The sequence below is a fragment of the Archocentrus centrarchus genome, chromosome 5, assembly GCF_007364275.1.
Source record: "Archocentrus centrarchus isolate MPI-CPG fArcCen1 chromosome 5, fArcCen1, whole genome shotgun sequence".
NCBI lineage: Eukaryota > Metazoa > Chordata > Actinopteri > Cichliformes > Cichlidae > Archocentrus > Archocentrus centrarchus.
This window is the reverse complement of record NC_044350.1, coordinates 15,056,494-15,283,091: the sequence shown is the minus strand read 5'-3', so window position 1 is coordinate 15,283,091 and position 226,598 is coordinate 15,056,494. Positions and strand designations below refer to the sequence as shown.

At 40.1% G+C, this 226,598-nt stretch overlaps 16 protein-coding genes and 1 long non-coding RNA gene across 32 annotated transcripts; 11 read left to right on the top strand and 6 right to left on the bottom strand.

Annotated features, from left to right (window-relative positions):
* Positions 1–9,506: 9,506 nt before the first annotated feature.
* LOC115780884 (probable G-protein coupled receptor 25) lies at positions 9,507–10,712 on the top strand. The gene has a single exon (XM_030730305.1). The coding sequence runs from the start codon at positions 9,507–9,509 to the stop codon at positions 10,599–10,601; it is 1,095 nt and encodes a 364-aa protein (XP_030586165.1). The 3' UTR covers positions 10,602–10,712.
* Positions 10,713–17,494: 6,782 nt separating this feature from the next.
* LOC115780387 (innate immunity activator protein-like) lies at positions 17,495–36,631 on the top strand. Of its 3 annotated transcripts, none has more exons than XM_030729550.1 (10): positions 17,495–17,764; positions 25,329–25,411; positions 29,349–29,482; positions 31,235–31,357; positions 31,447–31,678; positions 31,820–31,873; positions 32,158–32,458; positions 33,315–33,452; positions 33,641–34,340; positions 34,682–36,631. In XM_030729550.1, exons 2-10 carry the CDS (start codon positions 25,357–25,359, stop codon positions 34,772–34,774), a joined length of 1,830 nt encoding a protein of 609 aa, XP_030585410.1. In that variant the 5' UTR covers positions 17,495–17,764; positions 25,329–25,356; the 3' UTR covers positions 34,775–36,631. The 3 variants fall into 3 exon arrangements, with proteins under 3 accessions (XP_030585410.1, XP_030585411.1, XP_030585409.1); XM_030729551.1 differs by lacking the exon at positions 17,495–17,764 and adding an exon at positions 22,485–22,613 and having other exon boundaries at positions 33,318–33,452; XM_030729549.1 differs by lacking the exon at positions 17,495–17,764 and adding an exon at positions 22,485–22,613.
* A 1,872-nt stretch (positions 36,632–38,503) lies between these two features.
* On the top strand, positions 38,504–45,580 carry LOC115780649 (adiponectin receptor protein 1-like). Its single transcript, XM_030729955.1, has 8 exons — positions 38,504–38,596; positions 41,536–41,751; positions 41,832–41,945; positions 42,404–42,575; positions 42,735–42,921; positions 43,165–43,352; positions 43,595–43,788; positions 44,012–45,580. The coding sequence occupies exons 2-8, from the start codon at positions 41,605–41,607 to the stop codon at positions 44,138–44,140; spliced, it is 1,131 nt and encodes a 376-aa protein (XP_030585815.1). The 5' UTR covers positions 38,504–38,596; positions 41,536–41,604; the 3' UTR covers positions 44,141–45,580.
* A 3,341-nt stretch (positions 45,581–48,921) lies between these two features.
* Positions 48,922–52,977, top strand: LOC115780663 (guanine nucleotide exchange factor MSS4-like). Of its 2 annotated transcripts, none has more exons than XM_030729973.1 (3): positions 48,922–49,039; positions 49,404–49,549; positions 52,458–52,977. In XM_030729973.1, exons 2-3 carry the CDS (start codon positions 49,412–49,414, stop codon positions 52,704–52,706), a joined length of 387 nt encoding a protein of 128 aa, XP_030585833.1. In that variant the 5' UTR covers positions 48,922–49,039; positions 49,404–49,411; the 3' UTR covers positions 52,707–52,977. The 2 variants fall into 2 exon arrangements, with proteins under 2 accessions (XP_030585833.1, XP_030585832.1); XM_030729972.1 differs by having other exon boundaries at positions 48,924–49,039; positions 49,264–49,549.
* A 4,240-nt stretch (positions 52,978–57,217) lies between these two features.
* On the top strand, positions 57,218–75,263 carry LOC115780011 (lysine-specific demethylase 5B-B-like). The gene is made up of 27 exons (XM_030728927.1): positions 57,218–57,370; positions 61,187–61,264; positions 61,605–61,727; positions 62,342–62,512; positions 64,486–64,611; positions 65,393–65,486; positions 65,602–65,708; positions 65,822–65,980; positions 66,128–66,247; positions 67,056–67,214; positions 67,497–67,678; positions 67,983–68,145; positions 68,399–68,518; positions 68,719–68,913; positions 69,187–69,368; positions 69,846–69,970; positions 70,067–70,217; positions 70,519–70,639; positions 70,831–71,186; positions 71,531–71,669; positions 71,750–71,929; positions 72,178–72,336; positions 72,789–73,208; positions 73,294–73,384; positions 73,492–73,679; positions 73,790–74,053; positions 74,189–75,263. Exons 1-27 carry the CDS (start codon positions 57,218–57,220, stop codon positions 74,324–74,326), a joined length of 4,464 nt encoding a protein of 1,487 aa, XP_030584787.1. The 3' UTR covers positions 74,327–75,263.
* A 2,051-nt stretch (positions 75,264–77,314) lies between these two features.
* On the top strand, positions 77,315–85,326 carry nelfcd (negative elongation factor complex member C/D). The gene is made up of 15 exons (XM_030729351.1): positions 77,315–77,510; positions 79,240–79,352; positions 79,436–79,545; positions 79,654–79,763; positions 79,917–80,024; positions 82,059–82,211; positions 82,613–82,743; positions 82,939–83,104; positions 83,191–83,325; positions 83,569–83,708; positions 83,975–84,089; positions 84,177–84,272; positions 84,381–84,521; positions 84,686–84,815; positions 84,972–85,326. Exons 1-15 carry the CDS (start codon positions 77,454–77,456, stop codon positions 85,004–85,006), a joined length of 1,740 nt encoding a protein of 579 aa, XP_030585211.1. The 5' UTR covers positions 77,315–77,453; the 3' UTR covers positions 85,007–85,326.
* A 6,049-nt stretch (positions 85,327–91,375) lies between these two features.
* On the bottom strand, positions 91,376–96,240 carry LOC115780042 (cathepsin Z). Its single transcript, XM_030728982.1, has 6 exons — positions 95,991–96,240; positions 93,939–94,102; positions 93,573–93,752; positions 93,002–93,152; positions 92,213–92,375; positions 91,376–92,115 (listed from the first exon to the last, which is right to left on the bottom strand). The coding sequence occupies exons 1-6, from the start codon at positions 96,119–96,121 to the stop codon at positions 91,990–91,992; spliced, it is 915 nt and encodes a 304-aa protein (XP_030584842.1). The 5' UTR covers positions 96,122–96,240; the 3' UTR covers positions 91,376–91,989.
* Positions 96,241–97,406: 1,166 nt separating this feature from the next.
* On the bottom strand, positions 97,407–109,321 carry npepl1 (aminopeptidase like 1). Its single transcript, XM_030728981.1, has 12 exons — positions 109,122–109,321; positions 107,843–108,028; positions 107,465–107,635; positions 107,247–107,336; positions 106,639–106,720; positions 104,568–104,710; positions 103,520–103,597; positions 102,762–102,862; positions 102,411–102,534; positions 102,125–102,301; positions 100,470–100,580; positions 97,407–98,302 (listed from the first exon to the last, which is right to left on the bottom strand). The coding sequence occupies exons 1-12, from the start codon at positions 109,269–109,271 to the stop codon at positions 98,144–98,146; spliced, it is 1,572 nt and encodes a 523-aa protein (XP_030584841.1). The 5' UTR covers positions 109,272–109,321; the 3' UTR covers positions 97,407–98,143.
* Positions 109,322–127,141: 17,820 nt separating this feature from the next.
* Positions 127,142–141,761, bottom strand: ankrd52b (ankyrin repeat domain 52b). Of its 5 annotated transcripts, none has more exons than XM_030728953.1 (28): positions 141,612–141,638; positions 140,448–140,531; positions 140,241–140,319; positions 140,032–140,102; positions 139,738–139,938; positions 139,409–139,496; positions 138,530–138,672; positions 137,124–137,336; positions 136,911–136,989; positions 136,691–136,805; positions 136,508–136,590; positions 136,288–136,399; positions 135,839–135,907; positions 135,624–135,764; positions 134,411–134,461; positions 133,466–133,577; positions 133,301–133,372; positions 132,996–133,197; positions 132,712–132,799; positions 132,032–132,149; positions 131,737–131,956; positions 131,442–131,529; positions 131,209–131,292; positions 130,629–130,774; positions 130,260–130,342; positions 129,859–129,941; positions 128,743–128,834; positions 128,469–128,659 (listed from the first exon to the last, which is right to left on the bottom strand). In XM_030728953.1, exons 1-28 carry the CDS (start codon positions 141,636–141,638, stop codon positions 128,469–128,471), a joined length of 3,135 nt encoding a protein of 1,044 aa, XP_030584813.1. The 5 variants fall into 5 exon arrangements, with proteins under 5 accessions (XP_030584811.1, XP_030584810.1, XP_030584814.1 ...); XM_030728952.1 differs by lacking the exon at positions 141,612–141,638 and adding an exon at positions 141,474–141,588; XM_030728951.1 differs by having other exon boundaries at positions 127,142–128,659; positions 136,691–136,989; positions 141,612–141,761.
* Positions 141,762–142,145: 384 nt separating this feature from the next.
* LOC115779877 (natural resistance-associated macrophage protein 2-like) lies at positions 142,146–156,685 on the top strand. 2 transcript variants are annotated; one of them, XM_030728761.1, is made up of 17 exons: positions 142,146–142,295; positions 146,296–146,380; positions 147,866–148,002; positions 148,107–148,226; positions 148,659–148,778; positions 148,873–148,979; positions 149,062–149,132; positions 149,229–149,296; positions 149,423–149,578; positions 149,713–149,871; positions 149,993–150,079; positions 150,315–150,434; positions 150,540–150,689; positions 150,809–150,882; positions 151,543–151,696; positions 152,931–152,984; positions 156,094–156,685. In XM_030728761.1, the coding sequence occupies exons 2-17, from the start codon at positions 146,347–146,349 to the stop codon at positions 156,169–156,171; spliced, it is 1,689 nt and encodes a 562-aa protein (XP_030584621.1). In that variant the 5' UTR covers positions 142,146–142,295; positions 146,296–146,346; the 3' UTR covers positions 156,172–156,685. The 2 variants fall into 2 exon arrangements, with proteins under 2 accessions (XP_030584621.1, XP_030584622.1); XM_030728762.1 differs by lacking the exons at positions 142,146–142,295; positions 146,296–146,380 and adding an exon at positions 147,034–147,095.
* A 3,905-nt stretch (positions 156,686–160,590) lies between these two features.
* cnpy2 (canopy FGF signaling regulator 2) lies at positions 160,591–162,948 on the top strand. 3 transcript variants are annotated; one of them, XM_030729576.1, is made up of 6 exons: positions 160,591–160,728; positions 160,936–161,039; positions 161,120–161,235; positions 161,323–161,520; positions 161,653–161,749; positions 161,845–162,948. In XM_030729576.1, exons 2-6 carry the CDS (start codon positions 160,940–160,942, stop codon positions 161,886–161,888), a joined length of 555 nt encoding a protein of 184 aa, XP_030585436.1. In that variant the 5' UTR covers positions 160,591–160,728; positions 160,936–160,939; the 3' UTR covers positions 161,889–162,948. The 3 variants fall into 3 exon arrangements, with proteins under 3 accessions (XP_030585436.1, XP_030585435.1, XP_030585434.1); XM_030729575.1 differs by having other exon boundaries at positions 160,611–160,728; positions 160,933–161,039; XM_030729574.1 differs by lacking the exon at positions 160,591–160,728 and having other exon boundaries at positions 160,919–161,039.
* Positions 162,949–168,259: 5,311 nt separating this feature from the next.
* Positions 168,260–168,999, bottom strand: LOC115779782 (uncharacterized). The gene is made up of 3 exons (XR_004019940.1): positions 168,936–168,999; positions 168,734–168,850; positions 168,260–168,409 (listed from the first exon to the last, which is right to left on the bottom strand). It is a non-coding gene; the product is annotated as an uncharacterized LOC115779782 (long non-coding RNA).
* A 2,017-nt stretch (positions 169,000–171,016) lies between these two features.
* On the bottom strand, positions 171,017–172,588 carry LOC115780708 (EEF1A lysine methyltransferase 3). 2 transcript variants are annotated; one of them, XM_030730062.1, is made up of 3 exons: positions 172,377–172,588; positions 172,170–172,281; positions 171,017–171,514 (listed from the first exon to the last, which is right to left on the bottom strand). In XM_030730062.1, exons 1-3 carry the CDS (start codon positions 172,548–172,550, stop codon positions 171,117–171,119), a joined length of 684 nt encoding a protein of 227 aa, XP_030585922.1. In that variant the 5' UTR covers positions 172,551–172,588; the 3' UTR covers positions 171,017–171,116. The 2 variants fall into 2 exon arrangements, with proteins under 2 accessions (XP_030585922.1, XP_030585923.1); XM_030730063.1 differs by having other exon boundaries at positions 172,437–172,588.
* A 1,560-nt stretch (positions 172,589–174,148) lies between these two features.
* stx16 (syntaxin 16) lies at positions 174,149–184,245 on the bottom strand. 4 transcript variants are annotated; one of them, XM_030730500.1, is made up of 9 exons: positions 183,858–184,245; positions 180,465–180,476; positions 180,253–180,360; positions 180,020–180,160; positions 179,652–179,814; positions 179,397–179,485; positions 177,919–178,062; positions 177,487–177,567; positions 174,149–175,664 (listed from the first exon to the last, which is right to left on the bottom strand). In XM_030730500.1, exons 1-9 carry the CDS (start codon positions 183,936–183,938, stop codon positions 175,563–175,565), a joined length of 921 nt encoding a protein of 306 aa, XP_030586360.1. In that variant the 5' UTR covers positions 183,939–184,245; the 3' UTR covers positions 174,149–175,562. The 4 variants fall into 4 exon arrangements, with proteins under 4 accessions (XP_030586360.1, XP_030586359.1, XP_030586361.1 ...); XM_030730498.1 differs by having other exon boundaries at positions 174,150–175,664; positions 183,813–184,245; XM_030730499.1 differs by lacking the exon at positions 180,465–180,476 and having other exon boundaries at positions 183,813–184,245.
* Positions 184,246–188,257: 4,012 nt separating this feature from the next.
* dgkab (diacylglycerol kinase, alpha b) lies at positions 188,258–201,255 on the top strand. Its single transcript, XM_030729541.1, has 24 exons — positions 188,258–188,364; positions 189,141–189,222; positions 190,404–190,480; positions 190,685–190,829; positions 191,196–191,270; positions 191,425–191,474; positions 191,715–191,789; positions 191,918–192,034; positions 192,149–192,266; positions 192,462–192,550; positions 193,512–193,622; positions 193,948–194,046; positions 194,410–194,460; positions 194,624–194,697; positions 196,456–196,530; positions 196,626–196,711; positions 196,802–196,891; positions 196,982–197,142; positions 197,266–197,330; positions 197,458–197,548; positions 197,640–197,820; positions 197,928–198,048; positions 198,159–198,219; positions 200,390–201,255. The coding sequence occupies exons 2-24, from the start codon at positions 189,150–189,152 to the stop codon at positions 200,468–200,470; spliced, it is 2,166 nt and encodes a 721-aa protein (XP_030585401.1). The 5' UTR covers positions 188,258–188,364; positions 189,141–189,149; the 3' UTR covers positions 200,471–201,255.
* A 4,685-nt stretch (positions 201,256–205,940) lies between these two features.
* On the top strand, positions 205,941–213,042 carry LOC115780878 (probable nuclear hormone receptor HR38). Its single transcript, XM_030730300.1, has 7 exons — positions 205,941–206,104; positions 207,517–208,358; positions 210,030–210,159; positions 210,401–210,564; positions 210,703–210,905; positions 211,017–211,195; positions 211,289–213,042. Exons 2-7 carry the CDS (start codon positions 207,519–207,521, stop codon positions 211,549–211,551), a joined length of 1,779 nt encoding a protein of 592 aa, XP_030586160.1. The 5' UTR covers positions 205,941–206,104; positions 207,517–207,518; the 3' UTR covers positions 211,552–213,042.
* An 8,361-nt stretch (positions 213,043–221,403) lies between these two features.
* On the top strand, positions 221,404–226,309 carry LOC115780554 (uncharacterized). 2 transcript variants are annotated; one of them, XM_030729812.1, is made up of 5 exons: positions 221,404–221,529; positions 222,409–222,513; positions 224,209–224,343; positions 224,431–224,798; positions 224,889–226,308. In XM_030729812.1, exons 3-5 carry the CDS (start codon positions 224,232–224,234, stop codon positions 225,063–225,065), a joined length of 657 nt encoding a protein of 218 aa, XP_030585672.1. In that variant the 5' UTR covers positions 221,404–221,529; positions 222,409–222,513; positions 224,209–224,231; the 3' UTR covers positions 225,066–226,308. The 2 variants fall into 2 exon arrangements, with proteins under 2 accessions (XP_030585672.1, XP_030585673.1); XM_030729813.1 differs by lacking the exon at positions 221,404–221,529 and adding an exon at positions 221,611–221,786 and having other exon boundaries at positions 224,889–226,309.
* Positions 226,310–226,598: the final 289 nt, after the last annotated feature.

The following is a 226,598-nucleotide window of genomic DNA, read 5'->3' as shown; positions in this document are numbered from 1 at the left end:
AAGGCACTGTGGGGTCTCCATAGTTCACATGGCAAACTCTCAAACACCCACAGGGGGTGGGGGGGTGGGGGTCCTCCCTCCCTCCCTCCCCTGTCATGCCTTAACTGAGGCTAGTGTTGACACAGTGCTGGCCAATCTAATTTTGATTGTCAGGAGCAAGGAATGGCGATCCTCCCCCGCCCCCTTGAGATCATCAAGTTCATTTCTCTGGTTGCATAGGGATTTTTTTTTTCCTTCCCTAAACCCCACCACCACCACCCCCTTCTCCCCACCACTAGAACAATATTCAGCCGTTCCTGGGCCTCTCAGAGTGAGCTCACTGGAGTTAATCTCTCAGGCCTCTCTCCTCTCTATTGCTGCCTCTCTCTCGCCTGCACTCTCTCCCTCTCCTTCTATTCAAAAAGCCATTCGAGAACAGCTTGAATTAGTGACAGTTATTATTCAGACTAATGAGTAAAATCTCAAAGGCAACAAAAGTGGACTGTGACATCAGCTACGCCAGCATTCATAAATCATTCATTCTCGGAGAGAGCGATTTATCGATAAGTGGGTGACGAATATAATTTTTCTGCAACTTACAAAATTCTAATTATCTCACCCAACAGTGGCAACAAGAAAAGCAGATGCCTGTTGTGTGGTGCGAAACGTTTAGAGGCAAATCTGTGAAATGTCACGAAGCCTTCATTGTTATCCCAGATCTGCAGCATCAGAAAAGACAGATGGCCCACTGCACATTTTGTGTGTGTGTGTGTGTGTGTGTGTGTGCGTGCGCGTGTGGTGTGCGTGTGTGTGTGTGTGTGTGTGTGTGTGTCCACATCTCTCACACACTGAGGAATAGAAGAAGGTGTGATTCATGACAATGTTACTTTACATTTGAATGCTTTTCTGGGCATAATTCAACATAATAAATAAAAACATGAAATCAAAACTAAAGTACTTTATTTATTAACAAATAAATGACTGATAACTGAAGAGGTAATACATATTCATTCATTATTCATGCATACTATTATACGATAATTTATTTCAGTGCTTTCCATCATTTTAGATTTAGGTATGCATGATGAGTTAATGCAAAAAAGGGCCATTTAATGTAGTTTGATGTGGTGCAGAAAGAGGGGGGAAACCACACAAGCTGACAAGCTGTGACATATCAAGTGAAGGTTTTTAAATGATCCAGCTTGGAAAGATTGCATAAGCTAGCAAAAGTTGCAAAAACGGCACATGAACAAATTTAAATGGAGTAATAACAACTTGGCCACAGGGGGGCACTACAACTTAAGGGCAAAGTTTAGACTTAAAACAATCAGTCTTCACAAGTTGCTTAATCTGTCGTGATCGCCAATGAGTTAATATTTTGTTTTGTCTTGTTTTTGTTCTACCATAGGCTCACAATAACATTCATCTCTGCACTCATGACACAGTACAAAGTGCCATTTAAGCCAACAAATAAATAGTCTGACAGCGTGCAGATAAAGAAAAGGAACTTACAGAATGATTTGCTGAAATAAAAAGGAACTTCACACAATGAATCAGCATTTCTGAAGCGTTGTCAGACCACTTCACATTTTTAAATACTCCCTCAGTAGTATCTACTTAAAACAATTAGGTACAAATTTAGAACACATGATGGAGGCCTGCTTTTAAACCTTAAAACACTCATTCCTTAAAATGACATGTTTGCACTTGAGCTGAGAGCACAACTGCAGCTTGTCAGAAGCAATCTTGACATCACGGAAAACAACTTCAAATCAAAAGTTCAAAGGTGAAAGTCCAGAATTGCTCTGCCAGGGTGGTGGGTTCACTGAGGTGAAAACTGACCAGAACAGAGCTCCTGCTTTCAAAGAAAACAGATACACATTTTATATCCCTTTGAAAATACGCGTGGCTCTTTTGTGATTCAAAGAAATGCGTGTTTAAAACTGCGATGGGGTGAAATTAAAAAGGGAGGGGGGGTACTCGGTCAAGGTGCATGATTTGCAAGCTGTCAGAGGACAGCCTTGCGGATGAAGAGCAGTCAGCCCCCATTCTCTGTCCAGTGTGAGGTGTTCCCCACCCCCTCACTCACACGCCTCTCCATACCCCATGGGAGGAGGTCTGTTGCGCTGTGGCCACACTAAATCAACATCGTCCTAATGAGGTGTCACACTTGACCCCCAGCAGCCTCAGCCCCTCACACGGGTGTCAGAGGCACAATGAGCGACCCTCCATCTCCAGCGACTGGCTGACACATTTTGATTCATGAGAGAGCCTGGGCCCTGTCAGGTCAAAATTACCCCTATCAAAATGCCACCATCAACACATTAATCAACCCTACCTATGAATCCCCCCCCCCCTCAGAAAACAATTCTTCTGCAAAATCAACAATACATCTGTGCTCGTGCATGTGCCTGCCCTCTTCCTCCCTAAAAGCACCCATTTGCTCACAGTCGTGCCTCTGGACAAATGCAGATGCATGTTCTCTGTGATCCCCTCCCACAAAAGTGATAGGTCTGTCTTTGGTCTTGTCCAGACTTCTGTTTCTTAATGGTTCTCTGAGTGATGAACTCTGTCCCCCAGGTGTTCGGGGGAGCCTGTCCTCTGACCTAGTGACCCAAACACCCTTGATGTGAACAGGTCTACACAGCTAATAACAAAACTAAGAATCAAATCTGCTCCACTGAGAGAACACAGAGTGACAGAAACAGCATGGGGTCATACAAAGTGAGACACTTTACCTTTACATTTGGAGGTGGGTAGTTCAGATGGCTTATTAAGTTCAAAGCACAAGGCCTGCATACTAATTGTGGTGGTGAAAGTGCTGATAGTTTGTATCAGTCATGGACAGGAAAACACTTATGACTGACTTCAGAAAGAACGTGCTGACTCCATCTCCATAATCATGAACACAGCTGAGGCTTTCAGCGTATTCATATCACCCTGGGACCTGATCATGTCTCACTTAATCAACATGGCTCAGCTGCAGATGCTCTCCTCATGACAAATGTCGACCAATCCTAGCCAGTTTTGCAGGTCAGTAATCAAAAGCATTGTCACATCTTTTGTTAAATTTTGATAGAACCTTGTTCTTCATTTTACAAGGACAAACTATATATAGCATGATGGCCCCTTGCTGAGAAGATCATCTACTGTTAGCTGACAATCATACACTGTGGCAACCATCTGCTCCAAAAACTTTCCCTTGGGAGACAAAGGGAAACCAGTAGGACCACTATACCTGCCACCATACCAACATATTCACATTCTCATCATCATTATCATCCAAAAGGAGATTGTAAAACTGTCACTTTTTATTTCTTAAACCATCAACAATCTGCATGAAGCCATATTGTTATAATTCATTGTATACCCATTTATTTTATGACATACTATTTCATCTCATCAACATACATTAAAATCATGACTATGTGTACATCATAAAGTGGCTAAAACAAAATGATTAGGGAATACACAGTATGTCGACACTGAACCCATGATGGCATTATGGATGGATCATAAACTGAATGAAAAGTAATAAAACTGCAAGTTACAACTTAACACCATAACATTAATCTAGCAAATAATTACAGTGACAAAATGATTAAGTCAATTTAGCATTTCTTAATTAACTGAATGTTGTGTTGTTAGAAAAAACACTCAAATCTTAATTACTTATATTTTGTTTATGGTCCATGTTCATGTCTATTGGCACTTGTTGCTAAATGCTTTATCACAAATAAGAATGAAATGTATTTTAACTGAAATTGTACATTTATAATAATAAATACTAATTGCACTTTGTTTATTATTTTTTTATAATTTGTCAGTTGTTTTTTATCATTTTTTTTGTGAGTCCACCTAGTTATTTTATTCTGTTTTGTTGTACAGTGCTTTGTAACTACAAGTGTGTGAAAAGTGCTTTATAAATAAACTATATTTATATACTTACTTATTTGAGACTGTGGTGAGAGAACACTAAACTCTAACGAAGACTGCAAAAACTGGCTACGAAGATTTTAAAAGATTAAAGACTTAATTTAAAAACATGCAGATTTTCTTTTCATCATTTGCATACTTCCATGTATTTAATATATGCTCATCATGACAGCATAGAATAAATTGCTTATGTTTTCCCTTCAAAGGTTTATTTTAAAAAAATTATGCAACAGTAGGTCAAATACGACTCCCAAAATACGGTTCAGCTGCAGATGCTCTCCTCGTGACAGCTGAGGGGTGCAGCTGGCTTTTGACTTACAGTCTACATCAAGTCACGTAGTCATGCAGGTTATTTCCCATTTTGCAAAAAGGGAGGTGGTGGTGGTGATAGGTGGGGGGAATCAGTAATATGCCTTGAGCCATTTAAACAGAGCAATATGACATGCATGAAATGGGGAAAAAAAAAAAAAAGATCAATGACGATCTTGCAAAATCAAGTATAAAGAAATGTTCAAAAGAAAATGCAGTTCTCTTTCCATCATCAATGTCCAACAAATTCAAAAATATAAAATGGAAATCAAACTGAATTGAACTGAAAAGGTTAAAGAAAGAAAAAACATGACAAACATGTCTGGGAACATTCAGCTCGTGTGAAGGTAAACTAAAAGTACCAAAGTGCACAAAAAAAGTCCCTCTTACATGAACCAACAGTGACTCATGCAAGCTTACTGTTAAAACATAATTAAATACCACCAACTCCTCTAATTCATTATCATTCATATCATAACCACTGGCACTGCTCTAGATACTTTTTTGACAAATTTTACTAATTATGTTTCAGTGATTTAATGACTCACACACAGAGCTACACTGTTTCTGTCACTCCATGCAGGCTGTTTTCTGCACAACTTATAGAAAGGAGAAAATTCCAGTCCAAAACCTCAATTTACTGATCACCATCGAGTACTACTATTTACCAACTACTTAGTTAGTAATGAATGAGTGAATAAGTGAGTGATTTTTATGCTTTTCAGCCATCAGTGTTGGTTTTAACACATTAGAAAATTGGAAATTAGAATAGTTTGGTATTTGTTGTAACAAATAATGCTGAGCATTCATTTTGCAGTTCAACAATGCCGTTAGTTAGTTCATTACATTTTCAAAAAATAAATACATACTGTCAAAATTTTACTGCAGTTCTTGGGTTCTTTTATTGTGGTCATAGGAAATCCCCAACCCGTTCACAGTGCGGGTTATGTCAGAATGTATAAGCCAGCTGGCAGAGAGGGCAGTCACTGCACTTTGGAAGCACTTAAAAATCACTTAAAAAACAAGTCTCTCAGCTGCTTAGAAGTTTTTCAACTTCTAAAGATGTTGCTCAGAGAAAAAAAAATCCACAAGCTTTCTGTGGGTTATGTGGTGGAAGAAACCATTGCATGCATACTAGTATGCATGCAATGGGGTCAGTATAGTCATAGGTAAATGTAGGTACAGTTGACTACACACCCTCTGAAAAATATAACCAACATTTACAAATGATTGGTAACAGAGAGTGTTGTTTTTTCTATTTCTATTTATCTACTTTTTTCTTTAGGTGTAATACAATGCATTACTTTTAAATACACTTATCAAATTTAACAAGTTAGTATTGAAAGCAACTTCAGCCATCACTGGCTGGTACATTCCTCTACAGCAGCTGTATTTGGCAGTGTTAGGAGTCTCTAGTCTCCTGTGAAGTTTGGAAAGAAATGCTCTTGTTCTTGTTCTGCATGACTCTATCACAAAATGGCATGAATTGCTGATAAAGAAAACAAAGCAGTGCGTTGTTAACCTGCAGGCCTCGCTTTGAGAGCCCTGAGAAAATGTACCGTTGTCTTGTGTTACCCACACCCAAACTCTTTGCTTGGATCACGAACTCTCAACAGTGACAGAGGAGGATCAGACACCTGGGAATTGTAGTTACATGACAGTTGGTATTTGGTGTTAGGCCAAGTTACACAGGAAGGACTTGTTTCATGCTTGATTTAACTTTGTCTCTTTCCTCTTCAAATCCCTGCAATTATGTATATCAAGTCAAGTCAAGTTTATTTATTTAGCACATTTAAAACAACAAAGCTTAAAACTTGACAAAAGTGGTGTACATAAATTTAGAATTTAGAATCAATTTAGGACCAAATTATTGTTGTTACATGTCAAACATATAACGAGCGTTTCAGAACACCCATCCAAATAGGTGAGGAGAAAAAAGCATCTTATTTTTTGCCCCAAAATGGGGGCACAGTATGGGGTTGAAAAACCTCTGCATAGTAAGCACATATAGCATATAGCATGGGAGAGCTAGGGTGGGAAGGAGCGGGGATGGAAGGAAGCCATCGGAGGCGAGTGGGTTCGGGTTACTGTGGGCTGACTCAACTCCCCCCTCAGCTAACAGTTCCTGATAAGAGGTGGAATGTTCATCAGCAGCTTGATCTAGGGATATCAGTTCACACAGATCAGAAGACAGGACAAGCGGGGGGCGTAGAGCATCTATTTACATAACATCCAAGAGAAAAATGAGATAACCAACAATCCAAGGCCATCAGGGAGCCAAATTTCAGATTCTACAATTGTTTTGGTACAGGCTGTCACTGATTAATTTATATGTGGGCATTAAGGGGTTATTGTCATTTATTAGTTCATGTGGTTTGTATGTGAATGACTCAGAAAGTGCATTAAAAGAGTGAAGTATTTTAGACATCAGGGAACAGTTAAAATAGAGGACTGGGCCTGTGCAGTTCTTTGTGTTGGGGGGAACTTCTGATTCAGTTAAACTGCTAAAACAAGAACCTTTCACACTCAAACAATGGGCTCCTTTTCTTAAACTTAACACTCGACAAGTGAGGAGCAAATTGTACGTTTGTATGTGTCTCTGTGTGCGTGCGTGTGTGTGTGTGTGTGTGTGTGTGTGTGTGTGTGTGTGTGTGTGTGTGTGTGTGTGTGTATGTGTGTGTGTGTGTGTGTGTGTGTGCAAGAGCGCACGTGTGTGCATGTGACCCCCCCACCCATGTCTAACAATCACCCTGACACATACCACCCTTTCTCTCCTCAAATAAAAACAGAGTAAAAGGAAAAGAAATCATCCACTGTTGAAGTACTTTACGAGATCCTCCTCCAAACAGAAAAAGGACTAAGTATCCATGGGAATCTTAGCACGTTAGGGAGGCCTTTCTCCCTTCCTCTCATCCGCTCTCCCCCGCTGCACCCATGGACCAATGCAATTGTTTATTTTCTCCTATTGAGGCTGCTCCATTCACTGGCTCTCACATTTACTCTGCTCAATTGGAGTGAGACAGCACTTATTCGGGTAGAGGAATGTAGCGTTCCACTGACAGAGCAGCAAGAATGCAGGAGAAATAATTAAAACTTTTTCAAGGAAAAGGTACAGCTGAGCGTGAGGGAGAACGACGTCAAGCCGAACAATGAGGACTGACAGGATTTTCTGCTGTGATGAGTATATCCACACATCACCTTGACACTACAAAGTAAAGGAGTGTTTGAATAACGTACAATGCTAGAAAGTGGAGCAGGGATCCCTTAAGGAGGTCATTCATTCGCTGTTCTTTCTTAACTGAAACTCCCCGCAGAACAACGACGTGTTCTCTGGCCTCCTATAAGACGTGGCCTGTCCTCCAGTCTCACTTTTTTCTGGCCCTAAATAAAATAGCAACAAGCCTGACCAAGGAGTTCATTTCTCCTCGGGTCTGCCCTGCCGTGGTTGAGGTGGTCATGATGAACATTTCCTCCTCTGTAACAAGGCTCGTGGTTGCCAAAGCCTCGTGTGTCTTGTCATTCTCAATAATCTTTTAACAAGCACCAGGGAGAATTTAAATAAACTCTGATAATGATTTGATTCTCAGTGTTGGTCCAGTTTGTTCTTTTGTGGTTATGAGCATGTACTGTAAGCAGTGTCATAAGCTGTACACACTGTGTATCTCTTGATAACATCCTCTGCTGATACATGGTGTTCAAGCTGTAACAGAGTACATTTCTGCGGTATTAGAGACATACATCTTCTATCTTTGCTCTTTTGAGATTTTCACTATATAGGTGGCATATACAGTGTCTTGGCTCTTTGATGGTTTCCCTCAAGTGACTTTACAGCCTGTAAGTGTAGGACTATATCTCACTTCAGACATGTAGGCCAGCTGCTTGCTTCATCTCAGGACTAAAATGCCATCACACAATCACAAGTGCGTGCATTTGTGACTGTATCATTTCAGTTAGGCTGTCTATACAGTGTAACTGAAATCACGATCATAGCTCTGGTTAATTAAGCACTGCTTCATGACCAGGATAAAGAGGCTTTGATGAGGGGTGAATGTTGCAGAAAAGGGCATCTGATAACTGATATGTGGATATTTTAAATGTAAGGTTTTTGAATGAAAATTGTTTATTACACAAAAATATAGAAAAGCTGTAACTGCAGAAAATTTGAGTTCTATGATTATATTTTTTCAGCTCTCCCCCTGCCCAACACGGTGGTGAGGATGTGCGTGGATTTTTCCCTGTTATTACATTATATTTCCATGCATTTTTTTTTATTGAATTATCCTGTCCTGTCTTTTACTCCTAATAACTGTACAGAAGATAATTAGTAGACCAATCTAATTTAGACTCTAATAAAGCCCAGAGTGATTGCCTTGTAGTCCTGACTCCTTAGGGTACTAACTTATATTTACCTTTAAATGTTACAGCATTGCAATTAAACAAAAACTACCCTATGTAAAAAATTACAAATGGTGACATGACGGCATTACATGGAGTGTGACTTGAAAACAGGGGGTCAATACAAGCATGCAAAACCTATTTGGGCTTGTCTTATAAAAGAAAAATGCCAAACATTTAATACATTTGATTGCAGTAAAGTTGTTATTGCCTGCTGTGAAACTGATTTTTTTTTCCACTCATAAAAAATTTACTCTGTTGTTTGAAGTAGATCTGTGGCATTTGCTCAAGTGGCCACAGTGGCCTGACTTTAGGTGGGATGTCACCACAAACAGTATCAAACTGCCCCCTACTGGCGTGAGACATTAACATACAATGGAAAAACAAAAAGGACTTCACGTGAAACAATTTAAGGCAGGAATTTGTGCTCTTTTACAAATATATACGCATGACCGCATAACAGTTCATGTCAACAAATATCTGTGGTGTAGAAAAGTGCACAAACAAGAAATACTAAAAGTTTTTCAGCAAGGAAACATTTGTAAGAATTATATGTAGAAGATTGTACTTATACAGTCTGCTGTGCTTACAGTGATGCATTGTAATACTGGAACATCATGTTATTGTCTACCAAGTGTTTCTATTTTTTTTTGTAATTTTTTTGACTTTCTCCTCACTAAAAAAAAAAAAAATGAGAACGCGATTTAGAGGAAGTTATCTCAGACATAGAGAGTTAACAAAGCTGCAAAGGGAGAGGAAGAAAGCTGAAATAGGATTCTCTGTGGTTAGCACTTGTAATATCAAGCAGCAGCTTGCTGACATGGTTAGATTACCACCCTGCCACAATACAACGGCTGCTCTGCAGAGCTTGTCTGTGATCTTCCAGAATGGACGGAGACACACATCAAGAATACTATTTCTATGGGAATGAAAACTACACTGACAATGATTCAATTTTTGATATCACACCATGTGAACCCCAAACCCTTTCTGGCTCTGAGTTCTTTTTGCCTACCATTTATTTCTTGATATTTTTAACTGGATTTTTTGGCAACCTTTTTGTGATCTTTGTGGTGCAAAGCAAGAAGAGAGGCAGTCGACTGGTCGACACCTTTGTTATCAATTTGGCTGTGGCGGACCTGGTGTTCGTGGTCTCGCTGCCACTGTGGGCCATTTCTGCCAGCCAGAAGAACTACTGGAACTTTGGGAACTTTCTGTGCAAACTGAGCAGCTACATAATTGCTGTGAACCGCTTCTCCAATATCTTCTTTCTTACCTGCATGAGCATTGATCGTTACCTGGCCGTTGTGAAACTGATGGACTCGAAGTACCTCAGGAGTAGCTGGTGCGTTTGGGTGACTTGTGCTGTAATCTGGGGAATCTCCCTGGTGCTTGGCATCCCATCTCTGATCTACCGGAAAATGAGTTATGATGGAAAGATCTGCACAGAAGATATAAATTCAACATTTTTTTTGGGAACTAATCTGATCATGGCCTTACTCACCTTTATCTTTCCAGTCTTTATCATCGTGCTCTGCTATGGCAACATCATCATGCACCTCAATAAGCACAGCGCTGCTGCTGGAAACCCACGAGCCGATGCGCGCCGAAAACACTCCCTGAAGATAGTCCTCTGCATCATAGTGGCCTTTGTGGTGTCCTGGCTCCCCTACAATGTTTTTAAATCCATCATAGTTATTTCACATCTCACAGGAGCTGAGCTCAGTTGTGAAACTGAATCATGGCAACTCAATGGGCTCACCATCTCCTGCTGCCTGGCATTCCTCAACAGCTGTGTGAACCCAGCCATTTACTTTTTCCTGGACCATCACTTCAGACGAAGCGCCGAGACCATGTACAAAACCTGCTTAAGAAAGCCGAAGCTGCTGCAGAGCTTCAACTCTTCAGCTTCGTTCACCAATGGCTTCACTTCAGAGAGCAATGGAACAACTAATGGGAGAAGTCAATTTCAAATGGCTTAGTGGGAGGAGAAGGCCAATTACAATCATGAACTCTGAAAGTGGTAAATTAATCATTTTATTAGCAACTTAAGATCAGTATTACATCTTGTTTTTATATCTCTTTTTATAGATTTCTGCTTATTTGTTGTTTAGATTTTGCTATTAAGTTACTAGTATACTGTTTCTCACAAAGGTTATTTGTTCTGATTTATTACATATATCAAACACGCCTTTGTAATGCTTATGTTGGATCCTTTAATAAGTAAAAAGATATGTCAGTTTTTCCATTATATCTTGTTTTATCATGAAAATCATTGAGTTTTTGCATCAAGCATTAACAGACAATCCCTTACAGTTGCATTATTTTAGAGGTATAAATATCATTTAACATTTGTAGCATGATGAGTTTCATTGTACTAAAGCGAAGCTTTCTAAATCACATACAGGAAAAATGGTTTGTGTATTAATCTCTTTTTGTGCATTTTTGTTTTCATTAAGTTGTATTTCATAAATAAAATCTGAAAAAAGCAATTATGTGAATTCCTCTTTAACAAATTTTAATGATGATGTCATGCTATGATTAAAAAGCTGCAAAAAAAACACTAATTAATTATGACAGAATTTATTATTCTGATTTAACTTTAATGTAATATAATGTATGTTCTTTGATTTTGCAGAGCTGATCTGCAGAACCTTTAGCACATTTACCAAGTTTGTTCATAACTGAATTAGTCATAAAACACGATTAGTTATAACACAAAAGGCTGCACACTGCAAACTTTTATAATGACTTTCACAGTAACCCAGAAAATATGTAAATTTCATAATACTGAAAATAATAATGACTTTTTAAAAAAAAATCATAATAGTTCAATTTTAATTGAGCCAGTTTAAAAATAAAGAGTAGATGAATAAGAAATGAGTTAATCGTAGAGTGGAGAGGAAGTGTGTGTTTTTACACACACACACACACACACACGCACACACACACGAACACACATTATGTAGGATCCTCAATAAAACTGTGGAAAATATGGTAATGTGAAGTCAGTCAGTTTCTTCTTTCGCAGGTGAGCTTTGCAACAGAAAAAAACAAAACACAAATGAGAAGGTGAGATGAGAAAAAAAAGTGAGGCTTGCACATACAAGAAAGCATTAAACTGACAACTTGAGGTCAACCAACACACATGACTGCAACAGGAAGCAACTGTTTGGTTTTTATCGAGTGAGTGGGGGTTGTTGTTTTGTTTTTGTTTGTTTTTCTGGTGCTTTTTAAATGTATTTATTTATTTCACGTGTGGTAGAGGGGGGCCGGGTCGCAACCCACTTCCTACAAACCTAAATAAGGTTTACATTAAAAATCCCTTCCAGCAGAAGTTCTCAGGCTACAAAAGCATGACAGCATCTGATATCGGTGAGGATACCTGAGATTAAGCAGACATGGTGTTAAACATTTGCAACTCTGAGCTACTGGAAACACTCAGGCATGAAGTGCCCTTAGCTGCTACGTAAATGTAACTTCTCAGAAATCAATAGCATTCACATGATAGCAAAAGGGGAAGTAAGATATGTGAAAGTTCAAATGTTCATGTGTGCCCACTTTGTTGTCAGTTGTATGTGTGATATGAATCATTTGAAAAAAACAGGTTAAGTGCCAGGCGGTGAGGGTAGGGAAGTCAAGAATTTCCCTTTCCTGCTTCGACAAGAAGCTGACCAGTTTTTCTCACACTGCTGCCCCAGGCTTCGACCTGCTGTTTTTTTCTATATAAAATCAACTGTTTGAATTACTTTGATCTGTATTTTGCAGGCAGAGCACACATGATAAGTAAGGTATATGAAAGTTCAAATGTTCATGTGTGCCCACTTAGTTTTCAGTTGTATGTGTGATATGAATCATTTGAAAAAAAAAAAAAAACAGGTTAAGTGCCAGAATGTGAAGGGTAGAGAAGTCAAGAAATTTCCCCTTTCCTGCTTCGACAAGAAGCTGACCAGTTTTTCTCACAGTGCTGTCCCAGGCTTTGACCTGCTGTTTTTGCTATATAAAATCAACTGTTTGAATTACTTTGATCTGTATTTTGCAAGCGAGCACACATGCACACAGCCTGTTATATTGGTCTTTACAAATGTTGCATAAATGCTGTGTGTAGAACATTTCCCTGGTTTGCCATTTAAAAACAGTCAGAATGCAAACCCCTTGAGTTAAGTTCTAGTTATTTCTGTATTTATTTAGGTGATGCTCCAGTTTCTGTTGCCAAATCTTGCCAATTAACCACATTTAAAATCTTTTTTTTTTTAAAGGTTTCAACTGTGTTTTATTATACTTCTTTTTGTGTTTATTGCACAAGCTGCAGAGCTATTGTGAGAACTCCATGATCACAGACTACTCTCTCAGACACACACACACAGACAAACACACACACCAAGACAACAGGCAAGGCGCCATGCACTGCAGCTCTCAGGCTCAACAGATACCTCCAGGACTCTCACTCATATTATTTTTCTTAACTGGCTAGATGTAAAATGTTTCACAAAGATTATGCACATTCTTGAAAAAACACAGTGATTCGTTCATTTTTTAAAAACATTAAACATGGGCTCATAAGCTGTATCAGTATGAACAGAGATGTTGTGATGATGGAAAATATTTTTAAAATATTAAAAGATTCAAACTTGAGTTGCAAAGAAATTTGCAATTGCATTTAAAAAATGCAAGAAATTGAGTGCAGCTGATGTTGCTGTTATATTAAAAGTAGTGCTCACTAAATGCTATTTTCACACAGCCAGGTTTTATTACCAGTTAAATATGCTGGAGCCATCAGTCTAAACTAACTAGATGTGCTGGATTTGCATTTGATTAGATTTTTTTTTTCTACAGTTCAATTAAAAGCTGTAAATATTTTGCAGTGTATCACTTTTATATGAGATAACTGTAATAAATTCATGAAATAACTTTTATAGGCAATGTTTGCTGTTAAAGCCTCAGCTACTTTTTTCTACTTTAATATAAAATCTGCATTTTGTCACATCAAAACATTTACCTAATATCTCCCGCCAAGCAACATCTGAAGACGTCTGAATTCACAGCATGTAAATGTAAAGATTTGTAAAGATTAAGCCCTCTGGTAAAGAAATGACTTAGTCGTTATTTCGGCAGTCGAGGACCGTGGTTTATCAAGCCTTCTTACATGTGAACTGCCAGTTTCTCTTTCTAGTGTCGGTGTGACTGGGAGCTGGCAGTGTTCTCATTGCCATTCTCTCCTCTGTACTTGGCGATTTTCCACTGCAAAACTCATAGAGACAAAATCAGTCATGCTCTCTGTTACGTGAACTTTTGCGATAGCTTGTAAAATTGAAAGTAATTATATAAGCATGCAGTTAGGTCACTGTAACAAAAAAAAAATACAAAAATAAATAAGAAATAATAACTCAGGCAAGGCAAGTGTTGCATTGGTGTTATGTTGAAACTGGATGCATTACAGTTGTTGGTCTATGATTTTAATATCTTATAGATAGATAGATAGATAGATAGATAGATAGATAGATAGATAGATAGATAGATAGATAGATAGATATATAGATAGATAGATAGATAGATAGATAGATAGATAGATAGATAGATAGATAGATAGATAGATAGATAGAAAGATAGATGGATAGATAGATAGATAGATAGATAGATGTGTTCTTGATGTTTTAGCCTTCACAGATTATGTAACTGCTCTAAGTATAAGATTGTTTAGAAGCGTTACATCTGGTTCGGTATGTGACAGCATTACTCAGCAGAACATTATATTCATTCTTTTAGTTATTGCTGGTTTTACACTGGATATTAGTGTTTCTTTGTTTTTTATTTTTCCTGTAACTGCCCCTTATTTTGTCTATGGTCAGTTTCTTTAAGGTTTTTTTTATGGCACAGGTGGTACAATTTCCAAAGTAAATGAATTTAATCAAAAATATTCCTATTACTAATTGCAAACACAAATGTGAAACTAGTCTAAATACAGGTATGTGCACAGAACTGTCACAGTAGCCTTATCAGCCTCCAGCACCACTATGACAGGCTGGTGCATGACTACTGTTTTTTTTTTTTTTTTCTTTCAGCCAACGCATACAAGATTAACACTGAGATGCTACAGACACTGTAAGTCTCACATGAAACAACTGTCTGTGACTTCCTCATCTCTTAAACCGAACCTGCATGAACAACATTTGATATAAGTTGTCTCAAATAAAGATGTTTATCCTGAAAGATTAGAAATCATGCATCTGCACAGATATGCCTTTGTGGCTGAGCAACCCTGATTAAGATTTAAGAGTGTCTCCTCAACTACTTTTTTTTTTTCCATGTAGTAACAAGAACAGGTAATTCGGTTTGTAATGAAACTCTATCATTTTTGCGGTAATTGCACATGAACTTTGTTTCTGAATAATGCATATAAATGCAAAACAAACGGCTGATGTTTCAGATTTTTTTTCACACCCAGCTCCCTGAAAGAAAGAAAAAAAAGCAGTACTTCAACTGATGTGGTTACATGTTGTTGATTCGAAGAAGTGAGGAAACGCTAAAGAAAAAAAGAAAAAGACAGACATTGTTTATTATTAAAATGTGACTCCATCCTCTTTCAATAACAAGTTTGGATTAAAAAAAAACAGCAGAGCAGTCAACATGCTGCTCCTTTTTTTAGAAAACAACTCAGTTGAACTGCTTTACAATTACATAACAGCTCAAAATATTTTACTATAATTATGTCACTCAGTGCTAACTTTATTCAGTACATATAATGTTCACATATAATATTTGGGTTTAAATGCTGCCTGCAAATTCTGAACAAATATGACGTGAAATGTAAAATATATCAGCAGCCAGTTTGATAAACGAGTGCAAGCAACTTGATATGAGTTTTAATTCTAAGGTTTAATTTTGGTGGTATAAGTATATATGTATATAGTATATACAGCCTACAAGAGTAAGCAGAATTCTGAATTATAAATACGATTGAGTGACGCAGTGGTTAGCACTGTCACCACATAGCAAATAGGTCCTGGCTTCAAAACCACCAGCCGGGTCAGGCCTTTCTGTGTGTAGTTTGCATGTTCTTCCCACGCCTGAGCAGTTTCTCTTTAGGAACTTCCTCAACAGGCCAAAGAGATACATGTTAGATTAACTGATGAGTTTAAAACGGTCACAGGTGTCTGTGTGTGATCACCCTCCAATAGACTGATGACCTTTCCACGATGTACCACCTCTTGTCCTGTGACTCCTGGGATAGGCTCCAGCTATGCAACCACAATATTTTCCTCTACACAGCCTGATGTACAGTCATGTGAAATGGGCTAGTTTTCCTCAGTCATATTATGAATAATCTGAAGCAGCTTGAAGTTTCTGTATGACTTTATGTCTCACATCATTGTGGAGGAATTTTTGGCACACTCGTCTTTACGTTGCTACAGTTTCTCAAGGTTTGCAGGCTGTGCACAGCTCTCTTAACACACCACACTGCAGTATTTCAACTGGCTTGAAGTCTAGACTTCAGCTGAGCCTCAGCAACATCTTGATTATTTTCTTTTTTAGCCATTTGGTTGCAGATTTGCTGCTGTGCTTTGGATAACTGGCCTGTTGCATGATCCAGTTTGGGCCAAGCTTTAGCTGTCAGACAGATGGACTCACATTTAACTCTAGAATACTTTGGTGCAGAGGAGTTCGTGGTTGACACAGTGAGTGCAAGATGCCCAGGTTCTGTGGCTGCAGAACAAACATCAGCCCTCCCCCACATTGTTTGAAAGCTGGTATGAGATGTTTGTGTCTGGTTTTCTCCAAAACTGTTGCTGTGCATTATGACCACACATCTTTACTCTCGGTTCGTCTGTCTAAACGATACTGTCCCAAACGTCTTGTGGTTTATGCAGCTGTGCAACCTTAAGCTGCGCTGCCATGTTCTTGTTAGAGATAAGGTGCTTTCACCATACAGCCCTTCTTCCAAACAAGTCATACTTGTTCAGTCTTTTTCTAATTGTGCTGTCATGGACATTTAACATGCTAACTGAGGCCTGCAGAGTTTGAGATATATCTCTTATGGGTGCAATTTCTCTGACCATTGCAGAGTCTAATCTTGGGATGAATTTGCTCCTAGAAAGACTGTGCATTATGGTAACACACGCCTGAAACTTCTGCTTTTATAGAGGTGGTCACAAAAGCTGATGATCAATTAATCAAGTTTATTTAATTAGCAGCAACTGGCTGCCACTTACCCTCCTAATTCGTGTCGAAGCTGACTGCACAGTCCCAGGGAACTCAAAGGATGGCTCGGATGACCTCTGGTGGACGTTTCGATACAGTTCTAGTGCTGGCCTGTTGTACTTATTAGTCGTCCTAATGAAGGGTCACTGTGACCGTGTTGTTATTGTTTGGTTAGTTGTTTTTGTTTGTTTTTGTCTTTTTCATGACCAATACATGACTTCATTTATGTCCATCTCCAGCGCTGCGCGGGCATCTTCACTGCCCGTTAGATGTCCGCACAGCACGACAGACATATGTTGCGTTCATAAGCCAATCTGACACTCGTAAGTTCTTACATCGTAGTGGGTATGGTGTTTCGGGTGGAATAAAATGAACGCAGCAGCAAACTGCTCAACATTACGGCCTTTTTTCCCCCCTTACTATATTGTTACACACATGGGGAAATTTTTACAAACGCAAACAAACAGAGCTGAGAAACACGAGTGTTTCGCGGATCTAAAACAATACGTGAATGTGTGTGAATGAGCTTTACAAACCACACTCCCAATGATTTTTTTGACCGATTATTTCACTCGGCACGCTGGCTCGTTTAGCCAACAGGGAAACGCCATCGTATTTACTTGCCATTGGCTCATGTGCTGGCTGTTTTCGACAGCACATGAAGGCGGCTCAGCGTCGCTTTACCTTCAGTGAGCTCTCGGAGTATGCTCTCCAGCAAAGTTAGTGTTTGGAGAGTATAACTTAAGTTTAATGGTTGTTTTCCTGTTAATCCAAGCGTCTAGTCTACGGAGACGTAACGTTGGGACTCGGTGCTGTTTTGTTCCAGGCCCTTTTTCCCCCACTGAATCTAAAGTAAACTTCCAGCTCAAATCTGGGAGGCTGCGAGCCAATGGAGCGCAGATTGTATGGATGAGGCATGCTGCTAGCAGGCTAACTAGCTACCAAGGTAAGAGTAAGAAAGCTAGGAATGATATATAACCTTACTTTAACTAGTGTCGTGTAGTGCATTGTTTATTTAAAACAGCCTAGCTTAGCTTAACTTAAAGATATGTAACTGTGAGCCAAGAGTGAAAGTTTTGGGAAGAGCTGACCACTGAAGCGAAGTTACTAAACTTTGAGAAACTCTGAAGATGAGGCCCAGCAAGCTTAATGCATCTGACACAGCTGCACAGAGTTATTATTGTTTTATTTGTTTCTGTGTTCAGTTTTAGTTGGCAGGTAACATCCTAAATCTGTGAACCAGAAAGCTGCTGTCATCACACTTGCCACTGAGACAGTTTCTGTCTTTTATCTGTTTTATGTAATTCTTATTTTCTTTAAAAGGCTTGAATTGTATAAACATTCCCTGGTTTATTTTTAATTTTGTGTTATTCAAAGTGTCACTTGTTTGCAAACGAGAAGTGAAGCTTGAAGCTGCACCATAAACTGTGCACAGACACCTGAGTGTACGCAGAAGTTTTCAGATTGCAACATCCGCTTTTACTGATCATAAAATGTAAGCTGAATGATTGCAGTGTTGCCAACCTCATGAAATTTACAGTTTACCGAATGAGTGATAGTGGGCATACTGCAAGACTAATGTTATTTTGTCTCCAATTCATGTGAAGGTTTTCTTCCATGCAGTCCTCCCCTTGGTTAGTTTTTTTTTAAATTTCAGGTGATTGAAATATTACTGGAGTCACACATTCCTGAGCATTGACCTGAGGGCAAAAGACAGAAGTGGCTTAACCCCTGCTACTTCACTGACCCTCCAGTGCAGCAGTAATTACAAACTCATGCTGTGCTGCCCAGGATTGGTTAAACCCACATAAAGACTTAAAGTTTCCTGATGTCAGTGACACCTAGCTGAACGTTGGAGAGTAAGTGTTTAATTTCCAAAATGTGTAAAGTCATAAAAAAACATAGTTGGTCTTTAGTGTGAATATTATATAATGGTGCAATGGAGCTCAAACAAAGAGAATACACAGCCATGGTAAAAACCACCTTTACCAGAGGAACCGCTTTTGGTTGCAATAACTTGAAGTAACTTGGAGTTTCTGTATGACTTAATCAGTCTCTCACATCGCTGTGATGGAACACTCTTCTTTGTGGTTGCTACATTTCATTCGTTTATTCACAGCTCTCTTATGTTCTCATCAATCCCACCCACAATCAGGTTGAGGTCTGGACTGTGACTGGATCTTAATGCGCAGTGTCACATTTGGAGGAAACCAAACCCAGCATATCAGCACAAACACTTCATACCAGCTGTCAAACATTTGGGCCTGTTTGGCAAAAAAAAAAGCCCAAATTATCAGGGCAACTTGCAGTCATCGAGCTGACCATGAACTCTTCTGCTTACCAGACTATTCTGGAGTCAAATCTGAGGCCATCTGTCTGACAGCTAAAGCCTGACAGAGTAATGCAACAGGACAATGATCCAAAGCACAACAGCAAACCTACAACAGAATTTAACAAAGGTCATGTCAAAGTCTAGATCTCAAGCCAATTTAAATGTTCTAGCAGGACCTTAAGAAAGCTGTGCATAAATGAAAAACTCAATGAACTGAAGCATCTTTGTAAAGAAGAGTGGGCCAAAATTCCTCCACAATGGTGTGAGAGAGCAATAAAGTTCTACAGAAAACCATTATGTTAAGTTATTTCTACTAAAGGTGCTTCTGCAATCTACTGAATCATGGGGTGTACTTAGTTTCTGCTTTACAATTTTGGCTTAGCCTTTTTTTCAATAAATAATGACCTGTGTAATATGTCATGTGTTGCTGTTCATCTGAGGTTGTATTTACCTCATTTTAAGGCCTGCTAAGGACTAGATTTTTATTATGTCATGATATGTAAAAACTTAAAAACAAAACAGTATCTTTCAGTTCTGTCTCTTAAGTTTAGTATACTCATCTGCCTGTTACATGTTTTTCATCTGTTTCAGTTTGTTCACTCTCAGCCACAATTGTAGTGCTTGATCACGATGTAGAATAGGCCCTGATTTGCATGTGATACAGTGATGAAAGCAGGGACTTTTCTTCTGCCTACGTGCAGATGTTTTTATTTTCTTTTTTTTTTCTTTTTATTTATTTTTTTGCATTAGTTAGTTCGAGCTTTGAATCAGCATAAAGCTTAGACTGCCGCAGGCAGCAAGAGGTGTAGAGGAGCGCAGCAGCTCCAACAGATTCTTTGTTTGTGTTTTAATTTTTTTAAGGATTAGTGCAGCTTTAAAAGTATTGACACATTTGACTTAACCATCATCTCTGATTATCCGACAGAAGAAGAAAATTGTAAAATATTGGCTGGCACGTGATGGTTTTGCATTGGCAACGGTAGTCTAGCCATGCACTTACAAAAGGACTCAAGAATATTTAAAGAATTTGTTTTGCCAGCTGCTGCTTTTCCTACACAAAGCCTGCCCTCTGTCTCCCTGGGACTTCTGGTTTATATAAACTACCCATGATGACATCCACCAACTGGCTACCATAATTCTGGATGCTGTGTTTGGTACCATTGTGGGAAACCGTTTTACCAGTCATCACATCGATGCACTGTCAGGGGACAGCTGTGACATGACTAATGTCCTCTTGACTGGGAAATGTTACACTGTAATTGCATCTCTGACTAGGTGTTAAAAACTAGGTGTTAAAATGTGACTACACATTTCTCATTTACAGCTTTCTCTTAGTTCCTCTTAACTGTAGTTTCCCACATCAGTGCATGGTATTATATGGGCTCAGAGTCATGAAAAACCTGTAAAAAGCCTAGAATTTGACACACACACAAAAATTTTTATATATATATATATATATAGATAGATAGATAGATTTCATGTTGTCAAACTGCATGGTATGCTTTTTTTTGCATAATGTGTTGCTGTATTGTATTAGGCAGACAGATGGTGGTAGATGAAGCTCATAATCATTATTATTTTGATAATCATTGTCATGTCATTATTGTTTGACATATTTACTCATTAATTATGACTGCATTTGTGTAGCTTTAAAATATCCTTTGAATTTCCTTGACCTGTATTTGAGCAGAGAATGAATAAATGTTTTGAAACTGGATTTCACAAGGAAGTAGCTGATGAGCATACCCCAGAACTAAGCTCCAACTAAGATTTAAGAGAAGCATTGTGTTTTTAGCATTATGTAGCTTTTGTGTTTTGAAGGGAAACCTAAAGGATACACTTAAGTATTGTCTGTATTGTGTGTATAATGTTCCATGTGGAGCGTGATTACCACTTACAATGAAGGCAGTGAGCCTGTTCCGTTCTTGAACAGAAATCTATGTATTTTTCCAAGATTTCTGACCATTTGGTAAATAAAAATGTTCACTACGCTTCATTAAATGGAAACCCAAATTAGCAAAAGCTTTGGGGGGCCTGGGGTGCCCAAAACTCCTCTGTACGGAAAAAAACTCGTTGTCAAAGGCAAACTTGAGAGCATTTGCCCCACATCGGTTTGGTATCTGGGAACTTTTTTGGGTAGTGTTCACAGCGTGAAGTCTTAAGTGTAGAAGTTACTGAACCAAAACTTTACAGCTTTTATCAGTGCAGCGGCTGCTTTCTTGGTGCCATGTTATTTGAGATGTGATCTTCGAGTGTCTGGGAATTGCAGGACCTTTTTCTGAGTGTCTGAGCACCAACATTCCTGGAAAGCCAAAATGAATATTGAGATTCTGAATGAATGTGAACCATGCAAAGCAGGTGCTCTGTAAATCATGTGGACTATCCCACTGCCATTTGCTTCCCTCTTTCCAGTGGAGGAAGAAAGAGCAGGGCTCAAAACGGCATCATGGGTAGACTGGAAGTAGGTGGACAAGTAGTGAAGTTTTAGGGAGTGCATGAAAATCTAGGCTGGTAAACATTGTAAGTTTATAATTAGTTATTTTTTTCTCTTCTTTTAATCAACCAGGAGATGGCGGTAAACATGCACTGACTCAGGTATTTGATCTGTGCTCTCCACTCACTACTGGGAACTCTCACAGTAATTAGCAGTAACTGCTCATTGTGAGAAAATAAACGTCCAACTCTGAGTGAGTCATTTAAATGCAGTTATGAAGTCATAGTTGTTTAAACTAGAGTTGAACTCTGTCCCACAAACAAATTACCGGCCCTTAAACAAATCAGTGAACCAGGACCTTCAGCTGGTAGAAGCTGGCTGCTAATGAAGATAAACTTACAGGGCTGCAACTAATAAATAAAAGATGCATGATTGATCTATAAAATGACTTTGATGCTAATGAACCTTTTGGTTTATAAAATATTAGAAAATATTTAACATAAAATGCCAACCACACAAGTTCAGTTAGGACGATGAGGTCCTCAAATTGCTTAGTTTAGACTTTAGAAAAGCATTTTTCAGTTTACTATCAAATAAGGTGTAGAAAAGGCAGGAATCTGCATATTTGTGAGCATTAAACCAGTAATTTAATTATTACCAGGGCTCCAAGCCTTTTGCCAAGAACTATTGCATTTATAATGAGACACATGTTTCAGTCAAGGTTGTCCCCACCCGTCTATTAGCGGGCTGATAAGAGTGTAAAGTGACTGGTAATTTCTCAGTGTGTTGGTCATTGTTGGTGACACAGTTTCAAGCTCACACAGGCGTTGAGTTATATGATCCCGTCTCAAGTGTTCAGCCCTCGTTGTACGAGGCCACACCTCTTCAGCAGGCAGCGCGTTCTTAGTGGGCGAGTCTCTCATTCCTGCCCAGACTCCACACAGCTCAGGGTTTGAGTATCTCTGTTCAAGTTGGGAATTCTGTGGGAAATTTTTCACTGATTGGATTTTGAGTTTTTCATGAAGTAAAGTAAGTACTTCCTTTTTTTAATTTTCTTAATATTGTCCAACTGACAGTTTTCATAGAGCCTACAACCCTCTGTGTGCATTCATTTGGATTAATGTAGAATATCTGTAATTGTAATATTTAATGTGAATATTTATACACTGTGAAATTCTTTCCTGAAACTCTCATTTAGTCCCTTCAAGGATGTAAAATTATCACAAAAAAAATTACAAACAGCAGGTACAAAAGCAGGGAAATCATACCAACCAAACAGCTATCTGTAAACACAAGACAAGTTTCAGTTCACTCACAACTAAGATTGCAACTTTGTCAATACATGGATGAGAGATGAGTGCAGATTATTTCCTGGGGATTTCAGTGTTCGCACACCTTCAGCTGCCAAGTGGGAAACTGAAAACTTAAAATGCTCCAAGGCATGTAACTGGACTTCCCACATTTGAATGTAGACAATATGCCTTGGTGTATTGTTAACAAAACACAACCTAGGGTTCATTAATCAATAAGTTGACCAAAAGGATCTGAATAAAACAACATAATTATTACAATAATTGAATGATTATTAAAATGATTTTTCAACTTAAAACACTGTAAATATGATTTCAGTTTTTCAAAATCTGGAATTTTCTGCTTTTGTGCGTTTCATGTGTCTCAGATGTCTTTTGGATCTTTGTACTGTTTTTCAGGTGCTCTAAGCTCTTTGAAGACATTATTTGGGCTGTCAGAATGTGCCGTGGTTATTTTCCAGTATTTCTTTCAAAAGTGAATAAAGCTTGATTAATTTAAAAAAACGTTAATTGATAAGCCCAGTGGTTCTGAAAGTACTATACTGTCAGAACCACTGGGCTAATACTTGACCATAAATTTTAAAGTTGTGCTGCATCATTTAAAAGTCTGTTTATACAGATAGGGACCGTTCATGCCAATAAAACGAGAACGCTGTGTTCATTTCTCCCTCCTGTGTTATCGCTCATCTCTGAGCCAATAGAAACTGATATGATTTTGACACATTGCTTCAGTCTCACTCACTTGTCTCAGGGTTGCAACGTGTCTAATTGTGTGGGTATTCTTGGGAAATGTTAAATAAACCCACCACTAATGATTAACTATCTTATTGACTTGTATTTAGTTTTAATATATGCAAATGTGGTTAAAAAACTCTGCTGTGTAGGATTATGTTGATCCAGTCATCAGCGTCCAATCAGTGTCTGTAGCCATATCATTTTTGCATCATTGGTAGCACTGCGATATATCATCTGCTATTCAATTCAATTTTATTTATACAGCGCCAAATCACAGAAAGCAGTCGCCTCAAGGCACTTTATGTTCTAAGGTAAAGACCCTACAGTAATTAATACATAATATCAGTAAAAAGTTTTTTACTTGATATAAAATTGTCACATCGTGATATCACTGAGATCATGACACCGTGGTGTTCACATGCCCTAGAACACAACATTGGAGAAAAAGGATGGAAAATGGCCTTCATATTGTTTGTACTGATAAATGTTGCTCTTTGCAAGCTGTGATCACCAAGTTTGTTCAGTATGTTTTTGTTTTTTGTTTGTTTGTTTTTTCCCTATATCTCCTTAAATATCACATATTTCTTTTGTGGCTATATCACCCACCCCTAATCAGTGGATGTCAACACATGTAGATTGTGTCAAAGATGGTGTGTGGCTGCATCTGTTTTGTTTTTTAATTATTCGGTTTGAAATGTCAGTGCCGAATGGTTCTGTCGTGGTCAGCGCGCTGTGCATCAGCCATTTTGCCTTTCTTCTGCCAAAAAAACACCTGGTAGTTATCTGTGATTCAGAGGTGTGCAGGTCACAGTCGCATGTTTGTGGAGGATGTGTGTCATGGTTGTGTCAGTGATAGGATAATAAGATACATTTTAAAGGTCGCTACATGCTCCCTGGTGTTACCCTGTAGCTCGACCAACGTTCTAGTAGAAATGGTTCTTGTATGACACAGCTGGCTTCACCTTGGGTAGCTGTTCCTTTGTTTTCTAGCCTTAGCTTAAGCTAACCTCACCTGTGTGCTGGAATGCAATCACTGTGGCATTCTTCTGTTCACTCAGTTAATTATTAAACCAACAAGCTTCCCAGTTTTTATTTGCCACCAGATGGCTATATAACTCATGCATTGTGAGCCAGTTATGACACTGAGTGACTTGGTGGCGATCATCATGACGTCACAGCCTAACAAACAGGCCGTCACAGGAAACACCGTAGACCTGACAACAGGTCATGTGTGTACTCATGCTGTGGGAGACTGTGACTACACCTGTCTGTGAGTTCAGAGGCAAGTCACGCCTGAATCACTTAGCAACAGGTCACAAGATTAAGTAATGGGCAGTCTTTGAGAAGCTTGCATGTTAATGTTGTTTGCAGTTAGATCTGGTTTTAGGTTTGTTTTTAGTTTTTGTTTGTTTGTTTGTTTTTTATTTGAAGACTACTGTCTAGTTAGTTATGAATGGATTGTATATTTTGGATTATTTTCTGTGTTTTGCCTCCTTGCTGCTGGATTCCCTGAGGTCGCAGGCTTTGTGAATAAGCTCCCAAATTTTGAATCCATTTTGCTACTGATTGGAAAATAAATTTCCCTGTATTTTAGCCAATTCGTAGCTATGTTACTTAAAAAAGTTCACATAAGGGCTGGCTCTTTATATAATGATCAGCAGGACATGGTATGTGATATTATCCTTTGCCTCCACTAAAGAACAGGAACAGGAAGTCCATCTACTGACATGGAGGGCAACGGGGAGGTCAGCGACACTGACAGCGGCATCATTCTTCATTCAGGTAAAACAATTTTCTGTGTTTCACTTCCACCATTTTTTTTTTAATGCAGTGGCATGCCTGTCATAGCGTGCTTGGTAAAGAAGTGCACTATCAAGTCATTCCATATATTACACATAAGACACTGTGCAATATGATATAATTACATTTGACATAAATCTTCCTCTGATTCTGTGTTAGTGTACAACAGCTAAATGCAGTGAGAACAAACTGGGCAGCTTTACTAAGTTAAGTGTTAGACATTTCAGTAATTTGAACAATTGTTAAGCATCATGCAAAAACCAGACTAAAGTCCAAAATGTTAATTTTTTACTTTTTATGTTTCCCAGAATTTTAAAACTTCTAGATTAACATGCAAAAAGAAAAGATTTAATTTCTCCCTTTGTTTATTTTCTATGAATATTTAACTTGAAGATGTCAAACTGTGTCCATTTTTGAAACATTGTGGTTGAAGAAAAACACAAATGCATAAATACTCACGTAGCACAATTATAAATGATTAAACTACTGATTAAAACACCACGAATTTTAAAAGGAATCATTCAATCTCAATCCAGAAGGATGGAAAAGTCACCAGCACTACTGACTGTGTGTCCAGGTCGCACCACTAGGTGTGTGTGACTGCGCTGAGCAGGGATGCTCCTTTCATAGCTGAGAGGTTTGCTGGACGACGACCCGGAGAAGAATAGTGCGTTGTTTATTTGCAGTTTTATACATCAGAAACTGTTTGATAAACTACATTTTTCAGATAGCATTTTGAGAGATATTGCAGACAGTTGAGGTAAGATAAACATCGGGAAATCTGGCTGTTCTTGACTGAGTCATTGCTTGGCCGTGTTTTTATTTTATTTTTTTGTGAACAGCCTGGATTTCCGGTGTGTGTCTTTGGTCGGGTTTTCCCATGAGGTGTCACATTTTCCAAAATGTTTACTGAGCGGCACTGAAACCCCACACGAGGCCTAGAAAGCAAAGCGCAAAACCATTTTTACCCGTCGACCCTCGTTAGAGCCTTAAATGAGTGCTGAAACTGAGCAAACACCTTATTCCAACAAAAATCCAACCAGATAAATTTATCGCAGCTCCTCTTTTCAAATGCCTTTGAGTAAATAAAAGTACATTATATTTTCAAGCAATAAAGTTGTTGTTATCTTGAGAGCGCTACTGAATTGATAATGCTTAAGCAATCTTATTCTCCTTTCAGAGAATAACCTCATTCATTAAAACATGGAGTTGTATCCTGGTAGCAGAAGTGTCAGTTACGTGCTTGATAAAATAATCTCCACTAACTTTTCACTTTTAAAGTAGTCATTCCTGCCAGTTGAACTGCAGGTAGATGTTATCTACTATGTTAAATAAACAAAATGATGAAACCAGTGCAGGAGAAGCAGAGACCATATCTTTCATTCCTCACATTCATCAAAACCTTTTGCTGCCTACAGCCTCCACAATCAAACTGCTGGTGACGTTTAGGTCAGAAATTTGGATGGTATGCTTGTAGTAGCCATTGTATTCAGGAGCCTCAAACAGAGATGAGGATTAGCTAAAAGAGGTCATGTCTGCCTAACTCTATAACCCCGATTTTTGTTGTATTTACACCTAAAAGGACCTTATACAGCTCCATAACATTAGCATAAATGAGTAAATGTGCTTTTATACAAGTGAACAAAAAAAAAATTCAGCTGTAGCTTCCATGAATTTGATGCAATGGGAATGAAGCCCAACAATGCAGCATCCATACTGAGCATCGCAGAGCAGGGCGGGTTGCTCTTTAGTTACTAATGCAGGGTGGAAGAGGTTAAACAATTTGCTCACCCATCTTTGTATCAGATATTTTTTTGGGGACTGCCGCAATTTACTTCAGGGTGTTCGTAAACTTGCCTCTCCAGTTTGGTCGTCTTCCTCACAGTATCCTACAATTAATAGCAGGCATTAGCCACGTTGTTTTTGCACACCCATTAGTTTCTGCTGATTTTGCTTTGGCCTCTCTGACATTCCTTGCGCACTAATTGAGCCACGTGATGTCTGTCCTATACAATGAAAAAGTGTCACACTACAATGAATAGGGTGATTGTGATTGAGGAAGAGGAATTCTTCAGCCTATTGTAGTGCTGTCACTCTTTTTTTTTTTTTTTTTTCCTGTCACACCTCATATGTTTGTCAGTACCTGCAGGGAACCTGTTAATAATCTCTGAAGGTATGTGGTGCTCAGTGGATATTGCCTAAAACTACTCCCACGGGCTGGAGACCTAATGCCATTAGTCACCAAGGCTACAGACAGCACCAGTTGAACACTCGCGTTGTTTATAGTTACAGAGATGCTGATTGTGATTTTTGCGGTTTCGGTGTTACACAGTATCACTAATGTTACTAATGGAAACAACAGATAAAACAGAAGTTTTGTTCTTCTGTTGGTTGTTGCTTTTGGCTGCAGTAACCTCCGTTGTTAATCTGTTGCAATCAAGTGAGTGTTTGAGGCTAAAATCCATGATGTCAATACCACAAAAGTTAAAGTCAATAATGCCATAAAATAACATCTGAAGATAAAATAAAAAGATAAAATGATGAAATGGAAACATCACCCTCAACATCATGTGGTACTTGGGATTTTTATACTTGCCTTTTTAACTTTTACGATTAATTTCATTGGAATTAATGACAGTACATGAATTAATACAGTTCAGGTCATGTGTTTGCAGACACTGTAGGATTAGTTTTTCTTCCAGCTGCACTCAACAGACATTTAAAAAAAAATCATAAATGCAACTGTTATATACACTCGACAGAATAAAACTAGATCTAAGCTGCACAGTATAGATAAAATATTTAAGTGCAGTTGATTTATATACTCATAAGTCTGACATAAAATGACTTTTCCTCAGTCTTTACTCAGTTTCTTGCCTTTTTGATTCGTTGGTTTTATTTTTGTGGAGGATGTGTTTTAAGACCCAGACACATTATGCACTTAGGCACACTCAGTTGTCACTTCAACACAATGCAGTTCAAAAGCACCTAAAATGAGCACGCTGTTGAAAACCACACAGTGTCAACAGAAACTGAGCATGTTAAGCTTCACAAAGGCGGGATTTGTTGCAGGGCTCTTCTTTTGAATCAGATAAAATTTGTCTAGGTGCAGCCAATGAACCGGCACCGTCTATGTGCTTTTGTATCTCTAAGATGGTCTGACTGCAGAAATTCATCAGTGTTTGTTTTTGTATTTGATACATTTATGTCTTATGTCAAATACCAGGTGACAATACTGATGTATTGTGTGGTTTTAAACTCTCCAGTGAGAGGGTTCACTGCTTTTCATCTGTTTTCCGTAGCTTTAAGTCACTTGGCTATGGCTTTATTTAGCTTCTTCAGCTCTAGAAAATGGTATTGGGCACTCTCCACCAAATTTCCTTTCTTCCATCCCTCCATTTTCTTCCACTATCCAGTTCAGGGTTGCAAGGCCATCAAATTTCACGATAGCTAATTCAAGAAGCTTTAAAAGTTTGAGGCTGACTGATTAGGCTGTAAATGTTATGGCTGCTCCTGTTTGACCTGCCTTGACTTGGACAGTAACTTTACTTTGATGTTTTATGTTTCTTTAGCTTTGAAGTTTAGCATTTCTCCAATTTTTCCAATTCATTTTATGCATATGTGTGTAATGATTGTTCATCTGTTGTTGTTGTTGTTGTTGTTGTTACTGTTGAGATTTCATATCTTAGACAGAGATTTGAAGTCCTAATATTCTTGGTAGTGTTTTTGTGATCTTGCTGACACACAATGACAACCTCTGAAAACATACCTCTGGAAAAAGTTGACCATTTTTGTGTGTTTTATTTTTGATTTAAATGCACCGTTTGAGATTTTAAACTTTTGCTTTACATTTTGACTTCTCTTAGTAATTTCAGTCACATTATCTTAGATGTGTTCATGTGCTCCTTTACCATTGCAGGGTCTGACAGCCCAACAACCCACACAAAGGATGTGACCACACACACGCGGGCAATAAAGATCAAACACCAGGAACTCCAAGAGAAACTGGAGTTGTGCTTACGTGAGCTGAGGAAACTCTGCATCCGAGAAGCTGTAAGTAATGTTTATCCCCATGCCAACCATAGATCAGTAGTTTAGAATCTAAGGAGGCTGCATATTGCAATGAAACACGTAACAGAACAAATGAGTCACATAATTATGATTATCTAATTCATCTTCATTAAAGTCTTTACAGTTTAAGTAGATCTAAACAAAGTAAAGACAACTGTTAGGTAATTAGGCAACCTGTTACAAAGTTCCCTGAGCACACTGCAGATGATTCAGCAGGCTTTTATGAAGGATTAAATTGGTGGGGCAGTGTTCTGTCAGTGACCTGTCAGAGGGACATTTCTGCTGTGTTTGGTGCTTCACATATAGTCATTAATGGATAGGTAAATATATATGAATTCAAAATGACTGAGGGCAGGACGCTAATGTCAGATCACGGGACAGTCATAGGTTGTGGGGTTTACATGCTCCATTTCCAAATCAGTGCATCCATTCATTTTAATCACTTATCTAATTCTGGGTTTCACAGGGGCTGGAGCCTAAACCAGCTGTCATAGGGTGAGAGGCAGGGTACACACTGGACAGATCTGGAGTCCATCACAGGGCCTTTCCAAATCACAATAAGAAAATATTTCAGTAAATGTCTCAATTTTCTCTCTCTCTCTCTCTCTTATTTTTTTTTTTTTTTTTTTTTTTTTTTTTGGAAATCTTAATAAAAAGCACTTTCATATAGGGCTTTGAGTCATTCACATTAGATCGTTCAGTGCCACAGTGAGACTGAGACTTCCTCCCAGCTCTGTCTTTTCCTTCTAGGCCATTTAGAAGGCACAGTGTAGGAATGAGACCATCACCAATTCTAACTGATGCATTTTCGAGTTTATCTCCATTAACAATCACCAGTAAGGACCTCCAAAGTGAGGAGTCCTTTATTATCTGTTTTGCTGTCAGAGACTGTGTATAAATAAATTAGTTCTTGTAACATGGCTGGTTTGTGTGAATGCAGTATAGCTATCAAAGAGGTGGTTCAAGTGGCTTTTAGCAATTTTGGATCAGGTATGAGACTTTTTTTCACATCATCATTTTTCATGTTAAGTCTTTCCTTATTTCTGCGAAATAAACTCTAGAAATTTCCCAACTGGACACATACTTGTATTCAGGCGTGTTCATGGCATGCATTGGAGCTCCAGGGTAAAATCCCAGGACTGATCATTCTTTCCTGTTGACACTTGGGCAAGGCAGTCCTGTTGGGACATGCTCAGGTGAACTAATGAGAGCCGTGATACCTCTCCCTGATCTCTGTGACAAAAGAATAAGTAAGCTTATTGGCTACACTTAAGATTTTGTCTGTCTGTAAAGGCGGGTGGCTCTGGGTGACTCAAAGTACGAGCCTCTTTTGTCTGATCTTTAATGAAATCGGAAACAGTGCGTTGGCTTGCTGTGGGTTCAGTATAGACACAGATACTTAATAGAGTGGGAAAGTGAAACCCAAAGAATGTGTTGTGAAAGAAAATCTCTGCAAATGCAAAGTTGTGCAACCACTTCTCACCACCTATAAGTCTCAACTTGTACGGAGATAAGAGTTAGATACTTGTGCACCATTTCAATACTGGAACATGGAGATGGTTGAATAAACTTACTGAAAACTGAAAAGCTTTATCGGTGTTGGTTTTAAAAGAAATCATGTTTTGATTGACCATTTAACCAAGCTTCCATCTGTCCTCATAAAAATAAACTTTTATTCACATTGAGATGTTGCTTTGTGGACATTTGGATTATAATTAGTTCCATATTGTTTAGGAGCTGACAGGCCGGCTGTCAAAAGATTATCCTCTGCAGCTAGGAGAGAAACCGCCGCAAATTCACAGACGTGTTGGAGCTGCATTTAAACTGGATGAACTCAACATCCCTCAAGGAGCAGAGGTATAAGCAACATTAGGAGCCTGAATGGTGGAATAATGTCCTTTTATTGTTGTCCCTCGTGCTCTGCTAACCTGCCGTAACCTTTGCAGGATTCAAAACTAAGTTCAGTCGATGCTGCTCTAGCCCTTCAGATGAAGATATATGAAGCTGCACGGAAGCTCTGCGAAGAGGAAAACTTGAGCAAATCTGTGAAGAAAAGCCGCCAGCAGCAGTGCAAAAGAGAGGAGAAGAAACTCAAGCACCTACAAGAGACAGCCTTCAGCCTGCGACTGGAACATGGCCGAACATCACTACTCCCTGCACTCGGTATTATGCAACGAGGTAAGCCTCCAAAGAAACTCTCGTATCTTTCAAAAATCATCTGCACCAGGACTTATTTTGCTTTCGGATCATAAAGGCTGTTCACAGATTTCTAGAAATGTATCATTCTAATGCTGAGTGTCTTTCTGTTTTGTTTTTCAGACCTTGGCACATCTGATGACAGCTCTCTGTCTGATTCTGTTGTGCAAGATGAAGGTAAGACTCGTGCCAGTTTCTTTGAAAGCAGTTTCTTTTCTCTTTTTTGGTTTTGTAGTTTAAAACCCTAGTGGTGTTTGTCAGATCACCAGTTAACCACAGAACCTGTAAAAAATTGAAGAGAATCCAAGTGTTTATCTTAAATACTGTCATTTTCATGGTTTTCCCTTATAAAAGTGGTTTACGGTAGAGAGTCTGTGGTGACAATAAATGTGTATCCATGCAAAATGCTTTATCATACACATCATTTGTGGGGGGGGGTTTGTTTTGGGTTTTTTCCTCAGAAGTCACAAGCCAGTCTTCACAGCCTTCTTCAGGACTCCCTTATCCAGCAGAGACAGATCCTCCCCAGCCTCGCCCCCTGTCCACGCAGTCGTGCGTGGACGGCGCCTACATGCCTCCATTTGTGACTGCACAGTCCCTGCAGCTGAACCTGAGTCACTCTCCCCATCCAGGCCTTGACTTGAGCTTCAACTCGAGCCCTGCATATGACCCTCCTCCCATCGAGCACTCCCCGTGGACCGAGTCAAGTCTTGACCAACCTTTCCAGAAGAGCAAGAAGTCACGCTCATCCACCAAGATGAGGTAACTCAGGTTATCCATTATGACTCCTTTCCTGTTTGTCAAGTTGTGAGGGTTGGAAAAGCAAACTATAATTTGTGATATTATGTAAACAAACGTTGGGTTGTTAGATTCTTTGGAAAGAATCCAATGGCCAAATGGATGAAAAAAAAAGAAAAAGTCTCTTCTGACTTTAAAAAAGAAAAAGTCTCTTCTGACTTTAACAGCAAATAAACTGTTGGTTATTATGTTAACACTGTAAGAATTTCTTTATTGGTTTGAAATAGCTTGTTCTCATCTACTTTTAGCAAATCTGTTTCCAGTAAAAAAAAAAAAAATTATTTCCATGACTAATGCTCTGAATGACAGAGAACGTGTCACTGACATGTCTTATACTGCCATCGGGTTTTGCATCAGTCAGTGTGCAGAGCCAGCGGAGAACTATAAATCTGTATGTAACTATTTAAGTCCCCCACCTCCAGAAACTCCAACACCTGATAACGTGTATTCTTCTAGGTGTCATGTTTTCATTTATAAATGTAACAAATGCTATGTTAAAATGCATTCATGGGCGCCCGGGTGGCTCAGTGGTGAAGCCTGCAACCACATGCATATGCCGCGTTGCAGTGTGGGCGGTGCAGGTTCGAGTCCCGGCCTGTCGCCAATTTGCCCATGTGTCTTCCCCAACATCTTTCCCCCATTTCCTGTCTCTCTCTCTCTCTCTCTACTATGAATAAAGCTGCTGTGGCCAAAAAATAAATAAATAAATTGCATTCATCCAAGTGTGTGTGTGTGTGTGTGTGTGTATGTGTGTGTGTGTGTACAAACTGTCCGCCCACCAAGTAGTACCCACATAAATTCTCTCATCTTGTGTGTTCAGCAGTCCAGCCAAAACTGATCCATTGCCACTGTTGGAGGCTTTGCCTGTCCAGCTTTCCCATCTGAAACTGAGTCGCACCCAGTCAAACAGTACACCCTCCACTCCAGAGATGCGAGTGCACAGACAACTCTCCTTCAGGTAGCTACACTCACACACCATCTGCATGTCAGTACGTTAGGATTTGCACCCCATGCAGTGCATAAAGCTGACTGTAAGATCTCTTTTACAGAATAGATAGAAATCTAGGTGAACCTATTTACATGTGCAGTTTCTGTGCAAAGGAGATTTGTTAATATGTTCTGTTGTAATTGTTGTGGTTTGCACAGGCTGTCCTCTCCCGAGTCGTCATTTGAAAAGGAGCGCGGTCGCCCCAGAGGTGCAAGGAGGCGACTGACCGAGTTCTCAATAACTTTACCAGAGACTCCATCCCCTACAGTGAACTATAGAAGCCATGTTAGCTCTGAGGACAGCAACTCTGAAAACTCATTTACTTCTTACAATACCCCCCCGTGTCGGGAATTGCCCTGTGATTTGCCCAAACAATATCAGTCTGCATTCCTGCTCCCTAGCCCAGTTGGCAGCTATGGACCTCAAGCTTTTCCACATCCTGGCTTTTACCATAATCCCCGGTACCAGCCCTGTACTGGTATTCAAAAAGGCTATTACAATGAAGAAGTGGTCTACAATAATATGGATATGCCACAGAGCTATTTCCCCCAGCAAGCTCCTCGTTCCCCAAATAGATATGATTATAGGTATAAAGACAATGCACTACCTCCCCACAGAGTACAGAGGCCTTTTCTTCCTGATATCACAGTCACCCCTCCAGCAAAATTGGACCATCCACACTGGCACTCTAATGGTCTCCCACGACAAGCAGTGAATGAACAGCTGATGTCATGGCATAGGCGCAGTCAGCAAAGAGCACCCAGGTCTCGTTCTCTTGACAGACAGGGAGCAATCCGAATGAAAAGCATGTTTGTTGGAGAGTCACCCAGCTACCAAACTCAGCGATACCATGAGCAGGTAAACTAACGAAACTCTTTATTCATTTTTGAAATCATTTTCATTCATTTTTATTTTTATTTTAGAGCAATAAGTAGTCGAAAAATTGAGCAATAAGTAAATGCTAAAATGATACAGACAAAATGTTTGCATTGTGATGATCTGATGTTAAAATTATTCTGCAGCCTGTTATTTAGACACGTTAACACTTGTCTCACCTTTCTTGGTTTTTAAATGCTGGCTGGTGAAGCATGCTTAATGTGCAAGTGAAAGTGAACAAGCTGCATGTTACCAGATCAACGTTTGACTGCTGCACGTATGTCTCCACATGCTAATCGTGGCTTTCTGTTGATAATTTCCAGGTGATTCAGAGAGGGGCTCTCCACAGAGCTGCAGAGGATGCTGAAGGTCGCTGGTTTGGAGAGGACGCCTCTCATTTTTATAGCCAAGTGTAAAGAGAAGAAACTTGGATGCCAAACTAACCCTGTTAACTCAAAGGCAGCATGTTCTCCCGTTAAACCAAAGTGAGATAGTCGGAAAAATGATTTAGATTCACTTTTTGTGACCGTTAGAACTTTTCATGAAAGTTCTTATTATCTTGTAGTAAAAAATTAAAGCGTCTAACAACATAATGTTACTTAGCATAGCACAAACTTGCCTCCAGGTTAACGTAAAACCCTCAGCAATGTGAGTGCAGTGCATATGTATTGGATATTGGATGCAACTGAAAAGTAGTTTTGTTTTTGTTTGTTTTTTTTTTTTTGTTTTTTTTTACTGATTAAGCATTGATCTGAATGCCTGTGAATTATTAGTAATGAAGCAGGGATAAATGTTCAGATGCAGTCAGCTAAATTTGGGTCCGTTTATGAAATCTCGCTGGGTTTCTTTTCATTGCTTCATATGTGAAGCAATCAAACAAAATGACAAATGGGGCAAGAGATGACATGAACTCCCACAAAGAAACAACTACCAAAATGTGCTTAGTGTAGCTGGATGACCAATGTAAATGTTCCAGAAATAGTGTTGCAAATATAAAGTTGTTTACAATGAATTCAGGATGAATTGTTGTTGTCGGGTAAACTGCTATAGGTACTTTACATCCACACTAACATGTTTTTTTTTTGTTTTAAAACTTCATGTTAAATGCACATCATACAGCCATTCACACACAATGGACGTGCCTCCTGCATCCATAACATGCAGAATTTTAAAAAAACAAACAATTTATGGTGCCTTAAATGCAGTCATGTGGACATGAGATATAAATATAGTAAAATGTGTTTTAAAACAAATGGGGAAAGATTAGTGTTGACATGGCCTTAATTATATGACTGCCATTGTTATTGGTAGCTTAAAATCAACCAAATAATTATTCTAGGCCATTTACCAAAGAGAAAGGAACCAGCTTTCTGCTGTCTGTTAGTTGAAAAACAAGCATTCATTTTCACTTAGCTGTATGAAGGAAATGAATCCACTGCTAAAATAATGTAAATTAGCAACACATCCTTTATAAGTGTTTTGTTTGTTTGTTTTCATCATGTTACCTGAGATTGATTAAGTCACCGTTTTAATGAACTTGTGCTGCTTTAATTCAAGATCCCAGGTTTGTCCCCTTTATCATGTACTTGTGGAGACAAAGTTGTCTCAATGTTATACTTAAATGTGTCTGTAGCTGTGCCAGTTAACTTGAACTAACAGACTTAATCAGCTAGTCCAAACTAGATTTTAACCTACTCAACATGGAATGGTAGCAAATTAAGCCAGAGCAGAGTCTTGAGGCATGGCAGCTATTAGCGTGTCAAATTGTAGTGTTTTGAACTTAATCTGTACCTTTTACCTATGTCTGAGACAGCCGCTCACTAACATTTCTGTTAGCAGCAGTAACAATTGGACCCTGAGGTGGACTCGCAAACACTATAAACCCACCACTCTCAATCAAACCAACTTTAAATAATCGATAATTTGAGAGTCAGAGTTATGTAGGGCAAATTCAGCTACAGATACACACTGACTGGTCTCTCACAGTAATCTATTTATCTTAATTTATTGTGATTTGCACCACTGGACCTGTGGAAAGTCAGACTTGAAATTAAGTACAATATGGACCAGAGTTTGCAAAACGAATCAGGTGTCCAGTTTACAAAAAAAAGAGAAAAACAGACCACAATCATGTTACCCTTTGTGCCTCTTTTTACTGTCTTTTTTTTATTTATCATTTACAGTAGTTTAAGTGGACCTGTTGTTTTATATTGTTAAAAAAAATCTGTGAAAAATGTTTTCCCTGTGGACATAAATAAAGAGTATTGTTTGAATATTGTTGAGTTTAATTAACTTGCATTGTGAGTTGTGGCAGGGCCTTCATACATATATTTCTTGAATATATTTTGACATGTCAAGGTAGAAGAAAACGCGTAACGATGACGATATTCTGTTTGTTTCTGTTTTAGGATATTGGCTCAGCATCACAATCTGGTCTTTCTCAAACACAGCAGATTGTGCGACTAGCGCCACCTGGGTGTTTTACTCATAACAAGACATTGAAATGAATGCCTGATGTTCATGTCCACTTTTATTATTGGCATCTTTTAACAGGTTATGCAATATGTACACTTGTGGCAGCTATGTATTTACAGCTTGTTATTTCTGAGAAGAGAAGAAGTAGTTGTGAGTTTATAAAACTGTATTCCCATGCATGAAACTGTTGCTGAGCTGGAGAGCTCCTTCAGTGACAGACTGCTGCATCCTAAATGCACAAAGGAGCGTTACCGCAGATCCTTCCTCCCAGCAGCTGTAAGACTTTATAACCATCACTGCTCCCAACAAAAACCACAATAGCCTACACAATGTAGGATAATATATAATATACTGTAAATAGTCCGGCCTGTTAAGGTTCAACACACAGGCACATCATGTACATTGTATATAGTGTTATTATTAGTAGTATTAAGGTTAATCTTGTTTGTTGATTTTATATATATTCTTTTCTTAATAGTGTAAATTATTATATCTTTATTTATATTTATAATAACTGCGGCTGCTGTTACACCCAAATTTCCCCTCTGTGGGACAATAAAGGCTGTTTCTTCTTCTTCTTCTTCTTCTTCTTCTTCAGCAGATGAACAGTGTCTGAAAGGCATGTCGTTAAGAAATATAGGGGGGGGGGGGTCCAGCAAAGACCTGACACAAGACCTGACAGACACATCTGGCCCTTCAGTTGTTACTTCTACCGTTCATTGAATCCTCATCAGAAATTGTCTCAATGGAAGGGTGACTGTAAAAAAGTCATTCTTAATAGAAATGAGGAGACAAGGCTGAGGTGTGTCAAATTACACAAAAACTGGAATGAAAATCAGCAGAAGTGAGAAGAATAGCTAACAAAGCATTAGTAATGAAATCAGGTGTTTTGGGGATGGTTTTGCATTTGGAGTAAAACATGAGGAAATCTACAGGTACTTAAAATTTCTATAGAAACTTCAGGAATATTAAAGTCAATTTGAGATGCCGTGATACGCTATCATTTATGATCAGCGACTTTTAAAAGGTGAAATGTTGCTTTTGATAGCACATTGAAGAGGGAAACCCACTGTGATATACTGTATAAAGCAACTTTGTGAATTAATATTTGAGCCATTACACATCAGAGCAGGTTAGCCACTGTTTTATATCTGAGATGTACAAAGTTTAAAGACCCTGTTTTGAAAAGCAAAAATGTTATCATGAATGTTCTAAGAGTGTTTCAAGAAAACTGCTGCTTGTATTATCAGAAGAGTTAGCTGTCTGTTGTGGGATTATCGATTTCATCAGATACTTTTTTCTTAATGTATGCTTTATTGACCTCCATGCATTTATATTTTGATATACCAGTCACCGTTGTGCATTCTTAAAACAAACACTTTGAAAGTCCTTTGAAAGACACGATAGCAAGATTATTATAGAATAGAATAGAATGCCTTTATTAATACTGGAAATACTAAAAGCTAAACTGAAACAAAACTGTAATAATTATGCATTATAGTAAATGAATTTTGATATAATTTAAACGTACATTAAAAAACAATAAATTTTACATTTTTATAAATCATTTTTGTAATTCCACTGACTAAAAATAACCATCTGAAAACCTTTTCTGATCTAATCAAGACATCCGATGAATGAATGCTTTTATTCTGAAAGCGAGGCGGGGATTCGGTTTGGCAAAGAGACTTCAACTTCCGGAAAGAATTGTGTTTCTCATCGGTAAATAATTCACCCTCCTCGTTTGAAGGCTACCTTGCCAGGTAACTTTACTGCTTTAAATGAACTTGTCATAGCATGTCTTGGTACAGTAGAGCGTCTCGCTTTTTTAGGCAGGTGTCATCGTAAATACTTTTGTTTTGCCGCTCGTAAGTTAATTCTCTGGAAATTGTGTCCTCCTCAGCGACAGCTCAGCGCTAGCTAAAAGGAAACGTTAGCAACCTGATATTTGAGCACCTCAGAACAGCTGATTATAAGTGTTCTCGGTGGATGTTGCTTTTAATATAGGGCGTTTTTAAAAAGTGTGAGAAGGCGACCTGATACCGAGATTTTTTATTTTTAAAAAATGTATCTCGCTGTTGTTTACATTTTGTACTCCCTGCTCCGTCTGGCGCTGTGCTAACGTTATTCAACATCCGTCTGTCAGCCTGGGCTAAACAGTAAAATTGTTCAACGTATTATGTGTGTTACCAGCCCCAGGTTTGCGCCATAAATCCTTATCCTGTCTAAAATATCAAGTGTCGTCCTGCTGTGTTTGTCCAAAGACGTACAGCTAAACAAGTTTAGCCACTTCTTTTGTTTCCTTGTTGTTATCGTTTGGTCAGTAACGCAGAGGTTTCATAAGAAGCTCGCATTAATGTCTAGCCTTTTTAAAGCCACAAATTTGATAGAAGTACAAGAAGTATAAATGGCATCGCGAATACTAATTATTGAGCTGCAAAAGTAGAGTTTACTGCGTAGATGAGTTTTTGAAACCCTCTGAAGAGGAAATCAGCACCATTTATCAATAATAAACTGACTATTTTTAACCAGTTATGTGGGATTTCGTTTCCTTATGCACAATGGGCATTTTGTTTATCAGATGTGCAGAAATAACAGGAAAATGTATAAATTTCCTCAAAATCAAGGCAACACACTCATTGCATTCATTGTACATTATTATGATTACTTCCAAAGGCTTATTCTGAGTTCGGAATAAACCTGAAGCAAGGCAATGCAGACTAATTATACTAAATGTTTTATTATACTATAATGTAGCAGCTTACTGATAGTGACACACTAATGTGGAAACTCTGGTAATTCACTTGCAAATGAGGCCAATTCAAACAAATGAGACTGACAGCTTTATTTTACCACAGGCAAAAAAAAAAAAATTTTATTTAAAAGCGGCATCAGTGTTCATAGCTTACAGCATGCAGTTAATAATTGTAAACTTAACATGTAACCTGAAAACATTGCTTGGTTTATTATGTAGGTTAATTAAAGTCAGTTACCCCTGTTTCTCCTTATTGGCAGGCTCTGACTCTGTGTTCTCAGTTACATAAAGCTGATCCCCTTTCAGATCAGATTTTAGGTGGCATCCCAGGTCTGCAGCTCCACATTTGGTAAATGGTAAATGGACTAGTTCTTATATAGTGCTTTTCTACTCACTATGAGCACTCAAAGCGCTTACATACTGTACGTAGTTAAATAAAAACACAATAAATAAAAACACAAAATATTCTGAGCTTCTTTATTTAGTTCTTTTAAATATTCTGAATTCAAGTCATGGACAAAGCATTGGATTTTTATGTCTTCAGGTTGTGATCAGGGTGCTTCGTGCTGAGGCTTTTATGCTGTACAGTAGAGTATTTGAAGTTGCTTAACTTGCAACTGAAATTCTCATTTATCAACCAGTAGTGCTATTAGCCTCCTACATTAGTCCTACATGGTTATCTTCTCATAATTCAGTCTACCCAATTTATTACCTCCTCCTCCTATCCTGTTTGGGACTCTCACCGCCGTTGGTCCTTCATCGCTGTCATTATCAGTTCACTGAGGCAAGGTTGCCTTCCATCCAGTTTTAAACATGCTGAGGTAATTCCTCAGCTAAAAAAACCTAATCTTGATGCCAGCTCTATTGGTAATTGTTGACTTATTTCAAAATTGCCTTTTGTTAGCAAAATAAATTATTAGAAATAAAACTGTAGCAAGCCAGCTGAAATCTTTACTGTGCAATTTACGGAATTTTTTTTTTTTTTTAAACCCTTTTCACTCTGATTTCCAAAAGCAGCACTCCACTGAGACCACTCTTTTGAGGGCCTATAATGATCTTTTAATGGCTTCTCGTGCAGGGAATTGTTCTGTAATCATTTTACTTGATCTCAGTGCAGCCTTTGATACCATTGACCATAACATTTTACTTAATAGGCTTAAGGTTTGGGCTGGCACACTATATTGCCAAAAGTATTCACTCGTCTGCCTTTACATGCATATGAACTTAGTTGACATCACTAACAGTTGACTGGAATATTTTGTAGTGAGGAAATTTCACAACTAGATTGTTGCACAGGTGGTATCCTATCATGGTACAATGCTGGAATTCATTGATGGAATTCACTAATGTTTGCTGAGTGTGTGTTTTACCAGACACCTTATCTGATTTAGGTTTGTCTTGAGAGCGGGTTCCCAAAACTTTTCATATTCCTCATATCTGATGATGATGAAACAGGTTTGTTGTTGAGCTATCCACTTTCTTATAAAGTCTACAAACTGCCGTCTTTTGATCAGTGTCAATTCTTTAAAAATCCAAACCACCTCCTCGCCTAGGAATTAAATCTAAGGCGGTAGACTGCGAGGCTGGCGACATGTGAATTTCTTCCCCTGGGGAACTGTGTTCACTCTTTTCCAGCTTTAGGTGTGTTGTTTAGGCAGCTGTGCTAGCACACAGTATGGGCACTCTCAATGCGCACGCGCAACAGCCTACACTAAAGCATAAAGTGGTAAACCGTGGAGCCGAGAGTTTTGATTGTTTTGTTTTTTGGTTTTTTCACCTGTTATGTTACATTTTCCTTGGTTAGTTTATTATTTTTGCTGTAGCTGTATGTCTTTAGTTGTGTTCTTCTGTAGTTTTGCTCACTGAATTGGAGAGAACTGCAGTCAGACTGCATCAATATATCGACATATTTAGCCTGTAAAGCTGATTGCGATTCTGGTCCCCCAGGAGGAAATTCAAGTATATCATCTGAAGCAGAATACATAGACTGTGAGTGGGTCATCAGGCAGTCTCCCTATGTCAGGCCGAAACGGGTCTGCCAGTGATGCAGACTGCCGGATCTCTGAGGACTGCCAAGTCCCAGATGTTGAGCTGATGGAGCTGGGGCCACTGCTGGAAGAGGGAGGGGCACGGCAGGCAGCATCCAAAAGTGTCCATCCTGAGGTAGGACTGTTTCAGAAAATACAAAGAGAATAGCTGTTATGTCTCTGTAACTTCAGTAGTGTCTGTTAACCTATTTAAAGGGCGCTGCAATGCTTGCTGATGAGGAAGAGGAGGATGATGAAGTGGGCGAAGTTCTGACCTTACCACTACAGGCTCACCACGCCATGGAGAAGATGGAGGAGTTTGTACACAAGGTAAAAAAAAAAAACGTCTTTTAATGTTCACACACAGCTCGTTAAGGGAACAAGACTAATGAATTGGCCTTTTAGAAAAATTTCAATGTTCTTAAATCACAAGAATCTGTGTCTTCATTAACTTCATAGTCCATGCAAGAGCAGTGATGAGCACTTTTTCTTTTCTTTTTCATTTTTTTTTGCACTGTAAAATATCTAGGTCACAAATCTGTAACAACACATTTACAGAATCCTTATATTTTTAATATTGGTCTGTCTGAGTTTGCCTGAGTTTGTTTTGAATACTTTACAGCTACCAAGAATGCAGTTATCTCTTTGCTAAGACAATTACTAGCTTTATTAGATTTGAGTAGATATTTAAACTGCTGTGTGATTTTCAGTTTTTTCTGTATAGACTTTTATTTGGTGAGCCACACAGTAAACTCAGAATGTGAGCAAAAGTTATTCTTGTTTTTCAGGTTTGGGAGGGGCGCTGGAGAGTCATCCCTTTCCACGTCCTGCCAGAGTGGCTGAAGGACAACGATTACCTCCTGCATGGACATCGACCACCCATGCCCTCCTTCCGGGCCTGTTTTGGAAGCATCTTCAGAATTCACACTGAAACCGGAAACATCTGGACTCACCTGTTAGGTGAGAATTAAAACCCTTATACAAAATGATTAGTGGCAAATGTGAATTTTGATTATGGTCGAATGTATTTTTCAACTGGGTCATTCTGCATATTTCTTGTCTGTTTTATTGTTATGCTGGTGTTGGACAGAAAACGTAAGGTTGTTTTGTCTTTCTCAGGGCTGATCTTATTCCTGTGTCTGGGCACGTTAACTATGCTGCGGCCCAACATGTATTTTATGGCCCCACTGCAAGAGAAGGTTGTGTTTGGGATGTTCTTCCTGGGCGCGGTGCTCTGCCTCAGCTTCTCCTGGCTTTTTCATACTGTCTACTGCCACTCTGAGAAAGTGTCTCGCACATTCTCCAAGTAAGGCCTCACACGTCACACCTCACACGGTGCTGTGCACTTCAAGAATGAATAATGTTTAACTGTCAGCCTTTTTTGCTAGACAAATTTTCTGATGCGAGATATTAAAGTTCAGCCACAGCTTCATATTACACATACAACTTAGTTTGTTTTGGTTTTGGTTTTTTTTTGGGGGGGGGGGGGGGGGGGGGGGGGGTTGCTAGATCTAGATCTTCTAGCCAAACACTCATTTTCTCTCCTCAGGCTTGACTACTCGGGGATCGCCCTCCTAATCATGGGCTCCTTCGTGCCCTGGCTGTACTACTCCTTCTATTGTTCCCCTCAGCCTCGCCTTATCTACCTCACCATTGTATGTATCCTCGGCATTGCCGCCATCATTGTCGCCCAGTGGGACCGATTCTCTACACCTCGTCACAGACCTACAAGAGCAGGTGCGCACCAGTTAAGGAATATATGCACTTTTTAGATGCACTGTTTTATCTGTACTCACATCCAGATGTTTGTTTGGGTTGCAGTCTTATTGTACATCTTTTTTTGTTTTTGCCTTTTCTGAACAGTTGAGATAATTTTCAGGAAACTGATAACATGTTGTGTTTTTTGAGCTTTTCTGAGCTTTTTTGAACATTATTTCATCATTTTGTCTTGTACAACTAACTCCGATCCATCCCTCTAGGCGTCTTCATGGGTCTCGGGCTAAGTGGCATTGTTCCCACCATGCACTTCACCATTGAGGAGGGCTTTGTTAAGGCCACCACAGTCGGACAGATGGGTTGGTTCTATTTGATGGGGGCCATGTATATCACCGGCGCTGGTCTGTACGCAGCCAGGATCCCCGAACGTTATTTCCCCGGCAAATGTGACATTTGGGTAAGTTTTTAAAAGTTTTGGAACCACTCCCCTCAAACATACAAGTATAGGAGTCTGTAACACAGCTCAGTGTTTATAGTCTGTTATAGTTTTAGCAGGAAGTGTGACTAAGGGAGTAGTTTCACACTCAGCTGCAGCCTCTGGATCTATCTTTAGTGATTTGCTTAAACACCAAGCAAATGAAAATGAATGCTGCTCATATACACGTCTTTCTTTCTCTCAGTTCCATTCTCATCAGATTTTTCACGTTCTGGTCGTGGCAGCAGCGTTCATCCATTTCTACGGCGTTTCCAACCTGCAGGAGTTCCGATACGGCCTCGAGGGGGGATGCACAGATGACTCTCTACTCTGAGAGGCCTGACTGTGACTTAAACTTTTCTCTATAGCCCCCCCCCCACACAAACAAACACACACACACACGCGCGCGCACACACAAACACACACACAAAATGCTGCTGGAATTCAATATAGTCACTTATTCCTCCTTCCATACTTCTGATTTTCTAACATCTTATTTGGGTTTTTTGATCTTTCTGCTTTGGCTCCTTTTTGCTTCAATAAAGTAGCATCAACTAGCCAATGTACCATGGTGGAAACAGGCACTATCTGTTGATAAAATAATTATTAAGCTTAAAATCAGCATTTCTAAATAAGATACAAGTGGGATTTTAGCCAAAAATTATGTATTCCTGAAACTGCAGGTTACTAGTACCCCAGCCACTTTGTCATCTGTCACCTTTGCACAAAGGGCACTTATAATGTGTGCTGCAGAAGAAGGCACATACTGTAAACCATTCCCTTCCCATGTTCCTTAAAGGCTAGAAGGTGGATGTACTGTCCACCAGGAGTCTGGTGTAGAACAGTCAAGGACAATTAAGGTAGTTGGGAACATCTAGTTTTCAGCATGGTTGTCAGCTGTTTTGTTTTGTTTTGTTTTGTTTTGTTTGCTTGTTTGATTTGGTGAGTGTACTGGCACATTCATTTATCGGTCACATAAGCCCACTCAGCAATAAGCCACAGGTTATAGACTGAAAGCCCGTTCAAGGCTGAACGCTTATGTTCTTTTATGGTTTTAGGGTGACTGTACCATCTGTCCAGAGAAGGAAAGCAGCCTCTTGGCTACGTCCTGCTCTTTCACAGCTTGTCTATTAAAGTGGATACTCCCTGTTCAGCAAACAGATAAATCATTTTTGAATAAAGCATAGTGCTTAGGCCCCATAAATATGAGCTAATCAGATTCTCACATGGTAGGATTTTTCTCTTCTGCTTTTGTTGCATCGTTTAATTGAGAAAATTCCCAAGCAGATCATTTTCAAATCGTTTAACGGCACAGAAAAGCCCTAAGAGTTTGTAGCTGCTGTATAAAAATATATCTGCTTAGTTCAGGTTAAACTAAGATGCTTGAAATGTTGTGGTGACGAGAACTACTCGGTAATTATTTATCAGTCACCCGGCACATTATGGATTCATTTCTAGAGTTAATTCCTGGGCTACGCACAATGTACAGATATGGATCGGTTAAATCGTGCTTTTTCTCAGCTCGAGATTTTTTTTTTTTTTGCGCTAGATCTCAGATGGAGTGAGAGGTGTAAATATCAAATACACCTTAGCGTACACTATTAAATTAAAAAACTTAGAATCCATATGAGGTTTAAAATGTGTTCTGTATAAACTTTTAGTATTCCTGTGCCTTAGGCCAATGGAAATGTTTTTAAATAAAATGGCCTCTCTTAAGAGTCAAGGGAGCATCAAGGATTTCCACATGTTGACTTCTCTTATTTTACTTTATTTATATATATATATATATATATATATATATATATATATATATATATATATATATATATATATATATATATATATATACTCACACACAATTGAATCATTACTGAAATTACATCACACTTACACTTCCATTGGTAGGTTGTATGAACTTCAATTTAAGACTCCTTTTTCTAGATGAACTTATTCAAGCTTTATTACAAAGACTAAAACAATGTGTATTCTTGACTTTGTGTAATGTCCTGTGTAGAAAGTGATGAATCATACATTTCACAGAAATGTAAACCTAAATATTTATTAATGGTAATCTTGGAAAATTATTGTAATAAATTCTTTTCCACACGTAAAAATGTGGTGTCCGCTTTTCTCGAGTGCACATTTAAAGGCTCGGGGACTACGAGCAGCTCAAGATATTAACGTTCACTCGGCAGGTTCAGCGTCACTCACAGGAATGTAAGACGTGACATTTCAAATGACACATCAGCAGTTATCAAAAGTGAAGACGGCAGGATTCACGGTCTACTTCTCAGCTATCTCGAGAGTAGAATCTGTACCAAAGGGTTCGCAGCTGATGTCTATCACTCTCAGTGCTTCCTCCTGTGGTTTCATGTTTACGCAAACATTTGCATTTATCCTAAATTCAGCAGTGCAAAATAGACACACTGAGATAATCTTCCTCTGCTGAACACACACGTAACAGTTTCTTTTTTAATCTGCAAATGAAGTCCCAGACTTACTGTGGGTCATAAATGTTTAGTTATAAGTATACATAGTTTTACATGTTTCTATTTTTGGATTGAATCATGCCTTGCAAGAACTTTAAATATTTTTATTTTTCTCAAGTTAATTGCATATCAGCAGGGAATACTAAGTAGACCTGATTTGTGTAATACTAAGACTAATACTAATACTTTATAATTGTCCCTCTTTTTTTCCTTTTTTTTTTTAACTCCACCATTTGCTAACTATAATTATAACGAAGCCCTACCTCAAAGAAAAGCACACCTGTAATAACAGAATATTATTTGTATGTTTTCTGTTGCAAATGTAATAACACAGAATTAGAAAACTAGTATTTCATATTCAGGTTTTGCTGGTTTCATTTAAAAAATAAATAAACTAAATTTTAGTTTAAAACAATTTTATCTTCACGGACCATGCTTAAATGTGGTATTTCAATAACCTCTAAAATTACATTATTTCAAGAAGCATTTTGAAAATGTACTACAAGGATAAAGGGCAAGGTGCTCAACATTTCTCAGTCACTACTGATTTGAAAACATCGCTCACTCTCAGGCCATGTCTGGTAAAGCACCATTTATTAAAACTGAACTCCAGGTGTTACACACTCAAAAATACGTAAGTATTTTATCTGTTCTGTGGCCTAGATAGAAATGGTCCAGCCAAAACTTTATTCACATCTTTGATCACCACATCAGTGGAAGACACTTTCCTTTATATTTTCATTACCAAGGTTATTACCGTTAAAGAAAAAGAATGAAATAACAAAAACTGAAATTGAAAAAACATCATCATTAACTGAAATGAATAAAAACGGTAATTAAAAGGAAAAAACAAGAACTAACTGAAACTGTATTGTGGGTTTACAAAAGTAATCTCCCGAGAAATGTAACTACACGTGGGTTGGGTGGCTGTGACTCAGGAGGTAGAGCAGGTCATCAACTAATCCGAAGGTTGGTGGTTCGATCCCTGGCTGTACCAGTCTGCATGCCAAAGTATACATGGGCAAGATGCTGAACCCCAAGTTTCTCTCTGATGTATGAATGTTAGATAGTAAGCACTTAGCTGTCGAAGGATGTGCTTGTATGAATAGGTAAATGCAAATGTGTTATATAAAGTGCTTTGAGTCCATTTACATCGGGTCCACGTAGCCCATTCACCACTGCCGAGTCCTCCCGTGCATTTCCGGCTACTTTTCACTGCAGTCTTTTTTAACTTATCAGTAAGAGAATAACAATTAGTAATAATAATCGTAGCCTTAACATAAGGAATCACAAATTCCTGGAGAGAGAGATTGCTGAAACTATCAGAATGGACATGGAGGAATGAACAAAGAGAGAGAGAGAGAGAGAGGAAAAAAAGGACAATTAAGTTTGCAGCTGAAAAAAAACTGACCACAAAGAGGGAGGACCCAGGAGGGAAAAAGTCCCAGCATTTTTTGTTTCTGTCCGCCGGCACCGCAGGTGAAACACCAGCACACGACCACAAGGTAATTAACACACACAATAGATGTCAGCCACTTCCCTATGTAGCCCCACAAAGACAGCACAGCAGACTAATTCAGGCCTACTAGTGAGTATCTAAGTAGCTCCTCCGGCTCCAACAGAGAACCAGCATCGCGTTCATGCAGCAAGGTGAAAACCATAATGGACTGTTTTCAGCAAAAAAAATAACTGCTGGCTAGTTAATACACAGGAACACTGCAAGCAGGAGGATGCACTGATAAATGTGTTTATTGAGACTGGCATGTCCACACCACTGTGTGACACACAAATACACACAAAGACACCAGCTTGAAAATCTGTATTTGAGCTTTGATTCCTTCAAATGCTCAGAGTTCAGTTTGTTGTTGTTTATAATGTTTCACTGTGTTCTGATGTTATACACCACATGCGGGCTAATGTTAATCTACTGCACTGAATCTGTACCTGCATCTAGTGCTGGGCAGTCCAATTTTTGAAATAAATATTTTCATTAAAATCTTTCAATTTGAGATACATATTTTTGAGATAGGTGTTTATTGGTGGTTTAAGTTTATTGGATTTATCTTTTTGTTGCTCCTCATTGATGTCTCATAATGTTCATGTGTGTCCTTAATATTACACACATTTAGCACATAATTTTGCTATCTTGTGAACAGTTGGTTATTGAATACAATTTTTTTAATGGTATAATATGTTGAGGTCTTATTACACAGTAGTTACTTGAATCTTGCACCTGACAAAGTATGAAAAACTAATACTAAAACTAATGAAAACTAAACTAAAACTAAGCATTAAACAAAAAAATAAAAATGAGCAAAACCATTCTAGAAATGAATTAAAAAGTTAAAGGAAAAAAGTTAAAATAAAATAAAACTTAACTATAATGTAAATTCCAAAATTATTATAACCCCATTGATTACTTAATTTTAGTTCTTGGATTGTGTTCCAAATGACGAATTTGTTCAAAAATATATTTAAAAAAAAAAGGGAAACAAATGAAAAATGACCTCTTGTTGCTCCCCTGCAGCTACTTCACGACCCACCAGGGAGCCGCAACCCTCACTTTGGAAATCACTGGCGTACTTAATAATGAGGAACCAAGTCCCAGCTCCGTGTTTGAACACGAGAGCATTTAGTGCCTGGCACACACATAACCAGCTGGACTATCTGCCTACCTTCAGCTAGCTGCCTGTCTCGTAAGGTTTAGTTGTCACACCGAGCGTCTTATTTTCTACAACATTTAGGTATGTGTTATTTGGCTTAATTCAAAACGCACTTGTCTAATATGGATGTGTCTGTTTGTAGTTTTATGTCTGACGGTGTTGAATCCGGTGTTAGCACACACGGATGACGCGGGTCCTCCCATTAGACTGCTTTAGGTTAAAATTAAATGTATATTTCCGGATATGGTTCAGCGACATGCTGATTGTGCCCTCCTTTTCTTTTCTTTTCTTTTCTTTTTGTTAAGATGGCGCTTCAATTTTAAACATCAGCTAATTTAGCCGCTACAGCTGAGAGTCGGCTCTTGGACCAGTCTGCGGTTCCTGGTGGAAGTCTCTCCCGAGCCTCTTTGTGCTCACTAGTCTGAGTAAACCTGCTCTTCTTTAGGGTTTGACATGGATCAAGAATCGAAACAAAGCACGGACCGAGCCAGCCTTGTTTCCGAGGACGGGAAGAACAGCAAGTCTGTGCTGTGTCAGCGCTGCGGGTCCAAGGTGCTCTGCCCCGGCACGGCTGTGTTAGCGGAGAAGGAGGTATGATGGATGCATTCAGTCTCCGCTCACAGAGATAAGTGTTTTAACAGCGCAACGTTTAATATCGGAGTTCCTAGTCCTTTAACAGGTAAAACTAAAGTGCTGCTGAAAAACATCAATCAGAGGTAGATGCATCACCGGTCGCTTTATTAGGAACATCTTGCTAGTACGGGTTAGACCCCTTTTTTGCTTTCAGAAGTGCCGTAATTCTTCGTGGCACCGATTCACCAAGGTGCTGGAAACATTCCTCTGAGATTTTGGTTCATATTAACATGATGGCATCTCTTACTGACAAAGCTAATTCAGTTTTTCAGCTTGACCTAGAATACTAGAGTCTGATCCCAGAAAAATCTGGGTACATATATTTACTTAAACTTTGGAACCACAGGGTGTAGATTCTCAATAGTCCACCGTTTCCTCTGTTAGGACCACATCCCTTATAAAATTAATAAAAGGTCTCCAAATCTTCTCAAATAATTGTTGCTTAGATTTATAAATATATGTTATTCTTTTAAGTGGCAAGCTAGATAACATCTGCTTTAACCACTGGGTGGTGCTAGGTCTGCTGATGTTTTTCCAGGTCATGGCTATACACTTTTTTGCAGTCAGCACACTGAGGTCTATAAATGCACATTCAGTTTTGCTATAGTTATGCTTCTCTGGGTATAGAGCCATCAAAAATAATTTTGGGTGTAGTATAATCTTTTTTTGAAGTGATCTTTTCAATTATATTCTTTACCTCCTCCCAAAATATTTTTATTTGCCTGCATTCCCACGTGCAATAAATTAATAGTTACTTTTCTTTATGTATTTTTTGCTTTTTGTGTATTTCTGATGGTTTTGTACAATCAAGCAACAAAATCAAAACTAAAGTGAGACTGATGTGATTGTTGTACTGTTGTGGACAAAATCTTTAATAAAAAATACTGTGGTTTAAAAAAAAAAAAAAAAAAAAAGATAGCATCTCACAACTGCTGCAGATTTGTCAGTTGCAAATTCATGATGTGAATCTCCTGCTTGACCACATCCTGAAGGTGCTCTATTGGAATGAGATGTGGTGACTGTGGAGGCCATTTGAGTACAGTAAACTCGCTGTCATGTTCAAGAAACCCCTCTGACCTCTGATATCAACAAGGTATTCTCACTGAGAGAACTGCTGCCCACTGGATATTTTCTCTTTTTCAGACCGTTCTCTGTAACAGTAATAACACCCACAATAATAGTAATAACTTTATTTATATAGTGCTTTTCAAAACAGCTACAAAGTGCTTCGCAGTTCAAGTATATATGCAGTGAACAAACAATAACTAAACACACAATCAACTGTATGATCAAACATTCAGCCCACATACACAATTCCAGACCCGCCAATATATGTAAACAATGGGCTGGAATTATAGAGAGAAGATTAAGGAACGCTCACCTATGAAAACGTGTTTTCAGTAGACGTTTGAAGCAAATCACAAACTCAGCTGACCTGATAGGCTGAGGAAGGCTATTCCAAAGTCTGGGCACAATCACCTCAAAAGCACTGGTTTTAAAATTAGCGTGTGGAACAGTTAGGAGACCCTGGTGAGAGGAGAGGAGAGGCCCACTGCAGTGATAAGGTCTCAATAGGTCTGATACATAAGAAGGGGTCTGTCCATGTAGAGCTTTATATGTTAATAACAGGATTTTAAAGTGGATTCTCAATTTCACCAGGGGCCAGTGAAGGGATCCGAGAATAGGTGTGATATGTGAATGCCGACTAGTTTTTGTCAGCAGCCGTGCCGCTGCATTCTGCACCAATTTGAGACGTTTTGGAGTACTGAGATTAAGCATGTGTAACCTGAGTTACAATAATCAAGGTAGGAGAAAATCAAATTGTGTACTAAGAGGGCTGACTGACTGAATTCCTTAGAGAAATTGCCAGGGCCAAACACAAGAACCTCAGTTTTACTTGAATTGAGATGGAGAGAATGAAACCCAAATTTGTAGAAATGGTTGTACAGAAAAATCCCAGCAGTGTCTGAAATATTCAGACCAGCCTGTCTGACACCAACAGCCGTGCCATGTTCAAAGTCACATAAATCACAGTTCTTCCTCATTCTGATGCTTGGTTTGAACTTCAGCAGGCCACCTTGACCATGTCTACATTAATTTGCATTAATGAGCAGTTGAACGGGTGTAAAAGGGGCCAGTGACTGTTGGAAAATGTAGAAGCAAAAAGAAGACCAGTATTTAGGATCTGCTGACCCTTCCAAGTAAAGCCTTTAAGCACTCCATCCACTTCTGCTTATCCTGTTCAGGGTCGCGGGTGGGGGCTGGAGCCTGTCCCAGCTGACATAGGGCGAGAGGCAGGGTACAGGGCCGACACAGAAAGGCAGACAACCATTCCACACTCACATTCACACCTATGGGCAATTTAGAGTTTCTAAGTGCATATCTTTTGAATATGGGAGGAAACTGGAGTACCCGGAGAAAACCCACGCAGACATGTGGAGAACATGCAAACTCCACACAGAGAGAGAGAGAGGCCAGGCCTTCCAGATGGTATTCTAACTGTGAGCCAGCAGTGCTAACCACCGTGCCACCGTGCTTCCTTTAAGCACTTTGAAGAACAATTGTAGCCACTGGAGGTTTCTGGGGACCAGGTTGTTTAAAAAAAAAAAAATTCCCACCTACATTTAATTGTATGCCAAGAAAAACATCAACACATCCTATTTATGCTGAAATATAAAGTAGAAGGCTAGCGATTTAACTCAGTTTGTCCAATATGAGCTGTGTTTGTGATTAACAGATGAGAAAAGCTTAAATCTGAGCTGCAGTAATACTAACAAATTAAACTACTTCATGTTTACATTCTTTCACTCCTAATTATGTGCTGTTTCACATGTGTTTTTGTATTGTCTGTGTTTTCCCCCACCAGCTGTTCCTGCCGTCCATGCGGAAAAAGAGCGGCCTCAGCAGCACAGAGGGCTCGGTGGACGGTGACACTCTGACTGCCCACTGGTTCGTGGACGACATGTACACTTTTGAGAACGTAGGCTTCACTAATGATGTGGGGAGGATCAAATACCTCATCTGTGCAGATTGCGAGATTGGACCAATCGGCTGGCACTGTTTGGATGACAAGAAAAGTTTCTACATCGCTTTGGAGAGGGTGAATCACGCATAGTATGAGTGCATATGTGAGTCAGTGCACAATAACTTGAAAAATAACGTGTCGGCAGGCTGAGCATCGGTTCATGGATTTACTCCAGGAGGTGACCCCGACTTCACCTCACGTGCTTACAGATACTGGTGTGTACATCATTAATGGTGACAGGACTGGGTCATTTTCATTCTCATCTTTCACACTGACAAATTCCACCATTGTGTTCTAATAAAAATGTATTTAGGAAGCTGAAGTTGAATGCAGTCTGTCTCTTAGAAGAAATTTTGTGCGTGTGGGTTTTTTTTTTTGGGGGGGGGGGGGGGGTTAACCCATAAAACGTGCAAATCAATTGAGCAGAAACATTATGGAGCACAGAAAGAGCAGGTAATCATTAAATTTACCCTCTCATAGTTTTTCACAGGTCTCTTTGCAGTCCAGTGAACAACTAAGTACTCCCCATGATTCAGTAGCTTGTAGAACCACCTTGACTGCAATAACTTGAAGTAATTGTCTTCTGTATGACTATCAGTGTGTCACATTATTGTGACAATTTTGGCCCCCTCTTCTTTACAGCGTTGCTTCAGCTCATTGAGGTTTGGGAGCGCTCGTTTATGCTCTTAAGGTCCCATAACAACATTTCAGTCAGGTTGAGGTCTGGACCTTGATTCTTTTCTTTTTCAGCCATTCTGTTGTAGATTTGCTGCTGTGCTTGAGATCACTGGCCTGTTGTATGCCCCAACATCAGCCAAGCTTTAGAATAATTTGGTATACAGAGGAGTTCATGTTTGACTCAATACCTGCAAGGTGCTCAGGTCCTGTGGCTGCAAAACCGAGCCCAAATCATCATCCCTCCACCACCGTGCTTGACAGCTGGCATGAGGTGTTTGTGTTGATATGCTGTGCTGGGTTTTCTCCAAATGTGGTGCTGTGCATTATGGCCCAACCTCTCCACTTTGGTCTCATCTGTCCAAAGGACATTGTTCCAGAAGTCTGGTGGTTTGTTCAGATGCAGCTTTGCAAACCTAAGCCGTGCTGCCATATTCTTTTTAGAGAGAAGAGATTTAATTTTGTTTCTGCTGATAATGCTGAAAACCCATCTGTCTCCAGTTTCTCTGTAATTTGTTCTGTAGTTCATACAAAATCAAAGAATATGGGGGTGAACTGTGTGAACAAACCCTTAAACTGTTTTAGTGGATGTCGGGGTGGCTCAGTGGATGAACAGACTATGTATGCCACATGCCTGTGGTGTGGGCACAGGGCCCAGGTTTGTGTCCAAGCTGTGTCCCTTTGCTGCGTGTCTTCCCATATAGCTCTCTCCCCACTTTCCTGTCTCTCTTCATTGTGCACTATCTAATAAAGGCCAAAAAAAATCTTTAAAAAAAAAAACAACTATTTTTACTGAGCTGTGTAGAATCAGAATCAGAATCTTTATTGTCATTGTACACAGAAGTTGCACAACGAAATTTAAAATGCATTCCTTTCTAGGTGCCTCAGACAATAAATAATAAAATAATAAAAATATGAGTGATAAAAATGATTACTAAAATACAGTGCACAATAGTAAATTAAGATGAATCTAGCCCCAATACACACACCAACGCACGCACACAGTCAGCACTACCACCCCACATCACTGTCCAAACCACACAGAGTTCAGTTCAATGATAGCCCTGGCATAAAAGCTGTTCCTCAGTCTGTTTGTTCTGGCCTTCATTGTCCTGAAACGTCTGCCTGATGGCAGTAGCTGAAACAAGGAGTGTCCAGGGTGTGAGACCTGCTGTACCTGTGTAGGTCTGTTGTTCATCCCCAAGGGTCCTGATTTCGTAGTTGCCAGCATATTTTCTGTATGGCGTGGTCCCAAAGGCTCACACCTAGTAAGATGAGTCCTAACGCATGAGTTTCAGGGGAGGTAGTGAGCTGAATACTTTGGTGATTTTTATGAAGAATGCAGAGTTTGTTTTCTGAAGACTACTAACTAAATAAATTGTGTATTACTTTGTCATTATGAGTCCAAAGGTACCAAAAAAAACCATCCATTGTTAAAAGCAATTTTTGTTAAGAGTGAGAATACATTACAAGACACCTGCCGAGTACACCCGTTACAGTTTACTGTCCAAAATTTGAAGACAGGAAGTTTGAACGAAACAGAGAACAGGGACATTCAAATCAGCCCTGCACAGTTTTGTGAAACACATATTTGCAACACGTTTCAGATCATCAAAGAAAATTCTAATAGTAGACAGCAATAACCTGAGTAAATACAAAATGCTTTTTTTTTTTTTTTTAAATGATTTTATTTATTAAGGCAAAAAAGCTATGCAAACCTACCTGAACCTGTGTGGAAAAGTAATTGCCCCCCTTGTTGAATTAACTGTGATAAACCACATTTTATTCTTTGGAACACTGAGTTCAATTCCTCTAACCACACCCAGGCCTGATCACTGCCAGACCTGCTGAATCAAGAAATCACTTAAATAAAACCTGTCTGACAAAGTGAAGCAGGCTAAAAGATGTCAAAAAGTTACACATCATGCCACAATCTAAAGATACAGCTGAGAAACAAAATCTTTGACATCTATCAGTCTGGAACGGGTCACAGAGCCATTTCTAAGGCTTTGGGACATCCAAGAAGTCACAAAAGAACCCAGAACAACATCTAAAGAACTGCAGGCTTTATTTGGCTCAGTTAAGGTCAGAGTTCACGATTCAACAATAAGAAACCGACACTGCAAAAATGGCATCCTTGGGAGAGTTACAAGGAGAAAACCACTGCTGACCAAAAAGAACACAAAGGCTCGTCTTATATTTGCCAAAAAAGCTCTCGATGATCCCAAAGACTTTTGGGAAAATATTCTGTGGACTGACGAGACAAAAGCTGAACTTTTTTGGAAGGTTTGAATCTCAGTATATCTGGCATAAAACTAACAGCATTTCATAAAAAGAACATCATAGCAGCAGTCAAACATGGTGGTGGTAGTGTGATGGTCTGGGGCTGCTTTGCTGCTTCAGGACAACTTGCTGTAATTGATGGAACCATGAATTCTGCTCTCTACCAGAAAATCCTGAAGGAGAATGTCCGGCCATCAGTTTGTGCCCTGAAGCTCAAGCTCACTTGGGTTTTGCAGCAGGACAATGATCTGAAAACACACCAGCAAGTCCACCTCTGATGGCTCAAAAAAACATAACAAAATGAAGGTTTTGGAGTGGCCTGGTCAAAGCCCAGACTTGGGTTGAGATGCTTTGGCATGACCTTAAACTGGCCGTTCATGCTCAAAACCCCCCCAATGTGGCTGAATTAAAATAAGTCTGCAAAGAATAGTGGGCTAAAAATTGAAAGACTCATTGACAGTTGCCAGTTATTGCAAATGCTTAATTGCAGTTCTTGCTGCCGAGGGTGGAATGATCAGTTATTAGATTTATGGCAATTACTTTTTCACACAGGGGCAGGTAGGATTGCATAGCTTTTTTCCCCTTAATAAATTAAGTCATTTGGAAACTGCGTTTTGTATTTACTCAGGTTATCTTTGTCTCATATTAAAAGTTGTTTGATCTGAAACATGTAAGTGTGATAAAAATGGAAAAAGAGTGAAACAAAAAAAGCAGCCGGTTTCATTTTTAAGTGCAGAAGCAGTTAAATTAACTCCATGGGGTTGTGTTAAAATGTAGGCTACTCTTTGTGAAGACACGTTTATAGCATGTGCAGCACAGCCAAATTTGTAACTTTCAAAAGCATTAAAAAAATTTGACAGTATTATAAATCTAGTGTGAAACAAATGGCTCAAAACGTTTATTTTAAAAACAAACGACTGAACTATCAACATATGACTGCTCTCTGCCAATCAACGAGCTTCTCTAGACCATTTAAAAACGAGGTGCCGGTCAGCGCGCAAAGATCTTCTAGGTGCGTTCGAATAGTAAACACCGAATAACGTCTGTTATCCTTTCGCCCTGCCCGGGCGGGGTGAAGAGCCGTTCGTTTGCGAACAGAGGAACGTTCGCTCACCGCAGGGTGAAATAATCAAACGCACCTAAAAAAAGGGAGCAATCATCTGTGAGGAAACCACTGAACCAATAAGATATATAATCCTAAACTGCTCGTTACCAAAGTGTTTAACTGCAGTGGATTTTTTTTAAACGGTGTGAAAATCAGAGTAAAATGGAGTTACTCTGCCTCGCAACCCTTTTAACCCTTTTATGTTGTGAAAAGGCACGTTAAATTGGCTTACTAAAATGTCACTTCAGACACAGTCCGTGTTTGAGTTTTATGTCGGTAGCAAAAGTGCGTGTTTGCGCACGAAAACGGCGCAAAAATGACGTTAGCCTAAATATTCCGTGGGTGTCTACTTTTCGAAGCGGACGTGCACGGTGCCTCGCTGTCAGAGCCCGTCTCCAACTAGATAATTCGTCTTTGAGTTCAATGAGTGGAGAGTGGCCATGAACTGAAAGACTGGAGATCAAAGCGAGCACGGACGGCGTGAGGAAACCCCCTTTTTAAAAATTATTTCAGCTGGAGTCATAACGAAGATGCAACGATGACTCAGCCGCAGGTGAATGAGTTCATTCCTCCTCCCGAGTGCCCTGTTTTTGAGCCCAGCTGGGAGGAATTTGCCGATCCTTTTGCGTACATCAACAAAATACGACCAATTGCAGAGAAAACCGGTATCTGCAAGATCAGACCACCACCGGTGAGTAATCCTTTTATTTTTGACAAGTTGTTCGTGGCGTTTGCACGGTGTGCTGGCCTCTGTTGCCGTGGCTAATTTAGAAGGCAAAGTTGTGTTTTTAAAGACAGGTTTCAACATGGCGGATTGCGGCTGCGAGTAGAGAATAGCGAGCTAGCCTGAGAGCCGGACCGTGTTGTGTTTGTAACGGCGATCGGGGAAGCTCAGACACACCGCTGTTCAGGAGGAAACCTGTGTGCTGATCGGGTTTAAACACGAAAACAAGCCAGACAGTGGATTTGTTATAGGCGAAGGAGGGGCTGGGGTGCACAGCTTAAAGAGAAATTTCTAAACAATAATTCAAACGCGAAAGTTTGCCTGTACGCAAATAGCAATGCAAATTGTTTACGTTAGCGCAGAATGAAGTGCTTCCTGGAGTCTGCGTACGGAAATGGCTCGCCTAGACTTGACCTACTAAATTTAACCACCATTTCTACATACTTGGTTGAATGTAAAGCGCAACTTTGTGAAGAGGATTTGACGGATTTAGCCAGAGTGAATTAACCCGACTAGCGTCAGTCAGGCCCGGTTAAAGCCGCAGTTTTCTGACATCGCACTGGCTAACGTACGTGCTCGGTGGCCAACTGTTTATGGAGAAAAGGGTCGTAGAAACACGGCGCTCATTTGGGAGGAGGGGGGGCGGCACGGTTTCTGTCTTTATCATAGTTTTATCAACTTTATTCACTCAAACCACGATTATTCCTGGCTGTTAGCAGCGTTACTTTATTAACCAGATAGTTTTAGACTTGCAGGGTAACCTTATTTCGCTATTATGGAAACAAATCCGAGGTGATTGTGTCTATTTTTAATAATGTTTCTAATTGGAGGATTAGCTTGGCGTAAATCCACACCTCTCTAACGTCTCAGGAGTCAAATATCAAAGTCTGTAAGGAAATACAGATAATATATGGGTTTTTAAAAATATCCCAGATTTAACATAATGCAAAGATAATGTCCCGTTGACCTTATTTCTGAGATGTGTGACCGGAGTGGGCATATACTTTATTCAAGGGTGTGTCCGTGCATTAACAAGGGAGATTGCACTGAAATTATTGAATTTTTTTTTTTTTTTTTTTTAAAGAAGGTATCCTCTTTGTCAGTTTAAAAAATAAATACAAGATCCTGTCGGGGTGGAAATTTTGTTTTGTTTTTAAACCTGTGTGCCATGCTTCTTCAGCGGAAATCAGGAAGCAGTCTTAAAAAAGGGGGGGTTATTTTGCACACTAACCTAACTGGTATGGGTACACGGGACTGAATTGTCATCAAAAGCGGGAGGGTGGGGTGACTGCTTTCAGTGTTTGCTGGGTAAATGGCTGAAATGCACAGCTCATGTAAACAAAAGAAGGCAGTGGGTAAATCTTTGAGCAAAGATTAGCTGCTGATAGTTTTCATCTGTAGTTGGTTTTAAACTTGAAATCTCTCTGTACCATCTAAACTATCATTTACCTTCACATTCGTGCGCCTGCACCGGCAGTTTCATCTGAACCTGCGGATCAAAATGTGGCTCCAGGGGTTATGTGGGCCACAGACAGTCCAATAAACAATCTTAAAGCCTTCAGTAGATGGAAACTGAGCTAGGATTTCTACTAGGACAAATTTATATGTGTAATTATTTATTTATTTTTACATTTGTTTTTATCTCTTTGTATAAAGAGATGGATCCTGGAGGTTTTGGGTCTGCAAAGGGTGCACGCCATTTCCACACACAATCATGAGGTTATAGATTGGATCTTACTTGATATCTCCTGTTCTTTGTTTCATTTTTCAAAAAGATCTTTTCTCATATTTAAACGGTTCAGAAGTTTTTAGAAAGGAAGTAAACACTGCACCACAACCTGTTTTTGATCAGTGATTTCTGGTGCACACTACGTGGTTAAGAGTTTCCTTCAGGGTTTTTACACAGGTCACATTTTGACTATAGATGTTTGTAGCACACATGTAGATGGCTTTCAGAGATATGCCTGGCCTGTTTGTGGTTAAATTCTCACCGCTTGTATTTGCCATTTTGCACTGAGGTCAGAGGAGTCATGTAGAGACCAAAATTGTGCTTGCAGTCTTAATGGCTGTGGTCAGATTTGTGCCTGGAGAATGGACAGTAAAACATAGTGCATTTCCATTTGTTTTCAGAAATGATTGTTTTGCTTTTGTGCCACATTTGTTAGTCTAATCCAAGGATAAGGTGATGTTAATACAGCTATTGTTATCTCTTCTCTGGCCAGCATTTCCCTCATTGTCCAGGCCCAGTAAATCGTGTCTTTGACATTTTAAAGAGCCTGTGGTAACGCTGCATACAGTAGGTGCTCAGTCCTACAGTAAATGTTTGTATTCATCTTTAAGAAATATTGTGATAGTTTTAAGATTGAATTGCCTGGAACGTTATCAGTCTGCATATGTTTATTTGCCACATTTCCTTTTCATTACAGTACTGTTTCAGTTTGTTTGGCATGTAAACCTGATCTTAAAACAAAAGGAAGACCCAATTTTAGTATAAATGGGTTCAGTATTTTTAATACCTATTATTGCAGGTTAGTATATTGCCACAAATGACTAAAAATAACTAAATTATAATCTAATGATACTGGATCCTCTGTGGACTACAGTGCAAACACATTATATGCACACTGAGAACACAAGTTGCTTACAGCCTCTGTTCATCTATTTTCTATTGGTATTAATAATATTCACTGACTATTCAGAAAATGCATATTAAAATGTTAAAGATTTTTTTTTTTTTTTTAACCATCCTGCCACTGAAAGCCCTGTTATCTTCTGTTGTGGTCAAATAATAAATGTAATTTTCAACCCGGATGCTGTATGTTGTGCCTCACTCTTAAGAAACCCACAGACTGAACATTTAGGCCTTTTTGACTCCAGAATAAACAAAACAATACCTTTTGAAAACGCCACTTTAGACACAGAAAGTTTAATGGATACATTTTCATAACTTGGAAACTATATAAACTAAATATTCAATAATAAAAGGCACTATGCTGTGGATGCAGGTTTCTCTTTTCTTTTCTTTTTTTTTCTTAGGACCTTTTGTGTGTCTTTTTGACAAGTGCGTGTTATGATGTATTTGAAGAGCAAAACTGAAAAATTTATCTTCACGGTAAACTATTTTTCTGTCCTTTGTTGTCAGGAAGCAGTTAAGACAGTCCTTTAATTAACGACTGGATCAAAACAGCTCTTTAGCAAAACAAAACAATAATACCATGCCAGTGTATGACAGCATTTACCATTATCAGCTTCATAATATGAGAATAGCATAGTTATAATAACACTTACAGACGGCATGTTTTCCTCTCATTTGTAAATATTCTCCCTCACTCCAGTGTGAGGGATCAACATTTAACTATACAAAACCGAATCTTGAACTGTCACAACTTGTCCTAGTCATGCAGGAAGTTGTGCATGGTTAGCGTTTTAGTGTGTAAGACAGTTGTTTTTCTCAGCTGCTAACTTGTGGTTAGGCATCGAAGTGATGTTTTTGTGTGGAATCATCCTGGTGATGCCTTCTATTCATTAATAGCTAATTATCAGAAATGATGCAAACCTGTGTTTGACTTATTATATTTAGTAACATTAAAATGTTGAATTTTCTGTGTCTGTCCCTCGGTATGCCGTTATCTTTGCCTCATTCTCATGTGCCACACAGCGATACTCAGATCTCATATTCAGATCTTGAAGTAGAAGTCTTGGCTTGGAGCTTAGAGCCAGAGACGGCTGCAGAGCCTTTAGTCTAATCTTGCTTAAAAATGTCTTTTTCTTTTCTCTTTGTAGGATTGGCAGCCACCGTTTGCCTGTGATGTCGACAGACTCAAATTCACGCCACGAATCCAACGGCTTAATGAGCTGGAGGTACAGTCATTTAATATGTTTGTATATTTAGGAAAGCCAGTTTTGCTCATCTCTTGTTGTCAGTTATTGCCTCACTGGCTCTGCCTTTGTTCACTGTCCTTCAAAAAAATGCCAACAACATCAAAACATCTGATAAATTCACTATCATGCCACAGTGAGCTATGAGGAGAAATGACTGCAGACATATTTGTGTTTTTAAAAAAAAGAAAATGATGACACTAGTTAGAGAGAATACAGCAAGATAGACTTACTAAAATTACATAGTTACTATCAATGTATTCTTTCAAGTCCAGTCACATGCTTATTGCTTGACAAACTAAACATTGTTTCACCGTTGTAGGCTCAGACCAGAGTTAAACTCAACTTCCTGGATCAAATAGCGAAATTCTGGGAGCTACAAGGATGCACATTGAAAATTCCTCATGTGGAACGAAAGATTCTGGACCTGTACCAACTGAATAAGGTATGAAAATCCCCACTAGGTCTACAATTATGAAGCTAAGAAGGGAATTATGAATGCTTTACAACTAAATTATATGTTTGACTTTATTACTTATGACTGTACAGATGGGTGACAAAATGAATTGTGCGTGAGTGTGGTGGGGGTCGTTTTGGCCATTTTTTTGGATCCACTTGTCCTTTTAAAGGGAACGGTTACAATGGTTGACTTTTATCCTGCTGAATCCCTTCTCTCCTGTTGGATGTTTACACTTCCAGTGTCAGTACCACCCCCCCCATAGGGCCTGAGGCCTCACCAAATGCTTTGATGAAAAAATTATGTAAATATGCAGTCATGCAATGGATCCAAAAACAAATTAGATGAGTTACTGTCAGTGAGATAACACAAACCTGTTACCTTTACTGTATGCAGACCGCTCATGCTTACTTGCACGGTTCCTCCTAAAGCCCCAATCTCAGCTGGGAAAATCCTGCACCCCAGCAGCGTGCAGAGACTATTTCCTTACTAAGATACTTCATCTCGATGATTTTTAATTTGTCCCTCGTCTGTACAGCAGCTTTCTGCACATGTAAGCTTTCCTTACTCTGTATTGAATTTATTATTTCCCACTTTCCAAGTTGGTGAATGAAGAGGGAGGCTTTGATGCAGTCTGCAGAGACCGCCGCTGGACTAAGATTTCCGTCAAGATGGGCTTTGCTCCAGGAAAGGCTATTGGCTCTCACCTCCGGGCACACTATGAGCGGATCCTTTACCCATATAACCTTTTCCAGACTGGAGCCAATCTCTCCGTATGTACCGTCACCTGTTTTCTCTTCACAGAGCAGCAGTAGGCAGGCTGGTTCACAACTGACTGGATGTTTATCGGAAGACTCTGCAATCCATTAGTTTCATTACGAGCTGTACACTCTATTAAAGTGAACTTAGGAGCAATGACTGTGTATGCAATTAATTTATTGGCAGTATTATAATTTAAGGCAAAATTATTCTTTTAAAGGACTAAATGAGGACTATGGTGGAAACAAGAGCCATATGTGCCTGGTATTGAACACTTTAGTCTGTTATTGAGTCCTCTCAGACACAGTGGGGCTGTGCACAGTTGTCAAAGAGATAGAGGGTGTTTATTTTGGGGTATTAGTGCTTCAGGGATTAGATCACCTGTACAGCCAGAGGCTATAGTATGAAGCAGGATTTAGGCTTACCTAAATTTAGGCTTACCAAGCTAACTTCTGGGGCAACCCTGGGTTTTCACTTTTATAAAGGGAGGTCATTTCTTGCCAGAATGCATCTCCATGGTAACTTGTACTGCAGACCTAATCTCCTCCGGAGCAGGTTACATTCCAGACTGGAGATCAACAGGTATGAAATGACCAATCAGTTATCTGGAAAATGGCATCACCATTTTCAGAAAGCCCCACAGATCTCAATATACAGATAGTAAGAACATCTAAAGTATTTGTCTTTCCCTTATGAGTAATGAGTAATATTTACAGATTCTTAGATACAACCACACACACTATATTTAATCCTTACACTCGGGCTGAAAGAATAAAAAGGAAAACTGTCATGAACACATACAAACATTAATTTATCCGTCAGATACTCTCATGTCTTAATGATACAGCTGTGATGCTGAGAAGTCTGTTAACTTACACAGTCAATATTTTTGCCAGCTATCCTTCCTGGTTTCAAATAGGCTAAATTTGATTAATGTAGTGGTTATTTTCCAGTCCTGCTGACCAAAGTGTTTAAAGTGCGCACATGTTCATACAGCACTTTTAATACAGTACTACCACACAGTGTGTCTCCTGTTACATTCATACTAAAGACGTGTGGTATACTTTCAGCCTGTATTATGTGTTTATCCTTCATATTTTTCTAATGCAATAGTTTGGTTATTCTTACAAAGAAAGCTAATTCTTCTGCCAGTAGACCTGTCCATGTTTGTGACTATTCAGACTGCACTCGTAGCTAGAATGGGGAGGGGGGGACCCTGGGCTTACTTACTGAGTTGTTAACAGCCTTCATGTGACCCTGTAGGGCGATTGTCAGTGTTAGGGTAAGTGAAGTCCGATAACTCAGTGATTCTGAGTATGTTGACTATGCTTGATAGTGCAGGCCTCGGTGAAACACTTTATCCAGCAAGCATCAAAAACACAGTACTGTTTAATCTGTTGAAGACGGACTATTATGAAGTGAGCTTTAGTAATGGATTCCACATGTTTTGCTCTTGATATTGTCAGTTGCTTATATTATTCACAGGCAGCACTATCTAAATTCAAGTGTTTTGTGACCTTTCATTATGCACACACCAAAATAAGATTTTGTCAGCAGAGTGACTTTTCCAGTGTTAGTGCGTGTTTTTTGCTTGGGAAGGAACAAGTCATAAACACTTTAGTCAAAAAACAACAAAGGTTGTTTTAAAACAACACAATATCCTGAAACTTTAACTGTCGGTAAAAATTCACTGGCATCAGATTTAGATGCATGGAAAGTTTATATGAAACTATGAGATGTGTTAACAGTTCTTCACTTTCACAGTGATATTTGTGTTTTGATGTCTTTAAATAGAAGCACAACTGTGTTAATATTTTGTCCTTTTGAAAATCATACCTGTTCCAGTCAGATGTTGAGAATCATGTTTGGATGTAGAGATCCTCATGGTTTAAAACCATTTATGGTTTAAAATTATTATTGTCAGTATTTTATGTATTTCTTTGTATTTTTTTTTTTTTAATTTGGTTTCATCCACTTCTTCCTACAGGCGGCCACCTTGACCAATGACACTAAAGATAAGGAGTACACCCCTCACGACCTGCCGCAGCGTCAGTCAGTCCAACCCCAGGAGACCTGCAGCATCGCTCGCCGAGCCAAACGAATGAGAGCTGAGGTGAGTCCATTGTCTGTCTTCTCTGACATTTCCCTCTAAATTGCAATTTCTTAGTGTGGTGTACTGCAGCTCAAGATGAGCAGTGTATGCAAAAGTCCGTGCATCTTTGTACTCTGAAATTCTTAAAACTTCATTTAATTCTTAGGCTTTGATTAGCTCATTTGCACCAGTAAGGCGTGTCAATAATTGTCACTGGCAGTTGGCAGCAGAGCTAAGTTCCCTGGCTTTGTGGATACTTTAAACAGCTATGGGCTCCTCTAACAATCTGATGCCTTCAAAGCAGGTGAAGGCTATAAAAAGATAAAATGCTGCCAGCCTTCAGTTTTCACTGGCTGTAATTGAAGCTAATGGAACTGTGCAAGTCGCAACAAAATCTGTAGAACCCAGAAACTGTACGTCTGCTTAGCATGCAGAAACGCTGCAGGAAGGTTTAGCTTAATTCAATTCAATTCAGTTTTATTTGGTGACAGTAGGAAAGGAAAAACTCCCTTTTTAACAGGAAGAAATCTCCGTCAGGGAGGGGCAGCCATCTGCCGTGGGGGGGAGGGGAGGGAGACACTGTGCAGTATTTTTAATAATTGTTTACTGCATGTGTTATTTACTTAAAAAAAAAGGATTAAAACTGTAGTGCATTTCAGACGGACCTGTCTAAAACAAGACATGTTTCTGTGATCATATGACAGCAGACCTGAACAGAGACTGACCATTTAGTGGTGTCATTCCCACATTAGTTCTGAAAGTACAGCTAACTCTGTTTGTGTCTGAATCTCACTGACTCCAGAAAGGATATGTCAAAAGTGAACCCAGAGAAGTTCGTGAGATTCGTCCCAACCTGAGGAGGAGAATGGGAACATATATTCCCAAACCAGAACCTGGTAAGAAAAACTGTGCTGATAGATTTATAAATGAAAATGAACCTGTTGCTTAATGGGTCTAAATGTTATTGGCGAATCCTAAAGCCTCTGATCAGTCTTCATTCTTGTTTTTCAGTGAGAATGGCAGTCACTGAGGTGAAAACTGAGCCCATTGAACACAAGGAAACAACTGAAAATGAAGAAACTATATTAAATACAATAAACATCCCCCCAGTGAATAAAGTAAATGTTTTCCTATGTGCTAGTTATTGCCCAACTACTTTGTTTTGTTACATGATTTAAACATCCATCTATTTTGTACATAGTACATGCTCATAACTATTCTGTCTCATCAGGTGGACCAGTACATGTGCCTGGTGTGTGGCAGTGGAAGTGCTGAGGACCGCCTGCTATTATGTGACGGCTGTGACGACAGCTATCACATCTTCTGTCTCATCCCTCCACTCCACGATGTTCCCAGAGGTGACTGGAGATGCCCCAAGTGCCTGGCTCAGGTGAGCTGCAGCTCTTCCACCCTCAGAGAGCTCAAGTCAGCTCAACACTGGGAACTAGAGTATACCTCCTGTCTGACATACACAATTATAGTATAATCCCAGGTGGTTTTATTTTAACTTTTTATGTCATCTGTTGGTTTTTGACAGGAATGTGGCAAACCTCCTGTTGCATTTGGCTTTGAGCAGGCCAGCAGGAGCTACACCCTCCAAGCTTTTGGAGACATGGCTGACTCCTTCAAGTCTGATTATTTCAACATGCCAGTTCATGTGAGTTTGTCTCACACATTATATAATGGTTTCAGCTGATCTCAGGTGTTCAGGAAGTTTGTTCCACAGGTGAGGACCTTAAAAACAAAAAGCTGTAAGGATACCTACTAGAGTAAGAGCTGGATTTTTAGAACAGGTTGCACAACATTAAGACTCATCAGCAGTTTCTGCATATGAATATGTAGAACTTGTAAGCAAGTTACTGTTTGATAGCCTTTTAAGAGTTGACCATTGTGTTTAAAACTTAAGTCTCACTTCTTTATCACAGCTGTCCTTTTGCAAACATCGTATTTATACCAGAAATGGCATAAAGACAACATATCAGATGTTCAAACTGAGACAGTACTTTATTAAATATATGCTGCAACATTTACTTTTTTTTTTTTTTTTAATAAAACCACTTCATAATTAACTTTGAGCATCTCTTACATTTCTTACCAGAAGTCATATAAAACTAGTTTCCCCACAGCTTCATTTATACTACTGTGACCTCCAAATGTGATGGCTTGCACAGTCAAAACAGAGGTTGTACTGACTTTTACTAAATGCTCTGTGCACCAAATCATTTCCAAATATAAATATATAGAAAACTGAAACATTCCAGTACATGAAAATGTCATTTTTATCGCAAACCAGTTTTCTGAGACAAAGGAAACAATCCCAGTCTGTTGTTTTATTGTAGAGTTTAAAAAAGTAAGAAATGCTTTGTTATTCTATTTACAGATCAAATCCTGTGTCTGTTATCTCACTTTTTTTTTTTTAATGTTTGTATTTAATACAATGCATTGATAAATATATTCTTTTTAAGATGGTGCCAACTGAGCTGGTGGAGAAGGAGTTCTGGCGTCTAGTGAGTACCATCGAGGAGGATGTGACTGTGGAGTACGGAGCAGACATTGCCTCCAAGGAGTTTGGGAGTGGTTTTCCTGTGAGAAACGGACATTTTGAAGTCTCTCCTGAGGACGAGGTACAAATTGTCTGTCATGGGAATGCATTTTTTTTTCTTTCTTTTAAAACATTAAGTTTTATATATAGTGGTACATACAACTGTGTTTTTTGTTTTTGTTTTTTTTTAATTAAATGTAATAAAAGCACCTTTTTAAACTTGGTTATCCAAATTAAAAGTGTTTTTAAAATTCTGGCAGGCAGCATTAAAAATGAGCAGGACTGATTTGTTTGTAATTACATATGATTGATTTTATATTTTCTCGGCTATGTCTGAGTATTGAGATGCATCTCTGACCTGCAGCATTACCTGAGCAGCGGCTGGAATTTGAACAACATGCCGGTCCTCGATGCCTCGGTGCTGACCCACATTACAGCCGACATCTGTGGGATGAAGGTACCCTGGCTGTATGTGGGCATGTGCTTCTCCTCTTTCTGCTGGCACATCGAGGACCACTGGAGCTACTCCATAAACTATCTGCACTGGTAGAGTGGACTTTCTATATGCTTTTGTCCAACTGTAGTAATGATTTTTTTTTTTTTTCTTAATGTTGGAGTTTTATTTTCTTAACACTAGAAGCCTTTTTGTAATCTGTGCATACACTAGAGAAACCTCTCAACTGAACCCCAGAATCATGGAAAAAACAAACAGGCCCCTTAAGTCATGATTTTTCTTAAGGATTAAACTTTGTCAATCCTGTAAAACATGTATTATAATGCATAAAAATGTATTTCCTGCTGGGTTTCTGCGATTGTTTTTTTTAACTAAGATATTTGACCATATGTGCAGGGGTGAGCCAAAGACGTGGTATGGGGCTCCTGGTTATGCTGCAGAGCACCTCGAGGCGGTCATGAAGAAACTGGCTCCTGAGCTGTTTCAGTCTCAGCCAGATCTCCTTCATCAGCTGGTTACCATCATGAATCCCAACACTCTGATGAACAACGGTGTCCCGGTAAACTGTTAACTGTAAATAAATAAAAACTGAGAATCAAATTATAAAGAAATGTAAATTGAGGAGATTTCTTGCTTAATGCATACAACACCCTTCAAACATTGTCTTACAGCAAGAAAGTACTTAAACTTAAGAAAAAATTAAAAACAGGGTTTAGATTAAATTTTAAAACCACTTCATGGAACAGAATTAAAAAAAAAAAAACACACACGGGGCAGCAAAACGTGAATTTTTCTTGTCTTTCCACCTGTAGATCTATCGCACCAACCAGTGTGCAGGTGAGTTTGTCATCACTTTCCCCAGAGCTTACCACAGTGGATTCAACCAGGGTTTCAACTTTGCTGAAGCAGTCAACTTCTGCACCATGGACTGGGTAAGAAAAATGTGTTTGCACTATACCAGATAACCACATCATTTTAGTTGGTTATAACTGAATTCCTCCTCAGCTTCCTTGCATCACGATAGATGTTTTTATGAGTTCTGTTCAAGCCCAAACACTTTAGGATGTGTGTTTTGTGTGTAGATTTGGTGCATTCCTTTTAAACACACCTTGATTTCCACGTTTTCTGACAGATGCCCATTGGCCGTAGCTGTGTGGGTCACTATCGCCAGCTGAGCAGATACTGCGTCTTCTCCCACGACGAGATGGTTTGCAACATGGCCTTTAAAGCAGACACGATGGATGTTGTTCTGGCATCAACACTGCATGAGGACATGACTCTCATGGTCCAAGAGGAGAAGGAACTACGAGAGAAAATTAACAAAATGGTGAGCAGCTCCGCTGTTTTTATAGCCATCTGAAAAGCAGTGCATATGGACAGATTTATCTATTTGACAGGAGTTAATTGTGACATCTGCCCTAGATAAGAGAGGCCTTTTGAGCCTTTTAGGAAAATGTTTATCACAATACAAGTTTCAACTCCCAGAGATTTTTTTTTTCCCCTCTCCCTTTATTTATTTATTTTTTTTGGGGGGGGGGGGTACACACATACGGCTCTTCTGTCTCTTGTGCTCCTCTAATGACTGCATCTGTGTCCCCAGGGCGTGGTGCAGTCTCAGCAGGTTGATTATGAGGTGCTCCCAGATGAGAAACGGCAGTGTTTCAAGTGTCTGACCACCTGTTACCTGTCTGGCATCACCTGTGCCTGCAGTCCTGACAAGACGGTTTGCTTGTACCACACCCAGAACCTCTGCTTTTGTCCTCCTAGCAACCTCACACTCAAGTAAGTGATAAGTGACAACAGCACCTCTGCTTGCTCATTTGCATACTCATTTCTCAGCTCATCTGTAATTACAAGGGGTCTGCTCCAGCTGAACAGCCTGTTAAAAGGTTATTGGAAGTGGAGAAATATAACAAGTTTTTCCTAATGGCAAAAAAATTCAGCAGTCTCATGAAAGAGAAAAAAAAAAAAAAAAAGGTTTGTTGTTGCTATGATATACATAAGACTATTGCAATTCTTTGCTCCCAGTAACAGCAGCTACTCAACCTACAAAGAACAACCAAGTGTAAAACCTGCCTGCCTTCTCATCCAGACAAGGTTTTAACAAACTAGAGCTGATTCTTGTAGTATTTAGGACAGGCAGTTATGACTTTGTACTGAAAAGTTACATGACAAAAATCATCATTGTTTATTCACCTTGTTTTGGGTTTGTTTTTTTGTTTTTTTAATGTTTGTTTTTTTTTTTCATCTCTCCTGCAGTTACAAGTTTACACTGGATGAGTTGTACCCATTGATGGCCTCTGTGAAGCTGCGTGCAGATTCGTATAAAAACTGGGTGTCTAATGTCCAGGACATCGTGGAGAACAAAGGAACCAAGAAAAAAGGTGCTCACCCTGATGTACTTTGTCATTTTAGTGACTTATTCAAATGTTAATATGCAATCTGGACATTTCTTGTAACACTGTTCTGTTTTTGGTTAGGGTTGGAGGAGCTTCACGTCCTGGTAGAGCAGGCGGAAACAAAGGCGTTCCCTCAAACCAGCCTCCTGGATCAGCTGCGTACAATCACCTCCGAGGCTGATAAAGTTTCTGTGACAGCACAGCAGCTTCTCAATGGGAAGAGGCAGACGAGGTACTAAAATCCAATTTTGAAATGTTCCACACTGCTCATGGATCTATCTTTATTGAAAGATGGAAACGGCCTTATTGATTCAGTTTCATAGGTCACACAGGATGTTACATAATCATGTCATGTTCTTGTTGTTCTCTGGAACAAGCTGTTTTCTGGAGACGGGTTTCTAGTATGTATTAGCGCAAGCTGACTCACATTTATGTAAATTATTGTTGTTGCTCATCTGCTGGCGGTGTTTTCGGTTTTCTTTGCCAGTCGCAGTGCTAAATGGTGTGTAACACAGTTTTAATCTGTGCTCCAGGTACCGCTCTGGAGGAGGAAAGTCTCAAAGCCAGAACGAGTTAACTGTGGAGGAGCTGAGGTCGTTTGTCAAACAGCTGGACAACCTGCCATGTAACATCCGACAGGCTCCTTTACTGAAGGTTAGTAAAAAGAAATAAAAATGAATTTTGAATTTTTCTTAAAAAGAATTGCTTCACCTTCAAACCCTTCTGTCCCCATCAAAGTTTGGCAGTATCTCTAGTCTCAGCATACACCATAGATGTACTTTATTTTTTATAAAGTGTGCCTGAACCAGTATTGAAATGCCTTCCCTGTTGGATGTGATCTGTAGGACCTTTTGAACCGGGTGGATGACTTCCAGCAGCGCAGCGAACGCCTCCTTTCTGATGAGTCACCCAGTCCCCTGGAGCTGCAGGACCTGCTGGATGTGAGTCTGGGCCTGGACGTGGAGCTGCAGCAGCTGCCCCTGCTCAGAGAGAGACTGGAGCAGGCTCGATGGCTGGAGGCTGTTCAGCAAGCCAGCAGCCGGCCAGACAGCCTCTGTCTGGACACTATGAGGAGGCTGATAGACCAAGGTGTGGGCCTGGCCCCTCACAGCTCTGTGGAGAAGGCCATGGCTCGTCTGCAGGAGCTGCTGACGGTGTCAGAGCAGTGGGAGGAGCGAGTCCTCAGTCTCCTGGAGGCCAGGTGAGGATATGAAGGTTCACTGATTCTTAACACACAAGTTGTGATGACAGACACGGTGAATGACACCAAGCAGAAATGAAGAGGTTTCTGCAACTTATGACCTTTAAAATTTCATGAAAATAAAGTAAAATTCACACTTCATGTTATGTGAAAGTGTGAAATCAGCTTAAAACTTCAGAGTGAAAGGTGCCACATCTGCAGAGTTGGATCATGATGAGTAAAGTGAGTTATGGTGTTGTGACAGTGATACACCAAACACTGAAAATGAGCTTATGGTCTTTCTTTTATATGAATGACTATTTTGAACATCTGCACTATTTACTAAACCTCACTCTTCTTCACAGGCCATATCACACCATAGAAACCCTTGATGCTGCTCTACAGGAAGTAGAAAACATCCCTGCTTATCTGCCCAACTGTTTGCAGCTGAAGGATGTTGTCAGCAAGGCCAAGAAATGGCTCCATGAAGCTGAAATGCTTCAGGTAAAATATACTTTATGCTTTTATCACTTAAATATTAGCAATGGGTGAATGTGAATTATTAATCTTGTCTGTGCTCGCAGCTCGGGGGACGTATTCCTGTGCTTGACAGCCTCTCTGAGCTGGTTCTCAGAGCAGAGGGCATCCCAGTGAAGCTCGACCAGCTCAGTCGCCTCGAGGCACTCGTCAGCGACGTCCAGAGCTGGAAGGAGACCGCCACGAAGACATTCCTACTGAAAAACTCCCCTTTCTCCCTCCTAGAGGTAAATATGTGTAAATAAATGTGGCTGACCCGAATGCAGACCCTTCCATCTTCACTGAGGACCAAATTGTTTTGTATTTATTATGCACTGTATGCATGACCACAATCCCAAAGAGCCCATGAATCAAACATAATGTTCATTATCCATCAGCATGAAAATTTAGTGCCTGACATCATAAAACTAGAAGTCTGGTAAATTGCCTGAACTTAAAAAGCTCTTCTAATAGAATTTGTCGTCTTGTTTTTCAGGTCCTCTGCCCAAGGTGTGACGTTGGGTCTGGACATCAGAAGTCAAAATCTAAAAAAATGAAAGAAGCTCCACAGATCATTAAAAAGGCTTCAGCTAAACTGGACTCTGTGTGTGACGTAGAGAGAGCTCTCTCTGAGAGTAAGGACTCTGCCTCTGCTGTGAGTAAACCTGCATTATCTTTTTTTTTTCTCTCATTACTGTTTGACTATAGTTAGGATTAAAAACCAGCTTATTGTATAGTTTCCTTTACTCCAGAATGTTCTTCTTAAAAAGTGCTGCTTATTTATAACTATAAACAGATTTTTTTTTTTTTAATTTATTTAAATAAATTCTCTTCTTCTTGCCTTACTCTGACAGACGTAACGTGCCGCAGAATAAATGCTGTCTGTGAATCAAAAGAAAGTCCCCCTGCAGCCCAAATGTAGTTCTAAGCAAGTTTCTTGGGCACTTTAAATGATTTAACCTAGTATTAAAAAAAGGTTCAGTAGGCACACAGGGTTTCTTTTTTAGAGGTCACTTCAGGAGTTTGTATATTAAAAGAGCTGCAAGTGAGACATAATCTGGTGTCGGGTGTTAGTTTTAAATTTGATCTAATTTTCTCTCCTCACAGATGGTGACTCTTGCAGAGGTTCGACAGAGGGAGATGGAGATCTTGCTGGCTCTGAGGTCTTCAAATGAGTCCAAGCTTCTTCCTGCTGAAAGCTGTTGTGCACTTAGTGCTTGTGTTTGCCAAACGGCCCCTTCAGGAGCCATGATGCAGTGTGAGCTCTGTCGAGACATTTTCCACTGTGGCTGCGTACCAGCGACCGCAGATCTCGAGTACGGCCAGGCCTGGCTGTGCCCTCTTTGCCAGCGGTCGAGGAAACCTCCTCTGGACAAAGTCCTGCCCCTGCTGGCCTCCCTGCAGAGGATTCGGGTTCGCCTACCAGAGGGAGACGCTCTGCGCTTCCTCATTGAGAGGACGGTGCGATGGCAGCACAGAGTCCAGCAAGCCTGCGCAGATGGAGTACTTGAGAATGTGTCAAAGATGGTGAGTGGGTTTATTTTGTAAACATCGATGATAAATTTAGCATCTGTGGAGTGAATTATTTTAATTTTTTTTTTTCTTATTTCAGGTGAGAGTTGGACCCAGAGAGTCTTCACATTTGCCTCAGGAAACAAATGGCTCATCTTTTTATACAGAGCACCATTCTGTTCCACTCCAGGGTAAGTGTGAAAGCTTTTTGCTGTAAGCACATTCTGCATTTTCACTTTTCAGATCATGTCTGAACTCTGATTGCCCCCCCTCCCTTCCCAAATAAAAAAAAAAACAGGACTTAATCCTGAGCTGGAGGAGCTGATGGTGGAGGGATTCCTGCTGCAGGTCACTCTGCCTGAGACTGAGCAACTGTACAGATATCTACTCTACAAACTGGCCCCCCTGCCCTCACAGAGCCCCCCTAGTGGGAACACCACAGAACAGGAGCAGAACTCACCGAGAGGGAGCCCTCAACACAACAAGGTAATTACTGATCCTACTAAGTTGACTGCATTTAGATAATATTCTGTCACAGCCTATACTTTATGCTATATTGCTCTTTTTTTTACTAATTCCACTTATATTCTACTTAGAATGGAGCTCCGAGTGTTAAAAAGGAGGCCATAAATGGTCAGAGCAAGCGGACCAAGCGCCGTAAGGACAGCTCCGATTCTCAGCACAGCGAGAAGGCCAAGAAGTGTCGCAAGAAGAAACCCAAGAGAAGCAAAGAAAGGAGCGAAGAATCGAAGAGTAATGGTTCGCCCACCCACACGGGGTCTGACCCTGCTCTTTCAGACTCGTCGGAGGATTACTCACTGTGTGCTGCACCGTGGTGCAGAGAGCCAGAGGGTGACGAGGTTCGTTTCATTAGTCGGCTGCATTTATATCCCCTAATGATTAACTGACTACTGCTCTTGTTTAGATGAGATTTAAAGTGCAAAAGGTGAAAATGCTATAAGTTTTGAATTTATTGTATCTCATGTTCATTTCAGGTAAACTGGGTCCAGTGTGACGGCAGTTGCAATCAGTGGTTCCACCAGATCTGCGTTGGACTGTCTGCTGAGCGTGCGGAGAAGGAGGACTATATTTGCATAAGCTGCACACAGCCAGACTACAGTCGAGGAGAATAGAGACCAAAAAGTCATGTTGAAGGATGAGCAGATTAACTGCAAGCTGCAGCAAGTGCACACTTGAACTCTGTGTGTCCTGCAGCTTCTCCCCTTTACCTTCTGGCTTGCCCTCAGTGAACATGGTGCTATTTCCTTTTTTTTTTCCCCCCCAGAGTTACTAAAGACTTCTGTCACTGTTTTTGTCACATGGCTGGGTTTTCAGCCAGTCAGCTAATCCTTTCTGAAACTTTCCAAGACTTGATGCAGATGTGGTAACATGTTTCAAGAACCAACAGCGCAGGGATTTTTCAACCAAAAAAATGTCAGTTTGACATTTTAGAACAGTTTGTTTTTCTTTTACATGCATCTGAACAATGTGAAACTTTCTTTTTTTTTTTTCTTTTTTTTTTTTCCTTGTAGAGTAAATATTATTTATCTAAGCAATAGCTGAACAGATTAATTGAAGGTTCAGTTTTCACCTGAGCTATATTTGTGCGTAGAAACACTTTGATAAAATGCCTTCCTAAAGCAAAAACCCTGAAGAATTCACTTTATGAACCCTATGATACACAGTTCACTTCAAATTTGTGTACACGTCAAAACAGAAATGGATCAACGATCCGTTAACAAATCACTGACTTTGATATGAAGTCGGGTTTTCCTTTTGCAATGTCTGCAGAGGAAAGTAAAAGTCCCATATTCCTGCCGTTGGGTGAGACTTGATTATAGCCACAAAGTAAGAATGAACTGTCCGACATCAAAGGAATGTACATGTTGTTTTTTGGGTGAATAATTCCCTTTATGGTTGAGGATGGAAATATTGTGTTGGACTTAGATTTAACACAGACTGTGTGATTTATTTTGCCACGGGTATATGACCTTTTTCCTGCTCCTTTGGGTAAATAATATAATTCATATGTTGCGGTTTGCATTATAAAATAAAACGTTTGTTCCTGTATGTCTGGACTCGTCTGTAGTCGAAGCCCTGAATAACATAACTCCTAAAGATCTGTCGTTGGTGGTCTTAACCAACGTTGTAGGATTTTTTTTTTTTTTTTTTTTTTTTTTTTTAATCCCATCTTAGAAGAGAGATCCTGAGTTCTAGGATCCTCAAACAGGAAGGAAATCAACAGTCACAGGTGAGCTGGTCATTTCAGAGACACCCAAACACTCAGACTTTGTGAACTGAGTAGTTCAGTCACTTCAACCTGTTGTCAAACTATCCGTTATTTATTTCTGCTGCTTCCCTTTGTGACTGTTGAGTGAGCTAAAAATTTGCTTCACTTCTGTAGACATAAAAACATAATTACCCTTAAAAATTAAATATAGATGTTTAGATGAGTATTGTTTATTTGTATTATGTTTATTATTAGTTCATACTTTAAAATGCAATGTTTACTGTTGTATCCTTATACATTAACTTCATAAAAATTAATATTTAACCCTTATTTGTGTGCCACACTAACATACAGAGAACAGTAATCTGTAACAGTATAATTATTGCAGCTTTTAGCATCATGGAAGTGGACTCCACCTTAACCCACGAGGTAAGGAGGTTGTTTACAAAGGAGGAGGGGAGTTCGTGGCTCTGATGGCTGAGCCAACAGGTGAGCTTCAATGAGGCGGGTAGAAGTATTTAAAAAAAAAATAAATAAAAAATCAAGCCAAGTCTTAATAAATATGTGGGGCGAGTATAACTACATAAAAGATCTGAGGGTCTCCAAGTAAATGAATGACTCATTCAACCATAATGACCAATGCAAGTCTTAATCGGGGTCTGACAATCATTCTGAAATATGAACCACAGGTGGCAATCTTAACTCCTGTGGTGTGGTATGTAACCAATAGAGGGCGCTGAAATAAAAGCATAAATAACATCCATATCAAGTCCCAACAACACCTTGTAAGAAAATTACATTAATCAGGGGAAAGAAAGGGGGTGAAAACACATTGTTCATAAAAACGGTTATTTTTTCACAGTGGCCTCTAACTACTGGAAATGCAGTAAATCAGAGAAGAAACAAGTTTTGTGGTCTGTAATGGTGGTCTGTCACCTTATCCTATATTTTCAGGTATTGCTCCTCCCGTGTCCCATATGGTTGGTTGTAATGGGGTGCCATGCAATCCTTGAGATTTCTGTACTTGAAAGACACTTTGTGTTACCCACATTTATCTTTAAACGTTTTTCCCCCCAATATAGAAAAGCACATTTTTGCATTCAAAATTAACTAAGTAGGAAGTGCTGCAGTTGGCAAAGAGCTTCATTTTACATCTTGTTGGTAAACAAAGAAGTGGATTTAAGCAATAGGGCCACATGGCCAGGCAGTCTGTGTTCATCTCTAAAGCAGATGAGTAGGATACTGAGTGGATACTTTCTGTTTTAACTTAATGCACATTTAAATTAGTTTAGGCCTCAGTAATGTATGCATGCAAATCCAGAGCAACTATTTTCAGATCCTGAGCAGCCCTACCACCTGCAGCACTGTAACACTCTTTTCACTTATAATCTGAGAGAGAATTTTTGTTTACTTAACCAGAAGATAATATTAGTAGTAGTAGTAGTAGTAGTAGTACTTTGGACATTGGCTGCTTTTTCACTCTTGTACCTGTACTTTGTACTTCTTGCACCTGACCATTTTCACAGGAAATGTTTGATGTTAAGCCACTTAATACTGACCTATGAAACTTAAGATCAGTTGTAATGGCTTCACGTGAGGAAAAGAATCATAAGATAAATAAAATAAATGGCATAGTTGGTGTAAAGGTTGTATTCAGTGAATGAATCTCAGCAGCATCAGTGAAATTTCAAAATCATCTCTGCTACACTTGATGTAAGTCTTGTGAGTTGCAGGTTAAACTATTTAAAGTGCCAAACAAAAGAAGTTTACTGATGTGACGTTGTGTTCAGGCACTTTGAGCCTGGCAGTCTCTGGAGCTTGAAAAAGCCTGGCAGTCTGAACTCAGGGCCTGAACCCATGAATTCAACTGGGGGCGTGGCCTACAGCACCCCGCCCCCTCGCCATTTTCCGCCTGTGTTTGTTGTTAGCTTGCTGGCTAAACTCACTGTCAGCCTTCCAGCTGCAGTTAAATAAATCAGTGCAGGATTTAAAGAGTACGGCTGTTTTATTTTAGCTGTTTCCCCGTCATCATGGACGAGGAATATTACAGCGGTGGGGGAGACTGGGAAGGCACGGAGGGAAGCATGGTGAGATCCCGACTTGTTGCTGTTTGGCTCTCAGCTAGCCAACTTTAGCCTCGCTGGAGTTACCGCAGCTGGCGGTTAATTGTAACAGGCCTAACAATGTAAGAGCTGATGTGCTGAGAGACATGCATGCACCACTGTGAAAATGTCCTGCACAGTTCAAACTTAGCGGCTCGGCTGCTTCGTTAGCCAGCTGCAGGCTGCTGTTCATGTTAGAAACTGCTGACCACCTCAGCACAGGTTACCATTTATTTTATTTCTGACAACACGTGTAAGAAGACTTAGAGCTGTAGTTTAGAAGCTGTATCACAAAAGTTAACCAGAAAAATTAACAACTTCGGGGATAAAATATATTTTATCTTTAACGTGAATGACTGAAAACAGGATCGATACCACACAAACCAGCGCACGTTTAATGCACTAACTGCACATGGTTTATTTCATTGTTGTGTACAGGACAACGCTTCGGGTCATTGAGGTTTGCAGACAGCATTTCAGTCTGGTTGCGTTCTAGACTTCGGGTCATTGCAGCACTTTGATTCTTTTCTTTTTCGCCTATTCTGCTGTAGATTTGATGCTGTGCTTGGATCATTGTCCTGTTACATGACACACTGTGCGGCCAAGCTTTAGCTGTTGCACAGATGGCCTTTGGTATACAGAAGAGTTCATGGTTGATTCACTGACTGCAAGGTGTCAAGGTCCTATGGCTGCAAAACAAGCTGAAACCATCACCCCTCCACCGCCGTACTTGACAGTTGGTATGAGGTGTTTGTGCCGATATGCTGTATTTGGATTACTACAAACGTGGTGCTGTCCATTAAGATCAAACTTCTCCACTTTGGTCTCATCTGTACAAGGACTTTATTCCAAAATCTAGTGGTTTGTTCAGATGTAACCTTGCATCTAAGCTGTGCTGCCATATTTTTAATTTTATATAGAGAAAGGGTTTTCTCCTGGGAAACCTTCCAAACAAGCCATTTATATTCAGTCTTTTTCTAATTGGACTGTCACAGACTTTAACATTTAACATACTCATTGAGGCCTGTAGAGGCTGAGATGACTATGTTGGATATTTTTGCAGTTTCTCTGAGCATTGCACGGTCTGACCTTGGTCCTGGGACGCCCTCTCCTGGCAGGTTTGTGGCCTTGTGTTAACACAACTGAAAGCTCCAAAACAGCAAACTGTCAAAACCTGTTTGCTGATGATCAGTTAATCACCTGGCTGCTGCTTACCCTCCGTATTCCAGTGGAACGAGCGTCCTTAGTTTTTCCACACACCGCTTTTTGGTTTAACTTTTGTTAAATAATAATGACACTGTGTGTTGTTCATCTGAGGTTGAGATTTTAAGACCTGCTAAGGACCAGATGATTTTTATGTCCTGATATGTAAACCTTTTTACCATGACACTGTGCCTGTTTGATATGTGCTTTAGAGGTTAAGATAAACTGAGGTTGTTCCAGGCTTTAGTTTGTATGTTTGTCAAAGAGTAGTAAATCATCCGGATAAGGTGCAACAGTCACAATTACTGAGCTCAAGCAAAGACCTGTTGTCCACATGTTAGTGTCTTAAACTCAGATGATTATTAGGAAGCCTGGTCAGAATCTAATAACATGTTCGGTGGAAGCTGTAGCTCCTCCTATTATTGTATGCAAATGAGAACCAGAATACTGCTTCTTATTCCCAAGACAGAAGAGTGTCTTTAGAAACGTCCGTATCGATGTGTCTTTTCAGGAGGATGGTTATGGTGAAGGAGAAAATGATGGGAATATCCAGGAAGCTTGCCTACAGAAATTCTCCAGTAGGGATTACATCATGGAGCCTGCCATCTTCAACACCCTCAAAACGTAAGCATCTGTAATATCATGTGAAAGTAATAAATTCTTTCATAAAGACACCTTGGTGACTAACAACCATGCTGCTGTTGCAGATATTTCCAAGCAGGTGGTTCTCCAGAGCAGGTCATCCAGCTTCTCTCTGAAAATTACTCTGCTGTGGCTCAGACTGTTAATTTGCTGGCTGAGTGGCTCATCCAGATGGGTACCTATCAGACTACTCATCTCAATAGTATTGCATCAGAAAGCTATTTTTAGTTTGCCTTACTGATGACCTTTCATTAATGTGAATTAATGCAATGCAATCATGTAGGTGTGGAGCCTGCTCAGGTCCAAGAACGAGTAGAAAATCACCTCAAGAGTCTCCTGATCAAACACTTTGACCCCCAGAAAGCTGATTCCATCTTCACCGTTGAAGGAGAGGTGAGATCTCTAAACACCCGGGGTGATTTCACAAATAACAAATGGAAGTGATGAGAAACTTTGAACATGTTTTGCTTCATAATTTAATGACCAGATTTCAATCTAATTGAAGCTCCTAGAAACCCAAACTAATCCAGTCTCCTGTGTTTTCAGACTCCTGCTTGGCTGGAGCAGATGATAGCACACACAACGTGGAGAGATCTCTTCTATAAGCTGGCAGAGGCTCACCCTGACTGCCTGATGCTCAACTTCACTGTAAAGGTATAGTAGTATCTGTGGAAGCAGTAGTAGCAGCAGGACCAGAAGATTAGGACATTGTTTATAGATCAGTGGTTCCCAAAATCAAGAGTGCAGTGGCCCACTTAAAATACCACCAGAGGGCCGCGTCCCACACTTTGGGAATTACTGTTATAGATTATATAAACAGAAAGACATTATGTAGTCTACGCCTTTGTACAAGAGTGCAGTCTCTAATTTGTTTACCATGGAGATTTTTGTGTCTATTCCAGGATGTTTACCAAAAAGTATTTGTAGAAATGTTAAAGATAATCACATAATATAAACCTCTTACAGCATGCTTAAAATTGTTTTGGTTTAATGAGTATTGTTAATATTGAAAACACATTTTTCCTGGAATATGTATTATATCTTTATTAACCCAGGGGTGGCTAAAAGTACTCGGATAAAAGATTAGTGCAAGGCCTCCAAATTAGAGGAGCAAAGTAGTTTTGCAGAAGGTAATAAGATGTGAAGGGTTTTCTATTATGAAACAGGGCAGTCATGTTATCCTGACTTCTACATTTATTGTATATTGTCATTATACGTCAAGACATACAATGAAATTACGTTCCAGAACACCCATCCAAGAACACAGAGACAAACACAAACAGGGGAGACAGGTGTCTGAGGTCATGCAGCCGTTTTACCGGCGCTACCTTTAGCAGAAAAACAGAAAGAGATACACTGGGATAGGTAGGTTCAAAAAAATCATCTTGTGCTGTGTTCATTATGAACACCTTACGAGGTTCCAAAAAACACCTCAGCAAACCAGTAGCACATTTAAAGCCTGGAGAGCACTAGGGTGGGTAGGGGAGGGGCTGCCAGCGGAGACGAGCAGGATACTGTGATGGCCACACAGCTTCCACGACCAGCAGTTCATGATTAGATGGTATAGTCAGCCTTGGTTGCCAGGATACCAGTTCATACAGGTCACAACACGGGGCGGGGGTGAAGAGCATCTGTTTACATAAAATCTCCACAGCCATCCAAGGCCGTCTGGGAGCCAAATTCCAAATACTGCAATTGTTTTGGTTCAGACCGTCATAACTATTTGCTGACAGACCTTACAGTTTTCTGGTTACCTCTCAGAAATCCAATCGTCCGAATTTGGTTCTACTCCGCCACGCAGAACAGACACTCCAACACTCCTCCAGATGTAATCCACTTCGATTCAGCTCTACTGAGTCTGATTGAGTTCATACTGTTTCTGCATCCCTCATAGGCAGCCTTACTAGGGCCCAGACAACTGCCTAGAAACCAGGTATCCCCAGGTCCAATTTGGGAAGAATCCTGGTATCAGTATATATGCCACGTCCACACAGTGCAGCCAGGAACATTATCTTCCATCCCCACGGGAATCCATAACATAGCCAGCCGGGTGTGTAGCCGGGCCAGAGGAAAGAGGGTTCTCCTTCTCCCAATCTCCTTGTGATGAGAATTTGATCATCAATAGTGTTGAGAGACCAGCTGACCAGATCCATAATTTAATTTCCAGTTCAGGGATGTGTAAAAGGATGCTCTAAGCAGCAAAGCAGCAAAAAGCAGGGGTAGATGGCGAAAGTTGGGGAGAAGAGAAAAATACGTCCGTCTCCACCAAGAGCAGGAAGGGAATTCCTTAATCGGGGGAGGATATCCCCATCAGTGATGGGTTCTGTTTAATTTTCATTTATTGGCCTTTATTAATGCTGATACTGATATATTGGCCCACCAATAAATCACTCAGGATCTGCATGTGATTGGCTGATTAGATATTTGGTGGTTTATTGGTTGGTGAGTTTATTGCCGTAATTGTACATGAGACCTGTTGTCTGCATGTTAGCGTCATTAACTCAGATGATTATTAGGAAGCCTGCTCAGAATCTAATGCCATGTGCTGTGGTAGCTGTAGCTCCTCCGTGAGGATTCACACAAATTGAATCTTTTTTTCTTCTTTTTTGACAAAAATAATTCCAGTAATCTGTAGTTCGTCACTTTGGCAGATTGATATGTTGTTGTTCAGTTTTGTGTTTTGTTTAGCTCATTTCAGACGCAGGTTACCAGGGAGAGATCACCAGTGTGTCTACAGCCTGTCAGCAGCTGGAAGTTTTCTCCCGGGTGTTGAGGACATCTTTGGCCACGCTGCTGGATGGAGGAGAAGAAAACCTGGAGAAGAACCTGCCAGAATTTGCTGTGAGGATTATTTTGCTTCTCTGTTTTATTATCCATCAAAGTGCTATGAAATGTTTATGTGAATTTATTTATCTCAGTATGTCAGTTGTTTTTTTGTTTTTTTTTTTAAAGCCTTGCTGCTTTTCAGTGAGGATTTAAAAACATTATTTATTTTTTTTTGTAAGCATGATTGTTCAGATATTAAATACTTCACCCCATATCCCAGAAAATTATCAACAATTTTGAGGAACTTAGAAACATTTTTTCACTGAGTAAAATAACAGTGTCATTTGGTCAGATGGAGAAGAAACATCTGAAGCTCAGTAATTACTTCTTTAGTCAGTCAGTGCATGTGCTGGTTTCCTGCTTCTGTTTTTGCTGTAAGGAATCATCTTTGATGAGCTCCCGACTCTCTGCCACAGAAAATGGTGTGTCACGGCGAGCACACCTACCTCTTTGCCCAGGCGATGATGTCCATCCTCGCTCAGGAGGAACAGGGAGGTTCAGCTGTCCGTAGGATCGGTCAGGAGGTGCAAAAGTCTGCGCATGAGAGGTAACTTTGTCTTTTCTTCAGGAGGAATCTACTAGTTTGATGTGGTCTTTTTTTTTTTTTTTTAAAGATTTGTGGTTTAAACTGACCAAGTAAATTTGATTAACTGTTTAAGATTACAGGGGCAAATGTTAATCTGAGTTGTGTGGATGAGCTTAATGGATAAAAATGGTGTAATAAATGTGGTTTATATTGCAGAGGTCATGATGCCAGTCAGATAACTCTTGCGCTCGGTACAGCGGCAGCCTACCCTCGAGCCTGCCAGGCTCTTGGTGCCATGTTGTCCAAAGGAGCCCTGAATCCTGCTGATATAACAGTTCTGTTCAAGATGTTTAGCAGCATGGACCCTCCTCCTGTTGAACTGGTAAGTTCAGAGCTTCCTGTTGTTGATGTCCAGCGCATACTTACTGATACACTCTTAATTTATGCACTCATCTTTCTTGTCTTTAGATCAGAGTGCCGGCCTTTCTAGACCTATTTATGCAGTCCCTTTTCAAGCCTGGATCAAAGATCAACCAAGACCATAAACACAAATACATCCACATCTTGGCCTATGCTGCCAGTGTGGTTGAGACATGGAAAAAGGTACAGAAAACAGTGATGCTGTGTGCATTGCTACCTTAAACCTAAATCTGTTGTTTCTTAACAAAATGAAAGTGCATACAGCCTGGATGTTTTGCCGCATTTGTGCTGTGGTTCCAGGTGTGATTCAGTAGTCACATGTGTGGAAATGGAGAGAAATTTTGCTCATTTGGTTTGTCCTGGTTCAGTTGGTCCTCTGGTTCCTTCCTTGCTTGTAACGTGTTTTTATTTATATATATATCTCAGAACAAGCGAGTCAACATTAATAAAGATGAGCTGAAGTCAACCTCCAAGGCCATTGAGACTGTGCACAACCTGTGCTGCAATGAGAACAAAGGCGCTACGGAGCTGATCGCTGAGCTCGGCACTTTGTACCAGTGCATAAGGTCAGTGTTTGACATGTCATGTACGCTGATCTTAATTGTTGCATATTTTAGCCTAATCTTAGCAACTTTGACCTCAAGGTCAGAGGTTGAGGGGGTAGCACTGGTGGCTGACGGTATTATTTTATTTTTTTTTTTTTACAAACTTAGACTCTATAGTAGATTGGTAATTTTTTAAAAATTGTATGGACTCCTTTCTGTCAGTTCCTAAATTAAAACCAGAGTTTGATGCCTAGACTTCCTCACTGACCGAGTGATGGTGTGTTCAGGTTTCCAGTGGTGGCTATGGGAGTTCTGAAGTGGGTGGACTGGACGGTGTCTGAGCCGCGGTACTTCCAGCTGCAAACAGACCACACTCCAGTCCATTTAGCTTTACTGGATGAGGTACGACAATGCCGCCAGGTGAAAGCTTAATTTTCATTCCTTGCTGAGATGGCTTAAAGTTTAAACATGAAACTTTCCTCTGCACAGATCTGTACGTGTCACCAGCTGCTGCATCCGCAGGTCCTTCAGCTGCTCATCAAGCTCTTTGAGACGGAGCACTCTCAGCTGGACGTCATGGAGCAGGTGGGCGGCGACCGTGTTGCTCGAATGTTTGTAATTTTGGCTTGTTAACAGAAGTCTGTGTGCTGTAGCGCTCGGCTGACAGCGTGTTGTTTTTACTTCGCCCTCCAGCTGGAGTTGAAGAAGACTCTGCTGGACCGAATGGTTCACCTGCTCAGCCGTGGCTATGTCCTGCCCGTCGTCAGTTATATCCGCAAATGTCTGGAGAAACTCAACACGGATATCTCCCTCATTAGATATTTTGTCACTGAGGTAACAGCAGCTCATGAGCTTGATTAATGGAAACTTGGTTGTGAATATTGGACCCAGATTAACTGGAAAACACCTGAAGTGATGCTCTATAATTAGTTAATGTAGAAATAAGTAACAGTTTAAAAACTGTATGATGTATGCAGCATGAGATCTTTCTCTTAAAGGTGCTGGATGTGATTGCGCCTCCCTACACATCGGATTTTGTTCAGCTCTTCTTGCCCATCCTCGAGAACGACAGCATCGCAGGAACAATCCGCACAGAAGGAGAACACGATCCTGTTGCTGAGTTTATTGGTAGGTGATGTGATGGCATTTTGAGTCAGCGCAGTAATATTCAGAGTATTTCCAGTACTCTGAATCTAATGCAAAGTCTATTATTTCTCGCACGAACAAGAGGAAATGCTTTGAATTCATCATTTTGAGGCACTAACGTGGGTGATTGTTTTTCAGCTCACTGCAAGTCGAACTTCATCATGATTAACTGATGTGGAAATGACACTGAAAATGGGAGCATGTGCAAGAGGGGACCTGAAGGAGGGCAGATCTGCTCTCTCATAACCAGATGCTCTGCTTGACACCGAAACGCACAGCCTGGAGATGGACTTTTCAGTTTGACAAAGTGAATGGAGATTAGTTTCTGTTGAGGAAACATGAAAGCAGCTGTCGCTGAGCTGGCAGAGTGCCGTGAACGTAATGAGACAGATTTGGCTGAAGATACAGCTGAATGTTGCTTTTTCACTTATCTATTTGATTTTTTTGTATTTTACATTGATTTGTGCACTTTTAAAATAAACTTTTAAATGTTTTTGTGTGTTTTCTTTTTTGTTTGTTTTTTTTTCTCCTTAACAGTTATCAGTAGAAAATTATGGAAATATTTTGCAGCCATAAAATGTGTGTGTCAGCAGCACAGCAGTAAAACTACTAAAACTACATTACAGAAGGCGCTTCATACATCGTGGGACTACGTGGGGTTTCCTGATAGTTTCTCAAATTCAAGGGTTCAGATATCGGCTCTGTGATTTTTTTTTTTTTTTTTTTTTTCCATTCTATGTAAATCTACAAAATTTACACAACAGCTAACTGAAATACTCTATCAGGTGATTGCACACTTTCTGCATGTGTAGTCACACACCTGTGTTTACATTGTGACTAATGCAATCTGATGAGTGATGCATACTCTGCCACAGTTTACAAAACAAAAAGAATTTCATATTTTTTTCATGTAATTTTGAATTTTTGTTTTCAATTTGTTTCCAGGGTGGCTTTGCTGGTTTCATTGTTAGTTTTAGTCTTTTAATAACAGGGTATTTGTCATGGGCAGATTTAATAAGTTTTCAATGCAAATACAACACTAGAGGTGGTGAACTCAGAATCTCAAAATCCACCAAAGCCCCTGAAGCTATTTATGTAAAACAGTTGACGACATTATTTTAGCAGATTGTTTCAGTTTTTGCTTTGTTTTTTTTTTCTTCTACAAGGGTTTATTTTACGTATTTTTTTTTTCGTTCCGCTTTAATTACTTATAACCCTTTATTAGAAAGTATAAGGAGAGTACAGAAGTAAATTAAAAATAATGAAATGTGGGAGTGGCCTAAGAACTATCTAACAACCTTTTCCACTCTGACTTAAAATCTTTCTATTCTAGAAATCACTTTAAGCTTTTTCAGCCAAACTTTATTGAAATCACTAAATCCTTATGGTAAGCACATGACCCATCATGTTTTGTGTGACTGCTTCCTCTTTTCAAAGCTAGGGGGCATCAGTGGTCCCCTACTCACTCACCTGGAACCAAGGGCTGTTTAACAACACAAGCTGGACCACTTTAAATACCTTTTTTGTGCCCTCTGTCTTTTATTCTTTCATGCATGCTGATGGCCTGCTTTCTGCACTCCTTACTGTCCTCTCATTTCTGCATTAATTCCTGGCTTAAGAATTGTTTTAGTCTAATCTAAATATTTACTATTAGCTGACAGTGATGAGTGGTGGATGGAGCTGTTCAGCAAAAGTAGCAACAGAACTCTAAAAACACCTCACTACACATGAAACTGTATTACTGGCAAACTACATAAAATATCAAAAGTAAAAGTAATTATTCTGCAGAAATGTGTTTCCCATCAGTGTCACATGGATTAATATCACTGCTGCAAATGTTAAAGATCAACATCTCAGCTTTCATTTCCAGGTATTTCCATCTGGATCTAATTCACAGTTCAGAAGATAGCAGCTTTTGTCTGAACCCACCCGTTTTTCATTGGAACATGTGGCTGACAGGTGTGTTTTGTTGTCCAGCTGTGTCCTGTTACATTGATTATTCAAACTATAAATAGTGCTGAATGTCTACGCTCAGTTTCAGATTTGGGTTTTGCCTGTGCAGACTGCATTTACAGTTAGAAGAGGAACCAACATGAAAACCGGAGAGCTGTCTGTGGGTGAAAAACAAGCAATCCTGATGCTGAGAGACGATGGAAAATCAATCAAGATTTACAGAGACAAGCCTCAGAAATTCTGACTTTATGGTGTGATGAAAAAAAGATGAAGTTTTACCAAAATTATAGAAAGAAACAATCTGCTCATAATCCCAAACATACCTACCTGGAGATAAAAGCTGAGATGTTGATCTCTTGATTGATTGATTTATTTTTGGTGTCAAACCCAAATGTTTCCAGTCTACAGCAAAAATAAAGGGACCGGCCTCACTGCTCTAATACTTTCAGAGGGCAATGTGTATGATAGTCCAGTGTTTAATGATGCTTGTTATAAAAATTTAGATAACTTTAAACACTCCCATGCTAATTACCTTCCAGTGTTTGCTTTTGTGTAATTGAGGTGTAAATATAGTCTAATAAGCACAGATTAATTCATGATTAATGAGTAAGCAGTGATTATACTTTTTCACACGATTCAACCTGAAGAAGGTCAAATGTAACGGTGTGTTTTCAGTGTGTGGTGTTAACTACTTTCATCCATCACTACACAGTGATAGATGAAAAAAATGAGTATTTTTCTCTTGGTTGTTGTGGCTGTATCAGGCATGAATAGCTTCAAATGTCACATCAATGCAGTGATGACAGATGATGCCAGCAGAGTTAGAGCATTCAGAGATATTCATATATGCTGGCCCTCTGAAGTTTTCACTTTCTATCTGATATAACAAAGAATGTGATTAAGAATTTTCCATTTTACACACACACACACACACACACACACACACACACACACACACACACACACACACACAGTGTGATTGCACCATCAATTTAATTCAATTTTATTTATATATAGCGCCAAATCACAACAAACAGTCACTTCAAGGTACTTTGTATTGCGGTAAAGACCCTACAATAATACAGAGAAAACCCAACAGTCAAAACGACCCCCTATGAGCAGCACTTGGTGACAGTGGAAAGGAAAAACTCCCTTTTAACAGGAAGAAACCTCCAGCAGAACCAGGCTCAGGGAGGGGCAGTCATCTGCCGCGACCGGTTGGGGCTGAGGGGAGAGAAAAAAAGACATGCTGTGGAAGAGAGATGGAGATTAATAATAATTAATAATTAAATACAGAGTGAAGTATAAACAAAGTAAATAAGGTGAATGAAAAGAAACAGTGCATTATGGGAACCCCCCCAGCAGCCTAAGCCTATAGCAGCGTAACTAAGGGGTGGTTCAGGGTCACCTGATCCAGCCCTAACTATAAGCCTAATCTTAAAAATAGAGAGGGTGTCTGTCTCCTGAATCCAATCTGGGAGCTGGTTCCACAGAAGAGGGGCCTGAAAGCTGGAGGCTCTGCTTCCCATTCTACTCATCCCATTTCCACTATTATTTTCTACAATGTAATATGAGCTACCTGCAGAATGACTATCCTGTTAATAATGCCTACCTGAAGTTTACAGACTCCTCACAGCAGATAATACAAAAGCTCAAAAGGACGTTCCACTCAATTACAAGGTGTCATATTATATTCTCTTGGCTTTCAGTTGTAATGGTTTCATAAACTTTGTTACAAATGTGTTTTTTAGAGATAGAGGAAATTTTTGCAGAAGCCACATGACTTAAAACTTTCCTTTTTGATAAAGCTTATAGATATGCTGGGTCAGGCGGTCCTGAACCATCACTTAGTTATGCTGCCAAGGTTCAGTTTATTGTGTTAAAGTGAGTCACACTATTGCAGCAATATAAATGCTGTTTTATCCCATATTTATTTACAATTTGGAAAATAAAGTTGGTCAAATTAACTATCAATTATTTTTTGCTGTGTAGCAGTGGAAGGATTACTTTAATACTGGGGGGGAAAGGAAGTTCTGAATTGTTTGTACTCCTGTCTGCCTGTGATTACAGTATCACATACCTTATTATGATTTAAAAAAAAAAAAACTTCATAGCAAGGATGAGGAAATGATTTGTCCATCAGGACCCAGCATTTGTAAATGCTAGTTCTTATATAGTGCTTTTCTACACTAATTGAATACTCAAGTGCATATTATCTAACATTCACACTCCAACGCTTGTGTCGGAGAGCAACTTGGGGTTCAGTATCTTGCCCAAGGATACTTTGGCATGCAGCCCAGAATCGAACCACCAACCTTCCAATTAGATAACCTGCTCTACCAACCACTAGCGGAACAAATCAGAGCCGGGCCGGGGGCGGGGCAAATGGCCGGGCCCTTTATACCCAAATAATAAAGCTCATCATAACATCATTTTATAACATACACATGCCCAGAACAGCGGGAATGTGTATGTTATGAAGTGCCACTCATGTTAGCTTAGTCCGTAAAAATGCTCCACTTAAGGCCTTTAAGGGCCGTTTCACACCGGATGCGCTGCGTAAAAACGCCATGAAATTCCGAATCTTTCGGATGCGAACCTGTCGTGTAACCTACATACACACCGGACGCGCTGCCTTTTTGCGACTAAATTGCCCCCATAAAAGGCACTGTGAAAGAAAGGAAGCCGACATCAAACGATGATGTAATGAGGTTGTGGTTTTTCTAAACAAGAGAAGGAAGAAAAAGAGATTCTGGGTTCATCCAACACATTAGAAAGCGGCAGCAGGGAGAGTTTCATGGTTTGATCCAGGAGTTGAAGCTGCATCACGGATGCTTTCGCGCACATTTCATATCATCAGTGGGCAGTTGTTGTTGACAGAGTTGGGATCACATGTGAGGAGGCAGAGAATAATTTCAGAGAGCCGACTGACTCAGAACAGCGTGTAGCTGTGTGTCTGAGGTAAAATAGTACGAGTTTACTGTTCCCACATCACTGTATATTCAGTACATCAGTGCGCGTTTTGAGCTATGAACTCGCATGTTGCTAAATGCAGCGCTCTGATTTATTCGCAAAAACGCAGCGCGTCCGGTGTGTATATAGGTTACACGACAAGTTCACATCCGAAAGATTCGAAATTTCATGGCGTTTTTACGCAACGCATCCGGTGTGAAAGGGCCTTTAGCGTGAAAATAAAGCCAGCCATGCAGTACAACATCTTATTCAATATTTTACACCTACTACATCACTAAAGTCAGTCGGTCTTGTAAAGTTTTGAGCAACCATGACTCAGTCCTGACTGTGGCAACCTTTAAAACCCCCATGTAAAACATGAATGATGGGTGATGTATAGTGGGTTGTATACTGTGCACATTGAGCCATGCATATTGCGATATAATCAAGACAGGGTCTTCCTTCTCCACCTCGCCTCGGACGTGACAGAGACCTGGCTACCTGAAATCTTATTCTCCTCTCCTCTCTCCCATCCGGGCCCCCGCTAGCCCCTCCCAGCCCCTCTAGAAGCTCCGCCCCTTGTGTGTGCCTCAAACAATGCAAAGATGCTTCAGATCATTGAGGTGTGTGAGCCTGTGCATGCAGGTGTGTAATTGAAAGCATTGCACTTTTCCAGGAGAGGGCGCTATAATTGAAGCTTCGAGTAATTAAACTATTTTCGAACCATTTGGCTCAAGTGGTTCAGTGCTTCACAAAAGCTTCTTTTTCTCATCACTAGTCTGTGGTCCCCACCTGCAGAACCACTCCTTTTTGAGTGTGTCTTGCTAATTGCCAATAATTTCCATCTGTTGTCTATTCCATTTGCACTACAGCATGTGAAATTGATTGTCAATCAGTGTTGCTTCCTAAGTGGACAGTTTGATTTCACAGAAGTTTGATTTACTTGGAGTTATATTGTGTTGTTTAAGTGTTCCCTTTATTTTTTTTGAGCAGTGTATTAAAATCACCATGTTTTTGATCTTGTAACTAAAATGGTTAACCTTATCAGGAGCACTGAATCGCAGACTGTCGCACTTTTGGAGGAGCCTGAGCCTGGACCTGGTGACATAGGCTACTACACAGCTGTCAGGTGGCTCAGCCTGGTGTGACTGCACCAATGAATGAACTAAATACCAAAGAGCAAGGCAAGGGCCTATTTGCAAGTGAAAAGTACAGCCTGGTGAAGGCTTTTGAAAGAAAGTTGCAGTGTCTTTCAAACCAACTGGGAAGCAACACTCTTACACACACGCCAATAATGAAGATGTTTGTTCTCTGTGGATCTTCATATGTGAATATTTTCAGTGATGAAGTTGAACAAATCCAGGTACAGATCCTCTCTCAGTGACAATCACCTGTATGCTGTCCTTCAGATTTCCAGCTGAGATATACCTGATTTGAAAGCATGCATTCAAGTTCAAAATAGACTTGATTTCTGTTACTTAACAGGAGAAATGGAATATAAATTTTTTTTTTTTTAACATATTTTACCTTTATGTATCTTTTTCCGGTTGTGTATCAGTGCTGATATGAAGAGCATTCATGTGGTGTTGATAACTTTGCAAAAGCTTTAAATACATTTCAGAGTGACTGACACTCAAAAGACAGCTGAAGTGTTTATTGGCAGTTTGTATTTAAAAACAAACAAAAAAAAAAAATCCTTACATTGAAATATTTCTGGTACAGATTGTTCAGTGTGAAAACAAACACCAAATTACACAATTCCATATTCGACTTAAACTGTACACAAAGGCACACAAAGTTCATTTCAATTCTTGCATCCATCATTGTGTAGTGCAACATTGTCAGTAAACTGCTTTCTTTGGTTGAATCACTGAATTTACAACTTAAAAATCAAAACTCTTAGTTTACTCTGATGACTATTGCATGGCTTGGATTTTTCTATAGCACAAAAGTTTGTGTCAGACTGATATACATCACTCCTCTCTTTCTGTTAAAATCTTTTAAAAGTTTACATCTCTTAAACAGCCTGCAGAACTCTCTGTGATAATCAGTTTGCATCAGTGTAAGCAAGTTCGATATTCAGCTGGAAGACCCTGGCAAAGATTACTAGTTAAAAAAAAAAAAATTGTACTCTAAAAACAAAAAAGAACCTGAACTTTTTCCCTTTTCAACATTAAAACATAAAAAGCTTTCATTTGCTACACACAGGACGACATCAGAGCGTCTACTGACAATCTGACCCTGGGCTCGTCTAGAGGTAGTTTTTAGGCACAATTGGGTCTCCGTACATGCAGTCCTCCTCTATGGCCAGGTTGTATGTACTGCCACTTCCTCCCTTATAGGCACTGGTCACAATCCTGAGCCAGCCCTTTTCACCCTAAGGCAAAAATATGATGAAGAAACCAAGATTTATTTATGTATGTATGTTATATATATATATCAATCATTGTTTTGGTCACCAAACAACAACTCACCCACGGCTCTCCCCAGGAGTTGCGGACGACCCAATATTCCACATCGTCTTCCACTCCCCATCCTACCACTGACAGAATGTGGTTGATGGAAGGGTACTCCTGGTATTCAGAGTAGAGACCTCCAGTGTATGCATCCAACTTATCTGTGGCCATAATCCCGCAGCTAGAAAAATAAATAAATACATAAAAATCAGCCACTGTTATGTAGACCTGCACAGGAACAAGGTTAATGTTCTGCTGCACTGTCAACATTTATGCAGCAGATAACTGAGTGCTTTTAGAGGAAACACTGGACAAATGCTGAGACAAGTGATTTTAAGCCACAGATCCTTTAAATTCAGATGCATGGGAAATGCACAAGTTAGTATTCTAGCTGCACCGTATTTAGTACCAGATCACACTACATAATACATTCTTATATAATGTGCTTATGGTAACCACACTGATCATTATACTCTATGTTTAATACCTGCTTCAGAATGTGTGTTGAGTGGAAATAGACTGTAAAATGGAACCAATGCTTCAGAGGGAGAAAAGACAATTGAGCAATACTTTTTTAAAAATTACGTGGTTATAAAAGATTAGCTTTTCTGGAACAAATTTTCACTCTCTTTTTTAAAAGATTTAATTTTGACTTTTTAGCCTTTATTAGACAGGAAAGTATGGAAAAACCTGCAAGAAATGGTCTGGGCCAGAGTAGTGTGCATTGTATGTTTGGGATATCTGGGATGTGGTTTATTATTACACTTGAATTTTCAGTTTTTAAAAACATATGAAAAAGCTGCAAACCTGATCGGTCCATTAGCGTAAATCTCTGCCATCATCTTCTCTCTCCCGCTGACTGAGCCGTAGTCTCCCACCTTCCACAGAGTGTAGTTCTTCACAATATTGCACACTCCAAAAGTGGTGCAGGTGCCACATTGGTTGAATGGATCACAATCTTTAGAGAGAAACACAGAACATACATAGTTCAGCCTCACAGCTTTCCACAGGGACATGGGGAACACTTTGGCAATAAAAACCTAAATTTACTGTCCTGTATCACATTATGATGAAATCTTTCCATAAAGTTCACTGATCTGAATTACTGCATATTTTAAGGAGTCTGCCTACCTGGTCCTAAGCACTTAGTGAAATACAGTAAAAGTCAATCTTGTGCATTTTAGCCGACATTGTATAAATAGCTTTTAATGTTAAGAAGCACACCTATTCCTGACTGATCAGGGGTTTGGTAATAAGCAAGCATTCATCTGTTTTGCAGGAGTGCCCTGAGCCAAGACAGGCTTTCCTAGCTTAGCATAGAGTAAACGTGGCCACACTGGTGCATGTTTGTTTCCATGTAAGCCATAAAAAGAATTACCCTGATCTATAGCCTGGTAGTTGTTGCAGGTCTCATCTGGGATCCCGTGTGTGTTAGCATACTCCCAAACTCCACTGTGATCTCCTCCATGGCACGATCCGGCGTCACCGCAGTCGATCACATTCTGCACAGACAGATAGGCAGACGGCCACACTGCTTTCCGCTTAATGTTGATGCGATCTGAAGGGGAAAAAAAACATATAAAGCTTTCATGCAAATGAGAAATAAATAGCAGCCGTCACTTTGTGTTCACCACTGTCCCTTCTAGGGAAAGAAGAAGTGAAACTACCAAACCTGTGTCATGATCTTGTGATGTACAACATGACAGCGATTAAGCCTGAATAGTTGAACTTTGCTGAGTCATACCTGCCATGGCACTGGTGCTGCCATGTGCCCAGCAGGAGCCACAGTACTGGGGTATGTGCTGGTTGCGAGTAGTGCTGACGTAGTTGGTGCCATTGATGTTCCTCCAGTCCCACGACTTGGGCAGATCAGAAATGTTTAAATACTCGTGGGGACGAGGTACGGTCCTGTGAACACACGTGCCGTCAGCAACACACTCCGTACACACAGTTACTGGATCAATCTTGTGTTTAAGTTTGAAGTCCCAGCTTCCCGTCAAAAGTGATCACTTTTTGCAGTTTTACGTCACTGTATGTTGTGCCTCAGTTTGGGATTTTTGTTAGGACAAAACAAGCAATCTCAGGAGGTCCTTGTGTTCTGTTACTTACAGCCCTAAATGATTATTTAATTGTACATTCAACGGTATTACTTAATACCATTTTTTAAATTTAATTTGCATTTAAATGTTTTTCTGCTAAATCTGTTGCAGACATTCTTACATATAAATTGGCTGTCTCCCTTAGACTGGGCTGTACTTCAGCTACAACATATTAAGTTTGTGTAAAGCTTTTCTTGCTTGTCTGTTTCATTTCCTGTCTTTAAAAATATATTTTAAAGTCAACATGCAGAGGAATTTTTATTCTCACGTCTCTGACGTGCAAAACCTCAGACAGGGTCACAGCTGCAGTACCAAATGAGGAGACTGATATGGTGTCCTCTCTCAATTCTTACCAAGTACTACTGTTCACGCAGCAGTTACATTCATATGCAAAAGTCTTGAGCCACCCCTCACTTCTTTATATTTTGCTTGGAAAATGGGAAGTGGTTGCAGTAATTTAATGAAACGTGCAAACATAAATGGAAATACAGTAATTCTTCTTTTGTCCTTGACTTGTCCAGTTTCTTGAAAATGAAATGAAACTTAAAAATGGATAAATAGTATTTTTGGTCCAAAAATGCTATCGTATGACAGTCAAATTGTGTTACCTGTGTGTGTGTGTGTGTGTGTGTGTGGGGGGGGGGGGGGGGGGGGGGGGTTTCTCTCCATAGATTCAACTAAAGAAACAACTGAACAAATGATGTTTCAATGACAGGCTGCTAGTAACATTGGCTCTTTTCTAAGTTGTCTGTTGTGTGTAAACATAGAATTGGTTCCCTTGAGTAAGGTGGCTTTTTTATGCTTGAATGATTGGTAGTGTTTAATGGATGGCTTAAACAAAAAACATTCCTCTAAAAATGGTCGGGTACAAAGACTGGACTTAAAATGACGGAAAAAGCAACCAATGTCCAAAGAAAACCTTTGAAAGTCCTCACAAAGCCTGGAGAACTATTGTTCAAGTCCACTTTAAAAAAAAAAAAAAACTCCAAGAAAGTTTGACTCCTTGGAAGAAAAATGTAAAGAAATGAGGGGTGGCTAGAGAGTTTTGCACAGCAGTGTACATGCATCATTAACACATCCAATATCTATATTTGCACTGACCTAAAATCAGTTTAAGTTCAAACTAAATATCTCAGTTTTATCTTTTAATAGCTTCATGTTATCGTTTTTAATTTCACATAAAAGGCTTAGATTTAGCTTGGAGACACCTGAAATAATAAAACATACCTGAAATAAAATATTGCAGTAACTGTTAGTATTTGGATGGTAACTAAAAATGTAGGTGTTCTAGTCTTTGAGGGTTGAGAGCCGAGCTGCAGGGGAAAACAAGAGCAGGTAACTTCCGTGAACTGAAAGGCCAAATCTCGAGACTCCCAAAGGCAGAAAGAGAGAACAAGTTTTTCACTGGAAAAAACTAAGAGAAATTGAAACTAATGTTTTGAACTGTCTCATGTTTCCATTTAATCTACATTAGGCGCGTTTATATTTAGTCAAATTTGTGAAAGAATTAATGGTTAAGAATTAATATGAAACTATAACTTGTCAGTTAAGGTTATTTAGAAAAACAGTTTCGCTAACGTGTGCTTGTTGCTAACCTCAGCTAGCTACTTACATAATATAATCCGCTTCGCTTCATACTTTATAACTCTTTTGGTAAGTTTTATTTAAAAGGCAGCATAAACCTGTGTTGAACTTACCGCAGTCCAAAGCCGTCTTTCCTCCGTGGTGAGGGGACATAGCATGGCTCCTTCTGCTTAAAAAACACTCCGGCCGATACCTCGGATAGCACGGCCGAAAACAGCACAACCACCACGACTGTGAGAGCCATCTGTGACACCGAGTAGGGTTTTAGTGACGGGACACGGAGCTACTCGGAGGAAAAACACCCTAATAATGAGTTTGGGTGGGCGAACTTAACACTGATCAACCGGCGCCGACACTAGTCACATGACCCCGCCCCACGTGCTTTACGAGGAAATCACAAGTCATGAACACATCACAGATAACAAAAACATCAGGTCCAGGCAATGATATAACTTAGCCTGCAGTACAGATTAAGCTGGGAAACGCGTTGCCCAAAGTCCCCCACCCCCCACAATATAACTAAAATGTATTATTATTCTTAATTAGCAAGGTAAACTCCTTAATCACTAAAACCTTAAAACTGCAACACAAGAAAAGTGACAGAAACAACATATTAAGTACCGTGTATTGTATACATTAAATATATTTACTATGTTGCATTTGCAACCTCATCGTGGTTACACAAAGCTATCCCCTTGGTGTCACAGTGGTAGTGCAGCTCAGTTTTAACAGTGCTGTGATAACAGTGAAAATCATCAAGTCATGGACAAAGTCAGCAACAATACTCAGATAGGCTGTGCTATTTAAATGATGCTCAGTTGGTACTAAGGGCCCAAAATGTACCAAGAAATATCCCCCACACATTACACCATCATCACCACCACCAGCAGACTGAACTGCTGATACAAGGTAGGATAGATTCATGCTTTCATGTTGTTTACACCAAATCCTGGCAATTCTCCTCTAACATCAATAAGGTAACTGGATATTTTCTCTTTTTCAGACCATTCTCTGTAAACCATAGAGATGATTGTGTAGGAAAATCCCCATAGATCAGCAATTTCTGAAAAACTCAGACCAACCAGTCTGGCACCAACAGTGCCACATTCAAATTACTTACATCACGTTTCTTCCCCATGCCAATGTTCAGTTTGAACTTCAGCAGGTTGTCTTGATCATGTCTATTTACCTAAATGCACTGAGTTGCTGCCATGTGAGTGGCTGAGCAGGTGAGCAGCTGAACAGTGTCTCCTTGAGATGACTGTAAATTGGGGGGTTTCAAATAAAACTGAGTTGAATGGTATCTTTTTGGCTATTTTTTTTGCTGTGTCTGCTACAAGACGCAGACACAGCAAACCACATGACAAACAAGAAGAACTTTGCACATTTGGTTGTATTGATTGTGCTGATATGTGAGGAAATATTTTCAGGTCCCAACTACCATTTATTTAAACCAAAAGCCTTCAGCTACACCGGTTTACAGAGTTTGCTGTCGGCTTTGTAGTGAATGACTCTACAGGCACACAGAGGACAGCTGGCACCGCCTTTATTGAAGGACAACACTGTCATATGAATGGAAAATAAACGTGCTGGAAACTAATACTTCAACTTACAGTTAACATCTGGTGTGTTTTATGCTGACAAGGCATGTCACCAGTCATCTGACATTATGAAACCGCTAAAAAGTGCAGTGAGCACTCATTTTGGTCCAGAGATTAGGCAGTCCAAAGATACATAGGGTGAATACAAAGCGGTTACCAAAAACACATCTATCTTTACTGATCTTGATCCAGTAATCTTCATAACTTTTAAACAAAACATGTACGGCATAAACCTTGATTTGCATAAAACATGAAATTCCTACTGATAAAGTGGACATTTGAAAGCAATATTTGAGGTACGAGGTAAAATTTTTAAACTGCATTAACTGTAGAATCTGTTAAAAAAACAAAAATACTGAATTAAAATAACCCACTTTGCTTAGGTTTTAATATAATCAATGAACTGAATAATGAAAAAGCTCAGGAGTTGATCAGCGCACCTTGTACTGTACCAAGTAATGAGGACAAATGAGGGCCTGTGTTTGATCACAATCATCTATACATTTGATTTACTTTATCCTGTTTGAGTGATGTCAAACGCAGAATGCCAACTCGGCTTTAAACATTTTAACTCTAAATTTTAACTCTAAATTTGACAAGCACTTGCTTTAACAGTTTGAGTGTGTGGTGGCACAGGAGCAGTCAGGGAGTGAACCGTGTCATTTTTACACCAGTCTTCGTCGCTTGCAGTCACGTTCCATGCGGTCTTCGGACATGTTGGCGGGTGCGCCCAGAGGAGAAACTTGGTTCAGCATGGAGTCATCGGATGCCTGACCAAACAGGGCCATGAGCAGAGCAACACCAAATCCCGTGGCACGCTCCCCCTGCGCAGACACGAACAGATGATAAAAACCGGTATCATAATCCTCAAGTCGCACAGTTATTACACTGGTATTACAGTTATTACACCATTCAGTTATTGTTGCTAAAATCTTCAGTTGATCATAAAAGGTTGCCACAATAAAGCTGTTAAATCCATTTCTAAATATAAAAATGACAAATATGGAGAAAGCCACTCCTCTTTATGAGCTGAATCACATGACAGAGTATCAGGTAACCACCTGCGGGGAACTTCTAGAAACATGTTTGAACTAAAAAAACAAAATACAAAAAGTACACAGTCACAACCAGTAACCTCAGATTATCTTGATCTCTTCAAAAACAACAGTGAGTTCACAGTGATTGAAGAACCAAACATCAGAAACCAGCACCTCTAGTTTCTGTGCAACAAGGAAACCAGACAACTGTGTGCACATCTCTGATACAACGGACCTCCTACTGACTGTATGCTGTAAGACATTTACTGCCACCCATGTGACTCCTGTTCTGCATGCCCCATCTCATTGAAAATATTTCATTTCATTTCATTTTTGTTTTGTTTTTTTCTTTTCTATTTTTCTTTTCTCTTTCTCACTCTTTTTTCCTACCCTTTCCTTTCTACCTGTCAAGCCTGGTGTAAATAAATAAAATTAAATTAAAATACAAACATTAACAAGAGTAGCCTATTGGAAAACTTACAGAGCTATTCTTGGAAAAGCAAATATATTTGGTACACCAGAGCATTTGGATCATATTCTGATTGCGAAAACTGCCGGACATGACAGGCTTTAAAAAAAAAAAAAAAAAAAAATTTCATTTCACTGGGATGACTTGGCTGGACAGTTTGGTCAATAATGGTCAAGTCTGAGTGAGATTGTAAATCAGAGCGTATGCTCCTCTCAGCTTTACTCATGCTTGCAAAGTTTGCACATTTTGTTTTATATGCTTAGTTAAAGGTTTCTTTAATGTTTAACTGACAGGTCATGTGAGGCTTTACAGTGGTGTTTGGTGCCAACTTCCTCATTCAGCTGACTTCCTTACTTTAGTCATAGTTCATACCGACCCCAGTTGTTCCAAAGTAACACAACATTTTCTAATATTGCTGCTGCTAAATCTGTATTCTTCTTAACCATCACTTTGTAGTGAAAAAAATAAGAACAAATTCAACATGTAAACAGCTGGAAGTCTTACGTCAAAAGATGGCTTTGCACGCTCTACATACACACATATATAAATGTGAGCAGGAGCAATGAAGCCAGCAATCTGAACAAGTTTAGTGAGCCACTACAATACCCATCTTGAACTTGAAGTATGCTGTCAAGCTAGTAAGCAGAAAATATGCCGTGTTCTTTTTGAAGCAGGAAGTTGGAAATTCTGAGTTCCAAGTTGGAATTTCCAACTGGAATGCCTGCCTAAGTCGAAATTTCCCACTCAAAGTCAGAGAAGCCCCACGAACCCCAGCTTCACAACTCAAGATGGCAGCAGTGTGGGTAAACAGTAGTACAACTGAAAAACTTGTACTGACTTACTAAATCAGTCATTCACAGCAACCAGGTTCTATTCATGAACATGCTGCAGCGGTGGTTTTCAGTGCACTGCGTTTTATTATTAGTGATACACAAAAGCCTCTACCTTGCTAGGAAGAAAAAACCAGCCTCGGTTTCCTGACTACTACAATTAATTCAGACAATTAAAGGTAAACACAAACAGGCTGAAACACAGCTTCTTCCCTCAGGCTGTGAAAGCCATCAATCCCCCACCTTCAGCCAACCTATCCACCCTGATGGGCAAACAGTGGAATTAATGGACAATCATTGATTCGAATGGACAATCAGTGAACTCCACCCCAACCCCAACCCCCTCCCGCCAGCTCACCACCGATTGCACACGTCACTTTAAACAATCTTAAGCATGTTCTACTTTTTCCTAGTGTTGATATATTTACTTTAATTTATTTATTTATTGTTGTTTTGCATATGCACAGTTTTTTTTTTTTAAATCACTGTCGCAGAGGGGATGCTAAACTGCATTTCACTGTTTTAACATTGTTCTTGCATTGTTTTTATCAGTGACAATAAAAACGCTATTCTATTCTATTCTATTCTATAACACAATCAAGCAACATACTGATTTATTTAAAGTTATCTACACAGCAAAGCATCAGGTACTCACAGCATGAACAGGAGAGGCAATGTCAACATGGACCCACACACCAGACCAATCAAAGCCCAGGTGAGATGCAATAAAGAGGCCAGCACAGGAGCTCTGGGCATTCTCTCGATCCTGTCAATGCAAGAACACACATACCTCAGCAACCAACCTTAAATTAATTATAACAGCCATTAAAAAACAAACACAAAACACACTACTTAAATATATATCAGAGCTATTCAGAGGAACCACATAGAATTATTATACAGAAATCCCCATCTTTTTAAATTTGGACTTTCAGAAGTGCACCTAGAAGGACAACCTTTGGAAATGTTGGAAAATCATGAAAGACTCTGAAAGCTTTGCATGTATCCTTGTTTTGTTTCTTTATTTTGTTTTGTACTTTGGGACATAAGCATTGGTTTAAGAGTCAACCCACATTTTCTATAGTACTTGTGGACTGTTTCTGTAAGTAAAAAAGTCAAGTTCCAAATAAGATATACTCAAGTGTTCAGGTGCCACTCTGACAGTACTGAAAGCTCTGATATGAGCACAGAAAACTACTGTTTGTGCATACTGTTGCTATGCTGATCTCCTTAATGACAGCGGAATTAAGCAGCAAAAATTTTACCATATAAGAGAGAAAATTAATGTGTGAACTACTAGAAAACTATTTGGTCACACTGGTTATTGACACCCTGGCACACAAAATTTACAAAACCATTTAGTTTACAGAATCTTCTGGGGTTGTATTTTGTTTGCTTTCTCCTCTTTAGCAAAGATAATTGGTTTTGTGTGTGGTAACAACTCCAAATGACTGAGCTCACATCTCTCCAGCTGATTGTGTAATGTCACTTACAAGAGTCACATCTCCCAGACTTTGTCAGTGTCAAAGGACTTCGGTCACTGGACTCTGGAGAGGCCAATCTATGACTGATAGTGTTCTCACTGAGTGTTTTTCAATCCAGGTATGTTCTCACTGTATTGGCAGCGTGTTTGGGATCATTGTCATGTTGAAAAATGAAGCTGCTGCCAATCTGATGTTTTCCAGACGGCAATGCATGGTGGAACAAAATCTAACTACTTTTCTGTGTTCATAATTACATCAATTTTGACAAGATCCCCAACACCACTGGCTGAAATGCAGCCCCAAACCATGACAGAGCGTTGACAGTGTTTTACAGATGGCTGCAAACACTCACAGTCGTATCTCTCTATTGAACTCCTCTGTACATAATGATAATGATTTGAACCAAAAAAAGGAGTGATGAGTCTAACTTTGACATAAAAGCTGTTGCCACTGATTTTCAGTTCAGTTCTTGTGTAATCTACTTCAGCCTATTCTCCCCATTTCCCTTCTGTAAGAATGGCTTCTTGACAGCCACCCTTCCATAGAGACCTGCTTAATGAGACTTTTTTTTTTTTTTAAAGATATTTTTTGCCTTTATGTGACAATGTGGCAGTGAAGAGTGGACAGGAAGGAGGAGGACAGAGAGAAGGGGAGGATATGCAGCAAAAGAGCCGCAGGTGGGACTCAAACCCAGGCTGCTACACTTCAGCCATGGGACTGAGCCTGTTTTGAATTAGATGATAAAATTTCTGTCATTCCGATTTTCTTGTGTCTGATTTAGATTGTGTCTTGTCATGTGTGTAGATTTGAGGAGTTTACCACTTACTGCCACAGAGTTCTTCATGTCAGCCATGGCAGAGGTGAACTCACTAAAGTGCAGTTCGGGGCAGTAGACCAGAGGGTGAGCGAGATCTCCGCTACTGCGGCCTGCGCGCACAACTGCAGCCTCCCACTGCTCGCTGTTTGTCATCACAGCTGCATGGTACTTTCCTGTGGAGATTCCCTGAATAACAGACACAAAGAGGTTTCAGCTATAAAGTAGTACCTGCCTGACAGTACAAAATTTGCTGATCTGGGTACCTGCTGTGGTTGGTTTAGAAAGAGTCACCCACCTGTGCCCCTGTCAGTGTAGCCATATCCAGAATAATATCAGCTGACAGGTCTTTGCTGGCATACACCACTCCATCAGCCAGCACCAGCCTGCCCTCTGCATCAGTGTTGTTGATTTCCACCGACCTTTAGAAGTAAACAGACTGAACATTTATACCACGGCCCACCTTCATTCTTCCCGATTTAGCTTGGAAAATGATATCGGACACAGTTTGTGTGCAGTCATACCATGACGGCACAGAGAGTGACTGAGCAGCGAGTACAACTCAAAACAGGTAATTTAATACCGAGTGTTAAATAAAACTCCAAAGTAAATGAGACATTATTACTTAAAAAAAAAAAAAAAGTCTCACTTTCCAGAATAGAGTATGTGGATATCATCAGGTCGCGTGGCTGTGGGTCCAACTGAGTTCTCTGCGAGACAAAACACTGCGTGGAGATTATCCTTAAAGCCCTGAAGTAAACAGAAAGAGTCTGATCAAAAGACACGTTAGAGCCACACAGCCACAGAGGTAACTAACAGGCCTAAAGTGTGGTTGGTGACTGCCTGAAAACCACCAACTGCTAGGGAAAAATGAGCGTTCTGACTGGTTGGTGAGTGGTTGCAGGGGGTTGCTTGCTGACACACAGTGCTGCACCTAAAATCATCCTTGGGATCGCTTTGCTCGATAGATTTCTGCAGCCAACTAAGCGGTAATGAAATTTAAGAGCAAGATGCAAACTGGTAACAGAGCCCATTCACCTTCAAAGTAAAACCTGCACCTTTTGTTGGCTTCAGTGGTAAGTCACAACTTTTACTCTGAAGGCAAACAGCCTCTGTTTCCAGTTTGCATCTTGCTCTTGCTTGACTAGCAGTTAGCGAGCATTTGCAGACAGGTCAGCGTCTTCCGTGCAAACTACTAGCAACCAAAGCAATCACAAAGAGCTTTTTAATGCAGCACTTTCTTTGTGGCTGATTTCACCCAGCAACACCCAGCAGCCACTCATCAACCAGCCAGGGAATACTCATGTTTTCTTAGCAACCAGTGGATTTCAGGGTGGGTGGTGTGGCCTGTGTGATAGAGGCCTGAGCAGATGTGAGCACTGATGTGGGATCCTTTAGTCACCTCACCTGTTTAATGGTGGCCTTGAAAGCCCCCAGAATAGCAGCGGCTCCACCACAGTCTCTTTTCATCCCTGGCATTGTCGTCTAGATGAAGGGGGGTGGGGGAAAAAAAACAACATTTAAATGTGATGGATCTCGACTACAGTGAGCAGGACAGTAACCCAGTTGCCCATTAAGAAAAGTTTTTTAGCTCAACTAGTGCATGCAACAGCAACTACCTGTCAACAGATTACTGAGAAGTGACTTAGAGCTTAATCTAAAAGATCAGTGTGCAGGTTTCCAGGATCACCAAGACCGCCAGAGAGTGGATGAGCTTATTGAAAGGTGGCAGACTGAAAAGCACCAGACACACTGAGCTGTAGAATTAAATGCTGGTCCACAGGATCACAGTGAAAATTAATGTTTGAGGTACAACAACCAATTCTGTGCTAGCACACCGTGACTCAGTGGCTCAGTGCACTGTTAAAGTGAAATACATTGATTAAGCCAGACTTTGTTGCATTTTACCACTTGATAAACAACTGGAACAAAATGTTTATTCCTCCTAAATTATATTTCTAAAGACATAATCTTTACCTATCAGCTAACCAAATAACACTGCATATTTTTTTATATATTTGAGTGAGGCATGCAGGATTATTTCCACCAATCCATCTGCTTCTCCTTTTCAGGGTCGCGGGGGGGGGGGCTCGGTACACCCTGTACAGGTCGCCAGCCTGTCGCAGGGCCAACACAGAGAGACCATTCACACTCTCATTCACACCTATGGGCAATTTAGAGTGACCAAGTAACCTAACCCCAGTAACTGCATGTCTTTGGACTGTGGGAAGAAACCGAAGTACCCGGAGGAAACCCACGTAGACATGGGGAGAACATGCAAACTCCACACGGAGAGAGAAGCCCGGGCCAAGGTGGAATCGAACCCAGACCTTCTAGATATTATTGTATAGGCAGTAGTGCTAACCACCACGCCACTGTGCTGCCCGCAGGATTATTTATTTTTCTAAATATATGATTAGTTATTATCTCTTCTCTATAGGATACTGGAGCATACCTTTCCCTTAATGCTGAGTCCACCAGTGTCATACACAATTCCTTTGCCCACCCATGCAATGGTTTGTGTAGCGCCATCGGGAGTGTGACTCAATACTGCTAATGCAGGAGGATGCTCTGCTGCCTTTCCAACACCATAAATACCTGAGAGGGGGTAGAGAAAGAAACAACATAAATGACTCTGACCAGTTACAGTTATAGTTAGTTACACTTTGTTTTTTTAAATCATCTATTTTACCTTTGACAAGGAAAGATACAACAGCAGAGGAAGCAGAAAGTGGTTATAGAGCAATAAACAAACAGTAGTAATAACAATTTTCAATGGTTTCAGACTTTATAGAAATTAAGGCTTTGACTCATGTCTTCATGTCCATTTGGTCTGCAGTTTTTTATGGGTGCCTGCTTTAGTCCTTAAGAAATGAGTCAACTTTTCCATGGAGTGTATTTCTTACTCCTTTTAGTCAAAGCTTTGAAGAGATAGATGTCCTCACTTTGAATCATGCCACTGGGTATCAGGCCCAAAAATATTACTCTGAGGTTTTAGTACAGGACCAAAAAAAAGTGAGTGTGACTCCAGCACTGTTGGGGTGTGTCTGTCTATTTTTCATGCGAAGAGTAATAAAGAAATGGATTCGATGTTTCTTTCCGTCTTTTAGAGCTAGAGTTGAAGATTGCTGTCTCTCACATGGACTCATTCTCTGACAGTTCAATGTTTCCCTTTTCATTTTAACACAACAACTGAGTAACCACTGTGACTTTTCATACTCCTAAAGAGTTTAGAAACCAATTTTCCAGGGGTATGTTTGTATGCAGCCGTTGACACTTCAATCACTTCATGACGTTCTGTTAAATTTCCCTTTTGAATTTCAGCTGAGGGTCTCTGGACAGGTCTCCATTTTCTAATTCAAATTCTCTTTTAAGTTGATGAAATGTCTTAAAACATCTTCCCTTTCTGAGTGTGTTGTTGGTTCTTTTTCTCTCCATCTTATGACTGTATTTTCTCTCTCTTCAGGTCTAAACATATGGGTCTGAGATGGCCACATTAAGAGTTTGCTGTCTCCTTTAAGTTTATATACTCCAACAATGTCACACCAGACTTTTAGTGTGTTTTCTACAATTAACTTTTCCCCTCTTTGTGGTACACCATCCTTCCCACTTTACCTGGTTTGAGGTTGAGGCTTTCCCAAATTCAGTTCAACTTATCCCACACTGTAAACTGAGAATCTGGGATTAAGGTACCCACAATATATCAATTTAGCTTCCCACTTCAGTTTATATTTCCGCTAATAACCTTGCATGGTCTGTAATCTAATGGCGAGAACTTGTATTTTGAAGACATTCAGATGATAACCTGACATCAGACCACAATTCACCAAAATACACATGAGTAAGGGGAGAGTTAAATCTGGATTCTGGAGATGGATTATACTGTCATCTGCAAATAATGCTATTATATGGCATTATTTCCCCATTGTGGGATCAATAACGTATCATCATCATCCTTACTTATTTTATTTCCTTTCAGTTCTTCATTTTGTCTAAAGGGTTGATCCAAGGGCTCTATGAATACTGCATAAGAGTGCAATTGATCTAGAGAAACTAGTTGTGCAGCTCTTGTTAAAAGAAATGGTACACAAGAAAGTCAGGCACTGTTCCTTATATCAGTTTTTAATTAATAACACCATATTTCTTTATTATAGCCAGATATGAGATGAGGAACTGGGACTGTTGTTGATGGCCACAAGAGATTGAGAAGAACTGAAATCAGCTTATTGGGGGAGCCCTCCATAACAGTCCCATTTTCTTAATTACCCACACCTGCTTTTAATTATTAATAGCTGAAGGATAAGTAAATTTGTGTATAGCTGAGAAATATGGCATCTTCAATTGAAAACAGGCATAACAGTGCAACTGACTTTCTTGTTTACCGCTTCTTTTAATCAAGAGTTGCACAAATAGTTTCTCTAGCTAAAGTCCGCTCAACAAAAAAGCTTTACGCAACAATTCTGGAGAACTGTCATAATACAACCTAAATACATACATACATACATAGACATGTACAGAGGTCATACCTCCAAACCCTCTTTGTTTCAGTTCCTCTCCACGAATGATGACTGGAGTGATTCCAAGTTCAGATCCCACAGCCCTGATTTCCTGAAACATAAATGTATGACTGTGATGAAAAGCTGCAGTAAAATATTAAAGCTAGTTTAACAAGTAGGTCTTGACCCCCCCCGCCCCCCTACTTAGCATTTATGTTGTTAGATATGCAAGTGGTGCAGTCAGTTCAAAATATGCCCATCGCACTGTACTAACCTGGTTTGTTGTCATCCAGTTATTGAGTGAACACTTTTTTCCTATTTTAAGTAACAGTGATCTTGAGTCTGACCCCAGTGACTCCATATAAAATCCTGTCATGGGTGATCACATATTGTGTCCCATCTTTTGACAAGCAATTAATAAAAAGCATTACATTTTGGCAAGTTAATTCCTGCCACTAAATATCTTAAGCTTTTCAATTTCTGTCACAACCATCAATGAATCGATCTCAGTTTCACTTCATTTTATAGCCTAATGTAAGAAAGTATGAATGGGCAAATTAAAATGGGGACAGGTGTTCTTGGAAAGGTGAGGTGTTACAGGTCAACAAAAATTCAGCAAAAGACAAAGTTTCACTTACATCTAAAAAGTGGTCTGTGTTCATCTCATTGCATGGAGTGTCCACAATACGAGCTGCCAGCCGGACTCCATCAGCAGCGTTAGAAAGACACTGAACATAAAAAGAAGAAAACCAAAATCCTTTAAGTGATGGCAGACCGCAGCAAGGTGCCCTACAGTAGTTTCAAATATGCCATTTATGAGCAGCATTGACACTTAAAAACGAAAACTTAACAGTACCTCAAGCTCTGCAGCCTCTAGAGGGTTGGCGTCTTGCCCGACAATCAAAAACTCCACAGTTACATGCTTCTTCTCAGCTCTGCGTGAGGATGTGGAGCGGCGAGAGAAGATGGGGAAGGCCCTGGCAATGGCACAAGAGGACGCAAACACATCTGACCGCTCACACACCATCTGGAGAGGAGAGGCAGGCTCCTATGTTAGCCACTTAAGCAAACTGCCTCACCACTGGGTAACCCAGATTTGAGTGCCATAGGACTCCCAGGGAGAGTTACAAAAGGACAGTATGCATGTATAAAGAACAGATTTGTTCTGTAGCTATAAGTGACCTCTGATTTCCCTGAAGAATACGAGAAAATAATTCTGGCTGATGATACTGACCACAATGCAGCGGTTATTCCCTCCAGGGAGGCAGGAACGGACCAGACGGGACACAAAGTGGGCAGAAGACTGGCTGTTGTGCCTGCTGACCCGTGAAGGAAGGGTGGCCACTGCAGCATGGTTAAGGTACAGCGGGCAGCTGTCCGTGGGGTTTGGGTTTAAAGTACTCAGAGCTGCCTGCCAGATCTGAGAAAAAAACAAAAAACAAAACAAAACTGACATTTCTGGTTCACCACACAGACATTAAAGCTTTGAAGGACATCTGAAAAAATCATTTAATTCATTCATTCTTTGTAAACTAAATACAAATGATAAACAGTCTGGGAAATTACACAATCTCTGACACTGAAAAATAATCCTACGTTAACAATAAACATGTTATTCCAGATGTTTAGGAAAGGAATCACATAAATTTCAATACAAAGCAAAGTTTTGCACTCATCAGCAGACCAAAATCAAATGAGCCAATACGTGATGGGAATGTGAGTTTAACAAGTTAACAGATGCTTTCACAATTGTCACCTTAGACACACACACACACACACACACACACACACACACACACACACAAAAGACCAGTTCCTACCCCTGAATAATCAGAGCACTGCATGGAACAGGGTAACAATGTCTTGGCTAATCATTGTACATAATCAGTCAAACTCTCTAACTGGAAAACTGTCACACTCACTGATTCTCACTGTATTAGTGTGTGTGTGTATCCACGAAATCTGCCAGTGATCAAATCACTTATCGGGAGCACCTTGGACAAACTCCATTCAAAGTATGCCCATTGTGTTTGCTATACTGCAGTGACAAAGCAATTAATATCTGGATACGGAAGAGTGGGACTTTACCCTCGGTAGTGCTCCAGCAGTAACATCCTACACTGTTCCAGGAAAAGTTATTGACCACTATCGAGGGTTCAAGTACCACTTTTCTAACCTAAAATTATACAGTAGTGTCGTGACAGCCGGACAACCCTACCAGTAAGAAAAATAGGAGTTACTGGCATTACGTGATTTACTTTTTCGCCCACTAATAATAATAGTAATAATAATAATACACAGTCAAGTCTGCAAATGTCTCTTCACTACTGTCACTGTTAGCTCACTAACTAAGTAGCCTACACTGATATGGTTAGAGATATGGCCCTGGGACGGGTTTTCGCTAGCTAACTGTGTCCAGAGATAACTTAGCTGTGCTAGCTTTTGCTAACTTTTGCTTAGCGTGGCGCTAACATTAGCCGGCAGTGAGCTCCCATTAACATTCGTAAGATTACCTCTTTGCTAACAACCGGCTGGAGTTTGCCTTTGATCTGGCTCCAGGTGACCTGCTGCAGGTTGGTCTGCTGCCCGATGATCAGGACAGGGCGACTTTGTGGCTCTGAGTCACCGGCAGAAGATTTAAACTCCAGCACCACATTCGCCATTTTGGTGACTGAAGGTGCTCAAGTGGACGCTAACGGACACCCTGGACCGGCGACGGCAGCCGGGAGAGGACAGGCTTCAGTAACTCGCTGCGAAGCACCAGGCAGGAGACACCGAGTGGTTTGCACCCAAGTCAATATTGTTAAAAAAATAACCAAAGGATTATTTAGACAAATCCTTTAGGCAATTAAAATAATGTAAACCAGAAAAATACAAATGAGATCATTTTTACCGCCCATGAGTCAAAATTTCGGGTTTTTATCTCACAATGATGTTAGCTATGCAAAATTTCAACATATGCAAAAATGTTTCAGCCAGTAAGCCGAAATTTTGAGATTCCTAACTCGAAATTTTGACTTATGAGGGTAATTTTCTTTTTTAAAACAAGGATCTAGGTTTTAATGGAAGCCTCTTTGTGTCACTGGGGGAGGAAAAGACGTCAAAATTTCAACATACAAAAAACAAACAAAAACTAGATTTATTTGAACAAACCTTTAGGTAATTAAAATAAATACATTTATTTAAATTAAAATTTTATTTAATTAAAAAATAAATAAAATAAAGACAGTATAAAATTAATTCAGCCGCTTTCAGAGGACTGGTGTATTTGCAAACTCTTGTTTTACTAATAAAGGCCACAAGTTGGTGGATGTATTTTACTTCAGCCTCATGTCTCTTTGAATCTGAAACTACTGCTGGCCAAATAATACAATATTGTAGTAATGCCACAGCTGCAGCTGAGGAAACACTTAGAGGCAGGAATTCTCTTCACCTGATGTGGAATTTATTTATAGGTGCTAAACAAAAGGCAGGTCAGGCTGGTGATATGACCTACAAAAACAAACTTAAAACTATTAAAAAAACCTAAAAAGTGAACTAAACCAAAACCTTAAATGCTAGTCCCATGGCTATTGGGCCCTAGCCAACACTCCAGGCCTGCAATGTAGTGATGTGTCGTTCGCAAAAGAGCACAACACCGGGCACAACAAACCCGCCCCCGAAAGACTTTTTAGCTCATTTGAACGTTACTCATCTCACAAACGTGTTTAAAAAGCTGAATTGAAATAACTTTCATTTTATTGTTATTTTCACTTGTAAAAGCTTTATTTATCTCTCATAATGAGAAAATACACGATTTGTCGGGTGGGTGATAATAGGGGAATTAAAGTGCGATTCATTATTGAAGAATGTGATTAATGGTTTCACATGCCTTTGTTTAGACCGTTTTTGACATTGTCCATTAAACGGACATAAACAAATTTGATATCTGAGTGTTTCTCAGTCTAATTTGTCTTCTTTGTTTAGTCGACTAATAAATTAGTCAGCAGGAACATCTTTAGTCTGTGTTTTGTCAGTGGGGCTGTGTTTGCGCACGCACCATGGTTGAGCTGGCTGGTGTCCCTCCTGGACTTTGGGTCTGTTCGGTGTCCCTCGGCTCGTGCTGTGTTTTGGGCTCCTCTTTCTGGGTGCCCGTGCTGCCTGGCTGGGACCGGGTTGTGCTCTCGGCCTCTGTTGGGTCTTGGTGAGGGCCCAGGCACTGATGGAGACCTTCCTTCATGTTTCTGCCGTGGCACACAGGTGTCCACTACTTCTTGGCCTTTGATGTAGGTTGCAGCCCCTTGGGGTCTCTGAGCTCTGGCCACTTGGGTTCTTATCACCATCCTGTGTTGTGATGTGGTGCTGTCACTTGGTGTTGGCTCTCACTGCGGTATTGTATCACTTCCTGTTCCGGAGCACAGTCGTGTTTTGCTGTCTGTTAGCTGTTAAATCTGTATAGCTCGATCTATCTGGATAACAACATATTTTAGTGTAATCTTCACCTACTTTATCTAGAGCACACTCTTTAATGAATCACCTGTATTCACATGATTGACTTTATTTGTTTTTAGAAATTCGCTAGCTTAGCGCAGCTAGTAGCTTAGCTCTTAGCCGACTCACTACCAGCATGGCTTCTTCTCCTGTCCCTCCTGCACTTTCCTGCTCTGGGTGTCACATGTTTAGTTACTCCTCGGCCTCCTTTAGCAGTAACGGTACTTGTAATAAATGTAGTCTGTTTGTAGCTCTGGAGGCCAGGCTTTCTGAACTGGAGACTCGGCTCCGCACCCTGGAAAATCCTGTATCTAGCCAGGCCCCTGTAGTGGGTGCGGACCATGGTAGCTTAGCCGCCGTTAGCTCCCCCCCCCCCAGCAGATCCCGAGCAGCAGGGTAAACAGGCCGGCTGGGTGACTGTGAGGAGGAAGCGTAGTCCTAAGCAGAAGCCTGGGTACACCACCAACCTGTTCACGTCTCTAACAGTTTTTCTCCACTCGGCGACACACCCGCCGAGGAACAAACTGGTTATTGGCGACTCTGTTTTCAGAAACGTGAAGCTAGAGACACCGGCAACCATAGTCAAATGTCTTCCAGGGGCCAGAGCAGGCGACATTCATGGAAATTTGAAACTGCTGGCTAAGGCTAATCGTAGATTTGGTAAGATCGTTATTCACGTCGGCAGTAATGACACCCGGTTACGCCAATCGGAGGTCACTAAAATTAATATTGACTCGGTGTGTAACTTTGCAAAAACGATGTCGGACTCTGTAGTTTTCTCTGGGCCCCTCCCCAATCAGACCAGGAGCGACATGTTTAGCCGCATGTTCTCCTTGAATCGCTGTCTGTCTGAGTGGTGTCCAAAAAACGACGTGGGCTTCATAGATAATTGGCAAAGTTTCTGGGGAAAACCTGGTCTTGTTAGGAGAGACGGCATCCATCCCACTTTGGATGGAGCAGCTCTCATTTCTAGAAATCTGGCTAAATTTATTAACCCTAAAACCTGACTACCCAGGGTTGAGACCAGGAAGCAGAGTTGCAGTCTTACACACCTCTCTGCAGCTTCTTTCCTCCTGCCATCCCCCCAAAACCCCATCCCCACAGAGTCGGTGCCTGCTCCCAGACCACCAAAAAACAAAGCTAAAATCAGCAAAAAGCTATTTAAGCATAAAAATTCAAAAACAATAAATAATACAGCTTCATCAACTGCACCAAAGAATAAAACAATAAAATGTGGATTATTAAACATTAGGTCTCTCATTAGATCATTAATCAGAATCAGAATCAGAATCAGAAGGTTTTTATTGCCATATGGGTGAACAGGTTCACAGCATTAGGAAATTGCTGCGGTACTTCGTGCTTACAGAAAGAAACAAATAAGTATAAAAACTATAAGACAATATACAAGTATACAAATTGCAAATATACAGAGATATTAGAGCTATAACTATAGCACAATATTACAAAATTACAAAATATACAGTGCAGAGACTAATTAAAAGATAGAAGAATGTAGACTATATTCCACTAATATGTACATCAGTGCAGTCAGACAGGTGCATAGACATAGGGTCATCAGCGTTTGTGGAGGGTGGTAGTAACAGTCTTAGGGTAATTGTTCATGAGTCCAACAGCAGAGGGGAAGAAACTGTTCTTATGGCGGGAGGTTCTGGTCCGTATGGACCGTAGCCTCCTGCCTGAGGGGAGAGGGTCAAAAAGTCTGTGCCCAGGGTGAGAGTGGTCGGCTGTGATCCGACCTGCACGCCCCAGTGTCCTGGAGGTGTACAGGTCCTGGAGAGATGGGAGGTTACAGCCAATCACCTTCTCAGCAGAGTGCACAACGCGCTGTAGTCTCTGTTTGTCCCTAGTGGTGGCTCCAGCATACCACACAGTGATGGAGGAGGTGAGGATGGACTCAATGATGGCAGTATAGAACTGCACCATGGTCCTTGCTGGCAAGTTGAATTTCTTCAACTGCCGCAGGAAGTACATCCTCTGCTGGGCCTTTTTGACGACAGAGGTGATGGTGGGCTCCCACTTGAGGTCCTGGGTGATGGTAGTTCCCAGGAAGCGAGAAGAGTCCACTGTGGTGATGGGGGTGTCAGTCAGGATGATGGAGGGTAGAGGGGCTGTGTGCTTCCTAAAGTCCACTATAATCTCCACTGTCTTCTGGGCGTTCAGTACCAGGTTATTGTGGCTGCACCAGGACACCAGACGTTTGACCTCCATCCTGTAGGCCGACTCGTCCCCGTCTGAGATAAGTCCGATGAGAGTCATGTCGTCTGCAAACTTAATAAGCTTGACAGACTGGTGGTCAGAGGTGCAGCAGTTGGTATACAGGGAGAAGAGCAGAGGAGAGAGGACACAGCCCTGAGGAGTGCCAGTGCTGATGGTCCGGGAGTCCGAGACATTCTTCCCCAGCCTCACGTGCTGCTTCCTGTTCGTCAGGAAGTCAGTGATCCACCTGCAGATGGGATCAGGCACGTTCATCTGGGACAGCTTTTCTTGGAGGAGATCAGGGATGATGGTGTTGAAGGCAGAGCTGAAGTCCACAAACAGGATCCTGGTGTAGGTTCCCTGGGAGTCCAGATGCTGTAGGATGAAGTGCAGAGTCAGGTTGATGGCGTCGTCCACAGACCTGTTGGCTCTGTAGGCAAACTGCAGGGGGTCCAGAAGGGGGGCTGTGAGGGACTTGAGGTGGGACAGCACCAGACGCTCAAATGACTTCATGACCACAGAAGTCAGTGCCACAGGTCTGTAGTCATTTAGTCCAGTGATCCTTGGCTTCTTGGGGACAGGAACAATGGTAGCGGTTTTAAAGCAGACAGGCACGTGGCAAGCCTCCAGTGAGGAGTTGAAGATGTTCGTGAACAATGGGGCAAGCTCGTTAGCACAGTGTCTCAGTGTGGCAGGTGAGACACCATCTGGACCTGGAGCTTTGCGAGCTTTGACACTCCTGAACTGCTTTAGCACCTGGTCCTCCTGAATACAAAAGACTGTGGGGGTGGGGGAGGAGGGGGACTCTGGGGTGGGAGTCCTTGATGATGTGGGCTTCTCTGAGGTGTGGGGAGTGGGGGAGGTTGGGGGGTGAATATTTGTGTTGGCTGTATTGTAGTTGGGACTGGTGGAGGTGTGAAGGCTGCTGAACTGACCATCAAAACGACAATAGAACTCGTTCAGTCTATTTGCAGTTTGTAGGTCATCTGTGGAGTGGGGGGTTTTAGGCTTGTAGTTGGTAATCTGCCTAAAACCTTTCCATACAGAGGCCGCGTCGTTCTCTGAGATCTGCTGCTGTATATTCTCAGAGTGATGTGATCTAGCAGTGGCCACTTCCTTGCTAAACCTGTACTTGGCCTCTTTGTAGCAGTCTTTGTCCCCACTTTTAAAAGCCTCCCTCTTCTCTATCCACAGCTGCTTCAGTTTGGGAGTAAACCAGGGTTTACATTCAAAACATTAGATCAAACATTAGATCAAGATGGCGCCGGTGAGGTCAGCAGCAGTACCTGCTCCTACGCTTTGTTTGTATATATTAGGTTTAGCTCTAATTCTGGACTTTATAATTCCGCCTGCTCTGTGTCATATCACGTATGACAGACAGACTCTTTTTAATATCAGAATACAGCACTCTGGCTGTATTCTGACACCTTTTTCTCCCGACCCGACTTGGCCCCAGGACATACTGCGTTTCCAGTGGGCCAGCTCAAACAAAGGACGGCGCGGAGCACCCAGGTCACGGACAAGGCCCCGAGGGAAAAGAGCCGGCGTAAGAGAGAGGCTGAGGCGCAGAGCGCACCAAACGCCACTGCCGAGCATCCTGTTGGCTAATGTCCAGTCACTGGATAACAAGCTGGACGAACTCAGGGCCAGGATACAGTTTCAGAGGGACATAAGGGACTGCAACATCATCTGTCTCACGGAGACATGGCTGACCCCCCTCATACCGGACCACGCCGTACAGCCGTCGGAGTTCTTCAGTGTTCATCGCACGGACAGAACGAGTGAGTCTGGAAAATCAAGAGGAGGAGGTGTGTGCCTAATGATTAATAACAACTGGTGTGACAGTAGGAATGTTGTCCCTCTGAAACAATCATGTTCACCTAACCTGGAGCTCCTAACCCTGAAATGCCGCCCCCACTACCTGCCCCGCGAGTTCACTTCGGTCATCTTCAGCGCTGTCTATATTCCACCTCAGGCGGACACAAACACTGCACTATCCGAGCTACATGAGGCGATTTCCACCTATCAGGCTAACCAGCGTGATGCGGCTCTCATCGTAGCCGGGGACTTTAACAGTGCAAACTTGAAAAAGCTGATACCGGAATTGATTCAACACATCGACTGCCCCACCAGAGGAGAGAGGACCCTAGACCACTGCTACTCTCCATTCAAAGAGGGCTACAAAGCAAAGCCTCTTCCGCCTTTTGGGAAGTCTGACCACACCGCTGTCCTTCTCATGCCGAAATACAAACAACGTCTCAGGCAGGAACCCCCTGCTGTGAGAGAAGTGACACGGTGGTCTGATCAAACAGAGGCCGCTCTGCAGGGTGCGTTGGATTCAACCGACTGGGACATGTTTCGCAGCAGCGCGGGCGGAGACATCGAGGAGTTTACGGAAACTGTTGTGGGATTTATTGGGAAAGTTGTTGATGACACTTCACTTAGGAGGACCATCAGGACTTTTCCCAACCAGAAGCCGTGGGTGGATAAATCTGTCCGCGACGCCCTGAGGTCCCGCACCGTTGCCTACAACTCCGGCCTCGCCTCTGGGAACATGGAGGACTACAAGGTTGCATCATACAACGTCCGCAGAGCGGTGAAAGAGGCAAAACATCGCTACGGCCGCAGACTGGAACAGCAACTACAACAGTCTGACCCCAGGGGACTGTGGCAGGGACTACGCACCATCACGGACTACAAAGCACCACACACACACCCGGTGAGTGCCGACGCTTCTCTGGCTGATGAACTCAACATCTTCTTTGCGCGCTTTGAGTCGGGAAGCCGACAGCCCGCTGCGCTCCCGGCCGGAGGGGCGGAGACACTCACTGTGACGGAGCGCAACGTGAGGAGGGCGTTTAGACGTGTAAACACCAGGAAAGCGGCTGGACCAGACGGTATTAGTGGACGTGTCCTTAAGACCTGCGCTGACCAGCTGGCACCTGTGTTTACAGTGATATTCAACCTCTCACTGAAACTGTGTGTGATTCCCACCTGCTTTAAAAAGTCCATCATAGTCCCTGTCCCAAAGAAACCACACCCCAGCAGCCCCAATGACTTCAGGCCCATAGCGCTCACCTCTGTGGTGATGAAGTGTTTTGAGAGACTCATCAAGACATTCATCACCTCCTCACTGCCCACCACCCTCGACCCACTACAGTTTGCATACCGGCCAGACAGATCCACAGATGACGCCATATCCTTCCTCCTCCACAAGACCCTTTCACACATAGACACTGGTAAGGGGAACTATGTGAGAGTGCTGTTTGTAGATTACAGCTCAGCATTCAACACCATAGTTCCCTCCAGGCTGGTCTCTAAGCTGCTGGACCTGGGCCTGGGCCCATCCCTGTGCAGGTGGGTTCACAGCTTCCTGACCAGCAGACCACAGGTGGTACGAGTGGGTCACCTCACCTCATCCTCCCTCACCCTCAACACTGGATCCCCCCAAGGCTGTGTGCTCAGCCCTCTGCTGTACTCACTGTACACCCATAACTGCGAGGCCACGTCAGAGTCCAACGTCATCATCAAGTTTGCTGACGACACTGCTGTTGTGGGACTAATCTCTCACAATGAGGAGACAGCCTACAGGAGAGAGGTCTCCCGCCTGGAGAACTGGTGCCAGGAGAACCACCTCCTGCTCAACGTCAGCAAAACGAAGGAACTGATCGTGGACTTCAGCAGGAAGCAGCAGAGGGACTACCATCCACTTGTTATCAGTGGTGCTGAGGTGGAAAGAGTGGACACTTTCAAATACCTGGGAGTGACCATCTCACAGGACCTGTCCTGGACTCATCACATAAACATCACTGTGAAGAAGGCCAGACAGCGTCTCTACCTCCTCAGGCGGCTGAGAGACTTCAAGCTCCCACTCAAGGTGCTCAGGAACTTTTACACCTGCACCATCGAGAGCATCATGCGTGGGAGCATCACCACCTGGATGGGAAACTGCACCAAGCAGGACTTCATGGCCCTAAAAAGGGTGGTTCGTTCAGCTGAACGGACCATCAGAACCACCCTCCCCAACCTGCAGGACATTTACACCAAGCAGTGCAGGCTGAGGGCCATGAAGATCCTAAAACAGCCCAGCCACCCCGGACACTCTCTCTTCTCCCTGCTCCCATCAGGCCGGCGTTACCGCTGCCTGAGGACTAAGACTGAAAGGTTGAAGAAGAGTTTTTACCCACAAGCCATCCGTCTGCTCAACTCTGAGCCCTAACTGGACCATTATTGCACAATGTAAATATTATAATTTATAAAAGTGTGTATAGTGTATAGTATATAGAGTATAGTGTATAGTGTGAATTACTTTTTTTTATTTTTATTCTTCTTCTTATTTATATGTGTGTGTATATATGGTTGCAGGTACAAAATACATTTCACTGTGCATTGTACTGTGTATAACTGTGCATGTGACAAATTAACACTATCTTAATCTTAATCTTCCAAGTCCCTTTTAGTAAATGATTTAATAATTGATCAACATATTGATTTATTCTGCCTTACAGAAACCTGGTTACAGCAGGATGAATATGTTAGTTTAAATGAATCAACACCCCCGAGTCACAGTAACTGTCAGAATGCTCGAAGCACAGGTCGAGGAGGAGGATTAGCTGCAATCTTCAATTCCAGCTTATTAATTAATCAAAGACCCAGACAAAGTTTTCATTCTTTTGAAAGCCTGACTCTTAGTCTTGTCCATCCTAATTGGGAAACTCAAAAAAACTGTTCTATTTGTTATCTATTGTCCACCTGGTCCTTACTCAGAGTTTCTGTCTGATTTCTCAGACTTTTTATCTGATTTAGTGCTCAGTTTAGATAAAATCATTATAGTGGGTGATTTTTAACATCCATGTAGATGCTGAGAATGACAGCCTCAACACTGCATTTAATCTATTGTTAGATTCAATTGGCTTCTCTCAAAATGTAAAGGAGCCCACCCACCACTTTAATCATACTCTGGATCTTGTCCTGACATATGGCATAGAAACTGAAGACTTAACAGTATTCCCTGAAAGCCCCCGCCTGTCTGATCATTTCTTAGTAACATTTACATTTACTTTAATGAATTACACAGCAATAGGGAATACGTTTTATTACAGTAGAAGACTTTCTGAAAGTGCTGTAACTAAGTTTAAGGATGTAATTCCTTCATTATTATGCTCTTCAGTGCCATGTGCCAACACAGGGCCGAGCAGCTACCTAAACTCTGCTCCCAGTGAGGTCGATTATCTCGTCAATAGTTTTACATCTTCACTGCGTATAACTTTGGATACTGTGGCTCCTCTGAAAAGGAAAGCCTCAAATCAGAAGTGCCTGACTCCGTGGTATAATTCACAAACGCACAGCTTAAAGCAGATAACCCGAAAGCTGGAGAGGGAATGGCGTCTCACTAAATTAGAAGATGCTCATTTAGCCTGGAAAAAGAGTTTGTTGCTCTATAAAAAAGCCCTCCGTAAAGCTAGGACATCTTACTACTCATCATTAATTGAAGAAAATAAGAACAACCCCAGGTTTCTTTTCAGCACTGTAGCCAGGCTGACAAAGAGTCAGAGCTCTGTAGAGCCGAGTATTCCTTTCACGTTAACTAGTAGTCACTTCATGGATTTCTTTACAAATAAAATTTTTGACAGAGAAAAAATTATTCATAACCTTCTCAAAGATTTATCTTCATGTTCGGCTGCTTTCAGCACTGCTGGTATTTGTTTAGACTCTTTTGCTCCAGTTGATCTTTCAGAGTTAACTTCAATAGTTACTTCCTCCAAACCAGCAACATGTTTGTTAGATCCCATTCCTACTAGACTGTTCAAAGAAGTCTTTCCAATTATTGATGCTTCTATCTTAAAAATGATCAATCAGTCTTTATTAGTTGGCTATGTACCACAGGCCTTCAAGGTGGCTGTAATTAAACCTCTACTTAAAAAGCCATCACTGCTGTCTTAGCTAATTATAGGCCAATCTCCAACCTTCCTTTTCTCTCAAAGACTCTTGAAAGAGTAGTTGTAAAACAGCTAACTGATCATCTGCAGAGGAACGGTTTATTTGAAGAGTTTCAGTCAGGTTTCAGAATTCATCACAGTACAGAAACAGCATTAGTGAAGGTTACAAATGATCTTCTTAGAGCCTCTGACAGTGGACTCATCTTCAGGTTCTTGTTCTGTTGGACCTCAGTGCAGCTTTTGATACTGTTGATCATAACATTTTCAGAGATTAGAGCATACTATAGGTATTAAAGGTACTGCACTGCAGTGGTTTGAATCATATTTATCTAATAGACTCCAATTTGTTCATGTAAATGGGGAGTCTTCTTCACACACTAAGGTTAATTATGGAGTTCCACAGGGTTCTGTGCTAGGACCAATTTTATTTACATTATACATGCTTCCCTTAGGCAGTATTATTAGAAAGCATTGCATCAATTTTCATTGTTATGCAGATGATACTCAGCTTTACCTATCAATGAAGCCAGATGACGCACATCAATTAATTAAACTGCAAGAATGTCTTAAAGACATTAAGGCCTGGATGACCTCTAATGTCCTGCTTTTAAATTCAGATAAAACTGAAATTCTTGTACTTGGCCCCACAAATCTTAGAAACATGGTGTCTAACCAGATACTTACTCTGGATGGCATTACTTTGGACTCCAGTAACACTGTGAGAAATCTTGGAGTTATTTTTGACCAGGACATGTCCTTCAATGCACATATTAAACAAATATGACTTTTTTGCATTTGCGCAATATTTCTAAAATTAGAAACATCCTTTCTCAGAGTGATGCTGAAAAGCTAATCCATGCATTTATTACTTCTAGGGTAGACTACTGTAATTCGTTATCAGGCTGTCCTAAAAGCTCCCTGAAAAGTCTTCAGCTGATCCAAAATCCTGCAGCTAGAGTACTGACAGGGACTAGAAAGAGAGAACATATTTCTCCCATATTGGCTTCTCTTCATTGGCTCCCTGTTAAATCTAGAATAGAATTTAAAATCCTTCTCCTCACATACAAGGTCTTGAATAATCAGGCCCCATCTTATCTCAAAGACCTCATAGTACCATATCACCCCAATAGAGCACTTCGCTCTCAGACTGCTGGCTTACTTGTGGTTCCTAGGATACTTAAGAGTAGAATGGGAGGCAGAGCCTTCAGCTTTCAGGCGCCTCTTCTGTGGAACCAGCTTCCAGCTTGGATTCAGGAGACAGACACCCTCTCTATTTTTAAGATTAGGCTTAAAACTTTCCTTTTTGATCAAGCTTATAGTTAGGGCTTCCAGCATTGCTGGTATTTGTTATATGCTTATAGTTAGACCCTGAACCATCCCTTAGTTATGCTGCTATAGGCCTAGGCTGCTGGGGGGGGTTCCCACAATAGACTGTTTCTTTTCATTCACCTTATTTACTTTGTTTATACTCCACTCTGCATTTAATCATTAATTGTTATTAATCTCTGGCTCTCTTCCACAGCATGTCTTTTCTCTCCCCTCAGCCCAACCGCTCGCGGCAGATGACTGCCCCTCCCTGAGCCTGGTTCTGCTGGAGGTTTCTTCCTGTTAAAAGGGAGTTTTTCCTTCCCACTGTCGCCAAGTGCTTGCTCATAGGGGGTAGTTTTTGACTGTTGGGTTTTCTCTGTATTATTGTAGGGTCTTTACCCACAATACAAAGCGCCTTGAAGCGACTGTTTGTTGTAATTTGGCGCTATATAAATAAAATTGAATTGAATTGAATTGATGTTTGGACTCTGGTGACTTTGTTGAGAGTGGGGGTGCCATCAAAATCACCACACTGTCTGGTTTGGTTTCAGCTAGTCTCTTTATCCCTATTTAGGAGTCAGGATGCTGGCTTTCACTGAGGTGCATTTTGCTGGTGACTGCTTTCTAAAAAAAAAAAAAAAAAAAACATTTTCTCTCTCTCATAATGATTCAAGTTCACCCCTTTTGATTTGGGAAAGATCACATGCATGTCCTCACATATGTATGGATATGAACACGTATGCTAATGATGTATCAAAAGAATACCAGGTGACGGGTATCTCAGCCTGTAGCTGATTGCACATAGGCTATATTACTTTCCTATCTGTTCCAGCTACATGACCAGGGTACCTGTCAATATTTTGTTTTCTGAGGCCCTTTAAAAAAAAAAGATTTTGGAGTGAGAAATCATAAATAATGAGTAGAAACAATGCCAAGGACAGAGGAGGTGCCGTTTTGATGCACCTGACATCTGTGTGAACCATGTTTGTGTGTTTTATGGAACTTAAACAGAAGCTCCACTTCTATGGCAGTTTCATTAAAGTGATCTAAGGCCATTGAAGTGAAGATTGCTTTATCCATAGAAGAACACTGTGAAAGGCAGACTCTTATTTTTGCCTGATGTGTACATTTTTATTCTTGTGACAAATCATTTATCATCCAAAGTAACTTTATCACTGATATCTTTTCTACAGGCAGCTGAAAGGTCAGAAGTGCTGCGTCATCCCCATAATTCCCAAAAGGGTGTCTTCCTTTTTAACAGCCCAACAGCCTCAAAGTACACTTGCTGTTTTACCAGGTTACAAGAGATTATTATTGTTACCCAGTCCTAACACTAATACTGGTTTCCAGTTTATAGATAAACAGGCTTTACAGTTGCAGTTCTGCAGAAAAGAAGACGCGTTCAGAAACATTTTTTTTTTTTTTTTTTTTTTTTGATGCTTAGTTTATTTATTGAAAGATTGATGCTATGCAGGGACAGAGAAGAGTTTCTGTGAGGCTGATGACTGAGCCTCCATGCTGCCCGTAGAGAGAGCGAGAAGAGAAGAGAGAAAGAAAGAGGAAAGGGAGAGGGATCAGAGAGGGAGAGAGAAGAAAGGAAAACGGTAGAGGAAAGGAGGAGTGAAGGTGGAGGTGGAGGGAGGATTGCGGTGGAAACTATTGTCCTCCAGCCTGAGCAGAACCATCAGCAGCTTCCTCCACACTTCTGTCATCCGAACGTTTCTTATGTCCGGTGAACCAGCGCCAGCCACCTCTTTTCTTCTTGTCTGGCTCTTCTTCCTGATCCACTTTTTCTTTAGCTTTCTTGGCTTTTTTCTCAGCCTCTGCATCGCCTGACTTGGACCATAAGAATTTGGAGCGTTTTTTCTTTTTCTTTTGTTGCTCCTCGAGCTCTCTGTTCTTCTCCTCCAAATTTGCCACTTGTAGCACAAATTTTACATTTTCCTCCTCAATTTTTTGACATTTCTCCCTGAATTTGTTGAACTCTTCAACCACTGCCTGGAATTTTTCTTCAAGCTTGCTGTATTTCTGCCTGTTCTCTTTTGTCTCCTCCAGTTCCTTATGCTCTGTTTCAAGTTGCCCATATTTTTTCTCCCATTCCATGTTTTTCTCCTGGATTTCTGCATGTTTGGCCTCCAGTTCTTGGTGCTTCCTCACCAGTTCCTCATAATCCTCCACTTCTTGCTTCTGCTTGATTTCTTGATTTCTTTTCTCCACTTCTTGCTTCTGCTTGATTTCTTGATTTCTTTTCTCCACTTCTTGCTTCTGCTTGCGCTTCACAAAGTTCTGCTTTAGCATTTCATGCATTTTTTCTGCGTGTTTCTTACTCAGAAATGCCTTGTCCTTTGCTGGATTTCTTTTCTCCAATTCTTGCTTCTGCTGGCGCTTCACAAAGTTCATCTTTAGCATTTCATGCATTTCTTCAGCATGTTTCTTACTCAGAAATTCCTCTTCCTTCATTTCTGGATTTCTGCTTTGGACGAGTGCCTCTTTCAGTTTTGCTATGTTCCATGTTTCTTGCACATTCACATTTTGTTCCTTCATCCTTTTGTTTTCCTCTTCCAGCTTTTTGTTCCTTTCCTTAAGTTGCTTCATTTCTTTTGTAATGGAGTCAAATTCATTTGAGTGGACCAATTCTCTTCTTTCTGCTAGAAGCCCATAGATGCGTCCCTTCAGCTTGTAAGTGCTCTCTTGGAGGTTGCGGTTTTCCGTCCGGAGGCGGTCAATTTCATTTACTGAAGGATGCTGTTCCCGTGTGCTCCATTGAGGAGGAGCCTCACCATTTCTTGGATAGCTGCTTCTTTTGGACATGGCAGCAATCTAAGCCTCTGTCTTCTCTTTCAGTTAAGGGCTTGTAGAAAATGTAATCGCAAACCAAGTTTAGTGAAAGTGTGTCAGATACAAAGTTACTAGTACAGCTCCAACCTTGACTGCTTTTGATATTTGCTCCATCGCCATAAGGGCGCCACGGAACGTTCGAATCTTTTTTACACAAACTAGTTTAAATGGGGCGTTCCATTGCTACCACGTGACATTGATGATTAAAATGTATTTATGTACAGTATTTGCATGGCGGAAGTACCAATAACGTTTCAGTCTCAGGAAAGTGAACTAGCCTATGTGCAATCAGCTACAGGCTGAGATACCCATCAGCTGGTATTCTTTTGATACATCATTAGCATACGTGCTCATATCCATGCATATGTGAGAACATGCATGTGATCTTTCCCAAATCAAAAGGGGTGAACTTGAATCATTATGAGAAAGAGAGAAAAAGATTTTTTTTTTAGAAAGCAGTCACCAGCAAAATGCACCTCAGTGAAAGCCGGCATCCTGACCGTTTAATGGACAATGTCAAAACCTGTCTAAAAAACTCTCAAATATTAATCACATTCTTCAATAATGAATCGCACTTTAAATGTTGCTTAACTGTGCGCATTATGAACACTGCATGTTTCACTCCAAACAGAAAAAACGCCTTGAAATCAAGTGATGTTGAATATATGAAAGCGCATTACTGCAAACGATGTTCAAGCATCATTGAATATGAGAAAATACCCCCCCCAAAAAAAAAAAAAAAAATATATATATATAGGGCTGCATAAAACGATTATTTTAGTAATCGAGTATTCTATCGATTATTCCAGCGATTAATCGAGTAATCGGATAAGAAATACTTTTTTTTATTAACAGTTTATCTGCATATTTTAACTTCCGTAATGCAGTTTCTCGCCATGTGAACAAACAGCGGTGAATGGAGCAGCTACAAAGTTCTCTTTTCTTCACCTTAACACTTGCTGATCAGGTGCTTGATGAAGGACCTCCAGCTGTTTCACAGATTTAATGGTGGTTACTAAAAGAAAAAGCTGCTGTTTTGGACGCTGGAAAAACTTTTCCTTTTTTCACTACTTGAGCTCACCGTCACAGCTTCGCCTCTTTGCGCTTGCGCAGTTAAAACCGCTGCCTGCTATGAGTGTTTTCAAAAACTAGTGGCTGCGGGAGCCATGGCGCATGTGTGAGTAATGGTGTAATGCTTTGTATTCACAAGCATTCTCGAAAATACGTTTCTACTGCAGGTCTATATTTAGTCACTAATAAGGGATTAAAGTATAAAAAATATTTTGAAGGAGCCCCTCAGTCCTGGGGGGCGGGCCTTCCGGTACCGAACCATCGCTAGTGCTAATGGCCTGCGCTCGCTAGCAAACTAGTTCTGGTAGCTACAGCTGAAGTAAAGACAAAAATAGCAGCTGAAATTCTCAGCGAGCACAACACACACAGACACACAGAGAGCAGTGGAGGCGTGGAAATGCATGTCAGCGACAGTTGCCACCCGTCCCGTAAAGTACGGAACCCCGCATGTTACGGAGCCGTATTCCACGGAGTCCCGTAACATACGGGGTTCTGTATTTTACGAGACAGGTGGCAACTCTAGATGATCCACTCTGTGTTAAATGAAATCCATCGCAGCGACGGAGAGCTTTTTAGAATGTGTGCTTGTGTATACGTGAGTGATTCACACTCCAGTCCAGTAGGTGGCGGTAATGCAGTTCTATGTTGGTTTGCCAGCCCCCAATAAACCCACAAAAAAACGTCAGCACTAATGCTGCTAATGCTAGTGAGGAGCGCCGCTTACACCGAGTTTAAACGAAGCATCGACACAGTAAATTTGTGTCGATAAATTTTTAGAATCGATTTAAATTTTTCGATTTAAATTTTTAGAATCGATTTAATCGAGTTAATCGATGAATCGTTGCAGCCCTATATATATATATATATATATATATATATATATATATATATATATATATATATATATATATATATATATATATATATATTTACAGAAGCATAAATAGCTCCTTGCCTTCTGTTACAACCTGTCAGACCATGGCAGAAAGGTACATGCACCACATAGCAGGCAGAGGGCGCCCATTACCCCACAAGTGGAGTAGCGCGGTAGGCGCTGCTGCAGCGATTGCAATGCGTAGGGGGGCGGGCATGCCGCCCTAGATGAGAAGCTGCCCATGTTGCCCATATCAGGAACCCCCACTGGCTACGAAGGATCATTTGTTCTTTCAGTTCTCAACACACACAGACACAAGCTATTTTCTTTGGGGCGCTATAGCACCACCTAGCGCCCCCCCCTTGGCGCCACCACTGTTTGGTAATATTGCTGATTGACATGACTTTGTACTAATAAATGGTTTTTAATGTGTGGGCCCATTGTATCTTTATTTTTCATAGCATGGAAATAATAATGTTAATGCTCAGGAAAAAAAATTACCAAAAATCTGCATCCTATTGAAACTAACTAAATTTAAAGTAAACCAAAGGACTGGACCACAGTAGCATTGGCCTCACATTCACTGAAACATCTATTTTGCTGACAAGATGTCATAACAATAGTCCTTCCAGTGTGTTACTGGCTATTACCACATGTAGTCTTCTAGGGGCACGGGTTACCCTGTGACAAATATCATTTTCATTAGTACACCAGAGGGACAGATGAGGTTGGGCGGTTTGGGGACAAAGTTAGAGAGGCAAGGCTGAGATGGTTTCGACATGCGCAGAGGAGGGATAGTGGATATACTCTAGAAAGGATGCTGAAGATGGCGCTGCCGGGCAGCTAGAGAAGAGGACGACCACAAAGATTCATGGATGTAGTAAAGGAGGACATGCAGAGGGAGGTGAGAGCAGATGATCTGGTGTAGTGACCGCTAAAGCGAGCAACTGAAAAAAGAGGAAGATGCATACAATTTGTTCTGTCCTGCCCCATATTAAATATAGATTATAATAAAACAACAGCAAAAAAAATACTTAAAACAGGTAAAAACCAAACTAAAAGTTTAATACAATAAGTCCTTTCTGGAAAATAACAAAACAAAAATTTAAAAATAATTTAATATAAAATAACTATACAAACCTGTGACAAAAATGAAGCTACACATCCACACAGATCAGCTGCTTCCTTAAGGCAAGAAATGATTGCCTCAATTTTAAATAAAACTAGTGAGATTTTGGGGAAGAAAACAAAAAATAAAACAGGCAAACTCCTTCAGATGGTAGTGATTCATTTATTCTGTCATACTATGAGTGCCAGCCACAACCAAACCACACTTTATTCAAGCTGTCACATCCTGAAATCTGAGTAAATTGTACGGAAGACGCAGTTTGTTCACATGAAATGCTGCAACAGAGCAATTCCTGAAGACAAATATTAGTCACATTTCACCACACTTTGTGTTTCGAAATGTCCTACAGATGTTTTTCCCTATTTTAATCCAAACATGACACATCATAAACCTCAGAAGGATGCACCACATTAAAATGTAAACTTTGATGTCAGAGTGCAAATATTTTAAAGGCATTTTAAGAACAGCGGCTATAACTAGGAAAAAATTTCATTTAGAAAAAGGGCAACAGCTGCATGTCTGGGTTTTGACTTTGACTAAAACAAAAGAAACATTTAATGCACAACACCATTTATAAAAAGCTTGATCTTTGAAGAGAGGCAGTGAGGCTTGTTTGGATTAGTGCAGGTATTTTTTTTTACTCATTTACCTCAAATTTAATAACATTTGTTTAAAATCTCATTAGTGATCAGAAAATTGCATTTTTTTTTTTTTTTTAACAGGAACAGACCTACTTAATGTACAGTCACTTTGGGTACTTTCCCACTGCAACCTTGAATAGAAAAATCAAAAATAAAACCCCTATAATTTACCTAATTATCCGTGCCTTACAGATTGTTTCTAAAACATTTCTAACTAAACCTGAAACAATTCATTGATTAAATAAAGCTTCACATGAATTTTGAGAACCAAGTGTGTCATTAAAACAAAGAAAAAAGCAGAGCATTTGTTAGTTCCTACTTCTCAAATGTGCGTGTTTGTGTGTCATCTTTGGGTCTTTAACCATTTATAAGAAAAAAAAATTATGTTGCAGGCTCCTGGAATTTGAAATTAACTTAATTAATCCACCACTTATTTAGAAACACTAGACATTTAAAGCCTTGTAAGATTATTTTTTCCCCCTTATGTGTTCAAAGTGTTCACAGCAACTAACATGATACCTATTTAGCTGACATTTTCCTGACTGGCTTATTGAACTGAAATACTTCTCTCATAGTTTATAGTAGTATGTAACATCAGTCTAAACAGTGCTTGTTATTGCACCAGGAGTACAGTACACACTGACCTGAGGTTAATCCAATCATTTGGGATTTTCAAGGTTAACTTCATTTTAAGAGCTCTATATACACTAGACTTGATAAACTCTCATTAAAACTACAGACATGCTTATGACTGTTAAGCTAACTGAAGTTTTAATCATGATAATACTAGAATAATGGGCGTGTTTGCTACACCCTGGGTAGGATATGAAAATAGTGCTATTAATTGCATAAAATGTTTACAGAACCTATTAGATATATTAAAACATTAATATTTAGAAGCAGCATCTACTAATATGCAAAGTAAATCAAACACACACCAAACACCTGAGCATTCGCGCACTCGTATCAGCTGAGGACAAACATGAAGCTTTCAGATTATGTTGCTTAAATAGAAGTAAATACTGACCATGGATGAGGTTCAGGAGGGGAGGCTTGTGTAGTGTGCTTATTTTAAACCTTCCACTCATATCTAAAGGTTAGTACGTCATTAAAATAACTACATTTAACAGAGAGAATAATATAAAAGCTATTATTAGAGTAAGACTAGTTTTTATGCTACTGGTGAATGAGCATATGCATAAATCATGATACTTGTTTAATAAATGCCATGACACGAGAGAGGAAAAAGCTTATGCATAGCCACAGGTGTTCGTGGTGACTTTGGGTTACGCTGGGAAACTGAAACTGCATTTCGTTTAAAAGTGGCTTATAGGCTAATACTGACTGACAGTGTGAAATTTAGGGTCCTGCGCTTAGGCATGGCACAGGTTTCCACTGGACCCGCAGGAGGCAGCGATAGTGCAGTTCTTCAGGATGGGGCTGAAGTGGGAGGCTGCGCTGGGGCCAGCCTCTCTGGGAGGGAAAGGCTTCATGGTGGAAAGGATGAGGGCCAGGCAGTCTGCTACGTTTTTGTTCGGGGCACAGGCCAGAGCTGGTGTGTGGCCTGCAGAGGATTAAAAGGCAAATAATTAACCTTTCCGGGTTGAATATACCTACTTTGGTATTCTTATCACAGTCCTAACTTACCTTCCTCATCTACAGCCATGACTGCTGCTCCTCTGCTCAGTAACACCTGCACCACAGTCGCCAGGCCTTTCCTTGCTGCGATGTGAAGGGGCCTGCATGAGAATAAGAGGTCTGACTACAGTGCACTGAGGACAAATTTAACTACAAAGAACTTTTCAGACTAGACATTTTTGACTCATCACAACAGGAAAAGCACAGCTGCGTTAATAATGGCTCCTTAACTGCTTACTGGAAAACGTAATGGAAGTGTGCCATCATTCCATAATTTCCTGCAGTAAAAATAAAGGTCCATCAAGACTGGTTGATTGTGTTATTCATAGGTTATTCATTGTAAATGGGGACAGCATGCGGGTATAGTGGGAAACCACTGGTCATCATGTGATAGTTTACAGTCATGCTAAGGTTTTACAGAATAAGGATATAATAAAAAATGATCTAATCTGCACTGGGTCTAAAATTAGGTAAATATAAGCTGAGATGAACAACAATATGTGACATATTACAGTCTGCCATCATTTAACAAAACCTAAGAGCAAAATGTAGAAATTGCATGATTCAGTAGCTCACAGAACCACCTTCAGCAGCAATAAACATTCAGTTCACTGAGAACCACAGGATTTCACTCAGGTTGAGGTCTGAACTTTGACTTGATAATCATTTCTGCATTGATGGGCAGCAACAATTGATTATTTAGATCACTGCTGCTATATTTCCTCTTTGGCATTGTGTTAACGCACACCTAAGTGCTCCAGACCTGCAAACTGCAGCTTTTATAGAGGCGGTGGATTTGATTATCAGCACTAAGCTGCTACTTACTTAATTCCTATGGAAGCAGTAAGGGGTACTTAATTTTTCACACACTGCTTCTGCACTTTAAGATGAAAAAAAGAAAAGAAAAAAACAGAGAGATTGCATTTCAGCAAATACATTTTCTTTGCTCTCCACTCTTAACCTGCATTTGACCAAAGCCTGCTCAAACATGGTCAATGTGGCTCGGACCACAAACAGAAACCAAAAACATTCAGGTGCCAATAATCTTCACCCACAGATTCTGCACATTCATACGCAGATAACTGTTAATGAAGAATAATTGGATGCTGTGTTGAGACAACTCACATTTGGAGAGCGTTGTTTCTTGCATTTATGAGTGAGGAGTCAGTGATCTCTCCCAGAATCAACAAGGCACACATCTCATGACCCTGCAGAGTAAAGCACATTGGACTAATGCTGTTAAAACCATCTGTAATGTAAATATTTAGTGAATATCAACACCAGTCCTTACTATTATGAGCCACTGCAGGGTTCAGTTAGGGGAAACTATTATTATAATTAGGTCAAATTAAATTATAAGTATATGTCAGACAGGTTGACCAAAATATTTATACATTTTAAACTTGATTTAACACATTTTTAATCACGTTATGTGCCTGATATTAAAATGATCTCCTGCTACACTCATGCAAATATTTGTGTGACACTGCATGCATATAGTGCACCCATTTGTGTGTGTATGGGACCTTGCTGCAGGCTAAGTGAAGGGCTGTGTTATTATTGACATCCACCAGGGTCAGGTCTGGCATCACCTTGTGCAGTAAGAACTCTGAAATACAGAAAATAAACATCAACAAACCCAGTCTGCTACGTCAGAAGCCTTTGCTTGGTGTTTTCACGTGAGAGTGCAACAGTGGAACAAACTGGTTTATTAAAGGAAGCCATCAGTGAGGACTGTGAGAATCAAAACCACAGCAGAAATATGCAGGAATGGTCTAAAAGAAGCTTCGGTGAGAAGCTCCCCAGCTCACAATGGTCTTGGTAGGCTTTAAAAGGTTTCTCAGGTGCAGAAAGGAACCAAAAGATTTTAATGGGCCTCCTTGTTTCACACATACCAACAGCCCTGGTCTGTCCACAGGCAGCAGCAATCATCAGAGCAGAGCATCCACGGTGGTCCACAGCATTAACCTGTGCTCCCTGGGCCAGAACCAGCTGGAGCCCAGCAATGTTTCCTGAATATGCAGCTGCGTGCAGTGGGGTCCTGAACTCAAGCAACACACATATCAGAATACCACACGAGCAGACATATTCATGCCCAACAAAGGAGAAAATATGGTTTGGTTTGTGAAAGGTGATGCAAAAATAAAAATCCACCAAAGCTGAATTAATAAATCATACTAAATAATGAGTAGCTCTTGTAGTAGTAGTAGTAGTAGTAGTAGTAGTATCAGTATCTCTGCAATAGCCAGAGTTTGTGTACATTATATAGAAAGTAACATTTTACAGGTTAAGCAATTTTTAAATAGATTAATTTAGCTTGAGTGATATCCTGAAACCTGAAAATGGGTAGCAATCATCTAAAAATAATTTGACTGGTGTATTGTGACTGTTTGAAAATGTATGGCAAGTATAAAATAAACCTAAAGCTATCATATTAACTTCAGACAGACAGATTTGAAAATGAAAATCACCTACCTTCCTTTGTCATCACTAACACTGACAATCTGAGGGCCAAAAGTCTTCACTAGAAGTTCAGCTGCAGCATCATGTCCATTAACTCTGCATGTGACAAACAGAGGTTTGTGGTTCATGAACCACACTAAATTTACTGTAACTGGTGTCTATAAGTGTGTGTGTGTGTGTGTGTGTGTGTGTGTGTGTGTGTGTGTGTGTGTGTGTGTGTGTGTGTGTATAATCACAGTACTCACAGAGCACAGTGCAATGGGGTGAAGAGACTTCCTTCCTGGATGCTAAAAAGTTTGTTTTCAAGTAAAATGTGTAAACATCCTTCATGACCTGAAAAAGAAAGGAAACAAATGGACATATAATTGATGTTTAAATCTTAATTACAATTATTTAATGCACTATAAAGTACATTTATTCATACATAAAAACTATGTATGAATGGACGGGTCTATATTGACTTTGTTCAGCAGTGAACCAAACTCCTTGTGTTGAAATTGCATACGCCCACTGAAATGAATTGTCACTCTGATGTCTCACCATGGTAGGCAGCCCAGTGGGTGGGCGTGTAGCCTTTGTAATCCAACATGGAGTCCAGAGGGTCAGCTTTCTTTGCTGTCTTTAGCAAAGTGCGGAGCAGCTCCGTGTGACCACAGGACGCTGCGATGTGCAGCGGGGTCCTTCCCTGAGAGTCTCTGCACAGAGCAGAAGCCCCGTGTTCCAGCAGAGCTGATACGCACTCCTCACTGCCCAACATGGCCTGCAGGATAAGGACACGACATATCATGTGGCAGGAGCATGACGGTGGCAGTAAATAATTCAATTTAATACTCACAGCTCTGTGTAATGCAGTAAAACCCTGTCTGTCTGCAGCATCGGGCTTTGCATTTTTCTCCAACAGGATGTGGACGCAGTCAGTGTGGCATCCGAGAGCTGCCAGCATGAGAGCTGTCCTGAAAAACAAACAATTCAGTTGTTTAAGAGTTAGTAGGCACAATACTGTCATGTCAAGAGGAAGTGACGGTACTGAACAGGCCAATCGCAATAGTTGCAGGCTGCGTCGATGCAATGTGTAGTTACATTTCCAGGGAGATGCAAGTGAGGTTACGCAGTACCTCCGGCTAGATTTAACACAGAAGCATAAATTCCCTGAATGTCAGACTACCATGCTTCACCATGCTACCATGCTCAATACTTAATCAGGTATCTTTTTATTGTTTAGACAATATTTTGCCAATATACACAGCTATTGCTGTAACATCTGATAAAATCTGTTCCTTTAGTTTCTTACCTTGTTATCACCCAATCACTATCAATGTAATGAAAATGAAAACTCACTGGACCAGCAATTCACAGTCACTGGTGGAGAAGTGTCCATCTACTTTACACAAGCGTGTTTATTTTACAACTGTCATGCATCAATAAACAAATCTGTCATCCCACAAATGTCCATGTGGGACATTTACGTGACTAATAAATAAAATCACAAACAAATTAAAATGCAAAGTGACTCACTGTCCCTGTGTGTCTGGACTGTCAATGATCTCAGCACTTTGTTCCATGTTAACCAAAAGGAGGACGCAGTCCACTTGGCCCTCAGCAGCTGCTCAAAGATAAAAACAAATTTGTTCTTAAGTTAAAAAATAAAACAAAAAACAAATCTTAATGTCAAAGTTGTATGGTTTACTCTCAGAACAACATCCATCCAGAGCCATCAACGGGGCACTGAAACATGCAATGTAAATACACACAAGACTGATCTTATGGGCACAAACATGTACTGGGATAAGCGCACAAACCTGCAGCGTGGAGAGCCGTCCACTTGTGCTTGTGCTCCTTCAATGTGTAGGAGGCTTGATGTTTCAACAGTACTTCCACACACGAGGAGAAGCCTTTCCGAGCAGCGAGGTGGAGGGCAGTTTGGCCTTCAATATCCCTCACGTCCAGGCTCACTAATGTCTCGCAGAGCAAATGCAGAGCTTCACAGTGACCAAAATATGCCTGTGATGACAAAATGCATAAAGAAAATACAGTTAAAAGCATGTAAATTAGCAGGACTTCTTCAAAAGTTGCATAATTTTCAGGGTTTTCATTTTATACTCACAGCTAAGTGCAGAGGACTGACTGGAATATTACTTTCAGCCTCCTCAAGACAGTTGAAAGAAATTTCCAAGAGCTGCAAAAGTAACAGAATTTCAAATGAGTCCAGATTGCATTCAATTCAATAGAAAATATATAAATAAATAAAAAAATCAAAGACACTACTGACCAGTTCTAGATGCTGTTTGTTCCCATAAGCTGCTGCATAGTGGACGGCACTATACCCCTTACTGTTCTTCAGAGTTGGGTTTGCCCCATTGTCAAGCAAGTAGTCTAAACACCTGAAATGAAATAAAAAAAAAAAAAAAAAGTCCAGAGACTGCATATGTACTCCAACATTACAAGTGCTTAGTATACATTAATTTAGAGTTCCTGTGTCTTTGGAAAATAACATTAAATTCCAATAAATAAATAAAGAAAAAGCTAAAACTAATATAAACACCTCTCCTCTGTTTCCCTCTCCATGCATTTATATGGCATCATTACATGTTCTTAACATTATGTGTTTTCCCCTCTCTCCTATATTCTTTTCTGTTGTTTCTCGCAACCCAGCCGGCCCCCCGAGCCTGGTTCTGCTGGAGGTCCTATCGTGTTAAAAGGTTTTTCTTTTCTCCCCACTCTTGCCATGTGCCTGCTCAATGGCATTCATTAGGTCTCGATCTAATAATGCTCTAGGGTCTTGCATGGTAAAGGTACCCGATAATGCACTGAGACAACCATCGGTGTGACTTGACACTGTATATAATAAATATATCTGAAATTTCAAAATACGCACAGCACTTCCAAGCATTTTTTTAATTGTCTAACAGAAAATACTTGATCTGATTTTTACTTTTTTCACTCTGTTTAGTGTGGGTTCACAGATTGGGCTCTGATTTTGTTCTTATCAACTCTTATAATTATTAAATAATTTCTGACAAAGAAGATTCACTTTTTTCAACATCTCTCAAAAACATCACTATATAAGATGTAACTTGAAAAATGCAGCGGAGATAATGGACTACTTACAGCGGCTTGGGTAACTAACTTCAAATTATGATTAGTTAAGATTCTGCATAGTGTAGCACATACAGTATAATATGTAAATAAAAGTTTACCATATAATGTGACTTACAGAGAGGCTTCATGTTGCTTTTCCACAATGAAGTCAGAGTTTGTGCCCCCTCTGTGGAAAAAAAGCACTTTTTAAAATTTAAAATATGGACCATACACACATCGGCCACTTCATTAGATGCTAGCATCCCTTTTGTCTTCAGAGATGCCTTAATTCTTTGTGGCACCGATTCAACAAGGAGCTGGAAACATTCCTCAGAGATTTTGGTCCACACTGACATGACAGAATCACGCAGTTGCTGCAGATTTGTCAGCTGCACATCCACGATGGAATCTCCTGATCTACCACAGCTCAATTGGATTGAGATCTGATGTCTGGAGGCTATTTGAGTACAGTGAACCAATTGTCATGTTCAAGAAACCAATTAGAGATTATCTGAGCTTTGTGACATGATGTCACTGTGGCATTTATACAATGCTCAGTTGGCACTAAGTAGCCAAGAAAATATCCCCCACACCATCAAACCAGCTTGAACTGTTGATACAAGACAGGATGGATCTATGCTTTTATGTGGTTTCGACAAGTTCTGACCGTACTATCTGAATGTTGCAGCAGAAATTGAGAATCATCAGACCAGGCAATGTTTCTGTGAGGCCATGCAAACTGCACCCGTAGTTTCCTGTTTTTAGCTCATAGCAGTGTCACCCAAGGTGGTCTTCTGCCGCTGTAACCCATTTGCTCCAAGGCTCAACATGTTGTGCGCTGAGAGATGCTCTTCTGCACACCTTGGTTGTAATGAGTGGTTATTTGTTCCCTTATCAGTGTGAAGCGGTCTGGCCATTCTCCTCTGACCTCTGGCATCAAAAGGACATTGTCACCCAGAGAACTGCCAATCACTGGATATTTTCTCTTTTTAAGACCATTCTCTTTAAACCCTACAGACGGCTGTGCGGGAAAATCCAATTAGATCAGCAGTTTGTAAAACAATCAGACCAGTCAGTCTAGCACCAACAACCATGCCATGTTCAAAGTCACTTAAATCACCTTTCTCCTCCATTCTGATGCTCAGTTTGGACTTCAGCACGCCATCTTGCCCATGTCTATATGCCTAATGCGTTTAGTTGCTGCCATGTGATTGGCATACTTGTGGTAGCAAGCAGTTGAACAGGTGTATTTAACAGTAGTTGGTGAGAAGATGTTAAACTTCCCACAGCATGGTGCCCCATTCCCTCTGAGTGAAATTTGCTAATTTTAAATGTTAGTAAAGACTCACCCACAGAAGGTGTGTGAAGCAGCAGCGTAGTGCAGGGGGCTGCAGCCTGTCAGATCCAACTCATTGATGTCTGCGCCGCCTCTCACCAGGGCGATTGTGCATTGGCTGTTCCCATTTGCTGTGGCATAGTGCAGAGGAGATCTGCAAGGTAAAACAGGACATGTCAGCTAACACCAAAGTTCAGTTCTTACCCCCAAACATTCAGCACTGCTTACCTTCCCAAATTGTCTTTTATATCCAGTTCAGCACTGCTACTTAATAGCAAATTGACGCACTCCACATTCCTGCAAAAAAAAACCCCAAAAAACGAGACTTAAATTGAGAACTTGGTGTATCTCAAGTGTGGCGTATAGCTCACAAACATTTCTAAAGTGTCTGAGTATAATTTAAGCTCATTGTCTGCTTCTGGCTTGTTTATTTTTTCCTTAAGATTTTTAAAATAGCTTGACCCTCGATTGTCATTCATAGCACATCATCAACTGACACCTGTGCTGTGGCTGAACAACACAGAAAATATACACTTAATATTACTAAGTTGTGAAATGAATTTACCTAGCTACTGATAATGATTAATGCTGTTGTGATTCAGCCTTTTCTTGACAACTGCATAAAGAAAAAATAGTGCCAATAGTGCCAAAGCATTTAATCAGTCTCTAACACTCACCCTCCAGATGCAGCTGCATGCAGGCATGTCCTTCCACGATCATCTATCATATTTATATCAAACCCCACAGCTTGCATTTGGTCACCTGTTGGCACCATGTTGTAAAACTGACCTGAACCAAAACAAACAATCCGGGCATTTGTATTTAAAATCTAGTAAGGAAGAGATTCAACTAAGAAACAGAAAGAGATGGGCTTTATGACTCAAAAACAATTCTCACCATTTGACAGTAACTTGCGACAACAGTCTGGAAAGCCGAAGAGCGCCGCCAAATGGAGCGGAAGCATCCCATCAACCCCCTGTCTTTAGAGACACAGTGGTAATCAGTGGTATTACATGTGCATTGTATTACCTGCTCTGAGTTTATTACATCATACAGCTGATAAATAACTCCCAGACTTACCTGCCTTTGTCAGCACCGTTTGTCAGCAGAGTACTGATCAATAACTCCTGGCCATATCTGGCAGCAACATGAAGAGGAGTGTTTCCATTTATGTCGACACAATCGATCTCCCCCCCTGCGCAAAGTGGGGAAAAGTAATGCCTGGTGAAGTGTCTTTTGAGTTGGGGTATATTGTGGAAATTTTTCACAATATGCAACATGATTTTGGAATGTACGTCACCATTCTGGATGAGAATCTGGGAGCCAGTGAAGCGTCCGTGCATTGCAGCCATATGTAAAGGGCTAATGCCTTTTTTATTCTGTTTATTAGAAAACATTCAGCCCTTCAGCCAATTATCGCCCTCAACCAATATTTGATTATTTTCTTATTTATGGTCCTTTTATATAATAAAAATTAATAAATGCTTCTTAAAAAAGATTTGTTTTTTTTAACCTGTATGTTGACATCAACACCATTGTTGACTAGGAGCTCAAGAGACAACGCCCCGCTGGAGGAGGCGGCTGCCAGGTGTAGTGGTGTGTTGCCGTGGTAGTTGGCCTGGTTGATGTTGGCGCCACAGTTCACCAGTTCAGTGGCCACAGTGTCTTGCCCTGTGTGACAGGCCATGTGGAGCGCTGTGTTCCCAAAAACGTTGGGTTCATCAATCTGAGAGCCAGATATTAAATAAAAAAATTTTTAAAAATGGTTGAGCATTAAATGATAAAATATTTGCTTTTTAAAAATGACAAGAGCCATATGCCCAAAAAAGACTGCGAGTTATATCAGTAAGACAGCTGACGTAGATCATTATATGGTTAGTTATTGATTTGACTTGTCCAAAGTTATACCGATACATACTATATATTTGAGCCAGTGTTATCTTAAGCTGTGAAAATGTATTTACCCCTTCCTGATTTCTTAGCTTTTTGCATATTTGTCACACTTACAGTGTCCAAACTTCTGACTGGAACTGTATGTTTCAGATCGTCAAACACATTTTAAAATTAGACAAACCCAAATAAATACAAAATGCTGTTTTTAAATAATGATTCAGTTTTTTAAGGGAAAAAGCGCTACACAAACCTACCTGGCCCTGTGTGAAAAAGTAATTGCCCCCTAAACCTAAAAACTGATTGGAGGAATTTTGCAGAATTGTTACCTCTGCCAAGGAGGCTATGTTTTTGCTAGTATTTGCGTGCATGTCTGTCATTCTGTCTGGAAACACAATAGCTCAAAACGTTTTGAATGAATTCTGAAAAAACCTTTTAGGGGTGTCAGGAAGGGTCATGATAACGATCCTTTAAAATTTGGCTTACATCCACTAAGGTCTTCAAGGTCAACTTAATGATTTATTGGTCACTGAGAAACTATGATTCTTGCAAGTGTGGAGTGTATGTCAACATATAGAAGGTACGTATAAAGATTTAAAATATGTCACATTGGACCTCTGACTTCTCCTTCAAGGTCAATAGACTGATCTGAAGGTCAAAGTGATAATAATGCTATACTGAGCTTTTTAAAACTATGTTTCTTACTGCCATTGTTTGTATTGACAACATATAGGCATATAGGGAATGATATATGGGGATTCTAAATATCATATTACTTTGGACCTCTGACCTCTTCTTCAAAGTCAAATAAGGTCAAACTTTAACTGAGGAAAGTGAGGCCTGCAGCTCTTTAGATGTTCTTCTGCAGTCTTCGAGTAATTTTTGGAAAGTAAGCTTTCCAAAAAATACAATTAATCAGTTAATTCATAATTTAATAAGAGGGGATAATAACTTTTTCACACAGGGCGAGTTATGTTTGGATAGCTTTTTTCACCTGTGGAAAAAGTGACCAAAGCACAGGGACTTTACCTCGAACCCAAATCTCAACAGATATTTGACCACATCTAGATGTCCGCTGGCAGCGGCGGCGTGGAGTGGAGTGTAACCATGCTTGTCTTTGCACATCACATCTGCACTGTGAGACAACAGCAGCTTCACAACTTCCAAATGTCCTGAAGGAAAAAAAAAAAAAAAAAAGAGCAGAGATTTACTACAAATATTTTTGTGCTAGCACATCACAACACTTGCTAGTTACACAGCTGGATCAGAGGCCATGCAGTTTGTCTGCTGGTCTCACTTGAGTATGCTGAAGTTTTAATAGCCATACAACTAACATACTGTTGTTTTGACTGACAAAAATGTAATGCTTTGTGCATATCCCACTTAACAATTTAAAAGGTACTTTTTCTAAGTACTTTTTGTATAACCCGCTTTGGCTCATTAAAGAGCTTTTCTGTAAAAAATCTGCTTCTCTGTATGTGATGAGATATTCACACTTACAATTTGGTCTTCAGTTCAACACAAAACATAAACTGACTAAATTATTTTATCCCAAAAGCCTCCCACTCATGGTGGATGCCAGTCCCCTCCAATTTATGCGCACTGTTACTATTTCTAACAGAGTCGTGTTCTTCTTTACACTCATAAAAGAAAATTCAATTCAAGATGCAATTACACTCCCCTCCAAAAGTATTGGAACAGTGAGGCCAGTCCCTTTATTTTTGCTTTAGACTGAAAACATTTGGGTTTCACATAAAAACTAAAAATCAATATGAAAAAAAGATCACCATCTCAGCTTTTATTTCCAGTTATTTACATCTGGACCAGATACAAAGTTCAGAAGATAGCACCTTTTTCTCTGAACCCACCCATTTTTCTTGTGAGCGAGTTAGGAGTGTCGCTACTCACCAAGGTGTGCAGCCCAGTGGACTGCTTGTCTTTCCTTCTTGTCCTTGGCACACACATTGGCACCTTTACGCAGAAACAAGTTCACCATCTGTAAAAGGACAACATGATGAAACAACTTTATCTACATAAACTCATCTATGCTGATAAATACAACAAAGCATGTACTTAAAAAAAATGCTGCAAAAATGACCAAAAACTCATCATTCGCTTTCCTAATGTTAATACATTTACATTTAAGCCTTGCTATCTGTTAAAATACACCAGTCAAATTCACAGGCTTTAACAGTTTAGAAATCGTTAAAAGTCAGTAAGAAGACTCTTCAGTTTACCTCTCCATGGCCATTGTGCGCTGCATGATGTAGTGGTGTCCTTCCTGACCTGTCAGTTACATCCAGGCTGCAAACATGTGGTATGAGGGCTTTGGCACAGCCTGCAGCCCAGTGCGCAGCTGCCATGTGTAAGGGTGTATGCCAAAATTTGTCCCGTGCATTGACCTCTACTTTGTGTTTCAGCAACAACTCCACAGCTTTCTGACAGGAACAAAAATAAGAAAAAATTAAAAGCACAAGTTAAACATCCAGATCTGATTATCACATTTCTATGCTTTGAAAATAGAAATGTACTTCATTTCTTGAGGCAGCTGCTCGGTGTAAAGGAGTCAGCAACCCCTGGTCCTTGGCGTTGACATTTGCACCTGTAAGAGAACACAAAAAAGGAACACTGCGTTTTATTTTTTGTGATATTGTAGATCTTTTGTACATGATTAATTCATTTTAGTCATTACAGGAAATATTTTTGTCTTGCAACAATAGTGTTTTTAATTTTTATTTACCTGAACTAATCAGTAGGTCCATAATGATAACATCGCCCATATAAGCAGCAGCATGCAACGGTGTGCTTTGTTCTTGGTCCTAAGATTAAAAAATAAAATACAATTATAGCCTGACTCCACTGAATGTTTAATGTGCAATCATGCGATGCCTTCAGCACGTTCCAATCTGTATCATGACTGAGCTGAGTCAAAGCTGGACAACATTACCAGTGAGTTGACATCTTCTTTGTGGTTTAATAAAAATGTCACATCTTCTGCATTTCGGTTGAATATGGCCTGGACCAGTGGGGACTGAAAGACAGAATGGACATGCAGTACAGGTAAAATCAGTTAACTTCTTTCTTTTGCAGACATATAGGTCCAAATCAGCATAAAAACAGAAAAATCACAAGGAAATAAATATATGTTGTTATTAGATCAAAATCTGTTCTTTATGGTTTCTCATAAGCCCACAGAGGCATAGTTAATTATAGTGGGGATTTCAGATCAAAAATTCAATAAGTCAGGATGGTAATAAACCTAGTGCTTAGCAAATTTATTAGACCCCAATGCAGTGTAAGGTTTATGCCACAGCTGCCCTAAATTAATAGTGAAATTATATTTTTAATGGTAAAATATAATTATTGTTGTTATGCATGAATTTTCAAATTTAATGTTTTACATGAAAGCAGAAAAATAGTAAAGCAGGTTATTATTTTTTGATTGAGATGCCAGATCACAGTTATTTACTTGCATTCCTGAACTGAAACATTAGTTTTAGTGGTTGAATGTTTACTGGCTCAAATTTTTGTATAAAAACGTGACTTCAGTTTGTTATTTCCCTAATCAAGAACAACATAATTTTTAGTTTACTTTTTTTTTTTTAGACAGATTTCTAAATTATTTGTCGTTTTTACGCCAGACAGGTGGTCTAATAAATTTGTTAAGCACTGTAGAGGAAGGATGACAATGATTCAGTTGACTTCACTAAACAAGTCTCATTGGACTGATGCAGTCTGTTACAGACAAAACAATGAGCATTTTAATTTATCACTTATTTCGCTGAAGAAAGAGAAATCTGGACTGTGATAAGCCTACGCACTTCCACGCATACATCCATTTTTCTTCCTACTGGGAATATTCAGAATGATGTGGACCATAATGAAAGTGTCCAAGTACACTACAAAACTGAAAACACCACACATCTAAATCTATAGAACCTCACGGTGTTAAACTCCAACATCAAATACATACATCTCTGCACGGTGAGGAGCCATCCTTGCAGAAAACTTTGCTCGTCATGTCGCTAACATGACTAGCCAGCTGACTGCAGTGGTGGGAAGAACCGGCAGGTTATCTAAAGTTAAGTTCACCAAAAGCTGTATTTACTACCTGGTCCTTGATATTTCTCAACTCCATATCCCAATCACCCGTGATGCTCCTTCACTGATACTTGGGATCAACTTGACTACATGGCAATCATTAATTAGCAGCTAGTTTAGCTTTAGCTTGGTTTGCAGATGGGACTGTACAAGCTACTAGAACATCGCGAGAAAAGTTAAAGAAACGTGATTTAAGTGTTTTTTTCTTTTCTTTGACTGCCTTTGACGTAATGTTACTTGTAGTAATGTTAGTAATGTAAACTTTGGTCATTATATGTTGATATGTTGATATTGTATGTTTATTTTGCACTGTAAACAATCCACTTTGATAAATAAAGTTAAAAAAGTAAACTTTGGTCAAGTATTTGTGCTTATTTTCTATAAAAAGAATTTAATATATTTTATAAAAAGAATTGTATTTATATGATTTTGGTTTTAAGTTAAATAATAATTTTACCAGAGGTTTAAACCTGGCAGGCGTCACTCAGGGCAAAAATATTCCGGTAAGGTCACCGCTCACAACTCTTGCACATGCGCTTTAGCCTACAGTTGACATGGATAGAAACGACTTTGCTGGAATTTAGCTTGATAACGTACACACTACCTTCAAATTTAAACACATGGATCAAATTTAGAAGCAGTCTTAATTATCACGATCAAAACGCATCCTTTTTGACTCTCACATTGCACTTAGGTAAGTTCGGTTTTCATACTTTGTAGAGGTAACGTCGGCTGGTCAAGCCATGTAGCTAGTAGGGAAACGTGTTAGCTTGATGGTAGCAGCACACTGGCAGTGTTGGTGTTCGCACGGCGACTTCCACTGTGGCTTTATTGTCGGATTTTTCGGAAGGGTTAATGGTCGAGGCTGCTCTGGAGTATACATCGGCAGTTTTCAGTGGTCATTTCTTTTTAAAAATTTTTTTATAGCTTGTTGGTTCACCTTGATGCAGCAGTTCCGTTTTTAGCTTGTATTTAGTGTGATGCATTATGCGTGAGAGGTTCACAGTATTATGGTAATTTTTGGTGAATTTTAAAGTTAGGCAAAAACAAAGAATAAAACAGAAAACAGCAAATGCTAAGTTAATTAAATAGATAAGGACAGGTAGATGAAAGACTGATTACTGCACCTGAAGGTAAAAACTAGGCGGTAACAGGATGATTGCCTATAATAATAGGAGAGCAGCATTCCTAACTGATAGTCATTAGGTGGCAGTTAGTGAAGTTACCCCGTTAATAAAGGTTATTGTGTCATCCCCAAAATCTCTTAAATGTGCCTACACGTGAATTATTCCTAATGCGCATCTCTTGTGACAGTTTTAAATGACAAAAGATGCCATAACAATCTCATAACTGCAACAGAAGCATCTAAATCGCCATTGTTTTAACTTTTACACCCTGCATATTATCTGTGAAATGATCTTTGAAACGAAAGTCAAACTGGCCTTTTCTGGGTATGTGAGGTAGGACTCACTGGTTCGCTTAATACTGCCCATGAAATGTGCGCATCTTCTTGATAGACCAGTTTTTGCAATAACCTGGTTCCTATTTCGTATCCTGGTTAACGGCAGTGGTTGGCTTTCATATCATCTGATTGTGCTGGTATTGGATGTGTTTCTCTAATATTTTGGGAGTTAACACAGAAAAAAATGATCTGTTCTGCTTTTGTTTTCTTTCTTTCAGATTGTCATTTAATGTTTCATCAGAAATTTACAGAAAAAGTTAACATATTTTATTCTGACTTGCTTACTGTGACCTATTATAATAAGATATTTTTCAGCACAGGGTTTAAAAGTCCTCAGTTGGAGGGGTGTGACATTAGAGACCATTGTCAGTTTGGGTGTTGTCTCATATGTAATGATAAGGAAAAGCTGCATCTTGCCGATTAGATTAATTAATGTTCGTTTGGGGGAAGTTAGATGAATGGGTGACTAAGGGATGCATTTTCTTGCTGCTCCAAGCTTTTTAAAAAAATATATATCAAGCTAATAAATCCAGTTTTACAACAAGTTAAAATCCTAATGATTCACAGAGTTGATTAAATAAATTGACGTCTTTACGAACATTACACTGGCTATTAAGTGATTTATATTTAATGCAGAATCACTTGGCTTTGATTGAACTCGATTCACTGCTACTGGAAAGCTGAATTGCTTTTATCACCGTATACATGTTGATGCCTCTGGAATCTATGTTGACACACTGGAATTGTTACACAATCTACGGTAGTAATCAAGGTCACTCTGGGACTAGTACAGCACAGACGCCAGAATGTGAGGCGCAGCACAGAAACAAAAAAGTAGACTAAATAAAGCCATGGCTGCGCCTTTTTGCAAAGTTGTTTCTAGCAGTGAGATTATTAAAGAAGGAGTTGAGGTGATGCGATCCAGAAACAAAAACAGAATATGAACGTTTTCACAGATTGCGGTGTGTTTGTTTGTGTGGAAGAAGAAAACATGAAGTATGCACATGCCAGGACAAAGACAGACAACTGAACTCTCCCTTACAGTGTTTATCGGCAGGGCTGTTTTATTTGGGGAGACAGATCCTTCCTTTAAGACATGATGTGGTGAGATCAAATGCATCTTTATGCATGTAAGCTGAATAAGTTACGGGGGGGGGGGGGGTTAAGAGGAGTCAGATGACTGTTTAGCTCATGGTGGTGGATGAGAGCATGCTGGGTGGTCTCTGGAAGGGGATTTAGGAGAGCTGCTGGGATTTTAATGTGTTTTTGTTAGTGCAGAAACTGATCCCAGTGTTAATAGTATGTCTATGATCATGAATTGTTTATTTGCAATTGCTTTTCCATATTTCATGGTTATGATGACTACACAGTAATACCATTCTGTATAGTTGCAAAAAGTATTTGAAGCCTCATTTTCAGTCTCGGGTGACACAGTGGTTAGCACTGTTGGCTCACAGCAAGAAGGTCCTGGGTTCAGATCCTCCATCTGACCTTTCTGTGTGGAGTTTGCATGTTCTTCATGTGTCTGCGTGGGTTTTTTCTGGGTACTCTGGCTTCCTCCCACAGTCCAAAGGCTTGCAGTTAGTGGAGTTAGGGTAACTGGTGATCGTAAATTGCTCACAGGTGTAAATGGTTGACTGTCTCTGTTAGCCCTGCGACAGACTTGTTCGGGGTGTACCCTGCCTCTTGCTCTATGGCAGCTGGGATGGGCTCCAGCACCCACTATGACCCTGAATTGGATAAGCAGAAGAAAATGGATGGATGGATTTTTAGTCTGTTTCCAGTTATGGCTTCTGGCTGTGGCCACATGAGGACACAACTAAAAGGTCTGTTGGAGAAGCAGAAAACTGAGGTGTTTTGTGGCCCAGAAATCAGCAACATTGATCCTGCTGGTTAGATCTAGACTTAAGCATGAACAATTTAAAACTCACTTTGAAGGCTCCATGAATTCAAGTTCATTTTTGATTTATTTTATTTTATTTTATTTTTTTTTCACTTTGATTGTACTCTATCATTAATTTTGAGTAATTGTTTAACAAGGGGGCAAAGTGGTGCAAAAATAAGTTAGTAAGTTAGGTAAAATATTTATCAGTCCGCCTCTAGCTGTATAACGTGTGCGTGAACATGGGCAGTTTGAAGAGATGTGGAAATCTGATAATCTCCCCCAGGGATGCAATCATTATCAAGCTTGCTGCTCTAAATGATACAAAACATTTGTAACCAAAAATGAGAAACTTAAGGCTCAGAAAAAAAAAAGCTTGTTTTGATATCTTTATTAGAAATGAATTTTTTCAAAGAAATGCATTTAAATCATTGTGGAAATGTTTATGCATTTTCACTTACTGCCACATTGTTCATTTAATTATTGCTGCTGCGGAAACTGTCAGGGAACGCTTTATCTTGGTATTGCACATCAATCCAGGCATATGATCAGGTAACGGAAGTGGCACAGTGTTGGAAAAATCTGCTCCATCTGCACCTCAGCTCCTCGTCACATGATCCCACTGTGTGTCAGAGGCCCTTTGCTCCCTCTTTGTCAAAGAACATGCTGTTATAAAATGTAGTTATTTTGCAAGACTGTGGTTTTATATTTCATTCCTTTAGAGGTTATGAGCCACAAGGAGTGTGTGTGTGTGTGTGTTTCCTCTTTGGTTGAGAGAAAGACTGCATGTGGTAGAAGTGAAACTCTGTATGTAGTGCCTTCTGACTTGATTTTAATGTTGCTTAGTCATTGTTATGACCTTTGAATTTTAGCATTTCTCAATTTTTTTTTTTTTAACTTAAAAGGGAACAGAAATTGCTGCACAGTCATGTCTCGTGTTAAATTGTTTGTTCTTTCGGTTTTAAAAACATGTTTTTTCTGCACAGAATTTTTTTTTTTTTTTTTTTAGCTTAGTAATTCATTTTGGGTGCCGGGGAGGCAGGCGATCATGTGTGCCATTTGGTTATGGTGCAGGCGGCCCAGGTTCGCATCTGACTCGTGGCCCTTTGCTGCATGTTTTCCTGTATTTCTCTCTGCCCACTTTCATGTCTATGTTCACTGTTCGTTATCCAATAAACGCAAAAATGCCCAGAAAAAAATGTTCATTTTGACATAGAAGAGCTTGTTGCTAGCATAGCTTTGGTAGTGTTCGCTGCAGTTTAACATGCAAATTAAAGGGGGAAAAAAAAACACTTTCTGCAATTATGTCTTTAATTCTCATTCAGATTATGTACTGTTGTCTTTTTACAGGGAGGCTGATATTCATCCCTCAACTTCCCGGGGATCCCTCAGCCTGCCCTGATGAAGCCTCAACAAGAGGGAGACCTCCTGGAAGGTACGTGCTTAAAATAACTAAAACATGACCCTCAAATTATCGACGTCTTCCACATGTCCTCCTGCATCAGAATTTTTGGATGTTTGGCTACAGCTCGAGGCATATTCTGTGTCTTATAGTCATCATTTTTACCCATGTCACAGTATTCATGTAATCACACAGGTCATAATTAAAATAATTTTCATGCAAAATTTGACTGGTAACATCAGCCAGTCTGCACACTAACAGAGCTGCTGAAGCAACATTTTCCCTTACTACTTTGTCTTGTGCCTGTAACCACATAACCATGCTTTATCTTTTTAAAAGACAGACAGTATATTTACAAAAAAATACTTCCTTTATTTCTGGTCCTTGAATGTATTTAGTTTAATAGTTATTTTTGCACCAAAAAAACTTTGAATCTAATTCAAATTTGTTTTTTTGAAAACTGTAAGCGCTTTTCTTCTGTGTGAGGATGGGAGGGTTATGTGATTTATTGGCTTCCTCGAGCAAATAGTGCGTGTGCAGTATTTACTTCTCTCTCTTTGCGGGTCATTTTTTTATTTAGAAATGTGGTGTCACAGTGTCCTTGTGACAGCTCATGTCAGGGGGAAAAAAAAAAAAAAAAAGATAAAGGCAGTCGTATAAAAGCTGAGGCATTCTTAGGCAACTGTGGACTTTAGGACCATCGGTGAGTTGGAGATGAAGGGAGCACGAAATGAAAAGTCCAAACTCAGTGAGTAGCGATTCACTGCATTTATTGCAGAAATAATTAGAAATCTGTCACCAATAATTACACGTTAAATTTTATTTATTTATTTATTTTTTGCTGGTGTTTTATTGTAGTTATTTTTCTTGTTGGGTTCACTGAGTTTAGCATGCAAGCGATGTGGAGCTAATTACAGGTTACTGCTCACCAAGTAAAGGCATGCAATTTAAAGTCTTGGGCTGCACTGCTTGTGTAGTATGTTCAGTAGTCTTTAGATTAAAAGCACTGAGGTTTATTTGCCTTTTTCCAGAGTGTGTACTCTTGCTGTTAGAAAGCTCCCGGATCCCAGACAAGTGTTAGATTGTTTGGCTCACATGTTTTCCTGAGTGCAGACGGACTGACAAAGGCAACATTTGTAGAGTATTTCAGGAAAGCTCCCACAGAAGTAAGATTCAGTTTTTGGTGTCTTTGCTTAAATTTTGAAGTATTAGCTTTTGAAACCACATTTATTAAAAATGCATGTGGAATCAATGTTAGGATACAGTGACTTAAATTTTGTGTTCTGATACTTGTCTGGTTTAAACCTGAGATGTATGTGTGAAGTAGTGAATTTAGCTGAGATTTTATTTATCATGCACGAGGACTGTGTAAAAAAAACAACATCTCAGTTGCTGCATTGTGCGCGGTCAGCAGAACACACGGAAGGGTGTTCACAGTTAATGAAAAAGCATTCCTGAGGATGCCCCGTGTCACCACTAATGAGGGTCTCTCTGTTTCTCCTGCTGTGGTTTTATCAGAGGACTCCCCTCAGGAGAATGGAGTCCACACAAACCAGTACAGCGCTATCTCTCCTCCTGCCTCACCTGTGGCTCAGGATGAACCCTTCTCCACTTACTTTGAAGAAAGGGTGCCCATTCCAGAGAGTGAAAATCAGGTACCACCTCACAGCCACACAGAAAAAAAAAAAAAAAGAATTTTGTAAGTATATATTTTATGTACGTCATTTGAATTCAAAGTAAAATTTTGTTTCCATTTCAGTTGTTCAGCTTCCGTAAACTCTGGGCCTTCACTGGACCGGGGTTTTTGATGAGCATTGCTTATTTGGATCCGGGGAACATCGAGTCAGATCTGCAGTCTGGAGCTAAAGCTGGCTTTAAGGTGATTTCATGAAAATGTGTTAATCCACACAGGAAGAATGGAACTGTGGGTGTAATTTGCAGAGTAATGGAGATGGATTCAGGAAAATAACAAAATACAGTATACTTTAATTCTTTAAGCCTTTAATTCTCCTGCTCCATTTTTGAGGAAGTGATTCTACTGCTTTTACTTTTTGTTGAAATCTTCTCTTCCCTCTCTATATATTCCCTACATTTCTTTTAAAATATTACTGTATATTTTTTAAGGTAGCCTGGTCATATTTTGTCGCCAGCTCAATATTGTATAATAAGCTACACAAATAAGCAAAGGAATCTACTGCATTGTTGGTGAAATTTTAGTTTTAATGCATCTCACTGTCCTGAGCGAACAAGAACTCATACAGGACATTTTAGAAGTCTGTCCAGATGTGCTGATTTTGTGCTTCTTTCTCAGCTCCTATGGGTTCTCCTTGTATCCACTATCATTGGACTCCTGTTGCAGAGGCTGGCTGCACGCCTCGGGGTCGTCACAGGGATGCACCTGGCTGAAGTCTGCAACCGCCAGTATTCCACTGTGAGCATTCCCCACCCTCCATACGAACCTTAACCACCTCTTTCCTGTCTTTCATTATCTGTAATGCAATATTATTTTTGAATTTCTTTTTTAGGTTCCCCGCATCATCCTCTGGCTAATGGTTGAACTGGCAATTATTGGCTCCGATATGCAGGAGGTCATTGGCTGCGCCATAGCTCTCAACCTTCTCTCTGTGGGCAGGTAACAGCTTTAAGACTTTTCCTTGAAAAGTGGCTGCGTGCAGTTTTACAGATTTACAGAAAAAGTGTTCTTTCTCATCCAGGATCCCGCTGTGGGGAGGAGTTCTCATCACCATCACAGACACATTTGTGTTCCTCTTTTTAGACAAGTATGGTATGTGATGTATTTATGCAAATGTGCAACCACTGACTAGTATAAACTCTTGCCAGTTTCCAACCCAAGTGATTATATATTTGTATATTTCTGCAGGACTGAGGAAACTTGAAGCTTTCTTTGGGTTTCTGATCACTGTAATGGCTGTTAGTTTTGGTTACGAGGTAAGGTTCAGTCACAGTTACATGAAGTATTTGTTGATGGTTTACAATGTTTTGTTTTTTTTGGTTTGTTTGGTTGTTTGTTTTTTGCCTGCCTCACAGGGCTGATTCTCTGTTGTCTCCCTGTAGTACGTGTTGGTAAAGCCAGACCAAGGAGAGTTGCTGAAGGGGATGTTCGTACCCTACTGTGCCGGCTGTGGGCCTGTGCAGCTGGAGCAGGCAGTGGGAATCGTAGGCGCCGTCATCATGCCCCACAACATCTACCTGCATTCAGCGTTGGTCAAGGTTAGAAACATCTATTCATGCCTCAAGGAAAAATCAACATGAATAGTATATTTGTAAATACATTTTAAAGTAAAAATGAAGCATGACACGGGTTTAAAAAGCTGATTACTTTTTAATCTTCCCTCCTTAACCAGTCTCGGGAAATCGACCGCAAAAATAACAAGGAAGTAAAGGAGGCCAACAAATATTTCTTCATTGAGTCAGCGATCGCCCTCTTTGTCTCTTTCCTCATCAATGTTTTTGTTGTTGCCGTCTTCGCTCAGGCTTTCTACAATAAATCTAACATGGAGGTGGTGAGTATCCATTGCTCTATGCTGAGGACTGCTGAAAGCCTGTGTCGGTCATTTTGAAATACAGTGAAATATTAAATAAAACACAGCGATGATCAAGTTGTTCCTAATTGTGTTGCTGCAGAATGCGGAGTGCAATGCAACTGGCAGCCCTCACACAGATCTCTTCCCTCTCAACAACGGCACACTTGAGGTGGACATTTACAAAGGGGTAAGCCAACAGCCGAAAGTTTCTACATCAGTCCTGATTATCTCGCTGTTACGTAAACATTTTGATATCTCACTCAATCATTGGGTAAAGAGGTTGCATTATGTCTCCTTTTGGATCTGCTAAAAATACTAAAAAATTCAGAGGGTAGAAAAGAAATAGTTGTCAGTCCTGTATTATAAAACACAGAGATGAATAAGTGTATGGATAATTAAGTCTGTGTGATATGTGTGTTCAGGGGATTGTCCTGGGGTGTTTCTTTGGACCTGCAGCTCTCTACATCTGGGCTGTTGGTATTCTGGCAGCTGGACAGAGCTCCACCATGACGGGCACATACTCTGGGCAGTTTGTTATGGAGGTAGGAACACCTTTTGGCACACACTGTATTTTATTCAGGTACAGCTTCACTCTGTTTGAAAAGGAAACAAAGATGTGTACTGATGTTTTTGCTGTCGTGTTTAAGGGTTTCCTGAACCTGCAGTGGTCTCGTTTTGCTCGGGTGCTGCTGACCCGCTCCATCGCCATCACGCCTACACTGCTGGTCGCCATTTTCCAAGATGTTCAGCATTTGACTGGGATGAATGACTTCCTGAATGTGCTTCAGAGCCTGCAGGTGAGAATGAATTCTTCGTTTCAGTGCGGTTTGTTTCATACATGCACGTTTTAGTGTTCCTCGTGTGTGGTACGTAACCTTGTCAATGATTCACTGCAGTTTCTTATCCCCTCCTACAGCTTCCATTTGCTTTGATTCCAATTCTGACCTTCACCAGTCTGAAATCCATAATGAATGAGTTTGCTAACGGATTGTAAGTTTTAATAGTTTTTATTCTCTTTATAATTTTCAAAAAATTGAGTTCAACTGTATGCATTGTACTGATAACTGACAAGATGTTTACCTCCAGCAGCGAGCATTTCTTGCCCATTTTTGTAGTTGTTGTCTGTGTGTATCTGATCAATGAATTTAACATGTAATAAAGTAGCACATGCCAAAAAAACCCCATTAAAAAAAAAAAAAAACATTAGCAGCACGGTTCACAGCCACTCTTCCCACAGCCTCAGAGTTTAGGGAAATGATGGGATCGAGGTCAAGGAACAATTGATATTAACTTTGGAAAGCCTGTTGTTTGGATAAAACCCAAACAGTGTCAAATATAAAACCAAACGAGACTGAATCTGGAGTTTTCGTAGGATGTGTTTACTCAGGACGGCATAAAAACGCCAAACTGTTTCAGCTGTGAGTGTCAGGTGGCGACATGGTGTCATGTAACATGTAGTTACACGAGTAGACTATCAGTGTGACTGTTTACTGTCCTCCCACACAGGTCTTTTTTTTTTTGGGGGGGGTATTTTTTTTTTTTTGGTCAGTTTCCTGTAAATTTACAGTGTTACAAAATATTTTCAGGAGCTTGTTCATTTTAGAAAACACAGGATTAGCCAATGGTCTAATATAAATCTGTTTCCTCTAGGGTGTGGAAGATTTCGGGAGGCATCGTCATCCTGGGCGTTTGTGCAATCAACATGTACTTTGTGGTTGTGTATGTGACGGCGCTGAACAGCGTGGTGCTTTATGTTTTAGCTGCTCTCCTCTCCATAGCCTATCTGTGCTTTGTAGGCTACCTGGTGAGTTAAGATTGCTGCTACATGTTCACTTCATAACTTTATTGGCTCAGTGTAAATGTTGATGCCTGTAGTCTGAGCCTGATGTTAATATTTATATTAATTTATTTTCCATCAACCAGAATTAGTCCTGGCAGGTATAACCAAAAATCTATCAGTCTGTCCATTCATTCATTCATTCATTCATTCATTCATTCATTCATTCATTCATTCATTCATTCATTCTTTCATTCTCTGCCATTTATCTGGGTTCTGCAATCCAAGCAGCGACCTCTCTCTCCCACCACCTCCAGCATCTCTGGGGGAGACTAAGGCATTCCCAAGCCAGCTGAGAAAAGTAATCTTTCCAGTATGTTGTGGGTCTGCCCCGTAATTGCGTCCCACATTATTCAGGAGGCATCCCACTCAGATGTCCAAGCCCCCTTCAGCTGGCTCTTACAGTGGCACACTTCTGGATTTGGGATTGTAGAAAAGAAAACATTTCAAGGTTATCAGAAGAAAAAAAAAAGTAAAACCACACAACTAAAATTATAGCTCTGTTTTAAACACGCAAAAAAGCCTGACTGACTTGTTGGCATTAATGCTTTCAGGGCAGAGGTGTGAAATGTGGCTTCAAACAAGCTCATTTTGGGTTCATTCTTCCAAAAGTTTTGACAGAAATGTCATGAGGAAAACCACCTGTTAGCCGCATTATCTTTACTCCACCTGGTTCCCCGTCCCAGTGTGGAGCCTGCAGTTACAACACAGAAACAGCGCAGCCAGAAATAAAGCAAAACAAGTTTAAACTTTATAAAACGTCAGCAGTCACAGCTCCTCTCTTGATCCTGACTTATTTTTGCTTCACCTTTGCTCTTTTTTCTTTTTTTTTTTTTTTAATGAATGTGCAGTTATCAGTGTTCCAGATTGTCTGTGTTTAACAGATTAATATAATTTTTTTGTTGTGATGAAGAGAGTTGGTTGTGCAGCACGTTAGTTTTTGTGTCATACTGTGCGTATGAAGTGCACACAGCAAGATCCACAGTTATGATCATGGCATGCACTGGTGGTGTAATGGTGAGTATACTGGTCACACATACAGTTGTAACCAGTATACTCATTGGACCAATAAACCACCCAGCACTAACTAGAATGTAACAGAACAAGTGAATTATATATATATTTTTTTAAATAAAAATGCAACTTTACTAGTCTTTGAAAGCCTGTATTGTCTTGACCGCTTCCTCCTTCCTTCTTGCAGGTGTGGCACTGTCTGGTTGCCTTGGGGGTTTCCTGCCTGGACTGTGGCAGCAGGGTAAGCAATCAACCCGCTGTGCTCATAGAGGAGCAGTCAGAGTACGACTCCTAAAGCTGAACACGACTGTAACCAACAGCATGTCTCTGCTGTGGGAGAGCCCCTTACACAATTAGGACTCTTCAAGATCATGTAGGATCTTGAACGCAAGTTTATTTTTTAAAATAGGGCTGGATATCTGTGTTTTTGTTTTTATTATTTCTTAGTTTCCCAAACGTTAATACAACACCAGCACAGGATGTTATCTTCCAGCATTTCATGATTGAGCCATTTTATAAGTACATCACCCCCCCCCCCCCCTTCCCCATTTGCTCTGTTATTTATGCTGCTCTTAATGATCTTAATCCTCCATGTGAAGTCAGACACTGCACATTTAATGATTTCCTCTCATTCTACCTCAATATTTTGTTTGTTTAATTTCACTGTCAACTCTCAATTGCAGTGTGATTCATTAGATTTAAAACAGAATCTAATAATTCAAGGATCTAAAAGAAAAAAAAAGCAAAAAAAGTGAGACATGAGAGGCATATATTTTTTTAAAAGTCAAACCTTCAAATGATATCCAGCCCTTTTTGTGTTACACACTTCTGTTGGTCTTTTGGTTTTGTTTTTTTTTTTTTGTTTTTAAACAATCATTTCTGTCTAGCATATCAAAGAAGCTGAAGTGGCATATTTAGAGCATCACGCATATGCTTCATTTGTTGCTTCTCTTGTGTGGAGTCCCGGTTTAGAGTGTGGTTAATACAGAAAATACATTTTCACTTTGTCATTTCCAAAATCGTTGTGTGGCTGCCTCACGAAAGCTGCTGTAATAATGCGTTAAATGCAGAAGTGATTGGCGAAATTAATTCCCAAGTGCACATTAGAAAAGCAGGTGACGCTTTACGTGACTGCGCCGCCGTCCTCTGAGCCTCTGTTAGCGCCTCGGTATTCAGGGTGCCAGAGAATTGGGTTGAAGTGAGCCCGTCAGTGAAATCGTGTTTGTGTTTTTTAGCAGCGTGCAGGAGTCTTCTTGGCTCTCAGAGTTTTGCTGATAATTTGTTCATCTTTTTTGTTTTTGCAATACCAAGATAACCTCGATATGTGTTATAATTCTATGCATATGTTCTAATACAATACATGTGGTCAAAATCATTTGGACTGCTGTATAGAGCGATGTGAAATAACTGTTCTGTGTTTGATTAGCAACCATGACAAAGCAAAACAAGCACAAAGGATGTCATGTTTATGTATTTATATAATTCATAATCACAGGTTTGTGTCTGAGGGTTTTAGTGTGTACAGAGCACAAGTCATCAGAGTAAAATACAGATTAAAAACAGATCAGATTCATTCAAATGTAAACAGTATACTAAGCTGCAGACTCCAGAGCTCTGAGATCTCCATGTTTTTACTGTGAAGGAGTATTTTGTCCTCAGCTCTGGCTGTAAGTAGTTGATAATCACACAATAACAAGGTAGAAAGTTGGGAATAAAAATATTTCTTTCTTTCTTTCTTTATTTTCTGTTCTCAATAGTGTTTGTTTTTAGTCAGTCAGACCAGTGTGCAGGACAGTTTACTATCTAAACAATAGACACATTTTAATAAAGCAATAAAATATTATTCATTTGAGAAAGTGGTTATTTAGAATTGTTTTAATTTTAGCTGCCTCCCTTTGTCATTTCAAATGCATCTGTTCCCCTCCTGCACATCTACATTTCATCTGTGACTGATGTCGACCTTCACACAGCCCTGAATCAGTCCAAATCCCCCCCCCCGTAGCATGCTCAAGTATCAGTAAAGTCACAGAGGTGGTAACGATGCTTAGACTGTGAATGAGTTTTGACAGAAAAAAATGTTTAAAATTGCTGTGACATTGCACAATATAATAAACTGTACAAAACGAAACTGTACTAAAGCTCATGACTGAGCAGTATCCAAGTAAGCTATACATACTGACCAATAATGTGAGAGGAAACGAGCTGTGTGTTTGTACTGTAAACACAGTAAAGGCCCGAGGTTCTTAGAAAATGTTAATATGTTGTCGTTAGTGTGGTGGGTCAGCCACAGTTTCTGTTCTCAAGTTGTCAAAAGCTTTTATGAAGTTTCTGGTAAATGTGAGTTCATACAGTGTAGTGGATAACCTCTCTGACAAAAGGAGGAAAAAAAACATGACAAACGCACATTTGAACTGTTACAGAGAAAACAGTGTCTGCTCTGAAGTTATGTGATTCTATGATTTCATGTTTTTTCTCTCTATTTGGGGTTGAATGAAAAGCTGTTTTTTCTCTGCCGCTGGATGAAAGCATACTGTTTGTCCACAATAAATACACATTATGGATATACAGATTTGTTTGCGTCTTCTGTCTGAAAGTCCGAACATGGACTCTACGTGTTTTTAACTTTTAAATGAGCAAAAACAAATATAGTTGAGTAGAGGGTAACTTTTAAATTGGGCTGGTTTTAGTCATTGTGATAAAATGGTTAATATGCAAAAATAATTCAGTTTTGATTTAAAAAAAAAAATTTAAAAAAAATTAGCTCTCCATGCTGCAAAAACCTAATTAGGTACATTTGTTTTCAGTTGATCAGTAAAGGTGTTAAACTGATTTTGGGAACATCTAAAAGGCACAATGTGTTTTGACTAGTTTGCTAAATTACAAAACTTCATTCCTCGTTCCTGGATTGAGGCGTAGCACCTCATGGCAGGATATAAATATGCTCTTTTCCAGGACTTTCCAGGATTAAATGAGGAAAGTATGACCGGAGGTGAGAACCCTTAATGAATCTGCAATCATAAAACAAATTCAAATCTGGAACTGATTGGACCCTATTAATCACTAATCAATTTGGTCTAAGTAAAAATGAATTAAGTAGAATTATGTAGGGTAACATTTAAAAAAAGGCTGCAGTAACATGCTTTGGCGAGCTATAATAAAACCAGTGTGTACTTAGTGCTTTCTCTAGTTTTTAACTTCTACTTTAAGACCTTAGACTTTCTGTGAAATCTGAAAGAACAGATTATGACGAAATCATGAAAAATGTTTCATAATTACGTTTGACCTCAGCTGATTTATTTCCGCTGTGTGACTGTTCCTCTGAGTAGTAAAAGCTCCGTCTTTTCTTTCAGATGCAGTTGGGACCGTCGCGTCACACAGACATGTTCCTGCTCAACGATATGGACACTAATGCGCTAGAGGAGAAATGAAGGACACACAGCGTGGGTGCTGGACTGTTTGATGTCCCGACTGAAGCGTGGGACCACTGAAGCTCGGCCAGTACGTGTTCATCTTCACCTCTCTGTGCCTGAAGTGTTTTTAAAGTGTCCTTATAGCGCACCCACAGATGTCTGAGGCTGTTCTAATCGGTGATGTTTCCGTTCAGATATCTCGGCAGCTTGATGGTGTAGAAGAATAATGTTTAAGAAAGTATGTTTAATTGATCTGGGCTCTCAAAAGAAGACATGTTTGAACTGATACTGTGGCTGTAACTATGTAAGGTCACTCCACAGCCAGTTTAAAAAAAAAAAAAAAAAAAAAAAAGTGACAGTGGCCAAGAAGACACTATGCTCACAAGGCACACAAAATAAACTGAAAGTAACGCTGAATTCCCTGAGTCATAATTCAGAGAAATAGTGCTGCAAGAAAGGGCTCATAGTTTTTATTCTTATTACCCTTTTAATTTCCAACTTGTTCCTTTTTACCTCTCATGATAATAAAAAAGAGCCCATTGTGAAAACCAGTCACACTCAAACACTGTAGGATTAATTTATATAAAATTAAAATCAAACACAAAAACTGCTGTTATGTTTTCTGGTTAAAGACAAAGAGCTATTTAAAACTGAAATAAGATTCAGTTAGATATGAAGTAATATTAGACCAATAGATTTACATAATATATTAAATATGTACATAACACGTATTAAGCTTATTTATGTATGATTGGTCACCCCCTCCCTTTTTTTTTTTTAATATATTGCATATAAAGGATGGTGACAGTTTTATGTCACACTCTCTGTTACATTGTTACAGTTCTGTAGCTGCTTCCTCTCGGAAATTAATCCCTTCATATTTCCAAACCTTTTTAAACTTTATTTTTTAAACTTGTAAGTTTTTAAATCAATGCCAAGGATTCAAGACTTCCTCTCTATGGTGGTATTTACTAAAAAAAATTGCTGCTGGTGCCAACTTTAAACTAAATGTTAATTATTGTGTCCAAGTTTAGCACATTTACATTCCCATTAAAGGTTTTCTGAGTTTTCTGTCATAAACCTGTAGCAGTGGTTCAGTAATCCCAGTAATCTTCAGTAATCTTTTCCTTCTCAGTTCATCTTCGGTTCGTTTGCTTTATCTAGTATGTAGTTTAGTTTTGTAGGGTTAAAATGCTTTCGTTTTGTTAAGCTTTGGCTTTTGAGAGCATTAGAGCTGCAGCAAGCCTTTTTTTTTTGTTTTTGATTATGCCAAATGTGTGCAGAGGTGTGATGTGTGCGCCCTATTGCAAAGAAAACGATTGTTTAATTTCTGAAATCTTAGCAGAGAGTAAAATTGGCAGCTGAGGGGAGCCGGTGGAACATGAAACGTACTCAGTGTGGTTCCAGTCCATGGACTCTTGTAAAAGACGTGTCAGAGAGCTTATATGAGAATTTGTGATAAATTGTGAAACACTATTCTTGTTATTTTTCTGGTATCTTAGACGAGATGAAAGGAAACTGGAGAAAATAATAAAATTAAACAAGAAGCCTGTCTCTCTGTGTTATCTGAGCGACAGGATGGTGACCTGTACAGGGTGTACCCTGCCTCTCGCCCTGTGACAGCTGGGATAGGCTCCAGCCCCCTTTGTGACCCTGAACAGGATAATCAGAAGAGAATGGATGGATGGCAAATCTATAATAAAAAGCTTGAGCAGTGGTTAAATGAACCAAACCTTTCCACTGACCAAATATCAAATAGCACTTGAACTTGAGGTTTTATTAACTGTGCAGATGACCACAGTGCCTCCTGTTTTTACCGCTGTGCCTCATTTGTGAGATCCGTAGAACAAAATAAAGAAACCAGCACTTGACTGCAAAAGAAGTGGACCCGAGTGTAATTAAAAGAATGGAAATTTACACTTTAAGCTGCGTGCTCAATTATTTAATTTTTTTATTTATTTTTTTTTTGGAGGATCATTGATGGGCTAAATGCTAAGAAGGTCTTATGCAAACTTCACTTAACATATGTCCAGATAAGACTTGTATTTAGCGGAAGAACGTACGTCTGTCAGACAGATGTCTTCGCATGGCAGTGTTTATAAACCCGGCTTTTACTGATTGGTGCATCACTTTTCACATCGCAAATGTAATTTGAAGTCAGAAGCACCTGTCAGCTGGTGTTGGATTTTTTTTTTTTCTGGTTTCACATCAAAGCAAAACTGCTGCTGGACTATATTGTAATTTATTTCTGGTGTTCTGAAACCTGCCATCTGTATTTTTTTTTTTGGGGGGTGGGGGGGGTTGCTTTTGTTAAATAAAAAATAGAATTTATGTCAGTTTTCTGTCTTTTTTTTCAGTTAATGACACAAAAAAGAAATTCGTCTTTGGACTGTGTGTTGTGAGTCTGTTTAACTTGTTACTCTGCATCCCTCATAACCTTTTCTGTGTTGCTCTTCTGTGTTGTTGTATTATTTTTGCACAACAGTGACAAGTGTGAATTTAGTTCAGATTAATAGCGGCAGAATTTAAACGTGACCATTAATCAGAGGTTATAATCGAAACTTTAATAATCACCTAAGGGAAAGTTTTTGAATTTGCAAATGTAGTAGCAATATACTGAGAGAGTATTACTAGTAAAAATCACAAGTGTTTATTGATTGTGTGTTTTTGTAAAAGTTTCTTATAGTTTGCTGTCTCCAAAGAGTAAAAGTGATACACACCACAAACTTGTACAAGTTTGTTTGTGACTTGATAACTTAGATGTAGTAGCTATATAAAATACATATTTAAGCTCCCCATTGGAAAAAAGTGGGCACTCCCTGGCCTCTTTATTTGGTATGCCTTTCTGGTACTGGGTTTGACTGGATTTTTCCTTCAGAACATCCTTAATTCTTCGTGGCTCTGATTCAGCAAAGTGCTGAAAAGATTTTGGTCCATATTGACATGATAACGTCACACAGTTGCTGCTGATTTGTTATGATGCCGTGATGTGAATCTCCTGTTCTGCCCCATCCCTATTTGGATTGCTCTATTGCATTGAAATCTGATGACTGTGAGGGCCATTTGAGTACAGTGAACTCACTGTTCAAGAAGATGATCTGAGCTTTGTGACATGGTGCATTATCCTTCTGGAAGCTGCCATTAGAGGATGGGTACACTGTGGCCATAAAGGGTTGGACATGGTCAGCAACACTATTCAGGTAGGCTGTGGTGTTTAAATGATGCTCGGTTGCTACTAAGGGGTCCAAAGTGTGCCAAGAAAGTATCTCCCACACCATTACACCGCCAGCAGGGTGAAACACTGATACAAGGCAGGATGGATCAATGCTGTCATGTTGTTCACACCATATTTTGACTCTATCATCTGAATGTTGAAGTAGAAATTGAGACTCATCAGACCAGGCAATGTTTTTCCAATCTTTAATTGTCCAATTTTGGTTAGACCGTGTGAATTGTACTCTGTTTCCTGTTCTTAGTTAACAGGAGTGGCCCCTGGTGTGGACTGCTGCTGCTGTAGACCATCTGCTTCAAGGTTTGATGTGCTGACCATTCTCTGTAAGCCCTATGTGGGAAAAATACAAACCAGCCCATCTGGCATGCTTAAAGTCACTTAAAACATCTTTCTTCCCCATTCTACAAGCCTAAATGCACTGAGTTGCTGCCATGTGACTGGTTGATTAGATAATTGTGTTAAAACCAGTTGACCAGGTGTATCTAATAAAGTGGCCAGAGAGTGTATATTTGCCTACAGGTGTGCTTGCTTTTTAAAGCCTCTTTTAACCCACAATGCAAGTTGTTGTATGCAGATTATTTCCCTTTGATGAGTCAGTATAATCACTTTTTAAGGGTTTTACTTAAAATAACTGTCTGAAATATAAGCTAACTACACAATTATTAATTTTAAACAGTTTTTACTTCACTTTTCAAGTTCCCTTTTTTTCAGTATTATAATAAGTTGAGATTATTTTCCTGTCTCACTCACTGCAAACATGCCTTGAATCTACCAAAAATGCTTTTTATCATGAAGGCCGGTGTTGTGTCAGAAAGTGATTTCCAGAATTTAACAAAAATTATTGCCTTTACTTAAACTGATATAAATTAGTTGTTGGCATATAATCTGTCAAACATGTCTCACATGAATAATATAGAGTCATTTTGAGCCAGAAACAGAAGCAGAACAAAGCAGAAGCTGCAATCAGTTTTTGGCAAAGTGACTTTTTTAGATCCTTTATTTATTTAAAAAAAAAAATTATATATATATATATATATATATATATATATATATATATATATATATATATATATATATATATTGACTACAGTCTATTTGCCATTATGAGAAAACATGTTAGACCAAAGAAAACCCCATAGAAACATCTAAAATCACTTCTTGGCACAGCACCGACTGCAGAGCGGAGAGCCGCTGGGAACTTCCCGCCCACGTGGGGGCGCTGTCCGAGCCGTCTCCAGCTCCACGTCCCCCCGCAGCGGCCCGGTTGCTACGTCACCACATTTCACCGAATACGATGCAACAGCGTGGAAAAGCATAAAGGTGGTCTTCTCAACGGCGACAGAGTAAGTTGAATGAAAAGTTGAATAAACTAGATTTCTGTGTCTGTGTGTGTGTCCCGGCTGCTGAGCTCGAGAGGTTTTTGTAGCAAACGGTGGCTGAGAGGCTTCCGGCTGACTTTCTGCTAACTTGAATGGGTTTTTTTTTGTTTTGTTTTTTGGCCGGGTGATGTGTCAGTCCGTGTGATGCTGAAAAATGTGTGTGTTTAGCAGCAAAATGAGGGAAGCTGCTCTCCTGCTCACTCCGTGGGTGGTTGTGTGTCTCCTCCTGAGCTCCAGCCAGGCGGCCAGACAGGGACAGGACCTCAGATGTGGAGGTAAGTGACGGCTTCAACGCACAGTCTCGACCACGCACAAAGGCGAGTCCTAATCCGTGTCTGCCCCCTCCTCCCCTCAGCCTGCAGGGCTCTGGTCGACGAGATGGAGTGGGCCATCTCCCAGATAGACCCGAAGAAAATGATCCAGACGGGATCCTTCAGGATCAATCCAGATGGCAGCCAGTCCATCAGAGAGGTACGCAGTGACTGTGAAGGTCCCTATTCTTGGTGATAAGTGTTAGTTTCAGTGGGTTGGCATTAAAATGAACTTTGACACCGCCAGGTTCCCCTGGCACGCTCAGAAGGAAACCTCCTGGAACTGATGGAGAGCATATGCGAGAGGATGGAGGACTACGGCGAGCACGCAGATTCCTCCACAGACAGGAAATCTTACATCAGGATCAAGTCTCGGAGCGGGGAGGCCATGGACCTGTCGGAGGCCAGGCTGGATTCGCGGGTCACGGCCAGCTTGAAGTTTGCAGTGAGTACAGTTTTTCTGTGCGGACCTCCAGCGCTACCCAAGGAGGAGCACAGAACAACAACGAATGCCAAAATGATGCGATTTGCACTGTAAATTGTGCGGAGAGTAAGTGTTTGTTTTCTTTTTGTTCAGTGTGAAACTATAGTGGAACATCACGAGGATGAAATCATTGAATTCTTCGCTCATGAAACAGATAATGTTAAAGACAAACTGTGCAGCAAAAGGACAGGTAGGTTGTGCCTGAACACTTCAGACTGCACTTTCTTTTCCACAAGAGAGCTGTGAATTCATAGTTTGTTTTTTTCTGTGCTGTGTGCCCTGCAGACCTCTGTGACCACGCTCTAACAGTGCCCCACGATGAGCTTTGATATCCTCTCGGCATACCTGCTGTCTCTCCTCAACTGAAATGGAGATTTTGGGTGCTTTAAAGTTTTCAGTTGCCACTTATCACCTGTTTATGTCAGGGCAGTGGGACAAGATGTATAAAAATCCTTCTGTTTAAAAAAAAAAAAACAACAACTAGCAAAACAAAAAGCATTACTCCTGTGATCATGGAGACTGCAAGGACCACTCTGCCATTTTTTTTTGGCCATATCTCATTTTATTTGATCACTTGTTTACATACTGTAATTTATTACACGTCTGTCCGTCCTCTAAAAACTCTTCTAGGCTCTTCCCTGGATAAACCTGAAACTGTGAAACTGGAAAACTGAATTTGGACTTTCCTATAGATACAAAATTCATTCAGAGATGTGGCTAAATTTGGTCAGGTGGTCCTCAAGCCCTTATTCAATGGAAAAGCTCTCTCCTAAAGGCAAATCAAAGTGAGGATGGTCTCCTTTTATTCACAATGAATGAACATTGTTAAAAATAGAGTGAGATGTATGCACACACCTATCCTGTGCATTCATTTACTGCTTGATTTCCAGTGACCTAAAGTGACTTTAAAACACTCCCCTTGGTAAATAAACTGCCTGCGTCTTCCCATAGTTTTTTCAGCCTGGCTAAACTCTCTCACATGCTGATAGAGCAGAAAAATTATCCTCATATTTCAGAACTTAAACCCAGAAGCATAAAAATAAAAAGGTCTCGTCTCAGTGCACAAATTTTCATGCACATTAAACTTCTTCACTCGATATTTCACATCACCTTAGAGTAAGCACTACCAAGACCAGCTGCAGTTTAATTGAGAATGAGAATCAAGATTATAGCAAAGTTTAGGTTTCTTGGCACTGTAATAAAACTGACCACCTGTATAACCCCCACTAGAGTGTGCTGTAGTCAGCAGTATGAGTACACCAATGCTGTACTGCTGCAGTACAAAGATCAGGAACTATTTTTGGTGTCATTATGTGAAAATGAATTTGCTGTCTTGTGATCATTCTCCTCAAATGTTTTTTTTAAATATAAACTTTGTACATTTTCTGAGTCTGTTTTGTCTTTTTTTTTTCCTTTACATCAGCAGCACTATCATCCTTTCATTTCTGTCAGAACATCAATTCAAACATCTACTTTGTGTTTGAACTGAATATGCCAATGGGAAGGATAATCCTACACAACAATGGGCTTTAATTTTGCCCTGGAATTTTGATTTTATTAATATCTGTTTGACAGTATGTAAGCCACATATAATTTGAGCTTTAATAGCCTTGCAATTTAGGAACACACAATAACTATAAAATCAGTTACAAAGTGAGTGAGTGTGAGTAATGGATCACTGACAAAAAAGAAAATGCACTGAATAAGAATAAAAGCTACTTTCGGCCGCTTCCTCATTCACAAGGGGTCACCACAACATGCAGCTCCACATTTTATTTGACATATTTACATCGGATGCCATCGGATTTCCTGATGAAACCCCAAAGGGATTTGTGTCCTGAGTTTGAACCGGGGATCTTTGTGTAAACCACCAAAAAACAAGAATATTTAGCAGTTACGTGGTTAAAAAATGGCTCCTGTTTCGAATATGACCGAGAAAAAAGAATCTTTTTGAAAGATTTTATTACCTCAAAAATTGGGTAATCACCAGGTCCATTTAGTAGCTGTTTTAGAGGTTTTATTCACGTTACACAAGCTTCCTTAACAAGTGGAGTTTGTCTAGTTGTCATATAAATGTAGTAGTTAGAAATAAAACGTTTTTTGTAACTCTAGAAAGTTTTTTTTCTCCCATTGCATAAAGGAAAAGTTCTTGATCCTTTCCCAGGTCTTCCTTTAAATACCTCCAATGTTTTACATGCAGTACACACTGGATACACACCAGTTACTTTATTTTTGCCAGAAAATCACTCACTTAAATCACACGAAATATTACAGTCTTTAATTCTGTTTTCATTATCTCACAACTGCATAAAGCCATCTTTAGAAATAGAAACAAATGTGCAGAAAAAGTACAACAAAATGTGCTGTTCCTTTACAGGAAAGGTATTGTAAAATAGCCGAAATAAGGGATCTCTGTAACAGTGGCCCTTCTTGTTCCTCAGCCACTGAAAATAAAATCTCAGCCCCTGAAATAAACACCAAAAAGTAAATTAAAAAAACCTGCCTCTGAAAATGTCTACCGTAGACTGTTCTTGAGGAAATGACTTTCACTCACGGTCGTGGAAAGTAAAGATTTAGCTTGTTAAATGTTTAACTCACTGGACCTGCTCCTTGTTTAATATGTTGCTTTATAGATTTGCTTCATGTCAGACCTCTTTAATCTCAACCCTTCATGGTATCCGAGACCACAGCAACCTCACAGTCTACCTCAGTTTCCATGATCTCCACTGGACACTCCAAACTCAAGCAAGGCTCGTTTGTATCTATCTCATCTTGCTCCTCTTCCCCTTCCTCACCAGGAGCATCATGCTTTACTTCACTAGAGTAACATAACTCTGCTTCAGCTGTCTTAAACATGTCCCTCTCCTCAGTTTTGTTTTCTGTCTCTGCATCACGCACTATTCCCTCAGCCTCATTTTCATCTGCTCCAATAACAGTGTCCCCAGAACCATGGCTGCTGGTGGTACTGCTGCAAGACAGTGTGTCTTCCTCATCATGTCCTCTTGGCTCTTTATGATCCTGCTGGATGCCTTCCACCTCTGCACACTCCTTTGAAACCTTGTGTTGCTCAGCTTCATCAAACACGACCTTTTCAGTTGTGTCTAGTGCCACCTTTTCACCGATGTTCTCTGGATCCCACAGCTCAGTCACCTCTTCCTCTTCGTTCTCTGAGTCAGGTGCTGTATGTTTCCTAATGCGATTTACCACATCCCGCAGGGACTTTGGATAAGGTTGTGCTAGTTTGTGTGCATCAAATTGGAGAAAGTCAGGGGAAAGAGTCAGGTTTTCCTCTTCATAAGGAGGAGTAGAGCTGGGAGGTGGGACTGGGAGTGATTCAGTGAAAGAGGAAGGTGAGCCCTCCAGGGAAAGTGAAGGAGGGAGAGTTTCCCGGATGCCAGCAGCAGTGTCAGGTTGTAGGGGTGAAGGACAGACTGAGTCTGTGTCCAAAAGAGAAACACACTCACACTGAAATGGTGGCTGTGGAGGAGATGGAAGCTGAGGGACTGAGAGCTCATCTAAAGGTGACTGAGACACCTCACAGTCTGTGGCTGAGGGAGGAGAAGAATTAAATGGATCAATCTGTGGCTCAGTGTCCTGCAAAATTTCGATCTCTAAATGATTTTGAGAGTCTGGGGCACTGTTTTTGCATATTGTCTGTTCCCAAAGGTGTACAGGAAGCTCCTCTGGGTTTTTTTGTAATATGTCTTCAGTCATGTGACTCTCTTTAATATAAAAAGCGTCTTCGTCTTTGCCACAATCAAGTTGTTGAAAAATCTTAACTTCTGTTTGACCTGCATTGTCCTCATTTTCTTCGTCTAGTTCAGATGGCTCTGCTGGAAGGCCTTTTTCAGGTTTTTCTCCAGTGACATCGCTCTCTTTTAAGCACATAACAGCCTCTGTTTGCACACTTTCAAGATCTTGCTGCAAAATGTTGACATTGTTTTGTTCCAAAGGCCTGATTGATTCCTCATTAGTGCCATTAGTTTGTTGCTCATCATCAACGTGGGCAGTGTCATCCAGTTGACCACATTCATGTTGCTGCTGTGACAACACCTCCTCTGTCATATCCATAGCAAGAGGCTTATTCCTGAGCTCACTTTGAGTTACATGTAATGTTTCTGCCTCTTCATCCTCTTCCTCAGTGCCAGACACTGCTTCAGCTGTTTGTTCAGTTAAATCAAGAGGAGGAGGAGGACTTGGGGAATCATCTGCATGGGGAGTGGATGCTGGGGAAGACTCAGGAGATTGAGGGGAAAGAAAAGTTGGCTGCTGGTGCATGGAAGAACAGGATGAAATTTCAGGATGAAGTGTAAGTGTAGCCAACTCAGGTTCAGGGTCTTCCTCTGAGATATTTGAGGGAGAAGGAAGATCAGAAGGTAAAGGTGAAGGTGAAGAAGAATTAGAGAGCTCAGGAGGCTGAGAATAATTCTCATGGTCATCTTCCTGATCATGTTCACTTGTAACTTTCTCATCAGTGGATTCAAGCAGAGGATCCTCAGTCTTTTCAGTTTCACTTGAAGTTTTGTTATCTGTATCGAGTGGGATGTTGGTGCCATTCGCTTCATACCTATCTGATACTTGGTCCTGAGATCCTACAAAGTCATCACCATTTTCACTTGTCACCTGATCTCTGGAGTCATCGTGGTCTTTTAAACACACGCCATCCTTGGTTTGGAGATCCTCTAAGTGGTTTTGAGATGGTTCATTCCCTGCTGTGTTCTCTGGAGTTTGTTTCATTGCATCATGAATCTCTGCTTTAATTGGAGAAGGTTCACCCTCCTCATCTGGCTCATGCACAGGCGACGCAACGAATGACGTGACATCTTTAGGTTCAGTGATGCGGTCATGTAGAGGGATCCCTAGTATTCTTTCTGCACGCTCCTCTAAGGTTTCTCTTTCAGAAATGTGAGACGACAGTAAGCAGGAAAGAGAGATTTCACTTTCTTGTTTGTGTTCCTCTTTCTCCAAAAGTCTTGAGTCCAAATCAGTCTCGGGACTTTCATTATTGTGTGAGTGGGCGTCTTCTGTGCTCTGATTGGTCGTGACATTTTGATTCAGCTGATAGTTTAGTTCAGGAGAAGTAACTCTTTGAGGATCAAGCGGACTCTCTTCAGCAAGTGCTGCGGGGCCTAAATAGTGAACATGCTCTTTTGTAGGTGATGGAATTTGTTCCATTTTGACAACAACGCAGGTTGTGTCAATAACCAGCAGACCTTCACTGTCCTTAGTGTCCTCCTGGATGTCCAGCCTCCTTTCTTCAGTATCTCCTGGAGGACTGCTTACATGAACACAGTCATCTGACTGTTCTTCCTCACTGTTTCCTTTCAGATAGCGTGTGGATGGACTCTCAGTTTCAGCCCTGCTTGTGAAACTAGGCTCCCTCCATAAAGGATATTTTACTGACACTGGCTGTCTGCAAATATCATTTGCATTTTCGTTTTGGGGGGGAACAACATCTGCCTCTGCTTTGTTTACTAGATTATCTTCAAGCATCTTCTTCTCTGTGCAGGGTGGCGTCACCTGTTTTCTCTCCTCAGTGTTATCTGACTGCTCTGTGAGAATTGGGCATCTGAAGTCCACTTCGTCTGCAAGCTTTTTATCAATCTCGCCTGTGGCCCCCAGAGGCTTAGAAGCCTCTCCCGTGTCTCTGTGTTGAATGTTTGTTTTGGAGGTGCAGACGGGCAGAGATGGGGTCTCGGTGGGGCCAGCTATTCGAGACACCAGGCAGAATATTGTCATCCCACCTGTCTTTTTGCTTAGTCTGAACTTCCTTCCTTCAATGACCTTTGAGGAGGTTTCCTTGTTTATTTCTGAATTCTGACCCAATTGTGGATGTTGCAGAGGCAGCATGCCGTCATGTTGTGTGTGTGTCTGCTGGACAGTGATGGGACAGACCGCCTGTAAAGCATCTGCTTCAGATCTTTGGTGTTTTAATCCTTCAGGCTTTGGACAGCTTTTATTTTCACCTGGATTTGTCAGTTCTTCTTTCTCTCCCTTCCTCTTATCTTGCAAAGCTACAGACACATCCTGCTTACTGAGTGTGGGCTGTAAGCAGTAGTTTTGCTTCTTGGTATCCTGCTCCCAGCTGGTGTCACTGCTGTGTGTTACAGGTGAAATTTTATGTGGGCTGTTGTAGGGAGGAGGAGCGATATAGCCAGGAGGTTGGCTGAAAAGCTTCCTTTGGTAACTTGCATTTTCCTTTATGTCTAGCATGTTGCTTGTGTCAGGGGCAGGAGCTTGTGAGGGATAGTAGGTTGGAGCTTGCTGTCTGCCTCCTCTATCCCACAGTCCAGATTCTCTGATGTTTGCAGGTGGTCGAACATGTTGCAGTGCTGGAACTTGGGGATCTGTACCTATCCTGCTGGTCTCCACCAGACCCTGAGAGGCTCCCCTTAACTCTGCTTCTATACGCCTCCTTCTTGGCAGTGAATGACTGTAGCGAGCCGCCCAGGCCTCCAGCTCTCGGTAGCTGCTGTCATTCCTCTTGGCAGAAACTTCTCTGTTGTAGCGGACAGGGCTACAGGGGTCCCACCTCCTCTGCCACCCCTCCCTCAGAAATCCTCTCTCATGATCCCTCACAGCTCGGTGGGCTGCTTTCCACTCTCTCTCTCTGGCTTCTTGCAGCTGGTACTCTCCCAGATCCTGGTGATGCTGAGTATGGCGTCCCAGAATGAAAGGGAAGTGGGAAGAAGCAGGGGAGGCGAGCTCTGGGTCTGTCCAGTTGGTGTACTCCTGTAGAGCTCCTGCTGTTCTTGATCCTGGTGCAGTCCAGTAAGTGGACCCCCTGCTTTGATCCTGCTGCTCACCATAGTACAGTGAATAATGGGTTGGCTGATGTCTGTCATGATAGCTGGGAGTATAATAGTGGAGAAATGTGAACAAATTTAACTGAGGTTATATAATTTCATGGGTCACAATTAATTTTTATCTGTATGCTTACATTGAATAGATAACACAGAACCTTTAACAGAATTATATGGAACAATTTTTACAGCTTTTCAGAGCATTTTGCAGAGTGATGAAGTTAGTGGAGAGTTGCATAATCTTGCAGAGAGCAGGGAAAGCAAATACATTTTGTCACCCAGTAGTTATCATTTTGTGCAGCTCAAATATAAATTTGCCAAACAAGCACTGATAAATCCAAATATTTTTATTTTCATAGCATCCAACTCACTTGTGTGCACAGTTTCTCCCAGGAACGGTACCATATCTGGAGTACAGATGGGACTGTCCCTGATTCTCAGGCCAGAACTCCATCATTTGGTCTCATACACAGATCTGAAGCATGAAACTAAAAAAAGAACAATACTTAAAGTATTTCATGCATGTTCTCACATTGCCTTCAATGACAGGATAAAAAGCATGTAAACACATACCTTCAGCTGCTACTTTGAAATTCTTTTCCTTGCTGCTCATGAGGTGACAAGAGGTCTAATGAAGTCCAAACAGGACCACTAGTTTTAAGAGGACAGTGGTTTCCCTCCCACTCTTCTAGCACACACACACACACACACACACACACACACACACACACACACACACACACACACACACACGCACGCACGCACACACGTTAACTCTGTTGCCACTGAAAGCCCATCCTCCTCTCATCCAGCCAACATGTAGCTAAAATACCACTGAGGAGGTTTTTAATCAGTTGCTTTAGAAAAACTTTAGAAAAAAGTGAAGGCAAAATGTGAGTCAGAGTTTTCTAAAGTGTGTTTTAGTGTATTTAACTAACATGCATTTGGGCGTAAAGCTAGAATGATGCCTTGTAAAATGCAATGTTCTTGCTTTGGAAACTTAATACAAATGTTAGTTTAAAACACATTTAATATTTACTGGTATTAACAGTGACTGATAACGGTGGACAATTTGGCTCTGAATGCAGATTGCCTGTTTTCTTATCTGTCTCTAAATCATCGCTTTCATGCAACATGCAGTTTTCTTGCAACAGCCAATATCAACAAAACCCAGTTATGTGCACAGTTGCATGGGAGGGGCCCGGCGTGATGGCGAGCAGACTCTGCATGGAGATAGGGATCTGTTGTTTTGTCGGCTGAATTGTAGCAGAGGGAGGGATGGGCAGCCGCTGGGTCGTCTCCCTTTCTTTGAAACTCTCCAGCGTAACAAACAGGCTTTCCTTTCCTGAACAGAAAGTCTGTACATCAGCAGAGCGCTGCAGAGAGGGGATGAAGGACGCACAGACAGCAGGCTGTGGGAAGGGCGAGCTTTTGGTGTTGTCAATATAGCTTGGAGTGAGTTTTGTTGGGTTTTATAGAACTCAATAAAACAAATATTGTATTCATCATCCTACCATACATGAAATGTGGATGTTTCCATGCCCATTTAAGAGCTGCTTCATTGCAGAGAAGAATTTAAGGTCCGACACAAACAAAGATTAGTTAAAAAAAAATAAAAACACTGGAACATTTACTGAAAATGGTTTGGCTCCTGGTGGATGATTTATAATTTTGACTTTTTTTTTTAAATATAAAATTATACAGAACACATCTCGCATTGGATGTCACTCCTGTCAGCTAAGAACAGGAAACTGAGGCTGCGATTGACTCGCCAAAATTTAACAATAGAAGGTTTGATGAGTCTTAATTCCTGCTGCAACATTCAGATGGTAGGGTCAGAATTTGGTGTAAACAACATAAAAACGCGGATCCATCCTGCCCTATGTCAGTGGTTTAGACTTCTGGTATAATGTGTGAAGGATATTTTCTTAGCCAACTCTGGGCCTTTAAGTACCAGCTAAGCATTATTCAAACACCACAGCCTACATGAGTGCTGTTGCTGACCAAGTCCATCCCTTTATGACCACAGTCTTGATCTTCTCATGTCTACTTACAGCAGGATAACGCACCATGCCAGAAAGTTCAAATCATTTCAAACTTGAAAATGAGTTCACTGCACTCAAATGGCCTCCACAGTCACCAGATCTCAATCCAACTGAGCACCTTTGGGATGTGATGAAAGAGATTTGTATCATGGATGTGCAGCTGATAAATCTGCAGCATCTGTGTGATGCTGTCATGTCAATATGGCCCAGAATCAGTTCTATATTCTATATGAAATGTTCTAGACAGTTCTGAAGGCATAAATAAGGTCCAACCAATATGAGTTGTTTAGAAATAATTTGGGTGGAACAGCTCAGGAAACGGATGGAGGTTAAATGGAAAAGCAGAGCCCAGTGACTGAATTTCCCATCTTATTAACAAAACATAAGGCTCATTTATATAAAATCATACTAAGTATTTCATTTCATAAACTGTATTCATACTGTGTCTCTAGGTCTGTGGTTTCATGTCAGTGGTTCCCTTAAAATTCTGGTTTTCATTTTTCTTCCCCCAAATCTCAAAAATCTCTTAAGACACATTTTGAATACATGTGCTTTTAATTTAAGACAAATGAATATAAATACATTTATATTTAATTAAAAATTCCTCAGCTGTATATGTGATCAATTTGCAGGATCTGATACTGTAAATAAGTTAAATAACAGACATATAAATATATAAATAAATCTACTGTTTCTAAAAGACCTGTTGTCACTGGTTTGTTTTTAAAGACGCCCTGTAGATATTATTGTTTTGTTTGTCATCTTGGTACACAAGCTCCACGTTGAATCTGCTTGGTAGATACTCCTCATAGAAAGCTGCAGTCCCATGCTCTTTTCGCATTTTGGATGAGAGATACGCCGGGGCTCCTTTGCCGCACAGATGAGCTAAAGTCTCCACTAGCAGGGGGTAAGTCTCTGGGAGGTAAATTATATCAGCACAGAGCACCAGATCCCAGTCAGAGGAGAAGTTCATGTGATCCTCACCCCAGGACAGAGGGAGGACAGTGGGAGGGAGAGAAGGCCAGCCGCCAGAAGGCTTGTTAGCAGAGACATTGGCCTCAAGCTGTGGAAGAGCCAAAGGAAGGTCTGTGAGAGTCACCTCTGCACCTGAAAGAAGAGATATGGTCAGATCTCATGATCAGACTCTCAGCTTAAGATCACAGAACATTAAAGACACGAACACATATGGAACAACCAATTGCAAAATTTTTTTTTTTAACTAAATGACTTAAAGATTAGTATTGTATTATTTGTTGGACTCTTGCTGTTCTGCTCTTATTAAGAAGCAGATCCTGCTGCTGCTGCTGTTGCATTGGTGAATTGTTTCAATCATCTGCATTGTGAAGCTTTGTGCCTTCAAACAATGTGCAACTGAGACCATTACCATTCATAAATACAGAATTTGAACTTGACATTCAGGTGGGCAAGTTTTAAGAGTTGTTTATTCTGTTCTCTACAGCAGAGATATCTCTTTCTCACTCTCTCTCATTTCTTTTCTCTTCCATCTTGTTTTACACAGTAGATGATACTCATTTTATATATATATATATATATATATATATATATATATATATATATATATATATATATACTGTTTCAGGACCATGTGGTCCTGAAACAGCTGCACATGTGTAGTGGTATAAGGTTACATTGAGCCACATGGAGAGGAGAGTCCCAAGTAAGAAAAATACCACTTCCGGAAGCTTCAAGACATCGTATTTAATATTAATTACATGTGTTATTTACAAACAAACTAACGTACCCAAGCGAGCTGCCACAATACCGACCACACCGGTGCCTGCTCCCAGCTCTATAAGCCGCTTTCCTCTCAGCTCCACGGACTGATCCTCCAAGTAACGGCACAGGTGTAACGCCTGGGCACACACATACACAAAGAGATACATCACTACACAAAGTCTAACCTTACTAAGATCGTCTAAAAATCAGTGAGTGCCTTTCCGCTCCTTACAGCCTCCCAGACCGGCGCAGCCACGCCGAGGTCGGCACCGAACAGCTGTTTGATCCGCACCTCCTCTCCCATCAGCGTGTACACAGACTCCAGAGAAAATGTCTCAGTAAACAGGTTGTCATCTACGGGGAACGGGTCGTCTTCATCCTCGGTATGAGACATGCTTCTTTGCATAGATACTCACCTGTGTACATATCTGTGGAGTACCAAAAACCGGATGTACTCGAGGGGGCAGCTGCATTTAACTTCCGGTCAAGTAATAACTTGTGAATATTTTTGTCATAGACACTATAAAATATGCTTTTTAAAAATGTTTTATTTGTAACGTTAAATATATATATTTTTTAAATTGTAACTTTTTAATTTTTATTTATCTGGGGTCTCGGGCTCTTAGTTTTAGCCAGCCAAATTAATCAAATGATCAAAATCACTGGCCTCATGTAAAGCTATGACGTGCATCCAACAATTATTTAGATTATCAATTTATTCTTCCTTTTTTTTCTTTTCTTTAGGGGTTGCCACAGCAGATCATCTCCCTCAGCATCCTCTTCTGTCACATCAACCCTCTGCATGTCCTCCTTCACTACATCCATGAATCTTCACTGTGGTCACTTTTCCTCCGGCCTGGCAGCTCCATATTCAACATCTTTTGTCTAATATATCCCTCCTCTGCACACGTCCAAACCATCTCAACCTTGTCTTTCAAACCTGAGCTGTCCCTCTGATGTATTAATTTCTAATCCTTCCTCTCCTAATTACTCCCATTGAAAATCTTAACATCTCCAGCTCAGCCTCTTGTCTTTTTTGCCAGTAGCACCGTTTCCAAACTACTCATCATAGCAGGTTTCACTATCATTTTGTAAGCCTTCCCTTTCTCTCTTGCTGTCACAAATAAAACAAAATGAGTGTAAATACTTTGAGCATTTTTGCTTGAAAATTACTTAAATGATTAATCCATTAAAATAGTTGATTAAACAGCAACCTCCCTCTCTAATGTGTCACTTCTAAAGCTTTTGGGTCATTCCATATCTATATTATATTAAGGCAGAAGGAATCATGACTTGATTAATCTGGTATAAAAATGAAAAAGGAGAACTGCTGTATAATTTTTGCCCATCCAAATATCCCACATGGTGATACGACCCTTAAAGGTTTACCCAAAAAGCAGTTTTCTCCAGTGAATATTTAAAAAACAGGTAAAATATCCAGGATATCAGTAACCCCCCATTCCTCTACATCATCGACATTAAATTGGTGCATTTTTGCTACTGAAGCTATAATATATGTCAAGATATTGATGCTCAGAATTAGCTCTAGAATAAAATCTAAAAGTTCAACAGCAAAAATTAGATTTTGGCTTTGAACTGTGATACTTGGAGTGGTAGGAAATTTTATTTGTATGCAGTTTTTAAATAGAGTTTAGATATTTTTTCAGCCCTGAAAATTTCAGAGTTAAAAAAAAATGCTGGAAAAACTAAGGCTGTTTATTAAAAAGCACTAAATGTCAAACCCATCCACAGGTACTTTGAGGGTGTTCAACTCTGGAAAATGTGAAGGTAAATTTTTTTTGAATGGCTTCATTAAATATGCTAAATTTATTTTTAAAAAGAAAAGAAAAAAGGATGTCAGACAAGAGGCACTCACTGATTTTTCATGGAATGGTCCTTTAAATTCCTTGTTTTTAGTTCAGTGTCACATGCCATGTACCATTTGTATGACACACACACACACACACACACACACACACACACACACACACACACACACACACACACACACACACACACACGCTTATGTTCCAGGTTTATTTAAAAAAAAAAAAAAAATTACGCTTCTGTCTCCTCACCCGTTTGGTTTCCACAAACAATACTTAAGTGAAGTACCACTTGGACATTTTTTCACAACTTCACATCAATGACAAAGATGACTCAATGCGTAAAGTGTATAGTTGAGTACAGATATGTCAAATAAAGCTCTTCATCATTTCAGCTCAGCAGTCAAAAAAGAAAAGAAAAGAAAACAAACAAAGATTTTTCAACAGCCAAATGAAATGTGTCAATCTGGAAAGGAAAAACAGAAAAATCAAAATGCTGTCTTCACATGTCTCTTCATTGTGTTGGACTACATCAGTTTCCTCAGTGGAGTGATTATTAACTGTTTTGTTCAGACTACACATACACAACTCAATATACATCAAATCTGCCAGAAAACAGAAAAATCTCTGGATTATATGAAGGTACTTGAAAATAAATAATTTATCATACAAATGACAGTAGTATTTCATCCATGACACCCCGCCCCTCCCCCAGGCCTCAATGTGCAAACTGCAAGGGTTTAAAAAAGGTAGCACTTTAAGCAAGGACCACGAAGAACAAAAACACGTGTTTTTAAAATGAGCACTTCGTGACAGTGCGACAAGTGTTCAACAGGTATGAGTTTAAAATGAAGTGGAGAAGATGCACGGCTGCGTAAACCCTCCCCGGGCTGACTGCGGGGTAGCGAGGACCTCAGTATTATTTTTTTAAAGTAAGGAATAGACGGATTAAAAAACAAAACCAAAACAGATGGTCCTTTGGTACTGAATGGCTATTCTGATCTTAAACAGTACTGCCCTCATAAAAAAAAAAAAAAAAAAATGCTCTCCTCAAGTCTTTCACAGTAAAATACTGAGCTGGGATGTAAATGTAACGCTGAGATGAAAATGAATTTGCAGTAAAACTGGACCTACTGCACATTTCTTTTTCACAGACATTCATTCTCGTCACATCTCCACCACAGAAATTATACATCTCTAAAGACAGACAGAAATGAAGCATTTTCACCCAACGTCACAATTCGAGTTCAAGCAGAAAACGCTCTGCTTTAGCAATCTTACATTAGTAGTCCATATTTATACACCACAAAGTGTTTTCATTTGTTAAGACACAGATATGTCAGCATGGTCTGGTTGCACAAACCTCTGTCAAAGTCACTTGGGAAAATAGCCACTGCTGATTGTTCCTTTCATTAAAATCCACCAAAAAAAACAACCAAACAAACAAACAAAAAACATCTCCACTAACCCAAAGTGCCCCCGTAGAGATGGGGAATTCTTCTTAACATTTCTGGGTTGGTGTGAAAGACAGCAGAATCAAGTCCAAGTCAACAAACACGCAGACAGAAAACAAATGCCAGAGGAATGAGTAATTAAAACTTTGTTCCAAAAAGAATAATAATTAGAACAATGACTATGATGAAAAGGATCAAAATGACCAGCATCTTTCGGTTTTTCTTCTGATACTGTTCTGCCTGCAAAGAAAATGGAAATAATGTTAAAAATATCATTCCCTTTTAATGAATCTTGGAGAAGAAAAAAAAAAGAAAAAAGGTCACCCTCTATCAATTCAGCGGGTTCTAAAATTATTTACATATAAACTGAATAACACATGATATGTGATATTATTATTTAACAATAACTAAACAAAAATGCAGAAGCAGTGTGAAAAACAAGTACACCCCATGATTCAACCGTACAACCACCTTTGGCAGCAATAATTTGAAGTCATTGTTTTCTGTAGGACTTTCAGTCTGTCTCATCATTGTGGAGGAATTTTGCCCCACTTTGCAACATTGCTTCAGTTCATTGAGGTTTGCAGGCATTTGTTTATGCACAGCTCTCTTAACAGCAGCATTTCAAAAGGGTTAAGATCTGGACTTTGGGCCACTGCTGCACCTCGATTCTTTTCTTTTTCAGCTGTTATGTTGTAGATTTGCTGCTGAGCTTGGGATCATTGTCCTGTTTTAGCTAAGCTTTAGCTGTCAGACAGATGTCTTCACCTTTGACTCTAGAATACTCTGGTATACAGAGGAGTTCAAGGGCGACTCAATGACTGTGGGTTGCCCAGCTGCAAAACAAGCCTAAATCATCACCCCTCCATCACCGTGCTGACAGTTGGTGTGAGGTGTTTGTGCTGTGCTTGTGATGCTGTGCATTACGCCCAAACATCTCTACTTTGGGCTCATCTGTTCAAAAGACATTGGCCCTCATTTACTAAGAGTGTGTATGCACAAACCAGTGATTTAATCAACTTTGACTTCTATCACTGGTAGATGTCATCATTTACGGTCTATTTTCTTGGCACTATGTTACGGCTGCTGGAGGATCTAGAGTTTTTCATCTCAGGCTGACAGATCACACGCTCCTTGTCCTCTACCTCGGCCTGAATTTGCTGGCAGATCCACTCCTGGGAAGACTGGCAGTTGTCTTGAATGTTTTCCACTTGTGAATATACTTTCTCACTGCAGAATGATGAACTTCAAATTGTTTGGAAACTTCCTTATAACCTTTCCCAGATTGATGAGCAGCAATAATTGCTTATTTCGATTATTGCCAGTGCCTGTCCTCCTCGTCACTGTGTTAACACACATGAATGCTCCAGACTTGCAAACTGCCAAACTTCTGCTTTTACAGACGTGCTCACACTTGCTGATGATCAGTTAATCAAGAGCATTTGATGATGAGCACCTGGTTGTTATTTATCTTCTTAATTCCTTTGGAAGCAATAAGAGTGTACTCAGGTTTTCACACACGGTTTCTGCATTTTGGATTTCTTTTTCACATGACCTTAATTCAGGGAAGATTTAACATCATTATTACCAATAGCATGTGATAAATCCTAATTGTGTCTTTAACTCTATGAATGTTGCCCCAGGTGGATAAAACATGCAAAGCTTCAAAGACTGTCTCTAAACTAATCTGAAATTCTAAGTTAACAGCAGCCATGGTGATAATTACTCAACCAAATACAGGTTTAACACTAATCAAGGCTTTCATCTTTAGTGCCCAAACTGAACTCAAGTCTAGTTAGAAATCTTTAAAATGTCTGTTTTCCTCTGCCCTCATCTGTACTTGAGCCTTATTTTACTCTTTGCTGTCAACAAAATCAGAGCTGTAATTAGTTAGTGAGTAGTTTAGATGCCAACATGCATTTGAAAAGAATTGCAGGAAATGTTGTGTGTTTATCACAGAGTTTATCACAGGCTTCTCTGCACTGATGGCACCCCCCCCCCAAAAAAGTCAAACCATTAGTCAAAGTGTAATTACATGTAATTGTAGGAAATCTGTGTTTACCTTTTGTAACTGTTTCAATCCATCTTCTGTTTTAACACAAGCCTGCTCCACATTGAAGTCGATTCTATCAAGAACGGTGCCCTAGAAGGACAAGAGAGAGTGTTTTAAGCCTGTGTATGCTCTGCGTTAAATACTATTCACACAAATAAATGTAATCTCAATTCACAGGCTCCATTAGGACAGTGTAGGGTGGGCCTCCTGGTGTGGATGACCGGAGGTCAAGCTGAATGAAGAGTGAACTAAAATTCAACCTGGCTCCTTTTTTGTTGTTTTATCGCTGATTGATAAAAACTGTGGTGTGTGAACTTTTTTTTCACCCATCTTCTGATGTAGGCAATGCCTGTATGTACATGCTTTTCTTTGGTACCTCAGTGACTGGACCCATAACATAATTAGAAGTCAGTTGTTTTGTCTTGCATTCGCTTCAAATACCTGCTCCACCACCATTCCTGCCAAATCCCGGAAAATCTCGTTCAGATCTGAGATAGACTGCACTATCTGTCGGATCTCCCGCTCTCGTTCTTCAACCATGACCGTGTTCTGTTCCACCAGCATCAGCTGATCATCTGTGAATCCCTGAAAGATGAGATTCAAGAACAACGCTGAAAATACAAACGTTATACACCAGAAGGACAGCAGCAGGGATAATAAGCTGGTTTTGTTATATAGCCTCAGAAAACACTGTTCAGAGCAGTTTTCATCTCAATAATACAGAAGATTTTGTAGCAGTGGAGATTTTAGCTTCATGATAAAGGCAAAGGCACTCCAGTATCCTGCTTGTGGCTGATTTCCCATAACGGTAACTTATATTAACAATAGAGCAGCAGTGTCTTTTAAGTTGTACAATTAATCTTTGTGCTTAGTCCTGATATTTTACAAACAAAGCCATCAGGGTCGCTGGAGCCTATCCCAGCTGTCACAGGGTGAGACCCAAGATACACCCCGACTAGGGTACAACCTACCCACCAAACTGAGTAGCAGGGCTAACCGGCCCCAGGCTGGATTCGAACCCAGGACCTTAGCAACAGTGTGAACCGCTGTACTACTGTGCCACTATCCCACCCATTTTTCAAACAAAGCATTTATTTAATTTCTCCAAAACTTTGCTGCACCTACTGGCCATTTCCTTCCTGTTAAAAAAGTACCAAAACTCAATTTGACATTTAGCACAAATGCTGAGTTAAATATGTGAAGTCTGGTAGATGGCAGAAACATTGAGTATTGCATGAGCATTGTTTTTTATCCTAATTGTACTGATGGTCATGATACTTCTGCTTTTTGCTGCACTGTGTACACACAGCAGCTGTGTACACAGTGCCTTCGTACATGCATTGTGCACAGAGAGGTAGCACAGCAGTGACTGGATTTACCTCTGTTTTGGCCTTAAGAATGGATAACATCATAAGAGTCTGAACTGGTGATTTTATCTGAGCCAGAATCAGTTTTACAGCTTTCTTACTGGTAAACGCATCACTCATCCTGCCACAATATACCCCCCCCCAAAAAAAAATAAAATAAGGAACGAATAAACCATAAAATAAAACAAGAAACTCAGTCCGGTTTGCTGGACTGAGCTGTGCTGATGGGTTCTTTGATTTACTGCAGCAGAATTTCTTCATAATGAGGAAAACTGTTAAAACTGCAACTATGTGTCTTAAACCCTCTAAGACTGCTCATCATCAGGATGGTTTATTAAATGTGCACTTTTCCAGAATGTAACACCAAGCTTTTTACACAAGAACAAACGGGAATAATTTGAAGGTGTTTTGTTCAAGGGCTTTTTTGGGATCATTTTGCATCTGTTTTACTGGTCTGGTGCATTTAAAGTAAAAAAAAAAAAAAAAACTCTCCACGGCCCATGAACTAAAATGAGTTGGACGCCCCTGCTCTAAACAAAGTGTTGTCCTCACCTTGTCATATAGAGCTAAATCTTCATCCTCTTCCATTAGGGGACCAGAGTCAAAAAAGTGCTTTGATCTCTCCTCACGATTCTTCATACCTGTTAGATAAGCCAATGGCACAATGCTTAGATGGCATTAAAACAGCATCAGGACAAAATACTTGATAATAGATAAAAAACAACAACAACAAAAAAAACAAACAAACATGTGAGATGAAACAGTAAGAAATAGGAATTTAGGAAGACCAAGCCCTGCAGTCCTTACGTTTTAGATAGCTGGACTGTGTGTGCCTAAAATTGATGGACAGCTCCTGCAGGCTCTGCGCCAGAGAGGAGACCACATTTCTCAGAAGCCTCTCCTCTTGCTCGGTGCAGTGACCACAGCGAGACTGCAAACCAGTCACAGCTCGCTGGCATCGATGGAACATCTGCAAACAAAAACCCATTTGTTTCATTTCTAAATTCACTTCAGTCCCAAATACCAGAGCGTGCTCTCATAAATACTTCTTTATGTTCAAATAAAAACAACAGCCAAAACATTTCCAGGCAGACTTTCAGCTGAGAGAAAATGATAATCTTTTCATGTCTAAAAATATGCAGCATGCATATCACAGCACTGTTAAATTACTGCACCTGTGTGATCTCCTGAGTTGTGATTTCTATGGCGTGCTCTTCTTCGCTGCTGTCATCCAGCGTGGGACGATTCATATGCTTGTCATGAAGTAGGGCCAGCTCCTTCATCTTCTGCCGGATCCGTGTGATTTCATACTGGATCTGAAGACAAAATGTATTCATTTATCCACTGTATTTCTCTTTAAAAAGGACAGTAAAGTAGCTGCATATTTCTACGACAGTTTCAGTTTTACCTCATCGACTCCCTCTACCCATTTGGGAGGAAGTTTCTTGGTGACTCCAATCGCTGCTTCTGGGTCCAAGCTGATCCCTGACACCAGGGCCATCCGATCATCAGCCAGCTTAAAGACACATGATGATCCATTAAAACATTTTACATGATACGGTGTGAAGATGACAGCGTGCCATCTTTTACAAAGACTACTGGGAAGAGAAATGACAGTACCTCATCAAGCTCCTAATGATTGGCAGATATCAGAGCGGTCCCATCCAACAGAGAACAAGGAAAAGGAGAGAAAAACAGAAGTAATAGAAAGTGAGGCCCATCAAATTTAAATATCCGTCCACTCCCACCATCAAATTACTCTGAATTAGCAATGATAATGATCACTGTAAAGAAGGTGGTCTGGCCGTTGACATTAATTGTAGTGAAAACTATTAATTGTACAGCAAGACTAAATATAGCAATAAATCATCCAGAAACCTCTACCCGAATCATTTTACTTTAAATCAAATAATTAGATGAAAGAAACAGTGAGAACAAAGAGAGCAGAAATGTGTGAGTTTAACAAAAGGAAAAGATTTTTTATGAGTTTTAAATAAGAAGAATTCATTATTAAATACTATGAATAATTTATTGTCATCTTCAATGACTGAATTGTCAGTAAAACCTACGGTGATTTGGTCTGCTGCCTTCTTGCAAAGCCACTTATTTCAAGCCTGAGTGTACAGCCAGCAGCAAAATGTTCTTTGTTTCTAATAGCAAACACAATTTGAGATGCAGTTCTAAACAACTTTATGGCTCTAATGTAACAGAGCAACTAAAAGCTACCTGAGCCAAATATTTTAACAGCTTCAATGTGAGGGCTTGATAATGGTTGACTGCTCTCATTAATTAAGCTCCTCATAATTTTAATGACCAAAGCACTCTTCTCTGAGACATTTAAATCAACTGTGTTGATCCCACATATGGATGAAGCCTAATACAATGCCAATGACAGACAGAGATGTTCATTACAACACAAGGTAGATACTGGACCTTCCCTTCAGACTTTGGCCACCAATTGTTTTCCATTTCAGACACACATCAGTTAGTGTGGTTGAAGCAGTTTAAGGAGAGACTGAACAGATCTTGACAAGAAACTCCTTCAGTCACAAGAAATCATCTGTAAATACAGAATTGACTCTATTCCAGGAATTGACTCCTTTCTATTTTTCTGGCAGCTCATTTCCTGCTAAGCCATGTGATCAAGACCTGCTGGGTAAAACACTCGTTACTACATTTTGACATTGAATAGTTAAAAGGTAGCTAAATCTGTCTGAGGACAGATGATGGGCACAGAGCTAAAGTAAAAAAAAAAAAAAAAAGCAGGTGTACAGGCATGCAGGCAGGGCAGGGATGTGATGGGAACTGTTCTAGTTGAGAACCAGTATCAAATTATCTATTCTACTGGAATTGTATGCCTCTGAGCTTAACACTACCTTTCATTAATGCTGACATGTTTTTTTTCTGACAGCTGACAGCAAAGTAATGGCGCTGGAACTTTTCCACACATGTAAGCCTTTTCTCTACTCTGTTTCTGCACTGTGCTCTAACTCAGTTTTTTCAAACAGTAAATCAATCAGGAATCACTAAAGAACAGGGCCTATAAGCAGAATCGATGATGGAACTGGTATCAAGAAAGTTTTATTAATATATAAGCTATAAACAGTGTGGGAAATGTAGTTGTCCAAAGACAAATTGCTAGGCTCTTTTATGCCAAGAACTGACTTAATGATTTTTTTGGGGCCACAGCATTGCTTTTATGTCCCTGAGTCCAAGTGTGCTCCACGATTATCCTGATCTAAACCCAAACATACCACTACTACTACATTTGTTTTACAGAGAGGTAGTGTTGTTCCAGGAGCCACAGTCATTTAAAGGGCTCCACTTGGTAGGTGTGCTTGATTAAATCACTTGTGTCACTGACAATCAGCGCAGTGCACTTCCCTCAGTGCCACAAGGAATGGCAGCTAATGTAACAAAGACTTGTTTTGTTGCTAAGAATTTTCCCCAAACAAATGCACAATGGATGCCTTAAGGCTGATGTGATAACCTTATCAGTTCATGATCGCTGGGCTTACAGCAGGAAGAAATTGATCTACAACAGCGAGCAGGTAGCCAGTTGAAATGTGCACAGCTGAGTGTGAATTTTCACATGTGGCCTACACCTGGGTGCCTAAAGAAGCTTCAAAACAGTGTCAGGGAAAGCGTGGTGGAGTTTAACTGTAAAAATATAAGTAGGTCATGACAGGAGTTATTTTTTTAATCTGCATCAACATTAAATACAGTGTATTTATCAATGCTAAGCATCTTAATGCTTTAGTTCTCCAGCAATGAGCTATATGCAGTGACTCTGCTGTATATAATAAAATTACTCAGTATCACTGAAATCAAAAAAATGTGACCCCAATTTCTGTTAGAGGAACAGACAGAAATGTATTTTACTTGTATTGTGGTAGCTTACTTGCTTTTCATTATAGCTGCACTATATGGACAAAATTATTTGGGCACATCTCTTAATCATTGTTTTTATGAACTTTGGCCCAGGACCCTTTAGTTCCACTGAAGTTCCACTTAGTTCCATCTGAATGCTTCAGCTTATCAGTATGTTGGACAATTCCAGCTTCCAAGTTTGTGGAACCAGTTTGGGAAAGGTCATATTCTGTTCCAACATGACTGTGCCCAAGTGCACAAAGCAAAGTCCATAAAGGCACTGTTGGATGAGTTTGGTGTAGAAGAACTTGACTGGCCCACCCACACAGAGGACACTTAACATGAACAGAGACTGCGGAGTGACCAATCAGCATCGGACAGCGGAAATTATCTTCTGGATCAACGGACAAAATTTCCCAGAGACATACTCTGAAATCTTGTGGAAAGTAAAAATTGCAGCTGCAAAAGGGGGATCAATTTAGAATGGGATGTTATAGAAGATCATGTAGGTGTAACGTGTGGGTGGCCCAGTGCTTTTGTCCATATAGAGTATTAACTAAAGAGTTAGTACTATTTCTCAGTGACAAACAGTAGTTTCCAAGCATTTTTAAGAGCATTTTATCTTGTCTTGGGATGACAAACTTTTTCAAAATAATTTCAGAAGCAAATCAGGTACACTCTAGATCAATTAAAAGTCACGACAGTTTGATGTGGGCTTTTGAAAGGCCACAGCACCGTAGTCACAGTGAGGGGGACAACGGATGTTAAAAATACTCTGAAATTCAACACAACCCCCAATTAACCTTGACTAAATTACACATTTTTTTTTTCATTTAAAAGAAAGGGCAGTTATAGACATTTAACTAGCTGAAAGTATGCCTGCGCACAATTTTTCCTCCTCCTCCATCATCACCTCAATGAGTCACATCACTACTAAAGGGGGGGAACTACGAGCCACTGAAACACTAACGTCGTGGAGGTCGTCCAGAATAATTACTAACAGCAGCCATCACACAGCTGGCTCTAGCTAAAAGGGCTCGGTGACTGGCTATATGCAAACACACACAGTAAAATGTCAAAACGATGCAGACCACTCACCGCAGCATTGCTACGTGTACTCAGACGGGGGTCGTATGTACTCACTTGCTCAGCCAATATCTGCCGGTTTTGGATCGCATTGTTCCGCATTAACAAGAAGGCATCTGTCAGACGCCTAGTGGCCATGACTGCCTTGCTTGATAATCTAAATTAAGAAGTGGACAAAGTGCGGATCGGGCGATGTTTTATTAAATTATGCCCGCTGCTAACAAGGCGCTAGCTTTAGCTTTGTTTTCCTTGCGATGAATGGTGAGGAAAACTCAAGATGCAGCGCCTACAGTGGGCGGCAAACGGCCTGAATCATGTTGATTCGCTAAGCAGCTCTAATACTGAAGTAAAGAAAGCTAAACATGACCGACAGTTTCTGGTGAAATGTCGGCTTTAGCGTCAGACTGGTAAGCGTTACTCCGCTCTAGGTAGCTACGGAAGTAGGAGAACGTAAACACTTGCGTAAACCGATTCTTCTTCCTCTACTCATTAACTGCGCTATCAACTGTAGCAAACGTGAGCTATCGCCACCTAACGCCGAAAACAGGTTGTAAAAATTCAGAGATTTTAATGTGCACAGACTTCACGTATTAGGAGACGTAACTGCCTAGTAATAATATAGCGGCCTCACTGAAGAACGAAATTTAACAGTGTATTGCCCGGGTTGTTCAGGACATAACAAAGAAGGGCGAGCCACACAGTAACAGTTTTCATTAAGCCAATTTATTTATCATAATGTGACAAAAGGTGAACAAAAAAAAAGCTGTGTGCTAACCTCTAAACCGCAGGTGACTTAAACTAGGGATGACTACAAACCAAACCAATGTAAAGGAAAACCTTTTGACCTTTCAACCAGCTCTACATGTCTACGGTTACTTGGCATGACTTCTTATCTCTCTTTTTTTGACTGTTTTCTGGACCTCACGCTCCTTTAATACTCCTACTGATGATCCTCAGTGTTACACACACAAAGAGGTAAATCCAAATCCAAAGTATGCTGTAATTTTTCGGAAGAAGAAATTAAATGCTATATTATTTATTTTTTTCATTTGTAAATTGTTACATTTTGTTTTAACTTATTTAAGCAGGATTTCAGTTTTTGGGGAAATTTGTTTTCCTCCCACATATTCATTTCAAATAGTGTTTTTTTTTTTTTTTTAGTGACTTGCTGAGAAGAACAAATACTGGAAATGCACATAAAGGTTTATGCACAAAGTATTGTGTTATATCTCATGAGGCTACAAAGGTATGGGCTGTCCTCACTTTCCAAATTTTAGACGTATTATGAAGCCTGACTGGTTGACTGCATGAGCACACTTGAAGAAAAGACAAACGTGATCTGTTTGTTGTATTGATTTTTGAGCCAATCCATCATCTGGAAGTTGAGATTAAAGCTGGATGGATATTTCAAATGGCTGGTATTTGCCAGTCAAGGTTATAAGAATTACTTTTTCACATAGCACAGTGTGGGAAAAAAAATACTTGGATTTTTTTTTTTTTAATGGCATAATTATGTAGTTTGGCCAGCAGATTGACTCTGTCTGTTTACAATAATCTCAGCAGTGTCTGCAGCACATGTGACAGAGTAGCATCAGCTGATTGGTGAAGGCAAAAGGAGTCAAGGAGTGTCTTTGAGAAACTAGTTTGAGAAATTCACTGCTGAAATGTGAATAAATAATACCCCTATCATTTTAGCAATTTCACTTTAACAGACTGTATGAATATATATTTGTACACTCACCAGCCACTTTGTCAGGTACACCTGTTCAACTGTTCTAATGCAAATATCTAAACAACCAAGTGCATTGCAGCAACTCAGTGGATTTAGGGATGTAGACATGATCAGGACCTCCTGCTGATGTTCAAACCGAGCATCAGAATGGGAAAGAAATGTGATTTAAGTGACTTTCAACATATGATGGTTGTTGGTGTCAGACAGGCTGGTCTGAGTATTTCAGAAATTGCTGATCTCCTGGGAATTTCTCACACAATCTAGAGTCTCTAGAGTTTACAGAGAATGGGCTAAAAAAAAGAGAAACTATCCAGCGAGCAGCAGTTCACTGGGTGAAAACGTCTTATTGATGTCAGAGGTCAGAGGTGAATGGCCAGACTACTTTGAACCGATTGGAAGTCAAAAGTAACTCAAATAACCACTTGTTGCAACCAAGGTATGCAGAAGAGCATCTCTGCATCATGTCAAAGCTTGAAGCATATGGGCTACAGCAGCAGAAGACCACACTGGGTGTCACTCCTGTCAGCTAAGAACTGGAAACTGAGGCTACAGTTCACACGGGCTCACGAACATTGCCTGGTTTGATGAGTCTCAATTTCAGCTGTGACATTGAGATGGTAGGGTCAAAATTTGGTGTAAACAGCTTGAAAGCATGGATCCATCCTGCCTTGTACAGTTCAGGCTGCTACTGGTGGTGTAACTATGAGGGGAATTTTCTTTGGCACACTTTGAGCATTATTTCAACACCACCACCTGAGGATTGTTGCTGACCGTGTCCATCCCTTTATGGCCACAATGTACCCATCATCTGATGTCTGTTTCCAAAAGGATAACAAACAAAGCTCGGATCATCTCAAACTTGAAAATGAATTCACAGTACTCAAACGTTCTCCACAGTAACCAGATCTCAATCCAATAGAGCACCTTTGGGATGTGGTGGAACTGGAGAGCCTCATCATGGATGTGCAGCTGACAAATCTGCAGTAACTGTGTGACGCTGCATGGACTAAAATCTCTGAGGAAGGTTTCTGGCTGAATGTGAATTGCTTTAATTCTGTGCCATGAAGAAAAACATAACCTCATTGGCGGAGGTAATTAAAGCAGCTCTGACGGCAAAACAGGGTCAAACTTTTGGCACTCACTCCAAAATACCAGTTTTTGTTAGTTACTAATCAAATATCTCTACCGCCTACACCAACATGTTAATATTATCTATAATAATAATAATAATAATAATATCTGAACTGCTCTGCACCGAACAGAAAGGCTCTTCACAGGGTGGTGAAGACTGCCAGATCCATCTCAGGAGTTGCCTTACCATCACTGGAAGACATTTACCACACCAGGGTCATCAGAGGAGCACATAACATTATAAAAGATCCAGCACACCCACAACACGGCCTCTTTACACTCCTGCCATCAGTGCGGCGGTATCAGAATGTGAAATCAAGAACCAACAGAATGAGGAACAGCTTTTTTGCACAGGCCACTCGACTTGTGAACTGCCACCTCTGACATGAGGACTGACACACACACATGCACAGTGCTCTGCTTTGTATTTTGGACTGCAAATTGCACTACATGTGTATGACACTTTACACAAGACTGTTTACAATAACCCACTACTGTACCACTGCACAAGCACACTTCATTCACTGCAACTTCCTATATATATATATATATATATATATATATATATATATATATATATATATATATATATATATATATATATATGCTGCCCATATATATATATATATATATATATATATATATATATATATATATATATATATATATATATATGGGCAGCACGGTGCAGCGGTGGTTAGCACTGCTGCCTCACAGTTAGAGTACCATCTGGTTCGATTCCACCTTGGCCCGGGCCTCTCTGTGCGGAGTTTGCATGTTCTCCCGTGTCTGCGTGGATTTTCTCCGGGTACTCCGGTTTCCTCCCACAGTCCAAATACATGCACTTACTGGGGTGAGCGTGAATGTGAGTGTGGATGGCTGTCTGTCTCTCTGTGTTGGCCCTGCTACAGGCTGGCGACCTGTACAGGGTGTACCCTGCCTGTCGCCCAATGTCAGCTGGGATAGGCTCCAGCCCCCCCCCCCCCCCCCCCCCCCCCCGCCCCCCCGGCCCTGAAAAGTATAAATGAATGGATGGAGATTTTAATATTTATTATTATTGAGCCGGAGCAGAAGAAGTGCAGAGTAAGATTTTCATTGTTCAGTGTAACTGACTGTTTACCGTACACATGACAATAAAACGATCTTGAATCTCTTGAATTTGTCTCTGGCATAATGTCTTGCAGTGAGAGTGGCTTAAGGACTTAAGGACCAGAGCACTCATGTTTTACACCTGAGGTCATGATTCAAGACAAAAAGCAGATTGTCCGGCACACTGACCTCCCAGAAATGGGACTAAAGTAAATAATGACACCTGAAAGCCTCTTCACAAATTCATGCTTATCATTTCACTCATTCACACCTGGTCATGCACTCTGCTGCATCCTGGACCTCTATCTAATTTCCAGTCTGAAAGCCGCAGAATTTGGATAATTGTGATGACCTGCTGTAAGGATCAAACAAGTGTGCGTGCGTGTGTCTGTGGGTGCACGCGCTAGGCGGTGCCACTATCTGTAATTATGTCGCTGAAAGCTCCTCCTCCGCCCGTTCTTAATCCCTTATATCCGCTAATACCGCAGGAGACATTCACCCACAAGTACCAGCTGCCGTCAAAGGGCGTAACAGCGGCGTGTGCCGGAGAAGCTCTGAGAGATTTTATTCATTATTCTTTCCTGCGTCCGAGGAGAGAGAGGGAGCGCGCAGGTGAGAAGCCTGTTAGGGTTCATGAGCAGTCCTCTGTCCGAACACCTGTGCAGCACGAGAGCTGAGAGGTGAAGAAGTTAGAGGGGAAGTCTGTGTGTGTGTGTGTGTGTGTGTGTGTGTGTGTGTGTGTGTGTGTGTGTGTGTCAGTCAGCCAGTCTGTCTGATGTCCTAGCTTCACATTATAATCCTGTTTGATGGACGCCCCCCTTTAAAAGGGGTCTTAATTGCCGCTTTGTTGATTGAGCCGATGCGAAGGTAAAACGTTGTTTTAGCCGGACCTGCACAACCAGTAGATCTACAGGCTGGCGTTACATCTGTTCTTCTATTTTCCCGCTATTGACAGTTGATTTTCAATAATCTGAAGCTGAAGCTTACTCCATCTATTCATTCCAAACTTTCACCATCCTCCATGTTTTCAGTGGCATAAGCAAATATCTGTGATATAACATTACATTGATGGTAGCCTACAGTATGATACAATCATTCCTGGAAATCAGCAGTGATCAGTGAAGTCAGCCCGTTTTAATAAAAGACTGTAGCTGATCATTATACATTAAGAAAGGGGTGTTCTCCTCAGTACAGTGCAGTCCTATGAAAATGAATGAAGGCGAACCAGAACTGCTGACAAAAAAACAGAAGATGTCAAATCTGCTGTATGAATGACTGCTTTCTTGTTTCTGCAGCCTATCTGGAGGGTTAGCACTTTATCCCGGGGCTGCTGGTGTTATTGACACCTCTGTGAATGTCCAGTCATTGTTCTCTCCTTCCTCATGCAGCTGACCAGCATGGCCTCCTCTGATGATACAGAAGGCTCTCTGACCCCTGTGGATTTTATCCAGCTGCAGCACTACATGGAAGGTAAGTTCCCATTTTACATCATTTTTAACATGTAAGTGATGTACACTGGAATAATAACAAGATTTATCTGTTTATTACAGATTAAAAATGTATATACAAAGCTCTTTACACCAAGCACATAATGCATGCAAAATACGCCGTTGCCTATGTATCAACAGACAGATATTCAAAGACATAAAACTAAAACAATGAGTGATTAGTAAGGCCAGAGACAACGACACCTAAGACAGAATATAAAAACAATGTGTGCATTCAAACTGTAATTAGAGCCATGCAAGACTCGAGTGCAACGTCAGTAAGAAAATACAGTGTAACTCAATGCTCCGGTAAATTTCCCTGTTAAATTAATAAAGCAGTAGTATCTCAATATGCCGTTTATTTGACAGTGTCAGATTATGACTGTAAAATGTATAAAAATGTATTAAAGTTCATCCGTGTACCCTGAATTCATCTTTCACATTCTTGAAAATGGACACTGGCCAGATGTGGTTAAATATCCGGAAATTGTCAGAACGATTTATGAAGGCAGAGAAACAAGAAGAAAGATAAGGGGGGGGTAATGGTCAAAGTTCAGCAAAAATGAGAAACGTTCACTTCATGGATCCAGGGTGGCAACACTTGTGCACTTTGTTCCCAGATCTAAGTGGCAAAAGCGCAGTCAGACAAACTTTTCTTGTACTTGCTGGATCGCTACCGTACTTTAATGCTGCTCTACAACTTCAAATCTGTATTACACCCAAAGGAAACACACCTGTAGTGTAAAAAGTCCTGGATGTCTGCGAACATCAGACCAAAAAGACACTGTAATGTCCTCCGGAGACTCATTTAGCATCCACACAAAATTGTGAACAACTACCGAATGGAAGTGCACGCTGTTGTACTGCTCAGGCTGGAGCTAATGCAGAATTATATACACATGTCGACACAAAAACTGTGAGCTAAAGGGGTAAAAATTAATCCACTGTCCACTCAAAGGCTTTGAAAGAAATTAAATGGGTCTGTAGGCTTTTAGTGTTTGCACGTTGGATAATGGATGAATAGATAATTACACTTGCTCCTCTCCAGTGACCTGGAAAAGGCACTGTGTGTGTGTTACCTCTCACTGCAAGGCCCAAACCCAGATTTAATAGTCACAGTACATCCACAGCTATGTTTTGACCTCTCCAATCTTCTCCCCGCAGAAAGCAATTTGAGGGTGAAAGATGTGATTAAGGAGTTTCATCCGGGGGGTCGGCTGGCTCAGCACAGCTTTGGAGAGGTAACTTTTGTAGACAGTCAGACACTGGATGCTTTATTTAATGAGATTGTGATTTCCCATGTTGAAGGTTCCTAAAAATGAATATAAACAAATAAGTTATTTAAAAGTTTATTCTATCTCTTTTTTTTTTTTAAACATGTTTGAGTAAAGATATAGGCAATATTATTGTTATTGGCTGGCAATAATTTTGACTTCTCTCCTCAGCACGTCGATGCCGAGGGCTTCTGTCTCTTTCTCAAGACCTACCTGGAAGCGGACGACTTCCCTGCAGATTTCTGCCAGCGGCTTTTTCGTTATTTCCAAAACGTAGAGCAAGATGGGTCCTCGAAGGGCACTCAGTCCAAAGGAGGTAAAGAATTCTTATTGTCCGATTCAGTTGTCTTTTAAGAAAATTGTGCAGCACAGAGGAAGGAGGAAAAATTGTGTGGCTGGAAATGCCCCACAGAATTCCCTGAATGGCCACAGGAAAGATTGATCTGCAAAGGTAGCTTTTTTTTTCAGCACCCGGCTCTTTGTGTGCTTATTTTTTTTTATCTTGTTGTGCAGTCACAGTAATGAGTCTGTAGGCAAAGCTTTTGGAGATTAGTGCACCTGACCCAGCAACAAAACTATGATACAATACTTGCTTTTCTATTGCAGCTCCACATTTTCATCTCTTGTTTTTTAAAACCTCAGTAAATCAGTAAGGACTGGGCTGTTTTTCCTTGTTTTTCAGGTGGTGTTTTTCTTCGTGATGTGTCCTGTTACTTCTCAGTGCTGGAGGAGGGACAGCCGCGGGAGAAGCTCGAATGTTGGTTTGACTTACCTTGTGATCATGTTGGGACATTTTGATTGTAGTTGCAGCTGAATTTAATCTACATTCAATGTTGAAAATTTCTTAAAATTGAGGATCTGTAAGTGCAAAACCCATGGTTAGCTCACTAACTGAGTTTCTTTGGTTCTAGTTACATTCAAACTATATGACAAAGATGGCAACGGCCTCCTGGACAGCTCTGTAAGTTATTCAGAGTTCCAACACTGTCTCCAAAGATCTGTTCAAAGTTGGATAGCACTCATATCTTTACATGTGGAATCAGTCTTGGTCAGCAGACAGTTTCAGAAAACATCTCCACATTTGTTTTAATTTTGCTCTGTTTTAAATGCATTGCTGACTGTCTTAGATTCCTTTTGGGCACTAATTTGGATGGATATGGTTACACCCAATCTCACCAGAACTCTTTTGTCTCTCTTTCAGGAAGTGGATCGTATAATCACTCAGATGATGCGAGCCGCTGATTATCTGGGCTGGGACGTGACTGAACTCAGACCAGTATGAGTTTGCTTTTTTTTGGAACTTTTGAACTTGTTGTTTGCCAGCTTGCATGAAAACACAGGCTGAGACTGTAAATAGAAGATTTACAGTAAAGCATAAATAACTGGAGTTTTGTGATTGAACAGGTGCTCAAAGACATGATGACAGCGATTGATGTGGATGGTAGTGGGACCGTCACTCTGGAGGAGTGGCTAAAGGGAGGCATGAACAATGCACCTTTACTTGTTCTCCTTGGACTGAAGGTGAAAAAACCCAACATTTTAATTTCTTTGTTAAACTAGCTTGACTAAACTCTATTTAATGCCTCAAGGACAAAGTGTGACTAACTGCTTTTCTTTTTCTTCTCTCACCCACAGATGACTGAAAAGGATGGGCAGCATATATGGATGATGAAGCATTTTAACAGGCCAACCTACTGCAGTGTGTGTGAGAGCATGCTGCTCGGCCTTGGAAAGCAGGGACTCTGCTGCAACTGTAAGGGCTCACAGCCGTCACCAGGGGGAAGCCACACTCCTCATACACTGTATAAATGAAGGGGTGGAGACATGCATTTTACACTTTATCAGTACACTCTGCTTTTTTTTCAGTGTGTCTGCAGTTTCTTATGTTAAATATGGAAAATGTCTTACCTTGAAATCCCCCCTCCCCACTACATTTTTCTCCTGCCAGGCTGCAAGTACATTGTCCACAGCCAGTGTGCTAACAAGGATCCTGAACCCTGCGCTCGTACCTTTGTCAAATCTAAACAGGAAATTGGTGTAAGGAACACAATAATCGCTTTTCATTTCCCCTTCCTTTCTTTGGTTTGTTTATATTTCTGCTTTTCAGATGTACGGTTACATTTGCAAGAACGTTTACATGTTATGCTAAATAATTTTTTCAGTGTTCATGGGCATACAGTCACATCTTTTTTACTGACCGACAACCAAATGGCAATGACCATAAACACATTAAGAACAGGGAACATTACAGTGCATTAGTCAGTAAGTGCAGCCCCTCTGTTTTCTCTTTAAAAAAAAAAAAAAAAAATGCGGCTTACAGCTAGCACAATCTGCTCAGTACATCTGTTAAATGTCCCAGTTTTGCACAAGCGCAGATAGTGACCTGGTCACTTTCTTTTCTGGTTCACTGTAGCCTCCACAGCAAACACACTAAAAAAAAAAAAAAAAATCGGTAATGAGCTGCTGTGGGAGGCAGAAGCAGCGTGCTTTTATTTGATCTGCCAGTTCAGTTTATCCAATCATAAAGCCATAAATCTGCAGACATTTTCCACAGCTGCTTAGGACCAGGTTTCATTCTTTACTGAGTCTTTTAAAGTCAACTATAACAGAATTTTTCCCGCAGTCATTCAGGAATGGGTTGCTGTGTTTCACCACAGAAGTCAACATGAACAAGACATTCTCAAAATGGCCTAGACATCATATGTGAACACAGCATTGCCCATTTCTGATGTTAAATTTGTGTTTTTTCCAGGTTAAAAAAAAACTAAACTGATGCCAGTGAGTTGTTGTACCATATTTATACATTAGATTAAAGCAGGTGGGCTCTTTGATCCACCTACATCCATTGATCAGGCATGTCCATCTTTAAACTCAGCCTTCATCTTTCTGTAAAAATTCATGACTCACAATGTGAAAACAATACCGGATAACACTGCTGCTGGTACTAAGTAGCAATTTATGAATAATGCCTCTTTTTTGTGCCTCCTCTGTGTCTCAGATAGCGGCTCATGACTGGATCAGAGCTGACTGTAATGCCAGCAAATGTGATGTCTGCAATAAGAAGATCAAAACTTTGGCTGGGAAGCGTTGTGTGTGGTGCCAGGAATTGGTGAGGATGCTTTTGTTTTGTTATTGAGATCAGATACGATCGGGGCTGCTCGGGGTGGCACTGGAGGTAGAGTGGGTCATCTGCATGTCGAAGTGTCTTTAACCCTCATGAATCCATCGGAGCGGGAGTGTGTGCGTGAATGTTAGACATAGAAAAAAATGTTTGTATGAATGTGTCTAATTGGGGGAATGAGACTTGTGGTAAAAAGCACTTTGAGTACTCAGAGTAAAAAATATATAAGTACTAGTGTGTTTTTGTAGTTGAATGAGTAAAAATGGGTTGCCTGTTTTTTTTTTTCTATTTACTGAGTCTTTGTTTTTTTAAGCGTCATGATGAGTGTGTTTTGCGAGGCTTATCGAATTGTGATTGTGGGCCACTGAAGGATCATATCCTGCCTCCTTGGGCCATTTACACTGTCTCTAAGGTAAAATGAATATAAATGACACTATCAGAATCAGAATCAGAATCAGAATACTTTATTGATCCCAAAGGGAAATTACTATTGTTACAGCTGCAACCGTTTCATTTAAACGAGTAAACCTAAAACACAATAACATACACTAAAGGCATAAAAGTATAAAGACTAAAGAGATATTTTGACTATATACACATCTAAATCTATACACATATGAAAATTGTGAGTGCAAAAATTTTTAAATAGGTGTCATTATATATATATGCACAGTCCTTTTTTGTACAATGTATATAGTGTATGTACAATGTATGAATGTAGATGTAGATTTTTAGGCTAACTGTGGGTTGGTTACTAAGTTTTTGTTTGCTGCAGGAGGAGGACACCAGCCTGTTGAATGTCACTCCTGATGGCCACATCTTGCAGGTCTTCCATTATCAAAAATTACTAAATACACTGAATTAAGCTCCATCAGAGCTATTATATGCATATAAAATGTGGCATGTGTCCATAATGCATACACATTGTCTGTGTATTTTGCGGATGAGTTACATCATCTAATGGAATCTATATTTTCTGATTTTTTCAGATAGTTCCCATTCCTCGCACCCACCCTCTGCTGGTGTTTGTGAACCCAAAAAGTGGAGGAAAGCAAGGTCAACGGTAGGCAGCCTTGTTATCTGTGTAGCGCTAACATCTTTGAATTACTTACAGCTTGTGATCAGAAGTTTCATTCTTAATACTAAAAAAAAACAAAAAAAAACAGAGCCTGAGAAGTTACATACATACAGTTGATATTTTGGTGGTGATTGCTTCCACCCTCGATACATAGGATATTACCGTGTCATGTACAGTTTATTTTGTTAATAAAATAAACTGTACTATTTTGTTAATAATTACCATAATCTACCCTTAGTGTAAAAAAGTATCCAATCCAATCCAATCCCGCTTTATTTATAAAGCACTTTTACCACAGGGTCCAAAGTGCTGTACAATAGAGCATTAATATATGTAAAACAACTCAATAAAATGCATTAAAATACCTGAGAAATACATAAAAAATACAAAATGCAAAAATACAAAAAAATAACACAGCTCACAGACTCAGTGTTTACTTAGTGTTAAAAGCCAAAGAAAAAAGGTAAGTTTTAAAAAGTGATTTAAAGTGTGCGAGTGATGAGGCCTATCTAATGTGCAGTGGCAGATCGTTCCAGAGATTTGGTGCTGCCACAGCAAAATCCTGGTCCTCTCTGAGCTTTAACCTGGTTTTAGGCACCGTCAAAAGCAGCTGGTCTGTCGACCTGTAAGAGTGTAGTAACTCAGAGAGATAAGGCAGGGCAAGACCATTTAGACATTTAAAAGCAAATAAAAGAATTTTAAAATGGATCCTAAAACGAACGGGTAGCCAGTGAAGTAAAACTAAAACAGGTGAAATGTGCTCATGTTTGCAGGCACCAGTTAAAAAACACCCAGTAGCATTCTGCACCAGTTGAAGGCAAGCAATAGCAAATCCTCTAAGCCCCATATAAAATGCATTACAGTAATCCAGCTGAGTGGCAACAAAGGCGTTGATTGCTGCTTCAAAGTCTCGCCTTTGGAGAATTGGCTTTATTTTGGCCAGTTGCCTCAGGTGGAAAAAAACTTGACTTGACTACAGCATTTATGTGGCTATCAAGCTTCATGTCAGGATCTATTTTGACTCCTAAGTTTGTTATTGTTGGCTTGAGATACTTTGCCAGAGAGCCCAGATCTACCAGAGGGGTCACAGAGTTGTTACCAAAAACCATCACCTCTGTTTTTTTCTCATTGAAACTTGGGAAATTTAGAGTGCCACAGAGTAGGAGTCTTTCCTTTTAAGAGGTACATATATCTGGCTGTCATCTGCATAGCAGTGGAAAGAGATACCATATTTTCTAAGTATGTGGCCTAGCGGTAATAGATAAAGAGAAAAAAGGAGTGGGCCTAGAACTGAGCCCTGCGGTACCCCACACATAAATGGAGCAATGGAGAACACAAATTCACCAAGACCAACACAGAAACTCCTACTAGACAAGTACGACTGAAACCAACTCAGGGCTGTGCCCCTGATTCCTGCCCACTGCTCTAGATGAGAGATTAAAATTTTATGTTCAACTGTATCAAAGGCAGCAGTTAAATCTAAAAGAACAAGAACAACACAATCACCTGAGTCAGTAGCTAAAAAGATGGCATTAAAAACTCTTAAAAGTGCTGATTCAGTGCTGTGCAGGGGTTTAAAACCAGAATGGAAAACTTAAAAAATATTGTGCTCATTTAAAAAGGTCACTAGCTGACTGTTAACTACCTTTTCAAGGATGTTTGATAAAAAAGGCAGACTAGAAATAGGTCTAAAGTTAGCCAAAACTGTGGGATCCAAACCTCATTTTTCCTTTTTCTTTGCAGGGTGCTCAGGAAGTTTCAGTACCTGTTGAATCCACGCCAAGTATACAACCTGTCCAATGGAGGCCCTGCTCCAGGGTACACCTTTATACTTAGAACACATTACAGGACTCAGGGTTTAAATGTGTATATAATTTGAGTTTCTTTACATTAATGTTAGCTTTGTTTTTTAGACTGCACTTCTTCCGTAATCTGCACGAGTACAGGATCTTGGTGTGTGGAGGAGACGGCACCGTCGGATGGCTCCTGGATGCTATAGGTATTTCTATAGGTGTCCTGCTGAGTTTCAGGCAGCAGGTTGAGTTAATCATCTGATGCACTAAATAACATGTAACCCTCATGACTGTAGACAAAGAAAACCTCCAGGTGCATCCTCCAGTAGCTGTGCTAGCTCTGGGCACTGGGAATGACCTGGCTCGCTGTCTACGCTGGGGAGGAGGTAAAAGCAATCAAAACATTAACTGTAATGAAAGTGTCACGCAGGTGTCGGTTATATATTTAAGCTCATTCCATTATAATCCAATGAAAGGATATGATGGGTCAGATTTGAGAGAAATACTGAAAGAGATTGAAGCCAGTGAGCTGGTTCAAATGGACCGTTGGAGTATCCAAGTGATACCAAATGACCCTCAGGAGGCAGGAGACCCTGTGCCCTATGAGATCATTAACAACTACTTCTCCATTGGAGTGGTGAGTCACAAACTCCACAGGGAGTTATTGCATTCATCAGAAAAAGGAGTATGTTGCATAAAATATGATTCATATGAGATATGATCAAATTTCATATGCTTGCACTTTTATCCATGTGTGCAGGATGCCTCTATTGCTCATCGTTTCCACTCCATGAGAGAGAAACACCCCCAGAGGTTCAGCAGCCGGTGAGGATTCATGTTAACAGTCTGAACTTTTTCATAAGTGGTGTAACAGAGCTCAGTCTACTTCATAAATAAATACATGCATGTTTTTGGGTCAAATTCTTGTTGTTCTCTGTCATTTTCTTTTAAGAATGAAGAACAAACTTTGGTATTTTGAATTTGCCACTTCAGAGACCATCTCCGCCTCCTGCAAGAGGCTGAAGGAGTGTCTAACAATTGAGGTTGGAATTTCTACCACAGTCAGGCAGTTGTACCAGAACTTTACTTTTGTAAATAATGTTCAAATTTATTTATTTTTTTTTCCAACACCAGTGCTGTGGAAAACCTCTGAATCTGAGTCACATGTCTCTAGAAGGCATAGCTGTCCTTAACATACCCAGCATGCACGGAGGCTCCAACCTCTGGGGTGAGTCTAAGAAGCCTGATGGTGTGGCAGATGTGGAGCAGAGTGAGGTTATCACTGACCCCGAACTTCTGAAGACAGTCTCTCAAGGTGAGACTCTCCTTAATAACCAGATATCATTGGCATAGTTTGTTGTGCCGATTTGACCTTTTACAAATAGTGTGAACTGTAATCTGTGTGTTTTTATGACTCCTCAGATATAAGTGATAAACGTTTGGAGGTGGTGGGGCTTGAAGGAGTTATAGAGATGGGACAAATCTATACTGGACTGAAGAGTGCAGGGCACAGACTGGCACAGACTTCCCAAATTACCATCAGGTTGTGAACGTTTACCTAATAAATAAGAGAAATACTTTTCAATAGAGTACAGTTTACATATGTGTAATACAGTATAGTTAAATGTTGATGTCATTCCTCCCTGTGTGCAGGACATTTAAAGCCATGCCTATGCAGATTGATGGTGAGCCCTGGATGCAGTCTCCTTGTACTGTAAGTATGATTAAATAATGTAAGTCAGGGTGAAAGGTCGAGTCACGGAAGACAATAATGCAGTGTAAAGCTGTTTTAGGTCATGGAAATTTTAGCAAATGTCTTTTGATTAAAAATGTTACTTCTACAGCATATATAACAGAAACTGATTATGATTAATTTAACTTAAAAGAGATGCTTGAAGCCATTTCAAGGTCAAGTCCAAGTGTCCAGCTTTACTGAGTAGCAGACTTTAACACAAGATCACAAGTCCAAGGCCTTGGCAGCTCTTGCTTAGAATGGTAGTACTCCACCAGTCAGCCACAACTTTCAAACCACCTCACAACTATTATGTGGGTTCCCCTGTGCACACACTGGACCTCTGGGGGAGATGTTTGGTAGTCTCTAATCACAAACAATTCAGCAACTGACAATCTGCAATCATATAAAAACTAAAAATATTGTTTATTCTAATCTCCAACCTTCCTTTTATTCCAAAAATTCTTGAACGAGTAGTTGTAAAACAGCTAACTGATCATCTGCAGAGGAACGGTTTATTTGAAAAGTTTCAGTCAGGTTTTAGAATTCATCCCAGTACAGAAACAGCATTAGTGAAGGTTGCAAAAGATCTTCTTATGATCTCTGACAGTGGACTCATCTCTGTGCTTGTCCTGTTAGACCTCAGTGCAGCTTTTGATACTGTTGACCATAACATTTTATTACAGAGATTAGAGCATGCTATAGGTATTAAAAGTACTGTGGTGCAGTGGTTTGAATCATATCTATCTAAGAGATTCAAATTTGTTCATGTAAATGGGGAGTCTTCTTCACACACTAAGGTTAAATTTGGTGTTCCACAGGGTTCTGTGCTGGGACCAATTTTATTTACACTATGCATGCTTCCCTTAGTCAGTATTATTAGAAAGCGTAGCATACATTTTAATTTCTATGCAGACGATGCCCAGCTTTATTTATTCATGAAGCCAAATGATACACACCAATTAGTTTAACTGCAGGAATGAGTTAAAGGCATAAAGGCCTGGATGATCTCTAATATCCTACTTCTAAATTCTGATAAAACTGCAGTTACTGTACTCAGTGCAACAAACCTTAGGAACATGTTGTCTAACCAGATACTTAGTCTGGATGGCATTGCCTTGTCATCCAGTAACACTTTGAGAAATCTTGGAGTCATTTTTGACCAGAATATGTCCTTCAATGCACATATTAACCATTCAACAATGGGTGTATCGCCGCTGATACATCTGTGATCTGCCCCTACTTGCTGTGAATAGCTGGTTAACACAAGGATATCACCGCTGAAACATCTGATCAAATGCACTTTGAATTACCATAATTACGCGACCATTTGTCCTATAGAAAAAATTCAAATGTTTCTGAAAGCCGAGAAATTTTGCTTCACACCAAACATAGGGTTATTACGGTAATTGTTGCTGGAAGTCCATGAACAGTGGGACATTTGAAGTACATTCCTGATGGCACATTATAGGGTTAAACAAATATGTAGGACTGCTTTCCTACATATGTGGAATAGCTCTAAAATTAGAAACATCCTGTCTCAGAGTGATGCTGAAAAACTAGTTTATGCATTTATTGCTTCTAGCCTGGACTATTATAATTCATTACTATCAGGTTGTCCTAAATGCTCCCTGAAAACCTTCAGTAGATCCAAAATGCTGCAGCGAGAGTACTGACAGGGACTAGAAAGAGCCTATTTCTTCCATGTTGGCTCTCTGTTAAATCCAGAATTGAATTTAAAAACCTTCTTCTCACATACAAGGCCTTGAATAATCAGGCCCCATCTTATCTTAAAGATCTCGTAGTACCTTATCTCACCAATAGAGCACTTTACTCTCAGTCTGCTGGCTTACTTGTTATTTCTAAGGTATTTAAAAGTAGAATGGGAGGCAAAGTCTTCAGCTTTCAGGCCTCTCTTCTGTGGAACCAGCTCCCAGTTTGGATTCAGGAGACAGACATCCTTTCTATTTTTAAGATTAAGCATAAAACTTTCATTTTTGATAAAGTTTATTACAGTGGAATATATTGTATTGGACTACATTAGTATTAGTTATTCTAGTTATGGCTAACTAAAATTTGGCTAACTAACCACATACTCATCATTCAAACTCAGTCTGTGACTAACCTAACCTGCATCTTTTATGAATTTTAGATCCATATAACTCACAAGAACCAAGCTAACATGCTAATGGCCGCACCAACCAAACCATCTGGGTTCTTTCACCTCAAATAGAGGCGTGGCACTCCTGCATCCTCCAGCCCTCTGAGGATCACTGCAGCTCACCAGTGTTAGCACAACAGTGTTGCAGGATGAGTAGATGAGAACATCCAACACTGAGTGTGTAACTGTGTTTTTATTATTACGTTTTATGGTTTACATCCTTTGCGCCCAATCCCTGATCATCATTTTAAGTTACTGCTTTCATAGCCACACCACAGTGACAGACCAAATCAAAACTGGAAATTTCACCAGTCTGATTGCTGCTTTTGTGTGCCAATTTTAATGTAATGCATTCTGTTTCTATGGATTGAAGATCTCTAGTATATGCACAAGTAATATATACGTACTAACTGTATTTTATGTTGTAATGTTTTTTTTTTGTGCTAAATCATATTTACAGTAGTATATGTACTTCCTGGTGCAGCTAGTGATAAAAAGCCCACAGCAGTTCACCAGCTAACTTGTCCTGTATATTCAGATGTACTTCAGCGTCAGTGTTCATCCAGTTGAAAGATAAGAAGACATTTATTTGAATGTTTTGACTGTTTTTTAAATAACTGTTATTGAAATCATGCAAGGAACTCTTGATTGAATGTGACTGAAAGTGTTTTTTTTTTCAGTCATGAAAGTGCTAAGGAGAGAGGCGTTTGATACAGCCCTCCCATATTTTAAGAGTTTAATGTCAGCAGCAATGTAAACACCTGAAATGACATGTAACATTAGCTTCTTTACCACTGTTGTGCTGTGACCTCGCTTTGTCAATTTAAATCTATGTGTCAACAATGTTATTAGATCCCTTCACACTGAAAAACCTTTGTAAACACACAGACACTACAGATGAGGTCATGCTAACATTTGGTGGAAGCTGGCCAAAGTATTCTACTTTGTGATTGAAGAAATAAAGTTTAAAGCTAAGCTATTGTTTCACTGATGTGTAGTATGTGTCTTCAACTTTCAGAAGACTTGTGCTGGATATTAAGTGTACTTGTATACACTTTTAATGTGCTAGTACTGGGTTGGGCCCCATTTTGACCCTTCAGAGCTGCCTTAATTCTTCACAGATTCACCAAGGTGCTGGAAACATTCCTCAGATTTTGGTCCATATTGACATGATAGCATCACACAGTTACTGCAGATTTGTCAGCTGCACATTCATGGTGTGAATTTTCCATTCCACCACATCACAAAGACGCTCTATTGGATTGAGATCTGGTGACTGTGGAGGTTATTTGAGTACAGTGAACTAGTCTGAGATGATTTATGCTTTGTGACATGGTACGTTATCCTGCTGGACGCAGCCATCAGACGATGGGTACACTGTGGTCATAAAGGGAGCAACAATACTCAAAGAGGCTGTGCTGTTAAAATGATGTTCAGTTGATACTTGATACAAAGTGTGCCAAGTAGATATCCTCCACACCATTACACCAGCAGCCTGAACCATTAATACAACACATATTATCATGGTGTCTGATCATACCATCTGAATGTCGCAGGAGAAACTGAGACTCATGAAACCACATAACATTTTCTAGTCTTCTATTAACCAAGTTTTGGTGAGCCCATGCAAATTGTAGCCTCAGTTTCCTTGTCTTAGCTGACAGGAGTGCCACCCAGGGTAGTCTGCATTTAGAGATGGTCTTCTGCATACCTTAGTTGTAATGAGTGAGTTCCTGTGCCTTCCTGTCAGTTTTAAGCAGTCTCACCATTCTCCTTTGACCTCTGACATCAACAAAGCATTTTCACCCACAGAACTACCACTCACTGGATATTTTCTCTTTTTTGGACCATTGTCTGTAAACCCTAGAGATGATTGTGTGGGAAAATCCCAGCAGATCAGCACTTTCTTTTTCTTTTTTCTATTTTTTTTTTCACAACGGTTAACTGTTACAAGTCTTTGGGTGTATAGCAATGCCATTTTTCCCAGAGCTTCTCTCCTTTCTCCTCCTGGAGACGTACTGAAAAAGTCAACATCTCCATGTCATGGATCAGGTTTGTAATATTTATGAAGAGCTTTCAGGGTGGGAGGGTTTGACTGGAGCCAACATTTAGTAATCGCCTTTTTGCTTGCAATCATAAGTATCTTCAACAAATACGTATCACTTGTACTGAGTCCTTCAGGGAGATCTCCGAGGTACATAGCCATAAAGGAAAGGACTAGAGTTATGCCCAGGATTTCGTATATTACTTGCTTAACATCATTCCAGAAAGTCTTCAACTTTGGACAGACCCAAAAGACATAAAAGCAGTCTGCAGAGTCCACCCCGCATTCCCTCCAACAAGAAAACTGTGGGCCACCTAGTCTCGATTTCTGTTTTGGTGTAATAAAAAATCTGATTAGATTCTTCCAGCAGAAATCGCGCCATGTTAAAGAATTTGTAGTGGACAGAGTATTCTTCCAGATTTGTAGCCAAACTTCCTGTAAAATTATTATGTTTACTTCTTTCTCCCACTGTTGTCTGATATAATCTGTTAGCAGATCAGCAGTTTCTGAACTACTCAGACCAGCCCATCTGACACCAACAACCATGCCACATTTTGAAAGTCACTTAAATCTCTTTCTTCCCCATTTTGATGCTCAATTTGAACTTCAGCAGGTCGCCTTGATCATGTCTACATTCCCAAATGCATTGAGCTGCTACCATGTGATTGGCTGATTTGATATTTGCATTAACCAGCAGCTGAACAGGTGTACCTAATGAAGTGACAAAGTGGTCGATGAGTGTATTCATTCATTTTTTTTCTGTCCTTTGGATGTGTGTGTTCACTACAATGTGTTCCCATGAAGCTCCTTCAGTAACTGGAGAATTAATGGAAATACTGAATCTGTTTTCCCCTTATGTGCTTATCTGTGAAATGTTTATCAGTTTTCATTATTATATTAATGCACACATTTATTTACCCAATCGACATGTGACTAAGTAGCATTCCCTTTCATGCTGCCCACTTAAAATTCTAAACCTACGTTGCTGAAATCTCCCTGGTACTAAAACATGCCAGCCTACAGTGAGGCAGACTTTTCATCAGTGTGGGAGGAAGAGCAGGAGGACTAATCCAAAGGTGATGGTGAAAAAAGAGACAACAGCAAAGGTTCAGTGTGACATGTTTGGGCAGAAAGCCTCAGAAATAACAAGTGACTGACACAGATTATGGAGGATACACCAAAAAAGGGAGACAGTAGGTATGAAAGATTAAATAAATATTTTTCCCATTAAGCCATTTTAGAAACACGATCAGAATCTGAAGTGCTGAGAGCAGTAATCTTACATTTAGATGTGAAATCTTCTTTGACTTCTTTTGAATATATAGAGATGATTTAGTGCTGCTGGTGAATTAGATACATTCATAAACAGACTAATTGCCATATTTGCCATCAAAAAATCTGTCAAATGAGAAAAAAACATTTTGAAATTTGCATTAAACCTGTTAAGCATGCTAAATAAAGCATTTGGAAAACTAAAATTGGATGTAATATTCTCCTTTTTGTCCACGTGTGTGTTTCCCTGTGTGAGAAATGATAAAACAGAAAACTCTGTAATTATCTCCAGTAACTTAAGGCAGTCTGAAGGCAGCTGCATTAGCAGCAGGTCGCCAGTCTCAGTTGCTTGAATGAGCCCCCTCACTTTCTTTACACGAGCCGGATCATGCCCAGATATCCCCTGAGAGGGTTCGAGTATTAGAGCGTGATGGTTTGCTGTGGAAAAGATTAGACATAGGGGTATCAGGTGATATTTAAACTTATGCTGACAAATACATTTGTAACTGTAACAGCTACGGTTTAAATTCTCTAATGATGATATTAGGGTGGCTGGTGACATTAAATGTCTGGTGATTTTGCATCTCTTGAAACCACAGTGTAAATTGTTGGTTTTGTCACAGTTTATAGGTAGGAATCATAATCTTTATTTTCTTGAAACAGAAAGACAGAACAAAACTCCAAACACTTATGAAAAAAACAAAACACAAATACATCAGTTAACACTACAATGTAATCTCATTTTCTTTTGAATATTTCATATGAATTGATATAAATATGGCAGCTCCACAGCAGTTTCCAGTGTTGTGTCATGTCCTGGGTTTTGACTTTTTTTTGACTGAAGTCTTGTGATTTGATGTGCCTTTTGGTTCCTAGTTGGTCACTGTTACTTTTGATTTTTATATTCCTTCTTCATATCTTGAGTATTTAGTTCTTAGTTTCAGTTGATTTCCATTTTTATTCTTATTAGGGGTTTTGTTAGTATACTTGCTTCTGTTATTGCTCTTCTGTCATAGTTTAGTGTGTTAGAGTCTTTGTCTCTTGTTCTTTATCCTTAGTTTTTCTTTGTCTCTTTATCTGTGATTAGTCTTAACTATCCTTTGTCACCCAGCTGCCTCCACTCCGTCTCAGTGTGTGTATAAGCGCCCAGTCTTTCCTTTGTCGAGAAATCTCTGTTAGCTCTCTGTGTTTTGGATTTACTGTCTTTATTCCTCAGGTTATCTCTCTGGACTCTGTTTCCCTTGCTGTTGTGGTTTTGTGTGTGTGTGTGTGTGTGTGTGTGTGTGTGTGCGGGTGTGTGTGTGTGTGTGTGTTTATATCTTGTACTTTCAATTGGCATTAAAAGCTTTCTTTTTGTTGAAAGCTCCACTTCCAGCGGCCTGCACTTTGGGTCCTCGCATTCTCCACACAAACTGCTATTTGCGTTTACAGTTGGGCAAACTCTATCTACTGATAGAGTCACAGTGACATGGCTAAAACCCCAAACCTGCTTCTAATGAACCTTTGGATGTGATATCCATCCATCCATCCATTCTTTTTTCTTTTTTTGCTTTTCCAGTTCAGGGTGGTGGGGCTGGAGCATACCCCAGCTGCCATAGCAGGAATTTAAAAAGAAGATGCTGATTGTTTTACTTTTTTAAAAATGAAAAGTTATAATGGGCAGTGCTGTTTTTTTGTTTTGTTTTTTAAAAAAAATGTGTGTGTAAAAGTATAAAATAGCTTTAAAATATAAATAGTATTTTTACAGTTAACATGTTAAAGGTGCTTGTGGTACTTTTTCCTCAAAGAGTTAAGTCGCGAAATGGTACAGAGTCTGACAGTTTCTGTTTTCTGAAGAAAGATAAATAAATCTACAGGTGTTTCCTTGTCTGATATTAGATAACACACCTCACTGCTGTAAACTTGTATAATATCTACATTTCCAGCCATGAAACGTGTGCGCCTACAAAACTTCGGTTATTTTTAGCATTTTTTCTCCCGTAATAACCCCACGTGAGCGCCGCTGTCGTTGCGGTTTATTTTTAGCCACGCACGCTCCCCTCGGCTCTTGCGTCAATGGAATCCCGTGCGTGCGTCACACGGAAGAACGTCTGTGTCGAACGCCGAGCTGATTGGCTGCCGACCCGGAACGTTCCACCGCCCCGTTCACCATGTTTGGGCACAGACACGCCTTTTTGTCGACGCAGCCAAAATAAAACAAGAGTGTAACGGAGGGGAGCCGTCTGCCTCGGTCCGACCCAGTGTGTGTGGTAGTGTGATTGTGTTTGAATGAGTGTGTGTGCTGACAGAATCTGGCAGAGGGAATATTCATCTTATTGTTTTTTGTTTTTTTTTTGCTCTCGTTCGGAATAAATGAAAAACGTCAATTTCAGGATATTTACATAAACCAGGTGAGTACACAGTGCACTGTTAATGTTTTATTATTATTCCTGATTTATTAATGCTGCTGTTAGATGTACGTGTTTGCATTTTTGCTTCTTAATAAGTGTTTCTGTCGTAGTTTAAGCTCGTAGGGCAAAACTGTTAGGGTTGCTGATGTAGTACGCGAATGTTTGCACCAGTTTACTTATTGATGAAGTGATGTAAAGTTATTTTGTAATGATGTGATATTTGCTATCACTCTGTAGTTCAGTCTGATATGTCAGAGGTCATGATGTTAAGTGTCCACTTGATGTGACTAGGTACTAAGTGGTGTAAAAGAAGGGATATAAGTGTCATCTTCAGCCATGATAAACCTACCAAGTGAAGTCTCATATTCTTCTAATTCTTATAAAATGAATAAGTGTCTGGTTATATTGTTTGATTATCGACGTAATGTTTTGACATTAATTTTTGACATTTCCCAGTATCTACTATCTACTATTCCCATTTGAGCTGTAGTCATTATGTTCTTATGTTAATAGCGTTCATGATTTACTTTCATGATGTACTACATGTCATATGTGTTGGGTCTATAGCAGTGTTGGCACTTGAGAAGATTTATAAAATTGCTTTTGCATTTACAGTTTAGAAAATTAGTTGGGCACTTCAGCAGAGTTGTCTCCCTGCAGGTCAAATTCATCAGATTTAAGTTGGAACAATTTTAAAAGAATGATCAGGTGTTCTCGTGAGATGTGCTTTAGCTTTTGTATTAAAAAAAAAAAAAAAAAAGCCATGAAATGAAGAAGTAAAGACACTAGTAGATACACGCCCATCCAGCCAACCATGCACACACGTACACACATAAACAGGCTTTGCCACTATTCCCATTTCAGCTGGCAGTTAGCCCACCCTGACATACAATTTGCAACACTCCCTGGTGCAGGCGTTGTGAAAGAGGGGTTACCCTCCACTGAAGGAGGTTTTCAGAGTGTTAACAGCCAGTAACACAATATCTGACAATACCTGACTGCTCCGCTTGACCGCCCTCCACATTTTTTCAAGGGGATGGACAGGCCTCTCTGTGAAGTTAGAGGAAAAGGCATGTTGGGGAAATGAGACACACATTTCAGGTGTTATATTCCCTACTGTTTGGATTGTTACAGAGGAAGGATTAAAAAATGCTGAGCTATATGTTATAAGCAATATCTAATTTCTAACACATGCTTAAAGAGTCAGCTCCTTATTGAGCCCGTCATACTTACTGCACTAATATGAGATGGGAATATTTGACTGAGGTTTCTTTGCTTTAAAATAACCTCACAGAGATGTACTTATTCTGCTTAGCTTTAACAAATTCAAGTTTGTTACCTAGAAATGAAACATTGTTTATTTTTAAGGATTTATTTTCAGTGGTTTTAACTGTTGGTTTTCTCTGTCCTAGCAATGCCCTGTGTACAAACCCAGTATGCATCCCTGCCCCATGACAACTACTTCAGCTCTGAGTTATTGAATCCTGACCTCAGTGCCACACTGGTGATGGACTTCGGTGGCCAAAAGGACCAGCTGTCCACATCTTCATTGCCCAGCATCAACACTTTGGTTGGAAATGGCTACGTCGGGGAGTTTGATGCATATTCCTGCAAGATTACCACCCCTCCTCCTGCCTCTACGGTTTCATTCAGCCACACAGCAGTAGCTGAAAGCGCCAGCCCTCAGATGCAGAGCCAGACCTTGAAGCTGGATGATCTCCAGGTGTATGGCTGCTACCCAGGATCCTTTGCGCTCAACTGCTTTGATGAAACACTGTCGTCATGCAGCTCTGACTACTATGGCAGCCCAGTCTATACCACTGCTTCTCCTCCAACACCAAGCTTTCAGACTGAGTCTGCACCTGTCTGGGATTCCCCTTTCAGCCCCTACCCCTCAGCCCCCCTGCCCTCTGTGGCTGACAAGGCTGCAGTAGCTCAGCAGCTCTCCTTTTTCACCTTCAACACTGCACCCGAGCAACACTCCCCCATGGGGCAGCAGCACCAGGATGCTCAGCTGAGCCAGGATGACCATTTCTTCCTGTCTCCTCAGCAGCATGTCTCCCCACTTCACTGCCCCCCAGTTTCTCTGGAGCATGGACCTCTAGAAAGCCCCAAGTTACTGGAGGGGGCCGTGATGTCTCCTAAAATGCCAAACCCAGGATCCAGTGAGAGTCGCTGTGCAGTTTGTGGTGACAGTGCTTCCTGTCAGCACTATGGAGTCCGCACCTGTGAGGGATGCAAAGGTTTCTTCAAGGTAAAAAAGATATTCAGCAGATTTATGATTACAGATTTGTTTATTATTTTAAAGAGACTAAACCTGTAATCATAGCTGATACCATGTATGTAACAAGTAACAAAAAACTACAGCAATGCAGGGCACCTGAGTGGCTTAGTGGTGAAGCTGGCAACCACAAACACATGCTGCGTTGCGGTGCAGACGGTGTGGGTTCGAGTCCCGGCCTGTCGCCGGCTTGCCCGTGTGTCCTCCCCTGTATCCTTTCCCCACTTCCTGTCTCCCTCCACTGCTGATAAAAGCCGCTGTGGCCAAAAATACAAAAAAAAAAAACTGCAACAATGCATATGCAAATATGGATCATATTTTTAAGGTGGTTTAGAAGCATTGACAAAGCGAGCAAACCACATGCACCAGAGAGCACTCATAAACTCAATTCAGTTCAATTCAACAGTGCCAAATCACAACAAACAGTCACCTCAAGGCACTTTATATTGTAAGGTAAAGACCACACAATAATTACAACAACCCAACAATCAAAATGACTTCTTATGAGCAAGCACTTGGCAACAGTGGAAAGGAAAAACTCCCTTTTAACAGGAAGAAACCTCTGGCAGAACCAGGCTCAGGGAGGGCAGCGATCTGTCACGATCGGTTGGAGGTGAGAGGAGGGAGACAGGACAAAAGACACGCTGTGGAAGAGAGGCAGAGATTAATAATAACTAGTGATTAAATGCAGAGTGGTGAATAAACAGAGTCAAAATAGGTGAATGAAAAAGAAATATTCAGTGCATCATGGGAACTTCCCAGCAGCCTAGGCCTATTGCAGCATAACTAAGGGGTGGTTCAGGGTCGCCTGAGCCAGCCCTAAATATAAGCTTGATCAAAAAGGAAAGTTTTAAGTCTAATCTTAAAAACAGAGAGGGTGTCTGTCCCCCGAATCCAGACTGTGAGCTGGTTCCACAGAAGAGGGGCTTGAAAGTTGAAGGCTCTGCCTCCCATTCTACTCTTAAGTACCTAGGAACCACACGTAAGCCAGCAGTCTGAGAGCGAAGTGCTCTATTGGGGTGATATGGTACTATGAGGTCTTTAAGATAAGATGGGGCCTGATTGTTCAAGACTTTGTATGTGAGAAGAAGAATTTTAAATTCAATTCTGGATTTAACAGTGTATTTATGTGTAGTGGACCTGATTCGATTGGGGCCTCTTGGCCAGGTCATGTTTGTAAATGAGAACTAGTTCTCAAACATTTTTACCTGGTAAAATAAAGGTTTAAAAAAAAAAAAAAGAAAGTCAGCAGCATTTTGGATCATCTGAAGACTTTTCAGGAAGATTTTAGGACAGCCTGATAATAATGAATTACAGTTCATGTTGTTTTTTTGTTTTGTTTCATTTTTTTTTTTAACCTTAAAATGTCCCACACATGCAATTCTTTAAAAAGCATTTTTTTTTAAAAAGCAAGTCTGGTGTGTTTATGTAATAAACAAACACACAGCAACAATATTGGCAAAAATAAAATAAATAGACAGTTTAAACATTTATTCTAACATTTCTACTAAGCAATAATGTATCAGTTATTATTGTATCTTTGTTCAAGATTGTCCCACAGCTGATTGATCAGAAATCATATGCAGTCTTATATGTTTTACATTACGATTCTGTATTAATGTTTTTTTTTTTCTTGTTTGATAGCGAACTGTCCAGAAAAATGCAAAGTACGTGTGCCTTGCCAATAAAGACTGTCCAGTGGACAAGAGGAGGAGAAACCGCTGCCAGTTCTGTCGTTTCCAGAAATGTCTTGCAGTGGGAATGGTCAAAGAAGGTAATGAAATGTGATACTCTTTTCAAGCTTGCAGTGACTAATGCATGACAGCTACAAACTGGGGTTAGTAATGATAGTTTTGCGAAACCAAAGCCAGGAAACACATAGGCATATGTAACCGGAGTGTTACACTGACAGTTGCAGAAAAAGGGAAACTTCAGTTCATACAGCTTTTGTTTTTCAAATGCTAAAATGGTCACGTGGGAATAATAAACATGTTCCTCACCTCACCCTCTTTTAGTTGTTCGCACGGACAGTCTCAAAGGTCGCAGAGGTCGTCTGCCTTCCAAACCCAAGATCCCGGTTGAGGCTTCATCCACAACCCCCAGTGTCAGCATCATATCTTCTCTTGTCAGGGCTCATTTGGACTCAAACCCAACCCTAGGAAAGCTCGACTATTCCAAGGTAACTGTCAAGACGTATAGCTTACCCATATCTCCTTCATTTTAATTTACACCGGTGATTTTATGTCGAATCAAAGCAACAGCATTAAACAGCTCACTGAAAATGTCTTCAGCAGTGCTAAGCATTCCCTTCTTTTAGTATCAGGAGACAGTGGACAGCTCAAAAGAGAAGGAGGATGCTGGTGATATCCAGCAGTTCTATGATCTATTGACTGGTTCCTTGGATGTGATAAGGAAATGGGCTCCAGCCATCCCAGGATTCACAGACTTCTGCAAAGAAGATCAGGAGCTGCTTCTTGAATCTGCCTTTGTTGAACTCTTCATCCTCCGCCTGGCGTACAGGTTGGCTTTTTGTCTTCTACAGTTAAAAAAATGCATGGTTCACTGATATTTCACTGCATTCATTCACATTTGACAATGATCACGCTGAAAAAATGGTTTAAAAAAATGCAGGTCAGATCCAGAGAAGAACAAGCTGATCTTCTGCAATGGCGTGGTCCTCCACCGACTGCAGTGCGCTCGCAGTTTTGGTGACTGGATTGACTCAATCATGGATTTCTCCCAGAACCTTCACCGGATGAACTTAGACGTCTCCCTGTTTTCCTGCCTTGCAGCCCTCGTCATCATCACTGGTAAACAAACTTTGTATGCTTTTAGTGAATTTCATTGCATTTGAAGGTTGTGGTTATGGTAGGGTTTCTAATGGGAACATCTTTTGCCCCTAGATCGTCATGGCCTCAAAGAGCCCAAACGGGTTGAGGACTTTCAAAGTCATCTCATCACTTGTCTAAGGGAACACGTGAGCGGAAATGGATCGGAACTGAGCCGGACGCATCCCAACTATCTTTCTCGCCTGCTGGGCAAACTGCCTGAACTGAGGACTCTGTGTACGCAGGGCCTGCAGCGCATCTTCTACCTGAAACTGGAGGACCTGGTGCCTCCCCCGCCGATAGTGGAGAAGATCTTTATGGATACACTGCCATTTTAAGGAAAACATTGCATTGTTTGTTAGAATGAACAATAGAGGTCGAAAGCACCAAAAGTGAAGTTCTAACACTGAACTCTACTTTTAAACCTCCTTCCAGCGCACTGAGGTGTGCTGACAAAATTAAAGAGACCATTATTTTTTTATTCTTAAGTACCTGTGTGAATACTATAAAAGATTGATATTTCACAACACAGTTTATATATATGTATTTTGTGTGCATTTGTAAAAGTGACTTTTTTGCAGTGCTATGTGTGAATGTTGTCCTGCTATGCAGTCTATAACACATGGATATCATGGTAGATGCCATGCAGTGTTAAATACTCAGAAACACACTAATTTTTTTTTTAACGCATGTTTTCAGAATTGCTTGACAGTCCCACTTAGAGGCTGAGATTGTAGATTATTGAGAGGGAAAGACAGGCAGTTGTGAAAAAGTCCCACTTTTCCACAATGAAATATTTACTTACTACATCTTTCTATCACAAACTATAGTCGCAGTACTAAATGCGCTCATGTGGAAGGTCCAGGACCAAAGTTTACCAAAGTTTTTTTATTTTGATACCAGTTACAAACCTTATTGCCTTAAGCTAAAGAAAATCTTCTGCCATAGCGCTTCGCCTGCCATTTTTCAGCACATTGTAAAGGCTGATGCAGGCGGCTCTCCTGTTAAACTGCATGTTCCTGTAACGACATGTTTCCGGGGATTTTTCTTTTTTATATAAGAATGAAAATTGACTTACTGAGTGAAAATGTAAAGTGCCTTTTATAAAACCTCACTCCATGAACCACATTAAGTGAACTTTTATTCCAAACATCACACATAGCGAGGCCTTTTTTTTAATCACAGACATGAGTCACTCACTGAATTCAATTTGAACTGATTTGTGAAGCTTGCTAGTGTTAATACAGTACGGCAAAGAGTGTCCAGTGTGTCACACTATTAAACTGGAAGGTCGAGCTGTTTAAGATCTGTAAAATGAAATTGTCACGTTAATGAGGCACTGGAAACGAAGCCATCCAGACTGAACGAGATCGAGTTTAAACATACGTCAGGGTTGGCTTCTATTGACAACCCTTTGTGTGATTTGTATAAATTAATGCCAGAAAATAATTGATAATCCAAATTCACATGCAGACATCAGCTGTTTTCTTGTTTTAGGCTTCAGATACATTACATGTTGTGGACCTTGATTCTGTGACGTGTCTTCCACATTTTTTGAAATTGTGAAGCTTGTTTTTTTTTTTTATATGTATGTTGGATTTATATTTTGGTTTCAAAATGACCTAAAGAAACTTCTTAAGGAATCACAGTGAACTGTGATGTCGTGACGAGCAGCTACGGGCACTTCAAACAGTGTTCAAACAGTATGAAAAGTACTTCTTCTTTATGTGTTTGTGTGCGTGCAAAGTACTGCCGGGCCTTTTGTAAAATGGTGCAAAAAATATCAAAAGGCAGAGAATACTTGATTAAAACATTTGGAAATCAACTCAGATTTACTTTCTGTTAATGTTTAATTTCTTTAGTTAGTTTTTTAAATGTTTTGAAATGAAATAAGTTACTGTGCAGATTACAATTTCTTCACCGTCTCTCTGAACACGTCTTTATTTCCTCCTGCTTTCAAATTCCAGTTTCTCTTTTGATATTAAAAGCCTTATTCTTGCTTTGCCAGTTTTACACTTAATAATTAATATAATATAACTTGCAATTACATGCAAAATAATCTCTAAATATTTAAAAATTAATGACTATATAATTTGTGTTTAATCCTTAGAAACAATCATTCAAAAAAATGGTTAAAAGATTTTAATTTAGTGGTTTACACATTCACCTAACAACTGAAAGATCCCTGGTTTGATCCCTTGGAGGAGACACAGATCCCTTGAGGGTTGCGTCAGGAAGGGCATCTGATTTAAACATTTTCCAAATCAAACGTGGAGGTAGGTGCTGTGGTGACCTCTTGTAAATAAGGGAGCAGCCAAGAGTAGCTTTAATAAACAATATATCTAAAACAGCTCATGAATGTACAGTTACATATATTGAAAAGGCTTAAAAATCAAAATAGCTAGGAAGTGTAGTGTTTAACAAATCTTAGTCACTGGTAAATAATGCTTTTGTTTGGAGCAGTTCAACTACTGGACAGATTGGACAGATTGTTACTCAGCATATAATGTAACGTAAGATTAGCAGCTCCACAGTGTAGTGGTTTACACATTCACCTAACAAGCAAAAGTAGTTTGATTCCTTGGAGGAGACACAGATCCCTTGGGGGTTGCGGCAGGAAGCGTATCTGCTTTAAGAATCATCTACCGGCTCTGATGACCCCTTGTGAATGAGGGGGTAGCAAAAAGCGGCTTTTGCGCTAAACTAAGATGCCTGGCATGGTTGATCTCTCAATCCCTTGGCCTACACTTGAAGTTTCCACCTTAAAATAGAAACCTAAAGTTGTGCAGTAGGTGTGAAACCATAATCAGCAGGATCCATTAAAGTGGCACTCAAGGCAGAGACCCTGAAACACAGTAAGGTCAGAATGAGATTTGAAAAATGTAAGCAAAATGTTTTCCTCCCACTAAAATGGAAATTTGAGTAAATAACAGCCTTATGACTCAAATGCTCAGAACCTCGCCAAATCTGGTGCAATAGAAATCAAGAACTACACACCAATTTTTGTCATAGTAGCACAAGGTGGCCTCCTTGCTGACTGTGCCTGGTTGAAGAGTTGCATTTTTAGAGCAGCACTGCAGGGAATTCATGACAACAGTCAATAAGTTAGCATGTTGTTGCTAGCATTAACTTCAAAGCATTACTGTGTCTAAATCCAGCCTCTCAGAGCTGAATATATAAAAAGTATGTCAGACATTTTAGTGGATTCGGTTCATATTTGGTTAGAATGCAAAAGATCTCCTGAGTTTTCTTTTAAGAATAAACTTGTCAGTCAGTCGGTGGATTCAGTGCTTAGACTTTATTTAAGACACTGCCTGCTGTGCTGCTACTTGTTACATATTAATGACGTGATGAAAAGCGACTAAACAAAGTCCTTTTCACCGAGTCTGTTGTTTTGTCATACATGGCGTTAATGTTGGCAGCACCCTTGATCGGAGGAAGACGACACCGCGCTGGTCTCAGCCACAGCGGTCTGCAGCACCAACTGCATTCAGCCAGCCGACACCTGATCCTACTGTACACCACGTACCGGTCAGCTGGATTTTGGTGCTGGCAGACAGAGTGGAAAAAAAGTGACAAGAGAAGAAAAGAGGAGGGGGCAAGCTTCCATTGAAGCGTTCATTATGTTACAAAATGGCAAACGTGCTGCTCAAGTCAGATGTAATAAGAGCAGCAAACGATTTGTTTCATAAGGAGATCTCAGACGAATGCAGTGGCTCAGAGAGTTCCTTTAGATGGCACGAAAACCATCCCTTTTATCTGCCTCGATAATCTCTTTTGACTTTGTGTTTCTTTTCAGTTTGAGTGGTCACATATCCATGTCGAGTCAGGCATGCCATCCCTTCAGATTGCCCTAACCCACATTGAAAATATATCCTCCTGCGAATATATCTTGACACCACCTTTTTCCAAAAGTGGAACGCTACCATCTGGAGCTGCTATTTGCTCCCTAACTTTTGACCCGACAGGCAAGACGAGGCCTTTGGCCTCGGCCTTACACCCCTCACACACCCTTGTCAAGGCGATGCGTTCTACAAGCATGACAAACCCTGCCTTCTTCACTTTGCTTCTGCGCCTTCAGATATCATAGAGGAAAGGCCTGAAAACATGTAACTTTTGCAGTGTTTCTTAACACATGGCAAGTTTTATTGTCCAGAATTGTCTTGTATGAACTGTTTTCATGATAATTTTGTTTTTAGTATATTAATTCAAGAACTTAAGCTTATTTTTACACTTATTTGACATCTAGAGTTCTTTTTGCTAGTGGTGAAAAGGAACTACATTTTGTGGTTTGTGTCATATTATTACCACCTAATGTTGAATAATAAATAAATCTCAGCTGTTTATCATATTTGTGATTTTAGCTCAGTGTAACATTTGCTAATTGACACTAAACTAGTTTCCAGTGAAGCTGATGGAGATGTTAGTTTCACAGGTCTAAGATATATTACATTTTTAACCTGATGATTAAGAGTTATTTTTTTCAACAACCATAATCTGCATATAAATAATGCACATAGGTAGTGTGAAATTTCCTGCTGGTTTGCTCTTCTGAAGCCTCAAAATCAGAGCTTTGGCCACCACCGTGCCAGTTTTTTGAGGCCAGGTGACCATATTTGGATGAGAGAATCCTTACAGGTGTGTTATAGTTTTCTTGTCCAAGTAACATAAGTAATGTCGTCAGATGGTCGTCAGATTTTTTGTGACTGCTTGGACCCGTCTGCAGAAACTTTACTTTACAGTGCACCAAATATATGTGTACCTTTCAGGTGGATTTCAAATTATAACAGGAATGACGACTCATCCTTGGTGTCTACAGCTGTCCCTGTCTGCAACAGACTATAATCACTGCTTTATTTGTAAGCTAAGACTGAAAAAAAACTCTATCAAAAATCCTTATTCACTCACTGGCTGCTTCATTGGTTACACCTTGCTAGTACTGCCTTGGACCCCCTTTTCCCATCAGAACTATCTTAATTCTTCATAGCACAGATTCGACAAAGTTCTCGAAACAGTGCTCAGAGATTTTGGCCCACATCAACATGACAGCATCACACATCCCAAAGGCGCCCTATTGGATTGCGATCTGGTGACTGTGGAGGTCATTTGAGTGCAGTGAACCAGTGAAACCAGTTTTAGATAATTTGAGTTTTGTGACATGGTGCATTATCCTGTAGCCATCAGAAGATGAGTACACTGTGGCCATAAAGGGCTCGACTTGGCCAGCAACAATACTCATGTAGGCTGTGGCGCTTAAACAATTTGAAGTTGGTACTGAGGGGCCAAAAGTGCACCAAGCAAATATCCCCCACACCATTACACCACCACCAGCCTGAACTGTTGATACAAGGCAAGATGGATCCATGCTTAGACCCAAAGTTTGCTGAGATGTGCTTTCAGAGATGATCTTCTGCATACCTTGGTTGTACTGAGTGGTTAAGTGGGTTACTGTTGCCTTCCTATCAGCTCAGAGCAGTCTAGCCAGTCTCCTTTGACCTCTGGCATTAAGAAGACATTTTCACCCAGAGAACTGCCTCTCACTGGATATTTTCTCTTTTTGGACCATTCTCTGTAAACACTAGAGATGGCTGCTGCAGGAAAATCCCAGTACATCAGCAGTTTCTGAAATATTCTGGCCAAACCATCCAATATTAAAAATTAAAAACCAAAAGCTGACATCTGGAGAAACTCATAGGAGGTAAAAACAGGAGGGTATACATCAAAAGGGGCAAAAAGCCATGTCATGTTCAGAGTCACTTAAATCACCTTTCTTTCTCATTCTGATGTTCTGATGCTCTGTCTGAACTTGAGTAGGTTGTCTTAACCACATGCCTAAATGCAATGAGTTGCTGCCATATAATTGGCTGATTAGCAGGTAGGGGTGTGTGTGTGTGGGGGGGGCTGGAGTATATCAGAGCTACCATAGGCTGAGAGGCAGGGTATGCTGTGGACAGGTCGCCAGTCTGTTGCAGTGCCACCACAGAGAGACAACCATTCACACTCATATCTATCGGCAATTTAGAATCACCAGTTAACCCAACCCCACTAACTGCATGTCTTTGGACTGTGGGAGGAAGCAGGAGAGAACCCATGCTGGTACAGAGAGAACATGCAAACTCCACACAGAAAAGCCCCGGCCAGATGGTGAATCCAAACCTGGGACCTTCTTGCTGTGACGCAACAGTGCTAACCACCACGCCACGTGGTGCCTAAATAAATAAAGACTAGAATTTCTTTCACCAAAACTTCATCATAATCATAACACAAACTTCTTTAATGTCTGTACCACACAGCAAGCCATATTATTGTCAGGTAATCCACTAAAAATTCTCCAAAATGGACCAAGGTCAACTTACTTCTGGAGCCAGGCTCAGGTGGCTTTTCAAGGAACTGCAGGAAGTAAAAGCAAACAAATAGAACACAGTGAAGCAAAATAAACGTTGATTTTCTTTGTTTAGGATAATTATAAAATACAGCAATTAAGTCACATGTAGCCTGACTTGGTTGCATTGCTGTCACAGAGATGTTTGTGTCTGAGTGTGAGAGGGAGCAGCCGACTGCTAGAGATTGTTCCAGCGGGAGGAAAACTAATACGTCTGTTTGTGGGGATGCTGCACCTGTCGTTTATTGATGGACTGAGCTGTAAATAACTTTCTGTTTAGTGCTCTATGGGGGCCTCTGTGCTTCCTCCGCCGCTCCTCTTTTTATTCTATACCTGTTCATGAACACACTCCTACACACAGGTGCACGCGTCACTGCAGATTTCTGCACATTTCATCCTCTTTATTTTTTAAAGAATCTCAGGGAAGCGCAGAATCTCTTAGTATACCTCTGATAATGACAAAAATAGGCTTCCTAAGTGAAGATATACATGCATGTATATTGTGAAACAGTATCAGGTTGTGTGTGGGTGTGCTGTTGAGTGTGGAAAAGCCTCTCTGAGTGTATTTTTAGCAAGACCATTGTTGAGCCCATAGAGGCCTCTGTAATTGGATCTGGGCTCCCTCACTAAGAGTGTCCGGTGATAAATGAGTTGGCAGACGTCATTGCTCATGCCATCTCTGTGATAACTGTACACGCCACATCACCGTCTAAAGCTCTTAGTCGCAGCTGGATTAAAATTGTAACTGATTGGTGAGCCGGCTGAATTATCATTCTGAAGCATATGAAAGGAAGAGATGGTGGAAGCCTACCTGCTCTGTGTTTTTGTTGTTGTGTCCTTGCGTTTTAACTTTGTTGGATGACAACTTATTAATGGTGAAAGACTGATGAGGTAATTGATATACGTGTATGATAAACGTAAACTAATGTGCTTACTGTTTTTTGCTATAATACAGAAGTTGGAAGAAACACACTGTCCTGGTAAAGATTTAAGAAATGGCCTTTTGCCTAATGGAATCATAAAAAAGCTGATTTTTTTTTTTTAAATCCTTGTTTAAAAAAAGAGTTGAAGTCTATATTTTATGATGGCTGCAGACTTGAGTCTGTATTTTGCAGTGAGATAAAAACGTGAATCATCAGGACTAAGTAGAAGCTCCTCTGAAGCACTTCTTTTACTGCATTGTGCTGCCAAAAAAAAAGTGATGAAAAACATGCTGTATTTTTTTGTTATTTGTTTTTTCTTACAGTAAACAAGCTTTACAGGAACACATCAAACCTGCTGTACTCCCTGGTTGGAGAGAAAGACTGAATCAGTGAATACAAGCACAGAATTAACACAACATTTAAAATAGAGATAGTTTAAAAACTTACTACTCTTAAATGAATTATGAATAAGATGCAAATATGCTGGAGAAGCACAGTTGGCAAACTGGTAAAAAAAAAAATATGTGCGGGTGTGCGTGCGGGTGTGCGTGCATGCGTGCATGTGTGTTTGTGTGTGTGCGCGTGCGTCTTTGTGTGTGAGTGTGTGTCTATGCTGGAAACTTCTCTGTGCTCAGCCGGAGAATATGAGAATGTTACAATTATAAAACAAGATTGACAGGACGGATAGTGTTGCACTGGCAGATGACAGTTCCTGGCTGCCAGCCTGGAAGTTATTCACAGCAAGCCCCCCACACCCTCCCCACCCCCTCACACACACACACACACACACACACACACACACACACACACACACACACACACTTCAGAGAGCCTCAACTTATAGATCAGGTGGTCATGAAGGAGGGGTGGCAGTAGAAAGGGAAAGGATGTGGCATATATGTGTGCATGTGTGTGTGTGTATGTGTGTGTGTCAAGGTCAGAACAAACACACAGTGCAAACCTGAAAACACACTCACATAGACAGTTAGTTTAAGGTATGCCTGCATCAATCAACATTTCGCCCTCTGATGGAAAACCAGTAGTCGTGTTTCAGGATTATTGATTTATTGGATTGTGTCAAGCACTTGCAGCATGTTAGTGGCTTCAGAAGTGATGAAGTATCACATGTGTCCTCAGAAACATGAAGAGCTGTTAAACATAAATAACATGCAGACTCTCGAGCAGTGTAAAGATGGAGTCTGGGGATTCTTGACGTTTGTGGGGTGTGTTTGTCACTGCCTGGTATGTGTCATCTTTTTTTGGCCTGAAAACTGCTGCTGGAGTATTTTCCTTTCCTGGTGTCTTGTTGTGTTCTGACCATTTTATACAAACAACAAATTTCCCCGTCTGGTGGGTATTTCAGTGAGTACGACAAACTCTTTTAGCGTTTTAGTCACACAGTGACTGAATATCGCTTTTTAAATGAAGAGTTTAACAATTTGGAAATCTTTTTTTCGTCCGCCTCTCTGAGGCTACAGCCAGACTGGAAATGGGGGAAATACAACTACCACATCCAAAAACATTTAGGTTTTGAAGAAAATATAAAGTAAAAAGTTGTAAAGTGGCATTAGATGACATTTGCAAACACGTGACAAGTTAGACAATGCAACATGAAGGCAAAAATAAAGCAACAAAATCCTTTTGAAGGAGACGTGACATGACAAAGACATGATTTTCATAGTGATGAGAGCCCCTCAGCACCCACACAGAGTTACATAAGTGGTCTGAGTTAGTTGGCACCTCTGAGATCACAAGGTGCTGTTTAAAGGTGGCTGTTTGGAGTTGACTCTAAGGGAGAGCTCTCGATGCTCTTCATAACTGGACGGGCGGCACGGAAGGTAGTCTGCTTCTAGGACTCTACTGTCTTAATGCGGATCTATTTTTAAATTAATATCAGCCACATTCAACAGATGGCTGAACATCTGAAATGCCACACACGCACATGCACACATGCAAACACACACAAACTAGTTCTGAATACTCTGAGAGAAAAAGAAACACGACAAAGCATTTTACAGAGCTCTCAACGTAATACTGGTCTCAAACATTAAGCCAGCTTTTACTATTATTAAACGCCTATTATTATTGTGGTTCAGACTGAAAATGAAAAACCCTTTGGGGCATGCACGTCAATGTGGCATCAAAAATCTGCCAAATCAAATATGTGGAGGTACCTGCTGCGGGGACTTCTTGTGACTAAAGAAGCAGCCAAAAGTACATTTATTGTGGTTGAAATTTGTACGAGCTTAATTACAACAAAATTTCACACAAGAATTCGTCGTATCTGAGAGGCGATAGTGTAATGACTTTGTTGATTTCATTTAGTGCCACCATCAGGTCCAAAGTTTAGCTTGTCCAGTACTTTGGTGCAAAATTAAAGATCTTCTCACACTTCTTAGACACATTTTCTGGAACATTTTTCTCTCAACAACACCCACACATATTCCCAAACCACCATAATCATTAAAAATCAGGAATAATCATATCTGTTATGTTCTACAAAGCCATTCACTTGCCTCTAAAATGATCCATGATCATCCATGATGAACACTAAAATGATTCAAAAAACCACAGAAAATGCAATTCTGTAAGTGATTTTATTTTATTTCATGTGCAGTTTGTGTATATATATATATATATATATATATATATATATATATATATATATATATATATATATATATATATATATAGAGAGAGAGAGAGAGAGAGAGAGAGAGAGAGAGAGAGAGAGAGAGCAAACTTTCAAAATAAGAGTCTTCGGAAGCATCTCCACAACAGCTTGAGCCTTTTATTTTGAAGGCAGCCTTTTCGGACAAGACTTGACAGGTTGTACTGGCAGGTTTACGGGCTACTTGCGCAGGTGAGCTCGTGCTTTTAGGTGTAGAGACGTCATCGCGCAAACAAAATAAAACCAAAAAAAAAAAAAAAAAATGCGGATCTTGTTTTCTACTGCTGACATCAGCATTAGTGTCTGCACTTCCTGTTGGGAATGGCCGATCGCTTTAAGTGTAAGTAAGGCTCAAATTTAAATATGATTCATAAACTATCGTCACGTGATTTGCGGCTCTCAGGGGTTAAAGTAGCAGAAAACAACACGAAGTGTAGTTTCTTTTGGCCTGCAAGCTTTTAATTCCCACAACCAGATAAGTTACACAGCTATGGAGCAGAGCGAATAACGTACATTGGTTTATAAACAATGTCTTTTCTTTTTTTGTGGAAGTGGAAGAAGCATTAATGTTGGGGAGAAGGTAAAACAGCTGAGAAGGTGAATTCATTTCTGTTTGAAGTGGGCATGAAGACAAAAAATACTTTTGTTCAGGCGCTCACGTTTGCACCTTTGTACCTTTGTGAGAGTTCTGCTTCACCTGTTCTGTTGCAAAACCATACAAAGCGCTTGGCACACGGTGTTCCTCATTTGTAAGAGGAACACTTTGTCTTTTCAGGTGCTTGTTTTGAAAATGTAAATCGTTTTTGTTTCCTCTCAGTTATGTTCCAGGCCAATTATGTCCTCAGGGTTTGAGAAGGCAGGTTTCTGAACGTTTACACTAAAAAATACAGCCTGTCTCTTTCCTCTTTTGAGTGTTTACTTAAAACTACTCTCCAGACACTCATGTAACACTCCGAGATAGTGCAGTTCCTTTTATATACCCAAGAGATTTCAGTTCCCTGTTTTGCATTTTTTTTAAGAGTTACTTCCGTTAAGCAGTTCTCAGTGCAATGTATATGTTGTTAGACTTGCTGAGCATAATGCTCATTAGACTCTTCTCATAGCTGTGGTACAGCCTCATCTGAAGAGTCACAAATGTGTTGCAGTCTAGGCTTAGTAAATGGGCTTTAAGGCTAGTTTTAAATAGTGAGACGTATCTGATTCCTTGACTATGAAACAGGAGGCCTGCATAACATGGAAAACTGACAGGAGAAATCTGGATACAGCTTTACATGACAGCTCCTGAATTGTTGGAAGAGAGAGCGTGCAGACAATCTTAAGAGGGGTGAGTAAACCAATATGCATGATACAGTATAACTCAATTAAGAATTTTATTAACTTTATACACTTCCAGATACCAGGTTTGGAGATCAGAAAAGAAAAAGAAGTGACCTTTACGGTCATAGCTTACTCCTCACCTATATTTTGTATGTTGGTTATAAAAAAAAAATAGTAAAACAAAAAACAAGTCTGATGACAGGAGACAGATTGCTTCAGATAAAGCTGCTTTGTTTAGGTATGTGTCATAAACGAAACTACATACACAACTATGAAAAAGAAAATTTCACAGGACTCTGCAGTCCTGTGAAAAACTAAGTACACCTCATGATTCAGTAGCTTGTAGAACCACCTTTAGCATCTATAACTTAAAGTAATCCTTTTCATTTAACTTTCAGTGTCTCACACTGTAGTAAAGGAATTTTGGCCCCTCTTCTTTACTGTTATTTCAGTTAATTTATGCATAGCTCCCTTAAGATCCGGCCGCAGCAGTACAATCACGCTGAGGTCTGGGCTGTTACAACATCTCGATTCTCTCCTTTTTCAGCCATTCTGTTATAGATTTGTGGCTGTGTTTGGGATCACTGTCCTGTTGCATGAGTTTTGGCCATGTTATACAGTAGCTGCCTGTCAGATGGCCTCACATTTGACTCCAGAATACTTTAGTATACAGAGAAGTTCATGGTTGACTCAATGCAGAGTGCCCAGGTGGCTGCAAAAAAAGCCCAACCCCACTGTGGCTGAAAACTGGCTTGGGGTATTGTCTGCTATGCTGTGTTTGGTTTCGGTGCTGCACGTTATTGCCAGACATCTCCACTTTGGTCTCATCTGTTCCAGAAGTCACATGATTTATTCAGATGCAACTTTGCAAACCTAAGCCAGTGGACGGCAGCACTGACCTTGGAGTAAATTTGCTGGGATTTCCTGGAAAGACGGCATTGTGTTAACACACACTGTTCCAGACCTGCAAACTGCCAAAACATCAGCTTTAATAGAGTTGGTCAGACTAGCTGATGATCAATTAATCAGGTGCATTTGATTAGCAGGTCCTGGCTGTGACTTTTTAAATTCCCATGGAAGCAGAAAGTGTGTCTATCTATGCAGCTTTGTTTTTCACAGAGCTGCATTAAGTCCTGTGAAACCTTTCTCTGCTTCACACTGGAAAAGATCGTATTTTTTTACAAATTAACTGAAAAAATATTTTGCATGGAGTTTACGTCTGAGTTCTTTTTAAAGGGGTCAGCTATCCAGATTCAACTCTTTGTTAGTAGGTGAAAACCTGAACTGTAGCCAGACTAATCTCATCAGTCACATGCTCAGTTCTTCTATCTTTCAGAGTAATTCTACTTTTCTAAAAGGTTATAACTTATTTAGAGGCTGACAGCTCAAAGCAAAATGTCTGGGCAAAGAAGTTTTAGTACTTGTATGGTTCATGACATTTCCATTAGCTTCAGCTGTAGTTTGTCTTGACTGCTAATTAACAATCAATTTATTGCCATAGCAAGATCTCTTGCTTTATATCAGTCTGTTAGCACTGTCATTATTAGCATTTAAGTACTTAAAGGACTGTGACGTGAAACTGAAGTTTAAAAATCATGTGTTTATGACTGTAGTTTGCACCTATTTTGAACAGCCTATACTTAAGATATGCATAAATGTGCACTGTACAGCTCAGTGTTAACCCCTCTGTGATATTTACCAGCTGCACTTCCCGGAGCTGGTGAGATGGAGGAAGCATACAATGAACTTTACCAGCAGTTTCTTCGCCTGAGGTCACTTTGTCTGAAACAGGCAGCTCTGTTGCATCAACTCACAACAGCCCTGCAGAAACAGCAAGGTCTGCGTATGGAAAAAACCCTGTAATGCTCTTAAACTGCTTGTCAGTCATGATGCTTTAAGTACTCAAATAGCTATTTTTGTGCAGGTGCATCTGTTTCTAATGGAGAATTCAGCCATATGATGTCCGTTCCTGTCCAGTTTACCCATGAAATCCCTCCATATCTCCTTGAAAAGCCTCAAATATTAATGTCCGGGACAAAAATCCCTGCAGCACAGTGTGGCATTGATTGCCATTCAAGAAATCTGAAGAGCTTCCCCGATTTGCTTGCTGATGATATGTCCAAGCTCTGTGTCGATATGCCCTCTCAAAGAAAGGAAGCTGTGGAGGCGCAGAATAAATCCCCACTGCTATTACCACTGGACTCGTTGGGGTGTTATGGAGCCTGTTCCAGTGAAACCAAAAAGTCAAAGCAAAGGTATCCTGGTGGAGACAGAACTCTTCACACAGTCAGGGTAAGAACCAAAACTAAGGCTGTAGATCTTTACACTGTCACCGTGCTTTACTGCTTTCTTCACACACAGCCTTTCTGTCGTTTTTGTTAGATGCCTATGATGGACTGTTGCTCCCTGGGTGATGACTTCCACAGTGGATCTGGTGCGGCAATGTTGTCGGACGTGGCTCTACAGTCCCACGTTTGTGATTTTTGCCAGGCGGTTTTCCCTGGACACACAACTACAAGAGGAGAGTTCCTACGACATCTCGACACTCACGTCACCTAGACTAAATGAACTTTCCTCTTGACATGTGACTAACAGTGTGTGTTCATATGATATGCTGTGATGGCGCATACATAACCTGGTCTGATCCCAGCATTGAAATGAACCTACAGTTTAGCTGTATGTCTCTGAATGAACTGTGTTGATATAGTTTTCTGTCTTTGGTCTAAAAAGGTAGCGTTTGTTGCATGCATAAACTGCGTAAGAGGCGTAATCATAAAATTCTGGGAAATGTCATATTGGAAGACCTTACCTAATTTAAATTTGACCAGTTGTCTATTCAAGATTGTCTTCTCGAGCACTTCTGGACAATTTTCGGTGTGGCTACTATTTCTCGATCTCAGTGGAAGTACCATTCTGTCCACTGGCACTTGGGCTTCTGTCATGCACGACGGTTCCTCCTTCATTGTGTCCAAACAGGAATTTTTCAACTTGATTTTAATTTTCGGGAAGTGGGCAAAGTCATAGGAAAGCCCTACTTTATTGGCTATTTTACTTTAAATGGGGCCATAAATTACAATATTAACATCATTTTGTGAGGCAAGTGTCAAGTCTAGTCTTTTCAGAGCATTCATTAGAAACAGACTTGGTTGTTCTCTGTAAAATCCACAGAGTTTATCGGTCTTTGTTAATCATGTATATTTCACACTTAATTTATGTGCTCTCCCCTGTGTTTTATAATTGCAGCAGAGTAATTTTACTTGGATATTGACTCTTTTGTGTGTTACTGATGAAGGCGGGTATGGAAAGTGAAACCCTGTGTTGTGTGATCTTGAGTAACTGCTGGAAATAAAACGGGTCACTTTGCACATGGTGCTGTCCTCTTCTAATCTATAGCAAAGCAGCTGAAATGGGTTAATAATCAGTTAACCAGTGAACATGAAACCATTATGTGATACTAATTTTGCATGTATTTGTTTTGGATGCAAATCTTAAATGTATTTTTTCTTATTTTCTCTTCTTCTTCTTGTAAATACGGCACTATTTAAACAATCTTTTTATAAGCCTGGACATGGAAATGATATCAGTTAACTGATTCATTTTATTGAAACCTCACTTACTGTCTTTTGGAAATGCAAACACTGTTAAATCTGTGACACTGCCAAATAAACATGATATGCAGAAATGGCTCATCAGAACTATTCTACCAATCATCAAATCACAAAAAAAAGCTTGAATGCTGATGATGTGAAGTCCCACTTTTATTATTTGTAACAGAATCTGATTTTTTTTTTAATGTTTTTAGTCAGATCAGCTGTCTGTTGCTAAGCCAAGTTTCTGAAGAAAAAAAAATCCAGATCTAAGAATAGCCTAAAGATTTAACTCCCTAATTAGTGGTGCTGACAGCTGATTGATGAGGCTCCTTTCATCTGTTGCCATATTGACTGTCTCTCATAATTACACACCAACTTGGATGTAATTGCTCTTTTATAATAAAAGCTCTATACATTTCTTTTTACATAAAAATTACCATTAAGTTCTTGGGAAGTGGTCCAGTTGGTAAAGGGATGGTAATTTGATAACAAGACTTAAAGG

What these genes read in the sequence shown, in the direction of transcription:
- LOC115779877 (XM_030728761.1), top strand. Translation starts at nt 146,347, where the DNA reads ATGAAGCCTCAACAAGAGGGAGACCTCCTGGAAG. An exon ending in TTCCAGAGAGTGAAAATCAG is followed by an intron (nt 148,003 to 148,106) that starts GTACCACCTCAC and finishes TTTCCATTTCAG; the next exon opens with TTGTTCAGCTTCCGTAAACT. An exon ending in CCTCTTTTTAGACAAGTATG is followed by an intron (nt 149,133 to 149,228) that starts GTATGTGATGTA and finishes ATATTTCTGCAG; the next exon opens with GACTGAGGAAACTTGAAGCT.
- cnpy2 (XM_030729574.1), top strand. Translation starts at nt 160,919, where the DNA reads ATGTGTGTGTTTAGCAGCAAAATGAGGGAAGCTGCTCTCCTGCTCACT. An exon ending in ACAGGACCTCAGATGTGGAG is followed by an intron (nt 161,040 to 161,119) that starts GTAAGTGACGGC and finishes TCCTCCCCTCAG; the next exon opens with CCTGCAGGGCTCTGGTCGAC. An exon ending in GCAGCCAGTCCATCAGAGAG is followed by an intron (nt 161,236 to 161,322) that starts GTACGCAGTGAC and finishes TGACACCGCCAG; the next exon opens with GTTCCCCTGGCACGCTCAGA.
- npepl1 (XM_030728981.1), bottom strand. Translation starts at nt 109,271, where the DNA reads ATGGCGAATGTGGTGCTGGAGTTTAAATCTTCTGCCGGTGACTCAGAG. An exon ending in GACTCAGCATTAAGGGAAAG is followed by an intron (nt 103,598 to 104,567) that starts GTATGCTCCAGT and finishes CCCTTCATCTAG; the next exon opens with ACGACAATGCCAGGGATGAA. An exon ending in TCAAGGCCACCATTAAACAG is followed by an intron (nt 102,863 to 103,519) that starts GTGAGGTGACTA and finishes TGTTTACTTCAG; the next exon opens with GGCTTTAAGGATAATCTCCA.
- dgkab (XM_030729541.1), top strand. Translation starts at nt 189,150, where the DNA reads ATGGCCTCCTCTGATGATACAGAAGGCTCTCTGACCCCTGTGGATTTT. An exon ending in CTGTCTACGCTGGGGAGGAG is followed by an intron (nt 196,892 to 196,981) that starts GTAAAAGCAATC and finishes ATCCAATGAAAG; the next exon opens with GATATGATGGGTCAGATTTG. An exon ending in CCCCAGAGGTTCAGCAGCCG is followed by an intron (nt 197,331 to 197,457) that starts GTGAGGATTCAT and finishes TTTTCTTTTAAG; the next exon opens with AATGAAGAACAAACTTTGGT.
- LOC115780554 (XM_030729813.1), top strand. Translation starts at nt 224,232, where the DNA reads ATGGAGGAAGCATACAATGAACTTTACCAGCAGTTTCTTCGCCTGAGG. An exon ending in AGCCCTGCAGAAACAGCAAG is followed by an intron (nt 224,344 to 224,430) that starts GTCTGCGTATGG and finishes ATTTTTGTGCAG; the next exon opens with GTGCATCTGTTTCTAATGGA. An exon ending in GAACTCTTCACACAGTCAGG is followed by an intron (nt 224,799 to 224,888) that starts GTAAGAACCAAA and finishes CGTTTTTGTTAG; the next exon opens with ATGCCTATGATGGACTGTTG.
- ankrd52b (XM_030728950.1), bottom strand. Translation starts at nt 141,521, where the DNA reads ATGACGAGCAAAGTTTTCTGCAAGGATGGCTCCTCACCGTGCAGAGAT. An exon ending in AACGGTGCTGACAAAGGCAG is followed by an intron (nt 136,591 to 136,690) that starts GTAAGTCTGGGA and finishes GTGTCTCTAAAG; the next exon opens with ACAGGGGGTTGATGGGATGC. An exon ending in GACGGCTCTCCACGCTGCAG is followed by an intron (nt 132,800 to 132,995) that starts GTTTGTGCGCTT and finishes ATCTTTGAGCAG; the next exon opens with CTGCTGAGGGCCAAGTGGAC.
- nelfcd (XM_030729351.1), top strand. Translation starts at nt 77,454, where the DNA reads ATGGACGAGGAATATTACAGCGGTGGGGGAGACTGGGAAGGCACGGAG. An exon ending in AGCTGGACGTCATGGAGCAG is followed by an intron (nt 84,273 to 84,380) that starts GTGGGCGGCGAC and finishes TTCGCCCTCCAG; the next exon opens with CTGGAGTTGAAGAAGACTCT. An exon ending in TTAGATATTTTGTCACTGAG is followed by an intron (nt 84,522 to 84,685) that starts GTAACAGCAGCT and finishes TTTCTCTTAAAG; the next exon opens with GTGCTGGATGTGATTGCGCC.
- LOC115780884 (XM_030730305.1), top strand. Translation starts at nt 9,507, where the DNA reads ATGGACGGAGACACACATCAAGAATACTATTTCTATGGGAATGAAAAC.
- LOC115780708 (XM_030730062.1), bottom strand. Translation starts at nt 172,550, where the DNA reads ATGCAAAGAAGCATGTCTCATACCGAGGATGAAGACGACCCGTTCCCC. An exon ending in CTGCGCCGGTCTGGGAGGCT is followed by an intron (nt 172,282 to 172,376) that starts GTAAGGAGCGGA and finishes GTGTGTGCCCAG; the next exon opens with GCGTTACACCTGTGCCGTTA. An exon ending in TATTGTGGCAGCTCGCTTGG is followed by an intron (nt 171,515 to 172,169) that starts GTACGTTAGTTT and finishes CTCTTCTTTCAG; the next exon opens with GTGCAGAGGTGACTCTCACA.
- stx16 (XM_030730498.1), bottom strand. Translation starts at nt 183,938, where the DNA reads ATGGCCACTAGGCGTCTGACAGATGCCTTCTTGTTAATGCGGAACAAT. An exon ending in CAACTCAGGAGATCACACAG is followed by an intron (nt 179,815 to 180,019) that starts GTGCAGTAATTT and finishes TTTTGTTTGCAG; the next exon opens with ATGTTCCATCGATGCCAGCG. An exon ending in GATTGAAACAGTTACAAAAG is followed by an intron (nt 175,665 to 177,486) that starts GTAAACACAGAT and finishes TTTTCTTTGCAG; the next exon opens with GCAGAACAGTATCAGAAGAA.
- LOC115780878 (XM_030730300.1), top strand. Translation starts at nt 207,519, where the DNA reads ATGCCCTGTGTACAAACCCAGTATGCATCCCTGCCCCATGACAACTAC. An exon ending in GATGCAAAGGTTTCTTCAAG is followed by an intron (nt 208,359 to 210,029) that starts GTAAAAAAGATA and finishes CTTGTTTGATAG; the next exon opens with CGAACTGTCCAGAAAAATGC. An exon ending in AGTGGGAATGGTCAAAGAAG is followed by an intron (nt 210,160 to 210,400) that starts GTAATGAAATGT and finishes ACCCTCTTTTAG; the next exon opens with TTGTTCGCACGGACAGTCTC.
- LOC115780042 (XM_030728982.1), bottom strand. Translation starts at nt 96,121, where the DNA reads ATGGCTCTCACAGTCGTGGTGGTTGTGCTGTTTTCGGCCGTGCTATCC. An exon ending in TACGCTAATGGACCGATCAG is followed by an intron (nt 92,376 to 93,001) that starts GTTTGCAGCTTT and finishes TTATTTTTCTAG; the next exon opens with CTGCGGGATTATGGCCACAG. An exon ending in ACTCCTGGGGAGAGCCGTGG is followed by an intron (nt 92,116 to 92,212) that starts GTGAGTTGTTGT and finishes TTTTTGCCTTAG; the next exon opens with GGTGAAAAGGGCTGGCTCAG.
- LOC115780011 (XM_030728927.1), top strand. Translation starts at nt 57,218, where the DNA reads ATGACTCAGCCGCAGGTGAATGAGTTCATTCCTCCTCCCGAGTGCCCT. An exon ending in TCCATAAACTATCTGCACTG is followed by an intron (nt 67,679 to 67,982) that starts GTAGAGTGGACT and finishes CCATATGTGCAG; the next exon opens with GGGTGAGCCAAAGACGTGGT. An exon ending in TTGAGAATGTGTCAAAGATG is followed by an intron (nt 73,209 to 73,293) that starts GTGAGTGGGTTT and finishes TTCTTATTTCAG; the next exon opens with GTGAGAGTTGGACCCAGAGA.
- LOC115780663 (XM_030729973.1), top strand. Translation starts at nt 49,412, where the DNA reads ATGGATCAAGAATCGAAACAAAGCACGGACCGAGCCAGCCTTGTTTCC. An exon ending in CTGTGTTAGCGGAGAAGGAG is followed by an intron (nt 49,550 to 52,457) that starts GTATGATGGATG and finishes TTCCCCCACCAG; the next exon opens with CTGTTCCTGCCGTCCATGCG.
- LOC115780387 (XM_030729550.1), top strand. Translation starts at nt 25,357, where the DNA reads ATGGAGGGCAACGGGGAGGTCAGCGACACTGACAGCGGCATCATTCTT. An exon ending in ACATCCCTCAAGGAGCAGAG is followed by an intron (nt 31,358 to 31,446) that starts GTATAAGCAACA and finishes TAACCTTTGCAG; the next exon opens with GATTCAAAACTAAGTTCAGT. An exon ending in CTCAGCGATACCATGAGCAG is followed by an intron (nt 34,341 to 34,681) that starts GTAAACTAACGA and finishes GATAATTTCCAG; the next exon opens with GTGATTCAGAGAGGGGCTCT.
- LOC115780649 (XM_030729955.1), top strand. Translation starts at nt 41,605, where the DNA reads ATGTCAGGCCGAAACGGGTCTGCCAGTGATGCAGACTGCCGGATCTCT. An exon ending in CCAAAAGTGTCCATCCTGAG is followed by an intron (nt 41,752 to 41,831) that starts GTAGGACTGTTT and finishes ACCTATTTAAAG; the next exon opens with GGCGCTGCAATGCTTGCTGA. An exon ending in TGGAGGAGTTTGTACACAAG is followed by an intron (nt 41,946 to 42,403) that starts GTAAAAAAAAAA and finishes CTTGTTTTTCAG; the next exon opens with GTTTGGGAGGGGCGCTGGAG.